At 41.4% G+C, this 288358-nt stretch overlaps 2 protein-coding genes across 2 annotated transcripts; one reads left to right on the top strand and one right to left on the bottom strand.

Moving 5' to 3' along the window:
- Window positions 1-65740: 65740 nt before the first annotated feature.
- On the top strand, window positions 65741-169324 carry PCSK2 (proprotein convertase subtilisin/kexin type 2). Its single transcript, XM_086631099.1, has 12 exons — window positions 65741-65920; window positions 86623-86727; window positions 117587-117700; window positions 119179-119287; window positions 121238-121275; window positions 140270-140346; window positions 146617-146705; window positions 149610-149785; window positions 161003-161218; window positions 162494-162594; window positions 165189-165416; window positions 168838-169324. Exons 1-12 carry the CDS (start codon window positions 65741-65743, stop codon window positions 169322-169324), a joined length of 1920 nt encoding a protein of 639 aa, XP_086487225.1.
- Window positions 169325-175230: 5906 nt separating this feature from the next.
- On the bottom strand, window positions 175231-194610 carry BFSP1 (beaded filament structural protein 1). Its single transcript, XM_009980813.2, has 8 exons — window positions 194240-194610; window positions 186562-186622; window positions 183047-183142; window positions 182621-182713; window positions 181817-181924; window positions 179227-179447; window positions 177731-177816; window positions 175231-176171 (listed from the first exon to the last, which is right to left on the bottom strand). The coding sequence occupies exons 1-8, from the start codon at window positions 194608-194610 to the stop codon at window positions 175231-175233; spliced, it is 1977 nt and encodes a 658-aa protein (XP_009979115.2).
- Window positions 194611-288358: the final 93748 nt, after the last annotated feature.

The following is a 288358-nucleotide window of genomic DNA, read 5'->3' as shown; positions in this document are numbered from 1 at the left end:
ATCTTTCTGTCCATAAAGCTGAAATAGCACTTGCACTTTTCTAATTTTGTGTGGTATGCCTCCTTCATTTTAACCTTATGCAGGTTAAAAAAAAATCAGACTCGAAAACATGATTAAGTGCTGTGATCATACTTTATTTTCTATGTTTACTGAGCCTTCAGTGTTCCTCCTTTTAAAGACTTCTATTCCATAGGGAAAAAAAAAAAACACCTGATAGTCTGAGAGAAGAGTTGGACTCTAAGAGCTGGTATTCCAGGAGAAACTTTGGCTCCAGATCTTATTAGTGTACTGGATCTATAAATCTGTACAACTTCTACAAGAGAATCATTCCTTTTGGAATGCAGTTCTTGGTCTGTAGTCCTTGTGTTTATGAAATGGAGATCTCCTGCCCTTCTTTCATCACTCTAGAGGCAGTCAGCCTCTTGGCAGGAGAAGGAAAGGATGTTTGTAGTTGCTGTTTGCTATATGATAATGCTGCTTTTGAATGTTGTTAGTGATATAGCAACAGTTGCAAATAATCCTTTTGGTTTTTTGTGACCTTGTGTGCTTCTTTCTTGCCTTCTGCAGTTAGGTTATTGCACTTAAGACGCAAGGGAAAGCAAGAAGCCAGAATCCATTGATTTTTAAAGACTCAGACTGCTCTAGGAGCAGAGCAGTTTGGTGACTGACATTTACAGTAAGCCCCAACGTGCAAGCCTTAAAAGTTCTCCCAGCTCAGAGTAGGTGTAAATGAGGGAGGCGTGATGGCTGAGATAATTTAGTCTGTTGGTGCCCTTCTGTGATCTATGTGAAAACTGTTACGAAATCTTCTAGTGGAATTTATATTAAAAAGTGGAGCTGTGGATGTAAATTTGTAGAGTCTGTGTGTTGAAGTTTAGGACCTGTGTATTCCTTTAATAGGCATTATACTATTTATGAGTTGCCCTTGGGAAGATTCTGAGAGTAATAACTGCTGACTATTTCTGTATAATAAAGGATGTTTCATCTCCTTTATACACTATGTTACGTCATTGTAGAAAATCTTTCAGAAAGCTAGTATTTTAAATGGCTTCATAGTAGTGAGGGTACAAAACTCCAATTAGTATGTGTTGACTTAATTGTTCTGGAGTGTGATAGGGGTTCAGATGGGAACTTCAGTCGCTGCTTGAAAGGAGATTAGATAATTGTTTGTTCTGGAAAAGTATAAAGCTTGCAAGACTGGATATTTAACACCAAGATTTTCACTGTCTGGGGAAAGATAAAGTTGTTACGTAAAAGTGAATCTGCTGAGGAGAACGAAGTGGCTAGAGTACTACCATTGTGAAATGCAGAGATGTTTTTAATAGAGGAAGCAGAAAACAACTTGTTTTTATCAGGGTGGAGGTTGCTGAGGGTCGTGGATGATGGTAGAGGCAGTTTTATTGTGTTCCAGCTTAATGATGTAGTGCAGGAAAGGTAGAGCTGAATCAGAGCTACTCTGTAATCATTCATCAGGGTCAGGAGAAGGGTGTTCTCTGCGGCGGGAACACGCTGTGCCCAGACTCCAGGGAGGATGTTACTGGCCAATATATGAGCGTTCTTCCAGGACAATGCTGCATAAGAAATGGGAAGAAGGATAAACAATTTGCTGCTCTTGGGGCTTGGGTTCCTGCTGAAAGGGATTTGAAAGACTATTTCATTGCACAAAGGTCTGTCTTCCCAGTGTAACTCGTTTACTTCAGCATACTGACAAATGCATATAAATAAAGATGCCGAAGCAGTATGTACGCTATTCCCTTTTCCTAAGAAACCCAGACAGTGTCATTTTGAAGAATCACCTTAGTTCTCAATAAATTTCATGAACTGGAAATCTAGACCCAAAAAAGCTGGGCTGTGGCATCATGCCTGCCCTGCCACAGGCCCTTAGTGGTATTTGTCATCAATAAGGAAAAAAAAACACAAATAATGTAAGTTCAAGTGTAGTAGCAATAGCTAAGAAACTTACACTGGTCAAAACTTTACATGGAGGAAAAACAGATGGCCAAAAAAATACTGTACTACTAGAAGCAACAAAATAAAATTGAAGCTGGTACGAAGAGTAGGCTTACTCTTAGTCTTTAGAGTTGGGATCTAGAAAAAGGAAACTACGATAATAGTGACAATATATGACAATAAATTGTTCTGTGACCTTGAGTGAGTCTCAGTGAATGCGAACAAGTTGCAAAGACATTTGAATCACTCAGATTTTCAAAGAGATTGAATGGTTGTACCTACCCTTAGATATTTCCACTGATGTCTCACCAAAGGAAAAATACAGGATTTGGTGCTCCTGTGTTTTGAGAAAATGTAACTAATAAAACAGTGCTAGAGCTAGGCTCTCTGAAGAATTGTCTATGAAAAGTGACTAGATCAACATGGGAAATCAAGAAGCTAATGACTTGCTGCCAACTACAGAAGAAAGCATTCACCAGTTGTCTTCTCCTTGGTAGCGTTTCTTCCAAGTCAGGGACGTGTTTTTGAGATAAAATACTTGCTCCTATTATCTGAATTCAAGGCTGTGATCTAAGGGCTTATGCTAGTCCAGAACACAGTATTTGTCAGCTGATTTTGTGAGGTTATCTTCCTTACATTGTAGTATGAATCTTTTGTTGCAGTAATGGGAGACACTGGGTCAAATTTTCCCAGGAGGAGCAGGGATTTGAATTCAGACTGCCTGTGGCCCTGATGAATGGGAGCAGGGAATGTAAGCAGACATGCACTGACTAATACTTCTCTAATGGCGCAGTAAAGCAGCAGCATAGTAGTGTGTTATAGTAAAAGGCACTATTTACCCCAGATTTTACTACCTGCCAGTGCACTATTATCCAGGTGTGTTAACAACAAACGCACGATGGAGTTGACTTAAACACCGTCTGGGAGCTAGTTTCATGACTACAAGACATATACATAGGAGAGAAAGCTTCTATGGCCATAAGTAATATTCAACAGAAGCCTAATGAATAGTTTGCCAAAATCCTTGTGACATCCTAAAAACGTTTGAGGGAAGAAGACTGATAAAGTACAGTGGGTCACGGCTAAAAAGAAACCTTCCATGCAGCATGTAAAACTTATAAAATCAATTAAAAAACCTTTATAAGAATTTATCCCGTGTCAGAAAGGCAAGGTTGAAACCTATCAGGAAGCAAGTTGTAGGGCTCTGAGTCAGATGTATCTAAGGAATAATAATAGCATCTAGGAACTCTGGGGAAATAAAGAACTACAGTAATTTAGCCCCCAGAGGAATATAAAAAAGGAGGGGAGAAGGAAGAAGAGAAAAAGACAACATTTATTAGTAGCTTGGCATCCTTTGTCCTGAGGGGCAATTCTTCCAGGCAATGTCATGCAGCTGATAAATTTAAGCTTTGCAAATTGTTGTGGAGACCATTGTCCCTTTAAAAAGAGATCCCATTCCAGACATTTTCTTCAACATAAGTACAGCTTGTGCAAATGAGGAAATCTTTGCTTTTTTTTAGTAGAACCTGGGGAGCCTGTTTTGTAATTGGAACAAATGCAGGAGGGAATCTATAATACTCACTACACCAGTTATACAGTACAGTGCTTTCTCTGTTACCAAAATATCCATGTCTGATGACCTTTTTCTGAATCTTGGGGAAGGGGCTGAGTATTTGCTCAGCAGTGGTGGGAAGAGATATCCTGAAGGCAAGGTCATGTACAGTTGAGTTGATCTATAAGGCAATTCTGCTTCTCTGGTAGGTTTGTAATATGGCTTCAGATAGATTAATTGGTGCTCTTTGATTGACTTACCCTAATGCCAAACAGCAGTGATAAAGCCACTTTCCTCACGAGGATACTATAATGACTAATGCTTTCTGAAATATTTAAGTATGATAAAGGTGAGGAGTAGCAAAGAAAATAGATGCTTGCTTGTTTGAAATGCATTGCATGCAGTCTGTGCTTATTTAGCTGTGGTAAATCAGCTGTAGCATATAATAGAGAAGACCTGAAACTGGATCTTTTTTATTATTAGTTATGTGTTTCTGGCATTTCCCCCCATCTTTCTGATATGCTGTTGTTATGGCAACAGTGTTTCTATCAAGAGATTCGTATGAACTACTAAACCCTCCATGCACTTTTACCTGTTTTGGCACACTCAAGGTACTTAAATGCATACGTTCCTGAGTTGTGGGGGTTTTGTGAGTGCTGGGGTTTTTTTTAACTAGAAGGAATTTTGCATGATTTTGAGCAGAATAATTTCTGCTAAGTACTACTTTTTTACCATAACCTACATGAAAAAAATGCAGTGTTGTATTTCCTCTTCAATGTCCTAAGATTGGATAAAGAGGCCTCCATGGCAACCTTCTTGCAACTTATAATAATCATGGATGACTGAAACTGGTATCAAGTTCACACATAATTTACTGCAAAGGATTTTATTTCATTTCACTTTTGCACACCCCATTTATGAGCTCCTGCATTCCTTTAACAAGAGCCTCTGGAGGAAGGAGATGTCTCAGATATCACAAGATGTGCAGCTACACACATAGTGATGTCAGAGCTAGCTGTTCATCCCCCATAATAAACAACAACAGCTAAGTGGCACTCTGACAGGATCCTGAACTAGTCATGAGGAGTCCCAAAATAACAGATGGCAGAAAAGTGTTATTGGGTCTCCTAAACAAAAGGAATGGAGGTGTGTAATATTACAAGCTTCCAGATGGTAGAAGATGGAGAAGACAGCTTCATGACCTGCTCTTATGAATCCGAACCACTGTGTGTCACTGAATGAAAGGTATAATTGTTTAGAGGGAGAGGGTGTTCTTCATTTAAGTGATATTTCACTAGTTGGATGTGTTAACTCAAGTTGCCTTATAAAATATTTTCTGGGCAGATAGAGTAGAAGCTTATGCACAATTCTGCTGTTCAAGTCCTTGGTATGATCAGTTATCTTTTGTAATTGCCCTTCAAATCTCAGTTTTTATTGCCCTGAACATGGCATAACTTATTTCCTTAATGTAAAAATGACTAGAAAGCACCTCGTGAACAAACATCAGATAAACCATGATCAAAATGTGACACATCTTAGTAACGCTTCATACTGAGCTGTACCTTTAACTTTCTTATGTTTGTTTGGGGAACATTCCTCAAGATATATTTTTTTGTTGCATCTGAAATGTTGTTTCAATCCCTGAGGGCTGTGACTGGAGATCCTAATCTTTCTACTAATTGTTTACTACAGTGGGTCTTGAGCTGTATCTGCCTCTACAATATGAAAAGTATAAACTACATCCTGATGGTTAAATACATTTGTTTTATGATATTAGTCTTAACTTAAATCTTAGTGAAAGGGTAATCTTGGGCTGCCTTCATTGCACACCACTTGAAACAGTTTGCAATTGTAATGTTCTAGACATGTATTTGTTGGGGTTTGGAGGGGGAATGAAGCCATGATGATGTTTGGTTGAATTAAAAAATTTTTATTACTGCAAGCAAATGCATCTGAAGATATTTACCTGCTCTTGAGTTGTATAATTTTCAGTCTCTAGACTGGCTTTTGCAGCTAGCAAGCTGTTACTAGCACTGGTCTCAATAACCAGCTTCTATGTGACTTTTGTGTATAATTTCAACCTGCAGGAAGCCCTCCAAGAGAACTTATTTTCTCTGACTGTTGCTCTTAGGTTGTATCTATATATGCTAGTAATTCGGTGTACTGGTGGTGAACCAGTAGATGAAAACAGTTAGTGCTGGGCCCCTACCTCTATGTGGTGTGCTGCTTGTCAGGTTTGTAAGGGACTGGATTTAGCCTGATCTCCTGGACTGTCTGTCCCCCATCAAACAGGCTTCAAAGCTGACTGAAGGATCAGTTGTTGATTCAGACTCTTCTGTACCACTAAGGCTTGGGAATGCAGTCACCGCATTTTTAGCGGTGGTGCTGTTGTTGTCCTCATGCTCTGTAGGGTTCTGGGCTGCTCTGCAGACCTGAGATGGGAGCAGCAACCTTCAAGGCAAAATCTGGGGCAAATATTCTCAACTTGTATTTATCAAATGTTCAGTATCTATGGGTGATCGCTATGGGAGGGAGATGAGAAGGTGATTAATCTTGCTGGTGTTGCTAATTCTTAGTGTACTCTCTGAGGTATTTGCACTCAGGTGTTTGCATGGGAAGCTGTTTACCTGATTGCTTACTCAGTTGTTTTTTTGCTCCCTCTGTCCCTGTCTATCTGTCTCCACTGAGATACCTTGTACCCTGTACGTTGTCCTCCATCACATGCTGGTGGAAAAACCCTCATTTAAGATGCTCAGATACATTAAACACACAAATGGGGAAAGATAGGAAGGTGGAGAAAGGAAGATAAGAGTGTTTCTCTTTAAATCATCATTGGGCTGCCTCTTACTGTATTGAAATGCCACCAGGGAAATTCCTTCACCACACAGTGATGTCTGTCTTTTTTTTTAAATAGATATGAATAAGCTGCAACTGACCATAATGCATTTTACTGAGCTTCAGCGTCATCTTAATCACATTTTCTGTATTTTTATTTGTTGGTTAAGCTAATCCTTGTTTGTATAAAAGGAAATACAAAGATCATAGCCTGCTCTGATGGATTTTCCCTTCCCTGTACTGGTCTATTTACCAGTTGCACAGTGACATGAAAAAAAACTTTACAGAGTACAATAAGCACTTACCAAAAAAGGTACACTTTTTAGAACCAATTAAATACAGTTCTGTCACTAGCGATGTTCATCATTCATTGGCATTTGTTAGCTGACCCAGTTGGTTTGCATTGCAAATTAACTTAATTTTCCATGGGTGGCTATAAATGTGTAACAAACTATATTATTCATATGTAAATATTCTTTTGATTAAATCCATCCTCACTTGCTAATGTTCTAAAATGCTTTGATGCTTATTCTTCTGAGTTTATGGATCAGGATTTCGGCCATGCTGCTTTTTTTTCAGTGGTTTATATCTGCTCCCACAGTCTTTTATTTTTCAGTCATTAAAAGTGAGCATTGCAACACTTCCTGCGACTAACTAGGAAAATCGGCTCCCTATATATCACAGTTCACTGTCTGTTTGATCAAAAATGCTGTTTTGGTGGATTTCTTAAAATTAATTGGAAGATTTTAGAAAAACGCTTGTTTTCCTAAGTTAAAACTGAGATGAAGATAAGAACATTCTTCTCACAGAATTTTTCATGTTCTTACATGCTGTTCCCAAGCCTCTCATTAGTGGGCTGTCAGTTTTATAGCCAGAATGTAGTGTCTTCCCAAAAGAAAACTGGGAATTCTGTTTGAAACTATCAAGCTAGTTTTATTTCTATAGCTAATGATTATAAAGATAAACTTGCGCGTTAAGCACTATAGATGACTTAGAGGCTGATTGCCATTAGTTTACTAAGGCCTTTTAATTTTCTACTGCCTTTGGGATCTAGTCTTTAAAACCTGGCCTGAAAAAATGCAGGTGTCCATGAATAGGTTTCCTTTCATACAGTCTTGTCATATGCCGTGTCACCCAAGACCAAGCCATAGTTTAGATGCTGGTCAACTTGCTGATGATTCATGGACTGGACAAATCAGTTGTTACTGTCATTGTCTATTGGATCTTGCCCTGTATCTTCATCAAGGAGGCTGGTTCGTCTTGGATCCTAGTGGCAGTGTGCTACAGACAGACAAGTGTCTCGCCTGTCTGTGGCAGAAGGACGCATGCGCTTTTATGTAATAAACCACCAGCAGGCAAAAAGACTAAGAATATAATTCTTCTGATCTCAGAAGAAACTCGTACTGATTTACATCCATGTAACTGAGCACAAAATCAGGCTCTGAATGTCTTAGGAGACATTATCCAATTAGAGAAAAGGTCGGGTTTGCACATTTGCTGTCTATAATAGTATTTGCCTTCCTCAGTTACTGTTGGTCAGACCTGTGTGTGAAACGCAAATGGGCGTGTGGGGGAGTGAGAGAGAATGTCATCTCAAAGAGCAAATTTGAGCAGGAATAGAAAGTTTCCACAGAGAATATATTCAGAGTGAATTTGTCCATTAGTCACTTACCTCTTCTCCAGCTGCCTTTCATCTCCTCACTTGCATTTCCTAAACGTTTTTTCCTTATGTATGCAGTTGTAAAAAGGATAAATTTAAGATATCAGCAATGCCTTGTTGAGAAGAACAACACTTAATCAGAATTAATCCATGATTCCAAAAGAAGAGGAAGCAATAAATGTGCTATCTTTCTGTCCGACAAATGGACATAACTATGTGGTAATGGATCCATTGTTACTAAGGAACACTTAACGAAACTGTAATGGCTTGTCTTGTGAAGGCATGAGGAGCATGCTTAAGATGCAACTAGCTCTCAAAGTCCCCTTTTATAGAGAATTAGGTAGAGCAATTTTTATCTTCCTGAAGGCCTTTCCAGCTCAAGCTCTTCCCAGAGAAAGAAATAAAGAAATTGGGTGTAGAGTCCTAGATGCAGCAATTAATACTGTCTTTGCATTTTATAAAATTACTTATGTTAGTACTACTTGAACAGACTTGTAAAGAGCTTGTATTTTCTAGCTTAAGAGACTGGGGAGAGTAATGGTGAATGAAACTAGCATTTCCACGGCAGTGTAATTTAGGACCTGTGTCAGAGATTGCTGGGAGAGAATGGGTGCAAAGTTAGCAGGGTCTCCTCTGGTGTTACCACTACCCAATGTCTATGATTGCAGCCATGTGATGGAGAGAACTCCTTTCTTCCCCCTGCCTCTTTGTATTGTCTCCCTGACTATACCAAGACTGTGGGAAGCTTGAGTAAGATAAGCCCTGCATACATCTCAGAGTTTAATCCGACCAGAAAAAAAAAAAGCCTTGCATATAATTAGGAATAGCTAAGCACAAGTTTAAAGGGAAAATAGTTGCTAGTAAAACTCACGTATGGCTGATATAGTGCTGGAAAGCAGCTTGCTATTTAGTTATTAATTGAGGATGTGTATCTGAGACAATAACATTAGACAGAGCCTTCGTGCTAGGTAGTTATTTCAGTTATGGTCCATTAAAGGAGTTTCTTGCTTTATTTAAACTCTCAGGTCAGAACTTCAGTGCAAAGTGTGACTAGACAAAGTACACAACTGAAGTTTTATGTTAGCTTGAATATGTGCTGCTCAGCACAGTGCAAGACTTCCTTAGAAATCCCCTTAGCTTTAGTCCTGATATATTTACATGACAGAATAATAACATCTCAAGTACATAAAGCAGTTTACTACCAAACTGCAGACTACACTGCTGTAACTGTTCCGTCCTCTGGAGTCTCATGACCTGTGGTTTCACTCCGGACTTGGTGGCGGGTGCTGAGGTGAGTTGCTAGCATCTGGAGTCCTTCATCAGGAAGAACAAGATTTTCTTATTGATGGTCATTTCTTCTTTACGAGATAAGTATTCCTTACCCTAGGATATACTCGGGTTCCTTTTTATCTGTCTGCTAACACAGTTGTACACCTTTGCTTTTCCTCGTTGTTCTGTAGCTCTATATTACATTCGAATTTACTATATATGGCCATTTTGCCTATGTTAGGTACTATTTCTTGGTTTAGGAGGAACAAAAGGAACAAAGTTTTTTCCAGGTTCATTTTGCATTTTTTTAACTGACTGTTATTGAGTTGTGCATAGCTGTGGAGTTCCCAGTGCTAAGACTGTGTCTCATGTCTTATCCCACGCCTGTACTTCTATACTGCATCCTGTGTCTATACTTCCCTAGGCTTCTGATGTCATATCAGGCTGCATTTCTCTGTACCATGTTGTTATAGAACTGTGGTGGTACCATATGAAGATACACAGAAGTGAAACGAATTAGCCATAGACACCTAGTCAATTAGAAAAATTTCTATTAAAGTTAAATGAAGCTAAAACTGAGTTGCAGGCAGGTCAAGATAAGTTCAGATAGAGCAAGCCTGGTAAGTCTCAGTCCTGAGGCCCTGCAAAATCAGAACAAAGCTTATGGGCTGTTAGTAGCAATGGCAATACTGTACCACAGGGTAGTTGGTTACATACTGCATCATGAATATATCCTCTGAAGACTGGCTATGCTAAGGTAGGACAACTGTTCAAAGACTATTTTGAGTAACATTTGTTCTTAAAAATGGAAACAGCCATGGGAGGATAATTTCTAATGTATCCACAGTGATTCTGTAACTTAGTAGTTTAAATCTGTAAAACATCAGTTTCACTTGTGGTGTCATTGTTGATGATTACTCATTTGATCACTACAGGTTCCTAAAACAGGTATGTTCCCAAGAAAAATAATTCATCAAAAATTAAAGCAGTTTATGTAACACACTTGACAAGTGCTTATCCAGCATGCAGAGTCTGAGGAGTTGCAGGCAGCTGACAATGGAAGGTGATGTGTGTAGGTGTGACAGTGTATGACTGGACACGTGGTTTGGGAATCTTATGCTCTTGTACTAGCCTTCATTTGCTGCTAGGTCTTTCCTGAAAAAAGACTTCCTCAGTGAAAAATGGGAGCAATATTATAGTTGTTCTGCTGCTTGGCACACTGAAATAGTAGAGAGCCAGGAGTGTTGACTTGAAAGTATAATGTTATGCATTCACAGCAACTGATGCATCCTACCCGTATGGAACTGGTGTTACAGTCTTAAAAAGACATGAGAAAAGGGGCAAGAGATACCTCAGTGGAACATTGCAGTCAAGCATAAGATAGACTACTTTCACTTTCTTCTTCTGCCCGCCATTTCTCTTATGCTTTCTGTAAAAGTGAAGGAAACTTCCAGATAATCCCTTCCAAAAGCAGGCTAGGAAAGGTTTAGAGGGCCACCTCTCTTTTGGCTATAACTGGTAATGGGTTTTCTCCTAGGACTGCTTCTCTCTCTGCTGGCTGCTGCTGCATGTTGTTGGAAAGAACACTTCTAAAAGAAAGCTTTTGTTTGTAAATGTCCAAAGCAAATACTTCTAGATCAAGTTTCCTTGAGAAACATCAGAGTTTCTGCTGTAAGCAATAGCAAAAATACAAGATCATAGGAGAAGAAATATAGAAGTGGTGTTAAAAAGTAGACTTTCTTCAAACTCGGAGTTCCTGATATGTCTTTCCTTATGGGCTGGTCTACCTGCTGAAGCAGTGACTGCTATAGCTGCTCTGAAAGCAGACAGTTTCTTGATCAGGCTATGTTTAAGAAACATACCAAAAGAAACAGGAATACTCAGCCTCTTCAGAAGAAGAGGGAAACACTCCCCCCACCATCAAAACAAACTACTGCCTTGATGGGGATCAACTGGTATTACTGTTTGGTTTGCCTGGGACCTAAGTAGCAAAGTTGGGGGAAAGATTTTCCCATATTCAGCAGTTTATAGGTGTCTCATACCAGAAAGACATGCTTTTATTTATTCATTTGACCCTATTTAAGCTATGTGAGAACAGTGCCTAAGCGAATCCTTGATGCCCATGTGATGTTAGCTGACCTGAGGAACAGCTTTCAAGTATAGAGTTGACATGGATTTTGGGGCCTGCTAGATGGAAAACTCTGAAGAAGTTACTTTCTCTGTTTTGAGTTAGTTTTACAGCTGAACGTATATGACAGTAAAATCTGGCAGTATCCTAGGTATCTATGTTGTAAGCAAGAGAGTACATCTGGTTTATGTTGAGACGCTAGCGCTAGCTTCACTGACTTAAGGTGTGAAAATGACCATTATGATATCCTGTCAAAGGAGAGAATATTATTCAACTTATCCAAATTGTGTGTGGAGCCTGAAATTGCCACTCTGATCATATGAGAGATCTTAAATGGCAAAGACTGTGTCTGAGCAATCGCCTTCTGGTAAACCTGTTTTCTGCAACCAGTTCTGCAATAACCATGTGCCAGGGAAAAAGTGAGGTTTCTCTTCTGCCTCACTGTTACAGCATCCTAAAGTTGTGGGAGATCTCCCAAAGAATCCCATGTGGCATGGCTAAGCCTTTTTTGGAACAGCATGTAAGTCTTTCCCTATAGGTCTCTTATGGTGGTTTCTGAAGGCAATGTCATGCCTTGACATGTGCTTCTTTTGTATTGATTAGTAACACCAAAAAAAAAAAATCACACTTTGAATTTTTTTCTTCCTCTCAGGCTGGGGTGTATTCACATGACCAGGAGAAGATAGCAATGACTGCAATATGAGTAATTAGAAAGACTTCTTATTTTTGTTTTGGCTTCATGCAGCCAAAGACTAGATCTATTAGTTTATTCTCTCCCAACTTATTCCCCCCTCTACCCCAGGTAACTGAAAACATCCTGGTATTGATTCCTATTAGAGGAATGGAACAGGTGAATATCATACACTGGAATGAATATTTTTATATGACTTTTTGCCAACTCAGTACCGCTAGTGATTGATTTTATTAAGAAATAGAAATGACTGGGACTTCAGCTATTTCAAAACCTTTCACAGCACTTTTGAAATATTGGGAAGGGAGGAATGTGAGAAGCTGCCATGGTAGCTGTGGGAAATATTCAGTATTGAACTTAAATTATGTAAGTGCATTGAAGGAACATTATTCAGAACGAATGCCCTTAAGAGGGCGCTTATTCACCACTGCATTTGTTTTGAACATCATCTGTTGTAATAATGTGATTTAAAAATAGTTTTCTACTGCACTAGGCTAACATTTGACTGCAACCAGTTATGGTTACTGACATCAATAAGTAGAAAGTATATCACAATATTACATCAAGTAGGCTTAATTTGTATAATAGTTCTGTCAATTTACAGGAGTGCAATTTCAACCCAAAACATGAGGTGCACAGCAGTTCCACACTTCTCAAAAGAAAGTGTTCCCTTACCTAACTGAATTCTGATTTGATTTGGGGTTTTCTTTGCTTTTCTCTGACAGTCATGAGCTGTAATAAACTTCCATGCTTCATCCTCTGCAGTTGTCTTTCTCGTGAGTACACTATCATCTAACCAGGAGTGTGGTAGAAGAAGACTCTGAAGGACACAGAACACGTCTGGTAACAAAATTAGGCTATCAAAAGCCTGTTTCCTCCTTTTTTTTTTTTTCCAAGCCAATTGCTGAGAAATCATGTACTATTTTCTTAGAAAGGATCTTTCTGATAAGTTCTGCCATAAAGTGCTTGTTTGTAGGGATCATGGCAGCTGGATCGATGTGCCAGTGGTGTCCTCTGATCATTTTCTGCGGTGTTTCCAGTATCTTCACTTTCAGTTCGGCTAAATTAGCTGAAGTACCTTTTTTATCCATCTTGATGCTGCTGCTGCCATAAGGGACAGCTGCCAGCAATAATTTGGGGAAATCTCTCTTGGCAGAGTGCAACTCACTGCCTAGAGGCAATGTTGACCACTTTCATATACTTTCTTAGCCCTTTAACATAGCATAGAGCAATACTGCATAGATGGGATGCGTGACAAATATCCCTACACTGGGTTGCTTATGGGTAAATATGGCTCCATCTGCATAGTCTCTCTCATCACTGCAGCTTCTGTAGCTGTCTGAGTGTGAAACACCTGAGAGGAGAAAAGCTACAGAATGTGTGTGCATATCCTTTATTTAGTAGGACAGGACTGGCAGTGTGTATGAAGCAGAGCTATAGGGAATTAATATCCTATAGGGAATTAATATCTGCTTTAGCTGTATCACTTACAAATTAATGCTTGTTCACAAATGAAACAGGATTTGCCAAAAGGTCTCTCTTAGTCTGGATCTAGACCTTAGCATCATGGTTTTCTTCTTTCCACATAGAGCACAAGAAAATGAGTGGTTGGTGTAAACTTGGCATCACTAATTGGGTTATGCCTCATAATACTAGCAGTAATTTCAAAGTAAGTACGTATGTAATTTTTCTATGGCATAAATGAACACTAAGTTTACTTACGGCATTGTCTGTTTAGAATGAAAGGAGAGGTGATTTTTTTTTTTCCTTTCTACCCCTTTCCTTTCAGACTTGGCATTTTCATGTGGACTTGAAAGGTGGTTTAACTGGAGACAGCTAAACTGTATCACCAGAGCTGAGCTCTTCCATGCCAGTTGAAGAGCTGACCTTCTGCTTCAATTTTAAAGGCTTCATTTTCTGTGTTTAATTAATTCCTTTCATGTGAATCTAAAGGAGTCAGAGCATGTCTCAGTGGCCTGTGCATAAACATTAAGACATGATAATCAGCTTGCAGATTCAATTCTGTACCAACATGGTATCTTATGGTGATGGATATCAAAACTTCACATTGTGAATTTGAAAGGCATCACTGATCAGTTCAAAACATGCTGAATGTGTGCATTTTCATAAAGCTTTGTGATCATACAGTTGTACAAGGAAAGGTACTTACTTTAAGTTACTTCTAGGCAGCAGTGAAAGTTGTTTTTTTAATATTCCTTCATAAGTAAAATTCAGCCTGTACATTTGTTTTTCTCTGATGTCTGTGTAGCATTCTTGAGCTGAAACCAACTAATTTATTCCAGTGGTGTATAGGAGGATCTGGCTTTTTATGAGCTTTCTATATCTTGTTAGCCTTTGTTTAATATTCGTCTAGACAGAGACGAGTGACATTAAGAAGCACACATCTTTAGGAAAGCGTTTGATTTTTCTGTCACTAGACAGAATATAGCTTCTGATATTGGAATAAGATGATCATCTTTTTGGAGATTGTGAAATATTGCTTTACCCCTATATCACCTGGTAAACCGAGTCTCATGAAATAAGCAGTATCTCCTGCCTGTGGTTAATTGAGGAAGACATTTAATTACTTTTCCATAGAACTGTAGGACTGCTGTACCTCTTTTAAGCCTTGATCAGCTTATTGAATACTTTGGAAACAAAGCTGATGAGAGCAATTCCTTTTTTATTTCAATAAAATAAAAAATTCTCCGTTTTAGTATATAAAACAGACTTTATCTATTCTGACTTGGTAAAGAGGGACTCTTAGTTAGGAGTTTACAAGCTTATGGAAATGCTTTGACTTCTGTCTTTCAGAAGAGGTTGTTCTAGACCTTTTGGTACAAAGCAACTTCTGCATCTCTTGTCTTTGTGTTTTGTTGCTAGTGCTGGGGAGATCTTGGGTCTTCAGGCGTTCTGGGTGTCATTGTCCAAAGTCCTTACAGGTGCCACTGGGTGGAACTAGTGTAATAGGTATTTGGTGAACAAGACCGACAAAGCTGCTCCCTTCTTGCTACCAGGGAAAAGTCAGTTTAGGAAACTGGAGATTTTCTTAGTGCACTGAGCTGACACCACTTATTTAATATCTGAGAAATTCCTTCACTGGCTACGAGGCTGTGGTAGTGAATGTTTAACCTATTGCCTATGTGCTGTAGCAGGCATGCAAAAACTAGACCTGTTTCCATGTGTGGCAGAGGGGATGCTTGCCCTGAGACCTTCTCAGTTGTTTAATAATTTTATTTTATTATTTTTGGCTATGTTTTAACTGCTCACATGGAAATTTCCTATATCACTTTCAGTGGAGTTTTAGGGGGACTATTTCAGTCAAAAAGGTCCTGCTGTTCACAAGCAGAATTCCTTCTAAAGGGAGAATAGGCTGGCTGTATCGTGTGGTCCTGTAGTCAATATGAAATGGTCTGGGCAGAGATGCTCCTGAAGAAAGCTGCTGTAATTGCCACTAGTAAGCACGAACTCCCATCACAACTCTAACTACTGCTAGAATGTTTTCTACCCATTTTAGTTACTTTTGTTGTTAAAAGGCAAACCCAACATCATCTTACGCAGGCTGACTTAAAACTATGTCTGAACCTGACCTTCCAGATCTTATCATGTTTTTCATGAGAGCTACTTCAATTGCACAAGAGGCTGTTTGAGAAATTCTGGAGTAATACGTTTTTCAGCTTATATAAATTTTGCTTTTGAACACTGTTCATGATGAAAAGTTTAGCAACACAGAGCATAAATAAATATCATAATGATACTAATAATGTAGTCGCTCAGACATTGATTACAGCTTCATTAAGTGAGATTCTCAAAACCTAATTTGCAGTGCAGGGATCACAGTGCGTAATTTGACCTATTCTCTATTTTAACTTAGTGAATTAGGAAAATAAACTGCCAGAGCAGAACAGTTAGAAAAGAAAAATATTTTTCTAACACTTTGTAAAATGTTTATTTAAAATAATAAAAACTACCCTCATGTCTCTGTTTATACAACATAGGTAAGCTCATCTAAAATATTTTTAAAGGTAATATTTTTATATTAAAAGCTTTGAGAGCTTTTTTATTTTCTTTCATTTTTAATTCCCTAGTCATAAGAAATCTGTCACAGTTCTTTTTTACCAAATACATAACAAACAATATTTTGATGTGATAAATTTCTTGCTAATCTTTTTTCTGTGCATGTCAGGGAGTTGCAACTCGGTCTGGTAATCAGCTCTGGAATTATTTCTGAGGAACTCTATGCTTTATAGGGATCTGTTTGCATACAGAACCGGAGATGTCAGATCTTTTGTATCAGCAAATGCAGAAGTAGAATTTGGCAGCATGTGTGAGGAATTAACCTCAGAATGAATGAAGGGCTATTGATTTAAACATAAACCAAAACTCAAGCAACACGTTCCCAGTTTCTAAAACTTTGTGGTCTGTCATATAACACAAAAACGCGACCAGAAAGTCAGCATTAGTTAAACAATTCAGTTTATATTACAATGAGTGGAATGGAGGTTGTGTCCACCTTCTGTGAGCTTTTATGCTCAGGTGTTGTGAAGGAATGAGTTAAAAGCATTATGCTTTGATGTTATGGTAACTGGACCAGCACTCGACAGGGCTCATGTTTCTGAAAGATATATCTCTTATTGTAGATAATGCAGCTAATTTTCAGAGTGCATCTGAGAACTGCATTGGGGTGATGAATTTGTTCCGTGGCTTTTTTTTGCTGTGGTTCAAATGTTAACTTCTCTCGTGTAGTTCAGCTCCTTTGTCTGAATAGGGTATTTTGACATGAGTCTGAAAGGTTTATTGTAATTATTTTTACAACGAATTAAAACATCTTGATTAATATGGTTACCATCAACCGAGGAGTGCTTAAAAAGGATCTTGATTCATGGAAGGTTATTGTATGATTTAAAACTTAATATAATTCTTTCAAGTTGGAGTCCTAATTTTTAGGCTACTCTGTTTGTCATAGTAGTTAGTATCCTTTCCCTATCCCCCTTTCCCCATAAATAAGGAAATTTTTGGGACCACTCCAGCAAAAATTTATACAGGGTTCTCCTTCCAAATTGGATGCACACTTCTTAAATATTTAAATATGAGCTAGATTGCTACTTTATTACTGTAGAGACAAAACTATCAATCTTCAATTGTGTAATTGACTAAATTACATTCATATGACAATTGAAAGCTATAGGAAGAAAATATGGCCCAAGGTAGGATCCTGAATATTAGTTTTCCATTCTTTCCAGACCCATTTATTAAATATATGGCTTAGAATAACTTGTAGAAATTTAACTTATTTTTTGGTATGCTTAGTTAAACTTGTTTTAACATAGCTGTCTGTTGTTGTTTTTCCAAAGAGCAGTCAGAAAAGCCATCCTTTCTCAGCAAGAGTAGATTCACAGTGTCAGTCAAACACTCCCACTCTGACCTGGTCTTTATTTACAGTATTCTGTCTGCTTTTCCATTGTATCAGCCCTCAGTGTGTCAGCTGGGTATCAAACTGCTGAATTAATAGAAAAGCTGTAGTAAAAAAATACTAGCACAAAGGTGATAAACACCTCCAGACAAATTACCCTCAGCACTAATCGTTTAGGCTTTGTGAGAAACAGCACACATGTTCCTGAAATAATCTTACTCTGCCTTCAGCTTTTTAAAAATAGCCCCCAAAACATGCATAAACATCAGATACTGTGAAACAGACCTCCCCTGCTAACTGTTTGTAGCTCTAATTAACACACATTTACACAGTTGAGGCATTTGAATGCCTGCTAGTATTGTCTGTATAGTTTCTAAGTGTGTGTTGTCAGATGTGTATTGATAAACCTCTTTCTCATAGTATCAGCATTTCTCCTTTTTCATCTGCTATGACAGAAGCGAAAGTCTTCATTATTATGACTGTTAGATTTGTTACAACAAACTAAGCTGTAAGGTTTCAGGGCAAATACATCACTTCTAACAGCAACTGGTGGTGTGCTGGCTTACGAATGCCAGAATGGAGCTCTTGTAGTCTCAAGACGATGGGGAATCCTTCAGCCAATTCATTTATCTTTTCCAAAGATGCAATCCATTGAACATGCACAGCAGAGCAATGGCCTGTGTCACTCCTCTTGCAGAAGTCCATGCTTAACAAAGTCAGAGAGAGGCTGTCTTGGCATGTCTGTAAGCATGTGGATAGGGCCCATGTCTCCCTGCTTGGGCTTGACACTGGTGACCAGGCAAGGCTGGCTTTTCTGCGTTACACCAGTGACAGCGACTTTCTTTCAGGAGAATATCTGAGCCAGAAGCATGGTATCAAGAGCACTGGAGTCTGCAGCATGTCCAGTCCTAACACTGGTGGTCTATCACTATTATGTTTATGGCTCCTTTTATTTATCCTGCAGGGTTACAGGTGATTCTTTTCATTTGAGCCCACAAGTTATACTAGGGGTTTGCCTGAGTTTTGAGCTTTTCCTTGATAGAAACAACTTGGAATTCTTACACTGTTTCTTGTCTCTAAAAGCTTAATCTTCAAATCAAACACCAAGTATTGTCAGATATGCAGTGAAAACTCCAAAGTTTGCACTGGGAAGTGAGTAGCTTTTATATGTCCTTTCATATTTAAATAAATCATAGAATCATAGAATCATAGAATGGTTAGGGCTGGAAGGGACCTTCAAAGGTCATCTAGTCCAACCCCCCTGCAAGGAACAGGGATATCTCCAACTAGATCAAGTTGCTCAGGGCCTTGTCCAACCTGGCCTTGAACGTCTCCAGGGATGGAGCATCCACCACCTCTCTGGGCAACCTGTAAATCATCATGTTAACTGTTACTATCTGTCTCCCAGAATCCAAAATTTACGTGAATAATTTTTTTTCTCCTTCTCTTTTAATCCCAGATCATATTTACTCGAGACCATTTTTTCCTTCTAAATTTTCTAGCCTTACACTCTATCCAATGTTATGGCTGGATATAGATTCATACATTTTGATAGGCAGTAGGAGTCTCCAGCTTCCTTAACTGATGTACTGTGACAAATCTGGCCCTTGTGCTGAGTTTCTCCAACATTGTTAAGTTCAGATCTGATCAGGTAATGGGTGGTTTGGTGCATGAGTGATGCAGAAGACTTTTGGTTATTGAGTCAAGGCAAGCTAGCACGGAATGCATTATTTAACAGCTTTTGGATGTTTGTCACATCAGTCTGCAATGGACAGCTTGGCGTCACCTTGTCTCAGAAAACACATCAGCCAAGACCACCTCCTCTCACTTTCTAACTGAAGTAATGGCTGAAGGTTTCAAGCCTAACCCAAGCATGCTGTTCTCAGAGTGGTACTGCAGAAGCTGTGGATGTGTGAGGTACCCAAAACTCCTGTAACAATATGTAATAGTCACTTATTCCTCTGCTGTCATTTTGGAGGCTGTCAGTCTCTTGTAATGCTGATATATACACCCCCTGGGAGCTGGTGTCATGCTGCTCAAACTCTTTCCCTTCTACCCTGTCACTGAACAGCCAGCTCAGTAAAGGGTTTTGGTCACTGTCACCTTGACTTCGGTTTAGAGGTTGAAAGTCTTTGCTCTCTATTGATTTATTTGTATAATAGCAACAGGGATGAAATAAGGACCTGCTTTTCCATTTGCCCTTCTCACAGCTTCTTGCAGCTCAGTGGGAGTTGGTGGGATGTTGACTACCTGTTCTCAAGCCCAGCTCCTCCCTGGAGTGGTGTTGCAGTGAACACTTCTCGCATGGCCCCTGCTACAGCCAGCTGTAACAGCAGCAAGCCCTGACATACTCAGCAGAGGATGTGCTTAACCATTCAAAGCTGATGTAAAGAACTATCAAGAAGAAACCATTTTGCAGCATTCTCTCATGGGTTGTATTGGTCCAGCAAAACCATAGGACTCCATCTTTGAAAGCCACCTAATAGTGTTTGTTTAACCATTTGCCTCTGTACTGACACAGCAGTCCCCCAAACATTTACCAAGGCAAGGGCAAGAGAGAGCCCCTGCAACAACTAAACTAGACACAAGTAGCATTGTTCTACCACCTGAAAAATCCATACATGGAGACTAAACTACTAAGCCAGGGTTTGTACTATGTATCAACCAGAACTAGACATCAAATACAGGCTTTTTTTTTTGGAGGCAGCAGGGGTCTAGGCTAATGCCTACTAAAAGATGTATTCTCCCTTCTTTTTAAGTTATGTTATGGATTGCATGAAACTCCCTCGCGTTCTTTCTAGCTTGTGTTATTGGGAAGTGATGAATTAATAGGAATATCTCTACAAAACCATTTATTTTGGTTAAGGTTTTAAATTGAGATATTACTGTCAGTAACATATAAATGATTTTTTCTTTTTGTCTTGCTTTCTACGAGTGGCTGCACCACCCTCCAGCCTTTTAAGAGATCAGCCTGTATTTGGTTGTCATATAACAAGACTTCCCTCTAAGAACTGAAACGATGCTCATGTTTTGCTTACAAGCTAATCAGAACTGAAGCAGACAATGTTTAAAAATGACATTTATTATTATGTTTTGCTAAACAGCAGATGTGTTTTTACTCAAGCATGTAAATGTCAAGGAGCAGAGCACCTAGCAACCAGTTTGCAAGATATTTTCAGCATGCAAAGGGGGTTCGTGGAGCCTGTTGGCAGATGTGCTTTCCTTAGTGCTTGATAACTGTCCCAGCTGCAGCCTCAGGTAGATAGGCTGTTTTCCTCACCTCTTTTTAATTAGCAATCCACCTAAGGAAATAATATTATAGCATGATAGAGAAGGTGTGCTCCAAGCAGATATTTTCTAGCTAGCCCAGGTCTCTGAAACCAGTTCAGACTTCTTATGCAGGGAGGGTGGTGGTCTTAACCTTTCAATATTAAATCCTCGTATCATAACATGGTCATGCAGTCAATTCTTCTCTCCAAAGGAAATATTTGTCATCCCTGACCAGAGTTTTTCTAAAATCTTCCTGTGATGGAGATCCTGCCTTTTCTCTGAGTAGTCAATTAGAGGAATCACTGTCCTTATTGGTAAGGGAGACTTTTGGTTCTCCCTTTCTTCATAACTAGCCTGAATTTTCCTTTGTGTAGACTTAAGCCTGATTGTTCTGTCTTGAGCTTACCATAGGAGAACTTGTAGGATTGCAAGAGCTGCTCTTGTGGTCCAGAGCAGAGGTCCGTCTAACACTGAGTCTGTCTCCAACAGTAGTCATAGCAAGATGCCTGAGGAGGTGTAAGAGCAGGATTAGCATATGTGATACTGTCCTCTTACAAAAGCAGGGCCAGATATGTTTCGGCTCACAGGATTTTCTGAGCCTCTTGTGGTTTCTCTACTTCGTAACTTGCAATGGATCACTCTTCCAAGTTCTCAATTTGATTCTCTCTCCTTGTGAAAACGTCTTGTACTTTTGAATACTTTTTACATCTTGTTCTTTTTCAGGTGACTCCTCTTTAAACTGAACGTTCAGTTTGTTTTCTCTTATAGGTCATGTCTTCTAGGCTTCTGATCATTTGCTAATTGACCTATGCCTTTCTTACGGCATAGTTTCTTACACTGCCCATTTTACAACCGCCAAGCCTTCATCCGTACTGAATATGAACATTCTTTGTCCTGCTTCTGTCTTATTGACCTCATTATTATTATGCTCTGTTTTCTGGGAAGCATGTTCTGCTACAGATACCGGCATAATCAGCATTTTTGGTTGTGATTTAAACAGGATCTGTGACTTGCTTTCAAAGATGTTTCTGTTCTTATTGAACTAAATGGGACACGAAGGCACTTGCTTTTCAGATGGCGATGTTTGAAATCTGTAACCATGGAGAATATTTATACATTTCCCTCTGCATCTGAGACTCGTTCTTTCTCACTGAGGTTATTGTTAGCAAGCCTTGACAATGCTTGCAGTAGTCTTAACTTATGCTGAAAGTGACCTTTACTTTTGGACTAGGTAAAAGATTTTCTTAGCTGCAAATTCCAGCCTGTCCCTGCAAGTTTGGATGGGATGCTCTTTTCTTCCTTTTTATGTAAACAGAAGAGCTTGTGCTTCCCCACTCTGCTGCCAACTAAATGGTGTGTCCCCTGCAAGGGTGACATCCAATATGTGTCACTACATGACAGTGCATTGCATTGCATTTAGTGTTGTGGCTAAAGCAGGAGCAGGTAGTCTTTCAAAACCCATCTGCTCTTCACATTTTTATGTTTTGGTGTGGGGGACATTCTTTGAGCCTCTGGATGAGTGAATCATTGTATACATAGCAATACTTAAATGTCTAACTCCTGCTTAGTTTTCCAAGCTTCCATTGAGCAAATAGCTTTTAGACTTCTGCACTGTAATGGATAGAGCCTTGAAAGTATTTTTTAGATATGCCACAATCATATGAGGGCTAACACTGAAAATCATACTTGCTCATGGATGCTGACCAAATAAAGATTTAAAGGGGAAATTCAAATGGCTGCAACATTTAAAGAAAGTTAAGCCTAGCTGAGTCCAAGGGAGCCCAAATACCTGTTTGGGGCTGCTGCTCCTTTTGCCAGAGGAGTTCTGCTGTCCTTTAGAGGAGTATTGAGAAGGAACACACAAGTGTGCCTCTCAGAGGTGCAAGGATAGGAAGAATGGAACGATGCAGGCAACAGAAACAGGCTCAATCCTGGATGTTGTGCTGTGTTCTGTCTTTGCCATTGAGAGTATGAGATGCGAATGAGTAATGGGATTATGCTGATCTCTGAGTGTTTTCCAGAATTCAGACAGTGTTCAGTATTTCAAAGGACAGGTATCTCACTGAGTATCTGTGTGACTGAGAAAGCTTTGCCTCTGAGAGGAATGCAGTGAGGTGAAAGCAGTCTGAGCCAGATGTCCTTGTTCTAAGTGGCTGCATAATTTAGTGGTTTGCTGCCTGTGCTGCTTTCTCAACAGCAGGCTGGCTTAAGGTGATTATATTTTAGAGCTGTGTACAGATTGTCCAGTCATATGTACCTCAGGGACTTTTTTTGAGGATTATGTTTATGGAAGAATAAAAATGTTTCCCTTTCAACCCCCTCCCACCTCCTACCCAAATAAAACAAGCAGTCAGAAAACTCTGACTTGGTACCAGTTAGAAAACATTGGCATTGTTCTGAACACTGACCAAATCCTGCTTCTCAGTGAGCTGCAGCATTTTTCTTCCCTGTTACAAATCAGTTGGTAGGAAGAAGAATAATAGATCTGACAATTTTGTGGGTTCCAGTCTTCAGCAAATATTCTATGCTGGCGCTTACAGCTGTCTCAGCAGCTGAGAGTCTGTCCCAGGCATTAGAAACTCTTTATCTCTACTCCTTTCAATCCAAGTCTTATTAGCTTTCATTTGCAGAGGGGTTGCCCTGACATGGCAAAGATCATGAGCTGTATTTTTCAGATGCTGTTACTGCATAGCAGCTGAGTCGGCCAATGTATCTTTAATTTCCTTTTGGCATCCAGCCTGAGGGAACATGCAATGAGCAATTTCCTCAAACAGTATCAGTAGGGAATTCATCTTGTTGTGAGCCAGCTACGTGATCTAAGCAGAGGACAGTATGATTTTCGGCTTTGATATTTTGAAATGGAAATTGGAATATAAAATCAGCCTCAGTACTCAGATGTCAGTACTTCCCCAGGGAAAGTTTCAAGTGATACTACTGATTGCTTACCCTGACGTTTTCTTAGAGTTTCCTTATACTGTAGCTATCAGTAGGTTGTTTACAAAGTACTGTATAGTCTAAGAAACCTGTGCAAATATTTTATTCCATGGTAAGGAGAGACAGTTTGGAAAACAAAACAAACAGGCAGGATGGTATTATATTTTTGGATCTCTAGAATCAGCTCCTCCATTATTAGACCTCCTTAGTTTCTAATCCTCATATCTATAAAACCACATCTATTTTTCTTAACATATACTTAACCTGTCACTAAATGTCAGTGTGTTTATCTGATTCTTATCTTTACCTCTCTTTATCTTCATAGTTGCCAGATTGTTCAAATATCTCAAGTTTCAGAACTGTTCCTTGCCCTCTAGTCTTCCCATTGATCTTTAAGTGATGGAAAACTGTATCTGCATTACTTGCAATGCCTTGGATAGACTTTCAAGATTTCTCCTAGGCTCAAGGTTTTTGTACAGCCTCCTGCTCCACCTGCATCACTGTATTTCACAGTTCCTGCAGATTTTCTTTGTCTAATGCCTGTTACTATTGTATTACCAGACTCTGTGAGTTGTAGTATAGGGCTTGCTTTACTGTTAAGAGTTTGTAGTAATGCCTACTGCGACTTAGCTTTTGTTCTCACCTCCTCCCATTCATTTGTTTCCCTACAGATTGTCCTTTGGGGCTGAGACTTGTTGCCCAGGTAAATCCTTGAATCTGTTATGTGTCAGGGACAGGAACGCAGCTCATTATGATATAAGATGAGTTATCACTTTGCTAGTTTAATGTGATTTTTCATGACTGACAGGTGCTCAGTATATCAGTCCTCAGTCCCTCTCTGCTGGAGTGTTTTATAGAATCATAGAATGGTTAGGGTTGGAAGGGACCTCAAAGATCATCTTGTTCCAACCCCCCTGCCATGGGCAGGGAATCCCTCCACTACACCAGGCTGCCCAAAGCCTCATCCACCCTGGCCTTGAACACTTCCAGGGATGAGGCATCTACAACTTCTCTAGGCAACCTGTTCCACTGCCTCACCACTCTCCGAGTGACAAATTTCTTCCTTATATCTAATCTAAATCTCTCCTCTTTCAGTTTAAAGCCATTGCCCCTTGTCCTATCACTACACGCCCTTGTAAAAAGTCCCTCTCCAGCTTTCCTGTAGGCCCCCTTTAAGTACTGGAAGGCTGCTATAAGATCACCCCAGAGCCTTCTCTTCTCCAGACTGAACAGCCCCAACTCTCTCAGCCTGTCTTCATAGCAGAGGTGTTCCAGCCCTCGGATCATCTTCGTGGCCCTCCTCTGGACCTGCTCCAGCAGCTCCATGTCCTTGTGCTGGGGACTCCAGAACTGAACACAGTATTCCAGGTGGGGTCTCATGAGAGCAGAGCAGAGGGGCAGAATCACTTCCTTCCACCTGCTGGCCATGCTCCTTTTGATACAGCCCAGGATAAAATTTGCTTTCTGGGCGTGCATGTTGCCGGCTCATGTTGAGCTTCTCATCCACCAGCACTCCCAAGTCTTTTTCCTCAGGGCTACTCTCAATCCATTCTCCGCCCAGCCTGTACTTGTGCTTGGGATTGCCCCGACCCACGTGCAGGACCTTGCACTTGGCCTTGTTGAACTTCATGAGGTTCTCACAGGCCCATCTCTCCAGCCTGTCAAGGTCCCACTGGATGGCATCCCTTCCCTCCAGCGTGTCCGCAACACCACACAGCTTGGCGTCATCTGCAAACTTGCTGAGGGTGCACTCGATCCCACTGTCAATGTCACCAACAAAGATGTTAAATAGCACTGGTCCCAGTACTGACCCCTGAGGAACACCACTCGTCACTGGCCTTCACTTGGACATTGAACTGTTGACCACAACTCTTTGAGTGTGACCATCCAGCCAGTTCCTTATCCACTGAGTTGTCCATTCATCAAAACCGTGTCTTTCCAGTTTAGAGACAAGGATATCGTGTGGGACAGTATCAAATGCTTTGGATAAGTCCAGGTAGACGATGTCAGTTGCTCTTCCCCTATCCATCAATGCCGTAACCTCATCATAGAAGGCCACCAAATTAGTCAGGCAGGATTTGCCCTTAGTGAAGCCATGTTGGCTGTCACCAATGCACAGAATGTCTGTAATGCACAGAATGTTTGGGGCACAGACACTTCAGCACAGATTACCTGCCTCTTCCACCTTCTCTCTTTCTCCTGCACTGTGGTGGTAGTTCCTTAGGGGTTTTCTGCTCCTTTGTCACTGCTTGGGCACCCACCTAGCTTTGAGTTAGGACAAGTTTTGTCGTCTTTGCTTGCTTTGCATAAGTGCACTTTGCTGTTCTTAATAATCAGCCTTTTTTCTTGGTAATCAGCCTTAATCATTAAAGTTTTCGTCCTTCATGTCTCCTTCTGCTCTGATCATATGTTAGGTCAGATGATGCCTTCAGTTCCTGTGTTTTTGAAACAATTTTCTGAAGTCTTGCTTGCCTTCCCAAGGCATTTGACATTTGTAGTCACACAGTGATAAGTGTGCGTGTATGTCCTCTCTTTTACCTGACGATTTTTGAGTCAGTCAACTCCAGCTACATTTGATGGCAATAGTTGAGAAGTTGGATATCTACAAGGAACATATCAATGTATTCCTTGCAGAAAGGGAAACGAGCTCATGACAGATACTTTTGTTCCTTCTTAATCTTAATTCGGGAACACAGGTCATGCTTGCCCATCTCATGTTTATTATCTTTTTTCCCTGCATTATTTTGCCTTGTGGGAACTTCATTAATGTCACTTTCTTGAAGTAGACATGGTTAGAGCGCTCTTTTTGCTGCTTCCTTTATCTTTGCTTGTAGATGACTGACTTGCAGATCCTTCTCTATTTGCCAATGGATTACACACTTTGAAGATATTCCCCAAGCCCACTTGTGCAAAGCCTTCATACAGAGAAAGATGAGCTTAGAATTATTCTTAGTTACCTTTAATTTGATTTCCGTGTGACTTACTGTTGCCATGTTAGAATCAATTCCTTACAAATGCAGGGATGCACACTAACTTGATGGTCAGTTTGTTCAGCTTCACCTGTACTGTCCTCGACCTTTACCAAATGTTTCAGGTGTATTCTGATGCAAAACTGCATAATGATAAGTGTCTCTTTAACCTCAGGCTGGTAACAGTTGACTTGGTCTTTTTTATTCCAGAAGCTGTAAGTGCAAATATTTTTGTTCATGGAAAGTCATAGTCCTCCGCTGAATTGAATTCTTTTTCTCAAATAATTTTATGGTGACTTATAAAATGAAGTATGATCAAGCCATATATAAATATATTTGTACTTGTAGCAACTGTGAATATGTTGTCTTAATTTTCCAACAATTAATTTCTACTTAAGGAAGGTACATTATTTGCTTTTTCCTCCTTTCTTTGAAGCAACTGACTTAATTCTTCCATATTTATTTTATATTCTGCCTGCGTTTTCTAACCCAGAGGTAAAGCCACATCTTTCTTTCATACCTTGTCGTAAAATTTGTGCAAGATTCTTCATGATTGATTCTGAATGTTGTATATGTTTTTAGAGAAGAGATGTCTACGTTAAGCTGGAACTCAAGATGGGGCAGGCAGCTAATTCCCTTTCTCTTATCATAATAGAGTTTGAGGTTTTATATTTTGCTTTACGTTTTCCTCTCTACCTACTATGTAGGTTTTATTTGAGCAGTTGGCTGCCCTTGCTTTGCTTTTTTCTCATGAATTTAGAAATGACTCCAGCTATTTTAGGAGTTGTTAATGATTTTGCTTCTTCAAAAGAGAGCATGAACTTGATAAGTGTGCAGACAGGGCTTCTCTCCATCTAGGATATGGTGGCTACTGACAATAAACAGCAGGCAGGGTGAAAATAACCACAAAAAAATCAGCCCCTCTCCTTGGGTTAGAGTTATTTCAGTAGCTGTGGCACCTCTTTAGGACAAGGAAAAAACTGATCTCCCAGCAGGACCCTAATCACAAGCTGTGAGGGAATGAGGAGTGGTAAGGGGTTTTGTGCTGCTGACGGTTTCCTTTAAATTAAGCTGCTATTTTAAGTACAAATATAGTGTGTGAAGCATTCTGATGGTACAAAGTCTCTGAGGAGTGGAGTAATTGTTTTTGTTTCCACTCTTGCAACACAGTCAGTTGTAAGCAAATTTATCAGTGTTTGCTTGATTCCCAAGAAAGAATATCACATTGCATATAAATACATGGTTGGGTTTTTTACAGTATTAATTCTGATCTACAGAACTTTCTTGTCAAGGGCAACACACAGTTCTTCCGTGGCATTTGCTATTAATATCATGCTAGATAGAGCATATGCCTTATCTCTTTTTTTGTCTCAATTTCTGAGCTTTGATTTGGACCAGGAAAAAAATACCAGAAGACGTTAAGTGCCGCAAAAATCATTCAGGAAGCAGAAAAGATGCTTGGGAAGCTTTCAGTCCTGTTTCTAACTTTTAATCCTGTTTCTAATAGCGCAAACTTTGAACATTTTCATTCAGTCTTTTGATACTTGAGGTTTGCATATCTGCTTGAGCTTGCCAGTCATCTTCAAATGTTTTTGCATCATACTATATTACAAAGATGTTTTTTAAAGAGCATTTTGTAAAATGGCATTGGAAAATGATACGATTCCATTATGTCAATGATCAGAATTGAATCCTTGACTAATGTTTCAACTCTTACAAAATTAACTCTAAGCTCCAGGCAATAATTACTCGTTATTTTGAATGATACATAACTGTTAATTTGTAACCCTCAGTGCTGGAGTGTGATTCAAGATCAGCACTGCCCAACACAAGCTAGCTGGAAACCTATCACCCTGGTATACATGGGTGCATGTTTCATTCATATCATCATAGCTCTTAGCCCAAGCTTCTGGTGAAATGGCTGAGAGATTAGGAAGAATGATGGAGAGAGGATGCCTTTTTCAATACATCACTGACCCAAAGCCTACTCTAGCTGAGGTTTGGTGTTTTTTCACTTAAATGTGTGCAAAGCAATTATTTGTTAGCACTTGGAATGATTTCAATTCATTTGCTGCTGCATGCACTTAGGGTAAAGGAGGTACATGAGAAGGTGGGAAGAACAGACAGCCCCTATATGCATATTGCAAACTAAATGTCAGTGATGGTGTCTGTGCCTTTAACTTCTCAGTTTATTACTGTAGCAGCAAGGAAACAAGAGACATCTGCTTTCTCTGAATCAGAAATATCCATATCACCCATCAACTGAGAGAAACTAGAAGAAAAATAAAAGTGCAAGTGAAGTCTTGCAGTTTCCAACTCCAAAAACACAATAGCAGCAGTGACAATGAGGGATGCCCTGCTGTATAGCAAGCACTGGTCTCTTTGTTTCAAAGAAACCCAAACCAGCCCGTGCTCTTTTCTCTTTTGCATGGTGTGGTACAGTTCTTCTTTTGCCTTCCCAGTCAAGTCAGCTTGGAAACTGTGTCAAAGCTAAGCCTGCCATAGGAGATTTGAACATGGAGGTGTTTCTTCATGGCATCAAACAGCTTTGGTCCAAAACAGTAGAAAAATGGAAAGATAGAGCAGAGAAGCAATGATTTACGAATAGCAGTATCTCTGACAAAGTGTTATAGTGAGTTTGATGGCAGTAATAGTTTTAAGCTTAACAGTAAAATATCTCATTCCTATGATCATAAAAAATTAGGTGTATGAATGTTTAAAGTGTATTCTAACGGTGACCATCACTTCATGGTATACAAGCTATATGCTCTATTGTACACAACCTGTGTGGCTGTGATAAGACTTTTATACTGTCTTGGTTTGCAGTGCTTAATGCAACCTAATGAAAGGCTTGGGTTTTGTCTTAATTTTGCCCAAGAGATTTCCAAGCAAAACTGTCAAAATATATTGAACATAAACATTAGTACTGTAAATATTCTGTATAAAACATGCAGCCCCCTGAAGGGTACTTTTTCTACATTAGTGATCAGTTCCTTTCTAATTAAAAAAAAACCAAACATGTATCTGTGAATTTAGGTTTTCAAACTACAGAAAGTTGAAAACTGATGCTATTAAAGGATCATATCCACAATACACATGCTTAATGTGTTTTCATCAATCATCTATATGATGAAAAGTTCATAAATAAAACAGTTGCCCTATACTATCTCTGCCTACGTGGGTTAGCTTAATTCACCACTGCCTGTTTCATCTCATCAGGAATATAGCAATACTCACGATAGGAGTAAATGGTATTTCTTATAAACCTCATGTGTTGTGACTTTCAGCCCTTTTCCCTGCAAGCTTTTTGATTTTTTTCCTTCCCTCCTCATTAGTGTACAATTTGCTTAACAACACTAATTTATTTTTTTTATACCACTGCAATTTTGCTTCGTAAATTTTATTGCCCTCCAGTCACTTCACGAAAAAAGCCGTTTTGCTTTTTAGCAAGGCCTTGCATTGTGTGTTGATATTGCTGTTGTTTACTGGATTCTGTTTGGCAGAATTATTGTCCACGACTTTTCTTCATCCTTTCTCTTGTTGAGTTGAGAACTGTTTGAGAAAAGCTTGAGCTCTGAGGGGTGGTTGTCCTCCCCGGTGCACAGGTATGGGATGGTCTCCATACATATTTCTGAATATTTACCTTATTCATCCAGCTTGCATTAAACCCACCTCTAATATTTGCCTCGAATATCATTAGTTGTATTACTACTTTTTATATTATTTGCTTTCTCTGTTCTTGATATTTGCCCATGCAATTTCTAGTAATTTTGTTCATAGTCTGTACTTTTTCTTGCTGTTCCCCTATGGCTGTTTCTTATTTGCTTGTTTGCTGAACCAGAACAAGCCTGACTGTAGAGGAAAAGGTCTGTGCTATATGTACAGCTGCAGAAGAAACAGGCCATTTTTTCTTACTGTACTTTCCTTAGCAAGAAGTGAGCTTTGGGGGGTTAAAAAAAAAAATTCTCTTGAAGAGTCTGAATTTTGTTTGCGAAGTCAAATCAACTGCCAAAAAAGTCTAACTCAGTTATTTAAAAATGGATTGTTGGCACTCTTTATGGCAAAAGCTTTGTTTTTCTGGTACATGAAGTATTTTCCATGTAAGCTTGCTGTGGGGATTGATTCCTCACCACCCAGGATACTATCCATAGGTGAATGGACAGGACATTTCGTACTTTCAAGACAGTTTTGAAATTTTACGTAGTCTGTCTGAGTGATAAGTAAGGGCATGGGACTGTGTTTCATAACGTGAGATTGACTCTTAACAGCCACAGGCCTACTGATATGTGCTTCCGGAGGTGCCTGTTTCTGCTGTTTCAGAGGATGGTGATCCAAGTCTAACTCCTATTCCAGTCTGTGGGTCAGATCCTGAGGTGATGGAAATGGGTGCATGTCAACAGAGACAACATCTCTACCCGACCTGAGGATCTAGTATTGTCTTTTTGTCAATGTTTTGCGTTGAAACAGAGTTATAAGATAGGTTAAACCCATAGTCTCTCATGTTGGATGCTGGAGATGGGTGACACTGTAGTACACAGCCTAATTCAAAAGCTATTTGAATGAGTTTTTCCTCTTTGCAATTTGGTGATACTTTCAAAAGTGTAGCACAAGAAATGTGACATCATATGGAAAGACTGTAGTTCTTTAACTGCAATTAAAATAGCTGACAAAAGGCAAATCTCAAAGGACTGCTAAAAAAAGCATGTAGCTCTACTGGGAGGTAAAAGGGAAGAAGCTTACCTATTTCTGGTGAAAGTCTTGGATTTGCTGCTTCAGTGCAGCATTTCTGTACTGCATTTGGATTTATGATAGATATTTTTCTTTATGCGCCCCATCTGTCTTAGTGTTTAATTTTGTTTTTCATTAGATTGGAAAAGACTGTTACGATAACTTAAACAATCATGTTTGTTGTGATTCCACTCTAAAACATCTAGATATTTTCAGTGAGAACATCACAATAGTTAGTACAGTTTTATCAAATTCCAGTTCACATTCTCTGTTCTAACTTTGGAAAACAAATAAAACTGGAATTATTTTAGAGTTCTTAATGCCTCTAACATAGAAAAATGATTGTTTGCCATTCTGGGTCAGTTCAGAAGTTGATCCAGACTAGCAAATAGTCTTAACCAGTGGCTACTTTGGAAAAATTCAGGGAAAAAGTATGCGAAAGAATGAGTGCCTAAAATACCTTTCCACATGTTTCTTTTTAGCTCTTGGTAATCTGCCAAGTACTGTTTTCCAGACTGGGTGACTGTGGCTGGGCCATCCTGATTAACATCCACCAATGATGAATGAGTCTAATTTCTTTTTCAATCTATTTATAATTTGGCTTTCACAACATTCTGTTGTGGAGAGCTCTGGAATTAAGTAAGCATTGCATAGGGGAGAGAAAGATCTCATTTGTTTTCAGCATGCTGCCAAATAATTTTTGACTCCAAGCACTAGATATACGAGCCTTTCAAACATCTCAAAAACCATTTCATGCTTGGACTGAATCTGCCACTTTGCTAATGCTCAAGTTTTACACATGGTTATAAAGGGCTCAAAACTGGTGGTCTTTCAGTAGCACCAGTAACGGGTGGTATTTAAACCTAGAGCCTGCTTCCGTGCTTTAAATATTGCATTTGTTTTTGTTAATTAACTTTGACATTGTAAATATGTCTGCTCTTGTAAACGAGTGTGTTCTGTTGTGGTGACAGAGAGATCCTGTGCTCTGTTGTGGACTTGAGGCAAATCTTTAGGAGTTTGGTTATGTATCTGAAAATACTTGCACCAAATAGTAAAAAGCAGTTAAAGACTTCAAACTAGTCACACCATCCATTATGCAAGCATCCCTGTGTTTAATTTTGCATCATCTTTTCCTCTGCCAGTCTTCCTTCCTCAGAAATATCTGGTCTAGTTGAAATAAAAAAAGGGGGGGTTAGGGATAGGGAATAAGTCAGGTCTCTTCTTCGGGTGCTCTCTGTTAGGTAGTACAGGTTCTGTGTGTTTGTCTCTAGGGAATGGTGGCTGATGGTGAAAAACAAGAGCATGTCTCAAGAAAAATTTCATGCAGTGGGTCAGTGATGTATTCTCTGTGCACAGCCATTTGATTACAGTCAGTACTGTAATAGAGTATAATAAGACAGAGAACCCAATTAATGGTTAACCAGGAGCAGGGATGATGGTCTCTGTGTACTGCTGGGGTGAACTTGTGTCAGGATTTAGTTAGGCTGGAAGCTACTGCATTGACTGAATATTTTCCTTTGGTGGCAAGACAGTCTGGCTTTGTTCCTTTGAGGGGAGGAAGCAACATGAAAACCAAAAGAAAGCATGACTGAAGGTTGCTAACAACAGCAGAGGATGGATAGGCTCAATTTAGTTTAGTTTTGCTGGACAATTTACTTTATAATTACAGATCTTTTTTACTCAACTCCCAAATGAGTCTATAGGAATAGAGCAAGTATTGTACTAATTGAAAAAAAAAAAAGCAAAACCAACACAACACACTTCACAGTAACTTCAGATGACTCAGTTTGGTTGTTTCTAGATTCCCTTGAAGTCAGAAACCTCTAGTAAGGAACAATATGCTCTTTTCTGCAAAGGTGTATTTACATACTTACTTGAATTCAGGTCTTGTTACAGTTAGTTCACACAGATGCAGGTATTTACAGTGTTTATCTACTTTCTTACTGATATTTTTCAATTAAGATTGTATTTGTTAAGCAAGAATTTAGTCAGAGCACGCTCTTCCTAAAATGACTTTATTTCAAGAGATGAGCAGGTCTCAGTATGACTGAGGTACTTTTCAGCATGGACTAGAGCTATGTGTTTGAAACAGTCATGCTGATGGTTATTTTGGAAAGTCATGCACCTTGGTATCTCAAGAAGAGAAAATACAGCAGCGAGGTGTGTATTTTCTCGACTGTCTCTCTGCTGTTTATTACTTGTCAGAGATATGCTATTTTATGTCTACCATAACTAAGGTACATAACGACAATCAGTGCTAGCAAACTGGCTTTGGTAGCTTGTGACCTTCTAACAGATTTCAGAGGGTTCATACGACCACATTGCTGGTTGCAGAATTGTCAAGGCTGTATGAATCACAGAAAGTTTTTGTTTAATGATGGGACAAGCTGTTCTACCCGAAATGGACAATTTTGTTGTCTTGAGCAGGACCTCAGTGTTCACTTTGGAAGTATATCTATGGCTGGCATGGCATTTCCCAAACTAGTTCACCCTTGTCAGCTGTGTAGGGATTCACAATTTCACAAAGGAAGAAGTCAAAAGTATTTAACTTAGATATAGACAGGCAAAGGCTGGTAAAGAATAATAATTATTGCCTTATTTCACCTCGGGAATACATGCAAGCCTGGTTGTCTTCCCCATGCAGAATTGCATGGAAGTTTTGCTGTAGAATTAGGAGTGAAACCTTGAATTAACCAGAAACTTATCCTTCCCCTTGCATCTTCAGTTTGCTGAAATTATATTCAGTGCCATTGTTCTCTGATAAACCCAAGTCCAGCCTTATCTTAGAAAACGGAGGTATTAAGGCTCTAAGTTTAAAGTGTAAATTTTAAAATGCCAAAATAAAGCTGCTTTTGCAGTTTTGATAGTTGACGATGTTGTAAGCAACTGAAACCAGCATCTTATAATGGGAAATGTTGGTAAATTCTAGTTGCAGTAATTATAAACTGGATTGTGTATGGTCCCTTGTAAGAATAACAGTAACGAGATTAAATAACAAATCTACAGCAGTGTCTTTTTATGGCGATAGAAAAATCCTGCTGGCTTCATGAATTATGTTAGCCCATGGAGTCCAGGCAAGGACTACAACACCAGAAATGACAATCTCATCCTTTTCTCATTTTCATGACTTCTGTTACCTACAGCAACGTTTGATGTAGCTGCTTTCTGGACCTCGCTGGAGAGCCTTGCTCTCTTTGCCATGCCCTGAAGTTTCAGCATTGCTCAATGTGACCTTTATTTAGTTAGGAGGTTTTTTCTATGTTTTGGCAATCAGTTTTCCCTTGTTAAATCCTGAGCACTCTGGCACTCTCAGTCATTTCAGTGTAATTTATTCATGTTCCCTTTGGTTTTCCTCCATGGAAAATGAAAAGATGCTCTCACTAACGTGTCCTTTACCCTCTAGAACTGGGTCCAATAAACCTTCTCTCCCACTGGGACCTCTGGTACAGCCACATCAAAGACATACTTGCTTACTTAGCTTTATTGCTCTCTCGTGAAGCTACTCCGTGTTTCTGCAGGTAGTGCTCTCATTTGGGCTGCAGAAGTGTTGCTTGCGTTGTCCTTTTGCTAAGTATCTCTTGGAGGCTTTGTGTTTAGCAAAGATGTCTCATCCTCTCTAGCAACAGGCAAACTGCTGCTACTTTCACACAACAGAGCTCCTCTGGTTTTAGACAGACTTATACAGTCAAATTGTTACTGGACTCTGTTAGAGCTTCATCCTGTATTGGATCTGGTCTTTTCTACATGAGCCTAAAAGAGCATGCTGCAGGTGTCCTTCCTGCGGGATTCGGCAGCTTTGCAGGTTCCTTCCAAAGCATCTAACTCCATACAAATATCAAAAGGAGTTGCCTTGGTAACAAAACCTCTGAGCCTTCATTTAATTTCAGAGGAGCAGAAGGTCATATGCCCAGTCAGCAAAGCTGTGTGTCAGGTACTAACAGTGGAGGGGAGAATTAGTAAGGCTAAAGGTACTTTTGTTTTTAAATGTCAAGAAAATTGAAAACCATGTGAGAAGAAAATGATAAATTTCCTTGTTGAAGATAATGGCTGAAGCAAGTGCTTTGCTTTCATGAGGAAAGAGGAGTCAGCTTGCCAGGAAACTACCCTCTCTGCACCTGCTTAATCATGCTGTTATCACAGGTGACATTATCATCAGCGTGGTCATAGGGACATGCCCTTGTATCCTCAACAACAATTGTAAGAGTCATCCTCAGACATCACCAGCACAATGTAGCTTTGGGGAATTATGTTGAGACCAAGGTATAGTCACAAAAACTGGGCCAGACCTTCAGTTGGTTTAAGCACTGCTGTTCCACAACACGTGCTAAATCTACGCCAAGGTTCAGCATGGAGAGGTGAAACCCCACTTCAGAGAACTAGTGAGAAGTGATTTAGAAGCTGTAATTAAGCCATATATGCACAGATAAACCATCAAACCTTACAGGAGAAAGATTGTAAGGGGGAGAGAGCTCTGAATGTCTCTTCTCAGTCTCAGGCCCCACACCTACCTGTCTAGTCAAATTAGACTGTTGGCATCGCACTTCAGTTATTGTTCTCCAAAGTGCTTATGAATGTGTCCCTGCCTGGACCAGAGAAATCAGGAGAAATAGAAAAAGAGGAAAGAACAGACTGATTTGGAGCCATCTGTATATCAGTATATACATTTCGTTTGGCCATCAACTTGGTACTGACATAGCCTTCAGCCCTTTGGCTCTCATTTCGTATGATGTATGCTGTCCTGCTTAATAAACAGAAGTGAGTCTTGTTAACAGTTTAACCTGCTACTGCTCATCTGGTGCCATTTCAGATGAAGAGTCATTTCCTTCTCCATAATTTTCTGACTTTTCTTATGGATTGCCAAGTATAAACACAGATTCTGAAGAAGGCAAGCAAACTTGAAACCAGCTTGAGAGCAGCCAGTTAAGTTGTAGATAACAGTCTGTGTTTAAAGTCCTCAACAAATAGGATGTTGCTCACCACCTACTAACTCTGTCTCCATTACATCATGGCTTGCTGGAGTCTGTTGAATCTGGGCAGAACATTTTATTCAAAAATATTTCACTATGAAGCTGTCAGTTTTCTAGGTCGCGGTATCCCTGAGGGCTAAATAGTGTGATGAGAAATGGTTTTGATGAGAGAACAGGCAGAGTATCTGTCAGTGCCAACTCTTCTACAGGTGACTGCATATTCATTCTCCTGACACTGGCTCTTGACTCAGCTGTGACATTTAGAATAGAGAAATGGAAAATCCTGAGACAGAATGGTAGCCATAGTCACTTTAGATATGGTAGAAAGAGGATTGGAAGAAGTCAATATGTTGTTTTATTACTCTTGTGTTAAAGCTAATTAGAGGGAGAGGATCAAGTGTTCCAGCTCGCTCAAAGCCCTGGTTTACTGCCCTGCCACCAGCTTTGCTCTGCCTCCCTTCTTTCTTGATATAACCATGATTGAAGAAGAAAATTTCCCCCCCAGGGAGCCTGTGCAAGTGGTCTGCTGTGGTCATGAGGATCAGGGGAAGCTCTGCTGGGCCTCAGTTCTTCTGTAATTGGAAATAATAAGCCTCTTGTGATTCTTTCTCTCACACTGTGGCTTCAAGTTGTTTTGTACAAATCTGATTTATTTGACTGTCTTTGTAGCTCAGGAAAATCCTGTCTGTTAGGATAGGTTGTGTCTTCCTCTACAGCTATTGCGTTATGGCTCTCAGGAACCCTACATGCAAAACCTTTCTTGGCATGAACCACATGTGGCTTTGAGGAACTTGTTCCATTTGAATAAGCATGAGACTTTGCGTGGCAATGTGAAAACTGACATGCTGGATGCTTTCAGAGTCTAAGTAACCCCACTATGCCAGCAGAGGAGTGAAAAGGAGCCTCAGAGTAACCCTGTACTAGATTCCCTTAACTGGGAAATGAAAAACCTGTTTGTACAGAGCAATGTTTCGGATCACCAAGGTTTGCGAAGTCACTTCACATCCTCATAATCAGGTCGAGGTTAAGTGTGAGACATGTAAGAAAAGTCTTCCTGGAGCTGATCATTATTTATGATCTCTTAGGTGCTGTTGTCAAAACAGTCCTATTAGGCAGCTATTATGCAGAAGAAGGGTCACCTTCTGCCACTCTGACACCTTGAACTATATGCAGTGCTGCTGTGTTTGGGGCATGAGAGACTTCTGCAAGGCTAGCTTGGTGCCTGATTATTTCTTATAAGTTCTGCTTCGGAAGTTCCAGATAACTGTACTGAATCCTGAATACGTTTTCTTTCATTTGTAACAACAAGGAACGTGAAAGTACAAGCAGCCTGCCTGGTTCTCAAAAAGCAGTGTCAGCACTGTTTTAGTGCATAGTCACAAGGCTGTTCTTTTTTCCTCCCTTCCCAATTTTTAATGAGACAAGCTTGTATAGCACAAAATTATACTGGGAAAATATTTTAATTCAGCTTGATTGGAGTATCATGAAGACCTTAAGCTTATATATTTAGACAGAACTGGAAGCAAGAATTATCCAGCAGCTTTATCTTTTAATGGCTGTTTCTGTTTTTGTCATGAATTCATTTGCTTAGAATAATAGCTCATATCTTATGTGGTAGATGGAGAAAGCATCACTGATGGTTCAGTTAGCAGACAAAGGAATAAGTACATTTTATTTCATGGGATCTGTTAAATGAATTCATTTAATGCTAAATCCATGTTTTGTTTTTAGCTAGAAATATTTAAGCAAGATTGATCAGCTAACAAGTTACCAATGGGTTAAAATGAACCATTGGTAGAATAGATGAGTTCACGCTGAACAAAACAGCAAGGTCAATTAAGTATCTTACCTAGAGATAATTAGTTATACATTTTCTGAGGTGGTATTCTGCTTTTCAGAACTTAAAACTTTTAGAGAAGGCAGCAATTTAGGTTGAGTACTCATGATAATAAGGGCAAGGAAGTTCGATCTCTTTTGCTTCAGGAGGCATTGAAAAGAGTTTTTTGTGGTGCTTATGAAATGTATACAGCTGGGGATTTTGCTTTTTTATTAGGTTTCACTATATTTACAGTTGTCTTTTCTCTCTGCAGATAACTATATCTGATGTATGAAATTTGGGCAGACTTTTAAAAGATTTCTGGCTAAATACTAGATTCTAGAAACTGCAAGGTAAGATCTGTCTTCTAGTGCTTTTGGGTACATTTGCATTGTCTCATAAAATAAGTAGTGTCTGTATCTGCAGCTATAATAAGATCTTCAGTTTGGATTTTCATTGGTCAGGTATATTATTTGATGTTCTGAAGATGAGTTGCAAAGATTAATTTCTTTCCATCTCCTGCATCTCACACAGAAATCCATTTTTTATTATTTATCCAGCACAGTCTTCAGGTTATTTGATAATGCAGCTGCTGGTATTTTGCTCCATGAAACCAATTGTCTTCTGAAGGTAAGTGCCATGAGGCCCTGTGCTGGTTGTTTTTATAATGATAGTTTTCCTGTGAAAATAGCAGCAAGCTTATACTCAAGTTCATAAATGTGTGCTATTCAGAGCTTTATACTATACAGCCATTCGCAAAGGCAGCAGGGGGTGCGTGGGGGGAACCAAAACCAAAAACAGACCAGGCAAAGCTCTCCATGAGCAATGAGTAGAGCTCATTCACGTAATGATACCACTTTGAAATGGATGCTACTGAAAAATGCATGGTGTGTAACTAGCTGCCATTTTCAAATGTCACAGAATTCTTCGCCTTTAGAGAGGGACAGCAAAGCCTAGATCAGGTTAGCTTTAAATTTAGTATGACTTGCTCTAGTGGTATATCCAAGCCTAGAGTTAAGAGGGAGGGAATGGATATTGATTCTGTACGTCAGTTTTCTGTTAATCTAGCAAGATTGTTAATGATCTGGGTAAATCGTTAAAAACACATTTGCATATTTTTCTGCTTCTATCTTTTAGTAGGTCTTCGTTTTCTCCATAGATTCATGGATAGCTACTGAACCAACTGCAATAATCCGGGCACTGAATTTCATCTAAAATGTATTGACTTGTCTTTTTGTGTCATGTTAAGAAATGAGCCAGATTGAAGAGATGTTTTGTGAAAAGATGTAAGAGGAGCTATATTAAAAGCTGGTAGGACATGTCAAGCATGGGGATGATGGGGTTGGTATGGAGGGGCCCAAAAATAAAAACATCGTGTGAGAGGAGGAGATGGAAATTATATTAACCTTCTAAATCACCCTTCTCAGTTAATCTTTACAGAAGTCCACAATTTCATTGGAAAATAATTAATTCCCTCCCTAAAACATAAAATGTAAATGCCTTAATCTTATTGAACAAAAACTATTTGCAAATCAACTAGAGCTGGGCAGAGTTGAACCTTCCTACCGTTTTCTGCAGCAAAACACCAAAAAGTATCTCATGGCTTTTCTGTTTCAGAAGTGCAGCTGCTTTGATGGTGTGTGTAACACAGATATGCTCCCATGACTAACGTATTAAACAAAGATGTGCCACTTTCTTTGCAATGGCGTCCTCAACAGACTAACAAGAAGTACCACTGGTGTATATTTTTACATAGACACAAAGATGCAGATGTGCTTACAGATGCATGCAATAACCTAACATGCATCTTTCCTGGTATCTGCATAATAGAGGTCTTTTCTTAATGATTTACCCTGTTCCAAGAGATTTCCCATGGCTATGCAAGGCAAAGGTGTTCATCCTAGTTTATCAGTACTAGGAGACACTGTTATGAAATGTGTGGGCTTGACAGTATACTTTTTCCCGGATAAAGGTTTTTATTAAATAAAAGGGTTTATTGAGCTCTATTTCCCCTTGGGGAACTTCAGGAGAGAGGCAAAGTGTTTCTAAATCTGTTTTGCACTCACCTGAGGGACTGCAGATTGCTGCCTGGCTTCACTGAGCCTGCCTCAACAGACAGCCTGAGGAGCTAGTCCCTTGCTTCTCTTCATTCCTTCACCCTGTTGAGTCATTTCTGTCTATATTGGAGAAGAAATGAAAAAAATTCTAGTTTACAGGAGGATTTTTTGTTCTTAGGAAGTTCTTCCCCAAATAAGGCCTGTATAAGTGCGAAATCTACTCGGAGATCTACCCAGCCCTTCTCATTGAGAAATTTCTCGTATTATTGTTTGAAGAGACCCTTTTTGTTTGGAATAGACCAAATCCGATGTTTGGATTGGATAGCTTGTGCAGGAATAGAATCTTTCATTTAGATGGAATGTGCTTTAATGGGATATTTTATAGGTGATTGGGCCCTCTCTTTTAAATAAGAGAAGGCTCCAAACTGGCATGGGCTTTGACCCCTACTGCCCCTGATTCCCCCTATCAGCCGGGTCTGCTTTGGCCAACACAGCAAGAAGTGAGGCTATCTGTGGAATAGCTATTACCATGAAGCGTAGCAGGAATGATGTCTTTGACCCAATACGCAAAGCAGCCTCCCAAACAAATATCATTTTAATAACATAATGTTTGTTTATAGCATGCTGCACTTCTTGGTCTTGCTCAGAATCAGGGTGTTGATTTGCAAGCACGTAAAGTGTTTTGGTCTAAGTTGATAGAGCAGACAAAGGGATAGGGAAGGAAACAGGGAGGTAAATATCTTTTTTCTCTGCATAGACAGAAGTAAAATCTCATTGTCCTGAATCTCAGTCCTGTGTTCTGCCTCAAGATCTGCTCTGCTGGAATCAGCTCCCTTGAGATATCTCAGATGTCACAAATTTCAGATCTGACTGACTTTGTGCTCATTCCCTCTTTCCTTTCCTCGGCTGGCCGAGGCACACAGGCTGTCGGTTAATTATTGGGAAACTGCACATGATTCCCAAGTGCTAGCAGTTTCAGCGGCTCCCTAGATACTCACTCCTGCCCAATACCAATGTCACTGACTCTAGGGCTTTTCTGCTGATTCTCTAATTCTCTTTAATCATATGGGGCAGTGTGAGACAGCATTCAGCTTTTTGATTTTTTTTCTTGTTAGCCTTTCATGCTTGATTCAGATATTTTGAAGTTATGCAGGGACGGACCTCAATGTTTTGATGACTTGGAAAGTAAGACATGCAATTAAGTCTAAGAAACCCATTCCTGTGACAGAGGACCTTTTGATTTGCCCAGCCAGGATCTGTAATTCAAGCAGCACAACAAATAAATATTTCATTGATGGCTTCTCTGGTTTAGGGGCATATTAACTAAAAACTGTTGTGCATGTGAAGACGGAAACAAGTATGTTTTCATCGAATGGCAGAGACCTTGCAGAGTTGATGGTGGAGGCCAATAATTGAAACATCAACACTTATATACAGTCATCCACTCCTGGGAGGAATATGTACAAGAAGGGAAACTCAAGTAGCCTTACTCTAACCTAAGGACACTTCAGACTAGATTGGAAAAAAGCAGTAGAAGGCTGCAGGAAGCATGTAGAAATGGTACCGCTCAGCAACTTGCCCAGGGCGGAAACAGGGTACAACAAAAATATTAATTCTATTTCTTTCCCAAGGGAGATATGCCTCTGTATTTAGCATTTGCTAAGTTTTGGTTGAATTTGATGTTGACATCTGTGAATTCCGGCCCTGGGGTTGGTCCAGCAGCTGGGGTGCTATGAGGTTAAAAGATGATGCATTCTAGATGTTCAGCTCTAGGACAGAGTAGCTCTTTCAACCTCTCCGATTTCAGGAAAGAACTATCAGTTCTGGAAGAGATTTTTCCGAAGGCTGAGGATCAAAACGTTTTGATGTTTTCTGGTTGAGGAGAGTTCATCGATGTCAGTACTATCAATTGCCTATTAGAGAGTGGGGACTCTGTGAGCCCCAAAGAGCAATTCTTCCTGAGGCTGTCATGGTTGTTCCCTGTAGTTGCTCAGTATGCTGTCCAATTTTCCTTTGTGTCATGGACTATAGGCTCCATGGGAATTATTTTCTTTTGGAAATACTGTATGTTGCTATTCACAGGGGAGGGGAGCCTAAAAAAAACAAACTTTTTTATCCTTCCAATTTTGTGAGGAACTTTTTTTTATACTTCTGGGCAGCTGTAGCCAAAACTCAAGTTCAACTTCTTCCTTCCCCAATTAGACTCTGTGCTTTCATGGCTTGGGAGTTTTGATTTTTGAATTCTAAATCAGTGCTATTATCAAGGGAGTAAAAACATGGTGTAGCTGATTAGAGGTGTCAGGCAACTGTTATGTCAGTAGCTAATGCAAGAGCAAGGATGATTTCTAACTGCAAATCACTGAGGGTGAACCATTTTGCTAGTGTTTGGCCCTGCAGAAACTATTGCCTTCAGTCTCTTTATACTGCCTGATGAAGAGAGTAACAACTCAGGAGTGCAAGCATGTTCACATTCTCCACCATTAGTGGATGATGAATAAGGTGTCAGGTGAGGTAGTTTAGTTGGAAAGCAAAATGGAGGAAAGCAACCCTATAAAAGGAGACAATCCTTCAGGAAGAAGGCAATTGCTGAATAACAAAGCTGTTGTTAATTCTTTGCAAAATAATATTTATGAGAGTTAGATTTCTGTAACAGAGAACTTAAGATTTAAGTCAAGAATATCAACCCATGCCAGACACTGGTAATTGGATGAACATCTGAGGATAAAAATCTGTGAATGATTTTTTTCTTATATGTATTGATCTCTCCTTCGTCAGAAGGATTAGTGTATTTCTACTACAAGCAAACTTTCTATGGACTGAGACACAGTGAACCCCATAAATTATTTGGTAGTAGGAAGAGATTAAGGAAATATTAAATATGCTGCAGGGAGAGGCTTGGTAATGCAGGAACTGTGTCCTTCTAAAGCTGGATTGAAACAACTTTCATATAAGAATTAGAGCTGGCCTGTCTCTTCACGCAGAAAATGAAAGCTTGAGCTCTCCAAAAGTTAAATCTATGGAGGGTTATATGGTCTGGATGGTTTGTTATACTAGCCTCTCTTCAAAGCCTAGCCTAATAATTTAAATGTGGTCTAACTGAAGTACACCCCTACGAAAATAAACATAAACATTTTTTCACCTTCCAGATGCTTTTTGTTTTCCTTGACCACAACAATAGTCTTAATTTTCTACTTTGATAATTATATTATGTTTTATTTGATGCTAAGAACATTTATTGAGTTCTCCTTAAACTGGTTGTGTATACCTGCTTAAAAAATAGATGTTTACACAAGAACTGAAATTATTTTTTGATTGGTCATTAGACTCATTGCATATACACAGAGGTAAGTCTCACATTTGCCAAATACTGTTTTTAATGGGTCGACAATGAGTATATCTGAAAACATTTATTATTGCCAGGGTAGTTTCAGAGAGCTGTGACTGACAGTTGAGATTTGCTGAGCTGATTACCGGGAGCATTAATGTATTGCCATCCCTTAGCCCAACCTTGGCACTAAGCCAGAACGGTATTACTATTTCATAACATAAACCTCTGATAGCAAAACATTTTGAATACAGATCGAGTAGCAGAGAAATAAGAGAAGCAGTCCAGGTCAGATCCTCAAACATCACAAATTGGCCCCATTGGGCCGTAGGGGTACGCTGCGTTTTGACTTTGTTCCTTTGAGAACTTCCCACTGGACAGGTGCAGGTGAGGAAAACAGTTTTCTCAAACTGTAGGCTGCAGATAAAAGACAGAAAAATATTCCCCTAATTATTTCGAGGCCAAAGGCCTGGGAAGCCAAGCTGGTTGCTGCTGCTCCCAGGTGCAAAATTGCAGTTTGGGGTGGGAGATAACTGTGGCTGCTCCCCACCTCTCCAATTCTCTCTGAAGCAGCCCATTAAGGTTTGATGTCTCTGTCCCAGCCCTTCCTCTTTTCTCTTGCTAGTCAATTGCTGTGACAGAAGTAGCCTTGCACAGCCTGGCCTCAGTAAACTTTCACCACACGATGAGAAGAAATCTAGATCCAAAGCTGGCTATTGACATAAACTCAGGTGTAGCTTTGGAGGTCCATTCGGACACACCACGGAAATGCAACAGCAGGTATAGTTGAGATAGTGTCTCTAAACCCATGAAGATCACTGTGCAGCATGGACAGCTCTCTCACTTTTTGAGCTCCATGGCTTTCTCGTCGTACCAGATGCACTTTCAGTCGTCTTTGACTCAATGACACAACTCAAAAGGCAGTATGAATGATAGAGAGCTGCTTCAACATATTTCTCCCTTACCAAGGCAGTTGTGAAATTCTCATTAGCTATAGACACAACAGAAAAGATATCAAAGTTTTTTTACCATTCAGGAAATTAATTGGACCTCCTAGGGTCTAGCATTGTGTTTTACTTGAGCTCATCCAGGCAGAATGCGAACAAAAGCTGCAATGCTTGTTGCCTGAATATGCTTGATGCCCTAACAGAAACAGGCCTATCATATCAGGGCACCATTGATAGAGGGCTGTACAGACTAAACCTTATCAAGAAAGATATAATTCTTCTAAATATTAATTCATTTCACTCAGAGGCAAGAACCTCTGGTGCTTTATAACTTTTAGAATAAATTGATTTAAATTCTATGGTGCAGACTAAACAGAAAACCAATTTTCAAGCAGACTTTAGCAGTGAAAGAGGCACCTATTTTCCTGCTTTTAATTTAGAGATTGGGTAACTAGAAGAGATGGAGAAAATGTAATATTTTCTCCAGCAGTTTTTACCCTTTGTAATTGAAATACATATAGCTGTAGTATATGTCTCCATAACTGCCAAGCAGGCAAAAATGGGATTCTCAGAATGGATTAGAGGGACAAGGCATGTTGAAAAGCACTTGGGCAAATTGCACTGAGAACAAAGTAGGTACTGAACTCTTACTGAAAATCGAAAGGAGTAAGGCTTTTACTTCTATTTGTGTCAAAGAAAATCCTTCTTAATGATAACATTCAGTTTCCAGGTCTTGTTCACACAGAGCTGGGTGAGTTTTTTTCATTATGTGTTGTGGTTTTAAACCTGCTTCTTCCAAAGGAAGACTCCTGGATTGAAAAAGGCGATGCACTTGAGACTGCATCCAGCAAGGGACTTAAGTAATGAGAAGTTGACCTGGCAGCCTTCTGATATGATCAGGTGGAGCCCATGTCCTGTAAAGGGCATGGGGAGAGCTTGGTGTTTGAGAAGGAACTTTAATCCAAACCAGATAGTAAGATTTAAAAATGGTGACATGAATTGAGAATCTGTTCCAGATGAAAAATAAAAATTGAAAAGCTTTGTTATGGGACCCTTTTTTGGTAGCAGTTTTTATTCTGTCAGGCTGAACACTTTTTTCCTGCTACCCCACTTAGTTGTCCTCATGTTGCTTTTGCTGATAAACCTGCAGGTTTAGAATGAAAAGAGTTTGCAGCTGTTTAAGGATGGTGTACCTGGCAATTTCTTGCTAATCTCTCTTATTGTGCCCTTCGTAAAAATGGCAGTCATGGTATAAATCCTAGTTTAAATCAATACCTGCAAGTGCTAATCTCTGAAGAGGAAAATGTCAAATACCTCCTGCTGTGTGCAAGGGCTCAAATTATACGGCATCAAACATTAAAGGCTACCTAAATTGTTCACCTTTTTTCCTTTGCCCAATGCTTTGTACTTTCTTCTCTATCATTCCTTATGTCATTAAACATTCTCACAAAAACGATGCCTTAAGGGTGGTAGGTGTCATGAGGAGACTTACAGTGCAACACTGTCATTTCTCACCCTGTGGCAGAGCCACATGTGATCCTAGGCCTCAGCCAGGCATAATGTCCTGGGCAGTGCCCTGAGCTCTGGAGGTCATCAGCCTTCTTGCTTACTCATGGGACCTCTTTTGAGAAATGTTTTTCAAACCTCTTAATGTTAGTTGCATATTCCAGCACAACATAGTGCTTGAGGTGACCAGTGCTAGGAATCCTGCAGCCAAAACCAGTAGTAAATTTAGGCTCTGTTTTGGGACCCTAAACTCAGATTCGAACACTTATGGTCAGCATCCTATCCCATGCCCATGGATGCTTTTCTTGCTGATTAACATTAGGAGATGCAGCGGTTTTAAAAGCCTGCTCTTAGCTCAAAAGCAAATAAGTAAACTATAAGACTGAAAGATCACTTAGAAAGGAGAACATAGTGTGTTTCAAGGTAAAAAGGCTTTACCTGCCTGCTCTGCATCTGTTCCATCTCAGCAGAAGTATGTGCTCCGTTTTTTAAATTAGAATGATTGTTTAGACCACATTAGCTCGTAAAACTATTTCAGAATGTAGGGAGAATTTCTGCATTGGAAAGACAAGCTGTTCATGAACCTTAGTGTGTTTGGCACTCTGATTCTAGGAAGTGCTTGAAATCACAGCTTTTTTTCATGATTGAGATTAGCAACGATAAGGACAGAAACTCTATGTAATTTTTACAACTTTTAGCAATTTGATTTTTTTTATAAGATATATGCCTGAATTTTGTCATTGCACTATTTTTGTTGCTGAAGTACCAAGATGAACTTCAAAAATCCTTGGCCTCCTTTCATTACATCCTTAGTTAAAAATGTCATTGATGTTATCTCAGCCCAAGGAAGAGCCAAGGAATACTGTGTCACTGACGTCTTCGGATATGTCTAACTGCTCTGTTTCTTAGTTTCAGACAGCTGCTTCTGAATCATACTCCAGAAGCTCTTCAAATACAAGCAGCAGAGAGTGTGTCTGGCAGAAGTAGAGCTGAGGGATACCTGTAATCTTGAGAAACAAATTAACGAAGTCTTAACAGATCAGTCAAAAACAGGGTCTACAGCCACACTGGATGAAGGGCTTCCTAGGAACAGACACCTGAGTTTGGGTCATGTTCCCTTAGCCATGGAACAGCATGAGAGAGCAATGACTGCTAGAAGAGGGGTACGGTATTTCTAAATGGATGGTGGCAAATACACCCTGGGAATGATTGGGTCTGTGGAATTGACTCTTATGGGGTTTTGTGAGACAGACCTTCTCTTTACTCAGGAGAACAGAACTTCTTCCATGTTTTCCAACAATTTTCCAACACATTTTCCTGTGTGCTTTCAACTGCCATCTTTGAGGAGGTGCTGTTGGATTGTGCATACTCACACTGATTTATTCCAATAAAAATACAGTCAGAAAGAACGTATCTAACAGCAGTCACCTCTTCACAGCTCTGCAGCTGAGAGAACTGCCACTTTTCTGTCGTTTGACAGAAAAGCTGTAGTTTCTGTTTTATGTCAACTTTTGGAAGCCAGGAGCAAATAAGTGTTGGAGAAATAATACAGGCTTATTGAGTAGTAACTTTGCACCTTTATACCCAAGATGGCTAGTGCCAAACTCTGTTCACATAAACAGTCTTGCTGGGGAACACCAGGTTGGTGTAAATGCATGCTTCAGGGCATAGTCTGCTTTAGAGTTGCTTACTACCAAATAAAACCAGTGCAGAATTGCACTCTACTCTGCCTCCATCACATTGGTGAGATTTCTGTTGACCTCAGTGGGAATTGTGTTGTCTGAAGCTGAAGCAGCACCTTTCTTCTTCCTGGAAAGAGGCGATTTAGTTCATTTTCAGGAAAGGGAGCATCTCTCACCTCAGCGTTTTCATATCGCAACAAAGATTAAATGTAATTCAAGCCACCTCTCAGGAATTTGTGGTGAATCTAGCAGGCAGAAAGAACCTTACTGTGATTCCAGGGAACTGCATGATAAATCAACAACTGTTCACCCGTTGGATTTCTTTGCAGAGGCTTAAAGGCATACTGTAATGGTGCTGTACTGAAAAGGTGCTGCATTCCAGCCATTCCAGATGTGCAGAGAGTGCACCAACAGATTATTTACAGCAGGTTTTAGGTGCTCTGCAAGATACTATGTCAAATATTAGAATCAATAGATATGGAGAGTAACATTTAAGCTGCTGGGCAGCTGTACCAGAAATGCAAGCTTTTGCAGGGAAGCTGCCTGGAAGGAGGCAGACAGGAGGCAGTGGGTTTGCCGTGATAGAGAAGTACATCCCATACATGCATCCCCTCAGTTTTCTTACTTCCCATAGCGGTTTCTCACACTGCTCTTTCTGGGCTTTGCACAGGTTTTGGCTCCATCTCTTCTGTCTTTCATGCCATCTGTTTGTATATTGTCTTTGGTTTATCCATCTTTCACTTATTTCCCTTCTCCATCCTCCTCTGCACTCTCATTGCCTTCTCTTGTTGCTTTTCCTTTCCCTGTCTCATACACTCTTTCTCTTCAGCCCCCTTACTTTGCCACTCTTCCTAGGTTATTTCCATCTCTGTTTTCCTGGGCAGCATGCAAGGGCCAACTGGCAAGGTACAATCACCCTAGCTATATCCAAATGGGAGCAGGGCTGCAGCTTCTTGAGACCTTAAAACTATTGCATCCTCCAGGTACCCCTCAGCTCTGAGAAAGGAGAGGACCAGCACGTGCTTCCTCCCATGCTCACCGACCCAGGTAGTGCTGTTGTGCAGGGCAGCTCAGAAGGAGAGCTGCAGCTCAGTTTCTTCTTCAGGGAGGCTCTAAGACTGCCATTCCTTCTAAATGAAGCCCTCAAGGTACAGTAAGGACCTGAGGCTGTCATATTGAGATAAAGGTCTCATCTAGGAGCACTTAAGTCTCCTGTAGTGTTTTGCTGTAGAGAAGGTCAGGTCAAGACATAATCATCATATATTTTGAGATTTTTGTCCCTAGTCATCCTCAGTCTAATTTAGTCAGAACTGGCAATGTTCAATACAAAAGGTACAGGTGTGTTATCCTGCCAGAGGGATATGTGCTATAGAACTTAAGAGCAAAGGGGTAGTACCTTGTGTTGGAAACTGTTGCTGCTTTTGGAGAGTTTCTGTAGTCTAAAAAAAAATCAGCTGCCATGTTTGGCGCTTGCTCAGCCCAGAGAGGTTAGTTATTATCTATCACGGGCTTGTAACTTATCCATTAGCTGCCAAGTCCTGCTAATAGACTCTTTAGAAATCGGTCACCCTTTGATAAAACACTTAGTCTTAGCTCTTTGCCTTGCTTCACTGTATAGTCACAGCAGATGTTTTAGTTGAAATAGGGGGAAAAAAATAGTTTAACAAATTTTTTGCAAGTCCATAAGAGGAAATGAAACTTCTATGCAGATGTTCATGTGTATGTTTCCTGAAGGGGGGAAAAAAAGCATTGTATGAGCCCTGCCTTTTAATTTCTTTTATTTTAGAAGAAGCGTTGGTACAAAGAACTGGGAGTGTTCTACCAGGTTAGCAGTTCCAACCCCTTCTTTCTGAATGTACATCATAGCCTTTTTCATAAACTTAGCAAGCTACATCTTAAAACCTATTTCCCAGCTATAAGACATCACTCCTTTAATGCTTTTCTTTTAATGCTTAATCTTTTCATTTTCAGTGTAATCATGTTCAGTATAGATTATGAAGACAGCCTGTCTGAGAGTTGGGATAGTTCAGCCTGGAGAAGAGAAGGCTCTGGGTAGGTATTATAGCAGCCTTCCAGTACTTAAAGCGGGCCTACAAGGAAGCTGGAGAAGGAGTTTTTAGAAGGGCATGTAGTGATAAGACAAGGGGCAATGGCTTTAAACTGAAAGAGAGTAAATTTCAATCATCAGATATAAGGAAGAAATTTTTTGCATTTTTCAGTGAGGCACTGGTAGCAGGTTGCCCAGAGAAGTTGCAGAGGCCCCATTCCTGGAAGAGTTCAAGGCCAGGTTGGATGAGGCTTTGAGCAACGTGATCCAATGGAACGTGTCCCTGCCTATGGCAGGGGGGTTGGAACTAGATCTTTAAGGTGCCTTTCCAACCATTCTACCATTCTATGATTATCAATACTAATTTGTTCTTGTAAAAATACTGCACCTGGTCTTAAGTGTCCCTTCTGTATCAGTGCTTTCCCCTACATGAGTTTCTGTAATTCTGTAATTGTGATTTTCAGAGCAGCCCTATATCTCTTCTCTCCTGTTGCTTTGATTGTTTAAAAAAAAAATCTAACTGGACATGGCAACCTTTGGGCTGGGTCTTGGTTCCCATTGCTGTCCTCATTGCTTTTTTACTACTTGCAGCAGTTTTAATCCTTCTTGAATCTGAGTGACTAGAATTGTTCATGTTATTCCAAAAATTCCCAGTGCAACTCATCAAATTCTTGACTTGAGAGACCTGGCTTTTGCCAGAAATGTTTAGATAACTAATAATTACCAATGGCTGTTAGCAGAAAGATAGCTAATAAATACTTCAATCTCAGATGCTCTTTCACTTTAACCTTGCAGCAAATGCTGATTTTAAGACATCATTTCCTGTAGATATGTGTAAGTAGTTCCTATGATGTTATAATTATGTCTCCTTTCCAGAAGGCATTCTCCCTTCTATCATTTGCCTGACTTTATCATGTATGTCCAATAAAAGAGATTCAGATCTGACATCTTAGGTCAAGAAAAGTGCACTAAGCTCATGTGCCTGTAGCCACAAAGCCATCCTTTTCTCCTGCTGTTATGAGTGCCAGCTCACAGCCCACTCCTGCTTGAATTTCCTGGTGACCTTTCATTTCAGTGCTCAGCCCTGTTGAGGCTCTCATGAGGGATGCTACAGAAATGAATTGAATGGCTTCCTGAGCAGAGCAATGCCAGACCTTAAACAGGCAGCCGGGGAGGGCGAGGGATAAATCACTCTAAGGATGGTCTATTCTTGAGACAGAAAAGCTTATTTCTCTGCCAAAAAGTTGGAGTCCCTGTAGGCTCCAGTCAGTTGCTTCTGAGGGACCAAACATGGAGTTTTGCATTTTCCCATAATCTTTTGTGCAAATGTTCCAACACTGGATGCCTGATAAAATTTACTTCATTTATAGAAATGCCTCGTGCACTTCCCAGTAACCCCACAGGAGTGAGCAGCAGATCTGAGAGGGAATTCGGTCTCTGAATTCATGTATTTGAACCACAGAGTTCACTCCCCTTTGGGGGCATACTATCATCACAGGGGTTTTTCTTTTTAAATCCTATTGTCAGCACCATCATCTGTCATGTATACGTGGGTAGTTTTATTAAGATGACTAATATATTAATATCAATCTCTGTTCACTTTTGGGATTATTAACAGACTACTTAATTATTGCTCAACGGCATAATGTGTACAATCAGCCCATGTCCATACAGCAGCGTCAAGCTGAGATAGTCACCTGTTAACCACAGTGTTAATCCACATGTGATTTTCAAAGTACATGCAAAATGGATGATGGTCTATCTGCACTGGGATATTTCAGGAAGAAATACCTGCAAGGTAGCAGGAGTGAAAATGAGAGGTTAATTAGCAACTGGCATTCACTGGATTGAATGAAAGAAAAGAGAAAAACCAAACGAAAAATTCCTGATCCTTCATGGAGGGGCTGTTTTCTGGCTGCACCTATCAGGGAATTTCTTTCAAAAAAGAAGGGAGAGGAGGCCAACTGTTGTATTAGGATATCAGTGGTGTCTCTCAGGTAAGCAGCACACCAGCATTTTGCCATGTGCCTTGGGCTGACAGCACAGCACACAGCTCTTCCTGCCCCCACTAAATGGTTCAGAAACTGATTTGTAGACATTTTCTTGAGATAGCATAAGGGAGCTTCACTGATTTTTTTTTTTTTTTTTTTAATCTGAACTGATTCAGTTAAACTGCTAAAACTTTTTTCGCTATTTTTTCCCCAGTGCATATTCAAGGCCTTTGTAGGCTAAAGACAATAGTTTCTATTAGTGTTAAGCTGCTTTCATCCCTGGAGCTCAAGTGCTTTGCAAGGATGAGGAAGTGTTATCAATCTGATTGAATGGTTATACATGTCCAATTACCAAGACTTGAAGCAACTGTTGGAGAACCTAGTGAATGACAATCAGACTGTACAGGCTCAGAGAGCGGGGAAGGCTTCCTTGACCCACTTCTGTGAGGCTGTCTCTCACTTCTCAGAGCTGGAAGATGGTCACATGTATGCTTATCAGAATGAAAGGGCATATACAAAACATAAAGGAAATAAGTTTGGTTTACAACAATTCTTGAACTTTTGGAAATTAACTCTATCTAGTATTGAAAGTGAAAAAAACCTATTTGTTCTTTTGATTGACTTGTTTTCCTCTACTCAAAAGCACTTTATCTTTGCCCTGAAATGGTTTAAAAGGACCTGGAACAGCCTGGTAGTTTTCCTAAAACTGAGTGATGTGACTGTTACAAATAATCTCATTCCTAGGAGAAAATCTGTTGAATATGAGCGCTGCTGTTTATAGAGCTGTTCTGACCTGCCATCAGCTTGTCAAATCAGTAAAGCAGATAGTGCCAAACACAGTGCTACCTTATTAAAGGGTCTGTCTTGAAAAGGAATAAAAAAAATCTTGCAATGGAGCTGAGGCTGTAGCTGTCAAGGTATTAAACATGCAGGGATTTCTTATGTGAGGAGCTGAATGTCTTCCCTTGTTATCTCTTGAAAATGTAGACATGGAAGGATCATGATTTCCTTAGGGGGTGCCTGGGGTCCTCAGCTAAAAGTGAGGAGTTGTAGGCTCTAGTCCCTTTTCCAAGACCTTGCTATATTTCTTATCCAGTGACTCCTGAATATGAAGTACATAAACAGTCTTTTTGCCATGTCTGTGCTTTAGGTCATTACAGGCTAGGGGATTTCAGAATTGCTTTTCTGGACACGGCTGAACTTTACCTCCTTGAAGCTTTAAACCCTCTTTGGGATATGGTACCATTACACATTGGGTCATAAGCCTTAGATAGAACACATAAGATTTATCTACTGAAGTCAGAACGAAATTTCAGTAGTTTCCAAGACTGAAAGGGACACACATTTTGCCAAGGTTGTTTCAAAATGGAGGTTTGAGTTCTTGTATCGCTTCTATGCTGTGAAAGCTTTTTTCAGGTTTAGCAATAATACAAATGTTCATGCTTTTTTACTCCTCTATTTCATGCTGTCAGAATTTTTATTAGCAGCTTTCACAGACAATTCAACAGTTCAAGTGAAAAAAAAAAAAACCACAATATAACTTTTTAAACTTCTTTCCAAATTCTATGGCCAATGAGCCAACCCAGTGGCAGAGTGAATTGGCAAAAAGCCCTGCTTTACAGCTGTTGTACAACAGCTGAACATGAGCTGTAACCAACTGTGCTGTCCCTGGTGGAAAGATTTTGTGAAGGTGAATTGTGGAAGAGGGGAGCCATCAGAGGGGACTGGAGTTACCTTCTAATAGCTTCTGAGTAGGCTGAGGCTTTTGGTTGGAGTAACTGAACATCTGACTATGGACTGTGTTTATTTCTATAATAGTAAAGAGAAGAGTTGAGGCCAAAGTTAGAAAAAAATCTCTTACTGTATAGATTCACTGAAGTGTTGAATATGTTTTGAGCAGCATGGCTGATGCCACCTCAGTGAAACCTGTGTGTTTCCCCAGCTGTCAGAATATTACCCACACAGTAAAGTGCTCGGAAGAGAGGCACTGAAAGATTTAGAGCAATGCCACCTAGTGATAAAATATAATCTCCTGAAATAACTCAATATTAATTTTACAGGCTTTAAGATCCTTATTTCTTTACTGTACTCTTTGGCAATTTTCATTAGCCTTGAGCTTGGACATCAAAAATGCCTCGAGGCATAGTTAGAGCTTTTGCTCAGCACCATCTTAGATTTGTAGATATGGCTCATGTCCCACTGAGAGCAGTGGGCAGAGCTGACCAGGACGAGCCCTCTTGCCTCACTTCTTTTCTCCTGTCTCGTACCAGTTAGTGGCTGAATGCTTATATCACTACTTAGCAGGAGGGAGTGCATTTGAATCTGACCATTTCTAGCCTTGATGCCTGGTAGTGAATATTTCCACACACACACACCCCCCAACAGCTGCTTGAATAAGGTGACCATCTGTTCCTTATTAAGCACTGAATAAAGGATTATTTATTTTTTTAAATGTTCTGCAGCCTATATCCATCGAATATAGGGTGTACTTTGTCCCACATTTCAGCAGTAATCAGAGGAGTCTATACAAAGATACAATGGTGTGATTTGGTAAGATCCACAATTGTTGCATAGCAGAGAGAACACTACAGGCTTTTCTTTCCCTTTTCCAGTGTTATCTTTTTTTTTTGGTTTTCATATTTCTTTTCATTGTTTTTCCTGGTAATGAAAACAGTTAATATTTATGATGTGTTACTGTGACCCTTTAATAGCCAAAACTATTTGGACTGTTCTATATTACACACTTACATAAGAAGATTGAATTGATACATTTCCACTGAGATTATTTTTGTCTTGTGATGCCCTTCATGATGTTGATGCAAGATATCACCATGGTTCAAAGGGATGGCTCCTGAGAGTAACCTGAACAGGATATGGCTAAAAACCTGCCATAACAAACCTTTGGGCAAAACAGCAGTGTACATTTGGGGAGCCAGATGTTTTTTCTTTCTGATGTTTTTAAAATAGTGATCTGTGGCTCTCCCAAGACAATGTCCTATCATATATATTAGGTGAGATATGTGTACAAAAGACAAACCTGTCTTAAAGATCAGACCTTTCATTTCCTTTCCCATCTAAATTCCTTTATCTTGAATTTGAAACTGTTTCAAATGAAGTGTCAGCCCCTCCTCTTTCTTTGGTATTGTACTCTCTTCCCTGAAGTGAAATTCAGATGGAAAATTTGCTGAATCCCAATCTTCTGTTTGGAAGCAGTTGCAGCTCTATTCCCATTGAGAGGTAAAGGTTGAAAAGAGCTAAATATTATTGAGAAGTCTCTTGAATGGCCCTCTGCCTTGAAGCCAGCATAGTGATTCTTATGGAAAATAGGTTCTCTCTCCTTAAAATCTGATCGTGTAGCAAAGTAAAAACAAAACTAAAATCAGACCCAAAATAAACTAAACTTCAGTTTTGTCATACCAACATGTTTATTGAGGACTTGAACTCTCATCTGCTCCTCATGACTTCTTTATTTTCTCCAAGTGAAATTAAGATGTAGCCAAACACCAGGTTTTTGCTGTGGTTTAGAAGTGAGCTCTTGAGCAGAGCCTGTACATGTTTTAGTGTTCGTTAGTTATCTCACAGCAGAAGTAATAACAGTTAATGCATTTCTTTATGAAGAGAATGATGATATGAGAGCAGTTTAGGGGACGAGTGCTGTGTTTTTCCTAATGATTGATGTGTTCATATTTTTTCTTTTTTTCTCACACTGTCAGAATTGTCTTTTTCAGTTATGAGTGCAGTGGCTTTTTGGTGAATTATTTAGGAAGCCATGATACTGTTTAGTGTGAAAATATATGTATATATGCTTCATAATGATATGGAAAGGGACAGCGCTACAGAAAACAAGGTGTAGGAAAGTATGTGTGGGGTGTGTGTGTTTTCATGCCAAAAATCCAGACAAAATTATTTCTGCCGGGGAGAATTTCAAAGAACAGACAGGCTTTGTCATTCATTTCCCACTGAATTTTAGTAGGCTTTGTATGGCCTGCCTTTTAGAAAATCCTCCATTTTTCTTTACAAAAGGCTGATTGTTGTTGTCTACAGCATAGCACTTCCGAACCTCAAACTGGAATGAGGTTTCATTGTGTGAACAGTGTTAGTAATTGTTATACAAGGTGGATGTGAGATGGAGGGGAAAAAATTCAAGTTTTCGTTTCTCCCTATGCCCTTCCCATTGCTAACCTGTCTTCTCTGCACCAGCTGTGGCCTCTGGCAAACAGCTCTTTGTGGCACGATTGGTGACAGAGGGCTGGGCTGGTGGGTGGTGGCAGCTGCGCTCAGTGCCACTGTGTCGGGATGTGACACACTCTGATCCTCCTGATGCCCGAGCTGATACCTGCAGGAGACTCTCTGCAGCATCCTCTGAGCTTTGTGCCTGTTTTTATCCTGTGCCAGTAGCCCAGCTCCAGCGCTTCCGTACCAGGAGTATGTGAAGGTCACTGGCTGAAAAAGGAGAGTTTTTTAGGCAGGGCATGGGAATGAGACAGCTGAATGAGACCAAATCTCAAGGTAGCCATGTGGGCATCCTGAAGGAAATGAACCTTAACAGGGGTAAATAGCTATTAACTTGAAACTGTTACTCTGGCATGATGCTTTAAGCTATTTTGGGGGATGTTTTTCTATTTTTATAGTGATGATTAAGACTCTTTAATTCATAATGACATGAAGTAAAACCTGCTGGTCTAGAGCCTTCTCCAGGGACAGGGGATGAACTGCAGGCATGTGAACATGGTACAAGACAAAGCACAGACAAATTCACTTCAGTCATGTGCCAGGCTGCTTAACTCTGGCAGTACTTGGCAGCTGAATTACGACGAAGGTGATGGAAGCAGCCCAGCAGAGATAGTGGATATTTTTTCCTATCTTTGCCTGTACCTTTCAACAGGCTGCAAAGTTTTAATTTGAAATGGAAATTACAGAACTTTTGTAAATTCCATCAAAAGGAAATTTATACAATGAAGTCTTGAAATGTTTATTTTCCTGTCAACAAGGAGAACAAAGTTAGTAGTGGAAGAGTTTAATTTACCTTTTAGAAACTTAAAATCTAAAAGATAAACTTGAAAGTAAGTTTCTGAACATATGGTGCCACATCTCTAATTTATAGAAGCAAACTTAAGTCTGCCCTTAGAAAGCTTTCAGCTCAGACAGGAGCAACTTTTTATTTTATTTTATTTTCAGTCTTACCTTTTATAAATTATTTTTCTGTGATCATACCTTCTTTTTTAGCACTTGACTTTAAAAAAATATAAATCATGTCTTTTTAAATTAAATTAGTTTTTGTTCTTGGTTGGAAACAAAGCCTGAAATTTTAATACATGGAGATTTAAAAAAAAAAAGATTCTGAAAACACATCTTTGTTTCATACTGATGATTGCTGACTACTAAAATAATTATTAAACGTGCTATGGGGAGCATAATATGTTTGATGAATGAAATCTAAAATGAAACGGACAATGGTAAAACCAAAATTTTTCAACATTGTTTAATTAGGAATCAAACACCTGGCTTTTATCCAGCAAAATTGTCAGGGAAACTGTCAACACCACAGATGGGCTTTCATTGTAATAAACTGCATTTTCAGTGGACAGCTGTTTTTGTCCCATGTTTCAACCAAACATTCACAATTAGTGCTCCACCAAAGTTGAAAAGCTCATTATTAGTTGTGCCACACCTGTATGTTGTCACTCATTTCTCTTTATCAAAGAAATGAACAGTTATGATGGCTCAAAGTTGAACGCACTGCAATCACTGCTCTCTCGTCCCCACCTTCCCTGAGCCTTTCTGTAATTCGTTTGGGACACGGTTGGAAGATTCCTGAGGCAAACAGATTTGTTAGTAATTCATGGAGGTTTTATCACTGGTGTGGGTGGATTTCTTGGGCACCATCTTGCTGGACCTTTTGATGTACCTTTTGGAGTTCCACTTTCAGTCTTTCCTCGGACACACGATCTCTGTCCCAAACTCCACCGTTTTCCTTTGGCCCAGTCACTGCTGTGGTTCACGGACGTCTTTTTTGCCTTGACTTTCTTCTGCTTTCTTCCCTTAAGTCTGCTGCTGTTGCTGGGTTTTGGTTTTGTTATAGGTTGTCTTTTTTTTATGCTAGTATTTCCAGGTCTTGCTTAGGAGCTTTCTTTCACCCATTTTTCATAGAATCATAGAATCATAGAATGGTTAGGGCTGGAAGGGACCTTCAAAGGTCATCTAGTCCAACCCCCCTGCAAGGAACAGGGATATCTCCAACTAGATCAGGTTGCTCAGGGCCTTGTCCAACCTGGCCTTGAACGTCTCCAGGGATGGAGCATCCACCACCTCTCTGGGCAACCTGTTCCAGTGTTCTACCACTCTCATAGTAAAAAATTTTTTCCTAATATCCAACCTGAACCTACCTCCCTCTATTTTAAAACCATTACCCCTTGTCCTATCATAACTGGCCCTCCTGAACAGCCTCTCCCCATCTTTCCTGTAGGCCCCCTTGAGGTACTGGAAGACCGCTATAAGGTCACCCCGGAGCCTCCTCTTCTCCAGGCTGAACAGCCCCAACTCTTTCAGCCTGTCCTCATAGGAAAGGTGCTCCAGCCCTCTTATCATCTTCGTGGCCCTCCTCTGGACCCTCTCCAACTGGTCCATGTCCTTCTTATGTTGGGGACTCCAGAACTGGACGCAGTACTCCAAGTGAGGTCTCACGAGGGCAGAGTAGAGGGGGAGAATCACCTCCCTCGACCTGCTGGCCACGCTCCTCTTGATGCAGCCCAGGACGCGGTTGGCCTTCTGGGCCGCAAGAGCACATTGCCGGCTCATATTGAGCTTCTCGTCCACCAGTACTCCCAAGTCCTTCTCCTCAGGGCTGCTCTCGATCCAATCACCACCCAGTCTGTATTTATGCCTGGGATTGCCACGACCCAGATGTAGGACCTTGCATTTGGCCTGGTTAAACTTCATGAGGTTGGTACGGGCCCACCTCTCCAGCCTGTCAAGGTCCCTCTGGATGGCATCCCTCCCTTCCAGCGTGTCGACGGCACCACACAGCTTGGTGTCATCGGCGAACTTGCTGAGGGTGCACTCCATGCCACTGTCCACGTCACCGACAAAGATGTTGAAGAGGGCCGGGCCCAACACGGACCCCTGAGGGACGCCACTTGTGACCGGTCTCCACTTGGACATTGAGCCGTTGACCACTACTCTCTGAGTGCGGCCATTGAGCCAATTCCTTATCCACCGAGTGGTCCATCCATCAAACCCATGCCTCTCTAGTTTAGAGAGAAGAATGTCGTGCGGGACAGTGTCAAAAGCTTTGCACAAGTCCAGGTAGATGACATCCATTGGTCGACCCTTGTCCACCGATGCTGTCACCCCATCGTAAAAGGCCACCAAGTTGGTCAGGCACGATCTGCCTTTGGTGAAGCCATGTTGGCTGTCACCCACCACCTCCTTGCTCTCCATGTGCCTTAGCATGGTTCCCAGGAGAATCTGCTCCATGACCTTGCCAGGCACAGAGGTGAGGCTGACCGGCCTGTAGTTGCCCGGGTCCTCCTTGTTTCCCTTTTTAAAAATGGGGGTTATGTTCCCTCTCTTCCAGTCATCGGGGACTTCACCAGACCGCCACAACTTCTCGAATACAATAGCCAGTGGCTTGGCAACTTCATCCGCCAGTTCCTTCAGGACCCGCGGATGGATCTCATCTCATCTTTTTATCTTCTAAAGTGTCACTGAGACCATCTGCTCCAAACTAACTCTGCTGAGCAATTCTAGTTCTCTAATACCATTTGCACAGACCTCTTTTCCAGACAGGCTCAGTCTTCAGCAAAGAAATCAGTAGCATAAAACCCAAACAAGCCTGGTAAACGTGAAAAGCATATCCTTTTAATATAAATGAACCACATATTTTTATTACTTTTAGTACCTCTCTGCCATGGGTGCCTGAGCTGAACATTTGTCTGTGTGGGTATTGAGCAGTTACTAAGAGTCAGATTCAGGAAACAACTTCAGCACATGGGTAATCATATTCCCATTTAGCAAACACACGTACATGCTGTAGTCCCAGTGAAATCCATGAGGATTTCAGCATGGGCCTAAACTTCAGTGTACTCAAACGCTCAGTGAAATACTCTCTTCTTTTAAAGGCATTATTTTTTCTGTTTTGTGAATATACATTTTACATGTAAGCTATTTATTTCTCTCTGTTGCAGATTGTAAACTTACAAAGTAAGCATGGGAAATTGCTTTCAGTGTTTATCTCAACACCTTCTGCCTGTCAGATGCTGCTCCTTACCAGCTCCTCTGTTGTTCCTTACATCTGGAGGTAATAAATGAAAGATAAACCAAAACTACTTGAGAAGGAAACTATACCTCTCTTCCTTGCATCCTCTTTGTTAAACCCAGCTGGCCTGCAGTCAACAGATGGTGAAATACAGTTCTTATACTCTTCTTTACTATATGTATTATCATGTCACTAAGTTACTACAAACAGTTCTTGTTCACTGACTCTTGGCAGTGTAACACTTGTCTAGATGAATGTGCATTGAGAGGATTCTGCCTTCAACTTCAAGCCTAAGTAACTAGAAACTTGGGATTAGGCTTCCAGTCTCCAAGTGTCCTTCAAGCTTGAAAGGCCCATGCAGTCCCACACAGTGATGGCATGAAGTATTTCATCTCAATTCCTGTGCCTGGTAACTGCCAGCCTTCCTGGGTTCACATATCTTAGATGCAAAGTAGTGTCTGCTGTAGCCCTCTCTCTTCACTAACAGCATTTAACATAAGATATAGCAGATCAGGAGCCACGTGCTTGTAAATAATGCTGCCATTCTTAATATATTTATTACAGTAATAAAATATTCCAGTAGTATAAAGCAATGAAAATGCTCAGGTGAGAATTTTTAAATAGGGCAAACGATCTTGAAACCATCTAACTGTATCCCCAGCTCTTCAATCTAGAACCTCCATGCAGAAACACTGATTTTGCTTGGCTTCATCAGTTTGCTATGGTAACTCATACATTCATCTTTCCATCATTGTGCTGAAAGGGCCCAGACGTGTTTTCTGAAAACTCTCTTTAAGACAGCCATGGCTGATTTGGCAATCAGCCCAAAGTGAAGCAATAGTAGCTGTGCTTTCTCTGAACTCATCTGCTGTGTTTCTGCTTTGCTCTCCTCATACCTGTGCTGCTCAGTATCAAAACAAAGCAGTTTAAAGCTTGCTTTTATATACTGTCCTAAGACAATCTACAGCAAGGCTGATAAACAGATGGACCTTTAGAGTGCTTGTTCTGGAATCTTTCTGAAGTGACTTTTGTCCTGTAGCTGAAGTGGGCCAGTGCATGGCACTGAGTTGGTCTGCTCAACTGCTGTGGCAGTTCACCATAGCGTTTCACTCCATTCTTTTCATACTGTACATTCGATTACACAGGTTCTCTGGTGTTCTTGATATGCAGAGACTATAAGGCTCTAGTTCTCGTATTTCTTCAAATAGATCTGTTCATTTCATCTTCTAGTAACTTCTAAACATGATTGTCAAACAATACTGTTTCACTTATTTTCATCCATGGGCTTTTTAACTAGGCATCCAATTCTTTCCTTTTGAAATCCCTTCTTGTGCCTTTTTAGTCCCGCTTCTATTGCTCCAAATGTAGATACTTTCCTTGAGCCTGCTCCAGAGTCCACTTAAAGCACGGGTGTATGCTCACTTCACAACTTTAGAAAAGTAGATTTAATGGAGACTGACTTATGCAAAAAGATGCTCATGTGTCTCTTGCTCTCATGACATGTGAAATTTGATTATTGCAATACCGTGTTTCCAGCTCTTCAGAACGTCGCTGCTCGTGCATCTGCAAAGATGAACGATTAAAGATGAAAGCAATGTAAATCTTGTACTTAGGACTTGGTTGACTTCCACAGCAAGGAAACGAGTTCTTACAACTTCCTCGGACATACTGGTCTCTTTTGGCATGGTACCATCTTGCGCAATTACAGGGAAAGAATCATTTCCTGTAAATGTTAGTGCTTTGTTCACCTTATACTGAATGACAACTACTTGTTTTAATATAATCACAGTAATTTAATGATTTCTTAAATATGCAGTCAGCAATTCATTTGGGAACTGGAATTGTTTAACTTGATATCATTTTTTTAAACACTATTTTAGCTTTGACTGGTAAAACTAGTAGTGTTTGTCCACTGTCTGTTAGATGAGCCAAAATTTATAGGGAACCTTAGTCTCTTTTACTGGACCAACCGATGTAGTTAAGGAAAAAAATGTAGTTTTTTTAATGTTGTGTCTATGACATTGCTTGTGCCTGGGAGACCTTTGATATTGCATCACATGTTGGTGAATAAATTGGATACAAAATCAAAATGGCATTTATGAAACAGACTAAAAACTGATTAAACGCTGGGTTCTTAAGCATAATTGCAAAGTGGGAATCATTGCTGGAGTTGATTTGTTTCTGGAGAGGTTCCAGAGGACTGGGGCCAAGCAATGACCTCTCTAAGATCTTGCTAAATCCAGTACATCTATGTAAATTCATTACTGATAAAATTTGTACGTTAAAGGAAGTTGTAAACTATAAAAGAGAACTGCTGAGCGATCTGGATTGTTTGGAAAGCTGTATGCAAGTAAATGATGTGTATTTCAATAAAGTGGGATAATACATATCTAGGGACAAAGATCATTGGCCATGTGGGATGTAATAACCCTTCTCAGAGAGTGGCAGTCCTGAGGAGGGCTCGAGGGAGATGAGGTGTACGAATCAGCATGGGTACTCTGCTGCACATCAGCAAGACTGGGTGGTGAGAAGACTGAATGAAATCCTTGGCTGGTGAAACACTGGGTACCTAGTGTACCACTGGAATAGAATGTGATGTAACATCTATTCAGCACTGACCTGACCCCTGCTGAAAAAATATCTGATACAGCTATGGTTCACAATTAAAGGAGTGAAAAGATTTAATGGGAATGGTTGAATGGATGGAAAATATGCCTTACATAAAGTGACTCAGGGAGTGCTCTCTAGATGTCTTTATCACCACAACCTTAAAGCTACAGTCTGGCGAGGAAAAATTCAATAAAAGTTCAGCAGTTCCATGGACAAATTTGTAATAAAAACAACACCTAGAAGTCAATGCAGGACCAATAAGTATTTTAAAGAGAGCAGAGTTACAGCTTTTTACAAATGACTATAAGCAATCATTGAAACGTTTCCACAATGGCTGTAACAGATGAGTCTTGATCTTTAACTCAAGATTGGTACATCAAGAAAAAAAAGGACTACAATGCAGAAGCAAGAATAAATATAGATAAGCCCTACAGTTTATATAAAGTACTAGGTTAGAAATCCCAGGAGTCATGTCTGGTCTTAAACTTCTATAGTCATCAACTCATCATGACCATTTTTCTTTACATGGCATCTTTGAATTTTTTCTTCTTGGTGTTTTTCAGATCTGACTTTTTAACTTGGTATTTCCTAACCTAATCTCTCTTTTTTAATTTTACTTTTTTTTTTAATCATCATCACATGGACAAAACCATCAAAGCACAACATTATAAGATTTATAAGCCAGAGCCAGTTGATGCCATGTCCTCAGCATTGCAATGTCCTTGCTGTATAGTTCTTCAGTGGCACCAGCTTGCAGAGCGGTACTGTCAGCCAGCAGCCAGGGATGTCAGAAAATACACAGGGACTGGCTGAGTTGTACTCCTCAGCCAGACAGGTGATGGGTTCCTAGCTTCTGAATGTGTGCAGGATCTTGTCTTTCTGATTTGAGGGAGCCAGAAGGGCTGGTCCATTGCCTTTGTTACTGATGTTCCTCTTTCTATGGACTGGCAACAAAATGGAAAGAGGTGCGTCAACCAAGGGGAGACCTCTGGGAGGAGAAAAGCTTATATACATATTGTCACAGGCAGGAATTTAAAGTAGAGAAAATTCCCCTTTCCTCTGCTTCTTTTTTGTTTTCCTTTAGTTTCTGATCCCCAGAAACAGCTGTGGATGGAAACCAGTAGGGCCTCCACTGGCTGTCAAGCAGTTGCCAGCAGCTGTTACTGACCTGAGAGTCCTACAGGCCCCAAGTCACCTGGAAACATATCACGCACCAGGATCTGCTTTAATACTGGGATAGATGTTGTAAGGAGAGTGTGGCTGAATATTGACAAAAACAAACAACTTGGCTTTAAGAAACAACATTTAAAGTTGTTTTTAATAACTGTCTATGCTTAGAACAGACATCTAAAAGCTGAATTCTATTGACATAGCTTCTTAATGAGGCTGCAAAGATGTTTTCCTTCTCTACTGTGCCATTTCTAATGTTTTACCTTTCCCTGGTGTTTGATTTTTTTTTTTCTACACCAGTCATTCATTTACAGCACTTCTGTTGATTTAAATGGGCTTTGCATCAGACTCCGAGTTACCATTTCCCTTCTGTTTGAATAGGGATTTTCTTTTATCCAGAAGAAGGAAATCAATAATTAGTCATGACAAACCAATGCTCATTTGGATTCGCAATCGCACAGTGAGCTCTTCTGTCATTTTCTAAAGCATTTTAGGATAACGGAAGAAGAGTCTTACTCGTGATCTTTATTTTCCTTTGTTTTCCCAGATTGATTTAAGATCTATACTCCATTTGACCATTTGTAGAACGGATTACAGTAAATCTATCATTCTGTTTGCTTTAAAGGCAGTACTAACTTTCCATGCTTTCTGTGCTCCGAGTCTTTCCCAGGGGACCATTCAGGGATCCATCAAAGAATTAACCTTTGGCATGATATGTCTGCTAGTTTATCTATAGGAACAAGCTAAGCTCTACCTTTGACGTAAATGTGCACATTTTCTACCTTTCCTTTCCGCTTGGAGTTCTGCAGATGCTAAACTATTTTTTACAGAACTGAGTTCCCGTCCCCTTCGGTGCTGCCACTTCTCTGAAATCCCAGCAGCTCTCCATCCTTGGTCATCTCCTCACAGGGGATGCCTAGGTGCTTTCCTGCCAGTGATTTCCCTGCCCACTCTCGTGGGGATTGCCCAGGGAGCCTGGACCCCTGCTTCCAAGCTGAGTGGCTTGGTGGTGCAGAGTGGGGGTCCTGGGGCCTGAGGCTTTGCCCTGACCTCCTCCTGGCACCTTGGTTTCTGCAAAAAGAGGGATGGTGACGTGTTGCTGGTCACTCCATGATGAGTGGCTGGTGTGGGGTGCAAGCTGGAGGAGGGTGTGGGGGGACGCTCCCTGACACTTCATGTTTGTTGCACTTGAAATTGAAGCTGAGTCCTGGCCCTGGCTCTGTGGCTTTTGCCAAAGTGTTCATCCCTCCTGCCCCTGCATCTGCCTCTGTATCAGCTCCTGCTGTGGGGGTCTGGCTCTGCTCTGTGTCTGTCCTGTACCCCTGCGACCCACGGGAAGAACAGCTGGAGGGATTAGGGCTTGGGGCTATGGGGGGCTGCTGGGGGTGCTGAACTGGGGCTGTAGTGTGGTGTAGGGGTGGGGGGGGGTGGGTGTAGGGAGGGGACTGTGAAGGGTTTGTCAAGTGTGTTGCTGGGTGTGAGGTGTGGGTGGGGTGAGGTATGTGGAGGGGGATGCGATGGGTGTAGGGGAGGTGTTAGGGGTGTCGCGAGGGCGGAGGGGAGGGGGGGTGTGTGTGAGCTGCGTGCCGGGGGGGGGGCAGGGGCGATCCTCCTCGCCCATGATTGGCAGCGCGGCGATCTCCCCTCCCGGCTGGTGCTTTCCCTCCGGCCGCCGCTGAATTAGAGCCGAGGAGGGGCCGGGAAGGCAGAGCTGGCGGAGCGCACACGCTCTTATACACACACACACCCCGGAGCAGCCCCCCGCAACCCGGCCGGTCCCCGCCGCTCAGCTCCCCTTCTGCCTCCGCCGCTTTATTTTTTTGGGTTTTTTTTTTATTTTTTTTTTTTTATTTATTTTATTTTCCCCCTCTCCCCTCCCATCTTTTGGGCGCTTCCCCGCCTCGCCCGCCCGGCGCCCTCCCCGCGGCGCGGCGGGCTGCCTTCCGCGGGCGCGCAGCGCGGGGCCATGCCGGCGGGGCCGCCGCTGCTGCCGGGCGCCCTCCTCCTCCTCCTCCTGCTGCTCTTCCTCGGCGCCCCGGCCCGGGGAGCCGTCTACACCAACCATTTCTTGGTGGAGCTGCGCGGCGGGGGCCAGGCGGAGGCCGAGCGGGTGGCGGCGGAGCACGGCTTCGGCGGGGTGCGCAAGGTAAGCCCCCCGCGCAGGCTCGGGGCGCCGGCGAGGCGCGGTGCCCTTCACGTTGGGCGGAGGGCATGCGGTGTCCTCCCAGGAGCATCCCGGCGGCTCGGGGTGGCCCCCGCCCCTGGCACGGTCCTGCCCGCCACTCACCTGGGGAGCAGGGACGGAGCGGGGCGCATCCCGGCTGTCCCCGCGTTAATCCGCTCCTTTCGGAGAGGGTTTTTGGGAATAGCGGTGCCAAGAGCCGCTGCAGGCGCTCTTCAGCAGCGGCCCAGGAGGGTGGTTTTCTTGGACTGGAAAAAGAGGAGTTTCCCACATGGTAGCTTGGTGCCTTTTGACTTACTATGTAAACATCCTCCAATTGAGCTCCCATCCTGCGGGGCTGGGCGCTGGAGCGGCTGGGGCCGCCCAGGGCTTCCTGCCCACGGCTGCGATTGAAACTGCTCGGAGCGTTTAGAAAATAATTAAAGCTGCATCTCCATGGAGAAGGTTGCACACAATTTGAATGGAAGATTTCATAGCGGTTTTGATACTCGAGTTTGTGAGTCTGGTGGCTTCTTAATATCTCTGGTGTTCTCGTAGAGAAACAGGATGTCCCTAGGCTGAAGAAGCTGCTTAATATTAAGTAGGATAAGTAATTAGTGCTTATCACTAATAAAGGTAAATTGGGAAACTTCAAGTGCTATTGGAAGCTTTTTTTCTCTCCTGAGGTCCCAGGAAATCCAAGGTCGCCACAGTGGCAGGGAGTCTCTTCCCGTGCCCTGGGGACCCCAGCTCCGCTAGGAATCTCTCCCATTCAGATAATAATTGGACCTCTGAATGTTTTAGGGTACAGTCAGGTCTGGGGTGAAGACAGAGAGAAGCTAATATAATGCCCTGGTCCATATAATTCCTGTTAGGCTTAATACCTGGGCAGCACTCGGCTTGGAGGAGCGTGGAGGGAAGGCGAGCTGTGTTTGCATTGCTGCTGCTTGTTTGGGTTTTTTTTTTTTTTCTTTTCCCAGTAGTTATGCAGTGAAAGCCTGATTCTGCTTCCAAGGAAATTAATGAGAATGGTACCCTGAACTTGGATGAGTGAAATGGCTTAAAACCTGGATTAAAAAAAAAAAAAAAAAAAAAATCAAGAAGCCTAAGAAGTGAGACTCCTTCCCTAGGGCTGCCTTGTCTCAACTCCAGTGGGGGCTCATTAGAGAAATGAGAACAAGATCGTTGTTGCTTTGACCACAGCCAATTCCCGCTACTGATAAGATGCTTTTGTTTTAGGCTTGCAGGCTGGTTCTGATAGTGACAGAGCTGGGCTGCTAATCCCCTTGGGAAAGGATCTGTTGCAGGGATTAGGTCTTGTTACATGAAACTTCTTATATATGGCTCTTTGGTCAACTGTTTTCCGTTTTTATTCCCCTCCTGTTTGCGCTCCCTCCCTCTTACCTTGGAGATATCTGGCTGATAAGGCTTTAGGGGAGGGAAGGGTATCTTTGCACAGAGCTGAATTTCTTATTACTTTTGCTAGATGCCTTCAAACGATCCTGGGACCCACGTGGGGAAGAGACAGGGAGAGAGGTGATTTTGTAGGATGAAGAAGCGCAGCCCCTGGGCTGTTACAATCCTCTCCTCTCCACCGTGCCTCTCCCCAGGGTGCCTCGGGCACGTTAGGAGACATACAGATTCTTCACGGAAATCAATCTGGTAGCTCATCTCGGCAGCGAGCTGGAGGGAAGTCCCTCGGGTGTGCGAGAGGAGAGTACCTGCTTTCCAGGACGTGCCGGTGGGGGGGGGGGGGCCCTGTTGCCCGTGGACACGGGTGTCTCTAGGAACGAAGCCTAGCAGAGCCGTGGCACGCGTGTGCTCTCAGGGTGGGGGGGCAGATGGTGGTGGTGGCTCCTGTACTGAGCACATGCTGTCCCAAGAGGTTTCTAGGTTACATCATCCCAGTCCCTGAAAAGCTAGAGAGCCTCCCACCCCTCCTCTGCAAACGCAAGAGAAAATAGCACCCTGCTATCTGTAAGGCAGTAATTTTAGGGATCGTGAAAAGTTCATAGGGTTTGGCATTTAGCTGTCTGCGCTGGAGGATAATCCATGAGATGCTGATCGCAATCTCCGTTCTGCAGGGGAAGTCTGTAACGGGGCTTGGATGGCGATAGTCGGGCATTAATAAAAGCTTGTGCCATCTACTCCTGCGTCTCTTCAGCATTGCTGAACTGAAGAGTCTCCTAATCTGTTTTGCTGTCATCAGGCTTGTCTAGCGTCTCTGCTGACAGTCTGCAGACTCAGCTTTCATGGTGGTAACGACAGTGCAGAAAGTTGAACGTGGCCGTGTGTGTGTATGGAAACAGAGCTGTTAGTGGTAAACTCCCTGGGGAAAGTACTTTCTGTAGATACACCGTCTAACAAAACATTCAAAAAATACTAGAAAAAAACCAAATTATACTGCAAGGAGAAATGATCTTTGCATGCTTCAACCACACATACTGTTTGGACAGTATGATGAGTTATTTGCTTAAACCAGATCCAATTACCTTTACCTATATTGGAGAAGAGATGTTATGTTAAAATAGTCACCTTTATTTCAGTGCAGGTACTTTCCCAGTGGGAGCACAAGGGCAGATTCAGCTTTTTTCTGTGTGTGGATTTAGTATGTATATGAAGGATTTTTTTTATGCATGCTGTGTGTGTGTGCATGCATGCTCCTTTAACGTGTCTTTATGGAAGCTGATTTTTAAATTACATATTTTTAGTGCGTATGTTTTTTTTCCCCAATAAAAGGTGATCTCTTAGCGAGTGTGTATTGCACTTACTTAACAGCAGATTTCTGCAGAAATACAAGAGAAAGCATTGCCTTGAAGATTAATGTTACAAACTGTGTGATGCACTTTCTAATTGATTCTTTGGCCATGCTTCCTACCATCATTCTGAAACCACTAGAAAACTTCAGGTGAGCTAAAATGTGTACTCTAAATTCAGTGCGTGATGAATTGATTAAGAAGGGTTTGGTACTTATGTAAACATTTACTGATGTTTAGATCTAGGATCCCAACATGAGACAAACTCTCAAAAACACTGGTCAATTTTTCTTTTCCCTTCCCTAAATTAGTCCCAAGTTGTATTACCTCTTTGTTACTCTAATTGTGCTCTTTGATTTATTTTTTTTTTTAATGTTTGCAATTTTTCAATCCATTTGTACCTGCCAAAATTGATTCTATATATTCCTGGTGAAGCAGATACTGTGATAAAGCATGTTCTTTTCTTAACATCGTCAGCTTTATTATCTTCGAGCATTCAGGAGTCACAACGATGCCTCTCTCATAGCTACATGCTAAAATGTGAGCACTGCAAAAGGAACAATTTTTTTCTCTTCGTTTTATTTGTCTCCTGGCATGGTTGCCACCAGAATACGTTTCTTAATGCAGGATGAAAAAAGCTGCTTTCTGACCTTGCCTTTCAGTTCTTAATGCATTTCTAACAAGGAGAGTTGGAAGAAGCATTTGGAAAGGTCTCCTAATTACAGATCAGAGTTTAGACATCGCTTTCCATTTCATCAACAACACTGAGACCGAGACAATCTACAAAATGCCACTATAGCTAAATATTCCTCTTCTGGTAGCGTTGAGGTGAAGGATTTTAAACAATTAGCATTCAGTGGCCTCAGATTTTAAAATAAGAACCAAACATGGATTTCAAAACATGGAGAATTTTACATGACTAAAACTGGTCTGTTTTTCCTGTGGTGTATCACCTGATGACCTCTCCCTCTAAATCTTGCAAAACCCAAGGTACCTCTCATAGCTGTGATTTTTCTGCTTCCCATTTTTGCTTAGGAGGCTGCTGGTTGAAGACCAAGCTTTCTGGAGCTGGCCAGGATTTTCAGGGTGAAACACTGGGAGCTTTGGGTTTTTTTAGATTGCATAAATACAGACTTGTAGAAAGCAAAACTTAACAGCTAAATAAGCTACGTTTCTTGCTGCAGCAGCCCACTTCTCTGCATCTAGGCTGGGAGCTCGTGAGGTGGGAGTTGATGTGATGTGGAAGACAGACCAGGAGGCAGAATAATGGGTTTGCAGCTTTGGGAGCTCTTTGCAGGGATCTCCTCCAGCGATACTGAAAATTTCGTCCTGGGATCCACATGCTAAAGTCCTGAAAGCCCTTCCTGTGTAGATCAGCCCCTAAACCTGGAGAAGAGGTGTTTGCCTAGCATGATATTTAAGGTGCCAGGTTATGCGATGGTTGGACGGGGTTCTATGCATGTGAAAAATGCTGGCAGTGAACGTCTGCCTGTATATGTGTTCTTAGATATAGATATGTGTGTCTCTTGTTCCTTTTCCACTAATACCTGTGCATGGAGCAAAGAAGAAGGAAGAAGGGTGAATTCTTAGCCAGGCTCCTGCTGACTCTGTGTGCATATATATTAACCAGCCAATTCGTGCACATACATGGTGGTCTGTACTTTACAGATAAACATGCCTGTGTTGCTTTCACGTGTGCTGCTAACCCAAGCGCTCGTGCGAGCGTTGGTTCTGGTTAGGTGAAGGCAGCACAGAGGGTGCAGACGTGCTCCAGTGTGGAAACAGTTGCTGAAGCAATGGAGCATCCTGTGCAAAGAGGAGGCAGAGCCCAGGCCTCTCCCCATGAGCCCACTGGAGTCCAAAGACTTAAGATCAAGCCTCAGACTGCAGTGTTTCCGTGCACTAATACGCATTTAATAATTAATTAGCTTTGCGTTTTATGCTGGCCTAGAGGAAAGGATGTTTGTTTGCGAAAGTAACCCTTTATTATGGGAACAGAAAAACCTCTTCAAAATTGAAGGTAAAATGTAAATTTTTTGAGGAAACCAAGAGCTTTGAAGTCCTAGATTTCATGTTGCAATTTTGTACTACTAAGATAAGAAAAAGAAAATTCCATGCAAATGCTAATTGTGCAACTACTGAGATTTCATTAGGTCATCTCACCATAGCAGCAAATGCTTCAGTTTCCAAAAGAGAGTCTGAGCTGATGTGTTTAAATTAGGGGGAAGAAGCAATTAACTAGCAGGAAAAGTTTGATCCTGCTGTGGGAAGGCACACTGCTGGGGGGTGGTGGAGAGCTGCTTTTTCCAGAAAAGGTCTGGAAGAAAGTAATTGGGGAGATGCAGAGAGAGCAGCTATCTGCATTTGGAGGGATCTTCGTCAGCTCCTCGTGGGTAGGGTCCAGACATATCACTGGGCGCAACCTGGGAAGTCCTTTTTGCTCCTATTTGCACTCAAAAGAAATGTTAGTGGAATTAAATCAGAATTTTCCTACGGTAGTAAAGTCTGCCTCATAGGAGGAAATAGCTGTATTTCTTTCAAAATTACGCTTTTTGATTTGGGCTTTTTAAATTTTATTTTGCATTCTGCTTTGGATGCAGACGCAGCCCCAGGAGCAGACACTATCACTGGCTAACTCAGAAGAAAAAGAATTGCCCATTACTTAAATGTATTTGCTTTTGTATCTGAAAGCTGTAAACTATCAACCAGAAGAAGAATGTAAACCGTAGGCTGAACTACATCCCTAACCCAGTTTCTGTAGAGCTCCTTCTCTACAGAGACTTAAACCGACTGCTTGTTGGTGGTGAGTGTTCTGCTTGAGGTATAAAATAATTACCTTGTCAGATTTTCATAGCATTTATTATTTGAGTGTAAAACAAGGTCAGACTCCCCTGCTATAGATCCCTTGCTGTAATTGCTGTATTACTGTTTTGAATACATGATGTAGTTCTGTTTCTTGACAAAACATGCACATTAAACCCTACCTTTACAGGTAAGTTTTGTTTTATTTACTGAGCTGTAGCTCAGTCAACACAAAGATACTGAATTCTGGCTATTTATAAAGCTGCCCGCATTTATAATTTTGTGTGTTCCATATTGCTTGAACTCATTGGCAAAATTGAGCATGTGGTAGAGACCCAGGAAACACGCGGCAAGTAATTCCTCTTTCACTTGTTTTTTTTGATGCTGCAGCCCAAGTGGGGCTATGCAGTTATTTGTTTTCATTTAAATTATATTTAGTTTTGTCAGTGTCGAGGAGAAAAATGGAAAGAGAAAACATACTAAGAAGTGAACAGCATTTCCAGAACGCAGTGGTCCCAGCACAGCAGAACCGAGCATGGTGTGTACTAGCCTGTGTCCTGCAGCGTAGCCTCGAGCGCCTGCCTGCTGAACGCTTCTTGTGATGTGGTGTGAAGGCACCAGGGACAGCTTTCTGCTCCAAGAAGTAGCTCCAGGTCTGGGGGGCATAAGCAGCTGAAGAGCATCAGTGCTCAAGATGTGGATGCTGGGGGATGCTAGCTGCTGCTTGCTCCTTCCCCCACCTGGCCAAAGTTGGTGGAGCAGGAGCGGCTCACCCAGGCTCCTCTGTGCTAGAGGCTGTGCACACACCGCCAGACCAGAGCCAGCCTCCTTGACCAGCAGTTTTAGGGTGGTGTGGCACCATGGAAACCAGAAGCGGGCCCCTAACTTGTTTTCTAGAGCCCCTGCTCCATATAGTACTTGTCAGGTGAGGGAACCACCGGTAGAGAAGCCACGCATTCTTTGTTGACATTTTATGGCAAGAAACAGCTTGTTGCCCTGTACTGTGTCTCCTAACCCTGGTGATGCTCCTTTTCCTACTCTTGTGAAATCCCGTCAGAGTATTGTGTGTAGTGACTTCATCTGCCCAGGTTCTTTCTTTCCTTTGTACGCCTCTGCGTAAAAGAATCATGATGTTGTGTGGAGATTTCTGTGCCATGCAGATGAGGTTCAGGATTTGCACCAGGAGAGAGAAGATTAATATACCAGAAACGGATCTCTGGCGTTGTTTCCTTCACTTCAAGTCTGCCAGTTCCTTAGCTATTTCAGACCTGTGCTATGGAATTTATAGTCAAAGGTGTTATTTTAATATCAGCACTAGATAAACAAAGATTGTTAGTATGGTATTGCTGTCCTGCTGTCAGTCTGAGATCTCCTTCCTTCTGCCCAGATAGCTTTCTTGTAGATGACTTTCAGGCTGTATTTGGACTCTGCAGCATACGGATATATTCGTTGCCTGTATGTGTTTGAACTTTGGGATCCCATATGCTGTGGCTCTCTCTGGGGGCCCTATTTGAAGCTCTCATTCCTCTGAGTAGGTTTTCCATGTGTTGAAAGCAGTGAGATCCATTTCTAAGAGTCACTATGGATATCTGTTGTTATTACCGACACCGAAGTTGAATTTGTCCCCAGACCTGAGGTTGCAGAGCTGTGCAGCAAAAGGATAACTGTTTTTGTAACAGTACCCTGGCTTGAAGACTTGGTTTTTGGTATCAGGCCAGATGAACAGATCCGATTGCCATGCCTACAACCAGAGCCAGATGGTTTAGGTTACCATGAATGAGGTAGAGCATTTTGTTTCTTGCTTGGCAGTTCAAATCCAGATTAAAACTCTAGACCAAAATAAATTGTCAGTTCACTCTGAGCTTGAAGTGCTTCTATCTGAGAAGCCGTGGCATCCTTGGCATTTGTTTATTAGCAGGCAAATGATCCCAGAGACTGTGCTGCTAGGCTTGGATCCTTCAGAAAAGCACCGAGGTGCATTGTGGGGTGCTTGAATTTGTGTTATCTTTTAGAAGAACCAACATTGAGTGAAGGTGGAAGACTGGAAAACTAATTGCTGTAACTGTACTGCTGTAGTTAAAATGGGAAAACAAACCCAATTACAGCGCCGTTACTGTCAGTGTAGGAGTGTTAACATCTTTAACCCATTCCACATTAGAACAATATTAGCAGGTATTTCATTTAAACTAGAGCTTTTACCATGTTAGTTTGAAAAAAACCCAAAACAAACCAAAACCAACAAAAATAAAAATAATAAAATAAAAAAAAACCACCAAAAAAACCCCAACAAAACAACCCACATAAGACTTCCTGGAATACTTTTACTGCTAATACTTTACAGTGTAGCTACCTAGAGGTTTGCACGTGACCCTTTCCCTTATCCATGTATGGAATTATTCCAATTAAAATTTATCAATGCAACTCAAGTTTCAAATGCTTGCAATAAAGTACTTACAATGTATTTGCTGAAATGTATGTAGAATTTATTTGGTAGATAGTTTCAGTTAGTAAGTTCCGAGAAATGTCCATGCTCATGGAAAAAAAAAAAAATTCCATGAGCTGGAAATCAAGCCAAAATGCTAAAATGGATGATAAATTCTGCCAGCTCTTATTAAAACATTATACCTGGGAAACCCTTCTGTGCAGTTCCAGTCCATAGCACGAGCGGCTCGTTTCTGTGAGAGCTGTAGTAACAAACTCAGTGCTGTACTTAATGGATCTAAAATTTACCTTTGTCCTGTAATGCTATCTTAGTCGTCAGAAACCCTTTTCTTTTTTTCTTTCAACTTTTTCAAATAATTAAATGGGTCAGGTCTCTACAGGATGCTGGCTGCATGACAGCTATAAATATTGCAGCGAGCGGCTCAGAGCTTCCATCCATCACTGGCCTCTGGTGGGAGGAAGCCGAAGTGCTGGACTATTTGTCAAAGACAGGATTTCTCTAAGTAACCTGAAGCAGTCTGGTGCGTTGCTCTTGTTGTAAATCAATGTGAGCTCTACATTTAACTCCCATAAGTTCACTGGAAAAGCCGACCCTGTACTACCGAAATGGAGATTTAATTTTGGCTCAGCGCTTTGGGACAGAGAGCACTGTCCCAGAGAGAGACGAATTTGGTGTTGCGCGGTGTGAAATTCTGCGTGGCCACCACACGTAGTTTATCAGCAGGCATGAAATCCAGTTTGGTCATGGATTTATGACAGTAGCTCAAAAGTCTAACTTAGCTCAACGCTGGCTGTGTCCAGCAAGTAGCAGGAGCTCGGACCTAAAAAATGGCAATTATGGGCTAGCCCGGTCTTACCATTTATACACTGGGATTATAAACAAATTAGGTAGCAATAGCTGTAGTTTACTCACTCAAGGAGTGAACTGGGACGTAATGTTCTTTGTCATGTATTACCTACCTTCTCAAACAAAACTTCTGTGTAAATGTTATATTCTTAACTTCTTTGTCCACAGAAAGGAAATGGAAAGAGCGACCTCAGTGTTTACATCAAACCTGTCAGCAAGTGTGTCTCAGATACTCATGACTGAACTAGGTTATTTGCTTACCTGATGAGTAAAAGGGTAATATGTCAGAGCTGCTTTCTCCTAGAGTATAAAACCAAACTGTGAAAACCCAAAACCCAACAAATATATGTTTAATTATTATTATTACGTAGAGAAACTGTTACTGTTATTAAACAGGTATTGGATATCAAGCTAGAGCTAAACAGGTGAATCTGTTCCTCGTATGGGGCAGTAAAAGAGGTGGAATATAGCCTCTCCTGATGGCCGTGGATCCTCCTGTCTGCCTATTCATGGACCAGTTGGAGAGGGTCCAGAGGAGGGCCACGAAGATGATAAGAGGGCTGGAGCACCTTTCCTATGAAGACAGGCTGAAAGAGTTGGGGCTGTTCAGCCTGGAGAAGAGGAGGCTTCGGGGTGACCTTATAGCGGTCTTCCAGTACCTTAAGGGGGCCTACAGGAAAGATGGGGAGAGGCTGTTCAGGAGGGCCTGTTGTGATAGGACAAGGGGTAATAGTTTTAAAATAGAGGGAGGTAGATTCAGATTGGATATTAGGAAAAAATTTTTTACCATGAGAGTTGTAGAACACTGGAACAGGTTGCCCAGAGAGGTGGTGGATGCTCCATCCCTGAAGACATTCAAGGCCAGGTTGGACGAGGCCCTGAGCAACCTGATCTAGTTGGAGATATCCCTGTTCCTTGCAGGGGGGTTGGACTAGATGACCTTTGAAGGTCCCTTCCAGCCCTAACCATTCTATGATTCTATTCACTCTTTACAGAACACCAGTGAAACAAAGGGGTCTGATTGTGAAATCTACTCAGTGTGTGAGCACTGTCTTTGCCACATACTGTGCAACACCAAGTGCAGCAGAAGCTTCTGTTTAAGGCTTTTAGCTGCAGCTAAGATATGGCCAATTAGCTGTAACCGTGACTGGTGGATTCCCATCGGTCCCACAGGGACCTTATGCTTCCCTGTGTCAATTAATTTTAGAAATGTGTGTCAACTAATTTTAGTGATTTAGAAGTTACTGTGAACCAGTTGTGAAGCGGAATTGTCACTTCTGAATTTGAGTGAAGATCAGAACCTGAACATATTTGCAAGTTTGGAAAAATGAGTTAGCATCGGTGGGATGACAGTTGTTGATCAGGACTTCAACTGCATTTTGGTCTTTGCAGTGTTTCAGTCTATTAATTTTTATGTTACTATTTAAACCTCAAAACTTCACAGGCAAAGGTACTTTTCTTCTCTTAACTGTAAAACCATTCAGTTTCTCCTACAACTCTGATATAGTTCAGACTAAAATGCAGACAGAACAACAAGTGGATTTTTTTCCTCTTTCTAATGATGAGAATTAAACCACTCAATTTCATTCTGTAAAATCCCTTTTTTTCTCTTTGAACATATTTTACTCATGTAAAATATATTGTACCTTGTTAGGGAAATCAGTATTCCAGTCTCTAAAGGCTGAAACATGCTGAGTGATTAATTAAGAACCTACATTTGTCTTGCTTGACTGATACAATAAAAGCAAAATAACATATCAGCACATGCGGGATTGACCACAATTTCTGCTGTCAATAAACTTCTGTCATTTATTAATTGGTAGGAGCAAACAGTAAAAAGACTTATTTTGCAGCTGCCTGAAAGGTCAATGAGGTACGTCCTGAGAGGAAGAGCTGGTGATTCTATTTTCTTTCCTTTCTCATCATTATTGCTAGCATCGAGGCAGATTTGGGTCATCCTTTTTCTTCGTCTAATACAGAGCTCTTGAACCCACTCAGAGCAGTTAGTCTGTGTTGTGAAGTGATGATCATGCTGTTGTGTACTGGAGCAAAGAGGAGCCCTCTCCAGTTCATGATGGCAGGAGTAATGGAAGAATTTGTCTCTGACCTGTTCTTGTAGTAGTGGGGATTAATGTCTGTGACTTTCTGTTAGCAGAGTCAAGCAACTTTACAAAAAAAGAACAGTGGTGTCACAAAATTTCACTTTTCCTTGGCTCCGCTGAAGGTGGTTTTCTTAAAGCTTCCTTGCCCTGCTCTTCTCAAGCCTACTATCTTAAGTTTTTCAAAAAAAGAAGAAACAGTGTGCCTACCTCTCCTGTAGTTTAATGTCACAGTTTTCATTTCTGATTGTTACCCATCAGAACCTATAAATTGTTACCCTTCTCTCCTACAAAGCACATATTTTTCTCCATTAGGAATTGACTGCTTCTCTGGGAACTGGAGACTTGTTCAGTGTGGTCTAACAACAGAAACCTCCCTGTGAAGCACTTTTTGTCATTCGGCTATTGCTTGGCAGCCTACCATTAAACAGACATGGAGAAAAAAGAAAAAAGTAAAGGTTTTGGACAGAAAGAGAGCTACAAATCTTCCTTAAGTGTTGGTAAGGGTGAGCATCTCTGCATTAGCGCAGTTCACCTTTTCTGTGCTTTCTTGAGTAGCTCTTGTTAGTAACCAAGTAATTTTAGTCTGAGCTGCTTTTATAGCACTATTTCATTAGAGCTTGAGTTCATGATGTTGCTTTTAGGTGCTACATTAGCGAAGTGCTTGCACGCATCTTTATGTCCTACACGCTTTGCTACACGGACGTAGGTTTAAAAATAATGCTGAAGTGCTCTGCTGCAATGTCAGTGAGTGGCCATGCCTTGCCCCTTCCCCATCCTTAAGATACAAGTAATTTTTGGCTGGGGCACACTGCATCTTAATGCAAACTTTATCTCATGGCATTTATCTCACCAGATGTGACACCAGGTTCCAGTGTGACAATAGTAGTTGACCTGTTTGGTTACATGCTTAAAAGGAGAGCTGGGTTGTAGATCAGGAATGAGGCAAAGTGGCCTTTGTTAGCAGTGCTAATTGCTGTCAGCAGTATTGATCCAGCTTAGTTAGAAATGTACCACGGTCACTTCAATTCGCAGACTTGAACTAAATCAAGCTATTTCTTATAATATAAGTTTTCCCTAAGACAGATGCACTGTTATGAAGAAGAGAGTTCCATCATGTATTATTTAAACATATTAAAATATTTGCCAAATAACTGTTGCTAAAGAGGTAACTGATTACATACATATATATTGTATGTGTAGATATATAGCTGTTAGTATATGTTGACAATGGCACTTGGCATTTTATAGTTATAGTTTTATAGCACAGTCTATAGTGCTGTGCAAACAGTAATTAAATGAATCCTATCAATAAATAAAATAAGTAAACAAGTACTTGTTAGACTGTGCTATTTTACATGCAAGGCAACTGAAACGAGAATATTACAGCTGTAATTGCCTGAGATTCTCCTAATAATAGGAGGCACTGCGGTTACTCAGCATTCTCAGAGCATTGGCCAGGGCTAAGCTACAGGGAGTATTTAGGATACAGCTGAAACTCATGTCTTGGGAGTGTTAGTCTTGGCTCTGTTGTACAGCAGAGTGCTACCATGTGAAGCAAGAGCAGAGAGAGAAAGCACAAATTAAATGGTCCTGGACAGAATGATCTTGGTGAGAAGGTTATTTGAGGTGTGAAAACTTTCACAGAGTATTATCATCTTGGGAGATGCTTTGAAAACACAGAAGAGCCTTGAAAGAGTGGCAGGATACCCAGAGGAGCCCTGTTGCTCCAAGCAGGAGACAGGCATGAACAGCAAAAGTTTTATTCGCCTTTGGTCATAAAATGTAGAACTGACAAAACCACTTTTGTGGCAGCATCCTTTTTTTCCTTGTGTTCTTAAAGCGTTGACTGTCACAGGCTAAATGAACTACAGTTAGTTAACTGGATGAAGCACTGACCGGCTTTCTGGCTGTGATGTTATTTACACTGCACAGTTAAGGAGCAATAATCCTTGAAGTCACTACTAACACAGGCGAGTTAGGAAAGTTAAGTCTAGGAGCCAAGTGCCCCTAAAGAATGTCTGGAGTCTAACTTCTGTTTGTCTTTCTCTGGGTTTTTTGAGGGAAGGTTGGGGGTTTTTTGGGGGTGTTTTTTAACAGGATGAGTAAAATTCTCCCAAATTGTGGAAAAATTTCATTTTTCCTATCTGTTTTAAGATAATTTAATTAATTCAACTTCTGATGGGATCATATTTAATTTATTATTCTAAGTGATGCATATGTTTATCTGTTGTGTGTGTGGTCGTTATGGAGCCGTGTAGCTGAATGATTGGAGAGGGCTGTCTCAATTTCCCAGTGGTCGTTTGTTGCTGCTAAAAATGACAACACAACTGTTCGATGTTCCCAGTGACTCTTCTGGGTGCTGAGCTCCAGGATTCTCCCTGGTCCCCAGGCTTTGGCTGAGGTGCTCTTCTCGCAGGATCCTCCGCATCTATGTAAGAGGACATAATGATGATTGCTAGGGCTTCGCTTCAGGCTGTCAGCCAAGCAGTAACAATCACCTACTCCACGTAATGACGATCTGGATTTATCCAGACAGTCCAAAGCGAGTGCTAGTGTGTAAACAAGAACATTCTTCTCTTCTCTGAATCTGGAAAGTATCCTGCTTTCAACAGTACACATGGTAGAATCAATAATGGGTTTTATGGTTACTGGAGAGTAACGGATAAAACTCTCTAAAATGCACAAATCCATTCACATAAACTACAATAACTCTTTTAAAAGCCTCAAATGGCTTCTCCAATTCGCTGATAAAACTATCAGCAAATCCACAATCTTGTCACTTGATGACTTATGTGACTGTTACGTGCTTGCAGGATGAAGCTCTTCAGTGACAAACTTAACAGTGATATAAATACAGTAAAACGTTAAACTTCTATGATTCATTCAATTGCAAATCAAATTCCAAACATTGCAAACTTGAAACCAACCCAATGGAGCAGTGTTTTGTAAGCGGTCGGAAGCAGTGTGTGTGATAATGTAAGAAGAAAACTGATGAGAAAAGGAGAACTAGACATTTAACATCAGAATTGATCTACCTGAATGTGGACAGCTGTGCTCCTCTTACAGTCTCTGGAGTGAAAGGTGTGCTCCTGGGGCTGAGCTCTGCTCATTGGAACATGGCCACCTAAAATAGGTCAGATGAATCATGCTCTAAAATTGCTTCTTTTTCTTTTTTTTTTTTTTTCCCCTCCATGGATCGTATGGGGAGCTCAGATGAATTCCAGGTGGACAGACTGGACGTGTAAGCATAATAGCAGTCCACAACTGGTTCTATTTCTTCCATTTACTTCCTTGTATTTACTAAATCTCTCATGTCCAACTGTTGGGAAGACTGTTTAACCTTGTGGTTTCCGCATGCAAGAGGGACTAGACAAAAGGCTTTGTTTTATCCTTTTGGATAAAATAAAATCCAAAGACATATATTCTGCAGTCTTTGGATATCACATTTGATTTTGTTTCTAGAGGAAAAGACATTTCTCTGTGGGGGTGAGAGAACCTTTCACAAAGCATCGGAAACTCCTTCTGCTGGCTTGAGAAAGACTTACTAGAATATTTGAAGCAAGGTTGCTTCAAATATTCTTATAGAATATATAAGTAAAATATTCTATTCTTACTAGAATATTTGAAGCTTACAGGATAACTAATATTGTAAATGACAGCAACAGGTAGCCTTGTTACCAGGCATATTTCCATTGACTTCTGGATCTCCCAACCAGGTAGTCACAATCCTTTTGTATTACTACCACCTGTCGCTGATTTCTTTAAGAGGTGGTTGGATATGTATATGAAACAGAGCTGAAAACATATGTAAGTATCTAAGTCAGAAATTGCTGAATTATTTTGTAGGGGAGATGTTGCACTGTGTGTTAATCGGTCGATTTCACAAGGGTTGTCTTCTGAGGATGTTTTAATATGAGATTTACATTTTGGGAGTGTTAAAACTATGGCTAACGCCTCCACCTGCCAGATTTGCCAAGACAAGCGGATTAGGCTCTGGTGGAGGCAGCTAAATAAGACACAGGTGCAATGAGAAACAAGCCAGGAAGGCTGAGTCATAACACTCAGACCTGGACCTGGCTGTGCCAGTCTTCGGGGCTGTTTGGAGCTGGTGTGGCTCCTTACGCTGAGCCTTCAGAGTAATTATAGTGCACTAATGAGAAAGTGTGAAATCCTTGCCTGGGGCTGCGGGGACACAGTGGACTGGATTTCATATTGGGTAAGCTCTGGCACAGCTTTAGTCCTCTGTGCTATTTCGCATTTCTCCACCAACATTTGGATTAATCCTTTCTTGTTTGTGCTTTGTTCTGTGTTATTCCAGTGCCTGGGGCTGCCCGTGTTTCTCGCTGGCTCTGCCCGTACGTGGCCCTCGTCGCTATAGTGAGTGAGTGCCTTTGACTGCAGACTTGGCTCCCATCTGTGTATTTAAAAGTGAAACGATTTCTAATGCTAATTGGGGTGAAGGAAAATGAGAGAAAGATAGTTTAAAAATTCATATTGAATATTTATAAGCATCCTCAGTGCATTTGGTGAAACTAGGATGAAAAGGTTTCTAAAAGGTTTCTAATTTCTGCTGGGAGGCACTTCGTTGTGCTTCAGCTGTAATGGCAGCTGAAGGAGTGAGACCTGTGGGGCCCATGAAGGCTCCAAATACATTTCCTTGTGCCAGGTTTAGGTCATATTTTCCGTTGGTGTAATTACTGAGCAGTAATGGGATGAAAGAGCTCACCTGTGCAGATTTATGGCCCCTTTTAAAGTCAGGAGCTGTGCTTGGGCCCTGTAGGGGAAAGATGTTTTGTGTTATACTTTTTTTAATTAATACAGTCTTTTTAACTAATTTTTTATTTGGGAGATGAGTATTGTTTTTTTCCTCAGAGCAGGCAAAGAGTTTCTGTAGCACCAGTGTTTGTCTGAACCCTCACGTGCCTGGCAGGCAAGGAGCCCTGAGGAGGGTCTGCATCAGCCTGGCTGGACAAGGACTTTCTGTGAATCTTATTCACTGATGCATCTATTTATGCTGACTTTGGTGACAATCAAAGAAGGTGACTCTGGGGTAACTTGTTATAAATCACCTTTTGCTTATATTTTTAAATGATTTTGCTCAAAAGAAAGTTGTTATGGACTGTTGTCTCCATGGGTAACTTGGGAGAGGAACCTTAATAGTTTTAGAATATTACAGTATCAGGGAGAAATTGTTGCAAATGATGCACAAAGACGAACAGTGTGCTGTAGGGATGCTGCATTATGTGATATAGCATGAAAGGCAGCATGGGAAGATGGGGCAGAGATCAGTCCCATTACAATAGGAGGGGGCAATCCATTGTATTCTTAAACTTTCCGTGGGCACCATCATTTGCTTGTCAGATGTACGTAGGTAGTGCCCTGAAGCAAGTCAGTAAAATTTATGTTGAAGATAAGGAGTCAGTAAAACTTAACGTTGAAGATAAGCCTGGCAACCAAGGTTGCTCTTTATTTCTGTTGTATTTGTCACCTCTTAAAACTAGTGACAGACTGTCAATGCTGGACCTCTCACTGAGAGCCAGGTAAAGTACTGATGCTACTGACAGCTTTATTCACCTTTTTATTTTTCTTTTTTAGCATTTGTTGCTGCTTCATAATACCTTTGCTGCAGATTGACTCTTCTGGTCAGATGACGCTGATGCTTTTACAGTTGCTTTCAGTGTTAGCTTTGCCCAAGGTGGCTCCAGTGCTGCTGTTTTAGAATGAGGAACAGTGTCTGAATTTAGTCTTTCTGTGGCTTCTTTTCTTTAAATCCCTGCACTGCTTTGCAGCTAATATTGGTGTCCTTTGATTTCAGACAGGCAAAACTATATCTGGTGCCACCGTGTATATTGTCCAAGGCAAGACCAAAAAAGAACAGCAGCTCTGTCAAGTAGACAAAATGAGATGGGAACCATCAGCTCCGAGGGAGCCATGTGTGTTTCCCCATCCTAGATCAGATGCCTTAGAGGAACGGGCTGCCTTATACCTGCTTTTTCCTTCTTAGCAGATCAATAGTTGAGGACTCAGCAGTGGACTGTTCTTTTTCTGAATGGTGCATCCTAACCATTTTGCTTTCTAGATAAGCCTCTTACATTTAAAGAGTTTTTCTTGCCTTCGTTTAGTTGAACACTGAATTCTTAAAAGTTATTTTCTGGTCCATGTCCTTTTCTGGATGGAGGTTAAACAGGATTTTGTCTCTACGTTAGATAACATTGTTAATAACCACAAAGAGGTTGCAAATTTGAAAAAAAGGGAGAGACAGGTGCATATATAAGGTTTTGCTCCACTTGCTGTGTTGTCTTTGTGATTCTGGTTTTGCTTGTATGTATTTTTCCCCAGTAATTTTATATTACAAGTAATGGTGTGCCTGTAATTCCTGAGATTCTCAGAGTCCTGCTTTGTGTTGGACCATGTTTATACATCGAGGCAATACCAGACCCTTTTCTAACTCCAAATAATCCTCCTCGCTTGAATATTCAAGTGCTTTTCAGTAATTAGTTATCTTACATAATTGCTGATTTTTCTCCGAGGGCAGGAAGCTTTGCTTCTATCCTATAGAAAGAACCTGAGCCAGCAGGCTGCGCGCATTATTCCTCCGTGTTACATGCACAGCCTGCTGCTGCCGAAATAGGGATTTTACTCAAATAAGCGTCTAGCTCTACGACAAGAACATTACAGAGTAGCTACTGCTGGTAACGCTTTGGAGTCTTTTATGTACAGGAGCCCTTCTGTTTTCATTTTACTTCATTACATGCACTGTTCATTTTGGTATTTGCTGTTTTGCTCTTGCTCCACATCCGAGTTAGACCTCCCGGAGAAGCTAATAGCAGGAATGTCAACCCTGCTGGGAGCTACCTGTGTCCTGCCGTTCGGTCGCTGCAGAGGCGTTACTGACTCAGTAGCAGGAGTTCATCAAAACCAGAGCACTTCAGGAGTTGCTCGCGGTATTCACAGATCTCGACGCAAAGTCCTTCTCAAAGCGTCCCAAGTTTTAGGCCCTTTGCTGGTGTCTGACTTCTCCTGGGTGTACATTCAGTAATTTTAAAGATTTACTGAAGAGTTTAGATTCTTCCTGCAAATTGCTTGGTTTCTGGTATGAATTAGTCATGATCCATGAAGTTTGATCATGTCATATTTCAGGTATTGCCTCACTTAGCTGCCTTTCTGTCTGTCCTCCCCAGTTTCATTGAACGAGTGTGAAAACCATGGAAACTGTAAAATACCTGAGTTCCTCTGAGATTACTGGGATATCTGAGGAAAGAGTGGAATAGCCTCGGTCAAGCTTATTCATGATTTTGTCCATAAATCTGGCTATTGTTATACTAACTGTAATTGCTTTTGCTTATGGTCAGACTTGAATACACCAGCTTTAAAAGTTTGCTATATAATATATTACTTCATTCTAAGTGGCACTAGAAACTAACCCTACTCAGAAAACGAACAGTGAATATGTGTTGTATGCTTCCAGGTATCCTCAAAATTGCTGAGTCTTCCTTAATGGGAGAACATCAAGATCAATATTTGACTGGAATTGATTTGAACGGTTGATACTGAGATAAAAAGAAGGAAAATAGCCTGATTTCACTGAGAGAATTAGAGGGGTAATTGGACCACAGCTTGCGATGGATGGTAATGGTTAGCACAGCGAGATGGATTTCAAGCTGTAACTGACCTGGCTGTTTAGATTTATTTTTTTTTTCCCCTGCACATTTTTGAGGCATAGAGTAATGTATCTGATATGGGGGAAAGGCTGTTTCCTGGACAGTCAGATCTATTGCCAAACTCTTATGTTGTGGAAATACCTTATTACCCAGTTGGTGAAGATGTCAGGTTTAGACTCTTTAAACATAAATCTGCTTTTTAAAAAATAACCTAAACCTAGACAGAATTTGAGGCTTAAGAGCTGCGGTTCTGAGGATGGATGTGAAGCGTAGGAGACTGTGACCGCTGTCGTGAGCTTTCATAGCCTCATTTCTCCTTATGCCTCAGCTGTTGTGTTCTTCATACATGTATGGAGCCTGTGCAAAACATTCTGATTATCTACCTAGAAAAGCTCACCAGCCAGCCCCAAAAATCAGCTCCAAAGGACCATAATATTTTTGAGAAAATCTCCTTAACCTTTTATGTACACCTAAAAGGAGGTCTTTTTGTCTGAATGGGATGGTTTGATTTTTTTTTTTTTAAGTTACTTTGTGTTACTGTATTATGTATCATATACCATGGAATTTTAGAAGTGAAAGTGAAGTGCTTTGATTTCATTGATATTAAATGCTTCAATTAACATAAAAAAGAACTTTTCAGAAAAAAATCCCCAAACCTGATGTATTCATTTTTGGAATGTGACCACATTTTACGCTTTCAGAATTCACTGTGAATTTTCCATTCCACATGTACGTCAAAATATATTTGCAGAACTGCACTGGATATAGTGACAGATTAAATGAAACAGGAGACAATTTCATAGAAGGAAAACTATGTTTGCGAACTCTATGTACCTGTATACAGACACAGAATCTGTTTTATGGCAGCGAGATCCTGCTACCCTTATTCAGGCCAGGTTTTCACAATGAATAGTCTGTCCAGATGTCAGTCTCAGTTTTTCAGTAAACTTTGAACTCCTGTGAAGAGGTTTACGTTATCATGAAGTATAGATGATAAAAAGGAGAGAAATAGAGCTGTCACGGCTGTTCTGGAATATCTCTTTTAAGTAGTTATTTTGCATGCAGGGTGGTCTAACCTTTGAAGTTGAAATGTTCACAGCATTAACATGTAGCCTCCCACCAAGAGCCATTTTTTTTAAACTTTGACAAAAATAAGTCTAGTTAAAAAATAGACAGTTACTTGCTTGGATTTAAACATTCAACTGGAATCTCTGTAATAAATTAGAATGAGGAAAAAGCTGTAGAATGAGATGCAAAAGGACCTTTCTGATTGACTGCTGGAGGTGGGATGCTGTTCTAGCACAATGTCTTTTAGCCTCTCCGAGTTAAGCGTTGGCTAGCCTTCCAGTCACTCTCTGCCGATCCTGCGGAGAGAGATGCATGTAATGACGGACATGCATCTTCCTTCCCTGGCATCTGCCTTAGGTGGGGCTGGAGAGCCTTCGGGAGGTGTTTGCTTGCTGCCCAAACGTCTTAGGAAAGCTTGTTCCCACCCCAATGCTGTGAGCCGTCTGTTTTCTTAATATTCTTCTTATGTTCCATTTCCTGGCGTTCAGAAGAAATTCCAAATACTGTATTTTTCTGAGAGTGGAAATCACTCTGCTTTCAGTCTTCCTGCTTGTGGCATCAGTTCGGGTGCGTTATAATGGCTCAGAAAAGCACTTGTGTAACGCCTTATTGCTGAAGAATGGTTTGTGGTAGTTTCGAATCATTTGCAGTTCATTTTGTTCTTTTAGTCTGGCTTTTTCAGGAAATAGGAAATAATCTTGATGTGATTTGGGAAGCCCTTCAGAAATATTGGCACCGTTGACCTTAAACATAAGGTGAAAATAGTACCAAGCGTATACAAGTGAAGCTACACATTGTGAACCTGTAGCACATAACTTTAATGCTGCTGGGCACACTTTTCAAAAGTTGCTTAGAAGTGACATTCTCAAGAGTGATTTGGGCCCTTTGATGTGACTCTTCAGAAGTCGTCTTGTAGATTCCTGAGTCACTTCACAGGTAGAAGTTTTCCATGTCATCTTTATTAGTAGCCGATTGCTCCATGATGTTTTTTTCTCTCTCTCTTCCTCAGCTCCCTTTTTTAGATACTGGATACTTCTTCTATCACAATGGTATTGCCAAGGCCAGGAGAAGACGCAGTCTTCAACACAAGCTTCATCTGGAAAAGGATTCCAGGGTAAGTGTTCCATTGTTATGTGCACCTACCATGTTTTCTTTGTGACACAGACTATTTTTCATGGGATCAGGGTGACGATCAAATGTGTGGTTATGGCCACGTTTCTTTCCCTGTACTTCTTTCAAGCCTGATGACTGGTATATGCACACACCTCCCAGACAACTACTATTTCACTACTATAAATAATAGTCTTGCATTCTCTGAGGTTTATCCTGTCTCCAGTAATACTCAGTGGTGCCATAGTCTCCAGGACTTGTTGGTGCACTCTGTCTCTGTACTGTGGGGAGAGGCTGACCAGGGTACGTCCCAATGGTGTCCCCTACGTGTCCTGCTGGTCAGTGAGTCATCCAGCCCACAATACCTTGTGCTGTGAATGGTGGCATTTTCTCTGCAGTTACATGGGACTTACACCCCAGATGTGTAAGAGAGTGTATGCTGTCAAACTTCAGTATTTCTTAGAGGCTCTTGCTTGCAGTCTGCAAAAGGTGTGCTTGGCTTTCAGAAGCACAAACCCTTCAGATAGGAGGGAAAAGCTTGTTTTGCAGAAGGCTATGACCTGACACTTGCAAATTCATTTTTCTTTTCTTCAGAGTTCTTGTGCCCGTGTAATATTGGGCTGGAGCGAGGTCAGCTAGCACAGGTGTATTTACTGCCCAAAGAAAGTAGATAAGCCTGAGGAATAGTATCATGACAGCAAATAGATTATTTTTTTAATCCTTCAGTAAGCTTTAAACTCTCTGCGCTGTGAGCAAAAAAGAGGGAGGGACAGTTTTATTCCAGGTAGAATTTTTTTGCCAGGTATTATATAGCATTGAAACACCTGTGAAAAACTGAGTAGGAAGAAAAGAAAAATAGGTTAAATGCAATAATTGTTGGTGTGACACCAGAGCAAGCAAGATCTGATGAATTCCCACCTTAATTTTCCTACTTCTGCAGAAATTTCAAGTGGTTCTGCACCCAGGTCCAGCTGGGATGCACATGGCTGGTCACTCCCGTGGCTGGGAGCCATGGGAGTGAACCACACAGGTTCCAAGTACTGCCTGCCCCTGTCGCTTCATCCTGAGATGCTGAGTGCAGGCAGGTTCCCTGGGGCTGCTGCTGGTCTTCCAGTGCTCTAAGTTACCTCTTCCTGGCCCGCTTCTCTAAAGCTGGTACCAGGTACAGGTGAGAGGCTGTGAGGAAGAGACCTATTCAACCTACCTTGAATTGAAATTCTCAGGCTTCCTTGTTTTGCTTACCAAGCAGGGATCAAAAAGTAAACGGTTCAGAAACCATCTACAATTAGTGGATACTAAGCAAATGTCCTGAGAAAGGTGTTTTTCATTTCCCTGAAACACCCAATCTTGTTAAAAAGACATTTCAGAAAAAGCATACAACTGACTGAGCACGTTGCAAACAAGTGACTGAGTACAGTTATTGAGCAGGTGAGTCTGTACTGGAAACAAATATTTCTATAATCCTCTTAAAATTTTACAAATATCTGTGATATTTGTATGAATCCACCCATTCTCATTGCATCTTCAGTATTACATGGCTGAGCATTCCCATACTAATTCCAGACTGGCTCTTTCACTGACTACCTCTAAACTAAGTGTCTGCAGTGCTATTAAGAAGAGCTTAAATGAATCCACCTTCTTGTTCAGAGATGTTCTCTTTCACAGTCATCTGATATTTGTGGTTTTTAGACTCTTAGTTGGCTTCTCTGTCATGTGCAATGAAATCTTATTTTTGCTGTTAATCTCCGCTTCTTCCTGGTGCTGCATACCAATGGCTCAGCTCTCCGTGGCTCCCTCTTTTGATCTCAGGGAATACAGCTCTGTGTTTTAATAACTAAGAATGTCTCCCATGTGAGGAAAAGGATGATCCTGGGTGTATCCTAACCTTGTGGGTTACACTGGGGAATGGAAGTAACATTTCATTTGCACATGTAAAATGACATTTTCTCATCTAGCCCTCCTACTTACTCTGTCCTGTTGGATAGTCCTTGAGCTCTTCTTATAGTGTATAGGCAGGTTGCTTTCTGTAATGCAGTTTGAGAGCAATTAAAATCATTACTCTTATCTCCATCTCCCTTTCTATTACATGTGGAGTTTGGAGAAGTCATTAAAATTCCTGTCATACTTGCGTATAAGTGGAAACATGAGTTGTGTTGACAGTACTTAATTTCAAACTCCAAAAATAATTTCTAAATGTAATGGCAGCTTTCTAGACCATTTACATTCAATTTTACTTGGCAACAAATGTCAGCACTGTCATGGTTAATATGTTAATGCATGAAGCCAAGAATAAAATGTTCCTGCTGTCAGGCTAGCCAGGAAGCAAACTTCTACCACAGGGCCTTACAAATCTTTCAGGAACCATTATGGTAAATGCTGTAGTTGCTTAGCCCTACCCAAATGTTGTGACAAAGTGGGCTGCAGTTATTCTGTATACTTTTTGCTTTTAAGGAGATTACAATTCCTAGCTAATCTTAATTATTAGTTGAAAAACAGCACAGATGTTCACTCAATTAATTAATGTTCTCTAATCAAGTAAGTCCCTTGAGGAACTATGTCAGTTTTTCAAGAGTCTGGGGAGATAGATGGCAGAGCAGTATGCAAACAGGTTACTGCGTCATTTTCATGCTCTGCATGTCTTTTAAAATGCTCGAAAAAGCTTTGTTCTGTAAAATTTACTGTATGTTTTTACCAAAATAATTTGGAGATATTTTAAACATATACTGGTTGAGTGATAAACATCATCACTGTCAAGGGGGTGGGTACGGAGCATTGTTAAGATGCCTTCCTGGAGATGCAGCAAGAACTAAATCTTTTTTCTGAGGAACAACCTTAAATACGATGGATCTGACGTTATGGAATACAGTGGCGTTGCTGAAGCCTGAAGCAGCACTGGTGGCAGGTGAAGGCATATGTAAGAGTGTCACGTAGCGTGTTGTGCTATTGAACTGCTCAAGAAAAAGGTGCAGACGCATGAAGCACCGTGGCTTTTGCTGTCAGTGCAGCCCTCTCGGGGATCCTCGCTGTCGGGATGGCAAATGCCACAGTGAGTTGAATTACTTCAAATGGAGACTGTTTAGTTATTGAAATTACATTTTCTGAGGTACAGAGAACCTTCCAGGAGAGGTTTCCTCAGAAACAACCCTTTTGCGTCAGTCGCAAATTTCCATGATTTCCAGGTGCGCTTGTATTTTGTTATTTTACCATTATGTACCAAATAGATTTTGAGTGGGGAAAAAAGCCCCTTTAATGTTTTCACATGTTAAAACTAGAATTTTTAATGAGATGAGACACAGCAGCAAGATATCCAGCATTCTCCATGCAAAATTGCATTTTCGTCTGCCTTTGTCTGTTAATCGTTTCAGCTGAAGATTCTCAGACCAAAAGGTCAGCAATTAGGCTTGGTTTGCCTCGGGAAACTTCACTTAAATATCTGCCATACTTTGCCCTGGAGCTGCAGACAGGGAAGCAGTCCTTGCCATGACCCGTGGATGCAGGCGGCTGGGAGGAGGGAACAGCGGGGTGACAGCAGTGGGCAAGGGCCCCCGAGTGACGTAAAACCAATGAGGAGCCAGGGTAGGATGGGACTGGACATCAGCGTGAACGTGAGGAGAGAATACGTGGGACAGGCTGGAACAAGAATCCAGAATCAGAAAAAAGGTTAGTGGCTTGGGCATGGAGCCAGCCCATGAGCTGAAGAGGACATGGAGAAGCACAAGGATAGACAGGAAACAGGGTGTCCACGTGGACATCAAAGCATGCTGCCTCCCAAGCACAGGTATCAATGCAACCTTAGAGCTAGATGACCTTTTCCAAGGGAGACTTCCCTGCGAGCAAGGGGAAATACAGCTTCTGTAAGAGAAAACTTTGTTTTTAATTACGAGGACCAGTGGTATGTTTCATCACAATGATTGCTCTGGAAAAGTAAATCGGAAATACTGAGATACTTCATACTGTCTTGTTTGTTAGTTTCCTGTCTCTGCTTTCAGATACTTTCAGATCAGACAGGATGGGAAGCAGAGACCTTTCCTGCTCCACCATGGCTGAAAGAAAACTATGGGATTTGGTTCATTTTGATTTTCAAAACTAACTCTGGATTCTGGCCTCCTATGGAGAGACTCAGCTGTGTTATTAATAAATGTTTTGAAAAGTGGCCACATAAGTAAAAGGAAAGAAAAAATTCACGGTCGTTATGTTACCTTTCAGAGCAATACTTTTGTATTTTTGCTGTTGTTGCGTATTTTCTGTTAGTAAATAGTCTTCCACTGGCGGAGCAAGAGTTGAAACACAGTTTGTTCTCTCGAAGATTATTTTGCTTTCTTTCAAGTTTTAGATAAAACCATTTTCCTCCCACACAGTCTCTCCTGTCAGACAGCTGCCAAGATTAATCCCACTCAAGAAAGAGGCTTTAATATACAGAGAAGAGCTGAGTCCCATTACTGATATCTATATGCGAGTGCATCTGTGCTGGGGGAATAAATATATATGTGTGGAGGGGGGAAGGTGAAACGAAAATCTTTCACTGAGCGTGAGTGAGTTTGGCACTTAGACGATGGCTTCTTTGGAAATAAACAACCAACCAAGCGATGGCAATTGTTAGGTTGCGGAAAGGGATTAGAAAGGGAGACTTGGCTGATACCTGTGCTGGTACAGGAGTCTGGGGAGGGCAGATGTGTAACTTTTTCGACGTGTAGTTTCTAGATACCCAGGGTTAACAGTACTCCCAAACTGCTTGTGTTGTGGGACAAGGGAAGGAAAGGAGGCTGTAATGCAGAGGACCTAAGCTTTTAATTAAATAAATCAAAATCTTCCATAATCATCTTCATCTCATCTAATACCCCCTTAACATGACCGGCCTGTGGTCAGACCACTGCAACCTGTGGAGGCAGGTTAAAGGTGGAGCCTTTTGCCTCACTCCCTTAGATGCCAGCACAGATCTTCCTCTTTGCAAAAATGAAAATCTTCCTGATGAGATCAGGAGAACCTCGTGTTCCTCAGTTCTCCCCAGTTCTCCAGTGAGCGTAGAGTGCAGCAACCTGGGGATGCAAGGGGTAGGAGCCTTTCCTTGCAGATTTGCTCAGGTCTCTAACTGCTCTGGAGGGTAACCTGTTTCTCCAGCCTTCTGGAAACAGGCAATTCTGTCCCTGTAATGTAGCAATACTAAAAATAACTGTAAGATGCTCTTAAAATAGCTATATTTTGCATCTTCACTCCCTCCATGCCCCACATCTTGATGTCCCAGCTTCCTAGCCAGTCCTAGTGATTTTCATTCCCTGATAAGTTTCGGATCAAAGCTGAAAAGGTATGCTGAGATGCTTGTTCCCTCTGAGAAGAAAGCTGACTGGCTCCCAAAAGCAAAGGGCCAGCAATACCAAAATCTATCCCGTAGGAAAGGGCCAGCACTTGACCTGTGCACTATTCTAATCCTACTGTCAACTGCCTTTGCAGGTAGAGGGATTAATTCTGTAGAATCATAGAATAGTTTGGGTTGGAAGAAACCTTTAAAGCTTATCTGGTCCAACACCCCTGCAGTGAGCAGGAACATCTGCAACGAGATCAGGTTGCTCAGAGCCCCATCCAACTTGACCTTGAATGTTTCCAGGGATGGGGCATCTACCACCTCCCTGGGCAACCTGTTCCAGTGTTTCACCACCCTCATTATGAAAGTTTTCTTCCTTATATCTAGTCTAAATCTACCCTCTTTTAGTTTAATATCATTACTTTTTGTCCTATTGCAACAGGCTGTGCTAAAAAGTTTGTTCCCATCTTTCTTATTACCGTCCTTTAAGTGCTGGAAGACTGCTAGAAACTCTCACCAGAGCCTTCTCTTCTCCAGGCTGAAAAACCCCAACTCTCTCAGCCTGTCTTCATAGCAGAGGTGCTCCAGCCCTTGGATTGTTTTGTGGCCCTCCTCTGGGACCCACTCCAACAGCTCCATGTCCTTCTTTTGTTGGGGACCCCAGAACTGAATGCAGTACTGCAGGTGGGGTCTCATGAGAGCAGAGTAGAGGGACAGAATCACTTCCGCTGCCCTGCTGGCCACGCTTCTTTGGATGCAGCCCAGGATATGGTTGGCTTTCCGGGCTGCAAGTGCACATTGCTCACTCATGTTGAGCTTATCAACCAGCACCCCCAAGGTCCTTCTCCTCAGGGCTGCTTTCAATCCGTTCTCCACCCAGCCTGTACTTGTGCTTGGGATTGCCCCAACCCATGTGCAGGACCTTGCATTTGGCCTTGTTGAACTTCATGAGGTTCACATGGGCCCACTTCTTGAGCTTGTCCGGGTCCCTCTGAATGGGAACCTGTCCCTCAGGCATGTCAACCACGCCGCTCAGCTTGATGTCATCTGCAAATTTCTCTGCAGTTCACCACACCAGTGACCCCAAATTCTGTGGAGATAAAAATTATGTAAAGTGAATGTAATGCCCAAGACTTGCTACTCAGTCTCAAATCTTGGGGGGAGGCTTCAGATCCTCTGTTCAGTTCTCTGCCATGCAGAGGGGTGTGGATGTGTGTGGTAGGATAGAGAAACAGGAGAAAACAGCAGGATAAAAAACCTTTCATGTTTTCAGCTCTTTTATGTAAATTCCTACTGCAGATGGTTGAGATGACAGACTTCCCAGTGAAGTCTATTTAGCATTTTGCCCTAATATATGCTGTCATGGAGCTGCCATACTGGTAGGATTATGCCCAGGAAAAGTTTGGAGCTGCCATCAATTTTATGAGACTATAGGGCAGCATTACACAAGCATCGGTGTTATCCTTTTGGAAAGAAACGGAACATTAAGTAATAAAAGCTTTGCTTAAGTACCTGTAATAAATATTGAACAGCCAAGAAAAACTCATTAGAGGAAATGTCTTCTTTCCAATACTGAAAAAAATCCCCAGCCACCCTCAAACCTATGCGCTGTCGGTTGAAGCTGCATTGTCAGCTTGTTCACCAAACAGGAACTGAAGATGTTTTTGTCATAAATCATCCTGACAAAATGAAGCATATCGTGCAGAAAACAGGCAGTGTCTTCCACGAATGGATCCCTGGTTTATTCGTTTCTGGCATAAGTGGTCTTACGCTTTATCCAGTGTATCTGAAGAAGGGTTTCCAAGAGTCTGTTCCAGTTCACAGAGGGAGGCCTGTTTCTTGTATTAATAACTTTCTCAGGTGGATATAATCTTGAATTATATTTGTTTTGCTTTCCCATACAGCTCAGGGCACTTTCCTAAGAATTTGTATTTCTAATTCATAGTGAAGCCAGTTGGCAAGCATTGTGAGCAAAAATATACCATTTTCTTGAGGAAACTCTAGTCAACTGTATGTATTAGATCCATCTGATAATTGATCTGGTGTATGTCTTATTACTGAGAGAATTCAACACTTAAATGAAGCATTTTGCTTTTATGATGTTTAGACCCTCTGCAGATGTCGGTGGATGATTATTTAAATGTATGTGTTCATGAGTGGGGTTATCTGAGAAGATGAGAAGGAAGATGCAGCAAAGATTACAGCACAGTGTTAAAAAAAAGTCAGATGCGATTAGAGTCAGTTCATGGGAAGGTGGAATTCAACCTATGCTTTGGATGTGGAAAGGGAAAGGTCACACAGCTGGTAGGGCAAGAATAAGTAACTGTAGGAAATACGCCATATGTGTTGTATGATCATCATCATGCCAAACAAGAAATCAATAGGGTTGCAAAAAGGAGATTTAGATTTCATAGATTTCTAGGTTGGAAAAGACCTTAGAGATCATCCAGTCCAACTGTCCCTAATCCCCATTAAACCATATCCCTAAGTAGTTCATCCACCCTATTCTTAAACACATCCAGGGATGGGGACTCAACCACCTCCCTGGGCAGCCTATTCCAGTGGCTGACAACCCTTTCAGAGAAGAAATACTTCCTAACATCCAACCTGAATCTCCCCTGACTAAGCTTATATCCATTTCCTCTTGTTCTATCACCCATCACGAATGTAAAGAGCCCTTCCCCTACCTCCCCACCATCCCTTCTCAAGTATTTGTAGGCTGTAATCAGGTCTCCCCTCAGCCTCCTCTTCTCCAGGCTAAACAGCCCCAACTCCCTCAGCCGCTCCTCAAAAGTTTTATTTTCCAGCCCCTTGACCAGTTTAGTCTGGTGTCAGATGAAATGAGGAAAAAAGTTTTCCCTCTACTTTAAGAAATTATTTTGCCATTCTTGCACTGCTGGCAGAAGTAAGAGGGTACTGCTGTGCCTCCAGAGTGCAGAGGATAAACTAGTCTGTAGGTTATGACATGGTGTTTGTAATAACATCAAATGAAAGAAGCTGGAAATTCAGTGAAGTAGCAAGTTTGGTTCATGACTCTACTATACACATAGCATGGCTGTTGTCACTGCAAATAATGATTGCTGAATTTCCTGTGATTGCTTTCTGAAAACTGAAGCTGAGGGCAAGTCCTATTCCTTGTTGTCACTGGCTTTTATAGACTGTATACGTGCCCAGAAGGAGGTTGATGGGAACTAACTGCTCACAGAAAGCCCTGTTCAGCTCCGTTTTGTGCAGCTGACCAACAGTGACTCCAACTGTAAAGCACTTTGCTGCTCTTTAATTGAGGCATCACGATTATTGCATAGGAGTCAGTTTCTATAACAAGAATAAAAAGAACTCTTTCTAATATAAAAAATAATGAGGCCTGGAGTCACTCAGGTACTTAAGCTGTCACTTAGGTTGACACAGTAGTCCTCTTCACTGCAGAGTATGTTAAACCCATGCTGATGAATTTCCCAGTTTCTAAGTTTGAATTCTTAATATTAAGTTGCTGGCTCATATTTGGACTATGTATATATATTGCATTTGTGATGTGCAATACATTTCTAGTGTAAAATAACACAACACTGTTGAGCATGGAATATTAAATATTTCAAACAATTTGCTACTGGAGCAAATGCAGTTATATCCAGCACGACATAAAAGCTAAGCTGAATTGGTCTGTTATTTCTATTTGTAACTAGAAAGAAAGCTTCAGAGAGAAGAAAAACAATCCATCAACATCAGCATTAAAGAATGTTGGAAATCTTGTATAGCTGTATTATATGAAAAAGCACCATTAGCTGCACATAATAAAATAAGAGACTATCAAATGACGTCAAACTCAAACATACATGTGTCTTTTTTGGAAATCGTCTGTAACTTAAATTACAGGGTAAGCTAAAACTATTTCTATTAGAAAAAATGTAAATTAATGTACTGCAAAATAAGAGACTGATAAGTGAAGTCAATGCTGTGCAGATTCACGTAGATTTTTCCAAAAATAAAAGTACTGACACACAGTGGTCCTGGTGCCACCGGGGGCTATGGGGTCCTTATGGTTAGTGGTTTTAAGACAAGGTTAGACAGTGATCATAACTGGCTGGGGTGTGGCTGATTCCTCCCTGGGGCCCTGGGATGGTTCAGATGACCTCTTGAAATTACTTCTAGTCATGTATTACATCGTTTTCTTATCACGGAACATGATACGTGGGGTAAGGTGGGATAAGGCAATAAAATGAGCTTTATTCCTCAAAAATACTTCTAACCACGTAGAAGTTCAGTAATTTTACAAAAACCTGTTGAGACAGGTGACTATATTCAGCCTCCACTTCACGCCCGTAAATTGCTGAACTGGCTTTAGTTAAATTTCTGCCTTATTTTTGATGTCTGTTCTCTTGACTTCAGCCTGGCTTCCCAGTCTCCCTCTGCTTTCTCCTGTCTCCCCCTTGTTTCCTGCCTGATGAATAGTGTGTCTGTTTTGTGGAGCAGGCCTTGCCTTTGTTATTTGTCTGTGCAATTTCCAGTCCTGAACCTTCAGTGGGGTCTGTTTAGTATTATAATACAAGCAGTGGCAGTGGTGAGAATATATGGTTTGGAGTTTTTTTTTTTAGTAGGGCGTTGAGAAGACTGGACAGTGTGAGCCAGCGACTTTGAATTAACATAGAACCTAGTGTGCTACACAAGTTTGCTTGGGTTTGGGACAACTTTGGTTTGGTTTTGAATAAGAATTGCAGCGCTCTGATGTGCTGAGCTAACAGTCACTGAAGGTGGTGAATATCTCCACATTCACTGGATCCAGGAATCCACAGACATGGTGCTGGTGACGATGATGCCTTCCTCCCTTGGGAAGCTCGAGCCAGCTGCAGGCTGTGTTGGTGAGATGAAGGAAAGCAGCCACTGGTTGGCTTTGGTTTCTCTGGGCTGTCATCGTACCATCTCCTGGCCCCACAATGGTGATCCTTTTCCTTCCTCTTGCCAGGGCTCAGTTCAGGATAGCTGGCGTTGACTTGGAAGAGTCACTCATGGCCTGGGAGCACTTGTGGCAAAATATGTGGGGGTTCAGAAGGGCTTCCCCTTCCCAAGTCACCAACGTTAGAGCTACAACAGAATCCAGACTGCCATGTGTGAGCTCACCTTCAGGGTTAACTTCACTTTCAGTTTAGAAAGAGAGTATCTTCAGCTATACTTTCTTGTTTTCAATACAAATAAATTGTATGCTAGAAAAACTTCCTCAGGAATAGTATAAGACATTTTCGGGTCTAATTTCTTTTAGCAAATCTCTAAGCCTAACAGAAAATTTGGAGACTGGAAAACTGTCTTTGAGTTAAACCCTTTTGAAAGACTGGAAATGCATTGGTTGGCATATGCTTTGGGAAGAATACGGAATTAGTTAGAATATTGTACCTGATACTGTATGATGCCCATGTATTTTAGACTGCGACATGGTAGATTTAGTCTGAAACAAAATAGATTTATAACAGTCTATTTCTGGTCTTTCTTGACTTCAAAAAATCAGCTGTTAAAACAGTGACTGGGTTTCTTGTATGTACAGTTAGATAACCAGAACCATTTACTGTGTATGACATTGGCAATAAATAAAAGGCGATGCAGCTAAGGGTGTGCAGTTAAATCAATAACAGCATAAGCCTGGAACATTTTTGGGTGTAGTTTTCTGGGGTATTTTAGCATGCTGTGCCAGGGCTTGCATCACAGGGCTGTGACGTTAAACCTCTCCCCCCGACCTTTCTGCTAAGAAACTCAAGCTAAAAGAATTGATATAATGGCATATGTTACCATATCACATAATAAATCTATTACGTAGTGTATCCACTCGTGGCATTTAACATCCTTTACTGTTGTTTAAAATTTGATTTCTTGTGATTGATTGTGTTTTCTTTGCTAACAGCGTTTCAGTCTATTGGTTTATTGCGATCTGTTCCAATGCTACAAGCATTCTGTGTTTCCAGATCTTCAAAGTGTGTATGCAATATCTTAAGTATAATACTAATTTTCTTCTACCACCAACTCAACAGCTCAGAAGCCAACAAGAAGTTATAAATACATCTGTGAAATCATTGTTTGTATGCATGATGCATTCCACGAATACAAAAGGGGTTTACAAAGGTCAGAGAAAGTTGATTGCAGTACTTGGAGATACAATGGAAATGAATTAAGGGTTTAGATTTAAATTGTTTCTGAATAGTTTTCTGCAGTAATTATTTGTCGCTGCATTGGAACGTGGCTTTTCAGCAAAATGACTACCTCTAACAGCTGAGAATAGCCAATAGTAATTAAAGTGCTAATATGTATGTCATTGGTTGGTGAAGTTGAATAATGCTTCTTGGCCTTGTAAACTTCCATAGTGAGAGGGAGAACAGGACTGGGTAGAATAAAACATTGTGGTAAACTAAGAAATACTGTAACATCTCCACCTTACATATTTTTCCTAATTAGTTGTATCGTATCAGCTCCATAGTATCATAAGTAGACTAAAATCAATATTGCAACTTCGCTTGTGTGAAGTGATAGATGAATGACCATATTTCTGCGAGGATGCTGTTTTATGTTTTATATTGATAGCTACCTACTGTCTGAGTACTGAAAAGAAAATATTCTTTTATGATGTGAACAGACTTAACATTTCATAAATGTAACTAGTTGGTCTCCATTCATTTTGTCTTTATTGATTCCAAGCGTTATTCTTTCATACAAAGGGATACACAGTAAGGGATCCATGAGCCTTGCAAATGTGCATTCTTCACAGAAGAACCAGAGTTGCCAGATCTAATTATTGTTTTTATACTCCTGGTCTCTCGGCAGTATCACTAAGCTGATTACTGCTGGGCTCTAGCTTATGTAACACTGCAGTGCTATGCTGAACATTAATAGCTGTTTCTCTTCTTCCTCGCCACCTCTGCACGCTCTCTTCTGTTCCTTTCCTTTGGAGGCAGTCCAGATGCATTGGTTGTATCCTCATCAAGAACCTGAAAAATAAAATAAGCCACTGGAGAGAGGAGATGCCCTGTGTTTTGTCTTGGAGGCTGAGTGATTGATTACATTTGTTCCCATCTAACTTGGCTTTGTCATCTGGCAGATACAATAAACTCAATCCTGAGCCCATCTTCTGTGTTAGGCCACTGATTTCCCTGGCGCTCAGCCAGCCTTCCCTTGCAGAGCTACTGGCTGACTTTTGTCCTGTCTGTGGTTCCACCAAAGTCAGTACTATTATGCCTGCAGACATTTTCCTTCTGGCTGGCAGCTGCTATCCCAGACCCTCAGCTCTTTGGAGAAGCCACATTCTCATCAGTGGCTGCAATGTCTTAAAAATGTGAGATACCTTTCATAAACCTAGGAAGTACCATCATAACTGCTGTTTTTTCCAACTCAGAACACGCTGAACTGTTCTTGTAATGGTCTGCCCTCACGCGTTTTATGGATCTGATACCATGGGGCAACGAGCAATCTCTGTCAGAGTTTGGACAAAAATGCTGCTTCTCTTAGGCCAGAAGATACCGACATAATTGAAGAGTGCTTGCTTTATTTTCCTTTCTCAACTGCGACGCTCTCATGGGAAGACGTTTGTTGGAATCAATTTTATTTGTTTTGGGACATGAGCTTTTATTGGAATAACTCTCTGGATTGCTGTAGGAAGAGGATTTCAGTTTGGACTATTTATTTTCTGAAAAGAGGAAGGGAAACCTCCATGTTAAACTTTTATTTCCTTGTTTCCACATCTAACCATATTCATATCCCATAAATCTCAAGCATCCTTCCCCAGGTTGTACAGGGCATGTTATAAGAAAAGCTTATGAAAACTTTTCCATTGGACAATCAACTAACATGATTATTTTCCTAAAGAAAAAAATTATTTTTAAGACTTCAACTCATTTTATTTCTGATAGTGCAATCGCAAAGTAACAGAAACAGAATCTACATTTTCATATTTGAAATACTGAATCAGGGCCAAAAAAAATTATTGCACCTAATGATTTTATTTACCAAAAAACGAGTTTAATTTTGTTTCAGTGTTTCTGGTTGGAACTTCTGTAAGATTTTGTTTCATGATTGTTTTTGACTGTTTTCATCAGTTTTATTATTTCTTTCCAAATGAACATTGTATTTCCAGACAGCCATTAACTTGCTGCTCACTTCACTGCTGCTCTTAATTGAATCTAAACGGCTAAGAACAAACTTAAAGGCGGCAGTACCACAGTGAAGGCTAGAACTTCTCACAGCTGGGCAAACCTCATGCTCTTTGATGCCACTGAACTCTGGCAAACCTCCTCTGGATCTTTGGTCCGTAGCCGTTTTCAAAAACTGAAGCAAAGGGGCTTGGCCGGAGCGAACTGTTCCTACCGCTGAGTAATGACAATTTGTTGAACATCTGCATCAAAAGTTTTTTTCAGTCCTGTTTGGATGTTAGTCTAGGAAGCTGTTGTTATCCAAAACTGCCTGAAGGGTTTGGCGCAAACAAATTCAGGGGAGCTCAGCTCACTCTGCCTTTTCTAAAAACATCTAAGGAGGCTGAGATTCCCCCTCAGTCAGAGCATGCTTAGTGGCTTCTTAAACCCTGTTCTGAGAAGGTAATGGGAGCTGAGTGATGCAGCCCTCCAAAGGAGGAAGCTTTTTTTACTTGTAGGCTGTAATTCACCTGAAAAAAAAACAAACAAAAACAACAAAAAACCCAATAGTTAAGGTGAGACATACAGAAGATGAGGTACAAATAATTTTTTTTTACATCCAGGAAGTTAGTTGGAGGAAAAATCTGGAAAAGAGGATATAAATTATTAGATTTGGTTAGGTTTCTCTAGGGAAGCAAACTTTTTATGCAGTGAGCTACTTGCTGTAGTGAAAAAATGTTTGTTTTTTTTTCTTTTTAATTTCAGAGTTGCCATATGCAGTCTCAGTGGAATTTGGAGTTTAATTATGAAATGTTTTCACTTTCATATGTCAGTGAGGTTTGGAAGAAAGTTTGGGTGTATGAAAGAAATGCAAATTCCAGATTGAGATTGGAAGGAATGAAAAAGGATGTTGCTTTTAGGAGCGTGAATCAAACTGATGTCTACTGGTGTCCTGCCATTCACTGTGGAATACGAACATTTTTGTACAGAGAAAGGACATATTTTCGTAAAGACAGCTGTTTACCCGAGAATGTTATTTGTCAGAAAAATCTACCCATTGTGGTTTTCCTATTAGCACTGTACTTGAGAAATGTGTGCAAGGTGAATTACCTACCTGACTTGAAAACAGTGAATAATTCAGTGTAAGCCAGAAAGTCAAATAAATCTTCCCAAATGCTTTCTATCTGCCTGCAAAATAGATGACAGTGAGAAAGGGATGGCTTTGGTGATTTAATACTTGCAGATCTCCCACCGAAATGATCTGTCTGTCCATCTGAAATAATTGGTGGTCTTTTTACAGTATGTAATGAAATAAGCTTTAACTGCAGGTTTTAAAGCGTGTTTCAAATATGGATTATGCCCGTTTCACAAATGCTGGAAATAAATAGAGGGGGGCTTTAAATTTTCCAAAAGGTCATACAGCAAAGCAGAGCAAAAAACAGGAGTAGATTCCAGATGCCCAATCTGCTGTTCTGGGGAAGAAAAAAAATTAAAAAATAAAAAAGAGGTTGGATTACAGCCATTTGTGGTCTTTACAGCACCTTGGCAATAAGAAAACTGAGATGAGAACAGTGGGGAAAAAATAAAAAACAAGATTAGCGCAGATCCTCTGAAGCCCAAAAGACTTAGACAAAGGACAGTAACCTTAAACTGTAATTACTGTTGTCATTTAGTGTTTCCACATGCATGATCTGAAGGCTCAGGGGAAATTACTGTGCTAGAGGCTATCTAGGCATAAAATAATAACAGAATTGTATGGAGGCATTTGTCCCTGGGTGTAATCCAGCACTAGCGGTCCTGCCTCTGCTTCTGTCCTTGCTTCCCCATGGCTCATTCCAGCTTTTCCCAGGACGGTGCTTCCTCGTCCTGGGTAACAGCAGCAGCAGTTGGAGAAACACATTTACCTCTGTAGCGTTAATAGAGATTCGAGTGAGAGGTCTTTGTGCTCAGGAGACTGTAACCTAAGTCATTTTTTTCGTTTACTGTTTCATTCTTTGCTGTCCCATAAGCAACTAAGATTTTGCATAACCTATGCACAGGCTATTTGACTGAACATGCTGTGGTTCATACATTTAAAATATATAGGTGCAGCACTTCCCAGAGGGTAAAATCCAACAGCCCCCTGCCTTGGCATTTTTGGATGGAAAGAAGCAGACAGACAGTCAGGGAATTGTCTGTCTTTGTGCTCCTTAAGACCTACTTTAGGCTATGCTACTGACCCCAAATGTGTGTTGATTGGCTGGGGAAGGTATGGTTTGTCAGAGAGATGTATCAGTGATTTCTTAGCAGTTACGGTTGTGTAGCTGTTGCACAGTTTGTATTATAGTATTTGCTTGGGTCTCTGCAGATAGGAAGCTGACATTTAGCTCCTTTCAGTTCTCCTGCCCCAGCTGCCAGGAGCATCAGTAGAACACCAGGACAAGGTATCTCCATAGTTCTGATCCCAAACTGCAGCACTGCCTCCAGGCCCAGCTGCTGTCTTCTTTGAGCACATTACTCGCAGGTGGAGATGCGTAATGAAATGATAAATGGTTTTTGTCCCCTTTGTAAGGTGATTTGAAACCTCTTTTAATATGTTTTGCCTGATTGAATCAGCAGCTACCCACCTTGGCTAGAGGAACAAGTGATTTTGATGAAAGACATGAGGAACAATTTCCTTGAGATTTATATGGGGTTTTTGTCAAGTCCTAAGTTAAATTGAGAGAGGACATATGAGGGGGGGAATAGGAGAGAATTTTTCTCTGTTCTGCCTTTAATTTTTGTTGTGAAGGTTGACAACATGAAGGGGATTTTTTTCTTTTCAGCCATCTTTTCCGTAAGGACCTCAGATAAGTTTTTGCTGGACAACACAGTAGCTTTCCAGGACTCTGTTTTCATAACAGATCTCAGGGAAAAACAAACAGAATAATCTAAGAATGGGAGTACTGGTGGACGAGAAGCTCAATATGAGCCGGCAATGTGCTCTTGCGGCCCAGAAGGCCAACCGCGTCCTGGGCTGCATCAAGAGGAGCGTGGCCAGCAGGTCGAAGGAGGTGATTCTCCCCCTCTACTCTGCCCTCGTGAGACCTCACTTGGAGTATTGTGTCCAGTTTTGGAGTCCCCAACATAAGAAGGACATGGACCAGTTGGAGAGGGTCCAGAGGAGGGCCACGAAGATGATAAGAGGGCTGGAGCACCTTTCCTATGAGGACAGGCTGAAAGAGTTGGGGCTGTTCAGCCTGGAGAAGAGGAGGCTCCGGGGTGACCTTATAGCAGTCTTCCAGTACCTCAAGGGGGCCTACAAGAAAGATGGGGAGATGCTGTTCAGGAGGGCCAGTTGTGATAGGACAAGGGGTAACGGTTTTAAAATAGAGGGAGGTAGGTTCAGGTTGGATATTAGGAAAAAATTTTTTACCATGAGAGTGGTAGAACACTGGAACAGGTTGCCCAGAGAGGTGGTGGATGCTCCATCCCTGGAGACGTTCAAGGCCAGGTTGGATGAGGCCCTGAGCAACCTGATCTAGTTGGAGATATCCCTGTTCCTTGCAGGGGGGTTGGACTAGATGACCTTTGAAGGTCCCTTCCAGCCCTAACCATTCTATGATTCTATGATTCTATCTGCTTCCTTCAGCCCTGACCAAAGCATGACCTCAGTTACATGCTTGTGTAAGGTATGAGGAGCTTGTGCTTTCTTCCTCTCTAAACATCGCCTACTTTGTGAGTTACAATGAAGGGAAGAGAAGTTCCCCTGGACAGTTTTCATCACCTGTAGGCACCTGTGGAAGAAGAGAATACCTGGCTTAAATGGGAGGGAGGAGAAGCATATGAAGGAACAACACACGTCCCAGGTGGGGATCACGCTGGGATTTTTGCAGTATTTCTGTGGAACTGGACACAGGCACTTAGGCTGACCCTCCACAACGTCCAAGATGGAAATGCTGGAGAGGGGCCATCTGTGAGCCACTGCTTAGGAAGGGCACCTACCCTAGGAGGTCTCCAGGCCATGTCCTTGTGCTGTTGCTGCCTGCAGAGCCTGAGCATACTGATTCACCAGGCTCTGCGTGCTGCGCCGGCTTCATGGCATGCACCTCCTTTGGGCACCCCTACTTACTCATTCCCCCTCAATGTCTCAGTGTCTTTGCTTCACCAGTGGGCTGTGTATTCTGATTTGGTCACTTCTTTGGAAACAGTCATTCTCCCCTGGAGCAAAGAATAATAATTTGTCCTCGCAAGTTCAGCCCAGCAAGTTTGAACTTGAGTTCAACCAGAGGGAGGCTTTTAACAGTTGTGTTTTTTTTTTCCTCCTCACAGGGATGGCGTTAAACACAAGAGACAGACTTTTCTCCAATTTACAGCAGTGAAAATGTGAAGTAATTTCACTGAAATGAATGGAGTGAGTCTGTATTTACCCTTGGGCAAGAGGAGGTGGAACTTGGGTCTTTCCACTTCTGGAGAATTGAATCTCAGCCAAGAAGCTAATACCGAATGTGCACTGTTGTTCCACTGTGGCCGTTTCACCTGATGCTCTTCTCGGTGGTGTTCCTGAGTTTAGGAGTTCCTGCCTCCTCTGTCCGCACTGTTTGTTTCTCTGACACCATTCCCACTCATCTTGTTGCAGGGAGAGCTGGTGTTGGGATAGGGAATATGACTGCATTTAAGAAAATTGTTTCTAAGCTACAGCATTTCCCCGATCTCATTTGCAATTCAGTCCAGGGTGGCATGTGGCAAGATGAAACGAGGAAATAACTTAAACTGGGTCGGCCTTTCCTGAAAGGGAAGTGAGGGGCCCTACCCCGTAGAGAGAGGATGGTGATTTTCAGTCCTTTTCAGGGACCTCAGGGTTTTTTCTTTTTTTGTTGTTCAGATTTCATCATTTTGCAGAATACTGTTGTTACTCGCAGTCTCATAAAATGACGTTTTGAGCCAAGATTTTGGCAGTTTCATCCTTCACAAATAGTTCTGCTGTATCTTTGGCAGCGCTTTGTTGTTCGTCATTTTCCTTTCGGGATGGTCATTCATAGGTACAACTCACCTCATTCTTAAAGGAAAGGCCCAGAAAGGACATCATCTCTGACGTCATTGTGTTGTCAACAGCTTGCCAAGTCCTTCATTCTGTCATTTAGCGCTGGATGTTTCACTCTTCTTCAGATTGCAGTGGCGCAAGACACGCAGGACTTTATGTCCCAATCTAGGCATCTGCTCAGGCTGCCATAAAGTCAATCCTTCTGCTGTAGCAGTTTATTTCCCAGATCTCCCTTCTATTACTCTGTGAAGTACCAGGAGTCTCAAGCCACTTCTTCAGTGCTTGCTGTAACACAGGTTAATTCTGGCATTTTTGGAACTATGAAGATCCCTAAAAAGCACGTGCAGCAGGCGCTGTTAGTATTAACCAGAGATTCAGCACTTTTCATACCAAGCAAGTGTAATTTCATCAAGGAAGCTTTTCTGTTAAATTTTTATTCAGTAAAACCGTAACATGAATTGGATCTCAAAGTTTGGACACAAAGAGCGATTTCCATAGAATTTGCATATATCATTTTTGATTGCCTCCTGCATGAAGCCTGAGCAAATGATTTTCCTCCATGATTCGCCAAGCATTTGTCTCAATGGAAATAAACCAGGAAGAGCAAGGAGTGTATAATGAGGACAGCAGTTTACAGGAGCGTATGGAAATCTTCGGTGATAAGCAAAAACATATTTAGGGTTTAGTCTTTCTCAGTCCCTTGGGGTACAGCCTCCTTTGAATGAGTGTGAGTAGAGAGGTTCCTATTAATATTGATGCAAATTATGTATGTGCACTGGGAGGAAAATATACTCCAAAGTCTAATTATTTTATGCTAATAACTGAGCAGAAAAGATACGCCTTCATTCCTGGCCAAAAAAGCAGCAATAGTTCAAATAATTTGCAGCAGGATGATCCTTTATCACTTCACTTAAACCAGCCTGTGCTCTGACCCAGTGGGGACAAGGGAAAATTCTAGCACCAAAATCTCTGCTAGTGCACGTACAACTCCAATTTATAATGAGTTTTGTAGTCTTTGGGGGCCAGTTTTCAGGGCTCTCGGCAGTGGATAAATAGAGGAGCCTGTGACAAATCAGAACCAACTGGATGTCCTGGTCCCTTGAAATCAAGGCAGAACCCTTTTGTTTCTCAGATTTTTTTGAAAATAATTTTAATCGTGCAGATGTGCTTTGGAGAGAGGCTTGGCCAGCAGCCAGCGGGACAGGCTGCTGGAGAAACATGGGCAGGGATGTAAAGAGCCTCTCTGCTAAGGGGGGTTTTGAGAAAACCCGTAAAGAATATTCAGACCACGCTTCTGTGCCTTGCGCTGCTCTGTCTCCGTGGCGAGCTAAGAAGAGTTTCAGCTGGGATAAACTCTGAGTGTATTAATACTTGTCTCGGTTTCACAGATTTTTCCTTCCCTGTTAATTCTCTGTGTGCTCTGTTACGTCGGGGCTGGCTCTGTGCCCCAGCATGGCATCTCTTCCCTGCTTTGTTGACCCCACCACTGCTCTGTGTTAGGTCTCACGCTAGATGTGATCCCTTTGTCAAATCGCTCATGTCCTGGTGACTTTCTTGTCAAGAAAAGAGCTGTAGACTTTGCTTGGGGGAGCATGGGTTCGATACGTTGCTTAAGCTGGGCACTAGGCAGCTTGGGAGTTCTGGGACAGAAGAGTGGTTTCCTGCCACAAAGTGGCAGGAAGGTTCTGGGATGAGGTGGGAAGAGTGCCCTGATGTAGATCTCTGTGCCTTGGCCATGCTCTCTCCCATGGTGCCAGGCACCAGGGAGCTCTACAGCTGTGCTCTCTGCAGGCTCCGTGGCAGGAATTGAAGGAGAACATCTGAAAATTAGAAGAAAGGATTCAGACTTACAGTGTGTCATGGCAAGGATCAAGGTCAGTCCTTTGGAAGTACTGAATTAAAAACTCATTTGAGTAAGGGACAGAATTATAGGATATGGACTGTTTCTTTCCTTTCTGTAAACCAGTCTCTTCTTTCCTGACTTTTCCTACCTTTTGTCTTGATACAGAATGTAGAAGCTGTTCTGTTTTGATGCTTCCTCTGTGGCAGATGGCCTGTCCCTGGCAGCTATACGCTGCTAACCCAATGCTGTACAGCAGTGATACATAAACCTCTGCTGATTTTATTAACGTGTGTTGTGACAGGGATCCATAACCTCTGAATGTAGGAGCTGAAGAAGTGCAATTGCAGCCTTTACGGTGTACAGCCCGATCGATACAAATCATCAGTTGCTTCCTACTGGGCTGGGAAAGGCATGCATGGAGCAAGCTTCCCTGTCTTTTCTGTCCAGTGTATTTATGGTAATAGAATAAAGAAGTAGCCGTGCTATAAACAACCACTCTGCTGTTGGGCGCATGAGCAGATACGTGAATGTGAGCAGCAGCATAATTGTGGTTTTCCCTCTGTCAGAAGATTGGCTTCTGTTTTGTGTCTGACTTCTAGTTATGAAATTTCCTGAGAGAAGACATTGTGCAGCCTGTGTAATTCCCACCAGGCAGTACTTTAGGAAGATCAGTGGTTTGCAATTCTGTATCTCATTTCCACTGAGATAGCAAGAGAGCTCTGAAGGTGTTAAAAATGGACAAGAAAGGCTCGCTAATATATCACTGCTGCTCATGCGAACCTTGAAGTTTTAAGTATTGCAGGTTTGAAATATTAGAATAAGCTTAGACTTTTTGGCAGTTGTTGCTACATCACTCCAGACAGGCAGCTTTGTAAAAATAGCTTTTGGTTTTTATTAAAGCTAAATGGGCCTCTGCAGATGTCATTACCACCTGGCTGGGGAGGTGTTGACAGAAGTGGGCAGGGATCAGTGCTCACAACCTGCCTGCGTGGTGCAGTGGGGACCTGAGTCAGAGCAGAGACTGCAGGAGATGCTGCAAGAAGAGTGAGTGGCCATTTGTGATGGTCTTCTCTGTCTGCACAGAGGTGCTCCCTTCCATATTAACTGCAAGAAATGCCTCTCCAGGAGGTATTCTCCCCAAATTCAAACTGTATTATTTGCTCACATTGCAGAAGAAGAAATAGGGAAAGGAAAAATTTTTTGGAACAGTGACAGTGCAGAATAGGTTACAAAAGAGAAAGTTTGTATTCCGTAGGGCACTCACAGGATTGCAGCCAGGAAAAAGAAATCAAAAGGCACTCGTGCCCTTTCTGAACCCAGGTTTGGGAAAGCCTGGATTCTGCATGATGAAGCCAACCTTTTCTTCACTGTCACCCCATGAGCCCAGGTTGTGAGGCCCTACGGCTAGTTTTAAGTAAGTGTTTTAATTCAGACTTTCTTAAATGAATTTGTATCAAATCGATTTTCAGATTGGTTCATGTAGGACAACAGCACTGACGTTGCTCTGCCTTCCTTCCCTCCTAGTGCCATGATACCATTTTTATTCTGGGAGGTTGCTTTTCAGCTGAGATTCTGGCAAAACTTTTGTATGAAAATGTTTCACTGACACTGGATCCGGTGGGGCTCATCTGATCGGAAGGGCCATCAACAGCAGAGGAAGCTGAAGTAAACTTTTAATCTAAGCCCCACTGCATGAGAGAGGAACCTCAAACAGCTCCCACCACTGTTAACCATGACTGAACAATGTCATTGGGCTTGGAGGGCAGTTAGATAAAAATGATTGCTTTTTTAACTTAGAAAACAAAATAAATCACATAAAGGATGGGGCAACATGCAGTTCCTCAATAAGTGTGACATTATGGCATATTTACTGTTAACGTGGGAAGGGGATAATCTGCGCCAGTAATTCCATGAGAGAAAATGTGAATTGTATTTTTCCAAGCAGATGTTTCAAGGCAAATGATGAGCTATTAGATGAAATTTGAGTGGGAAGGAGACTGTGGAGAATGAAGTGGAAGTATGACGAGTTATAGCACAGGTCAAAAGTCAGCTTTTAAGTGCAGAATCACTTTGGAGACTAAGGGGTATATTTTCAGCACATCCTGCAGAGTTAGTTTAAGGTCTTACCCTCTGCTGACTCAGTTTCTCTAAACGATGATGCATACCTACACAGGCATATTGCAAAGCTCTTCCAGTCTGTATATACGCAGTACACTTAAACATAATGTTTGTAAAGTAAATTGGCATATTGAGAAAGAAAATGCATGAAGTTAGAGGTAAAGCTGCTGCAAAGGATACTTTATGACTGGAGATGTGTTTGGGCATTAGCACAAATATTCACATGTTTACGAGAAGTCTCTTCTGTGTCAGAGTGGGTCAAGGGTGCGCTTCGACAAAGAGAATAATTTTGCCTGTCAGTTGAGTCTTCCCTTACAAACCAAACTGAACAGATTTTTCTCCAAGTGATATTTTCTCACAGTCCCCACTTATCCGGAGACTTGCTTTGTGAAAGAAATTAACTTAAAATCAACAGAGTTAGAGGAATCTTTAGCTATGAGCACTCCTGTTCTCTTGGGATGTATCAGATATTCATCTCTTGTGTGGAAGCAGCAACCGCACCAACGGAATCTTTAAAAAGGAGGTTATATAAAGGTGGACTCAGTAGTACCTCTCTCCTTGTAACACCAGTGAGCTATTGTGGAGCAGGAGGAAAGTCCTTTGCTGGAAGACTGCCCAGGAATATAAGAAATGGTCCGAAGTTATAAATGATCAAATGACGACAAAGAGGGAATTACTAAATTAGAAGAGTCAGCATCATGTGAACACCTCTCTTCTTTGTACTGCATAGATATATCCAAAAGCCAGTCTCAATGCCAGAAGGTTTGCAGTCTTAAAGATGAACTGAGCTTCATGCCCATTTAAACTAAAACGCTTTTATACCACAGAGAGGCTGCAAATATGACTTACACCTACGTTGGGTATCACCTCAAAGGTTGATGGTGGCCTTTGTGAAAAATGAAAGTCACTCCATGAAAAGGTTCTTACTGTTGAGAAAAAAGAAAAAGGTGGGCTGTTTTTTCAAGCATGATGTTTTAAGAAAGGTATATCTGCAGTACTTGGCCAAGGGATGTAAGAGAAGGGAAAGCTGCAACTTGTAGCAACTAATTTTGCAGCGAAGGAAGGAGGATCTGCAATCGATATTGTACGTGCATGGGGCCCAGCTTTCTTTTCTGTCACCAGATATGCTGTTGTTTACACCTGCACAGAGAGGTGATTGATTTGGAGAGACTGATGATATGTGTGACCTGATGTAACTGGTGAGATAGCGAAGTTACAAGACTTCATTCAGCTCTAGAGTCCCCAGCATAAGGACATGGACTTGTTTGAGTGGGTCCAGAGGAGGGCCATGATGGGGGGGGAGGGGGTTAGAACTCAATGATCTTTAAGGTTCTTTCCAACCCAAACGATTCTATGATTCTATGAAGTGCAAAAGTTACCCACAAGCTGCTGGAAAAGTGTCCCTGTGGTTTGCAGGTTCTCCAGATCCACTGGACCGACTAACGCATGCAGTTACAGCCCACCTCCGGGAAATTTCTTATAGAGATCTTTGATTTTGTAGCTGAAGTGACTGTCCTGGTGTCTTGCAATGAGATGCTGCTTGAAATACAAATTACTTTGACTTTTCTGTCATCCTACACCATAAAGTGTAATGTCAGCTTCTCTGTGTCGAATAAGAAGCAGTTTTCATTCCTTTGGAAACTTCTTAAGATTTCAGAAATGCTTCTGCTTTCTGTTGGCTTGTCTAAGCGGTGAAAAAATTGGAAACAAGAGCGGAGTTCCTAGAATAGCTGGCGCCTGTGGTAGTGTAGATCTTGGTATGGTCCTCATGCCAAACTGAGGAGGGAGCAGAGGTGTGAAGCAGTTTGCTTGTTCTTGAGGCAGTGCACTAGATATCAAGATATCCAGGGCTTTTTCTCTGTCTCATTCTTCCTCCTTAATAAATTCTATCCTAGAGTAAAAAAACTTTGTTAAAGAGCGCATGATCCTATAAAGATTTCTGGTTTACCAAATTGGCATTTTCCATTGCAGACCATCCATACTCAGCATTCTTTTTACATTGCAGCCTAAACAACTCACTTGCATTTCAAAGTAGAAGCCAGAGGAGCATTATTGATTGCTTAGCCGAGCAGGTTGAATATGATCTGCAGCCTCCTCTTACGCATTGATTCCTTGTCTCTTTACTCACTGCTTCCTGAATGTCACTGAACTGTGAGAGGCCTGCTAAATGGACAAAAATATTGATTTCTTTTTCCCTTCTTTTATTTTTGAAAGCTCCTTATTTACCAAGCACTGAACTAATGTCAGGAAAACAAAAGGTCACAAAATAAGGCAGAAGCCAGTCAGTTCTTGCATATTTTTTTTAATAAAATATGAACTTGGTTGAAACGTGAGTTCTTTAAATTGTGTTTCCATCAAGAAAAGGTTAATTGCCTGAGTGGAACCTTTGAGTTCAGGCTGTTCACCTTCGTATTTTACTATTGTCTGATTGAAGCTGAACTGCTGGGGCAGTTTCCTAAATGGCTGTACCTCTGGTGTTAATGATTTTGAGTGATCTTTGCAGAGAAATTAGTGAGCAGCCCAACTATGCTGGAATTTGCTATGCAAGGTAATCAGTAACAGGCTCTTGTCAGGGTTTAATGATGCAGTAGTTTGTCCCTGTTTTGTTCTACTGGGAGTGTGACAAGTTTTCAACACCATGTCAAGAGAGGAGGGAAAAAAAGTTCAAAGACCACAAGCTGGAGTCAAGTAAAACTGAGAAGATATCCCAAGAGGGATGACTGAAGACAGCGTAAGTCTTCAGTAAATCCAGAGGCTTTAGTATCTGCTGATGGTCTTTATAAACTTAGAAGTGTTTGGGCAGGCAAATGGGGCTGGTTAGAGAAAGTGGAAAACTAGAACTGGTCCACGAACATCTAACTAACTGAAAAAAGCAGCGAGGCCTTGATATCCAGTGACACTGTTTCAATTAGTAACAAAGCAAAAAAGTAACAGCAAGGTAGTGAGATGGCCAAGAGCAATGATAAAGGACATGCTGTGCAGCGGACGTGACTTTTCTTAGAAATCAAAGCAATTCTCATGCTGTCTCTGCTTGTCATTATGAAAGTAGCCATTTAAAAATATATAAAACAAGAGTGATACAAGTATTTTGGTGGAAAGAGATGCATTTTTACTTTCACGAAATCTTTCAAATGGAAAAGAAATTTCTCCTCTGTCCTTTGCTGAGAAATGGCAGGGAAGGTGATGTTGATAAACTTTTTCAAAGGACTTGTGCTTCAACAGCTGCTACAGCTAGTTACTAGCTTGCTTGAGAGGAGCAGTTGTCATTTGAGTAATAAATATTGGATGGTCGGTGACACTCACAAGCCCCCTGACATCCCTACTCATTCTTTCTGGGCCTTGAAACAGGCTCAGGAAATTTGAAATCAAGCAGATCGATCCAGCTATGTCAAATCAAAAGGCATGAATTCTCTGCGTTGCCAAGGCTGGTTGGAGTCTAGCAAATTCACCACCCCAAGTTTATTGGTTCAGTAGCAGAAATGAGCTGTCCCCATCGCCATTTAAAAGTGATTCAGTTTTGTTCAGTTCATCGGACTTTAGTTACAGTTCAGGTAGGTCTGTACTTCTTTTTGCTAGTGAGGAGGATGAGCATTATTCCATTTATTTTGTAGTGGAGAGTCACACAAAACTTGTTTACTTTGGGGCTTTGACAAAAATGTAGAGGAACATGAGATGGGTACTCCTCTCTGACATCTTCAGAGCTTACCAACAAGCAGCTGTCGGATGCTACAGGTGATGACTGTGTTCTCTGAGAATGGGATTGGTATTTCCCTAATAGATATATCTCTTTTATGTTATGTGGATGGAGTGGATAGTGAAATGAAATGTCTTTGTATTTACTTAGAAATCAGAGGCGAAGACACAGTCATTAACTCTGCTTGGGGTTTAGGAGCAGAGGGGTTGCCATTTCTGGATAAGACCTCAAAAAGCTGATTTAGTGCATGATACCCTATTAGTTTTTAAAGAAGTTACTTTTTAAAGAAGAGAGTTGGGTGTGCAGATCACTCTGGCTCTCTCGAACTTTTCTACCTCCATCTTTTGTTGCCAACGTGTTTCTTTGGAAATCTGAAATTAATGATAGCAACAGTCAGGACAGCTTTCCACTAGCTGAAGGTGGTTTATTTGACGATGTCTTCGTGCATCTGGACACACTGTTCCAAACCACCTTCATGGGAGACTGATCTTCGGTACACATCATAGGACCTAAGTCCAACCACCAGCCTGACTTCTTCAAAAACACAGGCTAGCAGTTTCCAGCTTCTTACTTCATCTTCAGGAACAGACCTGTGTTGACCCTGAGGCTTTAGAGAAAAAAGAACCACTACTTCCTGTGGTTACTCATCTTACTGCTACGTTGTTTTTTTTTTAAAAAGCCATGCCTACTGCATGTCATCAGCGGGACTGCCTTTTTCCTCTGGAATTTGGCCCAAATCCTCCTGTTCTGAAGTTCTTGATTCTTGAGGTTGGGGTTGCGTGTACTGTTCCACTTTTGTGCACCCGCTGGTGTAATTTACTAAATCTGTCATTTATGCTTAATGTAACAGAGTCGTTTAACTGCAGGAGCTCACCAGTACAATTAACCCTGTTCCGTCAAAACGAGGAGCTGATTATCTTGGCATTCACAGGAGCATAGAGCGCAGTTAGAGTGCTGCGGTTTCTGGCCCTCCCGGAGCACTATTGCAGTCAATTGATTATTTTGTTAATTTGTTCTGCATCAGTATCCTGCTGGTTTATTATCATTCGAGTGACTTTATGCACCATGTATATTAAAAATCAATACTTGAACCTTTTTTCCTTGTAAGGATCTTATCATCCATGGGCTGCCTTCTTTGATACATGACTTTCTTTCTGATTACCACACAGCTAGTAACTTTTACGTGATTTGGTCACATGCTAGTAAAGTAGATGTTCAGATTTTGCTCTCTACTTAATCCTGTATCCTAATGAAGAAGGAATAAATGAATTAAGAATGAAATAAACAAAAGGCTGTTATTGCTGGTAAATAAGGCTAATTTTGAGACAGTAAAATTCGTGCTATTTTAGTATGAATATCTCATTCCTTCACTAGGTTCTACCAAGTATCATGCTTCACAGGCTCAAATTGCTAGAGGTGCTATTATCAGAAGCTCGAGTCTTATGAACGCTGTTTTTCCTGCTTCAGTTAGAGAAACAAGTATTTAAAAAGATGGCATGAGGTTGCCTTGTGCATTGCATTGAAGGCTGGATTCCAGGTCTGAACTTGATGCAAGTACATGGGATTATGGCTGTTACAAGATCAATTGTTTCCAATTATTTTCTGCCATTGCATGTGCAAAGATACTCTCTCCTGTATGTGTTTTTAAAACATATACCTGCAGTGTGATACTCCGTGCATTTGTTACTGATGTTACAGGGATGCCTGCTCTTCTTTAAAAAGAAAACCGTAAGAGAGAAGCAGAATCAGATGTGGTCCTTCTCCTGATCGGGACTAGATACGAAGGCAAAAGTTTCCAGCTCTGGAAAAACACCATTTTGCAAATGCAGATACCCGGTTGGCAAGAGGACTAGGATTCTCCTGGGTCAGCTATCTGCAGCCCTAAATGGGCAGTTCTCCACTCTAATCACTGGAATTGCATCATTCTTCGCCAATGATAAATTTTTTCTATTGGGGATTTTTTTCTGGGATATACAGGTGTTATCTGATCTTGGGATCTTTGCTTTCTTAGATGTATTTTCAGCAGGAGAAAGGCAAGTTCTTACCTTGTGCAGGATAAGATCCTTATACGAGGCAACTGAATGAGGCAGTTTTTAGCGTAGGTAAGTGGGATGCGGCCAAGCCCTTACCTAAACCTTTCAACTCATTTCATGACAGAAATGCCTAATCTTTTCTGGATGTGATTAGTGAACATGAGGAAAAACTCTTTGTTTCTGTAGTGAAAAGGAGGCCTCAGAATATCTGAGACTCTTATATCCATAGATGGTAACATGCTGTACGCCTCTTCTCCATGTGAAATATTTCAAAAACAGCCTACAGAGTGCTTTTAGTTCAGAGAAGGTTGTACCTCCTTGAGGAGTATGTTTCCTTGTCTCAGGAAACTATATTGTAATGTAATATAATATAATATGAAAAAAATTTATATTTTATTGTGAAGATGGAACAAATCAGACAAATGAGATGATCTTGAAGAGGGAAACCAGCCCTGTGCTATTTCTGCAAATTGCTTCCCACTTCCTCCGGGTCGTCTTAAAGAAAAGCCAGGGCTCCACAGCATTGCTTTTTCATTAGCAGAAATCCTTTTGTACTAAATCCTAATTCAGCACCTTAACGCAGCAGGTCCTGCAGAGCCAGCGAGCTTGCGTGGGAGCACAAGCGCCTGAAATCTTTTTCTCTGGCGTCCCTCTGTGTGAGGGTTGTCTTCTGTTCATGATTATTTTCTGTGGTGACAACTCGGGGTTTGCAGCCGCAAGCGGAGAGGCAGGGGAGGTAACGGAGGAAGACAGAATGACAGGTGATTGCTCTGTTGTCTCCATGGCATCACTGAGCCTTATCTTAGAGGTACCAAATAGTGTGCTTATACCTTTCTTTCCTCTGTACAGATACCTGGTGCCACTAAATACACCTAGTGCGGGCCCTATTTAATCACTGTCCTCTTTCCAGCTTATTCTGTATTAGGATTTTCTTTCTTTTCAATCCACTCCACTTTTGATGAACCTGCATAAGTAATGGAAACACACGTATAAATGAAAGTACCTACCAGCTCAGTATTTCATCGTTTGGTACTTCTAGTTAAGGAGTTAGAAATCACACAAGTACATTTTTAGAAACATGTGATGCTGCCTTTCAGGGCACACTGCCCCGTCCTGCTCACTGTGAATTGATATGAGGTTTTCAGGGTTATAATGAAGCAATATAGCTGTGAGGAAAATAGCTTTTAGCCCCCATCAGTTAGATCCCAGTCTCATTTCAGCCTTAGGCACCTCACTGAGCACTGTCTTTTGAGGCTCTTGCTTTAATTAATGGAGACAGAAGAACACCTCCAAGAATGACTCAGCTGACCTAAGATCTGATTTAGCCTTTGGATGAATTTCTCCTCTGTTGATTTTGACTGGCACTACATAAGTTACTGCGACACAGCGGTATAACTCCTGCTATAGGTATAACTCCTGTTTCTGGTCTTCTTAATCAGAAATGCCAAAGCCACGCATGTAGAAGTGGTTTTGCGAGTTACTAGATTTCTTACTAGAAAGTTAGAAAACCACTTTTTTAGAAGTGGTTTTCTGAGTTACTAGATTTATTTAATAACCATGCATTTTTTTCAAGGATGCATTTAATAACCTGCATTTTTGCAGGTTTTTTTTCTGTCTTGCTGCATCTCAAGGTGTAACAAGTTCATGGTTTTAAGCATTCCTCTTTGATCAAGAGGATTAGATTTATTCTTTTAATTTTATTTTGAGTTAAATGCTGGGACTCATGCTATCTTGGTTTCAGGTGTTAGACTAAAGAGTACAAAAAGAGTATGCCAAATTTGACAGCACTTCTGCAAGGTCTAGAAATATGTTAGCACATACTACAACAACAATTACAACCTTTCAGTGATCTCCTTTAGGAGTGCTCTTTTACATGGGTATAAATAAGATGATTACGATCCGACATTTGTAGTTCCTTCCTCCAAAGATATGTGTGTGCCTCACTCTTCTTGTTTTCTACAGTGCTTAGTTAAACGTTTTTGTGGATTTGCTGTTCGTAAAGGAAAACATCTCTACAAAACTATGGCTACTTGTGTTTTATAACCAGTGTTTTTATATCTTAGACTTTAGGCAGTCTGGTCAGTTTAGTGGCTTTTTTGCCATTTGGTTTTCTTGCCAGTGTGTTTGTCACTTATTTATTGCAAGGATAATCCCTGAAAGTAGATTGCTCTACAAGACGTGTTTTTGAGAACCTCAAGAGTGTAATGAAAGCACACAACCCAAGATATTTTCCTCCCAGCAAATCTCTTTGGCAGGAAAGGCTATCTAATACTCTGAAACTGCCCTGGAGAAACACCTGAAAAAGTAAAAGCGTGTTTGAGACCTGCATCCTCATTTTGTCAAATGCCTGCAGATTTGAACAGTGACATATTGGAAATTAGTTAAATTTTAGCTTCTAATAACAACAATGTTTTGATATCGGTGGCTATAAAAAAGAACAGTATGGCAAGAAGATCCATTATACTAATAATACCTGAATAGAGGCTCGCTCTTATGCAGATTCTCAGATATTTAAAACATTTTCAAGCTTTCCTCTAAATAGGACAATTCTGGGTGTCTCTCCCCACATAGCCATTGTAGTAGTCCTTGAGCTCTCTTTGCCTTTGCAAATTTTGACTGAAATCAGCCACAGGTTTAGAAGTTGCAAATTAATTACAAAGACACAAATAATGTGATTTCATAATGTTTATCTGTGATGAAAAGAAGGCTAAAAAATCTGTGTATCTGTGGTTAAGGTTGTTGAGCTAAAGATGTAAAAATTAACCCTTCCAGGTAAAAAAAGCTGTGCAACAGGAAGGATTCAGCAGAAGGAAGCGAGGATACAGAGACATCAATGACATTGACATCAACATGAATGATCCTTTATTTACAAAGCAATGGTACCTGGTAAGTTTTGAAAGAAAATCACAGTAATCATAACTAAATAATTGGCATTCAAGCCATTCTGTGCTGTTGCAATGTTTTGCAAGATTTCCTTCCAAATATGTCACAAGAACTTGAGAATGGATCCAAGGCTCTGTCCTATTGTTTTTAACTGTACTTCTCTTATGCTGGGAAGACCCAGCACGTTTCAAGAGCTAAATTTCATTTCAGTCAACGGAAAGAACCTTAGAAGGCTTGAAAGAGAACTGTATTGGTGTCCTGTGGGCATTCCTGGTGTGCTGATGTGACCCCTAAAACTGCATATGAATCATGTCTTTGAGCTGTTGCCAGGTAAAACATTGTTATAGAATTATAACAAAAAGTTCTAGTGCATTGGCTAGAAAAAGTTGAGAATTTTCTTTTTTTATGGAAATTTGAATACTAATTGATTTTCTTCTGTCAAAAGCAGAACAGCTGAAAACTGATGAATTTCGGCTTAAGCTTATGTCAAAGGAAATTAATGTTTTGCTGAATTGTTTCATTTTTAATGTGTCATATTTTATAGAAGTCTTTAGTCATAAAAGAAAAATTAAATTTTTACACAAAAGTAGCCAAAATGATATTTTTCTGCTAAAAAAGTTGAGAAAGTAATTTTGGTCAGTTTTAATGTTGCAATCTATTTATGATGAAATAGTAAATGCAGCACTGTCCTGTTCATTTAAGAAGGGTCTTTTCCCTTAAGAATAGTGTTTCGTACACTCTTTCCTTTTAATCCATTACTTATATTTTATGAATCCATCCAATATGGCTGTTTTTTTCCTAAGACAAGAGTTTTCAGATGAATAAGGGCACATTAGCATGGATGGGACTTCATCCTTGATGAGATGATAAACTCAAGTGTGGATTAATTCACTGCTTTGTGGTACTTCAATCAAAACAGTGCAGTGATAAAAATAACAGAATTTTTTATGAAACTATAAGTTTTTAGATTATAAAATACACTAAAATGTGTTCTGAAATGAGGTGTGTCTGCTACAAAATCGAAAATTTTTGCATCTGGGACAGCAAAAGCTGTATTTTTTTTCTCACAGAGCTTAAGAGATTTGTGAATGAGATTGGTGAACATGAGTATGTTATAAAAATGTCCTCTGTAAAATCCATGGGTCTAACTTTTGTCTGGATTGACCCACTGCCCTGACATGCTTAAGTAGAAAAGTCTTTTTTTGGATCCATAAGATTGAGTGTTTAATCAAATCTTGTAAACCACAAAGAAGTGAATTTACCCAGGGTTGGGTTGTTTGTTGTTTATTCGTTTGTTTTTGTTTTTTTTTTTCATTTTACCGCTGCAGTAGATACGATTACATATAGATGTGTACTCCAAAGCAAATGGGATGTATTTTCCATATCAAAGATACATGCAAAGATATAAAGACAAATTCAGTGGCTGTGAAAATGTGTCTATGAAGTAAAAGAAGCTATTCTTCTTTTTACTGATGTATTAGATTAACACTGGTCAAGCAGATGGGACTCCTGGACTTGACCTTAACGTAGCTGAAGCATGGGAGCTGGGATACACGGGGAAGGGAGTTACCATAGGAATTATGGATGATGGTAAGTGAAGACTACATGTTAATGTAGTATTTTTAAGTAGCTTCTTCCGTGTAATCCAAGTGGAAAAAAAAAAAGATTAAAAAGTAATAATGGATTTCTTATAGTGCTGAGACTACCAACCTCCACAAAGACTCTGAGATCTTCAAGGAAATGTGTTATAAAGTCTTCACTAGGGATACTGAGACATGGATATCCAAGCATTAGAAGTAGTTTGCAGTTATTACTCAGATGTCTTCCAGGGCACGCTATAATGACCATTAAGCCAAAGGAAAGACTCCCCTTGACTTCTGTAGGCACTGACTGGGAGATGTAATTGCTGTGCAAAAAGTACTTAAGAAAACGTTTTCTGGGTTAACATTATTCTCAAAGTCATACTTGACAGCTGAAATAATTAAACACTTTCATGCTGAATGTCAATAAAGACCTGCATATTAAATATATTACTAATTTGAGGCTAAGTTCAGGGAAGATGAAGATAAAAGGCATAGTTGAAGTCACAGCTGTTCGACCCATGGGTTCCTTGCTGAAGTACAGGAATTTTGTGCAGTCTCTCAACACTTTTTTTGGGCTAAATTTTGAATGTTTTCCTTTTGTGTTGACTGAATAATATTAAAAATAAATAAAATGTCTGTATATATATTTTTTTTCTAGGGTAAACTGAGATCTATCCTCATTTGTTTCTGTTCCTCATCTGCTTACTCCTAAGACGAGGTTTTGTGGAAGCAAGAAAGTAGACTCTGACATCTGTATATTGATGTCATGAGAAATCGCAATTTCACTGATCCCACAGAGGTGGGACTTAGCTTTCAGAATAGCTAGGCATGACTGTAATAGGGCTGATGACAAACTAGTTGAGCCTCAGGTCAAATAAAGCTGTTGGCCCATCAGATACAGCTTTTAGAGAAGGGGGTAATTTGCCTCATGTTCACTTCCAGTAACTCTGGAAGAGAGCACCTGAATGACATCATTCTATATTGAGACTTTTGTTGTTCATCTGCCATTTGCATCAGTAAGGCTCTCCACAGGTGCAATGGTCTCTTCATGCAAATCTAGTGCTAAAGGACCCTACATAACAGGAGGCAATGGTTTCATCACAACAACTGCAATAATACTACATTGTCCTTGCAGATAAAATTGGGCATGTAATAGTGTGGTGGTTGGAGACATGAGGCAGAGTAGTGATGTTGGTGGCCATTTTTTTGTGTGTTTAAAGTGGATATGTAATAGGTCATCTTATCCCATCTAAATGTAGATCTGCTGCTTCTGTTACACCATCCACTGGGATCTGTATGTTTGCCATATGTGGAAAGATTTCATGCATTAGAATGAGTACATGCCGCACCACTGCCCTGTTACAATCTTCAGCACGCTACTACGATGCGGAGCCTGTGCTCAGATATTTGCTAAAATGGTCTAATCCAACATTAAAAGTTCTCTTTTGTACACATAATCCAAAGTGTTTGCCTTAGTGATCTCCCCAAGTCTAGTTTAGGTAATTTTCTATCTACTTAGTTTACAATTTTCAGTGGTTAAATATACTCCTTTTTGTATCTGGTACTGATCCAGTGCTTACTGATCTTATTAGTTTTAGGATGCTTTGAGATGACAGAACTTGTGTAAAGATTGTGATTTAAACTAATCTTAATAAGTAAATATGATCTAGTCTAAAAAACAGGTCAAGAAATTTTGTTGCTGAGCTCATCTTTTCAGTTGGCACCTGGATTTTGACATAAATGATTGAAAACTCCTAGCTGGGACTGCATCAGAAACTGCACACCAGTTTAAAAGTCCACCTTTAAAAACCGGAATCTCACTTCAGTCAGTTGTGTTATTCGCTGTGATCATTTTCTTATGGTTGCAAAGGAATCTTGTTTTGTTCTGTGATCCTTAAAAAAATACTTTTTGAAACTCTTAACCTTTGGTTTCTCTTCTGTCATTATCTTATTGCAGGAATTGATTATCTGCATCCTGATCTTGCATCAAATTATGTAAGTACATGCTGACTTTTTCTGTAAAATGTGGGGTTTCCTATTGTTACAGTCCCTCTGCTACAAAATTCTAAGTAATGAGTGGAACAACAGTACAGCTGAACTGCTGATCTTGCAGATGATACGTTTCGCACTGAAAGAAGCAGACTGAAAATGGGACTGCCTGTGCAAGGAGCGGGAAGGTGACAAGGCTCTTTGTGGAGGAATGACAGTGCTGCCTCACATTAAATAAGCTGCAGCTTGCAATATTGGATTTAGGACAGAAATGACTAACCTGGGAATTGGCTTTAAATCCTGCTATTAAGATGCAGGATGCACCTGTCACTTGGAGGGCCACGAAGCTGTGGGCTCTGGCAAGGCACATATAAGCCTCTGAAACCTCCAGGAACAGCCTAATTACTTTATCACAGGTGATTTGATCCAGTGCTCTAAAGTGCGTGCAGGGCACGTTGTGCATTCTCAGCACACGCTGTTTCAATTGATTGTTCCTCAAACCTACCTCAGACTTCAGACCTTTGAACTTAGAGGGTTTTTTACCTTTCTAAATTCTTGCAGACTCTCCCCAACCCCCCATTGACACTAGCACTCCTATCTCCAGGCATCTACAAAGGCTCCCAGCACCCACGAACTGTAGGTTGCCTTTGTGGTGCGCTGCCCTCGCACTGTGCTTGTGGCAGTCTTGGGCACTGGGCGTCAAGAAGCTGTGGCTCCTTGCCGGGGCAGGGAGGTTGCCACGTCTCTGATTTGGGTCTTGCTATTCTTTTGCAGTCAGTAGCTTCCTGAGGGAAGCCCAGGCTTCTTCAGCTGGGTAATGTGGTTTAGTTTGCAATTGCAATTGAAGAAAAGAAGAACAACTGGAAATTTTGGTAAACACAAGGGCTGAGAAAGTCAATTATTTTAAAGTAGTTTCAGTTTTGGAAATAATAACACACAGGATGAAAAACTATTTGTTGCAGTAAGTAGCAGAATGCCTTTAGTAGAGAATAAACGGATGTAGAAGGTGTTGACTTTGGACAAAGATTTTAGGAAATAGCTGACTGCAGAGGTAAAGTGCAGGATAGACAGTTTGACTTCTTATGAACTGGCTTAATAACTTGATAGCAGCTAATTAAAACCTGTGCCCTAACTGCAAAATTCTTACCCAAGAGGATAACTCAGTAGGATATTTCCATAAACAAAGATAGCCTTTTTCTTTGCAGGAATTGTGCTCTTTGTGTGTGTTTTAGCATATGATTTGGGGACAGCACATGCTCTTTACTCCCTTCTCAGCAGCAGGTGTGGGCAAAGTGTGTGGGAATATTCTGGTTCTAAAAACCATGTTTCAAATAAACAAGCAAAAAGTCTGTATAATATATCTGATACAATGTCAAATACAAACAATTCTATTGTTAAAAGTGAACCTAGGATCATGCCCAGAAACCAAAAATAGATTCCTCAGTAATACAATGTTTTCTCTTTTAATTCTAAAAATGTTTTCTGTTTGATGGGTAAGTATTTGTCAGGCTTAGCAAAAATGCATTGGTTTTAGAGTGGTAATAGTGAATATTCTAGAAATTAATGGAAAATGTCATAGAGCATGACAATGCACAGACATGATGAAATCAGAAAATAGTGGAGCTGGAGAGAAATACGAGATGTAAGAAAAGAAATATTGGGATGAAAATTGGAGAAGAAAACCTTTAATGGCAGTCATGAAAGACTTGTGCAGAGACTGATCTTGAGATGAGAATCTGAAAGAGTCTGTGTAGGAATGACTTTGTCCAAGCAAAGAGTGGTCCAGTGGTGGAGCAATGATTAGGTTGTGGAGGGACAAAAGAAGATTGTCTGGCCAATGCAAAATGCAGGGTTTGGCCTGGCTTGTGCAGGGCAGATCAATGGCCAGACACAGGAGAGAAAAAACTGAGGAACGAGTGGTTGGTAAGACATAATCATCAAAGGAGCAGCGGAAACTCCATCTGAAACATCACAGTCTCCAAAGAGATACCACCCCAATGTTTTTAATACAGAAATACAAAAATATGAGCTGTCACATGGAATCTGTGGTTCTAGACTGTCACAGCATGGGACAAAAAAAAAAGAGAAGAAAAACCTTGAGTTTGCATAGTTCATCTTTTTTGCAGAAGGTTCACTTTTAATTCTGTGCTGAGTATACCAGAGGACACAGCAAGGAAACGTGCTGATACATTAGCACATTATATGCAAGGTAAGCAATAAAAGGGTCAGTTTGGTCACCAGTAAAAGGTGCTGGCAGCTCCTCACGCAGAGCCAGCTTCAGCTGCTGTGTCTGAGAGATGGCTGGCTGAAGGGCAACATTGACTTCTGCTCCTGCTGCTAAAATCTGCCTTCTCCTCCCTCGCCCAAGTGCAGCACAGCAGTCGCAGGGCTTGGTTCACCTGCACTTTGCCTCTCCTGCTCTCACCGCAAAGCTCTGCTGGCCTCCCTGAGTCCTTGGAGATCTTGCTCTGACAGCATCTGCTGTGTCTGGGAGGCCACGGGGGCCTTTTTTTCCCAGGAGGTAGTAATTTGGGCATGAACTAAAGACAAAGACTTAAAATCTTTTGAAGGAGAGATCAGTTTAGATGTAAAAATGCAATGCAACGAGTCTCTTGAGGAATGAGTTGTTGACTCGCTTTGGGCTGGCATAGCAATTGCGGTCACCTTTGCACAGTTCCTGTGCCACACGTTTGGTGTTTCACGACATTTCCACTTTGGGGCAGCTTTCTCTTAAGTTATATTGTTTATTGTTAGGAAATTAAAAGCCTACAGCTTATGTTTCTCAAGTGTGTAGATGCCTGCATACGCTGGCAATGTTGGTACATCTTGCTTGGAAAATTGGGAGCAATTAGAAAGTCTCTCAAAGGTGGTGTTTTTGCAACTTGAGCATTTTCAAGTATAAAAACTTGGCGTTGGTTACTCAGTTTAATTTGGCTTTTATGTTTTTGACTTGCTGGTTTTCTTGCTCGAGTAGGTTAATGGAGTTTAGCACTTAGACAAAATGGAGGGTCAAGGAAGAGAAAGAGCTTTCTAACGATAAAAACAATTTGTATTTTCTCCTAAAAAGTGCTGAACTCTGACCCGTCATATGGAGTGCACTTCTATCCGTATTTTTCTTTGCAGTTTCTGAGCTTTGCTGCTTGAATCATCCATTTTTCTTTTTAATGCACTTTGTATACATGGAAAGGAGTGTGCCTGTTCATGGTCTGGGTGGACTGCTGTCCCAGAGCCCGCTCCCAGCTTGCTGCAGTACAGCTACTTGCTTTTCTGGGATCAGGGGGTTATGGCAAAGCTGGAATTTTCCATTCTGCACCGTGAGTGCAGAGAGACTCATTGTCAAACGATCGATATTTCTTTCCAAGCCTTGGAAACCCTGCAGAGGTTCAGCCTTCAGGAAATTATTTTTTTTCCCTACAAAGACAACCCGTCATTACGAACTGATAATTAAAAAGCTGAAGCCTAATGTACTCGATGGTTTTCTTTCAACCCAGACTGTACATGCAAAGCCAGCAATTTTCAGGATTGACTTCTCCAAGATACACCATCTGAGTGAGAAAGAAAAGTGAAGTAACAAGGTCTGCATATTAGATATGTTTAATAAAAAAGGAGAACAGCAGCAGGTGGTGTATATTATAAATTTCATTACATTGTTTTAAAGAAAAAAAATAAGAGAACAAATAGAGATTTGTTGTGCCTTGAAGAGAAACATAAGCTGATATGTCTCTCGTATCAGTTTGTATTGCGATACTTTTGTACTTGGCCAGTGTCTGCTGGATGAAGGTCAGTGTGGCTGTGTTATCCCATTTACAGCAGCAGGGAGCGGATCATCTCATGTAACTGGGTTTGTCCCTAATTAGCAGTAGCGAGGAAAATCAGGATCCCACCAAGAGACTCAGGCCAGGAGTGAAAAATTGCTGGTTTCAGTGTCTGAACTCTGCCTGAAGCTGAAAGCTTGTTTGAGGAAAAAAAAAAAAAAAAAAAAAAGGAGAGAAAGAACAAGACAAACATTTACCGTAGGAAAACTGGATGTGACTATGCGCGTAGGTAACGTTTTTAAAAAGTTCTCATACCTATAAAATGAGAATCATGCAGCAAATCTTTAATAATAGTAGATAGTAATATAACATACTCTGATGAGAAAAAAGATTTTGAAACCTGTGGAATTACATAGATGTAAAACACGCATAAACAAACATGCTATCATCCTAGCAGCGCCTCATTGCTGTCCATCCCCTAATTTTTCTTCTCTGTGACATGTGTCTTTATGGTACAACCTTATGTTCCATCTTCTGAGGTCACTTCCATCTTACCAGCTGTCACTCAAGCTGTATGCAGGAAAGGATTTGCTGAGCAAAAAAGTGTCATATGTAAGGAATGAGGGAAGATTTTCCGGAGTTACCTTGGAGTTAACTGAAGTTTTCTGTCGTCTACCATTTCTTTTTCAAATGTGAGCAGCAGGTGGTCTTACTTGTTTTCTCTTTCCACTTTGGCGACATCTCCAAACACAAAGCAGTCTCTCACAACTTTTGGTAACTTGTCACCAGCTAATACGATAACAGCTCCTCCTGCCTTGCTGGGAGGCAAACAGCATATTTTTGGAATAATTATCTTATCACATAAGCAGTGAAGCAGGGAAATGTTCTACTTCTGTTATGAGCTGCAATTTCCATTGTTTGCTAGAGGAACAAAACCGTCATTGAATAATCTTTGCGGCCACAAAGAAAATAAGAAATAGTACAGGCAATAAATTATATGCTGCAATATGTGCAGCGAAGCTTAGCAACAGCATAAAGGATCTTCTTTCTTTTAGAAGCTCTGTGTTTCCTTCATTAGCATGAATTTCTGAGTATGCCTTGGCCTCCCTGCATGCTACCGAAAGGACCGGCAAATAGTTCTGGAGACTGAGAGCCTAATCTCAATGATTTACCAGTATAGATCATCAGTATCTCCACCAAAATCACTGGGGCCTAATTGTGGGGTTTTGTAAGTTGACAAAACTCCATTGACATCTAGTGAACCGTGCTGTTTTGACCCTGATGATCTGCCCCACAGAAATCCCAGCTGATGTAATTGCCCAAGTCAAATAGAGTTCACCTATAACTGGCAAGAAAAACGTTGCCCTTCCAAGACAGAAATTTGCTGGAAACCCTCTGAAGACCTTGAAAAGCTCCCAGTGTCTCTGCACTGTCATTAATACCAGCCCAGGGGATCCACAGGGAATGTAAAGCCAAATGATAGCAGGGTCGGGTTCATCCTTGCCTGGCGTCAGTGAATGATTTCAGTCAGCTTTATGAGATCCGATTCCTATGGCATGGTTTTCAAAAGAGCCTGAGACAGTTACACTGCCATTTCCTCCTGCATTTCAAAGGGTTATTGAGCACGTGCACTAGACTCTTAATATCTAATATGTTAAAGGTATTTTATGGGCAAACTCTGTATGCTGGCCATTGATGCTCGTACCTACTTTTAATTGCAATGTTGAGGTAATACTTGCATGATCACAAAATAAGGGACAGAATAAACTGTTTCAGATGTTTCAACACTAATTGGATTTTAGATTGTTTGGTTTCATTTGTTTTTTTGGGGTTGTTTTTTTTTTCTAAGAGGTTTTCTAAAATAAACACTAGCATAACAATTAACAATTAGCAACCAAAAACTGGGATAAATTCACAAACATCCTTCTACTAAAAAGTAGATGAAAATCTAGTAAGAACACTGTTTGATGGATGCTCTTAAAATAGATTGTGGCAGAAATTTCATCAAGAAATTGTTGAGACAAAATGAAGCCTCTTTATTACCAGGATAGAAGGATGGATCAAGTGTTTAAATGCCAGGCTGACGGATGCCTTAGCAACCGAAACTGATGGCCTTCTGTTGGGCTGTTTATGCTGCTCAAGTGGCTTCTGCCAGCTGGGAAGCTGGTTTTAGCATTTAGAAGATGATCATTCAAGACATGCAAGACAATGAAGTTTCACCGGCATAAATTAGAAGTTACTGGGAAGAGACTGAAGCTATCTGTTTCAGACTTGGCTATTTTTTTCTGTTATCTTGTGTAGGATCAGCTTCTGGGCTCATCACTCTAGTCTGTGCAATCTGATTTTTTCTCTGAACATATGAAAGACTGAAAAAGAGATGATGCCTCCTCTGATAAGATCAGCCAGGCAAATGAGGTTCTCTGTGTACTTGGAAGGCTGTGCTGGGTTTACCACATACAGAAAATGCTTCACATCTCAGAGAACATAATGGGGTCCCACAAACGGTCCTCTCCTCCTCCCCTACTCCTGACAGTAACTGTTTGTGCACATACTTGTTACAGTGGAGCTCGTATGCTGCAGTCTAAATAAGATGACTGTATAGTTCCTCTTTCCTGCCTTATAGCTACCTAATATGAGCACTGCTAATGGGAGAGAGAAGCCATGGTGCTACATAAAGGACATATCAGTGTCCTCTTACTTCATGAAAAATAAAAATGTTTTGTAATCATAGATGTTACCAAAGCTTTCTAGCTTTCAACTCAATTAAAAAGATGGAACAGCAAAAAAAATGGAAGACTTTCTCCTGTGGATCATTTATATGGCCAGAAGGCATAGAAAGAGGCTTTTTCTGCAAAGGCAGTTGCAGCCTGTGAAGGAGGTGTGATTGCCTTAAGGAGGGATGATTTGTGTCATGTACAGAGCTGGTTTTTCAGCTGAAAACTGAATTTCTCACATTGAAATATGTTATGCTAACTGCTTTGCTAAAGCCCATTATGAGAGATCTGGACCCTGAATGCTTGGCAAGTTCTGGAGCTTGGTGCTTAGCACCATCTGTAAGCTGGAGCAGGCGTTGCTCCACTGATGTTGGCCTCTTCAGGGGGATGCACTGGTTTATACCGGCTATAAAATAATCTCCAAGTACAATTCCTTTGGAATCAGAAAGATACTAACGTTTTGTAGTTGTGTTTGCCTGAGATTATTGTCAGGGCGATGAATGCTGCAAAAAGTTTCCAGCTGTATTCTACATTAGAACCACCTGAAAGGGATAATCTTCAAGTTAAATGCATGCCTGGCATGCAAGTGATGGGAGAGAGTGCCAGACACTCGCTTTGCAAGCTAAAGACCACACATTGTCCACAGCGTTTATTTTTCTCTGTAATCAATGTACTTAATTAATCAGCTGCACACTGAGAAAGTGCAAGGTGGCTAATCGCTTTAATCATTAAGCAGTGGTATTAATTTTCACTTAAAGCATCATCCGTGGAAAGTAAATTAAGGTTGTTGAAATGAGAAATGCACAGGGGTGGAAGAGAGCAGATAAGGACATTTCTGCATCAGTTCTGGCTGGGGCTTTTGAAATTGTCTTGTACTTCTCCTCAGTGCTTCTGTCAAGTAAGTTTTTGGAAATACTTTCTTCTTTTACTTGGACAAGAAAAGTTGAGGAAAGACATTATTCCTCACTGTTTGCCATGGAAGGATCTGGCATTGCTGCTTTTTTTTTTTTATATTACCTCCCTTTTGCAGACCAATTAGCTTTTGGAACTGACCAAAAATCTTCCATTAAAACAATATTTTTTTCTAGAAAAATGAGTGGTTTATAAAATCAAAGTGCCCATGGGAAAAGTGAAATATTTTTGATTGTTTCAACCTAATTTTAAATATTCAACTTCTAGAACACACTGAATTAAACTGGCAGCAACAAAATCCCACTCTGGTGCATGGTCCACTTGGGAGAACGGGGTCAGATACATAGTCCCCTGGAGGCAGTACACAACACATAATTTTAAAAACAGTTTCAACAAAATTAAATAAAGAGCTTCTGTTTCCCCAAAGTGAAAATACCACATTTTGGGTTGAAAAAGCCAAAAACATTTTTCCATTTGGAAGCTTTTTTTTATTTTCTATTTTTCAAAGAATAGTTACTTTAACTGCTCAGAGTGTATAAGACACTAAAGAGTGTTGAAAACCCTGAGTATCCATCAGCATTGAAATGGAAGTTAATTAAAATTTGTGCTGTAGTTACATTTTGGCTACCCAAGGTATCACCAGGAAAGTCTGAATTTAGATGATGTGTGTGGGGAACACTAGTTCCTCAACAAAGCTTCATCAAAATTTGACAGGTGTTAGGGAGAGACTTTCAGGGCCAGTGATGATTTTGGCAAGGAGAGCCTCAAACCAGCTGTTAACTAGTGAGCATGCAACTGGTTTTAAAAGGAGAGTTTTGGCAAACCCTTTGGATAAGTCAAACTTGCAGAAGAGGAGAGCAGGGAGGCACAAGGAGTCCACTTTCTTCTGTGAAACCGTGATAGCCTATATACAGTAGATAAAGATGCAGATGATCTCCAGTACTTTAAACACCTCTTCTTCAATGTGCCTGTAAATTAATTTGGTTCATTTGAAATTAATTCATTTTTTTCTGTCCTGGTGCTTCATCTTGACATGGTTCTTTGCTTTGCATTTTTTGATTTTAGTTGTATGCATTTGTGTTCTCCATATTAGCATTTTACTTCTCAGTACTATGTTGGTGGTTAAGATATTTTTAAACGCCTGCCCTATTTCACATTGCTTTGATTTAAATATAATGTTCTTCATTTCTGTTGCATTTCCAACAGAAGCAATAAGCATAATGAACATCTCTTACAGGCGAACAGAATAGCAGCACACGATGTCTAATAAAACATGGGCCTTATTGAAGTCACTGGTAGTTTTTCTGTTAAGTTCAGAGCAATCAGAAATTTGGCAGATCATATAAATAACCAATTTGTCATGTTTGTTCATTACAATACTGTGTATTCCCTTTTTTTTTTAATCATCACAGTAAGAGGCATAGGCTTCCTAGCTTCAACTGAGCAAATAATGATACAAAGAGCTGTGGAAACATGACTGCCCAGGATAACATGTTTTACTGTAGAACAGGAGCTTGTATTTGGTGAAACTTCAGCCACTTCCAGTGCTGTGTAGCTGTGGTTTGGTGAAAATTAAATGGATGTGGTAGTGCATACCTCAGTCACACGTTCCCTGTGCTGTCCTTACTCATAAGCTTTGATGTAGATTGGGGATTGTTGGAAATGTTCTGCAGGCGGATTGTGGTCTGGATTTTATTAAAGGAGGTGAATCTCTCTTTGAATACGTACAAAGGAGAGCACAAAGGCTGTGCAATGTTCAAAGACTTCATAATTTCAATGCCAGCACATGTTTTTTAAAATTAACTTCTCGTAGAAACTAAATCACTGTAATTCAGTGGCACTTAACTCAGTTGCAGAATTAGTCAATAGTGATACCATATCTGACTGATGTAATTGTGAACCTGTCTTACAGCCAGCTAATGATGTCTAGGATGTTTCTTAAGTTTACCTATCCAGTAAATTACTGTGAAAATACTAGCTATGATCAATCTTAAGATATGATAATCTTTAAGAGAAGAATCTGAAATGATCATGTACTATTTAAAAGCCTAAACACTTGCAAAATGTAGTATGTGTGGATTTACTTGAGAGTGTCTGCTCTGAAGATCCCACTTTCCCTGATATTTTGGATTTAGCTGTCCATTGGTTTTGGTAATTCCACATGGAATAGACAATACAAACTTTTTAATTAATGCAAAGGCATGTGAATTGGTCCATTAAAACCCCTGAGAACCCAGAATGTCTTGACAGATACTAGTAACATCATTTAATACTTCTCTGGGATGCTCTCAAACTATGCTAATGAGAACAGCTTGAAACTGGAATAAAACAGAATTCAAGACCTTTTAACTCTAAGGCATGTAAATCAACCTGTGTTGACTTTTTGTGACAAAAGAAATGTAGATTATAGTTTGCATTATGTTTTTTGATTCTCTTCTCTGAAATGTTCACCTCCTTTTGGTTCACCTACAGTGTCACTCCTACGTATCATAGAATCATAGAGTGGTTTGGGTTGGAAGAGACCTCAAAGATCATCTAGTTCCAACCCCCCTGCCATGGGCAGGGAATCCCTCCACTACACCAGGCTGCCCAAAGCCTCATCCAACCTGGCCTTGAACACTTCCAGGGATGGGGCATCTACAACTTCTCTGGGCAACCTGTTCCAGTACCTCACCACCCTCTGAGTGAAAAATTTCTTCCTTATATCTAATCTAAATCTCCCCTCTTTCAATTTAAAGCCATTGCCCCTTGTCCTATCACTACATGCCCTTGTAAAAAGTCCCTCTCCAGCTTTCCTCTAGGCCCCCTTTAGGTACTGGAAGGCTGCAATAAGATCACCCCAGAGCCTTCTCTTCTCCAGGCTGAACAGCCCCAACTCTCTCAGCCTATCTTCATAGCAGAGGTGTTCCCATTCATCATCTTCCATGTTTGTGTAATTTAGGTGAAACACCAGTTGAACAGTTGTTAACTGTTTCTTCTCTTGTCAGCTGAGAAACCTTTCAGAAGAAGAAAAATACCCAACCACTTTTCTGTCTCATCTGTTCTTACTTTCAATTCCTCTGTATCACCAGAATAGCTCTCCCTGTCCTCCCATCTCCATAACCACCACGGACCAGGTCCATCTATTGTAGCTAACTCCCTAATCCGTCTAAATCACTTAAAACCACATGTTCAGTATCCTGCACTTTGCCATAAGCATCGCTGTAGATTTTCTTCCACTGATGGCAAAAATGGTCCCGTATCCACCACATGCAGCTTAAGAGACCTTTATGCTGAGTTTGATCTGAATCCTGCCTGCTGTGTTTGGTGGGAGAGCCTGTGGCAGATTTCGGTAGTCTTTAGGTCGGACACATTGAGAAGAGCCAGAGGGGTTAGCTGTGTTTCTTCCAGCTCATCCCTCCAAGAGGCTGTAAGCACTGGCTGCTATGAAACTGCAAACACAACCTTTGCTGCAGCTCAGCACCCAACGCATATTTGATGTACTTATTTCCTGTCGTTACTTCTTACAGGAATATAACTGAGAATAATGGACCCAAACCTCATTTCTCTGCTGCCAGCTTTATACCTCTATTACTCTTTCAATTTCAGTAGGTTGCACTAATACATAACCAAAGTATCTGAAGGGGGAAAAAAATCCATGTATTGGAAAGGGAATGTTGGCCAGGTTTTTCATAAAATGGAACATTAAAGCTAGATGAAGTGTCTGTTCACAGTATTTTTTCAGTAACAGTCATTGCACAATTTGTATTTTCTATTATGATGAAATAATCTAATGACTTATATATCTCTAGCGACTCAGATGCCAGGTTTTTTTCTTCCCACCCCTCCCAAATTAAAGAAATCAAGGAGTTCATTCTACAGTCTGAAGCTTTAAAGCTTTAAATTTGCTACTTGCCCTGAAAATCTTTAACTAGTTGCTTAATTTATTTTTATTTTATTAATTAAATTGTCTTAGCAATGTGCCTGCCTATGAACATTCAGTACCCCTTCAGCATGTTGCAGGTGTAGCTTTAAGATTCTTGACCAACCCCTCTGGAAATGAAGGAATATTTGGCTGAGCAGAAATAGGTTTCATTTTTTTGTAGGTTAACTTGGTTTTGCCTTCAGAACTCTGATTCTAAGTAATTAACAACTGGTGTTGTGCTTCTAGTTTCCTCCACACCAACCTAAAAGTCGTGGAGCAGGCTAAGAATGCCAAGAGGTGAATTGAGAAGCTGCCTCTTTATTATAAGCACAAGTTCGTTTGGCTGCTTGCTTTTTACCGAAGTCTCATGCCTGCCTCAATTTCTTATGCTTTTTCCTATGTCAGGTGAAGATGCAGGGGAGAGGAATCATAGAATCATAGAATGGTTAGGGTTGGAAGGGACCTCAAAGATCATCTAGTTCCAAACCCCCCTGCCATGGGCAGGGAAATCCTCCACTACACCAGCTTGCCCAAAGCCTCATCCAACCTGGCCTTGAACACCTCCAGGGATGGGGCATCCACAACTTCTCTGGGCAACCTGTTCCAGTACCTCACCACCCTCAATGTAAAGAATTTCTTCCTTATATCTAACCTAAATCTCCCCTCTTTCAATTTAAATCCATTGCCCCTTGTCCTATCACTACATGCCCTTGTAAAAAGTCCCTCTCCAGCTTTTCTGTAGGCTCCCTTTAGGTACTGGAAGCTGGAGCCTTCTCTTCTCCAGGCTGAACAGCCCCAACTCTCTCAGCCTGTCTTCATAGCAGAGGTGCTCCAGCCCTCTGATCATCTTCGTGGCCCTCCTCTGGACTCGCTCCAGCAGCTCCATGTCCTTCTTGTGTTGGGGACTCCAGAGCTGAACACAGTATTCCAGGTGGGGTCTCACGAGAGCCGAGTAGAGGGGCAGAATCACTTCCCTCGACCTGCTGGCCATGCTCCTTTTGATGCCGCCCAGGACACAATTTGCTTTCTGGGCTGCCAGTGCACATTGCCGGCTCATGTTGAGCTTCTCATCCACCAGCACCCCCAAGGTCCTTTTCCTCAGGGCTGCTCTCAATCCATTCTCCGCCCAGCCTGTACTCATGCTTGGGATTGCCCTGACCCACGTGCAGGACCTTGCACTTGGCCTTGTTGAAAATGGAAGGTAGTTCAATAAGCTAGTTTTATGTATAATTAGGGGAAAAAAATAATTCTCCACTTCTTAAAAAATATGTGCAATCTAAATTTTCTCTGGGTCTCTGTGATTTTTTTTTTTTTTTTTTGTCCTGTTTGACTGTGTACCTCTGAGCCAAGCGTTAGCAAACAGCCGCAGAAAGTTAGATGGCATTTAGCTGGAGACATTTGGACTTTCATTTGGTTTACTATACTGGAAAAGCATTCAACTGTCTTGGTACTTCAGAATGGAATTAATAATTTCTTCTCTTCTTTGAAGCTTGAAAAAGTTTGTGCTTAGATCTACCTGTGTGGTGTACATCACTGCTCTACTGCCCTGGTGCCTTATCCCCGCGTGAAATTGTTTAGCTGCAGCCTTTCTGTTTGAAGATGCTCACATGCTGAAGAGAACCAGCCAGCAGTGTAGCTTGTGTTGGTTTTCTGATGTTGTCTGGGGAGGAGAGAGGAAATAAATTAGTGGGGAAAAAGTAAAATAAGAGATTGTGTGACATAGTAGTGCCAAGCGATATGAAGAGAAATAATCAGTTACTTGACAAAGGAAATCTGTCTAATGGAGAAAAACAGCACAGTGTAAGATGATGTCAGTGAAGCAATTTTGCTTCATAACTGTTACTTTAAAAATAATACTCCCTTTATGAAGATAAATATAAATGTTAACAGGAGACCCCATGTCATTTTCAGCTGCATTTTTGTTTGTTTTTAAACCTAAGCAGTGAAAAAGTTTCAGCTTTGCAAAATAAGAAGCTGCATCAGAGGTGAGACAGCGATCATGTCCTATAAATTCTAATAACTGGATTATTAGAATTGTTACCACTTGTTACCTCAAATATTTTACTCTTAGAAATTAAGCAGTAGTCACCTGTTGTTTGTAGTCAGTTTATCCTCTTTTGGCTATAATTCCACTAGTTTTTCTTTTGATCTAATCCCAGACGCTTGATGAGTGTTAAGGAAATTGAAATAAGAGCTTTTTCAGTAAAAACTAGAAAATTAAATCACTGCTGCAGCATACTCTGTACTTGCTCGTTCTGTGGCCAGGTAGGATCTTTAATGAATACCTCAAACTGGACTACCAGGAGGGCTTATGGGCACCTCAAGTACTACTCAGGACCCAGCACACTTCTCTACTTCATCCATTTCAAATGATGCTCTAATGTATTATTCTGCGACTGTTTTGAAACGGAGGATGGCAGGAAAGCATGCTGCTGTCTCATTCATTATTCAAGATCTGGCTGGTGTTCTCTGCCTGGGTATTTTTACTTTTATGATGTGCCTGTAAGAACTGGGTAAAAGGCTTACATTTCTGGAGGGAGATGATGATATTTACCAGCAGGTACTTCGGTCTTTAAGGTTAAAATTTCTGAACATAGCCCATTACCTTGTGGATATATTCTTGGAGTTGACAGGGTTTTGAATGCAGCTTTGAATTCTCTGGATAGTAATATAGGACACGTAAATTAGTTCATGTAGAGGCAGAGCTATTTAAGAAGTTGCAGGATTTTTTCATTTCCATAAAAAAAAAAACCAAAAACAGAAACCAAAACAAAATAGAACAGTGTGCTTCCCATGGCAGAGAGGAGAGGGCTTACTGTTTGACTACTGACTTAGCAACGGTATCTCTGTTTTTCATTCATGACCTTTAAGCCTTATAGCACCCATCCTAAGCAAAATATCATGTTCCTTCCTTTTTCGCCTCCTGGTGAACATATTCCATTTTCTTAAGCTTGTGTGTACAAAACCGAATTTCATTTTTCCACCACGTGGCGTTCGGTGTTATTTTAGTACAGTTTCTTGGAGATGTTATATGTTGTAATTCGAGCCCAGGGGTTTGCTCGCTCTTTGGATCAGTGAAGAAATCAAACAAGCAAAAGGTATCTTTCTGCCTTAGATCTCTAAGGATTTGCAGTTGCCTGAAGAGGATAAGACCAGATCCCACCTGTGTTAAAAATGCTTCTCTTTGTCTAAAAGAAACAAATCTCTGGGCTAAATTCGCCAGTACTTCAACGTCATGAATAGAATCAGACTATGACCAGTGGGACATAAGTGTTTAATTGTTTGTCTCCTGGACTAGCAAGGGAGCATAGGCATGTTTCTTGAGTTATGGAGGAAAAGAGATGTATATATGAATTATTCTTTAGAGGCTTGTAAAGCCATATAAAAATTTATGGGCTTGCTGCATTATTCAAGGTACATAATTTTATTACAGATCTGAGCAGCACATGGGACAATTGATTTATTGTTACTGTCATATTTTACAGAACGAATGTTTTACAAAGATTTTGCTGCATGAATTTTAAAAAGTACAAGGCAATTCTTTGGAAAATGCCAGTCTAAGCTAATTTTTAAGGAAAGCAGAATTTTATACAGAGGCAAAAGTAATCTATTTGTATCATGGTATGCAGGCTTTTACTTAATGATTGAAAGAATCTCATCATCTGATCCAGTGCTTTTCTGTTAGCATCTTATTTGGGGTAGAGGGTGCAGGATGCTAGAAAGCAAAAATAGAGATATGCCTTAAAATACAAGACAATTCTTCTCTGTGACAGCCAACCAATCATTTTTACTTAACAAATAATGTCTATTATATAATAATTATATATAGATGGTGACTGCTGGCAAACATCAGGTTCAAATTGCTTTGCAACAAGGTTTTCATTGAACACCAGAGAGAGGATTCATCTCATTCTAACACTGTTTGCGTAATGATTAGTCTAAGTCTAAACCCCAATCTATGATCAGTGCCCAAGATTGGTAGTTTGAGTTGCTCTGTGGAGTTGATTGTCTCCACTGACAGTAGGAAAAGACTAGGCAATGACCCTGGTTATGGAAAAATAAATGTGAAACACTTCAAGTATAAGAGAAATAACAGCCAGTAGACTAGTTTGGCATTAAAACTGGAACTGAAATCACCTGAATTGGAAAGCAAAATGTTTTCATTCCAGTGTGCTGCTGCAGATCCTAATCTGCACTGGTTTTGGTTGCCACCTCCCGGGTGCCTACCCTGATTATATCTCCACGTTAGTGATAAATCCCCTCTTTCTGCCTGCTGGAGAGTCCAGCGAGGGGAGGAGGCTGGCAGACCACAGTTTTTAATATTCACTTCCTAAAACACAAGATGAAACATTTTGGCTATCCACCAAAACAGTTCCCTTTCTGGTCTAGTGTTGAAACTGATTTAATTTGTCACTGGTTTATGCTTTTTGAAAAAAAAAAAAAAAAAAGTTGAGGCTTAGATATTTGCAGATTTGATCTTTAAATTAGGAACTTGAAGCAGTCCATTTGTACTTGTCGCTGCTGTTTCATTATCCGTTCTACTGCTTCCATAGTGTGGGCGGAATATTCCTTCATGAAGCTGAAACTCGCTGTCTTTTCTCAAAGACCCTAATGAAGACAAATCGTGCAGTCAGCGGTTGTTTTCTTTCCAAGAATTCGTCTTAATTTTGCACTTTGTGGATGGTTCCTGCTACATTAGATATTTTTTTTCCTTTGAGTGCAGTGATCCAAAATGAAGCGAGTAAGAGCTACAGAATGTGGAAGAGTGCTGCAAAACTTCGTTTATAGCCTGCCTAAAGCAACCTTTCCGTAACCTGACATTTGGTTACATGGGACGTACAGCAGAGCTGCAGTCTGCTGTAGGGTGACTGAATCATTCATGCTGGAATCCCTTTGCCTATCACTACTTTGGACACAAGTGGTACATCTGCACAGCTAGAAGGGCTTTTCCATCTATAATTCTTTGCACGAGGGAATCCTAGAGTCAAGAGCAGTTGATAGCTACCACGAGGTGCTTGCATGTCTGATGATGTCCTGAAAAATCAGCCTCACCAGACTCCTTTTGAGCTTAGGGTTTATGTAAGTAAGACTACATTTCTTCCAGGTGGGAAAAAAAACCACAGCTGACCCATGACCGAGTTTAAATTCTCATCTCAACAATATTTTTAAAGTGAAAACAGAAGTTCTGACTGAATAAGAAGCTGGCATTAAACTATGCCTACCTGAAAGAAATGATGTGAATCACTGGAACTAATCTTACTTATTTACAGTCCGCATAGTTTCCAGGCCATGTCTAGTCCCAGGCAGTGGTGTAAGAAAGTTTCTTCAATTCGTGATTGAAATGCATTTATCTCCAAATATTGCCAAGCTAGACTCTGTGACAGAGGAGGTTTTATCTGCTAAGTAAATTACTCAGAGTCATTGTTTCTATTTTGACTTTACCATAGGATGTGGTTTTTCAGCCTGTCCAGCTAGGAGTAGATACTGCACTCGTTAATAAAGAACAGGACTGGATCTTCTGTTGACAAGCTCATTTCTTTTTACTGCCATGTATGGGATGAAACCTGGCCCCTCGCACAAATCTTTGTCACAGTCCCCCTGGACACTGCAGAATCCAAACTTCCTCTGTTGCAATTAAGATGGGATGTCAGTGCCACATGGCTTTTGCCAGGCACACTGGGTGAGACCTAAAGTCTTCTATCTCAAGATCCTGTCTCCAGCAGCAGCCAGTAGTGGATGCTTGGGGAGCAGTGTAGTCACCAACTCAGAGACTGTGTGGTCACCAATTCAGAGACTGTGTGGTATCTACCTGATTATGGCCTCCCAGCTTCTAGTGTTCACTGTTTTTTGGACTGTTGGAGAAGGAGGAAGCACAGCATCTAATACCCCTTCAAGATTTATCTTCCGTTAATTTGGCTAACCACTTTTTGATTTCATTCTGGCTTTTAGCCTCTGTATTGCTAAGGGCAGTGAATTTTGTAACTCATTACATTTCTGTGGAAAAGTACTGCTGCTTGTTTTCTGCTGCTTCTAAATCTCCCCTTTGGTAATTTCTGTGGATTCCCACTAGTTCTTATATTATGAGAAGTAGTAAATAATAACTCCCTGCCCACCTTCTCTGTGCTATTCATGATTCATAGACCACTGTCGAATTCCCCTTCTTTCCCTGGCTGAAAAGTCATGTTCTGTTTACTCTTAGCTCATACAAATCTATGCCATTTCAAGTGCTGTATAAGAAGTTTTGTTAATTAAAAGAGGTAAGTTAAACACACATGTGGGCACAGAGACTTAAAAGCACTGAGAATGTGTAGCTATAGCTGACATTACTGGTAGGCATCTTTAGGCTGAAAATCAGGGCCTTAGTTTAGAGATATGGAGAAATCAATAAGGATACACAGAAGGATTTGACTCTGTCTGAGCTGGAGAACAGCATCAAGCCACATGGTAGGCGTTCTGCAGATCTCTGCTCCATTCAGGTGCTGTAAAATACTTATTGTCCCTGCTGAATATAAGGAACCAGCCTTTCTGAAATTATCACCCCAAAAAATTACTGTACAGTAACTTGAAAGACGCTTAGTCTTACCCTCCAAGGTAAGACTGGCACAAGAGTTTTTGAAAGTTAGGGATTTTGAATCCAAAACCCAAAGACTTTGGTGCTACCAATGGACTGTCTATTCCTGTACCCCAGGAACTGAGAATCTGCTGAAGGGGAATGTTTTTAGGAGCAAAGCTATTCATACACGAGTCTCAAATTATCTTCAATAGCATGCTCAGCCAAATCTGAAAAAAGAATACAAGCACACATTAATTAAGAATTAACATAATTCTGTTCCTTGAGTGTGGTGTTTATTAAAATATAAACTCTGTGAACATACACTTGAGAGGAAGCTTCTAAATATTTTTAAAAGCTTAATTTCCAGTCACCCTTTAATTTATTTTTTCATTAAGAGAGAAGAAAGATGATGGCACTTGACTTTCTGAAACTTCCCGTTTGCTTCTCAGATATAGCATCAAAAAGTTGCTGAGTGTCCTTAACTCTGCTGATGGGGCAAAATCAGGAATGTTTTAGATTTATATGAAAAGCAGAGACATGAGATGACATTTTTTCAAAAGTGCCTGAAAGCCGCATTTGTTCAGACAACTAAAGGACCAGAAAATATGCCAAGGGATTTTCAGGCGTATGTGCTGACCACTAATGCAGTTTTCACATTTGAATTTTGAGCAACTTACATTCTTGGGGATTGAAATACTTTTACAAATTTGACTATTTGTTGTAGTGCCACAAAATGAGTTTTTAAAATATAATTCTTTGATGGAAGACCCACGTGTCTGGTCACTTCCACCACTGCTTGGAAAATAGTGTTTAACCTTTGTCCTGCCACACCAAGTAGCATAACACCCAAATACTCTTGTCAGTGTCGGTGAACTGTCCCTTAGTAGTAGCCTGAGCTCTCACACCACCTCACAACTAGCCACGCTATTTGGAAATGCTAATGGTCCACAGGAGGCTTTGTACCCCAGAAAGCATCTTTCCCCAGGCTTGCTGGTGTGGGAAATGCACAGCACAACTGGGACCAGTTTGCGTCCAGACGCATCTCACAGAACAAAGAGGGCAAAGTTTACTAACAATTCTTGGCTCCCCCTCAGTTTGTCTTCCACTTTGCCCTGCACATCTGTTTTTCTGCCGATTTACTGAACCTCTTTGTGTTTTGCAGAATGCCAAAGCCAGCTATGACTTCAGCAGTAACGATCCCTATCCCTACCCTCGCTACACAGATGACTGGTTTAACAGGTAAATGGATTTTGATCAGCCTGCTCTTCACTTCAGTTTGCTTAAGAAATTATAAGTATTGGCTGATGTTTGTTGAATGTCTGTTTTCTGCTAAATTCTGTGGTTGCCAAAACAGAAGCTGTAGTCTCATTACATCTCATTATTAGAGGTTACTTCTGACTTTTGTTTATTTTTTTTTTAGTTAGCCTCTAGATATTGCTGAGCAACCATATTATGGTTTATAAATGAAGTTGCTGCTTCAGAAGAGTGTATGTGTAAATTGTTTGAATGGGTGATAGCCACATACCGCTTTCTGCCAGCTATCCTGCGACATTATGGTAGCCCAAACCTGTATATGCTTAATACAACTTTGACTGGTTTCCCGTCTACTCTGTCTGAGGCAGTATCAGTGCTAGCTAATTTTAAAGGGAGTAAGCTGGAGACAGGAAAAGGCTCTGTGGGGGAAAAAGTCTTTTCATCTCTCCTTCAGTATGCTCTGAACTTAGCCAGTTTCCAGCAGGAATAGGTTTGGTCCTCCAGGTGTGGTATAAATAAGAATGGCCCAAAAAGGAAAGGCTTCAGATTTTAGGAAATGCGACCCTTTTTGTTTCCCAAAACTCATTTTTGGTTAGAATGGAACAGAAATGTGTGTAGATGTGTTTTAAAAAACCTCTGTGCCCTGGATTCTACACCTGTCCCATGAAAAAGCCCATTCTGTCAGGCTAACTGTTCCCAGCAAGATTTAACATAGTCAAGGGTGCAGAGTCCAAGGCACACCCATGAGGTGTGTTTATTACCTGGTGATCTCAGCATCCAGCATCTCTGGCTCTGTGGCATACTCCCCAGGGTCTGTAAATTTGTAAAAATTGTTTCAGGATATTTTCAATGAAATTTCCAGAAGTTTTCTACATGCGAATATAATTGATGTTGCCAGCATTCACATACCAGCAGCACTGAGGATCTGAAAACTTTTAAAGGTTTCAGGACTCAGTCTTAGTGGTTATAAAAAAATATTTTAGGCCTAATTGATGTGGTTTTCATCTCTAACTTAGTATGGGTGTATGGATGGCCTCTGAGTTTTGTATTTTTTTTTGTTTTCATTTCTAAAGGAATCAATTTTAATTCTATCAGAATGGCACAACAAAGATGTGGAGTAGCTGTGCTTCCACCTCAATCGCAGTCTTTCTGGAACAGATCAAACAGATTTGGGAGCTGTGATGTCCTCCTTTGTAGTCCTGCCATTTTTCAGCCAAAGCAAGATGCCAGTGAGATTTCGCCTTCCTTTTGGGAGAGGACATCTGACACTTTTAAACTAGTATGAATCCAATTTGTGAATGGAAAGTTGGAGAAGGACTAGGGCTCTAATTTGTGAAGGTCTGCTGCCTTTCTGGCTTCATTTATGCAAAGGATCTTTGTAGGAGAAAGATATCACTTAGCTCCGGAGCAGCACAGAGGAAAATTAAATTTAGCTTTAGTGGGTAATGGTAGCTTCTGTCATTTTCGGTGTGGAACTTCATAAAACGATGTGTGTTCTGCCAAGCCCCATTAACACTGATTGTGCTGCTATCAAGTATTTTATAGTGGGGCACAGTTTGCAGTCCTCACGTGTTCTGCAAGGTGGCCCTGGAGCAGAGTTACCTCCTAAAATCCCTTAAAACAAGCCTTGAGCACCCTGGATGTGGCAAGGGTTATGGTCTCTGGCCCCACCTGCCTGTAGCTAACTTCAGGCACCCAAGTGAAGAAGTGAGGGAGAGCAGCATGGTCATCTGTCACCTGATCTGTAATTATGGAGAACAACATGATTCAAGTTTTCAGAGAACTGCAACACTTTCATCTATTTCTTTTCTTGAGAGGATAGGGACCACAAGTCAGGAGGAGAAAAGCAATGCAGAAGTTTCTTTGCTGATTTCATTCATTATTCTTCTCAGAAAAAAAGCAATACCTAGAAAGTATAGCATTCTTTTTCATGAACCTTGAGGTGTCTTTGGTAAGAGAAGGAATTTTCTGCCTTGCAAGGTGAATGACAGGAGCAGCACGTTCAGTAGAGCATCCCTTTCCTGCCTGCACGATACAAGAAGGCTTTAAGATGCACGATTTCCTGTGTTCTCCAGGCTGAGATGCAAACCAGCGCACCATATCCAGCTGCTCAGGAGTAGCTGTGACTATGTTTTTCTCTGTGTATTCCTTGGCTACACTGTTGAGCAAGCTGATGTGCTCATATATAAGCTATTATCGTAACTTCAGGCTCCTGAATTATTATTACTGGTAGGTTACAACTGTCTGCCCATGACTGTCTATCCATGCGTGTAGTTGCAAAGGTGCATCTGAAGAGAGAGTAGTTACACAGAAAAGCCATTCAGAGAAACCTGCAGTAAAGGCTCCATTTTGCTCAGTTTGCAGTCAGTGATGTATCTCCCATTGAATTTTATGCATGCAGGAGGATCAGACTCAAAATAGGATAGCGTAATATCCCTTTTTCCATAAAGAATACATTTCTATGTGAGCAATTCAAGTGATTTGTGGAACAAGAAGCAGAGGACTGTTTTTTAAAGAGATGAACCGAGGGGCTTTTGTGAGCTGCCAGCTGCATGTGCAAAGTGTCATTAGACTTTAAGGGAAAAAGGGAGAGGTTTTTGCATGGAGCATTCCATTAATCGCAGCTGCTCTGCTTCTAAGCACAGATTCCCCTTCCACTTCGTGCTTTTTAAGGCTGCTGGAAGCACCTTGGCCTTTCCATCTAACAGCCACTGGCCTATGAAACCAAGCAGGGTGGGTTTTGGAAGGGGAGAGTGTGGTGCCTCGGGCAGGGAATTGCAGTCGGGCAGTTCAGCTGCTTTTACAGGGAGAGGCACACAGATGACTGGGCAGCCAAGGGATTTATTCCCGTGCTTGCCGTACTGACTGCTTGAAAGCGTTCAGATGCACAGCTCGAGGACCAAGCCAGCATGGGGACACTGGGGGAAACACGGGACAGGGCTGTGTTTGAGCCTGAGGAGCAGTGGGAGCAGTGAAGGAACCTCAACCAAGCCCTGTTCCCAAAAGCAGAGGCAGCCCCACAGCATGCAGAGTGGTTTTTAGGAACCACTTTGGGAACTGCCTGTGATTTTTAACGCCTACTCCTTCTGAACCGTGTTCAGTCTTGGCATGTACCATGTAGTGCAGTGCTGAGGTACCCATAGGAGTCAGGGGCAGCTTGGCCTTTCTTCTGTACAGCCCTCTGATTTCTCGTTGTGAGCGTACGGAAGGCACAGCACAGGACTCCTCATCTCAGAGCACTGAGATGATGAATTTCTGCCATGATATAAATAACCAATAATTATTTCCGCTTCTATAGCCTTTGTATTCTGTACATTCTCTCACCCAGACAACAGTTAGCTAGGCAAAAACTATTCACTATCTTGGAAACCCATGTTCTTCAGAGGTAAAAATATCCTTTACTTATTATGGATCCAAACAAAATACCATTAATTCAAGGAAAGAACTCCCCTTGGCTTCCAGACAGCGCTCATTAAGAGGGTAGGAACACCTGCTTCCCTCCTCCTCATTTCTCAATCAATACAACGGAAACAACATAATAATTGAGAATTTGTATAAACAGATTTAGCAGCTCTTTCTACCTGCAGTGTTATGACACGAGTGTCAGGGAGGAACCACAGCATTACTGCTGGCTCTTGGTGTGTTTGGATGCAGGTGGAGTGGCACGTTCCCCAAAGCAGGGGAACGCTTTCCCTTGTGCAAACACTCAAATGCTCAGAAGCTGACAATGTCACGTGAGTTAAAAAGGGATGGCATTTGCTGCACAAAAGTGTCCCTCTGAGCTTTGCATATTTAACTGCTGCCCAGTGCAAGCAGCTGAAGTGGTCAAGATAGGCAGATGGTCCCAGCTATTCAGACTATGGCTCTGCATAGCCCTTGCCCAGCGGACAGCTGAAGTTAGAAAGTATGAATCCTGTCCTTTGCTGGCTGCAGAAGCATTTCAAAGCTGAAAAGGAACCCCAATGAAAATCTGTGCCACCTCTGACTCTTTTAAAAAATTATCGATAAAAGGGCATTGGCAGTGGGTTTTAGAAATAGAAATTATTTTCAAAGACAAAGCAGAGTGAAATTTTCATAACTAGTACAGATTTTGTTTAAACCAACCAAAGGCAAAACTGACATTGAGTTGCATCACCCTCTCCCACCTTAGGTTTTCACGAATGTTGATGTGAAATGTTTGCATTTATACAATGTTTATGGAAAACTTGCTCTGCATGCTACTGTATGGTTTACCTTTGAAGTAATTCGCTCATAGGTGAAAATATTCTTAATTGTTTTCTATCTCCTTGTTTTCAACACTGAAATAATAGCAGCAAAGTAAATGTTGGAGAGAAAAGCTGTGATTTGTGCCTATGACGTGGGTCACGTCAAGAAAACCGCAGTGGGTTTATCAGTGATACATGAAGAGCAAATAGGGCTAAATTGGAAAAGTCTGCTATTTGCCATTAATAATTCAACCAAATGCATTTCCACTAACTCTCATGTGATTATTTTTTTCTCCAGTCAGCAGCACGGTATCTAAACCCTGAGCTGCTGGAACAGGTCTGCTTGCAGTCTCCATCATGTGGGCCAGTGCACTGGGAGGTGAGGTGACGGAGAGGACCTTCTGATAAAATCTTTTCACCAGGAAGGTCCTAATAGAGTTTTTTCCTCTGTGAGAGAAAGAGCTCACCTAGCAGTGTCACCGACTTTTTGCACCCCAGGATCGGTCAAGACAATTTTTTAACAAAGCTATTTATTCTGCTCTGTGGCTTGTAGCTAGCCCACAGGTGACTAGATAATGAATGCCTAGCAACGGTATATTTTTTCACAGTTCCTTGAACAAGGGCATGAGGGAAAACCTGCTTGATTGTTGAAAGAAATTTCTCCAGCAGCTGAATAAGAAATCTGTATGCCTCTCCTCTCTGCCTGCTTTGTAAAAGGAACTCGCATGAGATCTTCACTCTTTCGTGATCAAGACACTGTGTACATTCAAGGCCAGTTGTTTTCTTTCGTGGAGCTGCCTTTAAAAATATATTCTTCCAAGTACAGCAGGAAAAAGATTGTGTTGCTTCTCACCCCTTTATTAATGTTACACTCACCTTTGCCAGAGATGCTTAAAGGAGGAGAGAGAGAGAAAAAAGATGATTAAAACAAAACAGTTCTGCTGCCTCCCGGGATCATTCATCTGAGACTCTGTGTAGCCCTTATAAGACAGCACTGCTAATTGCATGAATCCTTAGCATGCTATAGGAGCAATGCCAGTTTTAATGCACAAAGTGGATCGATGCAGGCAGCAGGATGGATTCATATCGATTCAACATCTTAAACTTAAAAAAACCTGACACAGCAGTACAGGTTTCACTAGTTTCTCTGCTGCTGTGCTATATTTTTAAAACTAGATTCAATTGTCCGTATTTATCTCTTCTGTGGTTTAAATTTCTGTGATGAATTCGGAGAAAGGAAGATGCAATCTGCCTTCCTGCAGGACTGCCTCAGAACCACTGCCAGTTAAAGGGTCTCTATTAAGAGCTGTAAACCACTTCAGAGGCGCCAAGTGTGCTTGAAGTGTCATGTGTCAGCCCAAACCTGGACCTCTGTGTCAGAGCAGAGACGTTTCCCACTTGAACAGAAAGCAGTAGCTCCGTGAGCTGACAGCTGGAGCACCTTGTCAGCTCTCCTGGGAATTAGGCACTGGAGGAGCGGGATGTACGTGCCTTGGGTCTGGCTCGGTCTGGTGCTGAGGAGTGCAGTGACCCTGTGGCTCCCTTCTGTCACTCCAGCTTGATATTCCACCTCTTTCCATAGCATTTCTTTTGTGGGCAGGGATACTTTGTTCTGTGGGATTCCAAATAATGGGTGTTGCACTGTCAAGTCACAAAAATAAAGGAATTAATATTGATCTTATTTTTACAGTGGTCTGTCAAGGGCCTGTTTCTGCTGACTAATAGTTGGTAACAAGGCAGAACCTGTTGGACAGAGTTAAAAAGAAAAGGTCTGAATAACTTAACAACTGAATGAAGCATAAGTATGCATGTTAACCTCAGAGCAAGCATCGCTCATACTGCAGAGGGGAAGCTGATTATCTCCTGCTTCAGGAAGGAATGAGCTCATCCAGGTATCCAAGTACAGCACTCAACAGTTTGCCATGGAATGGTTTTCCTGTGAAGCGCTGGGAGCTGCCTATGGAGCAAAAACAAGATCGCAGTGATCCACCTCAATTCAACGTGTGCCTTAGCTGGGGTTCACGTGCTGTCTCTGTCTTCCCTTTTGCAGCCACGGGACAAGGTGTGCAGGAGAGGTGTCTGCTGCTGCCAACAACAACATCTGCGGCGTGGGAGTTGCGTACAACTCCAAGGTGGCAGGTACGGTAGCAATTCAAGGCGTAAATGGTCCTTCCGCCACTGTGCCTCAGGCAGAACTTCTCGTACAGAGACAGGGAGCATTGCCCAGGACAGGACTGTGGGTTGGCACTGAGCCATGTGTTTATTACTTTTCACAGTAGCTGGGGAGAGGAATTTCTCTGTGGCGTTGCCTCTTCAACTGAGCACCTTATATAGCCTCTTTAATAACACTGCCAAGGAACAGCTCTACTCCTTCTTACGCCAGCTCCTGTTTGTATGCTGATTTCCAATGCTTCTTCCCTGCATTGTTGCAGAGTCGTTTGTGACAAATCTCATTTTGCAGGAGGTAAAATATAAATTCTTACTGCTCTTAGAAACTGTACTTGCAAAGGCAAATCCCATGCTGCTCTTATTCTTTAGGCACTCACAGGACAGGCCCTGGAGTGCTGTAAGTCTCTGTGGTCATTGGTTTCCTCTATTTTAACAAGCGATGCAGAGAGTGTAGGAGCAGATGCACAGAATGAAATGGGTGGTGCCTAGCAGCTAGTGTTCACACCTCAGGAGTATTAGGTGTTTTTACTTCTAACTAGCTTTTGTCTGCACTGATAGACTGAACAAAGGGACTGGAGTAAGTTAGGCTCTTGGACAGCATGTGTCAATTTAGTTTAATCTAAAAAATCCAATTTTCCCACTCTAAGACTGCTCCATGATGAGAACCAAGGCACAGCAAGCAGAGACAGATGACTATGAATTTCATTTTGTTTCCCAGTCCACACTAAAACTCCAGTGTGGATGCACCCATTGCTTCCTGGGAATGGTTCACAGTGTGTGTGCATGGGCAGCTCTGCTCTGCTTGGCTGGTCCCTGTTTCACTGCACTGTCAGAAGAGTTTTGAGAAGGCTACATTTCACCCATCACCTGCACGATCGAAAGCTGAATCTCCACTGTAGAAGGGCACCAAGCAATGTTTGCTAAGCCATTAATTACCCCAAGAGACATCACTGAGAGTTAGTACCTGGCCAGGCAGGTCTAATGCATGTCCCCTTTCTTCAGTAGTAGGAATGTCCCCTCCGGAGATGAGACATTTCATATTTACATTCTGGCAATAACTACTTCTAGAGGTGCATGAATTGAGGCACAGGATTTTGGGTGGATTTCATAGAATCATAGAATGGTTAGGGTTGGAAGGGACCTCAAAGATCATCTAGTTCCAGCCTCCCTGCCATGGGCAGGGACACCCTCCACTACACCAGGTTGCTCAAAGCCACATCCAGCCTGGCCTTGAACACTTCCAGGGATGGGGACATCTACAACTTCTCTGGGCAACCTGTTCCAGTGCCTCACCACCCTCAGAGTGAAAAATTTCTTCCTTATATCTAATCTAAATCTACAACTTCAAGGCGGTTGCTTAAAAATCACGAAGTGGAGGCCTTTTCTGATGATCAATAGCCTACAAATCATCTGCTATACTTGTGCACTTCGTAGCAAAATCCCCGCAGATTTTGGGAAGCACCAGCCTTTGCTGCCTGAGGACAGCGTGCACCCATAGCACCATCGTGTGGTCAGTGGGAACGTGGAAGCTCAGTAGAGCGGAATGCTGCTGGCATGATTCAGGGTCCATGTGTGCAGGTGGAATTGGAAGTTGGTAGCCAAGGATCTGGGGCATCGTGTTTTGTTTCTTGTGCCTCTTTTTTGCCCTAAAGTCAAAGCCCAGATGGCTTGGCTCCTCCTCGTGTTCCCTCACCTCCCCGGAGTCAAGAATTAATTCTATGGTTTTAGTGCAGATTTGCAGTTTACAAGCGTGTGAAGGGATTTCTCCTTGAGTTTGACTTCATAATTTCTAGCTTGAATTAGCAGATCAGGAATAACCAGCTTTGATCTGGTTTCTGTCTGAAGTTTATACCACTTTTTCCAGCCTCACATTTGGCCCATGGATTTTGTATTGAATATAGTAAAAGCACTGGCTTCTAAATCAGGGTCCTCACTGCCATTCACGCTGTTTGGCTCCACGGTATTGATTTCTGTGCCATCTGTAGCCTAAAACTCTTGGGAAAAACTGAACTTCCACTCAAGGCTACAAGTGAGAGTTGGAATGTGTCCCTGGTTACTCAGGTCTCATCCAAAGGCCACCAAGAGGTTGACTGTCAGTGAAACTGTCCTATATGTGGGGCATGATGGATGTGAAGGCTTGTGCTGCTGTCTTTGTCACGCTGTCTGGCTTGCTTAGGGCCAAAACTTTGCAGTTTTATGAAGTTGGCATGTCCTAGGATTGTATTGTTTAAACTCTGACTCAATTTCTGCTGCAGTATGGGTTAAAGGAAGCAGGCTTTAGTTTGCTTTTTTCTCCAAATACTGGCCATATTTTGCTATTGCGAAATGTTGACATCATGTTGACACAATGATATTTTTCCAGGAAGTCATTGTGTAGTGTGTTTCCCTTCTCTGATTAAATTCTGGAAAAGAACCAAAATAAACAGGAAAAATTACTTGAAAAACTAATGAACAACACTTCACTGAGTATAAATTAGAGATAGGGGAGGCCTTAATCCTGTTCCCTAGTTGTTAAAAAATAAAATTTTAAATGCTGTTAGTATTATCTAAATGCTATGAAATGCTGAGATTGCTGAACACTACTGTTTTAAAAGTATTTCAAATAGTAGATGGAAAATATGTAATTAGAAGGCTAACGATGAAGTGCTTTTTCTTTCTGGGCCACACTGCCTTGCTGTGGCTGGGTGTTTAAGTGGTGCCATCCTGCTGGGTAAGCACACCCTGGTGAAATGGGAATGGCGAGTGTGGAATTACTGAGTGGGTGAAACTGCTGGCGAATTAAAATACTTGTACCTGGAGGGCTTCTCCAGGTGCTGAGATTTCCTCTCGTGCTGGCTTATGCATAATTCATGTTTATGTTGATTGAATCTACAGGTATTCGAATGCTTGACCAGCCATTTATGACAGACATTATTGAGGCTTCCTCTATCAGTCATATGCCTCAAGTCATAGATATATATAGTGCCAGCTGGGGACCAACTGATAATGGAAAGACTGTGGATGGACCTAGAGAGCTAACACTGCAAGCGATGGCAGATGGTGTGAACAAGGTAACAGTCTTACTAAATAATCTCGGTACTGGGTCAGAACGTTGATTGTGCTGATCAGAATTCACTCGTGCTGAAACCAGTGACTTGGGAATGCATGGTCCTCCTGTTGATGTTGCAAAACACAGTGCAATTGTGTAAACTACCCCAACATCTGGCATATTCCAAGGTGCGTAGATGTTCTCTCTGCAATATTGTGGCATTGCTTTTATTGTGTAGTCTCAGGTTACTGCGCTCTTGTGCGTGGAACTGGGTTTATCTCTGGTCAGCTTACATATGCTTTTCATATGCCATCGCAGTCAAAATGGAAAAGTCTGATCCTGTAAATATTCCCTGGGTTGAAACATGCCAGCTATACTACTGACATCACATTGTCTGTTTTGGTGGGCTACCAATTTAATTACCGTTTTGGATTTGTAGTATCTTTCAGGTCACTCATACAGGGTCATTATTATAGCTGTCATTGAATCACACTGTTCAGATGTCCATGGCGTAATATTATTCCCCAGTAGCAGGGGCCTTCTTGTTTATTCCTACCTTTCTACCTCCTTCTAGGAACAGACTGTGGTCTTTGTTGAAGACACTCAGTATCGTCCTGGAATCTGTTAAGCCTGTACTATATTAGAAGATTGGGTAAAATGTGTACCACAACTCAAAAAGAAAAAAAATCACTCCAAAACAAACCAACCAACCTAGCATGGCTTTGTCTCCATCTGTTCGATGTCATGCAGCCAGGACAACCACAGCTGCTCCTGGTGCTGTAGGGAATGACCTTTCCTCCCCTTGGTTGATCATAGATGGGTTTCCACAATGGAAAGATCTGAAATTCCCCAGCACATCTGGGGTGATTATGTGTGGGAGCTCCACAATTACTCATTTTTCCATCCAAATTATTTCTTCCTCTTACTTGTGCCAGTTTCTCCCACTCTTCATCACCTTGCTGTGAGCAGCGTATTCAGTTTACCATGTTTTGTGACATGATAATTAAATCTATTACTGTAGTAGGTAGTGAAGCATCTAAAGCTTTCTCAAATCCTAAGCCTTAAATGTTTTGCCTATAACAGATGAATTATAGTCATCTTCGTGCTCTCACCTGTAAAATTAGCAACATACTGCAATAACACAGGAAGGCTTGTCACAAATTTCTGCTGAACTTGCTCAGTTTTGTGCTATAAACTTTACAAACCTCTCATGAGCTCAAAGGCACTGTGAAGCCATCTTACACAAGCTGTGTTCCTTCTCATGACTTTTTCATTTATCTAGAGTTTCCACAAAGATCCCCTTAAACACTTCTGTCTTGGGCAGAATCTTCTTAGGTATGTGACACAGTTGATGTATTTTTAGCAACACCTTGTTGTCTTATAGTTAGTGGATACTTGATCTTCCTTCTACTAATATTGGATGGAGCAGAGATAAACTCTGAATATAGAAGAATTCTCATCTAATTTTTGAGTTATTCTCCTCCCATGCAGAACTTGTCTAAAAGTAACAGAAAAGGCACTAATAACCCTGGCAGGGGAATGTAAACTAAAGTAAGTAGAGGTATTTTACCTGCTCAAGAGAAGTAGATTTTAATTTGTAGTCACGTTTTTTTGAAGTTTGATATTTAAAAGATCTTTCAATTAACTCGCTATTGTATTGCCATATGGTTTAGTTTGTGGATTTACGCTGGAATTAACCTTCTCTTTGAATGTCAAGTATAGGAGGAGGGATTTTCCTCTTCTGTTTTATTGTCTGGTCATAGTTTCATACTTGGGAGTGTTGGGCATATTACTTTTTTAATTGCTTCCCCTCAAAAGCATTTGTAATTCTCTTTAAGGAATAATTTGCAATAATAAGGTCAGAAGAGGCCCTGAGATCTCTGGAGTTGAATGCTTGTGAAGGAGAGGGAATGGTGATGGTGAGCTGTGCTCTGGGAGGATTGCTCTCATACCTTATCAGAAAGCATCAAACGAACAGGAGAGCCTTCATTAGGAAACCAGTTCTGTCAAACAGTCATTGCAGAATTAGAGAGCAGAAGGAATAATACTGGATTCTACCTAAGAAAGATATTGTTGTCCAGGGGCAATTACACTTAATTTTATAGTGGCAGCATCCCAGCTATCTCCTGGCAATACTCGCAGGAAAGAAGAGACAGCTTCACCCCAAATAAATCCTTTTGCATTGTGGTTGTAGCTTTATCTACCCTTATTTTGCTCATTACATTTCCTGTCATGGAAGAGGTTTTGGGTATAGTTTGTTCTGATTTCTTTTCATGAAGAGCCATATTTTCTAAAGATATTTCAAGATCTCTCTTGATGCTGGATACTCTCCATGGTGCTTTGAAAAACCCACTGCAGACTTTGCCTCATGTCAAGGAAGACTAACCAGCCTTTGATGTAATACCCTTTTACCTAGTTTAGGTCTATAATATATGCATCAAATTCTCTATTGACTGTACAAATGTAAATCTAATTTATGATCATTTTTCAGAATAAAAAGCCCTCTTATTAAAGAGAAAAGTATCTTTTATAAACCGAGAGACAAATAAACGTAGGAATTCTTTTTCTCAGTCTAGGGCTGATTCTGACCAGAGTGATGATTCATGAATTAGTGATGAAGCTGAAACATTGGCAGGGAGGAAGCAACATGCTGAGAATAAAAATGTGTTTTTAAACTAAAAGCAATACTTTCAAATGTCCTAGAAGGAAATGTAAGATCTCTTGCACAGGGCAAGATTAATATCCTTGCTTCTAATGCAATAAACTAAAAATAAATAAGTGGGAGTGATGCAAAATTCCTATGGGGAATATGCAGCTCATTGAGTTGACAAACACAGGTAATGTTTACCTTGTCACCACCACACTTGGGACCCGGCTCAAGGAGAAACTCACTGACACGAGTTTCATCCTTCCCCCAAACTCCGTTCCACTGTCATATCCTTTTGAAGTCCTCCTTCCAGAGCTGCTGGGATGCCGGGGTTTACTAGTCCCCTGGTAATGATAAGATGATGCTAACTGCAGAAACTGTGAGATTTCTTGTTTGTATGTCTGTTTTTATGGCTGGAAGCTGAGCAGCCATAACCAGGTGAGCTAAGCCCATCTTCTCACCTTTCCTCTTCCATTTCCCATTCCTGGCATTTGTTAGGCTAATTTTTACCTTCTGTCTTAATCGTACCTTCACTTCGGTGTTCTCTTTGCCTGTAAGGTGAATAGCCTAAATAAAGGCAGCACTAAAGTAGCTTAATTAAGGACAGCAGAATCTGTCCATCACATTGGCAACTCCTTTATGGGCTCTTTTACTCACTGTTTTTCTAAGGCTGAACACAAAGGGGATGGCATGTGCGTGAACTTGGTGCCAGTGTGATACGCGTAATCGGAAGGTGTTGGGAAGGGGACTCAAGCTGCTTTTTGTTATTAAGCCACAATCTCACTCATTTTTAGTGCAATCTGCTCTTCGCTGTGCTATCTCATGACTTCTGTTCGGGGGCAGTAGTAGCAGCGTGACTGGGTCACTGAATAATGGTAGTTGCACTGCAAAGATAAATGAGCTCACAGCTGAAATAGCAGGTGCTTGAGAAGAAGGTTTGGAAGAGTTTCATACACACAAACATCCACAAGCCATCTGAACATTACCAGCACTGGTTTGACTCAGACAAACAACCTTACCTAATGCAACTTCCAGCTGCTAGAAAACACATATTTGGGATGTAATTGCAAAGGACTCAATAGAAGTTCTTAAAGGTGAGGTTGAAACTTGCAAGTATCCAGTACCTGCTGAATGAGGAGGTCTTGCACTCACCTTGACTGTGAGGCACCTGATGCTGGCTGCCAGCTGTAACAGGAGACTGTGCTAGACCACGGCTGCGTCAAGATATCCTTTAGGGTAGTCTGTAACAGCAGGTTGTGGGATCTAGGGAGAAAAGGGACATGTTTCTTTACTGTCTCAATAATAATCATCAACCTAACGTTGTTCTGGGCTCTCCTGAGATATCTTAGCCCTGCACCAAGATCAGGCATATGCTGACTTTCATTGCTCCTAATCACTCCTGTGTCACATATTTGCCGCTGTATTTCTTTTAATGAGCTACGGAGGGATTTTACTGCAGGTCCAGAAATACAAACTAAAACTCAGAGCAGAACAAGAAACCAGGATGATGGACTTAGGAACAAGCAGCCTGGCAGTGTTGAGCACAGCTATTTATCTTACCCAATTGAGCAGTACTTTCATTTCAGAGAAGGGGCAGTGAGCTGGTAGTAGCATTTTGTATTAGTATGGCTGGACAAAGCAATTTTGTGTGATTTATACATCCCTTGTCTGACCTGTGCTTATGCACTTTGGGGGCTAGACAGCTTGGAAAGGGATGTAGGGATGGTAGATAGGATTCCTGTGACAACACAACTCTCTCAAATATAGACATTTTCTTCTCTGGTACTTTGCCTCCAGAATTCTATCAGCAGTCATCTTCAAGAGGAAGAGGTAACTAGCTCAAGAACTAATTGCACCCATGTTTTATGGTATATCCTGTCTTTAATGCAATATCCAATAAACGTTTCTTATTTGCCGTTTTATGAGTCCAGTTCTTTCCAGCTTCAGCTATTGGAATTTAAGGCAGTGAAAAGAAGTAATCAAGCTAAGCTGGTCTCTATATTGCATTTTTATGACGTAGGCTTTTATATTAGTAGGTTATGAGGAATTGCTCATGGACTGAATTAATTTCTTGAGACTTCACCGGCTCAGCCAGAATATGGAAGACATGATACATTTGTGCTTGTGCTGGTGAAAATGTTATTGCTTCCATAATATGTTTCTACCTAAGAAACTGCGCACAAGTACAAATTGCCAGGGGAGCAGTATTAAGAATTTATAGTCTCATCGTGGCTCTGTAATTGGGCTCACCAATGAGAGAAGAAAGGACAGTGTTGAAAGGAAATATTTCTCATTTGCTTCTCTCCAAGGCCTCAGACATTGCGTTACTGTTCTTTGAAATGTGCTGAAGATGGCACGTTAATAAAGTATATGCAGTTAGATACCTCTAACTGTGTTTTATTGGCTCAACAGCCAAGCAAGGATAGGGGAATTAGTTTATGACATGACAACCATCTGATTATTTCTGAGGAAGCCCTACAAGCTTCTTTATAACTTGGGAGCCCTTTACTATTGTATTGCTGTTGTGTCTGGAATATCTGTTATAATTCCACGCCTTGTCTTATTTATATAAGCTAAAATCAAATCTAGTTAAAACCCCACGAGTACGTTATATCTGCTTGGAATTCTGAAGTCATCTGAGAGGGGATATTTTCAAGCTTTTATAAAACAGCATGACCAGCTGTTCTGACCTGGTGGTGGGATACCACGACCTTTCACTGAGTACATGACCCAGGTTTGGAGATCAGTCCGTGACTGTGGCTTTCCTGCCACACATGGGGAAAGGGGCATGTGCCTTTGAGGATAGGACAGTGGCAAAACCAAGTGCTACTGATTTCTGTTGTGATACTGGCCTCCTCAGAGATGTCTTGGTCAACTCAGGACCTTGGCTGTCATAGGTTTGTACTTTGCAGAGGCCTGTGACAGGGTTAAATATTGCCCTTCAGAAAGACGCCAATGAGTGTCTCATAAAGAGCAGAAAGCTGCTGTAACAATAGGTTGGGCCAACAGGGCAATATTTGTAAGCTCCACATGTAAATATTTTCTTCACTGACATGTAAATTACCATTTTCTAAGGAGACGAGACAATAATGTAGCCTCAAAATGTAGATTTTGCTCTCTCACCCTGACCCCAGGAGTGTTTTTGCCTAATCTCTGTGCCGCCGCTCAGCAGCCGTGTGCTTTTGCTTCCCAGCAAGGCTGGTGCCACAAGCTGGGGAACCTTTGTACAGTGTCGCACGAGCCACAGGTGAAGCTGTGAGGCCAGGGTTCATCACACCAGTTGGGAGCTCTGCACAGAGAAACCAGCATCGTCACTGGTGAAAAGTGAATTGAGTGTTTCGACTCTTTTTTCTCAGTGATAATCTGGCTCGGAAATACCAGATTGATTTTTGCAAATATTATCGATACCAGAATTACGACTGCAGAATTGGTGGACTAGAGTAATGCATGATCACTTGGGGTACGCAGCCCAGCATCCAGCAAGAAAGGAATGGATAGTTAAAAGGTTTTGTCTCAGCATTTTCAAAGTTCCCTCCTCGTTTCCCTGCTGGACTGAACCCTAATTGAAACCTAATACTGTCTGTCTTCACCAAAAGTGTAATTTTCCATTTGTTTCTCTTGGCTAACAAAAGTCCATCCAGTTTCAACAGTAATTTAGACATAGAAAATGGCTCAAGCATTATTTTTAGCCAAAGGAGATATTAACAATTACGCAATTAATTGGGTATTGATGGATGGGAGTTCAGTACTCTTCTGTGACCAAGTCTAGAATAAGTTACATAAAGCCTTTTGTTAGGGTTTAACAATTATAGGGCTTAGTTCTTTGAGATTCTTGTATGTAGCAGTCCCTTGTATTCGGGTGATCATTACTTGACCCAAATAGTTTCAGAAATCTGCTAGGAGGAACAAGACAGCCAGTTATTGAAAGCAACAAAACATGAAGGGGACAAAAACAGAAGCATGACTGAAACATGGTTCCAAGTGATGGTTGTCCTCTGCATAGCACCCTCTAACCTGAGAGTTAGGCCAACAGTGAAGGGACACCACCTTCAGCAGTGGGGAATGTGAGTGGGATAACCCCACTGCTGTTTCTTCTGCACTGAGCTCCATGACTGGTGGGTTTGCTGGGCAGACCAGTCATCCTGGGCTTTTCCAAGTGCACAGTACAGCAGCTCCAGGCTTTTGGAAAGGGCTGGACATGGGATAGGTGCTAAGGTGTTCAGTTCAAAGAAGACAGCTGTCCCCCTGAACATGTGCAGTGACAAACTTTGGAAATCCAAACATGTTTCCTGCTTAAAACTTTGGTGTCTGTGTGGTTCAATTGAGATTACTTGACTGGCTGTCAGGCAGTGTTCCTGCCTAGATTTTGCTTTAGATTTTAGCACTCCCTAAGAAATCAGTGCAAATGACACTTTCTGAGATAATTAGCGATCATTACTGAAGGATGCAGTTTTTAATTACAAAACATGTAAGGATTTTCAAATACTTCAGTCCTGAAGAGAAAGAAACGCTCTTTTTCAGAGGAAAATACAGTTGAAATTAATAGGAGATGGAAGCAAACTCAGTCCTATTCATAAGTGAGTAGGACTTTCAAAGACTTGAAAAAGCTATAGAATTTTTCACTTTTCCTGGAAAACCAGCCTCTCTCTTACTATAGCAGGCACATAAGTTGCTATTAAATTATTAAGAAGATGCTGAAACACTTCTGTTTTCTTAAGAAGACGAGTTAACAAAGTAGCTATGATATGTCATGCAAATAGAGGTGCTTATAAAATAATGTGCTTTGAATTTGTTGCAGAAAACAATTTCCAGTTCTGTAATTTTTCTTATTTTTTTCAAATATGTTCCATCTGCATTTTCTTCCATGGACATGAGACAGTCCATAAACATCAGCAAACTATTTGGCTGTCCTTATCCTGAAATACCTTTTCACTCTGCCTGAGATAAATACCTCCTGACAGTCAGGTGCTGCCTTTTTTTTTTTTTTCCATTTAAAAATACCTCCTCACAGTCAGGTGCTGCTTTTTTTTCTTCTTATCCTGAGCCCACCTGCCTGCTGGTGTCCCAGTGCTGTCGTTCCCTGGTACTTGGCTTTTCAGGGCAGGAGTCTGTTCTTTGTTTTTCGCTTCTAGTGATTGGAAACTGTTAGTGCTGATCTATGAGTGATGGATTAGGCCAAAGCCAAAGGGCATCAGGAACGTGCTGTAAAGACTGTTATGTTCCTTCCATCCATCTTTCGCAGCATTGATGGCCAGGCAGGAGTGGGTGAACTAGAGGAGCCAAGGCAGAGGCCGTGCCATGTAGAGGCCCAGCTGTTATTCACATGGGCACTTGCCAGCCTTGATGGGAAAGGTCAGGGAAGCTGGAGGAGATTTATTTGTGAAATACCACCCATTTTTATCTGGCTAGTGTGATCCAGCAATCACAGCTTTGAGAAACACTGGCTTAGGCACTAGCCCAGCTACCGTGATGAATGGACGCAATAACAAGGGGAAAAAAAAGAGTTCAAGATGTGCCTGAAGTTACATAAAGCGAATTAGGCTGCAGTCTCCTGCCAACTCACTTCTGCAAGGTAGTTCAGTAAAGAAGTTTTTCTTGGATTATGTTCTTTGGAAGATGAGAAAAGGGGTAATAAAATTTCTGAGGGATATTTTTTGCCAGTAGCATGACATCCCGCGAAGGACTCTGGAAATAGAAAACCTGCTGTTTCTGCAAAGACAGCTTCTCAGTAGCTGTCTGTGACTTTCTAAGCATATAGCCTTGCCCAAAATTTAATTCTGGTTTAGCTGGAATTGAGAGGTGGGCTTCTCTTGGGCTAGTACTAAATGCACCAAGATCCGTTTTCGGCTGTGAGTGAGATACAGCTTCTGATAGCTCAGAAGTGCGGGTGCCACACTGTGCATCACTTTTGGGGGAAATGAGCAGGTTTCAACAGGATTTTGGAGGACAGACACTCTTTAAAGTATATCTTATTATTCTTCTAGTCTTCTCTCCCTGAATCTTCCTTCATGCTCCCCCTGGTGTTTGTAGTGTGAATTACTACCACCTTCTCCAGTCCTGGTTTTCGCCTCAATTTACAGCAGCCTAAGTCGAGTGACACCACTGAAATTTTTTAGGTTCATATAAGATTGAGATGCAAATAGGAGCTTTCAGTTTGCTTTAAATACCACACTTAGTTGACTCAACTGGGATTTTTCTGATTTAGACTACTACCATACAGGGAGTTGAAAATTCACTTCCCCTGAAGCCGTATATTTCTGTCTGGTAAATGAAACGATGCCTGAGGACAGCCACCAAACAGTTCGCCTGGGCAAACTGTCCCAACTACTGCAGGTCTGACTGTGGGACATGTAAGCAGCAAGTCCTGAGCATCATTGCAAATAATAGGTGATATCAGTTTATTCCAGTAGCGTTTTCTTCTCTTTCCAGTCCTGCCTAAAAGGGAAAGACAATTGAAATTAGGGTGTTGAGAGGTGAATTACGTTTATTAATGCTAAGCCACGCTTGTGTATGTGACTGTCATAGAAGCGATGTGACAGTCACATACATTCTTCACGTTACAATAATTACATGCAGAAAACCTGTCCCCAGCAACGCTCAGCAGCCTAACTCCACCCACAAACTTGAGCCCAAATTCGGTTCCTCCGTGGATTCCCCCAGCTCCCCACCAGCTTTACGTTACGCCCGTTTTCTGCCACATATCCAGCCCATAGGGTGAAATACTTCAACTGGTTTTGGCAGCGTGGAACAATTTGCAGAGCAGTGCTAAGTCTGCTTCCCCATGCTGAGTGCTGCAGAGGCTGACTTCCAGGCACCAAGCTACTTTTGTGAATTTATCATGTGAAAATAGTGTTTCCTCCCCCTTTAAGGGGGCTGGAAGGAAAGAGTTGTTTAAGAACCAGATATCCTGTTCCTGGCACCAGCAGCCACCTGCTCTCTGCATTGGGCAGCAACCTGCCTTTTTTGGGACACAGATGTGTGTGAGCTGCCACTGAGGCTGTCCAAAGGAGACAGATGGTGGCAAGGTGGTGTGATGGTGTATGTGGGCATGGTGGCAAGCTTGGAATGTAGCCTCTAAAGTGAGTCCAAAGCCCAGGGTTGGGCCCTGTAGTCTAACGGCAGTCAGAGCACAAGGTAGGATATGGAAAAGGTCAAAGGGAAAAAAGGCATAACTGTTCTTGTTGTGCTGATCTTTTTAATTTTTTAAAAATAATTTCCTATAATTATTCTGTTCTTAGAGTATATATTTTTGCAAGATTATCGTCCTCCCTTAAAACTCAAATGATTGATCTCAGATGTTTGTGGGAGTTCTTAGACTGATTTCAATAAGCTTTTTCATAGTCGTCATCTTTATTATGAAAATTTATGTCTTGAGATGTTATGTACTCCGGTGGAAGCAAACCTGCTGTGCAATTCAGTGGATTGTAATGCAACTCACTAATGTGCTTGAAATAATGAGGTTGCTCTGTTCAGTGGGGTATGATGAAAAATAGAAGCCACTGCTGGGAGATCAAATTTGATTTAAATTCCTGGCAGAAAAGGTTCCCTATTAAAATACCACTGCAGGTTGCTATGTTTGTATATTCTTTGACTTCCATTTCATGCTCAACGATAAAGAGGCCAGAGAAGACTTTTTTCTTGCCTTCTGCCCAGTGCATATCAACAGTATGTTAAATTGAGGCCTTGCACCCTACTGGTGCTGTTGGAAGTAAATGTTGAACTACATTAGACTAAGCACAGAGAGAAATGGTGGCTGCGCTGGAATCAGTGGGAGATCTGAGCTTTGGGTTCAGTAACACTGATCTTCCCCTGAGTGTCATGGTTCTTAGATCTAACCCTCTTCCAGGCAGCCTCTACCTCTTCCTTTATATGGGATGAGAAGCTGAGTTGATCCCTTCTCACTTCTTGCCTATCTGGATGTGGAAGAAAAGATTCAGATTTCTTTATTTTAACTAATGGGAAGCCTTTATAGCTGCCCTTCAGCATCAGTCTCTCCCATCCATCTCTCGTCTTCTCACCATAATTGGTAGACCATCTTTCTGTAGATGATTTATATGGTCTCATAACTTTGTTTTCTGCTTAGTAGTAGAAGCTGTTTTTTTAGAAAAACGGCTCTGAGTCGGTGATACCTTTGGAGAAAAATCTGTTGAGAGAAAAAGGTGTCAGTTTTACAGAGTTTTTTAGCCATTGCCTCAACCTAATTGGATCTTACAAACTCACTGCGTGAGATGACCTACATCCCTTTTAAAAGAATAGTTTCCTCATAGCACCTAGACCTGGATATAAACGCTAATGAATCCATAAAATGTCTTAGCATCTGGCACAGGAGCCTTCAGGGCATCGGGCAAAACAGGAGATAAATGGAAGCGCTCTGTGTACATAAGGTTGCAGAACTGGCTGTGGCTGCCAGTTAAATGGATTTAATAACCTGCCCAAGTCCATGTTCTTTCAGCTTAAGGTTCATGTATGTTTTGTTTGTACCAGTGTTCTCCTTTATAGATGCTTAGCTTTACAATTAGACATGCAATTTAAAGTAGCTGCTGTCTCCTATTTGCAGTTTAACCCAAGAGGGTCACTTTTCTCTTTTCACAGGGCCGGGGCGGCAAAGGAAGCATCTATGTCTGGGCGTCTGGAGATGGGGGCAGCTACGATGACTGTAACTGCGATGGTTATGCATCAAGCATGTGGACAATCTCCATTAATTCTGCTATAAATGATGGACGGACAGCTCTGTATGATGAAAGCTGCTCTTCAACCTTAGCCTCCACCTTTAGTAATGGGAGGAAGAGAAATCCGGAGGCTGGCGTGGTGAGTCCAGATATTATTGTGTTGTTGCTGCTGTCTTTGTGCACTCCCACCACCTATTACAACTCTGTCTGCTTTGGAGCAGCAGATGGTCCTTTGTTGGGATGGATATTTTCTCATCTGCTGTATGTGATCATGCCAGAACTGTTAGCTGTGGGGTTAATATTGAGGACAGCAATGATCTTTCATCTCTTAAAGCTCTGTATAGGTGGTGCTTTCCTTTAGCAGAAATCAGATTTAGAAGTTTAATTGCGCTCTTTCCAGAGGACAGTGTGACAAAAGGTCTCTGTAAAAATCTAAATGAAAAGTGTCGACATCTGAAATCACACTTAACTTGTACAGGCAGAGCAGTCATGAACCAGACTTCTGCTCTACAAGAAGTAGCCCAGAGCAGAAAGATATTCAGTCACCTACAGAGGAAACGTGGGGGTTTGGATTTACCTTCAGACATACAGTCTCATATTGAGTGGAGCATCATACTCAAGTCCTCTACAGGGCTGTACCTACTACTGGAAAATAGCCAGTTTCTGTTCAAGTGTACCTGGGATTCTCTTCCACTGTATCAATCACTGCTCTTCAGCACCTTCAGACTAGACAGGACATAGACTAATTCACAGAGTGGAAAATTCAGGTGTAGTAATTCAAGGTCAGTCTTTTCCAAAAGCCTCTATGCATTTGACTTGGCCCTGTCTCAAACCACAAAGACACCCTGTGCAGTAGCAGATGGAAAAATACTGGTTTCTGTCTGGATATCAGCTCTGTGCTGATAACCAGCCCAGATGATCGGTGGCACCTTTGCAATTATCACCATAAAATGTACTTCTAAGGTTTCCTTCTGGTCTCTTCTAGTGACTAATCTGCATAGAAGATAGCAGCCTGGTACTGCTGTTGGTTCTGGAGTTGCACAAATGTTAGAAAGCTCAGTACCATTAACAGTTCTAGTTTCAAATCCTTCTGATAACCCCAAGGGAATTTAAGGCCTTTGCTTAAACTGTGTTTATAGGAAATAAATGGCATCTATATGAGTTTGAGTTCTCAGTGGTAGCAAACATTGTTCTACTACATCACAATTTATTCTTGCATTTGCACCTTCTGTAGCTGTGTCTCACTGTGTTTTTAAATTGATACACCATTCTAAAGAACACAGATCCTAGGAACAGACACACAATTACTTCAAAGAGCAAGGGGACAAACTCTGCTTCCTGTGTTTTTCTGAGTCTGTAGCTGCAAGGAAAAAGGACTAGCTGGTTTCATTAATTATGTCTAATATCATCACAGGCTACAACGGATTTGTACGGCAACTGCACTCTGCGTCACTCGGGAACGTCTGCAGCTGCCCCTGAAGCAGCCGGAGTGTTCGCCTTGGCCCTGGAGGCTAAGTATGCTGTTGAGAAATTCCTTGTGAGCTCTAGAGAGGATACAGCCTGCGTTTTGTTTAATGTTGTTCATCATACGAGTTGCCTGAGAGTGGCACAGGGCTAGAACGAGCAGCTGCCAAGCTGCCTGCTACAGTAGTGACGTGCATGGTAACTTATAGATGGAACAACGGTCTTGCCGAAGCCATATAGTAGATACATTTTGGCTGCCTCGCTCTCTCTGCGTCCTCTCCATCCACTATTTCCAAGGGTGTCTTCTCCAGCACTGTTTGGAGAGAGAGATTATTTCATTTCTCCACCTATCCAGTGTGGAATGCCCAGCCCACAAAACGTAAGAGCAAACCTGTAGTATCAGACAGGAATTCATCTTGTGCCACATACTGTCTGCAATGACAGATGCTATGGGGAGAGTACAACAAATGGGGATTAAAAGCGATCTTTCAACAACAGCTTTGGCAATCAGGGGTTTGGAGAGAGAGCAGTCAGCCTATCCTGTTGAATAGCCACAGGCAGATTTATCTTCCTTGACTTTGTCTAACGCTTTTTCAACTTGTCTATATTTGGCACCAGTGTCACCCAGTGGCAATCAGTTCCACAGTAATAATAGTTTTTGACAGTAGTGGTGGGGAATGTTTTATTTTTTTTTTCTTAACCTGTTGCTGGTAATTTGCTTTTGTGCTACGTAATTGCTCTGTTATGTGAAAGAATAAATATCCATTCTCTATTAACCATCTCCATGGTATTCATGACATTGGAGACCTCTTGTATATGTTGCTTCATTACCTTATTCTCTAATGATTAGGAAAAGTTTTCCTTACAATAACCTATACTATCATTTTACTTTGTGTGAATTATTTTATGAAGTGGCACAACACTTGCTCAGGCGTACAGCTTCAGTTGCTGTAACCATGGCATGAAGTGAGCACTATGTACATAGTTTTCTTCAACAGTGGGCAGATAAAGGTTTGGCAGAGGAGAGAAAGTTTCTATCATTAGCAGAGCAATGATTGTCATGCTCAGAGCATGTCTTAGGCCAAGTCTCATTTTTCAGGTCTTATACACGTTCAACACATATGCCAAGTGTTTAACTTTGGATCATCGTTTCTTCTACTATCAAATTCGTTCAGTGGGACAGCCACCGTGTAATAAGCGAATATGACCATAAAAATATACTGTTTTCATGAATTCCAACCACTGCATGTTTACCCTGGACTACAACCTTAATATTATTCTCAGTAATAATTATCATTCCACTCCATTTGAGCTATCCACGAAGACTGGAATTACTCTTGCCAAACTATCACGAGTAGAAATTAGATTAATACCCCTGGTTTGCAGCCTTTGCTGAGAAGGCGGTGAGGGAGAGAAAGAACTGTCAGTGTCTCCTATCGTTCCAGACTGGCTCTATTAAATTGTATTGTGCAGAACTACCCTGGACGAGTTACACTAGCCTTCATGGGAACGGCTAACTATCTCCCATGCAGGCTCCTCTTGCCTTGCACTATGTCTGTCAGCTCGTGTACAATATGTGTCTGACCTGTCTCTAAGAAGAAACCAATCTGTGAAATGGAAAGTACAGTTTTAAGATACGTAGCAGCTCTTAGAAGGTTTCAATAAGAATGATGCAAGTGGTATTTGGTTTTCAGCTATCTTGTGTCACCTTGGAAAAATGACAGTAATTGGCTATTCTGGTGTACGTTCAGCAATGCGCACATGCTTATTACTTGGGGCACAGAAAGCTGAAAAGCGGATCCTTTTAGGTTGATGGTTTGAATCAGACATATTGTAATGTTGAAAGAGTTCATCATAAACCAACTGCAATAGCTTTAGTTATGTAGAATTAGAATGTCAGTTCTAAAGCTTCCAGAATAATAACTTATAAGTGCCCTTCCTGTCATCATAATCACTGCAAATCTAGGAAGACAAGAGCTGGTGATGAAAAATGATCACTGAATCTAGATAAACGTTACTTTACTGCATCCATCCATGCCTAGTGTATCATGGGTGACAAACTTCTACTATACCTTATAATGCAAACTTGCAGCCACCCACAGCCCGTATGTCCATATTCACAGAATACTGAAATTACTAACACCGTGAGTGTGATAGCTCATCAGCTTCATCAGATTTGGGGCTTCTCTGGGTAAATCTTGGAAGGTCTGTGGGAAAAGCAGGAGGAGCGGGCAAGGAAAAGAGGGCAGAATTTCAGAGGAAGGCTAGGCAAAATACTGTCATCATCCTTTTCTTATTGTATCCTTTTCAGGATCTCATCTAATATCGTAGTTGTTTTATTTGCTTAAAAATTGTGTGGTGAATCTCTAATGTGTAGTTGAAAGCAGTTGTTTTTAAGAACAGGGAAACAATCAGACGTGCTTTTGTAATTTTGGGGACTATATTTGGCAAGTACTATACAATTAAAATCTGTTCTTGTTCCCCCTGAAATCTTTAATGATGCTTTGTTATTGATATGAGTACTAGATAAATTTCTGTGTGATTCATAGAAGGAAATTTTACCAAAACCCTTACTCAAACACCCTGTCTTTAATATCTGCTTGGAAAGACTGTACTGTTTTGTTTCCTGCGTTACTTTTCCATAGCTTGGACCTGACATGGAGAGACATGCAGCATTTGACAGTGCTCACCTCCAAGAGGAACCAGCTTCACGATGAGGTTCATCAATGGCGTAGAAATGGCGTTGGGCTGGAATTCAACCATTTGTTTGGCTACGGTGTCCTAGATGCAGGAGCAATGGTTAAGATGGCAAAAGACTGGAAGACTGTTCCCGAGAGATTCCATTGTGTTGGAGGGTCAATACAGGAGCCTGAGTAAGTGAATGGTCTAGTTTATGTGTTTGGCTTCTTGCAGGCATTTAGGAGACCACAGGCATGCAAATAAGTTGACAAAGCCATAGACAGTCAAAGAAACACGGTGAATTGTTTTTTCTAAGAAAGTCTGACATTACCAGTAGCATTCCAGATATTTCAATAAGTTCATAAAACAAGCTACATGATCTTTCAATTCCTGGTTTGCTGGAGGAGTGCATTCTACAGCTTATTTGTATCCTCATCGCTAGTGCCAGTAGTGTTAATAGCAGCATCCGTTCCTCCTGGGTACTTACAGGTATGTTTGCGCCAAAGTTTCTGTGAGTAAAGAGCCTGTGCACAAGTGAAAATCTGGGAGGCTGGCACTGTAAATTGCATAAACTGCTGCCACATGAAATAAATGTGTGTCAGCCAGGTCATATTTCTTTGTGACGTATACCAGCAGGCAGTTTTATCTCCAGAAGACTGAAACAATCATCTACAGGTACCAGTGATTCAGTTTGAATACTACAGCATTTAATTGTGTTTTGTTTATGTTCTTTAAATCTCTAATTGCAGGCTAGGTAGTCAAATTATTTTCTGATTTACCTTCATGTGCTGAAGTGAATGAGTCAACAAATGAATGAATTAATACTAATTGACTGCAACAGCTGTAGTTCAATTTAATTATTTGAAATACTAACCTAATAATGGCCAATTTATGCCTATCCCTTTTGAAATTTGACTTTTCAGTGCCATTTTTGAAGGCGTCATTATTCTGTTGGAAAAAGAAAGCAAACCAGTATGCCACCCTGGCACATAGCTCAGCCAGGCAGAGAATAAATTTGTTCCCAACCTCCAGATGGGTTTGTATTTGTGGGATCCAAGGTTCTACAGCTGAGGTCTGAGTTATAATTTATCTGTCCTATGCATGCTCATAGGTAGGAAACAAATGAGAGTGCTGAAGCTAATTTTGAGCTATCTCTAGTTTATTCATCATTTAAATGCAGACAAATAATCTCATTTATCTTAGTGCAGCTCCATTTATTGAAACAGGGTTCACCCTAGAGGAAGAGAGAAAATTGCTTTCTGTAGGCTTGACTCCATGCATGAAACAATGCGGTAGAGGTATTCTGGCAGCGGACTGAGCCAGAGTTGGGGAAGTGCTTTGCAGTAGTATTGTCTCCTTCTGCCTTTGTTTTTCTGTCCCGTTTCTGCTGTTGGATGGATAGAAAAGCAGAGATGATGGTGCATTTTCCAGCACAGGGATCTGGAACTACAGTAAAGCCCCAGAGTGGAAAAATACTCTGCCTTGTATTGGTGTCTTTTGAGAGCAGCACCCAGGACAGGCTTTGCGTGTGTGAAGTTCAACCAAGTTAGTCACCACCTGAGCCTCCTAACTCTACTGTAATGTAATCTCTGTGTGTGGTCTGTGTGGGTGTCCCCTATAGGTACCTGACACATCCATAGCTTAATAGGACGTCACTGACAGGAGATAATAAGCATCATGAGTTGGAACATCTACATTTTTTGAATTATGCTGTAAATAAAACTAAGATCCAGTATCTTCTGACATTCTTTGGAAATGAAAACTACACTGCACTTCTGCCATGGATAATTGGGTTATTCTTCTAGTTTGTCCTTGCTGGAGCAGCATTTTCTATATATATATTCCAAATGTATTTATAAAAGTATAGATATTTCTATATATAAAATACATCTTCAATATAGATTTAGGTAGAAGAGTAGTTGATACAGAGGTGTGTACCAGAGCAGCATTGTCAATTAGCAGGAACATGCCAGGAAAGAGTTGGCAGCCCAGAATATACAGCGTGCTGAAAGCAATCAATATGTAAAGTGCAGCATTTCTCTGCTGCATGTAGAAAACACTTGTTAGCAATAGGAATTTTCTCTGAAAAGGGATTTTTGTTGGGTCAGCAAAAAGTCAAAATGGACAAGTCCAAATTTGGCTGGTTCAGGGAGATAAAAAGTAAATTTAGGACATGATAGTCCATTAGCTGAGGAACAGGAGCATGGTAATGCACTTCTAGAGAGCAGTTAGCTCCCTCTGCTCTTCTCTAACAGGGTACTACACTTCATGCAAAAGTGAATGTATTTTTTTATATATATATATAATATATATATAAAAATGTGCGTGTATGTATCTTTATATATATAAAAATTGGGCAGCGACACACTGTGCGGGTGTAGAAAACCCATCTCTTCTGCTCTTTTCATGTCAGGCTTTTTCCACCACCCCTGGTTCTTTTTGTTTCTTTGGGGAAATTCACCTGGACTATAGTAATTAGTCTAGTGAAGCAGAGAGTATTGGATCCTAATTAATAGGAAAAGGGGAAACAGAACAAGCCTTTCCTCGTGTTTTAGAGAGCTGAGGTAACTTTTGCACGGCAGCACTTAAGAAGGTGGAGAGAAAAGGTGTCTGCAAAGCAGATGGAGTGGTAACACTGCTCTTATTTTTTGGGTTTTGGTGTCAACAGATAGAAAAGACTCACACTGTGGCGTCCTCCCTTGTTTACTGGAGGAAACATAAAGCATTTATCACAACTCTCAGAGTGAAGCACTGTGTCACAAAGCTTTGTCCGCCGTGTGAGATTGCTATGAGACAACATGAATTCAGATTGCTTTGAGGACGATGCAGAGAAATTGCAGGCATGTGGCAACTGTGAGATTATGATCCCTCACCTCTGGCTGGCATATAATGCATTTTCCTGTGCTTTGGCACACAAAATAAATCTTGAAGGTATTACATGTTCAAACACGTTAGCTATACAATATTTATGGTATACCAGCATGTGTATACCACGTTGGCATGTTTCTGCGTGCGTGTGTGCACGTTTACACACGCTCCTGTACCGGAGCAGTTCAAGGATAGCAATTTTCATGGAAAAATATTTCTCAAATGAGCTGACACTGGGATCCCATGTTGATGCTGGTTTCCAAATCAGAACAGGGATGTCAGCTTGAATGTGACTGCACTGAAATTCTGTGCAACTGGCTGCTCCGACTCCAGACAGCTGTGTGCTGCTGTCTTCTAAGGTGACTGTCTGACACGACTGCCTGCTCACTGTTCTTCTACTGAATACACACATTATTATGCAATTACCCAATATAGTAGTGATAAGTCAATGCAGCTATTAAATATATGTTAATATTTCTTAAATAGCAGTATGTACTTCTTCATTTTATTTCTTCTCTCTTTGCGTAGGTGTACATTTCATAATGTATTTTTAAAGTAAGGTTTTGATACCATGTTCTAAAAAGAGAATGTTCTCTTTCTGGCTAAGTTTGCAACTATTATTTCCTTACTTTTCCATGTGTTAGTAAGGAAAATAGTACGGGTGTTTCTGTGAGGCACCAAACCCCAGTAGTTTTAGCATGAGCCATGTCACACTTCTAATTTGCTTAATTATCTTTTGACCTGCAGAAAGATACCACCAAGCGGCAAGCTGGTCCTCACACTCACAACTGATGCTTGTGAGGGGAAGGAAAACTTTGTCCGATACCTTGAACACGTCCAAGCAGTTATAACTGTGAATTCCACTAGGCGAGGAGACCTCAACATCAACATGACCTCGCCAATGGGAACAAAGTCCATTTTACTGAGCCGGCGCCCCAGGGATGACGACTCCAAGGTGGGTTTTGACAAATGGCCTTTCATGACCACACACACTTGGGGAGAAGACCCCCGAGGCACCTGGGTTCTAGAGATTGGGTTTGTCGGCAGTCTGCCACAGCGGGGCGTGCTGAAGGAGTGGACACTGATGCTGCACGGGACTCAGAGCGCACCATATATAGACCAAATAGTAAAAGATTATCAGTCCAAACTGGCCATGTCCAAGAAGGAGGAGCTGGAAGAAGAATTAGATGAAGCAGTGGAGAGAAGCCTGAAGAGTATACTGAGCAAGAACTAGTGCTGTTCTGCATGACGGTGTCTTTCCTTCCCCAGATCCCTCTACTCACCTTTCTACTATCCAAACCTGTGTCAGACATATTACAATGATCGTCTCTGTAGCCAAATTATCACACTTTCTTGATTTTAAAGTCTTATATCTCATCAATAATTATTTTAATTACCACTGAAGCAATCCTTTTTTTACTCTAAACCACAAATATACTGTCCCCCAGCGAATACTATGTACAGTTTGTGACTGTAATTGATTTTTCTTTTGTGTCATTTGCATAAGTAATAACCTGCAAAGAAGTTGATGGCTTTTCCCTTCATATTTTTGTGCTAAATGTTGTTTGTATTAAAAAAAAAGTGAATTTTAACATTGGCAGTTGGTGATAATGGGCACATTTTTAAAAATTATTGTGAGAGAGGGAATCACAAAGAGGTTGGCTGGAGAGATCTTTGAACGTCTAACAGCTCCTTTTACATCATTGACTTCAGTGGGATTTTCCCCATTGGGTTTAACCAAAGTAGCACTAGACCCTACAAAAAGAAAGAATCCAGAAATGAAGAAAATCTACCAATCCAATTTGCAGAAATCTAATTCTTCTGAGAGTTTTCTTAAATATATACACTTAAACACCATACATGCTAACACTTCAGCCACAGAACGGGTCAACAGGTGTGCAATAAGGAAGGCAAAGTGATGCCAAAGCCGGGTGACAAGGGGAAGTGCTTTGCAAACAGGGTCAGGGCATTCTAGAAGCACAAGTTTCTGGTTTTTGGGTTTGTTTTGGGTTTTTTTTGTTGTTTTTTTCCAATTTTGGCAGTTAAAATCAATTTACTGTCTCACAGCACAAAGAGCGCTTAGGGCTGTAGGATTTCTGGCAACCTGTGTACAGAGGTGCACCTGCTTGTCTCTACACCGAGATGTACTACAGCAGCGTAAGATGAGGCTGTGTCAGCACTTCCGACCACAGACCCCTGTTTTCTGGGGTTTACAACCTGGCTGTCAGTAGATTGCTGTGGGAGGAATTTGAATTATGCAGTTTCAGTCCCAAAGCAATTTTTTATTCGAATTTCATTTTTAAAAATAGAGTTTTGTTATTTTTATGTTATACAAATCTATTTAAAGAGAAAAATACGCCTAAGTTTTTTATGTGTCATGCAAAGTTGGCCTTCTTGGGAAATAAAATGTAGCGTTTGGGAAGATTTGTTGGTAATCCTTGCTCTCTGCTGTTCAAAGAGTCAGTCCCACCTCCACTTTTCATGCGTGAGTAAAGTCAGTGTCTCCTGCCCTTGGGGTCTGCTCTGGCTATTTCTGCAAGACGTAACATCCTCCTCGGTGGGGATTACTCATGGTAGTAACCACTACATGTTCTCAGGTGTGAAATCCCAAATTTAACCTTTGAATAATAAAAGATCTTGATTCTGCAAATATTTAGGCACTCGCTCACAGTGAAGGCCATTAGTGGACCTACTCAAAATCTAATTTTAAGCAGGTGCTTCAGATCTTTGCAGGATCTGAGATCGGCTTTTTAGCAGTGACTAGTTTCAGAATTTTATTATGTATTTTTAATATGCAGAGTATTCATCTAAAACATTTTAATAAGAGCTGTCCTGGTTAATCAGGTGCATAGTAGTAGAAACACATTAAGTAAGTAAATATTTATCTAACAAATTAAAAACGTAACCCAAAGGTTATATGGTGCACACATTTTTCTGAAGAATGTATAATCTATGCTGTTATTTCTAGTGAATATCCGTCTTTTATCTTTCCATAAAAGGCCTGTTCTTTCCTTTACAAATCCAAATTCAAAATAAACAGCTCAACCTACTCAAAGTCTATGTGAATTACACTCTAAAGGCAAGACAAGCAGCCTCGCACTACTCACAGGTTCCTCGCTGCGTGCCGCAGTCCCTTCGGACAATCAAGTCACACTGGGATAAAACAGTCATCGGCAGGAGAAGAATCAGTGTGATTTTTGAAGTGCTCTTGGTTGTTTGTTTAAGCGCATTATAGTGTCAACTGTGTTTAATTTGGTGATTTAAAACTTAACCCAAGGATGAGAGGGGCACATTTCAAAGCATGAACTGGAGTTCATGAGGCACAAGCCAAAACTCACTGAAGTTAAAGGGGTTGGGGACAGGTTTGCTTGTGTCTTTGTTTGGAAGCGAATGGATGGCGCTGACAGCAGTAGGTTTCCATGGAAGGCACCCAGTTCTCAGAAAGAGCAGTGTTTACCTATCAGAGGGAAGAATTTACCATACATATATATATATATATATATGCATACACCTGTATGTCTAAATGCATACGACACACCTGTGGTATCTCTCTCTCTCTCTCTCTCTGTATATATACATTACATACGATATGTATATTTAGAGTATGTTACACACATTTGCTTATAAATATACATAGAATTACGGTGGGTATGTAATGTATAATACATACATGCACATCATTACTTTTTGTGTGTTATGTGTTCAAAGAAAGAGATAACTGGAAGCTATGGAAGGACTTCTAAAATGTGGAAAAAGTCTTGGAACAAGAAAAGTCCATGTGGCAATCTTAAATGAACGTGTACATGACTTTCCATTGCATTCATGTAATCTTGCAGTTCTCTGTTCAATCATTAAATATCTTAGCAGCAAAATAACTAGATGGTTGTTCATATTTTCATAATGCTGACATAATTTATTAAGTGAAAGATCACAATAATGAGTGAGATACGGAAATGGTGAGTTTTGATATAAGTATATATAAAACTAAGTGTATATACAATATAGAGATCTACTTCAAATTCTTCAGGATTTTTGCAGCAGAGGATTGCTGAAAAATATGTCCAGTTAGACTAAGTTTTTATGGTATTGCTGATGGAAAATAAAGTTAATTTGTTAGTATTTATAATAAAAGGGAAAATGAAACTAATGATTTGAAACAGGTGAACACTGTTTAACTAAAGCCCTGTGATGATGTTTTATAATATGAGTAAAATAAAGAGCTGTTGTAAACTGGCAGGTCCTATCATCATTGCCTATCCGAAGGTGTACGGGAGGTAACACACTGCTGTAAGTGGGATGACTTCCTACGCCTCTGCTTATTATACTGATAAGGAAATTTGCATCCCATGCGGAGTCACGCAGTGACATGGGTGCTGAGATGCTGCCCTCAGTGGGGAAGGGGACGCTCGGGAAGAGAGACAGTGACATTTCTGCACTGCATTTCATAAGCAGTTCTGACCCCAAGGACTTATTTTCTCTGCTGTTTGGAGCACTTCACAAACAAAACAGTTTCCCTCTACCTCCCAACTTCTCACCCACACTTTTGGGTATTTTTTTAGGACACGTATTCCCATGGCACAGGGTATGTGTTCTTTTATGATTTCTTACAATGTCTGCAGGAGTAAAAGATGGCAGGGAACCTCCTGATCTAGTTCTGATCGCCACAGAGGCGAGAATGTGTCTGTAGTAACACAGGCCTTGGCCCAGGCTCTGCTGAATAGATGCTCAAGTGTTTCATCACCACACTTTAGCATTTAAACACTTTGTTGAGAATTTGCAGTCAAGAATCTATATTTAAAGCAGAGGTTAGCCCATAAATTATGAGATTTACTATACCCTTCGGCATTGTTGTTACAAATACTAAGAGGTTTGTGTAATTTTCATACCAATTTCCAGAAAGATGCTGGTCATCTGCAGCCTGACTGGGCAACTGCCATGTTTGTGGAAGGCAGGTCAGAGATCGTAGCAGAATTTAGGCCTTAATTCTTCATGGTCCTTGACTTCTGCTGAGGTTGGTGTCTGTGGTGCAGCTCAGCACCAGCTTGCTTCAAGCCCTACACCTCAGGCTGCTGCCTATGCAATGCAGTATGTGACTTCTTCAGTACTGTGTGCCACTAAGCCCACTTTAGCAGTGATGGTTCTACTGCCCAGCTGCTGAATGAGGTTTACAAGCGGCAGAAAACCATTTCTGTGTCAGCAGTGTAGAGTTGGTGACACCACAGCACAAAACAGATGAAGGTGGCAGAGGATGGTCACACATCAGCCCCCTAACCCAGGCTCTCCCGAAGCGTTGCCTCTTTGCCACTGACTGAGGCTTTTTGTATGCAGAACTTTACGCTCGCTGTATTGCAGTGAAATCATATGGGTGGCAGTTCTGTCAAGGAGCTGCCTGAAGCTGTTTACACCCTGGTTTTGTGACAGCATTATTAAACACCCTTCCCATTGCTGCAGGGTGGGTGGTGGTTTGTTTTTTTTTCCCCCTTGCAGTAGTCAAAACCTGCTTTCACCAGCAGTTATGCTGAGCAGTTGCCCCCAGCTCACCAGCATGCAGCCTACATATGCATCAATAAATTCCTTCTCTGCAGTTATTTACAGCATTAATAAATTATAACTGAAAAGCAGCGTACACCCTAGTAAGAAATGTCTGGCATATACTCCCACAGCATTTCAATAAAACAGCATCAACAAAAGAAGATCCTGAATAAAAACGTGACTATGTGTGTCACCTGTCTGTTTCAAAGAAGGTGCCACTTTTAGAGACATAATAGTCAGATTAGATGCTAAAATGCTCACTAGTGGAAAAAAATCATGCAATACTGAAGGAAGGTCTTGGGTGCTATAGCAGGTAGGGCTGACTCTCTGGCTCATCAGCTCAAGCAGTGTTTAGCCCTGAGCTTCACAGCTGATGGGAATAATCAGGCAGAAGGAAAGAGGCATAACAATGCCGAAAGCTGAAATTAAAACTTTGAGAACTAGGGTGGGAATGGGAGAAGGAACATGTAGAGCCCAGGCTAGCTAAAGCATTCCAATATGTGCCTTGCTTTAGTGGGATTATTTGTATGCCTAAATGCTGCACCAGTGCTTTAAATAGTGCTCAATAGTTTGTTTTTGGTTTTTTTTTCCTTTTCTGAGTCAAAGATTTCTGGAAGCTGCAAGAGGCTGTTGCAGAAGCATTGCTTATTGCTTCCCCAGGCAAGGGGACACGGGAAGGCACAGCTTGTGCCCACGATCCCAGGGAGCTCCATGGACTGTGCTGCGACAGGATCACGCGGCAGTATTAAACTCTGTAAACGCTACAGTCCAAGGAAATAACAAGAAAATACCAAAATGGACAGTCTTTTGAATTGGCTGCAGTCTGCTGAAAAGCTTGTTGGCATTTGTGAAGACCTTAGTTGTGTTGGTGAAGGACAAATAATGCCTTTAGTGTCTTTTCTAGGATTGGTGGAATTTCAAGTTTTATTCTGAGAAGATACGCAGTAAGAGCTTATTTTCAAATACAGAGAGTTTGTCTTTAGATCCAAAAAGAAGAGTCTGCCAAGCTCAGCTCTGTTTAAAGACTGTAAATGAGACAGATGTGAAATAGGTTATTTAACAAGTATCCAGCCCTTCCCCTGGAAAAAAACTCCTGCACACCAGTCAGTCGACGTTTACTAGTAGGGACTATTAAGTCAACAGTAAAGGCAATACACATCCACAGTGGGTATCTTCTGTAGAAGGCAAAACTTTTATTAAATGAACCAGATGTCACAAGTTAACATTTGCAGCTGCCTGAGAGATGGGGAATTGTATGGCAGCTATAGGAGGAGTAGAGGAATACGCACTGGCAGTGGCAAATTTGTCCCGGATACTGTGGAAAGCCAGGCAGCTCTGTAGTAATAATTACTTTCAACCTGTCCTAATCATGAAAAAAATCAGTTGCATAGGATGTGCCTATTACTTGTTGCCCTGGAGCGCCCTAACGGTCAGTGCACCAAAGGTGAGCCTACGTCAGACAGAATTGCCATCAAGGTCACTATCTGTTCCATACCAAACAGCAAAAACTCTCACTACTGTATCATTCGGTCAGGAAAAAAAAACAAACAGTCATTTAATAACTATGCCAGACAAGTTGACTATCGGGGGGGAGGGGGGGTGTGTCACTTAAGAGCCTTTGTCACCTGGTTTCTTCTTGCTCGTCTTCTCTATCATTGTCTCCACAATCATGGCTGTCTCTTCGTACGTCTGAATTCTGTCATCTGAAAACTTCTCGATGGACTCCACCACCTCCACCTTCTCGTAGCTCATGGAGCCAGGCAAGCCTGCTTCCCTGAACAAAAGGCCCTGCTTATCTTCTCGGTCATATTCTGCCTCTCGAAGGACTCCTGGCTCAGTTGGGCTTACGAGGCCAGGGGAAGGAACTGCCTCAGGCTCAGAGATGTCCGGATACTTTGTGATTTGCTCGATTTTGCCTCTTGTTTTTTTGCTCCATTCAAGCATTTCTTCTTCCTCTTTCTGTTTCACTTGGAGTTCAAACTCTTCCCTCCTTTCACAGATATCCGCTTTCTCTTTTTCTGATGGTTCAGCAGGTTCTGGCAGCTCCGGTATGGGCTCCACTTCACCACCGTTCATCACCTTCCCGTTGTCAGTGGAAACTGTGATCCCTCCCACAGCTGGGACGGAGGGGGCCAAGATGCAAGGTTCTTCATAGCGTTCCTCCCCTGTTACCAGCACGTAACGCCCTTTTGGAAGGGCTTCAGGTTTAGGCTCTGGTCTCTTGTGGACTCTTATTTTTTCCCTCACAATGTTACACAATTTGTCAAAGGCTTTACTTATCTGAGCTCCATCAGGTACGTCCTCTGGGCCCGTTTCTTTTTCATCAAGTTCTAATCCCTCCTGCCCAGGTTCACATGTGACTGAGCCTTCATGCCTAAACTCCAGCTGATCTTGGTCAAAACCTTCCAGAGTTCTGTCGTACATCCTTTCGGGCGAGAGACCGTCGGTTATGTCTTTAGACATCAGTTCCTTTTTCCTGGCAATTTTCTTTGTCAGGGCTTTTTGTCTGGGCTTTACACTGGCAATGTCTTGCATGGCCTGGGTGATATCTAAGGAAAAAGCAAAACAAAGCAAACAAAACCAGTGCTGAACACAGTTGCTGCACACACTGGAGCTGCCTCTCACACTCACTGCTGCAGGTGGAGAGCTGAATGCAGCAGCAAATGTGAGCACAGCTTCCGTCGGCACATTAAACAGCCTCTTCTTTTGCATGGGCCCCCTTGGCCAAGTAGCCGTTTTGCACCTGCGGTCGCCACTGCCATACAAAGTGTGAGGACAGGACAAAGAGGCAGCTGCACAAAACATTCACCTATCAGGCTTACATGACTGCTCAGCAGGAGTGCCCAGTGACTGCTGCCGCAGGCGGGCTCAGCACCTTCCTCCTGGGTATCATGGCAGGTTTGGCCCCATTAACTAGACAAGAAACCTCGTCTCCTAAGGCAGAGGCTGAAGCCAGGTGCCCAAAGTTAGAGGCATGGCCTGGCAGTAGGACTAGGTGGAAATAGCTTGTCTGGCTTTTATAACTCCTGCAAGAGTTAAGGAGGGGAAAGAAAAAAAAAACCAACCAACAAACCAAAAACAGCAGCAGGAGCATGGGCAGGCTACTGATTTCCATGGCATGAACAGCTAGAGCAGAGGAGGCAGAGTGTGGTACTGGGAATTACGGGAACACAGGGACAGACAGGTATTAATATGCTTTTCCCACAGGCAGCTGTTTCGTTCCACGTCACAGGTACACAAATGCACACGAAACGCCCTGTTAGCCCTGCAGGTGTGGTTAGGGACGGGCCAGATCCTCAGCGGGTGTAAAACACTGCTTTGCAGGACAGGAGTTGTTTACACCTGCTGAGGATTGGGCCTCAGGCATTATAGACCCACTTCACCTCACACTGCTACGGTTCACAGAGCAGTTGTTAGAAAAATCACACCTGCCTGCCAAAGAAAAACCTCATTTGACAGTTTATCTCCATTTCAGGGCAGTTTGTTGTTAGTAAGACCTCAGTGCGCTTCGGATTTAAGCTATAGTAAGTCATCCCGTATGTTAGTACCTACAGCACCTTTCTATAAACCAACTCCCCTCTTTGTTAAGAGCAGCCTCACTATTTTAAGTCCTGGCCGTTTCCTGGCCACCAGGTTTACAAGCAGCCTGAGACTAACAAGCAATCGTACAACACGGAGGAAACACCATTCATAGGAAACCAGGTCATGACACGCAGAGAGGGCCAAAAAAGTGTCCTCTGCCTGTGGTGCTCAACGTGCCCTAATGCTCTTTGTGCACAACTGAGGTGTGAGCCGACGACTTGCAACGAGTCAGCACAAAACCCTCAGCTCTTGCCATAGTTTCAGGTTTCTTCCGACTCTGCTCTATTGATTGGCCTAAGTAGTAAATTGCAAAAAATAAGCAAAAAGAAACTTGTTTGGTTGTGGTTTTGGCCTTTGACAGCTTGTCCCAAAGCCAGCTCAGGTAAGCTGCAATCATTGTGTTTACTTATCAAGGCTGGAGTCAGGCTGTCATGGCTGGTGTTTGTATGGAAGACAAATGGAAAAACAGCTTAAAATACAATGATGCTGCTCTTGACAGACACAGGAAGACATGTCACAGGTTTACCTCTTCCCCTCGAAGCTTGAGGCTGGACAGGTCTATAGATCTGCGTGAAGAGTGTGACTGGCGTTCCTGCTATAGCAGAGTTTAACCTGCCGGAGAAGACGCGCATCGGTCAGACCTCTCCCCCTCGTTTCCATCAAGAGCAAGTGAAATTGCGCAAAATGAAGCATGGAGGTTAAAGAAACGTATTTCTCTGTGGTGAGGAGTCAAAGAGAATGATGGGAGCCTGTTTCTTGTCTGGGAATAATTAACACAGCCACAGCACCTTCGCAGGAGTTCAGCTGGTTTCTACCAGCAGATGTGGGATGCTCGGCCAGGCAAAGTACACCGGTGGCAAACACCCCACGGCAACAGGTTTGTAATTTAGCACAACACTTTGAAAGGATGGGTAGATTTTGGATGGGCAAACAGTCAATCCACGCCTACCAGCGGTCAGCAAGAGCTGTACGTGCTGGCAGGTAAAATATGAAATTTGGTAGATGTTCCAATGTTACCTGCATATGCCTGACTTCAGAAGGGCAAGAAGAAAACTGAGCAGTCTTCCTTGGAAAGTGTTTGAGGAGTCAGTGGTATTAAGGGTTAAAAATTAAAACCAAGAGACTGGCCTATATGCAAACCAGTTACTATATCTGTGGACTTTCCAGTCTGCTCTGCCAGAACTTGAGACAGCTATTTTGGCCCGTAGGGAGGATACACATGCTGTGTAGATATGCAAAGGATGCACGTTTTGGTTTTGGGCACCGAGAATTACCCTGATTGGATACTCCTAACCAGAATGCGGTATCCAAAATGAGACTCTGAAAATTGATGAAACATCTGTTCCCCACATGTTAGATGTTGACTATCAGTAAGTGTCCTTCCCCTGCGTCTTCTGGACAACCCAGAGCAGCTTTCTGGGTGCTCAGGAGACCGGCTCTGCTGCATCTGCCTGCGCAGGTGGCACCAGCCTCTGCTGTGAAAGCCCAGCTCCTTTTCTCATGTGAGGCTGATGGTTGACATTAGAGGGAGCCAGCGCTCCTCCGTAGGTTTAAACTCAACTGAAATCCCTGCAAATGTCTTCTATTCTTCCCTTTTTCCTCCCTTGCATGAAGAATGGAGTTGCCGTGATGAGTGCTTTGCTTTACAGGACGTTTGACCTGTCTGAGCCCTGTGAGACCACCCTGCCTGTGACACCCCAGCAAGCTTCACCAACACCTGGGCAGTGGAGAGGGTGTTTAAACCGCTTTTGTATGCTCCTGACCTCTGCACACTGACGCCAGGACAGGGTATGGAAAGGAGACTGTAAGGAAAGGAGAAGCTCAGAATGGCTCTGACCCTTTCCTTGGCAGAGACTTGACCAGATTTTGCATCTATTGAGATTCCTATCCCTGCATATCTACCAGTGAAAGGTGTGAAATGGCCATAGCTTTGGGTGGATCAAATGCCCTTAAACATACTTTTTGAAAGGAGATAAAAGAGATCACTGGCCCCTTTGGGAGAGTCCAGAAATCCAGCCTTACCGGCTCTCCTCATTCTGGATGATACGCTTGTACCGTTCCAGCTCATTCTCCAAGGACTGCTGGTAGATCACCAGCTGGCGGCAGTCGGTCGTGTACTTCTCCAAGGTCCTCTCAGCCTCCTCTATCCCCTTCCTAAGGTTTTCAATCTGCTCATTATAAAGCTGAATTTCATCGTCGTAACTCTCCTGGGTGTTTTTAATCGCTTGCTCCAGCATGGTTGTCTGGTAAACAAAAGTGGTGGGTGAAAGAAGCAGCTCTGAAGCATTCAGCATCCCCATATTTTAAGGGTTAATCAAAGGCAAAACATGTTTTATTACAATGTGTGAGGCTGCAGTGCTAAAATACAGCAGCAGTTTCACTGCGTTTGTTCTGTTATTCAAAACCAATAACTCCCCTCTGCCCCTTATCTATCCCAAGGCTTCTGCTCCACAATATGCATGATGGGATCGGCATGAACCATGGGAACAGCTGTGTGATGTCTCCTTCCCCATGCATGCGAGGCTGGCTGATGTCTCATGGACAGCCTCAGCAGAGCAGAAAGTGTCTTACAAGGAGAACAGAAGTGCTTAACTGGGAAGATGTGCCCAGGCAAAACCTGTTCTTCCTTCTCTGGTCCACAGACCAAGCACTGAAGGTTAAGGAAGGGTCTTCTTTTAAATAAAAAGCTTTCCTTTTGAATTAAATTCCTCAGCTTTTTTACTTTAACGATAAAAATAACTGTTGTGCAGTAAGGCTTCAACACCAGTCACTGAAGAGCACATCAACCAGGAGATGGCAATAAGTCCCTTGCAAAAACAGCGGGCAGGAGTTACAGGTGGGATATTTGATGGTGTAATTCTGCTCTCACTTTCTTCTGCTATTTTTGGCTTTTTATTATAGTTCCTCTATTGCTTTTTTTTTTTTTTTCCCCCTTTTCAAACAGCTTTTAAAGAGATGAACTCACAAAAAGCTAATGGGGCAATAACTGACTAATGGATTCTTTAATAATTGATTTATTTCTATATGTTACAGGCAAGATTTTCAAAAGAGCCTGTTTTAAGAGCCTATAGTTAGGAGCTAGGTCCCCTGGCATTAGTTAGGTTATATTGCAGTGTATGAGTGGACCGGCAGGTTCCACAGACCCCTTTAGTATTTAGTGCTCACAAAATGAAGTCGAGAACCTCTCAGCAACATGGTTATCAGGTCCAGAAACAGGTAAGTAAAGGAGCTCGAGGATACCCCAGTCATCAGATCCAGCCTTCACTGTCACAAGCAACCACGTCATCAACCTTCACTCATAAAGTTATTTCACTCCTTTAATCTCAAGGCATGGGAATTAATGAATGAATACATTTCTAAATGGGACATGAAGGCTTGATTTTGAAAGCAGCATGACTAAATCCCCAAAGAGTGCCTCTCCATCTGCCAGCAGAACGCTCTTTTTCTCCCCTTTCTTTATTGACTCATTATCTCATTTATCACAATATTGATTCTTGCCCTTCCCAAGCGCATGTGTCCTTTCCACCAGAGCATCAGACATGAGAAAGAGACCAAGACAAAGACCCAGGGGCAGCACTGTCCCCAAGTGCCCTAGAAGTAGAAAGAAGTTACACTCAGAAAGTGAAGAACTGCTGCTCTGACTGTTCAGAGGAGTCCAAAATCCCACTAAAAGGAGTTTTATGTCAGTATATCACTCTCCTCACCCCGGATGGACAACTCCAGGCTCAAAGGAAGGTGTATTTGGGGGTTCTAAGGTGGGCATTCTCCATCCCTACCCACTAAGAAACACTCAACTGTGTGTAGGTACATCTGCCATTGGCAATTATACAGGACTGGTTTCTCTTCACTGTAGCCTTTAGCTGCTCCTGTGTCTCCTGCCGCCCTTGTCCCTGCACTGCACACTTGCTCAAAGACACTGGCTGGAGATGGAAGGTTGATTTACAGCAAGTTTGGCTGGGAGATGGGCAAGAGCAATGAGTCAAAAGCCTTGGCCAGTCATTTTCTGCAAATCAGGAATTGGCAAAAAGCAGATGGTTTTGGTGCTGGTAGTGTCTAAGCATAGGAGAGGCGTTGACTTAGTGCTTGGTAATGACGGGGATGAACGCAGGACGCCAAATGTAGCTTGAAACCTATTTCAGTTTTGATTACCAAGTCTCACAGCAAGCTCAGCATTGGATGTGGCACTGATGGAAAGGACTGGGCAGAGCCCTGAAGGTCCACCATCATTTTTCATGGAGCTAATTCCCAGTCTGAGCTCAGTAAGAAAGAAAGCAAGACCAGTCCTGTGTGACTTCTCCACCCATGACCCTCTGCTGACTCCATCCTGCAGGAATCCAGTTGCAACGTGGAAACCTTCTCCCACCAGCTACTCCGATAGGCAAGGATAGCTTTGTTGTGATGATACCTACAGCCCTCCCTGCCAACTAAACCTGATGATTTGGGCCACTGAGAGAAAGGGAATGAAATAGCTGAAGAAAAAGGTGGAAAGCTAAAATGAAAACGCACCTCCAAGTCAAATGAGTTCACAAGACCCTGTGAAAGACTGTGTGACCATGAAAAGAGCAGTGCTCATGAGCATCATGATTGTGTTTATGGCTAGTGATGGCAGTACCTCTGTCTGCAGTTTGTATTTCTGTGCCTGTAGCTGGCAGAGGATGCTCTTGTATTCCTCCAGCTGGCTCTGCAGAACTGGGATCCTCCTCTCCGCTATCAGTTTTTCCTGGTTGGGAGAAAAACGACGTGTGTACAGGAAAGTATGTTTCACACTTTTAAAAGAGACAAAAGAAATTCCACTACTGGAAATAAACTGTAAAGATAAGCAGAAAATGACAAAAGACAAATATAAAGACGAGTATTGAACCTCAAGTAAACCCTTGTGGCATAACTTTAAGAATAAAAGATGTCAGCTGGCAGGACATTAGAAGTACAGCTTATGTTGAAATTAGACCTGTAGGTACAGGTGTTCATATCTTCTCCCAACTAATAAATATTCTTGGCATATCCACTCGTATTGGTGGCAATCACCAAGTTTTCCTCTAGTCTGTAGCAACTTATTTGATTTACAAATTTTCACCACATCTTGTCCCTTCAGGATAAGATTTACTTTCTTCATAAATACCCATACGTCCTGCCAGCTCCTCTTCAGATAGGAAGTGTAACTAATTCAAATACTTTTAAACTAGCCATTTTTGGGGCTCACACATATGCTGGAGTATACTTAACGCAATTTCTCTTCTCCTGACCAATCCAGTTTTCCAAAGCTGCAGTCAGTTTTTTCTCTCATATTCAGTAGTTACTCATAGTTGTTGCAGTTTTCATCTAACCTTGGAGTGTTAGAGGACCTAAGACACTTTAAGAGTAAACATCATCTCTTTCTTACTTGGAGCAGCACGCATTTACTGACAGCAACGCTTACCTCACATACGCCAGTGGTTATAGGGGACACGCGAGGGGTCGTCTGGATGATCTGCTGCAAAACATTGACGTAGGTCTGGATTTCCATAAGGTTCTGTGATGGAGAAAAAAACATTTTCATCAGAAAATGCTATAGCAAGGAGCTCCCTTCAATGTGCTCCTCTTCGGAGGTTTATTCCTAGATATTTACTTCTTTCAGCATATAAAAGTTCACGTTCAGACTTGGTTTTGGAATGTGGTTTTAGACCTGATTTTGAGTGCATGTGTGCTGACAGTTTCATCATGCTAAGGGTACATTACAGCCATTTGGCTGAGCACAGTATTTACCCACCAAAACACAAACAGGATTCACCTTAACTTCCTACTGGAACAGATTACGGAGAAGGGCAAGGAAGCTCTAAAGAAGATGGTAAATTCAGCCAGTTACCTTCTTGTATCTGTCCTTTGTGGCATTAATGTCGTCCTGCAGGAACTGGGACTCGATCTGCAGCTCCAGGTTGCACAGCAGTGCTTCATCGGCTTCCTGCAACGCAGAGACACAGGGCACGGTCAGTATGTACAGCTGGAGTGTCAAAACCACAGCAGCCACTTAGCCACCACGTGAGCCATGGTACGTGCGTAGCGGGCTGCGTGGAGAACTAAAGCCTACTGGGGGAAACCAAAGTAGTATGAAACCAACCAACAACAGGCACCTTATTTATCGTGTTCTCCTATTGTACATGCTGCTTTTCTGCACAAATATGATTTATGACACAGTTTGGCACTGGCACTGTCAAAATACTTTTACCATATGCTTTATGAATGCTGGGAGCCAAGTAGTAGACGCTATGAAACACCAGTCTTTGACGCTAAAAGCTTGCAATGGTATGTGAATCTTCTAAACAGATGACATCAACAGACTAAGGCACTGAGTGTTTATGACAGGACCTGAGGTATCCTGACGACTTTTTAATATCTCCAGGAAAGAATCCCTTACAAAAAAAAACCCAGGATGGTTCAAAGTATTTTCACTCCTTTTGGTGTGTTCTCAAATGTCACAAACATTTGTCAGTTTGGAGCCATTTTTGAAAGTAAACATGACAGATGAGCAAGTCCAATAAAAATCAGCTTGCTGCAGAAGTTTCTAATATATCGGGAGGACAAAAGTTCGTACTGTCCAATTAATTCAGAGGACAAGGTGTATGACTAGCAATCGTGGTCTCGAAGTACATAGGTATGAGTGGCACTGGTATTTAAATCCAGAGAAATCTCCATTTCCGCCCAAAGGTCAAATTTAGATTTTTCATATGTTATGTTATTCAATACAAGCCCTTGAATATAAAATCATTTCCATGAAACCTGGCAATATATCTTACAAATATACAAGTGTGAAGGGAACAGCTTTATTCTTCTACTTAGTGCGTGCCTTCTTGGTTAGGTTTATCATTAATTAATACTGTGAAATACAGCTTTTGAGAAAGTATCGTGAAAGTTGTCCACTGAATCTTCCTTGCAGCTCTACAAAGTTCCGCTGCGGTTTGCAATTTGCCTCAAGAAAGTCTTGATTTCTGCATGTAACTCAAAGTTTACAAAAAAAAAAAACCAAACCAAAATGATTTAAATGTGTCTCTTTAAAATTACCTACGTGCCATTACCAGCTGTACATATGTCTCAGTGAGTGGATCACAGGTTGCAAATAAAAGACTGAAATTTCTGGGTGCAGCATATGACTGGTACAAGGGGATTTTTAGGTTTTGCACGTGCACAGCACGCGCTATTCCAAAAATGTGTAGACGTTTGCTGTCTCATTATGCTGCTGAGCCTCTCAGCCAGAGACCTCTCCAGCGGTCTCTCTGCTTTGTGAGACGGCAGTGGCTGATCCAGACACATCCAGCCCAGCACATTCGGAGCCAGTCATCAGGAATGCCCGCTGCTTTTCTGCACTCCTCTGCCTTCCTATTGAAAGGAAGATCAGCAGGACAATGGCCACGTTGGGAGGCTTGGGGAAGAGCCAAAAAAAGCCCACGGGTCCCTAGATAATACCGATAAGCAAATATTTCTGCACGCGATAAGCAAAAACAGCATTCAGCTTTCCAAATGTTCCTTCGAAGGGGAAAAATACTTTTGCTTTTATTCCCTGCTTTCAGATAGACCAGCTTCACTGATGATGCTGTGTATCAGGACAGTGCAGCGCCTACATGTTTTCTTCTGAACTTCGCAGTGTTTGCTGTTCACTCAACTTCTGAAAAAACATTCTGCTTTAGGTGCTGATTCCAGAAAGTTGATCCATGTGCTGAAGCAGTATTTTCATTTACCATGGAAGAGAAATCCCTTAGATCTCTCCAGAACCAGTGTTTGCTGATTTTCCAAACTGATCCTCCATCTGTTGGAAAATGCAGGTTTCAGGCAATGTCTTGGGCACTGTACAGAACATCAGTTGTGTTCTCACCAGCATTTGGTGCCCCAACAAAAATTGCTGCTGCAAGAGGAGCAGCCTAGACGCAACCTGGGATAAAAACATCCTCCGCAGCTCAAGAAAGATCTTGAGCTGTGCCTGGGGTTGTCAAATCAATCCAATTTTCTTTAACCACAGATTGGCTCAGAGGAACTGTGAAGATGCACCCACCAGCTCCAGCTACTCCTTACAAAATATTTGCCTCCATAAGTATTTTTTAAAGGCTTGCAGGGTGTCAAAAAGCCCTGCTAGCACACTGGAAAATAGCACTGATGCATGATATTTAAGCTCATTGGAGATATAAATGCTAAAAAGCATATTTTTTTAATATAAAACATGCATATCATTGCTCAGTTTCACAGAGTTGGTTTGGAAATATGCTAAGTATGTTAGTAAACGTTTATATTTTCTCTGAGCCATTATTATTATTATTATTATTATTATTATTATTTCTCTTCCCATGGCTCAGGAAAGTGCAGCTCATGCAGCTCAACATAAACATTTCTTATGTTTTATTGTGAAAGGAACAAATCAGGGGGTTTTGTGGCTTCTCTTTTATTTGGAAATCTAATAGGAAGCTGAGGGTCCGTCCTGGGAAGGGCTGACCATACCCTGCAAGGGACTGAGGAGCTTTGAGATCCACCAGACATGAAGACTTAGACACAACCAGCATTTTCTCATCATGCCATGACATCAGTTCTAAATATACTTTAATACAGTAGCTTATTAAAAAAAAAAAGTGAGAGAAGGAGATATTTAGCAACAAATACATTTTCTCTGGTCATATTCCAGACTCTTAGACATGTGTATTGGCTGCACAGTATGACTAATAAATCAGCTCTTCCTACCTCTGTGTGCAGCCTCTAATTCACTCAGAGAGAAATTGTCTTCTGAGATGAACTACTTAAGGATATTGGTTAATGGGAGATTAGGGACGGTTGGACTGGATGATCTCTAAGGTCTTTTCCAACCTAGAAATCTATGAATCTATGAGTTAAAAAAAATAGAGCGTTAGAAGAGTTTAATTAAAGGCACCTAAACATGTGCCAGATCTTCAGCAAGTGTGAATTTGCAAAATTCACATTGGATGTGGAAGAAGCAACCCGTATGTCAACTCCAGGTCCCGAAATGAATGCAGGAGCCGTTTGCTGATGCTCTGAAAGGAATGTTACGCAGCAGATTCTCCTAGTTCTTAGTCTTACTGAAAAATGAATGAAGTCTTGAGCACAGCTGAGGCTGTGGGCTGCAGATGGCATGTGCTACCTGACCAAAATCAGCAAGACTGTACAGAGCAGGGCACTACAGTGCGGACACACACGCCAAGGCTCAGTCATTTGCACAAGGCTAAGGGAGGGGGATGGAGGGGAAGGAGAACTTTGCATCAGTGCATAATGACAAGAAAATGACGTTTTATCTTCCTACTGCTTCTTCAAAGCAGCTTGCTGTAGTAAATGAAATCAAAGGAAAATACTATAAAGACTTTTCCTTTTCTATTTTTCCAGGCTTACCTTATTAAGGCGTTCAAGGGTTTCTTTTAGCCTCTGCTGATATTCACGTTCATTTCTATACCTGCAAATAGAACAAGGGAGACGAAGTTCAGTGGTTCATCCTTCTGCAAACTGCACTGTCATCTGCACTATCATGCACAACATATGCTTCACACGAAAGCAGAATATGAATCTTAAAAGGGCCTAAAAGATTTATTTATGCATTAGCGTTATCTTTTTTTTTTTTAGTCCCAGATGCTGAGAGTAATTCCAGAATTGACTAACTTCTTGTCCTCAATTTATGTAGCAGAAGAGAATGGAATGCCACACATTTGCTATCACGTTTTCACAAAGCCCAAGAATGGACTATTTACCAAAAAAGTCTATTTGATTGGTGTTGGACTACAGCGACAGCCATTCATCAGTGGTTACTATACGAATTCTTGCTACATTGGCAATTAGCATTTCATTACATTGTACTTGGTTTTTGGTTCTACCTGATGATGTTCAATAAGCATTTTCAGGACAGACACATTAAACACAAGGGTTGCAATTTCACATATTGATTGTGCATGAATAATGTTGTACTATGATGCTTTCATGAATCAAGCTTTGTGCTTTCTTTAATCGCAATTCATATTTCAGTTTGGTCAAATTCACCTGTGAGTCTTAGTAAGCACTGCATTTAGCCAACTATCCTTATGCATTTATAAAATGTCCACAAGTGCATAATGTGCATGTTCCTGTACTGCGTGAACAATGGATATATATTGTGTTTATCTTTCATTTGAGGAAATAGCACGTATTCTTTAAGAATTAGGGCTCTGTATTTGTATGTTAGATAGAATTATCTTCCAGTAAAGCCTTTTACCTGCAGAGTACAAACCTTCGTAATTGTTGATTACTGTTGTTTGTTCCTTTCGCTAAATAAACTATTTATAAAATGCTTAATAGTTTATATAAAAAGTTCAAATATGGTTTAATGACACCTCCTTAAATAAAACAAAAAAAGCCAGAAGCATCTATATTACAAGGCAATGAGAGTTTGAGCTGAACAAACAGCTCACCAAACTCCATCTGCTGCCAGTGCCAAAGTACATAAATTCGGTCTACCCCTGTTTATCCCTTTGCTTTTCCTAAAATAATAGAGATACAGAGATACAAAAAGCTGTCATTTTCTTACTTTCTACAAGAAACCCTCATGGTTAGTGACAAATCAACTCTGGTGGTGAATGCCCTTCACTTGCAGTACAAGCAATGGGCATCAACACAAGTATGGACACGGCTGTAACTCAGGATTGAACATAAACCTTCACCTGTCTTTGGAAATCAATGATTCAGCCCAGATACGCTGGTGGCATCTAAGGGACTTAATCCAGTCAACAGGCAACCTGTCAGTTCCTGGACTGAACACATCAAGGATCAGGTTATAATGGTCATGTCAACCTCACTTCTTTTTATCTCCTGAAGGATGAACAGCCAATGTTATTCTCATCTCTTTCAACATATCTTGAAGAGCAGAAGAGATGGGGTCACTCGTGAACTGATCAGGACTGCAAAGGAAGAACGTGGCAGAACAGAGAAATGGACTCAACTTGGTGCTCTGGTTGCCCAACTTTCCCTTCTTTTGAAATCCCATGATACTAGCAGGGTTAGTCACTGGTCTGTTTTCAACTCTTATCATGAACAGCAAAGAAAGAAGTGAAAATGATGAGGTTTTGTCTCATTATCACTCCTACAAATTGCTGGGACACCTCAGCTGAAGTGCTATTTTCTGGCAAAATTAAAATGATGTCTTTTTGCCAAACTGTAGTAACACAGGCTCCACTTCCAAGGATACAACCAAGAATATTCACCTTCAAAAGCGAGACTGCCTCTGTTTCTGCTGTTTATCGCGTTCACCTTCAACCAATTTTCTATCTATTTCATAAAATTTTTGCATGCAGTTGGCAATAAACACTTTGTTAACGTAGATCCTTTCCGACAACTGAGCAAGAATGAAGCAGTTGGTGGAAGTTTGTGAAATCAAATATACAGCTACAGTAAAAGGCTGAATTTACACTCCTAGTAATATACAACCACCCAATAGAGTCAGGGTCTAAATCTCAGCCCTAACATCATTCAGGCCTGCTGAAATCTGACTAGTTGCTGGGTCCTCACTCAAAAATTCTTTACATGACCAAAATATTCAGCTACATTTTCCTTCACTCTGAAACAACCTAAATACCTGCTGTATCACACAGCTGTAAATCCACCTGGCAGCTTTGTGAGAGTTAGTATGGTATGATTACCCTTTGAAGGAGAATTGCTTTTAAGTGATGTTCGATCTACTCCAGAAGCTCAGTGCAAAAGGGCTGAGGACCTCTTAGAAATGCTTCAGAGACCTCATGATGCCTCTGTGCCTGCTGAAATGTGTCTATGTAAGTGCAATGACTGACAGATGGCAGCCCTGTTATGCTTCAAACCTGATTTCAATGTTCAAGTAATTAGCTGGACATGTTGAAAAGAGGTCAAGTTTTTCTTAGATGGTTGCTGGTCAGCCTTTCCTGGACCTTAAGAGCCATGAGATTCATCTCCTTTGTTTGTTTTTTTTTAAAAAAAATCCTCTCACCTAGTCAAGTAGCTTTAGGGCTGCAATAAACCTTTTTGGACTGTTTAGGTAAAAAAAGGGATATTAATTATTTTTTGCATAGGGGACAAGAAACGCAGTGGAGGGGGCTGCCAGGCTCAAAGCAAGCAGATCAGAGGTTTAAAGATTCCCATCACCTCACCCCTCTTGGCTTAGCAGCTCTCTGGTGGGGCTCTAACAGGTTTACAGGTATTTGCTAAGCCCCTTGAGCCCCCATACAGCTCGGGGTACTGCCCTGCTGAAAGCATTGGGCATGCAGGAGGGCAGTCTCCTCTGCTAGGTTTGTTTCTCCACCTGGGAAGCACAGTTCCAGCAACGTTGTAAATCTCTTCTCCCATCCCCAGTCGACAGACGGCTTGTGCCTGCTCTCCAAAGATGGGGCCAGGTCAAGGCACTCTTTTTTTTTCGGACCCTGTCTCTGCTGGCTCCTCACCAGAGAAAAAACAGCCACAACACATCTTCGTGATGCTCAATGGCCAGATACTCACTTTGGTGTCAAGCCTGGGCTTGTAATATTTTTTTTTACTTTTACTTTACTTTTTACAAGAGTATATAGTGATAAGACAAGGGGCAATGGCTTTAAACTGAAAGAGGGGAGATTTAGATCAGATCTAAGGAAGAAATTTTTCACTCTGAGGGTGGTGAAGCACTGGAATAGGTTGCCCAGAGAAGTTGTGGATGCCCCATCCTTGGAAGTGTTCAAGGCCAGGTTGGATGAGGTTTTGGGCAACCTGGTGTAGTGGAGGGTTTCCCTGCCCATGGCAGAGGGGTTGGAACTAGATGATCTTTGAGGTGCCTTCCAACCCAAACCATTCTATGATTTTATGATTCTATATAAAGACAAACACTGACTCTGTTGAACTCTCCTGAACTCTTCCAGCAGCGTATGAAGCCTTTTGGCTTGTGCGAGCCGAGGTTAAACTTTTCTGCTCTTCCTCTTCCCCTCCCCTGAGGCACTTTGGTAGCCTTTTGTCAATAGAGACAGCAGTAATTTAGGTGCCAAAGAGGGCACAAACTGCAGAATGCTGGTCCTACGGGGATGACGGATCGGCCAATAACGCTTGAGGGCTGCTCCCTGCGGATTTATGAACAGATTGCTACCTGCGGTATCAAGAAGCTGCTGTCAAGTGGCTGACAGCCACAGGGCAAGATTTTGGCAGTTGGAGGAGGGGCTGAAGGGCAGGCAGGACCTCCTCACCTGCAGCAGGATAAAGCTCTCCTTATCACCAAAGAAGCAGCAGCAGCAGCGCAGAGACAAACCCTACAGACAGGGCTTGAAGATGGCTTTGCTGATGGAGTTCTGGTACTCCCCATGTCCCAGCTACCGTGTTTTCCTACTCGTTTTTGCTTTCTCTCACGGGTGTTGGGTCTCCATGGTGGCCCCAGAGGGTGTTGGCTCACCTGAGCATCACCACGCTGCGCAGCTTGGAGAACACAAGTGCCGATTTCCGTGTCTAGCAACTTCCAGGGAATCATATCGCATGCAAAACCCACAAGATTAGCAGTAAATGAATTTTAAATGAAACAATCAATTAGCAAGACTTCTAATTTCTGAAGTTAATTAATCCTCTTCAGGCAAGGGCGCTAAAATCTGGGTTTCAGCATCTTTCCTAATGTCATGGGGAGAGAAATACAGTCCTTTCCCACAGCCAGATGCAACGTTGCTATAATAATGACGCTCAGTAAAATTAGCATGACTGGTCTTTTTATGAGATGCATCCAATCAATTCCTAGCAATGCTTTTTTTTGCAACTTCAAGAGAAAGAATTCTCCACTGGTACAGAGTCTGAATTATTCATATTAATGGGGCAAGCTATGAATGTGACTACAGAGGATTTAAAAATAAACTTTAACGTAATCTGCTGTACAGTGGTTCATGCACATTGAGTTGTACAGACCCAGTACTCCCAGGCCCTACTGGGTTTAAATGCAGCTTTAAAAGGTTTACTTACATAAATGTAGCTTTAAAAGGTTGACTTACAGATATAAATCTATATCCCAAATTGTGAAAGCGAGTAAAAGAATGGGTTGTAAGCGCTAAAATTCTCTGCATTAGTGAAAGACACAGACATTTGTCAATTAACTGGTACACTGTGCTCCACTCAAAGACATTTTGTTATCCTAGCATGACAAAAGTAGATGCTTTATGTTTCAAAATGAAGCAGGAAAACCGCACTGTCTGCTGCCAACTGAGCGCAGACCCAGGTAGGGGAGCAGTTCTTCAGCACAGGAACGCATCTGGTTTCAGAAGCATGGCAAGGCCCTAGCAGATTATTCCTCCCATGTTTTGTTTAGAGAGCTTTAATTCAGTTAAGTAGCTGAAATCATAGCCATCAGGATGGCTGTGAGGTAGAAACAGGGTGAGAAGGCTGAGTACTTGTTTTAACGCCTGCAACTCCAAACCCAACTAATTTTTTTGAGATGCTGGAGAAACTTTCATGTCTGTCTTCAGGTCAAATTCAGCAGCTCCCAAGAAAAAAAAAATAAAACCAAAATTCACTTCTTGATGTAAACTGAAGGCAATTTGGTTAAAAAGCAGCCACTGCCCTTCCATTGTAATGGCCCTGTGTATCTTTAAATTGCAATGTTGTTGGCTTCCCTATAGTCCAAGTTTCCTTTTTACTTTTCTTTACAGCTGCTGAGTGAACATCCCAAGATTATATGACAAAGCACCATCTGTTTTTTCTAAGAAGTCACTAACTACCCCTGTAACGGGTCTTAAATCTCATTTTCAAGAGAAATATCCTTCTCTGGGTGTTTGCCTTCCAGGACTTTCCATGCCCTCCCCACCTGTTTACCGCTTGTGTAAAGCAACTCTTAATAAAAAGTAATTTAGCTTTGTGTCAGATCCCTAATCCTGCTGCTGGGGGATTATACAGGCAGTTAATTCACAAACTGCTCAGGTGGATGCAGGAATCCATTAAAAGGTAGCCAGGACAAACTCATTTTCTTCTGGCCACTTTTTCTAATTTTCTTCTTGCCAGTTTCTCTTGCAATCAAAGTTGAAATCAAAGAGGGAGTTGTGTGTTTCACTGCATTGACTCTTTGCCTGCCTGAAATACTCCAAAGAGAATGTGTTTTTGCCTAGCTATCCCATAGCACTGCATGTTTCTATACAGTTTGCCCATATTTTCAACCAATATGCAGCTAGCCATTTAAATACTGAGTCTAGTCAAAATCTCATAGATGCCATCGCAAAAAAACATATGAAATAGTATCAGAGTTAACAGCTACATTATAACATTGGCTCATAGCTGAATTTCCTGCTTATAAATATTGGAATAGAAAACTGCCTCATCAGGTGCTTATTCCTCGCTGGCACTGAGTCAGGGCATTGTGGACATCTGACCATTTCCAGCATTTAGGCTCAGTGCACCTGGACGGGTTATTCTCTGCTGTAGGACGAGAAAGAGAGATCAGGGCTTGGCATTTCTATAGCTGCGCCGTAGCTCACAGCCCCCACGGGCTGCTTGTGTGGCAGCCCGCTGCACTGGGCTGGAGATATTCTTTTTTAATTTTTTAATTTTTTTTTTTTTTTTTTTAGCTGGCTCCTTTTCTTAATTCAAATCTCAGCGTGGCCCCGGGAATAGCTGTGGCAGCACAGCAGACGAGGTGATGTGCAGGGCTGGAGAGGACAGGATGAGGATGCACTGGGACTGTATGGTTGCCGATAGCGATACATCATCGGACCATGGCCTAAAGATACAGATGGCCTCGACGTCAATTACCGCGCATCTGTTTTCCGGCTCTTTCCAGTTGAAAAATGATCGGAGACAGAAAAGAAAAATATTATCAGTCTCACACTTACTAATCCAGAGGAGGGGAAAATCAGTAGAGGATCAGAGGGAAAAATCACGTCATTTGAGCAAGGTTGGACAGAAAGTCTGTGATGGAGATGCGGGATGAAGTCTTGAGGGACGCGTATTTCTGTGTTCGCAAGACAGTGCTCCGGATGATTCACCTTCTGCCTTATTAAAAATGTTTCTGGTGAGTGCGGTGAGCATTGCCCAGGAGTGGCTGCACTTCTACCAAGACTGCATTTGTTGAAAATATTTCATTTTTCTCCTTCCTAGCACTGTCAGTAAGAAGAGTTCCTAAGCTAAAGCATGTTATATAGAGTTAACCTCTCACCCTTTGGTGGGGCAGAGGATGAAAAACTCTTCTTCAGCCTCCATGCTGCTGTCAAATTTCAGATAGATGTTTAGGGGGAAAAAAACCTTACCCATAAGCAACAGGAAGCCAAGACCCTTCTCTCCTGTGAGCAGTCCTTTCATGAGCAACACTCACCAAGTCCCATTGTGTAATTAATTAAGCAACACGGCCAACACTGCCTGTTGCTGAAGGGAAAGGACTACACGTGTCTGGAGGCACTCGTATGCTGCAGCCCCCAAGGCTCCTGCTCTTTGATTTACGGCACCACTGAGGTTAAACAGAGGTGAAGTTAGGGGAAACCTGTTCTTACAGCTACTGCTTTAGCAGCATGAGATGGAAATAGAGGGATGCAAGGAAGAAGAGGAGGGTAATTAGGCAAATTTCACACACCAGGAAAAAAATTATTTACTTTCTTTTCATCCCACATCTGTAGTGGCTGGCACAGACTGGCCCAGGTGCCTCACAAGGCCGGTAAATAAGAGTTTCTCAGAGACGTCTCACATATTTCAGGAGATGTTTGGGGTCATGTAACTCAGTGTTGCTCAGACACAAGACTTGCTTCGAGCCATTTGGGTTATTCCCTCTTTGCAGCACAATCCTCCTAAAGCTAATGAGCAACAACTCAACTGATGTGTGCCACAGCAAGGATCTGCTGCCATGGAAAGGGGAGGGCAATTGCCCATCTAGTAGCAGTGAGACCATGAAATGCAGAGCTGGAGCTCCCCATCTCCTAGCACCTTGCTTTTCACCATGGGCTTACACGCTGTCCCTAGCTACAAGTCTGATCCACAAGGAAAAGCATCACCAATGCACGAGAAGCAGCTGGTGACACCAAACCCATCCTTAGGAACCCAACCTTACTACTAAGATTAACTATGGAAAAGAGACCATCTATCTTCCTCCGTTCGCAAGCCTTACTTGTTGCGGTACTCATCGAGCATGCGCTGGGCGTCCTTCTCCTCCCGCTCCAGCTTGGCTCGGTCGGACGCAAGCTCCCGCATTCGCTGGCGGTTGAACTCAATCTGCCCGGCGAAGGCTTCGTCCAAGCCCACCAGCTCGTCCATGCGCTGGAAGGTCTCCAGCTGCTTGCGCAGGATGGTGTTGCGCTGCTCCAGCACGCGCGCCCGGTTGATGTAGCTGGCGAAGCGCTCGTTGAGCTCCTGCAGGTTCTCCAGGCCCCGGGCTTGGGCCAAACTATCGAATTCGGGGGAGCCTCGCAGCTCATCGTAGGCGTCTGACCGCTCGTACTTCTCCTTGCGCACCTCGCGGAGGAAGCTGCTCCTGTACATGGCTTCAGAGGGGCTGCGCGGTGCCGGGTTCCCCTCTTGCGTGCCTGCCTGTCTCTCCAGTTTGGATCTGAATTACGTCTGGGGGGTTCGGGGAGGAAGAACTGAACATAATCACCCCCCCAGATGATTGGGACTTGTCTCCAGGGTGGTTTGCGGCACTAAAGGCATCATCTGCAGCAGTGAACTAAATAAATCCCAATGGCCCCGCCTTGGGGCTGCCCGTCCGGGGTGTCAGCAGTTCGGAGGAGCAGCGGGTATGGGGGGTGGCGAGGGGCTTTTCTTTTGGAGCGTTGCAATTGTCTATGGCCAGAATAAAAGAGAGCAACATCCAGCTTTTGCTCGGCGGATTAAAGCGTTATCCATGGACAACAAAACGAGCGCTTTGCAGTTTCGGAGGCTGAGCTCAAAGCCTTTCGTGGCTGTGCTGGGGGGAGAGCTTTGTCCCATGGTGTTGTCGTCCCCAGGGCTGTGTGCAGAGGCCTTCTGCTGAGCCAGGATTTTGGTGTGAGTGGATGGCATAGCTTGATTTTCATTATTTGACAGTTTTGCGATTGTTTAGGATGATGGGATGGTGTATAAAAGTCCATGTGACTCCTGCTCCAAGTACGAGATTTGGCCATTTGGTTGTCAGGTCATGCTTCTTTATGTCAATCTTTTCTGCAGGTTATTTCTACCTGGCATGAGAGGCATCAAAGCAGCAGTGGTACTAAAAGCCCCGTGCTTAACAAAGCCCTGTTGGGAGGCCAGTGTCCTTGGGGATAGCCAAGTGCCAAGTCCTCTCATGTCTTGATGAACATACCATATTATCCCATAGCGAGCCACTATCGTTCCTCCCTTCCCTCTCACCATAATGGAGTCTCGTGTGCTGCTGTTCCCCGAAAGGCTTTTATTTCTCTGGAAGTGATGGATGTATTTCCTCTGGTATTTTCTTCCCAGTCTTTCCCTTTGCTAAATCCTGTTTCTTGGGCCTGTTCTTCCAGAAGCACATCTACTTGCCCAGCTGAAAAGCCCAACACCAAGACAGCCCAATGTTGAGATCTCTGTTGATAATTCGTTTATGTAAAAGTCACTCCTTCAATTTCTAATGGACATGGCTAATATAAATATTCAAATCACATGTGTCAGAACCTGAATGGAGAGCAGCCTCACGGATGGCAAGTGCAGAGGCAAAGAAAGAAGCTGGGTGCTCAGGCTACTCTAAAGTTTGCGTTCTGCGTCATCAAATCTGTATAAAAAGAAACAAAAAGTTCATTAGAATTTTTCTGCATCTTCCCTATTCTGCTTCAGATTATTCAGAAGTGCAACAGGGAACGATCAAATCACCCTTCAGAAAATCAAAGCAGGCTTTCCACACGCATTGTGCAGCACCATACACAGCCTCTGAACTACATAAATAGCGAAACAGCAGTAAATTTTTTAGAAATGTTTGGGATCCTTATATAGCAGTGGACATGAAAACACTATTTTCCATGCAGTACAAACACATCGGCACTTACAGCTGTTTGGCTGGACAAGCCTGCCCAGCAGAACAATGTAGCTGAGTTTTTTTACAAAGCTAGTCTTCCAGAAGAGATCAGAAAGTAGATTCTGCTGGACTGTGGGCCACGTATTTTAATGGCAAGAGTTTTTTAGGCCTTTCAGTACAACAATAGCCTATGTGAGTACTATTCCATGCACCTCTCTGGAGCTGGAAGCAGCCCTGACGCCATCTTGACCGTGCAACCTTAACTCCTTAGGTAATCATGAAAATTTCTCTAGAGACCTCTTAGTGATCTGCTGTGTCTCTAAACAGAGTGGTCTATCTGCGGGGGAACCCTTGCAGTGCCAATTTTTATTATTAACATTTAATTAATTCAAATTTCTACCAGGAAAATCTGGGTTTGCTATAGCACGTATTTCTATATGCTATAGCATGTTTTGCTATTACTGCCTTTCTCTAAGGTGGGATTCCTGACTCCTTGGGCTGTTGCCTCTGCTGACTTGGGCTGCTGCCTCTGACAAGAGGGCTGGAGCACCTTTCCTATGAGGACAGGCTGAAAGAGTTGGGGCTCTTCAGCCTGGAGAAGAGGAGGCTCCGGGGTGACCTTATAGCGGTCTTCCAGTACCTCAAGGGGGCCTACAGGAAAGATGGGGAGAGGCTGTTCAGGAGGGCCAGTTATGATAGGACAAGGGGTAATGGTTTTAAAATAGAGGGAGGTAGGTTCAGGTTGGATATTAGGAAAAAATTTTTTACTATGAGAGTGGTAGAACACTGGAACAGGTTGCCCAGAGAGGTGGTTGATGCTCCATCCCTGGAGACATTCAAGGCCAGGTTGGACAAGGCCCTGAGCAACCTGATCTAGTTGGAGATATCCCTGTTCCTTGCAGGGGGGTTGGACTAGATGACTTTTGAAGGTCCCTTCCAGCCCTAACCATTCTATGATTCTATGATTCTATGACTTGTCAGATACCACTTTGCTGGGGGCAAAGCAAGCTCACGCGACTCGACTCAGGCTCTCTGCTAGTGACTCTGTGATGAAGGCTCTGGCTTTTAGTTAAGTGGCTTAAGGACACACCTCGGCCTCCAGACAGCTCGTGAACACTCAAATGCAGCAAACCAGAATGAGACAGCCTGAAAGAAGAAACCAGTTTGGCCTAGATGGCAACTGTTATTCTTTTCAAACAGAGAGCATCAAAAGCACCGCAGAAAAATCAATCTGCTCCTGTTACGCACTGAATTAGTTGGCTCATCTACTGGACCACCAAGGTGAATTTCTTACAAAGGGATCCTGCACACTGTCTCTTATTTAGATGGCTCAAAGACTGAAAGGTTATCTATATACGCACTAATGAAGTGTCTGACAAACTGCTGCTTGGAAGGTTTTTAGATTTAAATCAGTAAGCATGTAAACTTCAACACAAAATATGCAATCTTTTTGGCCTAATGCCTGCAGTATAAATAAGAAGGAACATAAATAAACAATTTGTATCTTTCCCTCTTTGTCCCCAGAAGAAGTGTGTGACTTGTTCTGCTGAGAACAATATCTGAAGGCTGGCTCTTTGCAGTTTAAATGCACTCTGTGATACATCACCATCGCCCCAGAATGGGTGTTTACCTACCACTGCACAGCTCTATAAATCCCTGGTATAAGTGGGTGATTTGTTTCCTTTTTAATTGCTTGTATTGCCATAAATTCCTTCGCAGACTAACTTGGGTATATCCCTTGTACGCAAACCCAGTATATTTTGGCAGTGCCATCGACCCGCTTGTACTTCTTACTGCTCAGCTAAGCCAATGCAAGTTCCTCATGCTAAATCAGAACAAGCAACAAAAACCTCAATCCAAATGAAACCTTATCTTCCTGCTAAGAACAGGCCCAGCCCTAGCTGTGGTCCGCCAGGCTGGTATCTGAGCTTGTGCTGGCCATGGCTGCGGGGCAGCGCTGGGGCTCCTGTACCCTCCTTACCCAGGGGACTTCCAGCTCTGCTCCTTTCCTCATAGTGAAAACCATTTTGATATCTGTGGGTTGAGACAGGGTAAGAGTCAAAACAGATCCCCACAGGCAGCCTGCTCAGACTTTTCAAATTAATTCTCTAAGCTCAGTGTTTTCTTGGTAATACTATGACAGCTTGTTGGTCTGCCTATTCAGCTGCTATGAAATGATCACAGACAGCAGTGGGGCACTACCAGCACAGCCCTACTGCTGTCTTTTTAAGTTATTTTGCTTTATTCAGAGCCTAATGCTTATAGCCCAGAGTTTCCTGCTCCTGTAGTCCAGAACAAAACTTCAGAGCAGGGCGTCTTAACGAAACATGTCATGAGCGTTTCATGGCAAGGTCTCATTAGACGGAAATTGAGGTGGTTCTCTGTTTCGAGAACTGATGCTCAAAAGCCACATCTGAGTATGTCACATCACATGGCTGAAAAGAGCTGCTGTGATGGTATTCAAAGCAGAATTTCGTCATGAATAAGACCGATGAGGAAGGTGAAATGAATTCGTGCTCTTTAGCTTTAAGGAAGATTCAAAGGGACGTATATTCAAATATGAAAGAGTCCAGCACACTGCAAAAAAGCTGCAGTGGTGTGTTTTTTTTTCTTTTCCATGTCCACAGTGAATAGGACATGAAACAGAGAGTTTAAACTGTGCAATGTAAGACACGAATGAGTTACAAGGAAAGTGGTCTAACCGTTCCTCTAACAAAACACAGGAAATAAAAGATTGCAAGATTTCAGCCACTGAAGCACTTTGAAGACCAGGCTAAGCACACGATGCCCAGGACAGCAGGATACTTTGTTCTTAGGAAGGAGAAGAGTTTACTGATGACTGTCAGTACGCTACAGGGGAGTTCCTTGCTGGCCTCTTAGTGCCCTGGCAATGATTTCTAAGGTCTTTCCCAATCCCGTGAGACCCATACGATCCCACCTCTTAAGTACCCTTGCATGCAGTCTTTGTATTTGCTTTAGAAATTATTCTCTGGTGGGTGATATCCATGCAGTGCATCACAGCTGGATGTTAACTCGCATCCTGCATTTTAGACTTTTTCTCCCAGAGATATTCCCACCCCTCCAGGCAACACCATAAAGCTCAGGGCCCAAAGCTGAGGTTTAGCTATAACGTTATGCAGATCTTCACAAACTAGGTGATTAGGTACCACCAGAGGGCTGTAGTCCTACAGCAAGAGCACGCTGAAGGTTGGAGATTCAGCACCACATGCACCAACTCCTGGCATAAGCAACACCAGCAATTTCTACGGAGAATTCACTCTGCAGTAAGAAACAAGCTGGGTTTTGTCCTTATTGCAATAGTGGATGTGCTAAAACAAGCTGTTGCTTCTGCTGAAGGTCACCAAATTGTGCTGGGGTCGGGATCAGTCATTTGCTGGTGGTGAACGTGCTGCTGTAAAGCTGTGTATCTGCTGCATTGCTCAGGACATCACCACCCCTTCCCCAAAACCAGCTCAACAAACACCCTGAACTAACAGCAGCCCTGCGACCGATCCTTGGCTAAGCTCTCGCTGCAAAAGCTGTTCAGCAAATCCACTGCACGCACTCGGTGTTAGGCTCTTCAGAAAGCTGGGCACGATACGAGGAATGGGATGAAAGAAAACGACATCGTTAATTTTCTGTAGCAATCATAAATCAAAATAAAAATGGCAGTAAATTTTTTTGTCTGCTTTGTACCGGCAAATCTGTAGTAGCAAGCAACTAAGTTTCCCAATTACAGTATTAGGCAGACAAGCTCTACTGAGTTAAGCTGAGATTTTTATTTTTTTTCCCTCCGTTTTGGCTATCAACCAGAAGAAACACCACTCTGAAAGACACGCTTTCAGTCAAAGAATCAGAGATTTAATCTAACCACTTGGGGTTTTTTGTTTCCCTTTCAGAATAATGCACAAAGCAGCAAAGGACAATATATCAAAAAGAAATTAGATCTCTGGAAGACGACAGTTAGTTTAAACCTCAGACTCCTGCGAAAAAGGAGGAAGAAGGCAAAAAAAAAAAGTGTGAGCTAATTGCAGATAACGCTGCTTTCGGCATTCAACATGCCCTGACTGGAGGCACAGGATGGCCTCTAGTGTTATACCTAATTATTTAATATTATTGCTTATTTGGAAGAACAGAACATTTTGGGGATACTCAGATATGCCTGCAAGTTTTCATCCTGAAACTGCTGAAAACTGAAATACCTATTTCATCTTTGTGGAAAAATAACATTTGTTTATCAAGATGTTGATTCAGAAAACTTTAAGTAAACTGTGACTATTATCTTAATATTTCAGAACAAAAACCAACCCATTTGAACAAATCTTGATTTTCAAAATGTCTCTTAAGAATTATATATTTCAACCCAAATTTTCCCATGCGAGCTCAAGGTTTTTCCCTCTTCCTTTTTTTTTTTTGTGGAAAATCATTGTAATCAATACATAGTTTTGATAGGGACAATAATACACTTCACCATACAGAAGACAGAAAATAAAGACCATTTTCTCCCTGGAAGAGTTGATAATACGAAGCAAGAAAAGGCAGAGTATACTTTATAAACCACATGACCTTTCCTTCCACCCAGGAAAAACAGAGTAGGAAGCTCTATTTTCTGATAGGGTGTTTATTTGATTTCTTACGGGGGGAGCAGAAGAGAAAACGCAGTTGAACTGAATCTGGACTCCCCCTGAGCCATTTGTGTATGCCAGCCTGGCTGTGTGGGGAGCACTACTCATGGTGATACAAACCTGGCTGCATCTCAGCAGTGATGGTGGTGGGAGGCCCAGCTTGGCAAATGGGACCAGGAGCATCCAGCAGCCCAGGGAGAGAGGAGGAGGATGCCTGAATGCCTCCTCTCCTGCCCCAGCAGTAGCTCAGGGTGAGAATCTTAAGGACAGATGGTTGCCTTCAGCCACCTTCACAGAAGAAGAGGAGCAGGACCACCAGCCACACATATCCCAGCACGTACAAATCTGAAAAGCTGTTTCTGGTACTTATAGCTATCAAAGTCTCCTGCCATCCAGGTTAAACTGGCACTCAGAGCTGATGAGCCCTTCCTGCCCCCATGGACTGAAAAAAGGAGTGAGATGGAGGCCAGACACTGGCCCCTTCCCTCCCCAACAGCACCAGAGTGCACACAGCATCATAGAATGGCATAGGCTGGAAGGGACGCATCCCTTTCTTGCCCCTGATGGCAGCAGCTCTTCTTGCTTTTTCCTGCCTGGGAACCCACAGACTGAACCCAAACAATTAGCAAATGATGGTGTTTTTCCTAACAGCACCCATACAGGGGGATATTTGCTCACTTCAGGGGCTACTGTCAGATGCGTCTTCTCAGCGACATCTCATCATGATGCAAGAGCTGAATACATAATCCCAAAATGAAATGACGCATTACACACGCTCAGCACAGAGAAGACTGCAAATTTTAAACACATGCCATTGATTTTTCTTTCCCTTCTCTTTGAATGTTTAGCAGAGAACTGCTGAAACCCTGCCTTAAGTTTCTGGAAGTTAATAAAACTAGATAAGATGTTTGAATTCTCTCCAGTAGCAAACATATAATGAAAGGTACTGAACAGGGCTGATTTCTACTGGATCACGTCTTCAGTGCAGCATCACAAGAGTGAACCAGACAGCTTCTAATTAAAAAAGCAATTTTTAAAACCTGCACTGTCTTTCTGGACAATCACTCAGCCTCTCAGAGCTGTCAAGGGCAATCTAGCAACAGACTGAAACTCAGAGAGGGAGAAGTAAACAACCCAGAGGTTTGTGTCTTGAGAACAGGAAACTGAGAATTCACCAATTGCAACAAAACTGATCAAACCAAGATAAGTTTAAAAAAAACCCACTCCAGGCATATGGGTAGTATTTTCTTCTGCTCTTTCTCTGATTCCTTTTCACTGAAAATGAAGAAGGAAATGTTATAGCCTGCAATACATGTAGAAGGATAAACTAAGGAACTTTGCGTAAATGAGAGCTGAAAACAAAACTATCTCCCTTTCTGTTGTATTGCTTAAAGATTATATCTCTGACTAGAGTAAAAGACCTAAATAATATTTTTTTAGAAATGAAACCTCTGCTGTTGTTGAAGCAACAATACATCTCTTCACTGCTATCGATGTTGGTGGCCATGGTACAGCCATCAGCTTGTTATTTTCACTATGGTGTATGGCATCCAATTATTATTACCCAGCTGGCTTGAATTGAATTGAATGTAATTAACTAATTAACTAAGGTTGAGACCCTGCCTACAAAAGGTGGGCCATTTCCTCCTGGCTGCAGAAGATGCAACGACATCCTTGGAGCTGCAGCCCAGGCTGGTGAGCAACAATGGTGTAAGAGTGGTTAGAGGGCATGCCGGCTACAAACATAGAAAGAAATTGGTTGATACGTGTTGGGGAAAACACCAGCTACCACTGTAAATCCAAAATTTTCCATGTTATAAAGCCATTTACAAAGTCTCTTTTTCTTTTTGATTGCCTACATCAGGGAGAAGTTGGCCATGGGTGCAGCATTAATTGCTGGCACGCACAGGTACTTAATTAAGAACAAGAGTCCTGTTTATGACTGGTTCCTGCTGGGAGCAGCTTGCCATGAAGGGTTTGGGTGACTATTACAGATTTTAGGAGAATAATGACATTCCTTGCTTTGCAAGTCTCTGGGTATTTCAAGAACGAGCTCCTGGAGAGTGTTTCTTAGGCTCTCCGGCTGCTCATTCCTCCCAAGGGGTTATAAGGTCTTTCTGGCAGCTAAATTGCTGGGGTGCAGCTTTTTAGGAATCCCAGGCATGCACACAGAGGCATGAAAGGACTACCCTACAGGTTCACAGGTCCTCACAAAGAAGGCACAGCACAAACAGACCTGAACATGGGATTTCACCTTTGTACCTCCCATCCTCAGCCACTCTGTGCTGTTCTGCAAAGCCTTCACCACTCTTCTGCAACGCAGCACAGAGGGTCACTCCTTGAACGTATCGTTGCACTCGCTTCTGAGCTGTGCAGGTATTTGGGGACAGGATAAAAAAGAGCCAGCGTGGCCAGGAGGTACTTCACTACTCTGCTTGGTGATTGCTGCCTGCTCAACTCATAAATAAAAGGCCACTTCGACTTTTGATTTTTTTTGTGTGTCTTAGTACAAGCCTGTTATGAATCATCTAGTTAAACACCTCACTGTCTCTCTGACTGAAATGCACTTTAAAGCCACTGTACTTTGCGAACAAAGTGCTTGTTGGAAAACTTAGGAATAGCACTTGTAATGTGAAGTGCATACCTTCATCTGTGTCGAGCTTCAGAAAAGTGCTAGAAAATGCTCTTTTGAGGGCATGGTCCTAATTAGCCTTTTAATTGATCTGCTTTTCACCATCTCTGCCCTATGCCAGTGCTGCTGTGACTTGAGTCATTGGACATTTCCTTGCTGGTAGCTTTGGCTGTCACCAAACCTCCAGTCTTGATTGCATCTAAATACCAACAGCAATAAGCAGGATAGCAGTCCAAGGTGGCTGTCCTTTGGATCAAGCTTCTGAAATGAACTCTGTTAGAATCAGGAAAAATCCTCTCAGCAGTAAGAAACACCATCATTTTCCTTCCTCTTTGAGATCCCCCAGACAGATGAAAAGACCAAGACTGTTTCTTTAACAAAATAAAAAAGGGCAGCCCTCCCTACAAGATCAGAGATGTGAACAGATGTAGACTATTAGAATACAAGTATTTATCTAATTGGGCTTATCAAGGTACCTCTCACATTATGAAAACACACTCAAATCACTGTTCCACTGTTGACAAAAATAATTACTTGTTTCCCCAATTAGATTGTTCTGTGACTACTTGCTAACCAAAAATCTTCCAGAACATAAAAAAAAGCCCAATATTTTAAACCAGAAACTACTTGTGTCACAACAAGCCATCCAGCTTGACGCTACAAACACAGAGCATCATCTGCTGCATGTCTTTATAAAATTAATAAGGTGCACAGAGGGCTCACACAGGCCATTATTGTCCAAAAAGGCTGTTGCCAACTTTTCATAGATTCATAGATTTCTAGGTTGGAAAAGACCTTAGAGATCAAGTCCAACCGTCCCTAATCCCCATTAAACCATATCGCTAAGTAGATCATCCACCCTATTCTTAAACACATCCAGGGATGGATCAGATCACTACGCAAATAAATCCTAGGGTCAATTTATGGCTGTTTGCAGCTGGTGAGGGACCAGTCGCCTCTTGAATTAATGTGAGAGGCATTGGCATGGATTCTGAGCGAGAAGACGACGCTGATTCTCAGTCCTCTGGGAGTGGCTGTGAAAAAAAGCTCAAATGTCAGGATGCTGCAGATTAAATATATGACGCAGACTGTAAGGGAGGAATAGGGAAGCAACGCTGAGATCTACAGCAAGGGGAGGCCCTGTTTGGGAAGAGCCATACTGTCCTGTCTGCCCTTGCCGCTAGCAACCCTTGAAGCAAAGCAGACGTGCTGAACTTCGAGGCGCCATCACATGAAGTAATGCTCCTAATACCATGGCCTTTGCTTTCCAAAGCATGAAAAATGTCACTCGCAGTTCACTGCAGGATTACTCAACAGCCTTCTGCACCGACTCTGCCTGAACGTCAACTATTTTTCATGGAGCAAAGTTTGGTCCCAGGTTACTGCTTTCACCAGCCTGACTTCCTGAAGCACATGAAATAACAGAACGATGCTACAATTGATCAGCGTCTAGTACCTGACAAAAGGAAACCAGTTAAAATTTACTCTGAATTCACTGCATCAGCATTTAGAGAAGATTTCCTAACAACTGAAGGCAAATTCTCCAACTTTGGTTGTGCAGAATTACTCTGGGGTCACTGCCGAATTCCCCAAACATGGTATTATTTTGTGACTCACTAATACAAACATAGAAAGTGGTCATTACTATGCAATCACCTGTGGGATTTTGAAGAGGTGTATTAGGGACAGAGAGATTCCCAGTGTCAGCTGGAAGAAAGGACACCAAGTACCCTGTGATGAGATGCATGTGGGGATTAATTCCCATTTTATCCACAATGCCACAGATGCCTCTGATGCTTGGCAGGTTGAGTCAAGAATTAGGAAGGATCTGCCAGAAAAATATGAATTCTCATTGGTGTGGAGAGAAAGTGGAGTTGAAAGAGAGAATGGGGAAAAGCAGCCTTTAAATCTTCTGGTGGCTCTCAGGCACATGGTACAGCTCTTCCCTTGTTGCAATTCTTGGCCATGGTCACCACTGGTTACGCCTCCCTGGGGAAGGATGTGGCCCGACAGCGCTGGTGTTTGCTCCTCGCGCTGACTCCTGGTCCCGGCTGTCACTGATGTACCTCTGCTGTCCTCGGGAGCCGGGGAGGGGAACGCCTCACGTCACTTGTTATCTGCGTTTCCCTTATCTTCCAGCTCCTGCTTCACATCTGAACAGACTGTGCCCAAGTTACATGTTCCCAGTTGTCTTGAGGTGTCTGGACCAATTTATCCTTTTGTCATCATATATTTTTAGCGTATTCCCCTCCACCTCGTCCACGTGCTCTTTGCTCTAAGACCACACAATTTCTGTTTTGACCCTATCTTTTGCTTTCTGAAACTTGGCCTCCTTCTAGCTCAGGGCTGGATTCACTGCTTTTGCCCACAACCTTCCACACATGTTTTTTGCTAGAACTACTTTGATCAGCCTTGCTATTGCCACATCCACTGCAATGCTGTTAACTTCATGATTTTCCAAGCCTGACCCACAAACTGTAACTAGTTTTCTGAATTCTGCTCTTTTTTACTCTCGGTATTACTATTGGTTTTGTATATACAAGCTACTTAATGTAAAAAAAATTACTGCTTGCCGCAAAATAATTTATATGAAAGTATGGCTACCATCTTCAGAAAGGACACAATTTATTAGCATTGGTAAAGTTTTACTGTAAATCTCACAAATCATTAGAAGCCAGGTGCTGTCACAAAATTTTCCTTCCAGTATCTCATGTAATTTATTTTAATGGCTTCATTGAAAGTTCCAAATCTAACAGGGACCGGATTGAACTGCTTCGTTTCAAGATCTTACCCTTTCTACCATTGCAAAACGTTTTTTCCCCACTTTACCTGGAAACTAGAAGAATGCGAAAACTTGAGACCAATTTTCCATAAGGTGCATAAAATCACAGAACAGGTATTAGTGGGAGTTTCACTGACATTTTCTGTAACTCACCCACCATGTTCCTGGCACTAAGAGGTTTTGCAAAAAAATATAACAGATGGAATAGAAGCTTTCCCTTAGAAGCTCATCTAGGTACAAAGCTAACACTGATTAAAGATTAGTGGCTGAGATGTTCTTCCATAGTGTTTAACTTATGTAAAGGTGTTGTCACTCAGAGTGGATTTCAGCCTTTTGAGTGATAAAATGAAGAGCCAAATCAAAACCTGGAAGAAAACAAGGTCCCATTATATACCATAGCCAGCTACTCTGTCACAGGACACTTTTTCAGTATAGTATATTTGTTTAGAAAAAGCAGCATATGTCCAATAAACTCAGAGACCACTTAAGTCCCAGTCACTTCCTGATCTTGAAGCATCCCCTATAGTATCAAAGCACTGAGTCATTAAGTAATGAACTCTGATTTTCACATATAACTGGCAGTTCATACTTTTTTCCCTTAAATGGCTTCTCCTTAGTTCAGTATCCAGCACTCGAAGCAATATTGTGTGTTCACCAAAAGGAGTGAACTTTAAAAGTAGCTATTTTTGTTGTTTCCTGCAGTCATTTAATGTTGGTCTTCTCTGTGGACATCTCCTGTTTTAACAAAGTGTATTTATCTCCTCCCTGTGAAAGGTTTGTGCAGGGCTGGAGCATCACAATTATTCTAAATGGCATCCTGAGGCATGTTTATAACAAACTCCCCTGTATGTGTCTTTTCATTTTAAATGGCTTACAAATGTTAAAAATCTGACATAACAAAACAGTAAAAGAAATTACTCTGAATTATTACTGCAATTGTGCACAAAAAGCTAGTTGCCCACAGCTATGCTTAACTCTCAATTTATGTCCAGCTTGCTGCAAGGTAATGACAGATAATGTAAATTAATCTAGCTCCAGGATGGCAAACGTGTACCTGAACATACACAAAGATTTCATACACGATGTCCTGGTTTGCTCTTGTGTTCCACAGGATGCAATAACGTTTTACTCTGCAGGGGGTAAAATAACAAAACGGATCAGGGATCACGTTTTCGCAGTAAAAGCGTAGCCGCTGGTACCCTCAGGTTCCTGGAAGAAATTATCTGTGTGAACATTGCAAAAAAGCAGTGTTCCCGCTCTATCCTTCAGGTCATCCCAGCGTGGGTGACAGCCACCCGGCTCACCCTGCGTGGGCCAGCGCTTCAGCAGGAAAAACAGGCAGCTTACTGTCCTGCTTTTTGTTTAAATAGTGCATAAATACACTCCACTTATCACTTTACTAGCCACAGGGCTGTTTTCTGTTAGAGTTGCCTAAGGCCAAAGCTAAGTGTTAATACGAAGCAGTTTCATCAACACCAGCAGCCAGTCCAGCACAGGGTCCTTAAGACCAAAAATTGAGGAAAAGAAAAAAAAGAAAAAGAAAGTGAAAAGAATCATAGAATGGTAAGGGTTGGAAGGGACCTCAAAGATCATATAGTTCCAAATCCCCTGCCATGGGCAGGGAAACCCTCCACTACACCAGGTTGCTCAAAGTCTCATCCAACCTGGCCTTGAACACTTTCAGGGATGAGGCACCCCCAACTACTTTGGGCAACCTGTTCCAGTGCCTCACCATCCTCAGAGGGAAGAATTTCTTCCTTAGATCTAATCTAAATGTGCCATCTTTCAGTTTAAAGCTATTGACCCTTGTCTTACCACTACACACCCTTGTACGAAGTCCTCTCCAGCTTTCTTGTAGGCCCCCTTTAAGTACTGGAAGGCTGCTAGAAGGTCTTCCCAGAGCCTTCTCTTCTCCAGGCTGAACAACCTCAACTCTCCCAACTTGTCTTCATAGCAGAGGTGCTCCAGCCCTCGGATCATCTTCGTGGCCCTCCTCTGGACTCGCTCCAGCAGCTCCATGTCCTCCAGCTTTCCTCCAGAAAGAAAGAAAAAAACACATATGCAAAACCTACCAGTGCCTTTACCAGGGGAGAGGTTTCCTGTTCTCCACCAGAGAGCAAGGTAATCCCAAGGCGTGCCAGGGTTTAGCTGGGGGTTTTCTGCAAAGACAAAGGGAAATGTTATTCTTGTGCATGTAAAATAATATTTACACATCAGTATGAGGAATCTTTCATAACTTGCAGCTGTTCTCCTACACTTTGTGGAAGAGCTGGTGCCCCTTTTGCTAGCCTGCAGCCTAAAACGGCCCATGAGTGCCATGAGATGTCATTTTCAGTATGTGTCTCCAGTTCAAAGTATCCAAAGTACCCTGCATACATCTAGTGACTATATCAAAAGCTGGTGATATTGTAAGGCACAAGACCAAGCTGTGTTTCACGCAGACTGGGGTCCAAAGCATGGCGATACAGCATTGGAGGGCTGTGTAAGGTGGGAAGAGAGAAATCTGGATCAGTCACATCGCACCATCACTTGGGAGTGACCTGTCCCTCCAGCCATCCCCTGTCCTTGTGAAAGGCAAAACCATTCAGCATTCAATCCGCTACAGCAATTGCTGAGTTTCACTACTGCCTTCGCCTTGCCTTTTCCGGCACGCAGAACACAGTGCCACATTTCAGGTAACTGCAAGCTTTTTCTGTTCCCCCATGGCAGAGGCCACAGACTGACACACTTGAAAGGAGCAGCACACCCACACCCTTTCTCTTGATTTATTAGCTGAGCTCAACCAAACCAAAGGGTGGGCCAGAGTCACTTTGCATTTAAATGCATAGTAATTCCTACAAATATACAGTCTTATTGATGGCACAAGCATCTATGTGGCATCTTTGATCAGACACACTCTTTATGGCTAGTGTTGTTCATGGTGACACATTCGGATTTAAGTGTAGATAAATCAGGGAGATTTCCTTAACAATTTTTGCATAGTCCCACAGTTTACCCTTGAGTATCCCATAATGTTCCTATTCATCTTCCTTCCCTCTTATCAGTCTCAAAGGTTGAGGTTGAACCTCTTCAAGGCTACGCCTGTAGTTTTAGTGGCCCATTGACTAGCAGCTGAAGAGTTTTAGTCTTGGATACTGTGTCATTTATCACAACTTTATCTAGTTTATGTCTTTGTATTTGTTTATTGCTTTCCCTGTTGCTTCCCTTTGAACTTATAAGGTCCCGCATGAGATTGCCTAAATGAAGCAGGTGCACTCACATCTTTCCATGTATCCTTGCAAAAGGGATGGGAAAAGCATCTTAGAACGGCGAGGAGGAAAAGCAACTCTTCAAAGGCCAGAGGGATTTGCAGTGCTAAACATGCATCCTCAAAAGATCTCCTCAGCTTTTCAGTCCTTATCAGTTGCAGGACAACTAGCACTCAAGTTCATCTGGTCCTAACTGGTAAATAGCTCTGGAAGCTATTGGATTTCATTTGCTCTTAATCAATTTTTAGGCTGCCACTGTTCTGCTCTCAAGGCTTTAGGCACAAGTTACTTGAGCTTATTTTTCTGTTTCCCTCACCACTCCATTGAGAAAATACTTGTTGTTGCTTTCTGTTAAAAGAAAACTATACCTGTATTTAAGTCTTCCCTCTTCCGGCAGCATCTCTCTGATATCACAAGTATCTCTCTATGGACAACTTTATTTGGCAACAGAGAACTAGCTCTGTTCTTCAGGTAGTATCTTTTAGTACTTTGCTGCATCAGATGAAACGAAGGTGAGGATTTTTTTGGAAGCTGTGTTTTCCAAGCTTTCCACTCACAGTTTGGGAACGGAGGAAAGAAAAACAAAAGCTGTGATGGAGGGTAGATCTGGAGCTTGCCTTCCAGGGAACGTGTAAAGCCCTCCTCAGGTAGCTCTTCTACAAAAGAAACTGTTTCACAGCCTTTCCATGAAACATTGGTTTCTTCCTCACCAATTACTATGACTAAACGCAGTGATGCCTTTCCTTCCCAAGCACAACAAACCCCAAATCACAACAAATTAAATCAGTTGAAAACAAGTAATTACACTGCCAACAATAAAGAGCCTTTAGTCCCCTAAATTAGGAATTGCCAGCCAGTAAATGCCTCACTTCACCCTTCCTTTTCTCCTGTAGATATCAGTGGGGACTCATATGATGATTTCTTTCAGAAGTCAGTTTTCCCCCCTCCTTTTTCAGCTAAAAAAAAGGACACTCATTACACCAGACACACTAACTTTGGGCAGTAAAGTTACACTAATATGAGTGGTTCAGAAGACACGCCTGAAGTCACCTACATTTATTTTTAGGGGTAAAAATCAACGGATTTGTTTATATATTCTATTCTTTTAGAACATGGTGTAAGGTTTGCAAAGACATAGCTTCATCCTCTTACACTAGAGTCTAATTTAGATCCCCACTGCTGTCAATGAACATACACCGCAGGGGTTTCATTTTTCCTCCCATGTCTGTTGGCTGAAAAGGTCGAACACATTGCAATTAGAAAAGCCACTGCAAGCAAACTCTCATGCAGCAGGAAAAGTGTTACCATGACTCCAAACTTCATTAACAAGGCCAATACGTGTCGGTTTCTCAGAAATGTCATTTGTCCTCAATATTTTCACACTGATCTTGATTCATTCCAAGTACACGTTCTATTAAAAACTGAGCCTTTATTTCTGTTTCCTTAACTTCCAACTGGTATCATCTAAAAATGCAGATGACTAGAGCTTTGATTTTTCTCTTCTGATGACGTATCCTGTTATTGCTGCTTTATTTATTCATTTATTTTTAATATAACTATTTACTTAGAAATGTCATTTCATTAAACATGCTCCCTGGTTAATTAGGTTCACTGAGTGCTTCTTAGCTTCACTGTTGGGCTCTCCATTTCCCCTTAACGATGACTCCACTGGATGTCACTGCAGTGATGAATCTCCTCAAAGTTCTCATTCTGAATGTGCACTTTGTATATACTTTTCTAGGCCTACTTAGGGCAAAAATCAGACTACTCGAGAAGTTACAGGAATGGACTGAAAGAAGAAGGGTGAATGAAGATCCTACATTTAGTTTGTAATAGTCATCTACCCAAGTGTGAGATGAGGCGCAATTAGGTGGCTGACAGTGCTGCAGAAAAGGAGTGATGATAATAACAGGGAGTCAGCAATATCCTCCAGTTTGTAACAAAGATAAACATCAGATGGGGACATGATGCATGAGTATTAGATGTTCTGAGCAGTGAGGAGGAACCAGTAACAATTTCCAGATGTCAAAAGGATTTCTGTATAGAAAAAGGAATAATGGCATCTCTGTGCCCTCTCTAGGGAAGATAGCCATAACCTGGGCAGGACACTCCAGCATTCACATGAAATGCAAGAAGCTTACTGCCTGGCTTGACATGCATCTCATGTAATGGATGTCTGCGTTTTGACAAATGAACATCTGGATAGGTGTGTCATTACACTAGGACACACTCCTCAACTCGCGTTTGGTCTTCAGTTCCTTCATTTCCTAAATAGTAGAGGGAATTAGATGAACATTTTGCTTTCTTTTGCTACAGAGAGTGGGACTTGAAATGCAGTAATCAGTCCCATTGCATCCTTTCAGTCAAGCAAAGATTGAGAGGGGAATTCAGGAACAGATTCTCTGAAAACAACCAAGTATCTGGATGATAATAAAAAGAGAAACAAATAAAGTCAAGCTTCTAGAAAGGTTAAATGCCAGAAGTAGATAGGAACTAGTTAATAACTAAAACTCCAAAAAGAAAAATAAGAAAGAGTAGTTTAAATTGCTTGGTTACACATTTTGGGGGGGGGGGGGGGGGGGGGGGGGAATCTTCCTCCTGACAATGAATATAGCAGATAAGAATGATGAACTGCTAGGGAAAAAACGTGCAAAAATTCCTCCAGGAAATAACTTCAAGACACTTTTGAACAAATGCAGCAATCACAGAGAAGCAAGTAAAAAGGGTACTGAAAAGCCGTAAGTCACTGACACTAACATGTAGTGAAGAAAACACTGACTGGACCTAAAGAGGATGTTTCTACCTAAAACAGATGTGGATCTGGTGGCCTGATCTGGGTTTTGGCATCCACCTCCCTCCCCTCCCTCCTCCCAAGCCTTAGTCCTCTTAAAGTCATTATTCTTCTTCCCAGAATATCCTTGAGCCTGTCACTATTTTCCTGGTAATTAAATAGTCAGAAACTGTTGCGTTGTTGCAGGGTGACTGCTATACAGAGAGGGACTCATGACAATTTGTAATTCATGCATGAAGCCACTGCTGAAACAGTTCTCTGTTTCCTCCTGCTCTTTTGCCTGCTGCAAGGCATTTTTGTGTATTTGATTCACATGCTTTTATTTTTACAAAAAGAGAAACATGTTCTCTCAGTGTCCCCAGCTCCCTCTTGCCCAATAATAAAATCTGTAAATGTGCACCTACTGTTTCCTGGAAGTTCCCAGCTCATACTCCTCTTCCTCTGTTTCCACTTGCCTCCTCTGCAGGATGAGATTTTTCTGCCGCTTTCCAGGCTGAAGATGATCTTATCTTCTGCCAGTCTTCACGTCCTTTTGAATGAACTTTTCTATTTGTATTGGTAGGTGCACTGTAGGATCTCTGTGCAGTTTCACCACGCTCCGTACTTTCTCATCCTGTTTGCTAGGAAAGGTGTTAAAAAGAACAAGAGCATTTTCCACAGCATCTCTCTAGAGAAGTTTTAGCTCGGGTCTGACATTTGTCATCCTTTGCTGAGTCTTTCAGCCGTTCACTAACACATCTGAGAAACCTCTTATGTCAGCCAAGGTGAATGTTTCATGAGCTACTGCATAAAATAATTCACTGAAATTCAGTTATAAGTAGCTCAGGTACAAACACTTCTTATCAAAGGTGTTTGACATTTCATATAAAAGGATCTTGCTTTTACCTGGCTTACAACTTTGCCAAAAGCTTAAACTTTTTGAGGTTACTGCTTGTTACTTCGTCTTTCCTTCTAACTGAGTTTAGTTACGTTTCTTTTCAGTTGTAAGTTTACTACTTACACCTGCAAGATCTGTTAACACTGATCATTAAAGTTGTGGTTCACTACAAAGTCCAAATAACTGAGACGCAATTCACTTGGAATTGCATATATTCCATAATGCCACTTCATAATTAATTGCTTTCACTACCATTCATCGTCTTTTTACAAAACCAGTAAGATGCTACAGTGCCTATGCTAGAACGACAGAATTGTTAACTGAATTCCAATTTTAAGATCTGAAGCACTGGTAACTGCATCATACTGAAAACCATAACTGGCCTCTGGTATCTTAATGTAAGTCTCTGAAGGGCTGCAAGCAACAAATTTATTTCACTGTCCAAATTGAGGGAACAATGCCAAGGAGATATTAGGGAGTACTTGATACAAGTAAGAATTTAGAAACAAATGTGCAGCTCTGTGTCTTGTCATTGAGGTGCAGAAAACCAAGACTTTTGTTTCAAAACTTTGTGAGCTGATATTAAGAATTCCATTCCTCATCATGCACAAGAGGAGACACAACCACCAGAGACACCAGAAGAATAACTATTTCAATCTCTGTCTTGCATAACAAATTGCCCTGAGTCACAGCCGAGTGCTCTGCACCTCCAGTTTGATTAAGTGTCATAAGCCATTCATAATTGCATTACAATTCGTTATGGTTTTAATTCTATACACAGAGGAAAAGTTCAGTTGGACAGATTCAGACTAAGTTCTCACACAGCCTCAGTAATAACCTATTCTTTTTCATCAACAGATCTTGAAGTGCTCAAGAACTCTGTGAGCTTTCAACTCAGTTATCTCAATACAAAGTTGTGGCTTTCCAACAAGAGAAGGTCTGTAGACTTCCAAGGCTTTACATTTTGTGTAAGGCAAAAAAAGTGATTTAAAAGCTCAGTAAAATACTGGCTTCAAACAACTGAGATTTTTTTTGCTCAAATTTTTAGCTCAGAGGTCCACCCTGCAAATTTCACTTCAAATTCTTACAAACTTCAAGCAAACTTTAAGTAAATCCAACTAGAGTATTATAGTGGGAAATAATTAGCAACTTGAACAACAGGGATCTTACCAGTCAAAATGTAGTAATTATATTCTGGAAGTATATTCTCTGTTTTTCCTTTCAGTGCCTTCACTTTTCTATTAAGATATTCACCATATTTGAGTTTACTGTCTGGACTAGATAAAAGACCAATAAATGACCAAAAGCTGACAAACCAGTCACTGGCTCTTCCTTCTCTTCTGCCAAAGCATTGCTGGTATCTTTTGACACCAACTTTTCTTAAATACAGCGACTCTCAAAAAGCAACTGTCAAAAACTGACAACAGTTCATTCTTTCTTCTTAATACTTTCTCTGGACATTTGTACTATGGCATCTCTGCCTGCCAATCTTACAGTTTATCCACCTTTCTCCACTATAGGAGTCAGAGCACTGAAGCTGAAAGCTTCTTGTGAGGAGCAGATTACAAAGAGAAGTAGCTAAAGCCCCTCAGAGCAGCACGGGAAGCCCTCATATTAAAACTCACTTCCAGGCAGGTATCTGTATGCCTTAGCACACCATCTCTACCTCCAGCTCTTACAGCAATACTGCGTTTTCAGAATCGGCCCACAAGTTCTGCCAGTCAGACAGTGTTTAGCAAACTGCTGCCAACACTTAGACTTCTAAATGCAGGGCTAGACAGAAAAAATATTTCCAAGGCACTGAACTTGAGCACCAAACTCCTAATAATTACGACAGAAGCCAGCTGGAACTGTCAGGCACTCAGCACTTTCGAAAATCTGGGTTGCTAAGTACCGATCCAGAATCCTAAGAGCAGATGTCCATTCACAGCTGAACATGCAGGCTGCTGTTCTTTTACGTATTTCCACACCACCAATCTCTGCCTGCGCTCAGCCAAAACACCACACTCACAGCACGTGGTTACTAAGCCCAGTCCTGATGTCAAAAATTATGTATGCATTGAATTCAGACTGTCTTTGAGATTTATATATTTTTTCCCCTTTTGTTTCATCAATTATTTCACGGGCACAAGAGCTGCGGGAAGCATTTGCTTTCACTCTTCCCTATCTCCTTTGTAAAGTCTCTCTCTGTCTAACGCCTGCTTCACGTTTATCATGGTAATATTAACAGCCACAAGCCTTCAGGTCTGGAAAAATAACCAGGAGTAGGTTTGCTTATGTGCAGTTTGGTGTTTCTCAAGGACAAGGGTGGGAACTACAGGCCAGTGCTGCTGCAACAGGGACTGCAAACACTAACAGTTTCCAAAGCTCCGTACTTTGAATCACCTTGCGTACAGCCTATTTCTTCTACTGTCAAGAAACCAGCAGCAAACCTTGTAGCACTTTGCTCTTTAGAGAGAGCGTGGTGGAGAGTGAATTAACACTCAGAAGTCACCCACTGCGTGGACGTGCGTATACAGACAATACGCAATACTTGGACAAACACGTGGGGATTGACGGCGCACTGAAGCAAAGCTATGTAAGACAGTCTCCAGGTGCAATGGGTTGGGCTCCTGCTCATCACACCTTCCTGGAGGAGACCTGCAGGTCTGAAATAACATGTTTCCACTGCTAGATATGGGGCTGCTTTAAGTCTTGTGTCTGCCAGTGAAGTTCATTAACACGTGTCATTGCTCTGGCTCTCATGCAGCTGATACTCTGAACTGCTCACTGACGCACAAAAGCCAACACTGTGTGGTAGACAAAGTTTTACATACTGCCTAATGCGCCTTGTGCTTGGTATTCGTCTCCAAAGTAGGCAACAAAACTTTTCCCCAGCACTGGCACTGGCAAACAAAAGTATTCCTTAATGAGGCATTTCTGGGTTTGTGCTGGACCAGCGCAGCCTTATTCATGTTTCATGATGACTTCGCTGATGCTGTCGGACTGGATTTGTGTTCTTTGGCTTAATGCTTCTGGACACAAGCCTCACCACTGATACAGCAAAGCAGAGCAGCGAGCAGAGGCAATTCTCCAGCTGCGTGGCTGGCTGGCACCGGCAAAGGGCCTGGCTCTTCACTTAGCAGGTGTCACTTTGTATTAGTCAATTGTCAGAGATCACAACAGTTTTTTTCCCCAGATAGCACTGCTCCTATTACAGTTTGTGCAGCCTCTGCAGAGAGGTCTGTCCTTGTTTGCATTCATGTCTGCATGAAGCATTTGTAAGCACTTGTAAGAACTGAACTCATGTTCAGTTCTGCTTTTAGCTGAACCCAGTTTTCACATCATTCATTAATGTTGCTACAACATCACCTTGAACCATTCAAACGTCTCTCAAATGCTGCCCACTACATAAAGTGTGGTTGCAAGGTCACTTGTTTCTTCAAATAAAGATATGGGGGGGGAAGGGAGAAATTTCTCCCTTTGACTAAGCCTTCCATATGTGGGGGTTTTCTGAAGGGCTGGGGATGGTTTTTGTTTTTGGGTTTTTTTTGAGATTTTTTGTTTGTTTGTTTTTAAATTCCTCACCAGGGTCCATAATCAAGTGCCTCAGAGAGAAGGCCATCTTCTTCCCTCACCTTTCCTTGCTCAGGTACCACCTACCAGGTGCTACCTTTACTTTGTGGATTTGTCTGCTGTTCCTACCAGGACAGCAAGCATGCACAGCCCATGCTCTACCACCACAGGGCAAAAGCACATCTTCATCGGTAAATTTTCAGTTTCTCTAAAAAAAGAAATGTGGGGGGTGTTTTTCACATTAGCCTCTGTACCTCTTTTTTATCGACACGAGCAGACTACTTCATCTGAGTCTTCATATTGACATGATAATGCAGCTCAGAAAACACTGAAGATGTCTTAAACCACAGTGCTAAGAAGTAAACCAGAAAGTCATTGTTGCACCAACAGCTTCATCTTTAAATCAGCTCTGGGAGGGCGTCAGAGAAGGGAGAGCAGTGGGAGTATATGGTAATTAGATTCTCCCCCTCATCAGAATTACCAATAAAACAGCTAAGATGACTTCTTTTGGTTTCCTTGAATTTAGCCATTGCCTGATAACCCTGTAACAACAGAGCTACAGTATGAGTAACCCACAGTTAATAACTACAATATTTCAATCTCACTCTGCATGTGCTCAGCCCAGTATGGACAACCATAGTCCTCTCATGCTCAGAAATCAGACCCCTCCCAAACACAGAGGAGAAGAACAGAGCTGCAGGTCTGAACAAGATAGGTTAGTCCATAACTAAGGACACTGATCAAGAAAAAGTGCAGGAGGCTTCGTGTTAAGGAATAACTGGCACACGAGAGCCCAAAGAACAAACGTATCTTTTCGTCAGCATGTTGCACTGCTCCTTGTTCTTTTTTCCTCATGCACTGTCTTTTCAGGGTTGTTAAAAGCCTGGAGTTTTAGTTTAGTAAATGTCTCATATCAGTTTCTTTCTCTAAGCACTACAAATCAATATTTTCAGGTCCCCAGACTCTGAACCTTTTAGCTCTGGCAGACCGTACATATATTGTATTTATTTATTTTGGAAGAAGAGAGTATGTTTGGTTCAGATATAATTATATGCTGCACATTTATCCATAAAAGTGAGTTGAGAATGACCTAAGCTTCACCTTAAGTGTGTGAGTTGGGACCAGGATCTCCATGTTGCAGATGGATACACTGAGACAGCGCAGAGAGAAATCTGCTCTGCCACCCACACAAAAGACACAACAGTTAACACCTCTCCCCCCTTACACACCATACACACAAAAGGACCTCTGGAAACGACACTGTCTGTCCAATTTCCCTTAATTAAAGTTAATGCAGATTCCTTCAATAAAATGAGACTAATCAGGGCTTAAGAGTGAACCGGCACTAAAATCTGGTGATGTTAAAGCTGAGCTGTTTGTTGTACAACACGCTGGATCACGACGCAGTTATCTGGATAACAACGCTCCATGTGCATTACCGTGGGATTCCAGATATGTTACCGAGATAACAGCTCACAATTCACAAGCAGCTAATTTATGCAGTTCTCTTTGATACATGTTATTAAACACTTACAAGGCAGTCAGATGAGTTATCAGAAAAAATAAACCCCCTTTCTTTCTCAGCTGGTAGGCTCAAGTCCAACACTTTACAAAGCTTTACTACTATCACAGGTTAGTTACTACCAGACAGAAAGATCACCTTTGTGTTGAAATGCAGTAACCTAGAAGAAAAGAATAAGAAGCTCTGCCCCCTGAACAAAAAGAAAAGTGACTTACACTATTAGCTTGGCTGAGGTCCATCCAGGAGATGAGCAGCTGGAGCAGCAACTGCACAGCTCAGCTCAGAGAAGGTTCTAGGTGCCTGGGGCTGAGTTTAAATAGAGCCTGCAGGTGTGGCTGAGCCCCAGGTGAGGCTGCTCAGGGTAATGAAGCTGTGGGTGAGCTCAGGGTCCTGCCTGGCTCCTGCTCCAGGAAGCCAGTCAAGGCAACTGGTAGGTATGGGCTGGTGGCAGAGACTCAGTGGTGAAGGGCTGGGAGCTGAGCCTGGTGTTATGGAGAAGCAGGCTGTGGTCCTGCGGTGAGAGGCTGGTGGGGTTCTTTGGCTTTGCCGCTGAGTCTGAGAGGCAGGTCTACAACTTTTGCTTGTATTTGGCCAGGCTAACTCAGAACAATACCTCACCAGGGCTCCAGCTGGCAGAAGTGACTGCTTGGACCCAGGCAACCTCTGGACTCATGCAAGGCCTCTGCTTAAAAGCAGCAGCTATGTGCTGACACCCAGAGTTCTCTCTAGATACTGGGAAGCAAAACTACGTTATTTTGTAAGAAAACAGGATTCCTATCTAGCTTAGGAAAGACTGTAACTCCTACAGAATATTTCCAATTGAGCTTCCCAACTGGGCAATGCTGAGCCTTAGGTGTTACCTCAGCCGGACTTACTGCTGTATCTCAGTGACTGTGGCATCTTGCTTCTGAAGGGGAGAGGCTGCATTTGCAGGGTTGGTGCATCGTGCCAGTACGCTGCTTTTTGCAGTGAGTGTTCTACAGAAACCTGTCTTTAAATGTCCCTTGTGTGAGAGGGGAGAAGTAGAGGGAAGGGGAAACCCGTCTGGGCTTAATGCTGTGTTTTATATAAATAGGTGCAGGAGAAACCACTGACAAACAGCCAATTCTTTAGCTGAATAAGGAGAATGGCAGCAGCATGAAAGTAGCATTTTGTGTCTGGCAGATGTCTTGATTAAAGAAGCCTTGTCTTTTATCTCCCTGATTCAAACAGCTTGCTCTGAACGCTACCATATTTGATCTGCCTCTGTGTACTCTTGTTCTTGACATCCTGAAGATCACACATAGTGTTCCTGACTTTTCCTGGAGCACCGTGTGCCCAAGCACTTGAGAAGTGATGCATGCTGTGTGCATCATGATCGACAGCAAACCTTAGACAGGGACGGACCCTAGCCTGCAGGCAGAATAACTCAAGCTACCTTTTTGCATGGCAATTTCTCATAACTACTTTAAGGGAACAAATGTAAAAGGAACAGTCAGCCATCAGGGCCATCCTCTGCCCAGGTTAGCAGCTCCTGCTCTACCACTGAACTGGCTGGAGTTGGCAGTGGGCAAGCAGTGCCCAGCAGTGTTCACTTCTGGCATTCCTGCCATCCTATGACAAAAAAGCACTTCAATACTGTGAATGGATTAGAAAAAAAAAAAAAAAAGTATTGTCTGCCTTATAAAGTTTACATTAATAACAATAGTAAATAAGCCATGTTTTGCTATGTGTTTGTACGCTGCTTGGTACGTCCAAGTTGCAAGCTCAGCAAAAGTCCCTAAGCACCGTGCTAGGTGAACAAGGAGCACTCACCTCAGAGAAATCAGCATCTCCTGTTAGTGCTGAAGGGGAGAAAGTTATTCATTCTCCATGCACTCTCAGGCTTTGCACCGTGACCCACATTCCTCTCACTAGTGAGTCAAGGATGAAACTGCAACTAATAAATTTTTGTAAGGGAATTGGCAGGGGACCTTGCAGAAGCAAACATTGTAACTTAAAATGAAACTATGTCAAATTACAGGATTTTTCCATTGAAATGACTATCATTTGCAGTTTTCTTAGTGCTGTGATAAGGCTGGCAATGAAGAGATGCAGGCAGGAGGTTTTGGAGCCCTGGGGACTCCTACAAACATCCTCCCTGCAATTGAGGCTGCTGAAAGAAGATGCAGCAGGCACTGATCCTGCAGCTAAGCCAGACCAGCTTCTACAGTCCCCATTCCTCAAATCCCAGCTGTTTCCTTCCATCCTTTCGTCAAGGCTTGGCTCCAGTACGGTTTTGCTCTGTTTACCTCCAGGAGGAAACCCAGCCCAGGGTCCCCTTCCCTTCCCACCTGCAGTCAGAAGCAGTCAGGCAGTGCTGCCCCAAGTATCTCCATGATGGTCCTCAGCTCAGCCCCAGGCCCCCTCGGGATGGGATGGTCTGTCTCTAACATGATCCATTTTTGCAGCAAGCCTAATTTATCAGCACACCAGACTTCATGGTGTCTATATGGTCTGATTTGGGTTTGAGTTGAGGCTGGTGCAACTAGCTTGGAGGAAATGCAAAAACATCTCTGCATTATTTCAGCTACCCCTTCCTTTCCTTATCTCCTCACCCTCTACCTCTTATCTTGCCCCCCCATTTGGAGTACCCAGCCTTAAGCTCTGTGTAGCATCAAGAGCAAAAATTTTAAGATAGAGACTCTCCATTAAAACATCGTCCTTGGCTTCTCTGTGGATCCTTACCCCCTCCCAGCAGTTCTGGACTGAGTGATTAAGGATTGCACCATTAGTCTTTGCTGCTTAATGAATACTGCAATAGTGCCTGGAAATGAAAAGCCACGTTTTTTCTGCAACACAAACAAAATAGAAATATTTTCCACTGCGGATAGTCCTCTAAGTGTTCAGTATCACGCTGGGAGAACCTCAGTTATGCCTCAATCTTCGAACTAAACTGAGAAGTGGGAATCTTGTAGCTGATAAATGCTGGCTATTATTTTAAAGATAAGAATGTTTACTGTACAACAACAAATCACATGATGAATGTCCAAATTACTAGGTTTTTTTCAATCTTATATTCTCAGAAGCACAGAAATTAACGGTCACTTTGACTCAGGAATCAGCCAGGCAATTACACTGGCACATTCTTACGGAGTAGATTTTATTGAAAAAAAACCCCAAAACTTAAAAATACGCAGAAGCACGCAGTGGTTTCTGGTCACTGCTTTGAACTCAATTTATGTTCACTTCATCAGTGCTACATCAAAAGGAGTGTAGAGTTTATGTCTGTGTTAACTCTGAGTACATCCAAGCTTGGCTTTTCACAAAGGAGGGATGGGAAATGAAAACCAAGAAGGTATGGATAAAGGATTTTTAATTTTCATGGGGAAAAAAAAAAAAAGAAAATCTAGTATGAAGGGGGTGTTATGCCCTCTATGCACTAGATTTCATAACACTTAGGAGATAGCTAGATAGAGAGGAGATACTTTATCTTCATCTCCTCTTATGACACAGGTATTTCATGCCTTTGAAGTGCTCAAAGATGCAAATGCCTTTTGTAACCAAATCACAAGACAGATGGGTGAGAGGAACATTTTGGTGGACAAATATTTCTCGGGCAACACCTTCTGCTGAGAAAGAGCAGAACTGCTGGCAGGGAAAACAGCAGTCAGGAACATGAAGAAGCCATGGTGACTCGTTCCACACCCAACAAGCCTTTTGTTGCATCCTCAGCTTCAAATACAAGAACTAATTCTGTGGACCTTTGTTCCCGCACCACCTCCTCTCAGCTGTGAAGGCAGAAAATGAGTGGCGTATTGAAGCTGGAGGTAAGTGATTCTGCTGATTAACAGTGAGGAACAACATCTGTTAAATGTTGTTGCTCTACAATTGCGAAAGAGTAAAAAACAGTGCTCTGTGGAGACAACTGAAGGTGAATTCATACTTGATACTATATGTGAACCAGATTCTGCCATGAGATGTAAGACTAGCATAAAGCCATGGTGTTTAAGAGTCTGATACTCCCCTCAACTACGTAAACTCATGCTGAAAACAGTGGGATTTCACAAGCATAAAAGTAAGGCAGCAGTGAGGTGAGGCTTGAAGAAAAGACATCTAGTTGGTTTTAGTTTTTTTTGATCCTTCTTTCTACCAAGCAGGGAGCAAAGTTGATGTTGGGCAACACCAACTAATAGGAAACTGTCTTGCAGAAAAAGACAGGGAGCTGGCAAGGGCTGCACACGGCTGAGGTCTGCCTGGGGTGGCTGTAACCCCTGCCGTGGGAGCTGGACCCTGCGCCCAGGAGTGGGACCCCAGCCTGGAGCTCTTCTCATTAAACCACACCCAGGGTGATGCTATATTCAAACTGTAAGAAATGTGCCACTTCTCGAACACCGTGCTATCCTTGTTTATGGTATTGTTAGCAAACACTTTGAATACCGCCTAAACTTACTCAGATGAAAAATGTCCTTGTCTGCTTAAATACAAGCAACTGATAAACAAGGGTGTTTTCAGGGCAAGGGAAATTACTTTTATGGAAAATATCGTTTAAGAAAAAGCTGGTAACTGGGATGCTCGAGATCAGGAGCTTGCTTTCGGCTTGCTATGCGACTGCAGATGCATCAGTTACAATGATGGTCTGACACATCGCTTTCCCGTGGCTGAAATTTGCCATGGATTCAGCACAGCAGCATTTTGCCCAGGAGCATTCATGTTTTACCTGTTCATAAGCAGGAGTCAATGACTGGAAGCTTTGCAAAATATTTTCAGAGATTTGGAATAAGGCTTCATTCTTTTAACAAAACTGAAGGGAAAGTAACTCTGTAATTTTAACAGGTAGGATCAATAAGCTTGATTCTATTTATCAGCTTATAATTTGCAATGGCACATAAGATGAAATTAAGCCTGGGCAATTTTGGCAAAATTCTAAAAGATCCCAGAAGTAACATTGCTTCAGAAAACAAAGTTCTGGTACTCAAAAGCCATGTTTTATCTGTTTTACCAAAGGCTAAAACAACCTCCCATTTATGTTTCATGTTTGTTTTGCTTTTAGCCCAGGACTAAGGATACTGTTTCCCTAATAAATTCATGTTAGAGCTCCAAGATTAATTTCTCACAACTGCATTCTGAAAGGTGTATTTTTGTGACAATGAAAAATGAACATACTATTTACCTATCAATACCGCAGCACATTCATCAATGCAAAAGAGCAGCTTGCTTCTCCACTTCCAGCATTTTGAGAGACAGGTTGCCCTGTCAGAGCCATGCCGGGACTTTATCTGTAATAAAGAGCTTTCAACTGCTGGGTAGACAAAATGCCTCTCTGCCAGGCAGCTGTTAATTACCATCATCTGAGTCTAATTCACTCCTCCCCTTCCCTCCCATGCAGAGCAGCTGTCTGCAGTAGCTGGTCGCAGTGGCGTTAATTGAACTGGCTTCCCATTAAAGCCGCTGTCATTCAGGAAAAGCCACCACACCGCAGCTGCTGGGTTCAATCAGGTGTTTCCAGAGGATGAGTCACCCTTGCACTACCCTGCCTGAGTGGTTTTTTATTCCAACCGATCCATAATGTGCAATATAAGATGCTTTAGGGGTTGATTTCTCCGAGCTGCCTCCTGGGAGAAGTACTGCTATGTGGCACTGCCAAGCTGGGCTGTGTGTTTGGAGGTGGGATGCTGCTGTCTGAGCCTCTTTCAACAGGGCTATGCTGTGGTCCAGAAGGTGGTCACTGCAGACTATGTGCTAATAATCCAGTGCAGGATCAGTGTCTGGTCAGCACATAAGCCTTTTCCATTAACAGACACACTCTGACTGCTGCTACCCTGTGCTGGCCGTAACAGAGCATCACTATTCCTTGTAATAAAAATAAATTTGGAGTATGATAGACAATATATTTTGTCAGTCAGGAGCTCAGGGGCCCTTTCAGAACTACATCAATACTTCTGAACAGAAACAGCAGAAGAGTTCCCAATTCAAACACCTCATCCCTCCCGTCAGGAAGATGATCCACAAACCTCAATCTGTGTTATGACTATCCTTGCTTTTGGAGAAAGGATATTTTGGGGAGCATTTGAGGGTGGAAACACGTGATGAACCTGTGTTGGATCTTGTTGGTAGACTAAAATCTTTTAAATGGAAGGGACGAAAGCAGCGATTGTGGGCTGGGCTCCCAGCTCACATGGTCACGCACTCTGAATGCGCCACTCTACTTTCACCTCGATTTGACTCAACTGTTAATTTTTCTGCCTTCTTCTCTTTCTCTACACTCTCACTGAAAGTGAAGTTGAACATTTTCAATCAACTATATATGTTTCTGAAAATTAAAACTTTTGAGGAAAATTAGTCAAAGTTCAGTTTTTTAAAAGCGGGATGAGATAACTGAATCAAAAGAAAATAAGGTTCCAACAGCAACCTAGGCTTTCTGAAGTTTCTTAATAGTTTAATCTGTTAATCTTTTGCAATCAGCAGTCACACATTTCCTGAACACCAAAGTTGAGCAGTAGAAAGATGTATTGAATGCATCAGCGTGCAACAGACCACAGGTGAAATCTTCAGTGCGGGCACTGGCTGGAGCAGGGGACGTCAGCGGAAATTCTGGCATTGATTTTAATAGAATTGGACTGTCGACTTTAACATTTCCACCTTGTGGCTTCTGAGATCCTTTTTGTAGGGAGTGGAGTAATTTTAAAAATTGTGGGAATAAGCTGAGCTCCTGTATGTACCAGGTAGTGAGAGCAGTGGCATTTCTGAAAATTTAAGCTGCTGCAGCCCAGCTGCTCCTCCCTGGGGTACGGTGGCAAGCCAGGGCAACCGTCCCATCCCACTCTGGTTGAAAGGATGAGCTCCTCAAATGGGCTCTAGTGCGCTGAAAACAAAAACTTTAATTTCAGGACTGAAACTCTCTGGTGAGGCTGAGACACAAGCATCCCACTGCCCTGGGCTGGGGTTTGCTTCCCTGCAGCACAGCAGACAGGGAGCAGTTACCTATTGCTATGGAAAAAGCTGGAGGAAACCAACAAAGAGAGGCCAAAGGCTGCAGTAAAGCTAGTCAGGAGGGAAAATCCACTAACAGATGAGTAACTCACTTGCTCAACATGAAATTTATTCTTATACTCATCTTGTTTTACAGCAGGAAATTGATACCCCACTGCTTGCGTGCAGAGCAGCTCCTGGTAGAATTGCTAAGAAATGTGATAAGAACTATGAGCAGAATGAGCAGTTGCTATGTACACCTCCTCCGTCACATGTGGGATGAAAATATTTCCCATAAGCATTTCTTTGCAGTAGAAATAGCAGGGGGGGGAGAGAGAGAGAGAGAGAGAGAGAGGGCTTCCAATTAAGTTTCTCCATTTCCTTCCACATGTCCCCACTGCATTTGTTTCCTTTCCAATCCTCTTGTCTGCTGGCATAACAAAGTCAGCAGATGCTGCCCAAGCTGTGGAGGTCCCTGGATCCCTTCTGTGCATCACACACATAAACACCTCATGCGCATGAATCTTCACATCTTACGCACTGCAGAGAGCTTCCCTAAGCTAAACCTGTTGCACAGAAGCTGTAAATCCAGTAATTTTAAGAGTAGTAAACAAGAGTCAGGATCCATTTGCAGAGAAATAAAAGCCTATCATTATCAAATATGCTCATATCACTCTTACCTACAAAAATTTCCAGGACGTAAATCTACCAAGATAGTTTTGAGACCTGAAGATCTCTCCATCCTGCTGTGACAGATGTGAAAAGTATGTACAGCTGTTTACTAGCAGGCTCCAAAAAAATACAGAATAAAAAACCCCTGAATTTAAACATCTCCATAAACTAAAGAAGGACTTTGGCACTACAGAAAGAAATGTGCAATTAGTAAAAGTATTTAAAAGAATTGCAGGAATAGTATTTTTCAGGACTTCCACCTTTCTAAAATCATTTAGGAGCAGGAATTCCAACAACTTTTAATGAGACTTCAGAGAAAAGATTCAGAAGCGCATTTCTGTTAGATGCCAAAAGAATTTAAGCATCCGAGAATAGACAAGGTTTATGATGTTACAGAACTATAAGGGAATTCATGCACCTAAGAGTATAAACAGACACCAGTAATTTTTTAAAACTTTCCTAAATATTAATAGCCTACCTACATCTTTGAAAGGACAGCGTTTGCTGGAACAATCTTACTAATTTTGCCTTAAAAAGCAAAACTGAAATCACAGCATGTTTTGGGGGTTCATCATCCAGCTTCACCAACCGAGGCATTTCATAAAGGATCCAGATTGTCAAGCCTCAGAGCAGCATGATTGCTCCTACAAAAAAAAACTAGGAAAGTACATTTGCACATGCTCAAAACTGAGCACTATTGTAAATTCTGCTACATTGCTAAAAAGCTTACACAATAGCTGAGTAGTTCTCAATGTCAAACCCCAACTGCCAGCACCAAATATTTTTCAAAATGTAATCCAATATAAGATAACAAATTAAATGGAAGTCCTTAAGTTTACTATCCAGGGCTTCTGAAGAGAGAATCTGACACCTGAATAAAATACATATGGAACCTGAAAGCCAGACTCCTACTGATTGCAAAAGGCTCAAAAATGGTCTCAGTAAAATTTCCATATCATAACATTTTGGAGAGCAGTGAGAGGAGAAATGTTTTGGCTTAGGAATGGCAAAATAACAAAGTGTAAGAAAATGTCTCATGGGTCAAGTACTGCACAAATCGATGACAGCACATGACCCTGTGTGCTTAGATCCTCAGTTACTGACACTATTCACCACCAAATGATCCTTGTCCCCTCAGGGCAGTAGCACAGATTATTTTTTTTTATGCTCACAGTCTAAAGCCATGACAATTAACCTTTACAGTGTCTGGTGTCAAACATATTTTTTTTGCAAGTTTTGTATTTTGGGGGCATTAGGGGCAACCTTAATCCTCTTCAGCACCTGATCAGCGACGTCATCTTTGGGAACTAGAGAGGAACTGGCACAATCAAGACCCTGGTGGGTGATGGGCTCTCTCCCAAAGCTGCTGGGTGTCCCAGAGCTGTGCCTGCAACCATTCTGCTCCTGCCTAAGAAGAGAAGAACAGTAAAGTGTTGGAAAGGTTTAGAAGATGATGCAGAGATTAAATGCCAGGGCAATGACCTTCTGGAAAATAAATTCAGGTATCATCTGTCAAATTATGACAGATAAACAGACCACCTAAAGAGAACGACCTTCTAATTTAAAAAAAAAAGGTTTGCCTCCAGGGAGGACCAGCCAGCTGGTATTTTGTATTTCTAGCACATTTGTAATTTTTGTTTTTCTTTGAAGCTTTCACTTCTCTATTGTCAGCAAAATTACTGTCACCATTCAGTACAGGTAACATACCTCACATACATCCATCCTGTACAAAAGTGACTGTCACGCTTGAAATGACTGCCCTTGCAAAAGGGATCCCACAGGAAATTTTTATATGATTGGAAAGCAACACTTCAAACAGTCTGCATACAGCTTAGTCGCCCACAATGAGGTAAACTGGTAGTTTTTCAAAGTGCTTACATGAACCAGCCTTTCATATTTTAATAAGCAGGTGCAAAAAGAAAGAATTAAAACTTCCCATTTTATTGGGATACGTTAAAATGTGTGTTGCAGAGGATGCATGAAGCAGTCATAAGGCTTAAAATAACAGCTTTGGGAAATTCATTTCCAAGGGATTTGAACAGGAGCTCTAAATGCCTGGCTTTTAGTGCCTGAAGTCTGTTATATTGTTCTTTTTTCCCCTCCATTACTCCAGTACTTCCCAGGTATCTGTATCCACTGGCCTTGTCTATACTCTTGTGTATCCACTGGCCTTGTAAATCTCTTGTGAGGAGGACTGTCATCTTATTCAGTGCCACAGGTTCCATTCCATAGACACAGATATAAAGCATTTTGCTAATTCAAGTGCTAAATAATAATAAAGACTGATGTTTCTTTCTTATAAAGTGTGCCTGAGGATCTGAAAGACAGAAGATAATGTAATACTCTTGCTTTCTATTTCCCTGTGAAATTGTCCAAATCTTAGTGAACACTAGATCAGTTTTCAGACGCCTGAAATGAACAGGATCAGAATCTGTGGTCTGTTGTTTCTAGAAGGTGAAAGCTGTTATCAGTATTTTCATGTCTACTCTTGGCTAAATATGATAACTTATCCTGGAATAGCTTCTGTAAAGACACACAGCATGAACAGATTGCATTTGTTGTTTTAAAGACAGTGGAAAAATCAGACATCAGTTGACACATCAGCTAATGAGAAATACATAGCAGTCATTTTCTGCTTTGTTTTGCTTTTATAGGGGGTACAGAAGTACAGAGTGAAAATTAGGAGAGGCCATCAGAACAGGCTCTGTTAGTGCCTTTTAAGACAAAATGCTTATTGATTTCAACAAAGAATTTATCGTGTTTAGAAGGATTTGTGTGATAAATCAACAGGTCTAATGTGATAACACTAGATTTCCAAAGTCAACAGATGCCTAGAGATACATGAAAGAAACTTGTGTAATTCACAGCAACATCCCTGAGCTTTTAAAGTTGATCCCTAAGGCTGTGGGGGAGGATAAAGCAAGATGACCCTGTAATAAGCACAAAAATCACCATCTTCACTCCCTTCATCATACATCATCTCCCTTAAGCTACTTAGGAACCTTCTCAACACCTTCTTGCAGAAATGGACTTCAAACACTTGCTAATTTTAAGACCAAAAATATTAACTTGTTTTGGTTCAGTGTGTCAAAGCAACCTCCTCAAAGAAAGGGCAAAGAGAAGGTATCATTATTTAAAATAAAAGTTCACCTACTCCTTTGCAACTTCCAATTTAGCCACCAGCAATTTTGCATCTCGTAGGTCTCATTTTCATATCCTTAGTTTTAACCAAAAGGCAAGGGACCGTTCAGTAAATGTGGTAATAACACAAAAGTCATTTTCAGTCTGATATCTTCCTAGGTGGCAAAATTCTTGAAAATTAGAAAAAAGCATCAGTGGCTAATAATTGTTGAGAAACACGTGGGTCCATGTGAGGTACAACCACAGCCCACTGTTGATAAGGCTTATCAGCTTTTCTCAGGTACAACAGCCTGATGAAACCAGCTTGGAGGGTAGGATTAACATAAAAGATCACTATCTTACACCTCACATAAGGGTCACTATGCACAGGAGAGAAAGCAAGAATGGGATGAGGATTAAGTTTCCTGAGTGTCTACTCCTAAAACTAAGCATGAAAAGGGAGAAAAGGAAAAGTATTTCACCTGGTCCTGTATTCCTGAGGGAAGACTGGATTTGTGTTAGCATCCTCTGAAGCTCTTGGGAATTTGCTGCAGCATCTAGAGGCGAAGCAGCTGACGGCCTTCCCAAAGATGGACCTGGTGCACTGCTGACTGGCTCAGCAAACCTTTGTAAAAGGACCCAAGTAGCCCTCCACCAAAGCATAACCTAGATTTAGTCACGAGCTTCTCTTTCTGGCTGTTCCTATTAGAAGCATTGCACTCACAGTCTGTCCTCAACACTTTTCAGGTACCTTTTGCTTCTCTCGTTGCTTTCTAATATCAAAATTCTTTTAATTCCAACTGGACAAGCGCTTGAAAGGCAGAGATGCACTGGGAAATCATAAGCAGCCAAACAATGGCATAAAAAACCCCAAACTGAAGTAGCTGTAGGCTGCAAGAGAATTAAGAGACACTCATTTACATGAGCCTTGTACTTAACTCTTCTCTATGTACCTGCTTAATAACCGCTGCTCGTGACAACACTGATCTCCAACCACAGGTTTGCACCAGCACAGCTGCTCTGAGGTTGTTTCGGAGGAAACCACATTTCACAAGGAGCCTTACTCTGAAGCAGGGTGCCTCAGGTCCTGCAAAAGTGAGTCACAATGTTTTATTTAACCCCCTCAAACATATGCTCATCGTAGCTGGGAATAATCTTAAAACTTGCTGAGGACGAATTAGATGAGATGCAGTGACCGCAAAGCAATGGCCACTGTCACCTCAACCATTCAGTGAGTTGCCTTTTATTTTTATCCGTGTTTCAGCCCTGGCACACCTGAGAGATTATGGCTGCCATGTTCCAGAGTATTAAATGCACTGCAAAATATGGGAGGAAAATAAAACTGTGGTGAAAAAAAGGCAACTTTATTATAGGCTTTGTCTTGTTGGACATAAATCTGAAAGTTTCCAAATTCTCTTTACCGCCTTATCCTCTCTCTCTTGCTCTCATCACCATCTTCCCCTCAGCATACTCCCTTCCAGTGTCTTTCTCCCTGAGTCTTGGGCTCAGCTCAGTGTCCCCGGTTTCCCTCCCTGAACTGAAGCTCCTTTTTATTCCTCTACTTTGGCATATCAGCCATATCTTTCTCAGCAACCCGGCGCTTTCATTTCCCTTTCTGTGAACTGAACAGACTCAGATCGACCTGCTGGTGCCAGGTGCGCTGTCTGAGCTATATTTCAGCTATAAATTCATAGCTGCATTGGCTGAGCCGTGATCAAAAGGATGTGGCAAAGGCAGACCAGAAGGCACAGTTGTTTGCCTCGCCAGTGGTGCAGTTCAGATCTCTGATCCCTTTTTTGATAATTGCATGGCATTATTGTTTGATCTGCTGGAAGATGTTATTTCTAAGGCAGAACATTTTCAGTTGCTGCAGCCATTCAAGGTGAGAGAGGGAGGAAAGCCAATTGAAATTCAATTTTTCATAATAAGGAAGGAAATGAATTTGCAATTTCTAATTTCCAAGTGACTTCCTTACCATGAATTGTGGGGCTGCAGGCTCAATGCCATTAGAACCAAGCAGACAAACCGGAGTTCTCCCACAGGTCCTTCTGGAGAACAAACCCTGAGGAGAGGGCAGCTGGGTCATCCAGTGGGACAGATGAGATTTGGAAAAGTCTGTATTCCTCCCATGCAGTGTAAAACAGACTCATGCCAAAGCTGAAGCTTTAACCTGGGCATTAGCTTCCTGCAGGAGTCATTCTCTGAACTTTACAGGCCAAATTGAGCCACTTATTTAGCCGCCACTCTGTGTTCTGTGCTTTAATGAATATGCTTCATATTTTGTTCTGCTCCTGTCCTCAACTGTTGCCAATGGGCAAAGCATTATTGATGTTCTCCAGAAAGCCAGGCTGTGAGTGCTTTGACCATGAGTGCAAATAACGTCAAAAAAGGGCACGTTGGGCAAAGGTCTGCTATTCTGTCAACCACAAAGATCAAAAGCTGGCAGAAAACGATGAGAACAGGTATTCTGTGATACTTCCCTCATCCTCCAGTAAATCTGTGGCTGAGTCACACCTCAGTTGTTATCATGTCACCAATTAAAGGTGTCGAAAATGTTAAGACAAATATTAGCATTTCTTGAGGGCCTGGAGGTTTTTCCAGGCAATTTGAATCAGTATCAGACTTCTCTGGAAAGGGAAACGTGGCCTCTCTCCTACCTTGGAGGATAGCACTAACCATGCAGTCATGGAGCCTTGGAGCAATGGACCTTCCATGTTTTGCAGCTGGGTTTTTGGTTCTGGTTTGTTTGTTTTCACACAGTATGACTGAAAGGAGTACAGGATGCCCTTGCCAGAGCTCCAGTGTAGCCTTTATGGTTTTCCTGGGAAAGTAATTATGATTTTAAGCTTTTTCATAGTCATCTTCACTACATATGTACACATGCACACACATATATACATAGTTTTATACCTAACCTTCTGAAGAAATTCACTCAGATACATGTCTGCCCTCCTAGCTCTCAATATTGCAGAAAATTTTCCCTGAAAGTAGGGTTACATGTCAGCATGCTGCAGAGCTTAAAATGACCAAGCCCTACTTATCAGGGTTGCTTTTGCAACCTGCTTCAAAATGAGTTTCTTTGCCCCAGAAAAAGCATTTTGAGTATTTCAAGATAAAATGCAAAGGCTGGCAAAATCCAATTTTTGTAATAAATTGCAACCCTCGACTTTCAGGCAGCTAGCAAAGGTGAGCTGAAAGTTGCCCTGCCAACACCCCAGCTTTGATAGCAGAGAGATCACCTTTCCTGGGAGGTTACAAGACACAACCTTAGCTAGAAAAACCTCATGTTCTCTTGTAGAGAATGAGAAGGATGACTGCACGATTCAGGAGAGATCACCTCAAAAAAATGCATGGGCTTGGCTTAGGTAATAGAGCTCCAGAGATGGGACCTGGCGTGGTCTACATGGAGGGGACATGGGGACTACATGGCTCAGTTAAAGGTTGCACCAGTGAGGGTGGGAAACTACAGCGTCCATATCAGCAATTTCCTTTTATCACTTTACCCTCTGAACTCTCTGTTTCTTGAACAGCCAAACCTTTCTTCATAACATATCCTTCTGCAAGGCTGCCCGTTCAGATTGACACAGGCACAGGTTTCTTGTGTAAGATACATTACTAACAATCTTTGAAAGCTGCCTCTTTTCCTTTCCCCACAGTAAAGATGCAGGAGTATGCTAATGACGTGGACAGGTAACATCTCAAGGTAAAATACTTGTTAAAGCTCTAATCAGATCTAGCCTTGCTCCCTGTGGTGAGATTTCCAAGGAAATGGCAGTTTCCTCATGCCTGGGATACCCATTCAATGAGGGAAGGTGAGAGCACCCTTAAGTTCATTGCTCTCTGCATGAAAGAATCAAGGATTCATTGGTCCCAAAATTTAGAGTGCTGTCCACCTTCCTGTAAATTACCTGAATGTCAACTAATCCTTGCAGAATATGAGATTTTATCACTTATTGCTGAAAAGCAATACAATCACCTTGCAGGCATATTGGTCCTTACAAAGCTGAGGCAAAGGGAATGGTTAGAGCTGACTCCTTTTCCTTTGCTGTCACAGCAGCCAGGGATCATTTACAGGTAATTTCCTGCCTCTTGGCTGAGGAACTTGAACTTCCAAATTTTAAGAAGAGGGAACACCCTAAGGCTATCACTGGCACCTCCACAAGTGAAATCCTTAAATTCATGAGGTGTATAATCTCTGTTTGGATGGTAAACTGCGGCGCAGTCTTAAGACCCAGAAGTCAGCAAATGTCTGTGCTGTTTCAGCGTAGACATAGGTACATGCTCACACTGAGTTCAGACTGTAACAGAAGTAGGGACTTGGCACAGCACTCGGTCAAATTGGAAAATAGAGTGTTTTCTACCAGACCAGCATTTGAATAATGGTCAGCTCCAGTCCTCTCTTGTAATCTTTGTGACCATTCTGAATAGCAAAGTACCTTGTGTGTTATGTGTGCCTGGCATCTTTAAAGAGTGGACATTTGCATTTTGGCAAGTTGAGGAATGGCTGTTGATGCTTGAAAAAGAGCAAGACCTTAGGTGAATTTGGACTGTCTGTTCCAAAGCTGCACCTGAGCCAGACCCCGTGAGATGCTGAACACCTCCAGCTCTCTCTGACCTCCCCTTCACTAATGTAACTGCTGCTGACGCTGCAGTGCTCCCATGTTACCTGCAGCTTCGTTAAAAGCCTTTATGAGATGTGGTTGGTTGCAGCCTACCTGAAATCTGATCATGACACACATCGGAGCAAGAGTATTCACTGTGTATTGCTGAGTCTGCCTCCTTTGGTCATTAGTCCCCAGGTGTCATTTTTCCACGGAATGCCTCTGAGTTAGACATATGAGCCACTTCAACGCACTAAAAAAGCTCAGCAGTGTTCCAGTGCATCATCTACTGAATGTGCCCCATTTCTTTCAGCTAATTCGTATTCTACTTTAAATTTAACCTAATGAGTACAGGTCATTATATAGGTCAAGATTGTGCAGGGCCTTCAGGTGATGTAAAGCAGTTGCAAAAGACTGAAGGGAGTTTAAAATGCACCTACCCATGAACTGCTGTTGTCTGGAATAGATATCCTGTCTCCAGTACGACTGCTTTGATGAGACTCTCTTAATAAGGTGCAACGTATGCCAGGATCCGCTATCATGATGTGCAGCAAGGTTTTAACGCTCCAAGGATCTGGTAGCTGGTGTCCCCGTCTGTGATTCCTCAGGCAGTCTGCAAACAAGCATATGAACCATGACAAGCAATTAAGTACCAGCATGAGTCCATTAACGATTCAGCAGTGAGACATGCCTGTCCTGCTGTGTCAGTGACTGCTACGGTTCCAGGGTATTTGCTCTGCAGGCAAGGGAAGAGAGGTTTCATGTGTGTTAATGGAAGCCAATAAATTATAAGGAACAATCAAATGAAAGAAAGATTATATTGTCCTACTTTGCAAATATTTAATTCCATTCTGAAAAATGTATCAGCTTCAATATGAGGGAATGTGAAGGCCGATGCTCCAGAGCAGCCCATGGTCCTGATGTGCTATGGCAGTTTTCTGAATTTGCCTGTCCTCCCCTACAAAGGCAGCTGGCACTCACCAGCAGGTGAATTTGCCTTATATTTCCTCCATAAGGATGAGACTTTACAATACTTTCTGCACACTTCCCTCCTTATTTACTTACTTTGTATGGCTCTCCCCTGCCATCTTAATCAAAGGGACTGAAATCGTTGCCTTAAAGAGACCTGTTGGCTATGTAAGAGTTCTGTACTAGTACAGCACTCACTCCTCATTTTTCTCTTGGAAGCTTAAACTTTTCACTTTTTCATTTGTTTTTGTTTTCCTTCATCTTCTGTTTCACTACTCCAACTTCTCTGCCTTTTCCAAACGTCACTCAGTCTTTTCCCTTACTCATCTGCCCTCCCAAATAACTGACCTTTGATTTGCAGAGAACTCTAAGTTGTATCTGGCAGTTTCACAGGAGGAGTTGCTTTCGGAAACCTCTCACATTCACATTTCACTGGTTTCCCCAGGCTTTTTGTTTTGATGATCAGCATAAATTCAAACAGTCAGGGTACAAGTGGAGTCAACCAGTACAGGGATCTTATCAGCGGCTCTGCAAAAGAATTTGATAGGTATAAACTGTTTTAAAGAAGTGTTTTCCTTAGAAATTTTAGACCTCTGGCAAAACAAAACATATTTTTAATGTTCTTGATTTTGATCTAGTGAATTCCAGTACTTCCAAACAGGTTTATAACAAAGTTCCATGTGATCTGGTCCTGGAAACAGTTATTAATGTGGTTTGTGAGCATAAACCAGCAGAAGATTTCTGAGACTCTTTCATTGTTCAAGTGAAAAATCAAAGTATAAGAAGGTGTGGCAATATGCTGGAGAATCTGACTCCTGAATTTATGATTTAACCATCACATCACACTTTCCTACTCCTCAACTGCTTGTGCTTAGTCTGTGTGCATGGACAGCCCTCATGGATGTAGTCAGAGCCAATACACAGTGAATACTTAACCAATCAATCAATCAATCAATCAGTCAATTACTTAACCACCAAGAAGAGAAAGGTCCTTTAAGCTTGGAAGTTATTTTTGATCTCATGAAGAAGACCAACACTATAGACCTCCAAGGATGGTACAGTGCCAGGAGAAAGAATAAAAATATTACACCCAGAATAACCCCTAGGCAGTATAAAACCTGCCACGAATGAAAGTAAGCACCACTTATAATTTAAACTTCCCATAGTATGCACTTTTCATTTAAACTTCACATGGTATGCAGTTTTGGGGCGTATATTTTAATTGTTAATTTGCTTCATGCCATAACCTCTTGATAAATACTTTGTGCAGTTTTTAAAAAGGCAAATGGATTATCTGAACAGTGTCAGAAGATGGTAGCTGACAGCTCTTAAGTCATTTTGGCCCTGCTACTTGGTCTGTACAAATCCTGCTGATGCAAATTGAGCAGCTCATGTAAATCTGCCAGGGACCCCTGTCATTGAGCTGCAAGAGTTTGAGCATGAGCAAAATCACTCTCCTAAGTAAGTAATAGGCCTTGAGCCATTACAAACAAATAATTATACTCAGGCTTCCTGCGTTTCTCTTCTTCAGCACATACTGCCAATCGGTTGTCCTGTGGGGAAGGATTTAGGATGCCTTCTGTAATGACACTGAAAGTGAACATTAACAATTAATGCAATTCATTATCACACTGTTTTAAAATGAGTGCAAATTGTTTTTTGAAGATTATACAAGCCAATCTGATTTAGAGTAACTGCTAACAACAACTTACCTCTTTGTGGTGCTTAGCATTTACTGAAATAAAAATGCACTATTCTAAAATTTATGAGAATTGATTTCAGTGTTTTAATGAACTTTTCAGAAAGTGCAAATGTCTTGGGTAAGCTGTGTAGGCTGGGATTCTGACACTCTAACTGGCATTCAGGAGACATATTTTATTCCAAGATAGTTATTAAGGTTCGTGAAGGCCATTTGAATTATCTGAACAAGTGTGTAATTCAGTGTGAGTAAACATATAAAAATTGGGTATTATGCAGTGTTTCTCAGCTATCAGAAGCCTTGCTGTTCCTATATTCAATCAAAAGCACTCACCAGCTCTGACCACCTATTTACAACTTCACAATCAATTAGTGCATCGTTACTGGTTAATGTAAGAGTTACAGGAAAGCAATGATAAAGAAAATAAACATCAGCAGGAAATACACAAGTATTAAAGTCCTAAACTTGCTAATGGCTATTTCTAATTAAATATAAATGGATGAGAAATGTCTGGCTCTAATCCTGTTGTCAGATCACCACAGGGTAACAAAATGACAGATGACTTCACTCGGGCAAGCAGTTTTTTGTGTAAGTAACAAGCCAGATGATCAATTAACATATTTGGCTTCTGCTGAAGGAAAGAGATCAAAGTGAGTTTGAGAGACAAACTCCACAGATGTGAGCCTAAACCCTAGTGACAGTTTATACCCTTGCAGATACAGCAGGGCTTCCTGGAACTGTGCAAAGAGCCAGATCAGAAAATCATCATGCTATCATCATGCTAAGAAGGTGAACGCTTTCTCTCCATCAAGTAGAGTCCTTAATATCATGGATTATACTGTCTGCACCTAGACATTCCTGTAGACATGAATTTGAAAACACACAAATGGACTTTTTATTCCTGCTAGTCGAGGAGTGATCCACAAGGTTCAGAAGTTTGTCACGTGTAGTCAGAACCTTTTTAAAACAGAATGTGTTGGTCAGCTGGCACCGAGCTCTATCCAGAAGTCTGTAGCAAAAGATAGTTCGGTAATATATATCAACTAAATATGACAAGGTAAGCACAAATATTTTTCCACACTATGTCAAATTTGAAACTGAATAAGTAAACTTGTTATCTCATGAAAACAGACTTTAGTTAAGTGTCTTGTAGTCCACTGTCCTTGCTAACAAAAGGCAAATCACTAATAGGCAGAAAAAAAAAATTGAAGCATTTGTAATATTCAGTAAAAGACAGTAATTTCAAAATATGGTCAGTGGTTCACATTAAATCTTACTGAATAGGAAAGCTTTGGCCATTTCTATTTTTTCTTCTCCAGTTTCCAGATATTTCTTTTGAGAAAAAAAAAAAATATCCTCATACACAGTTTAGATTTATGCCTTTCATTCCAGCTTTACTATTTTCTCATCTGGTCCCAGCTGCCTTTTTACATCCTCACATTGATTTTCCCATTCAGCAGTAGGTGGAAAAAAAAATAGTTTACATTGGTGATTACCATTTGAAAAGTAACAGTCACGCTGGAAGAGAAAAAACATCATCTTCAGCTTTTGCCAAAATCCACAATATTGACTTTCAAAGAAAATGCAAACACCAAGACTAGTCCAAACATGAATTTCACCGTAAAGGCATATAGCACATATACATACCCTCAGGAGGTCTTCAGCTTTCAGAAGGATATCTTTGACCATGGAGCTGCAATGGTTTCAAACCATCAGCTTGTGTAATGTCTCTCCTGCCTGGAAACCCAACACACCAACACAGGATCACAAGTCAAGGCTGGGGGCCAGGACTGGAAAGAAGATGCAAGGCAAAAGATGCTCACCTGACTTCAGGAGGATGTGAAACAGGAGGTGACACTGTGCCCATCCCTCTCAGTGTATGAGCCACGATGGAGTTCCACGGCTGGGTTGGAGTCTGGTCCTACTACTAGGAGGGTGTGCAGAAGGCTGAGCATGTTTTTGAAGGCTTTGTTTACTGCAGCCAGAAAGTTCACAGATCTCACAGGCCTTTCTTACTACTAGGGTCTGCACTCTTGGGTGGGTCAAGTATTTTCAAGACCTCCCTGTCACACTGGATCTTGGAAATGGCTCTTGGCATCCACCTCAAGGTCACTGCAGTGATGCTTTTCATTCAGACTACTTCCTAGCTGGTTGCATGTCACTCTAGCACTCACTCCAAGATGGGTACCACATGTCCTGCCTTTCCCAAATGCATTTTTTTTTTTAAGATCATCTTGAAAATCACACCTGTGATGCTACAGGCACATCTGGACAGGTTACCATGGGATTTACAGGCAGGATAAGCCCGTGTACGCAATCAGATCTTTGTGCAGTGAAGAAGCTATTGAGCTGCAGTAAGTGACAGTATGAGGGCTTATAATCCACTTGGGGCTAAGGAGTGATAAATGGTGTTATTCTGTTCGGGATTGCATTGAAATGGGCTACGAATGCTTGTTTACATTGTGCAAGCTGCGGGATGGTGATAGATGAGGGAGGTGTGGTAACTGCACAGTTTGTACATCTGTCCCTACAGCTATAACGTAAGAAGCCACTCTCATCCCTGAACTTATCACAGCACGGGTACTTTCCAGACCCATTTACAATTACAACAGGTGACTCACAGTATTAGAATTTCTGTTGAAAACACTATCGTACCCTTTGAATTACACCTTTTGTGAAACAAGTCACCTTTTACTCAAAGATGTTTCTTCACATGCGCTGTAAGTCCATCCCCTTACTCACAGCTTTCTGTAGTGCATTCCCAGCACACGGAGAATCCGTGTTTTCTTGCTTGAGCTATAACCTTTTGCGAGCTATAACCTTAATGCAGCCCACAAGCACAGGGTAAAACCAAATGAGCCTTTATAGCTTGTAAATGAGATTCAAATGCTGGACCTTTCTCAGTCACTATTAATCACTGATGTTTCTCTCACTCACTGCCAGTTAGCTAAATCGTGGATTTTTCTGGTATGATAAAAATCAAAATGAGGATCTCCTGCTCCTAAATTACAACATGTTCCCAGCAGCTGTGTGACAGAGAACCCAGCTGATATCCCCTGTGAATCTGAAAAACATTACAGTCATCTTTTAAATGCTAGCACTTAAAAGCTAATTAGAGTCCCTGAGCAGAAAACCACTTTATATAGGTTTGAAAGCAGTGGGACTACAAGTGAAAAAATAATAAAGTCATAGCAGCAGGCTGCAGTTTTCACTTTTAGAGGAGAGTGATTATTTACAGAGTCAACACTCAAACTCCTGTTTTCTGCAGAATAATATCAGGGCCATGTCACTCCTTAGCAGCACCATGACAGATGATCGTTGTTCTTGACTTGCTGGAAACCAAAGAGACCAAAGTTCATCCCATGGAGCGCTCAGCTCTATAGAGGGTCACGTTTCAATATGGGAAATATTTCCATGTTCCCCACAGGCTCCTTGCACATTTGCTGTGTTATTTACCAATCTCTGTTTAAATAATAAATCTCTTGGGGCAGGAGCTGCCTCTCACAGTGTGTTAGCACGGAACTTTTAATCTCAGTTGAGGCTTTTAGCTGCTGCTGTAAGACAAATGATAACAGATACCTGCAATATAGATGCTTTGTGGTCTCAGGAATGATCACCTGCCTAGAAGATGAGTGTTTCAGATGTCTCAGCTGAAGTTTATTTGTTTCTTTTTTATTTATGAGTTGAAAATACCTGTGCCCAAAGAGAAGGAATCAAGAATGATTAGTTTTCCTTTGGAGGAATAACTGTCTAAAACCTATTTTAATCCAAGCTTTTGTTGTTAGCTATAGTTCACAGAGGCACAGCTTTTCATTTGCTCAAGTAACAGATAATTAAACATAGTACTAGGCAAACCTAAGGAACTGGGAAAATTTATAGAGAATTCCTCCAGAATACTTCTGCTGAAAGCCAGGCAGAAAATACCTTTCACTTCACTTTCTCTGACTCAATCAATACACTGAGCAATTTAAAAGACAACTGATTTGTGGGTACATATAGGTAGTGTACTTGATGCTACAAAGAACAAAGGTGATAAATTCAGTGTTAGGATGACAAAAAGCATCCTTCATTTCTCTTTAATGATTTCTACCCAGTAAGCCTCTTGCAAAATACACTTAAAGATCTTTCCATGAACTCAGAGCTTGCAAGCAGTACAGGATTATCAGCCCTGAGGTATGAGATACACAAAACAGATACTGGAAAAAGCAGAAACTTAAAAATACCTCATGCTGCCTATTTCCCAGCAGCTCCTCCTCTCCTATCACCTTCAGAAAACATTAAACTCGAGGCTCACTCAAGCTTTCATTTCTCAAACTGTGAGAAAAGGAGAAGCCCCAGAGTTTGGGTAACCAACAAGTAGAATCTGAAGAAGCAGGGCTAGGACCAGATGGGAGGTCCTTTCCCCATTAGCATCCCTCCAAAACAGAGGTACCCTCAGGGTACCTTGGTCCTTAAAGTGCTCCCTGGGGAGGCAGTTCTCAGTCCTACTGAGTCCTACAGCAAAATCTTCCTGGCTGCATTTAGCAGTAGTCCCCTGATGATTTCATTCAAAGAAGCACCACTGTACATTTACTGGAACTTTACTAGCTGTTTCAAGCAAAAGGAAGCATTTAGCTTACTCTAATGTTTTGATAAAGTTGGAGATCTGCTGCTAAGTGGAGATAGGCGTTTTCCTGTGTGAATGATTTTGAAATATGGTTGGTTGGTTTTAGCTTAAATCAGAACACAGGACATTAGCTCTGACGTTCGTTTCGAGGCAAAATGCTGACATCGTGAATGGTGAGTTATCATCACGGTGTGTGGATGTGTTTTATCATACTTACTCATTTTATTATGTTCTGTAAAAGTTTAAAAAAAATAAAAGCCCTTAGGTATTACATTTTGAAAAAACAGAAATTGTTCTCCTTGTGAAATAAAATTGTGACAGAGATTATAGCATGATTTCCTGCAGCAATGAAGCTCATACAACAGCACTGCCTACGTGTGACTGCCAGGCTGCCAGTCCCAGCACTACTTCTTTTCTCCCAGTAACTTAGAAACTCACTTCTCAGCATCAGCCAAATTTGGGTAGAGGTTTGCACTCCTATTAAGCTTGTAAACAGGGCAGCTGGGTAGAAAATCCATTTGTTTTGCAGAATGTGTTATGTTTTCATGTTTTGTTCATGGCACTACTTTATTTAGGGTGAGAATACGCTGCTACAAGCTATTTCAGTATGAGAAAAAAAACTTTGTCACTGGACAACGGATACCAATGACTCACTATGGGCTCAAGTTTCTTTCCACAGGCTGTTTTTCTTCTCTGACAGGCTTGTAAGCACAAACCTGTTTTTAATAGAAGTGGGACTCAGTACACGCAAAGCTCACTGTAATAATCCAGAGAGCATCCTGACTTTGGAGGAGCTGAGGAGGACAATAACAGTAGTGGAGAAAAAGTTACATGTGAAGAGGGTTGTGTTTGGGTGATACATCTGGATTTCAGGAAGATGAAGTGGTGAGAAGACTATGAATACATACAGGGTGACCAGTGCAGGTAGAGAAATCTGGTAATACTGCCCTGCTGCATCGCTCCTGGCTCTCAAAACAGGAATCTCAACAGACTTGGCATGCTTTTGCACTACATTCCTGTACAGATTGGCAGCCAGGAGTGAATTTTGGCAATAATCCATCACAGAACAAGCTCCCATGCCCTCAGATGATAAACTCATTTGAAAGTGCAATTGAAAGCAACTGACATCAAATTTCATGAGCGGTGGCCTAAGACAGAGTGCTGCACATGATTAACAATTGTTCCAGAGCACACAGAAGTTGGCTTTTGATATTTTTTCATTAACAAAAAAACAGTTCTGGGATGGATTAAGCAAATGACACTGCAAAAAGGAGCAGCAGCAATGGCTATCTGCAGTAAAGGGTGGCTGAACTCCAACCTCCTGCCTATTTACTCTTGAAATACACATTCTTTTTAATAAACTATTCCTAACTGCAAAAGCAGAAGTGATGAGTGAAATCATGCATTTTGTCCAGAAAGAAATGTAACTTCTCTCATTTTGAGGCATAATCAAACTCTTGTCTCCAGAAGTCAGCAAATGACTTTCCTTAGAGGGCAAATTTTTGCATAAATGTACAGTTTTATTCTGCCCACCTCTAAACTCAGAGGAAATAACTTTAAAGTAGGTAAAAAATGTCAAACCCAAGACCCGCGCAGGTCAATATTCTCTCTTTAATTATGCATACGGAAGTAGGCTGTTCTGTATTGTTATCCCATGATATCAGCTGGTTTTCTCCTTGTTTTTTCCAACTTTCTTTTTTTGCACTTTTCTGCTCTGTAAGACTTCAGTGTTTCGTTAGGTTCATGCCTGGCCCTATGAGGAGGGTCCAGTAGGGACCGGAGGGAAGAGCAAAGGCAAAGAGTCAGACTTTTCCACAAGGGATGGAGTCTCAGCCTCACCTTCCTCTGTGTTTGCACCATCTGGGTTTACTCTCTCTTGAGCTGCAAAGCAGAGGTTTTGCTGCTGTGCATCAAGCCAAGTGTGAACACAGACTGTAAACCACAACCTGAATCTATAATGGATGACTTTTGAAAATGTTCAGAGATACTCCATGAATATTTTAGTCAGAATTAAATAATAACTCAGCCTACAAATGCAATATACATAGAGTTGCCTGTTACATGGGCAGTGAACAGGTGTGGTATGGTAAATCAACATAGCACTTGTCTTTTTTTCCAAAGAATGCCTATACTTTCTTTGTAACTTTTGAATACATGGGAAAAATAAAGTGTCTTTACTCTGATAAAGCAGTTTTGACTCTACTCCCATTCATTTCAGTGGGGTTGGGGGACATTCAGGACTTCTGAAAATCAGTCTTGCATGGGCTCTTACATTTCAATTTTTTCTGTGCTCATAAACAGAAAAAGTATCTTAATCTACACAAACTACACTTTCTCGTTTTAGCTCGTATCTCATGAAAATCAAGGTTTGATTGAAAAATAGAAAGCAAAACCAGACAAGAATTTGAAAACTATGTACATCGTTTCTAAAACGTAGAACAAGTGCAACAGTTATTTCCTATACAGTGTCCCTGGTAGAGGTTTTTGCTAGTCTTTTGTGGCTTCAGTTATCGAAAAAGAGAGAAAACAAAACTTCACTGGAGTTTTCAGTACTTCGCTACAAAGTAGCAGCTGAGAAAAAAAGCAGAACGTGCACCCTATATTTGCATTCAAGAAATACTGCATATGCTACTTTGGACATGTCAGCAAAAAGACTACATGAAAATTAAGGAGCTTCTGACCAAAAGAAGTTATTAAATACAACCTCTTAAACTAGGAATGTAAGGAAGAAATCATGTCCCTAATACAGAAGAATCTCTAAAAAAATTAACTGGGATGAAGGTCTGACTTTTATACATTCTCTGTCTTCATGGATTTGGGCTGATCTCTTGTCTTTACCTTGTCAATGTCTTATAGAAAATATTTTTATACAGCACTTTTGCCTTAGGAACAATCTTTCAGCCTATATTCTCCACCTGTAATTTCTGTTGGCTTCTATTTGTCTTGTCAAAATTTGCATAGTCTCCCTTACTCAGTTACACAAAAACACATCTAGAGTAACTTCACTGAAGATACCAGGATGATCTCAGTTAGGACCTAGGTTATGGCAGTATGTTCCTGCCACTTGACCCAGAGCAGTCAGGAAAGATCGGTAAGACACAAATCTGACCTTTCTAATTGAAATCCTGCTCAGTTTCCTGCTAGGAAGCATTCTCCCATTTCTCCTATTTGACTTTGCTATTCACTTCCCAAGTTTAAAAAGCCAAGACAAAGAAGTGAGGTGATGATTACAGGGATGGCTCTTGTCTGTTCTAAAAACATCACGGCCAAACAACGCTACCGGTCAGATGTCAGCTTTGTACATGGTAACACAGATAAATAGATAGGATTTTTTTCTTTATAGACATCCCATCTGGAGGGAAGTCAGTTTAGTACCATGACAAGAACAGATAACACACAGATAAGGCATTTATTCATATAAATAAGTCAAAAATCTGCATCTTGAAGTCTGTATTTGAAGCATTCAACTTGAACATTACTTTCACTTTTATATTCAGGAAACCTGAAAGGACAACAAGGATATAGGCAAACAAATGCTCCAGCAGAGAACTCAGTATTAAACAGAATCAAAGTAATAAATAACAAGTACTAAAAGTCAGCAAAAAATTTGTAAAGTACCAATGTAATTCACATTCATGTGTATTAAGACATAGCCTTTTAAAACATGATCTTATACTATTTCATTAAAGATCCCTCAGCCCATTTTTACTGGATACTTTTCTCACTAAACACCCATAGACTCCAGAGCCTAAATTACTTAGCATCATTGCAGATCCTAAATTGAATACAACACTAAAAATTTCCCTGCGGGCACTCCATGCATTACTATAGCATTGCTCTGCATCAGACTGGTAAGGTCTGATTTTTCAGAATAGGTGGCATTTTTACAGTATTTTATACATTCAGTGAACTAGCCCCAACTGGAAACAAGATTACTCAGAATTACTGCAGATTTTTTGCCCTAGGTGTCTCGTATCAGACACTCATTATGCACACTCAAGACTTGCACTTGATCCAATGTAATGGATCAAAGCGGTCCTACATCTCCCTCCTCTTTGCTTCAATTAAGTATACTGACGTTGCAGCTGCAGAGTGAGTCAAATCAACAAGTTCATCTGGCAAGAAGTTGTTCTTTTTCTCCTTCAGCATTCCCAGGCGAGTTGTCTGCTGGCCTGGTAGACTGATTCCACCCATTTTGCACCTACCCAAACACGAGAGCTGATACAGGTGACCTGGTTGGAGGACAAAGGCAGGGGTACGGGCAGGGGGAAATAACCACCTTTGGAGACAGAAGGTGCAACATGAAAACCTTAGGCCTGTCTGTGAGAACGTGGTGTGAGTGATTATCCATGAGGATAACTGGCATCTCCAACACTGCACCGAGCTGCTTTGCACAGAGAGGGAAGCAGCCTCAGGAAAACCTCCTTTCCTGCAACATTGTCAGTCTGCATGGATGTGCAAACAGACATGAGTCTGCCAAGAGAGGAGCTGATAGTGTCCTTCACAAGGAACACAGAGAAAGTCCAAGCAGTAATTGTGACACTTTTGCTCTACAGTATGCGAAAGACCACACAGCAACAGTGGTCCTTGGCAAAAAGTAACAATCCAGAAGTAACTGGGCATCAGGTACATTTAAGCTCAAATGATATCCATTTGTCATCTGACTTCCAGCAGCCAGACGCCTGCCTCCCTGATGGCATCTTTGAAAATCTCCCCAAAGCAATTTCTCAGAAGTCTGCAGTTGCTCAGTGCCAGTGCCCCCCTTCACAACGTTAAGATGGTGAATTGCATTATTTATGGATGCAAATGGCACATTCTTCTTTCAAAATAATCGTTGTATAATTGGGATAATGCACTTGATTGTGTGTTATGGCCTAAGTAACACTTGAGTAGTAAATAACTCTTGGCTTTCAGCCACTTGCTCCATAGTCAGAGCTGACTGAAGACTTACCATCAAGGCGTTCAAGAATAATTAAACTTTTCGAAGAAACAAAAAATTTCACAGTAATAACCATCTTCCTTAAAATATAGCATTTTTAAAGTCCAAAAAATTAAAAACTTTTCCCCCTTTTTAAAACTTTTGCAACAGTGTACAAAGCAGTTACGAAAATCCTTTCTGCCTTTTCTCCTCATTAATCTCTTCCCATCACTAATCCCCTTGTATAAGTAGGCGACTGTCAAATTGCAATAGGGAGTTATTACCTGAGTGTAGGCAATAGCTCTAGTGTTCATGCTGCAGCAACCTTGGAAAGTTAAGGAAAGATCTCCAGAACCCAGGCAATATGCTTTATAATGTGAATCAGACAAAATGGAATCAATTTAGCATCTGAAAGTCTATGATAAGTTTCTGATCTGAAACTTATTGGATGTGTCCACAGTGCCATCGTGGAAATAAACATACTCAAGTTATCGTGGCACCACTGTAGATGTATAATCACGGTAACATGTTGCTTGGCATGTTAATTAGCTCTGAGTTAACACAATTTTTAGAGCAAATTTTGCAGACAGTGCTGAGCTGGTTTTGTTAAGCTGAAAGGGCTGAGAACTCTTTGTTCTGGTGAATGAAGCAAATGAAGCCATTTGCTACGCTGGAAACCACTTTTTCCTTTTGACTTTCATGTCTACTTTGGAGAGATTCTCCTTTCAATAAATGTATGAAAAGTGTCCTTTCGCCCCGCTTTGAAAAATAAAACTTCAAACCCAGTCCTAAAACAGGCCTCACACAAGCAGACCCAAGGGCAGAATTGCACCACTGATGTATCACATTTGTGAAACAACAGATCGACAGTCACACACCTCTAACACCCAGTACCACAGACCTGTGCGAGGGCGAAGAAAACGGCTCAGACACTCGTGACTACAGACGGATGTGCCTCTTCAGGCTTATCAGCTCCCGCACCGTTTGCATGTAATAAATCTCTGCCTCTCAGTGCAGTTTGTTACTGCTTAATAGCAAAGTCCTACCTCTTAGTAAATCCCGCACGGTTTCTCATTAGCAGAATTGTAAAGATCTTTTCCCTTAAGTATCTGGCATTTGTATTGGCAGGGCTGAGCCTCCACACAACAGCAGATGCATCTCCTATGAAGTTTTCAATACCTCAAGGCACTTAACAGCTTCTGGTTTATTACTACTACCAAGCAGAGCTTGGTTTGCATCTATTTTTGTTTGTCTGTGTGGGCAGGTGCTTTATTTCCCCGTTTGTAAAACGTGACTGTAGCACTTCTTTACGTCACAACAAAGTTACTTAGCTAGATGTTTTCAACAGAGTGAGTAGCCTACAATTCAACAACACTGTAGGAGATAAAAATGTAATTTAAGTACAGAAAGATTCAACGACCAAAAGAACCCCCAAAACATTGCTCCACATGTGACACCTTGGTGGGCCAGATGCTCCCTTTTCTCCTCTCCTTAACATCTGAAGATGCTAAATAATGAATAATGAAGACTGAGAAGGGAGCAACTAGAGAAAGGGAAACAGAATTATACAACAAGGAATCAAAATACGTGGATGCATAGTAATTTCCTTAAATCTACACATACAAAAGCAAATAATTCCTTGTGAATTAAAGCACAGTTGGAGACAAAGTAAGTGGAACAAGCAATTTGGTAAAGTAAGAGTAGCAGCAGACCTCTGTTTGGGTTAGGAACATAACTGTAGTATTACGTAGCAAGTGACTGCTATTTTTCAGCTCAATTTCCAGATCAGATTACCAACTTAAAGAAAAGAAATCACAGTAAATACAACAATCTGTAGCAAAGTGGTTCTATAGGTTTCTAACCTAGTAAGAAAGCAGAGGGAGAAAAACTATTAAGTAATGAAGTGTTCCCTTTTGCCTTATTGACAGGCCGAGAAAAAAAATCTACTTCAAATATCAAAAATAATTATTTGTACATGTTGATAGTAATGATACTGAAAAATATCATCAATTTTCCTGGCTGATTAATGTGGTATTTTTAAATACCAAGATAAATGTTAATTACATGCAAATAGCAACAGTAAAGTTGTTACAGCAGGACTGGGAGCTCAGTGATTAGCACTCTTACTCCTGGTTCCCTTGACCTCATGTAGTAAGCCTGAAAACACAAATAAGTAAATAATGTAATGACTGATATACACTGAATCCTTCTTGAGCTGAGTAACAATGGCGAAAGCAGTGCACTTCCTTGCATCACACGAGACTGGAAAAGACAATGGAAACCTAACCCACCAAGCACAGGGCTATGCTGAAATACATTACCAGAAAACTGGATAGCGGCTCATTTCTTGCCTTTCCTTCACACAGAGAGTTCCTCTTATCATCCAAGCTTCCTCTGCAGCAATGTGATGAGCTCACCTACTCCCTAAACTTTCAGCTTACAACAAAATAAGGAAAAGCCCTCCTATATCCCTGCTTTAAAAAAAAAAAAAAAATCAATCTAAATTATTGTGTTGGCATCTTCTTGACTGTGCCATTGAGCAGGAGAAACTGCGAAGTTTCAGCTAAGCATAACCATGAGACTCCTTGAACACGAGATGTTTGCTGTCTCCTTCTCTCCTGAAGGCACCTACCAAAAGACGAATAGCTCAGACTGATGTAGCAGAACAAGAATTTGGCATTCAAAGCTTTCTGAAACATGTTTGTTTAGTATTTATTATTTAGTATTATTTATTAAATTTAGTATTTATTTATTATTTAGTATTACTTACCTGAGAGATCAGGCACTCTCTGGTGTTTCTTTTGAAGGAATTCTGTATTTGTTCTAGTTTCCAAAAAGCCAGAACGTGCCAAGGACACCTCTCTCAAAATATTGCCAAGCAATGCTACATAGGTTGTTTCTGAAAAAATAAATCTAATTGTATCTTGCAGACTCATAAGGTATTAGGCTTTTAAATTAATTTTTAGATTGCTGCCTCCTGCCACCTCAGTTACAGCAGATCACCTGAGTGCAGCAAGTCCCCAGAAAGCAGTGACACAAACACGTCAGAGCTGATGCAAAACACTGGGGGCTTCTTCCACAGTGGGGCATGTCCTGGCTTTGTATAACAGAGCACAGCTGTGAATAATACCAGTGGCTCTGTGTGGTTTTAGCCAGCCTAGGATCTCACTCCCAGGAGCATCTATCAATCTATTTACATGGGATTACACCAGCTAAAATCAGAGCTGGGCAGACTGAAGTAATTGGGAAAATCCAAGCTTTGTGGCCAATATCTCCAGGGACTGACACACAATGGAATTACACACACTCATGCGTGCCCTGAGCTGTGGAGTCTATCCTTGTGTGTGCTCTTCAGCCTCAGCAAACATCATCCGAGTCATGCCCTCTAGGAATGAAAAGCACCCACTTGCAACCACTCTCTCTGCTACCTCGAGAACCAAAGGATGGCCATCTGGCTCGCTTCCCTGCCTCTGACCGCAGCCAAAATCAGATGCCCTGGGAGGAGGAGATGGTCAGGACAAGCAAATGTAAACTACCATCTCCCAGGCACTCTCTCAGGCTCCACCAGTGGGGCTGCTGGTTGAGGGCACACATTCTGTTGGCTCCCACCACTGAGCTGGTTTATGTGACTGTGTGCAAGCCCTTGAATTAAAAGCAAGGTTTTTTACAGCAATCATCCTGTGGGCTGCATTATGCTTTAAAGCTGGAGCAAGCCGCACTAAACATCCTAGCAGGTGTATGCAACAAGGAGAAGATGGCCAAATTCTACATGACACTGATCATCTGGTCAAAGCAGTGGGCTCGGGACCCTGAAAAGATGAAGAGATGCTCTTGTTCACAGATAAACCAATCAAATTTGTAGGTGTTTCCTCAAATATTATTAACTCTACTCAGGCATGGGAACATTTCCTGCTAAGAGGCACAGATAACTTGCACAGGCCCTGGGCTCAGTTAGCTACAGCTCCTGCATCCCATGCTGTTACTGCATTGCACTGACATTGCAATGGCTCTGCAGACCCTCTCACTGAACTCACTCAAAAAAAAAAATTAATATCCTCTTGACTTGTGACAAACAGCATAGGTGTTTGTTTCCCAGCAAAGAGAGGACACAGAGGGACCCCGTTCTGGCCATGTTTTGCTCATACCTGAAGCATGTGACATTTTGCACAATGACTTTTGGTTTCTCTATGCCCCTGGGCAATAAGGAAACATCATTGTCCTGATTTTCCTACAGTAGAAGAAAAAAACCCAACACTGTAATGGCTAAAGGCTGCAGTCAGAAATTTCAGTCTTTTATATAAAGTAGCTGTAAAGTTGTTTTCGGATGGTTTTATAGCTGCTTTTCTTTGCTGGAGCAACACACAGGAGTTGGAGCACCAGTGAATCTGATCCTAAGGATCTTCACATGGGCCTCCAGCCAAGACAGGTTTCATCGACCTTTCCCCATAACACTGTTCCTAGTCTTCCCTGCCTCTCTGCTTCTCGCAACTCGCATACTTTAAGGCTGCAGTGGTGCTAATGGAAACTGTCAGCTGGTACCTAGATAGCACACATACACAGCTTAAATGTTGCTACAAACCAAGCTTGATAGATACCTGTCTGCCTTGGAGGGAGCAGCAAAACTCTGTTTAATACAAATGAAATCAGTATTTCCCATTCACTGCTTTCCTAAAAAATAATGAGATCAGCTTTGTTGGGTTTTGTGGATCTGCTCTGTCTGTTGTAGACAGTGACCATGTATTATCTAAGCACTCTGGGGAAAAAATAACCGACAATCATTCTGTTTTCTGTGCCTTTCTCATGCCTGTTTTCCAAAGAAAGACAGATACGTGGCCTTCTGTGACTGAGATTTGCTCTAAGCTACAACAACGTATAGTCTAGGTGCCAACTTCAAACAGGTCTTCAAGGCAGCTGGACATCTCAAACTCCCCACACTGCTGCTATCCAGAAATTTGAACACTTCTAAAGATAGCTGTGAAATTCCAACTGATTTATGCAATTCCAAGATACTACCTTGGACTTCATGACTACACAGATGATAGGACTTACTGTACAGTAAATATCTAGTTAGTAAATGGGCATTTGCATTGTTTGCAGTAGAATTTGGATGACACCTCTGATTTGCCTCTGAGTGGTCTGAGTGCTCTGCTTGACACATCCCCACATGGTGAAAAAGCAATGTAAGAAAGGGGTACAAACAGAGCAAACACGTGGAATCGGGCTGCTTACTGTTTACAGGAACTTGTGATATTTAACTGTCGCGAAGCCTGTTGTTCACGCTTTGCCTGTTGCTGTGCATTGCCCCAAGTATTTATTAGAACAACTTACTGCTAATGAGACGCCAAACAGGAAATCAATATAGACTCATTTATGTGAAAAAAATATGCTTATCCCCACTTCTGACAAACCACCAGGTAGGCAAAGCTGAAGGATCTCCATGTCAAATGAATATCTGAGGCACTGAAAAATAAATTTCAGTAAATTACAGCAGATTCACCTAAAAGGATGCTAAACGCAGTTTCATTTTTTTATTCCTACATGGCATGAAAGAAGCTTATACACAATGAAATCAATGGACTAAACTACAATATGTATGTGACAAGCTTATTAACTTGCATTTCTATCAGTTTGCCCAATTTAGATAAAACAGATCAATCATGGTACAGTTCCCCCTTATTTGGAATAAGAGCGCTGCATTTCTAGCAATTTTTATTTCTTTATTTCTCACATTTGCCTTCTCAAAAAGAGCTTAATTGCTCATAACCTTACCTCACTGATGTCATGGTAAATATCTATTATGCAATCACTTTTCCTGAGCACTGTCCAGCCCGCAAGATTAATAAAGGCAGACCACATGGAAGTCCTCCACTCATTTCAGGGCACTAAAAACACCCCTCCTACCGCAAGGCACCCTCCAATTATTTCCTCCCCCCATCGTTACTTCTTCTTTAATTCTGAGCATCATCTATCATCATATCTTAACAAAACTCTCAGCTCAGCTCACACGTGTTGGGTTTTTTCCTATGACTTTAAAGATACATGGTGGGGTCATTCTTCCCATTTTATAGGTGGTGATGCTGCAGCGGGATGTGGTATTCAATGAGGAAAAGCGTAGGCAGCTGTGGGACTCTTCCAGAGTGTAGGAAGAAGAGGATGACAAACATAAAGATACAACAGAAAATTAGGAAAAAAAATAAAATATTCTAAGTTTGGTTTAGGCATTTGAGGAAACTAATGCTCTGAGTACTTTTAAGGCATGAAAAGCATAAATTGTAAAATTGCTATTAATAGCTTTTCTAACATCATTGTACGTTATTCATGTTCCTGCTGTGTTTTTCTCCACTAGATGGTAACCACAGAAACCAGAAATCAAACAAAAAATGAAGTTCTCAGCAATAGAAGCATGGTGATATGGCCGAGAATGATACTCTATGCATTTGTTATCTGAAACTGCCAGAAAGACAGAGAGAAAAACACGGTTGCTTTAGGACCTGTATTAACTCTCAGGATGTCAAAGCACAAAACCAGAAACACAGTGCCTGTGACAAACTTCTGAAGGGAGAAGAGCAAAGAATTACCCGATGAAATAGCTTCAGAAGATGAGGCTGCGGGTTTTTTTGTCCGTAAACACAGCTCTGTGATTTAGTCTCTCTCAAACACTGGATATGAGCTGTCAGCAGAGAGATGGCTCTAGAGAATACTTAGCTGTGTGTAGTTAGCGGTGTGTAAGCTGCATGCACAGGTCAGCATTCCGTGCTTGTGGCAGAGTGTCTAGCACATGCACTTGAACGGGAGCCAGATTCATCCCCTTCCTACACAAACAAAACTCCATCTCCTGCTCCCACAAATAGCTAGCAGGAATGCAAGGAAGAGCCATATATTTAGCCTATTCTTGAATAAGCTTTTGCCTGCACAAATACAAACTTTTACATCCACCCGTGTGTTGAATCTTTAATTTTAGAGACACTCACTACTTTCTAGAGACAAGAAATGCAACCAGTCTGAGGACTGCACATTAACCTTTTGTTTAGGTAACTGTTGATCCTTTCATACTTTTCTAACTTGGAATAGGACAGTCGCAGACATGAATTGTATCTAAATAGCCTCAAAAAATTGTCTGTAACCTGGCTTACTTTCCATGCATTCTAGCAGATAGATTTACTTACCTTGTGTAACAGTGAATTTTAATTAAGTAGACAGATCATACAGAGAAGCACTTCCAACTCATGGTTCCATAGCTCTTGCACTCTCATTCAGGGAGGCCTGAATTTCCTTGTTTGTGTGGCAAGGGAGGCAACTTCTGTTCACGCTTGTTTCAAGTAAAAAATCAAATCTTTTAAAGCCTAGACAACCATTAAAAGGCAGCCTTGGCCGAGAGCCATCATACAGTTACCACGTTTATTGTAGGTTTCTTGTGGGTTTTTTGTTTGTTTGTTGGGGTTTTTTGTGTGTTTGTGTTTTTTTAAATACAGGTATATTTTCAGCATGCCAAAGCCTCCACTTAACTAAACTTCATCCGTTTTCAGTTTTCCTAAGTCTGTATCTCAGGCCTCTCCCCACAGCACTCCTCTTCACCTCTTTTCAGGGATGAACTTACTTGACGACTTCATCCCCTCTTTCCAGACACGGTAATTACCAGCTCTAAGGAACCAAGAGGGTATCTCCTCACAGAAGCCATAAGAATGCTTGAATTAAAAAAAAAAACTGTGTAACAAACTATACTAGAAATAATAATTACATTTTTCCCCAGAGCCTTAAGGTTTGGGAGCTTAAAGTTTCTTCTGTCCTGTTTAAATAAAAAATGAGCCTCTGTAACATGTTTCTACAAGACAGTGCTCTGACAAACATAATAAAGATTTCTGCTGAAGTCATTTGGGTTGGCAATGCAGCTCGTTGCTTCTTGTTTTCTTTTCCCATTTCATACCCAGACAAGATGCCCAAAGTATAAAACACTCAAGTTTATTTTCTGAAGCACATGACATTGGCAGAAATTCAACAGGAGCTGGTTTAGACAGACGCAGAATGTTTTTGAGAAATCCCATTTTTCTGATGCAAGATGAAGTTTCACATTAATGGGATTGCTGCGGCTTAATAGGTATAAGTCCTACGTCTGGAAGGGAGATAACAGCAGTAATAACCGTATCATGGCTCTTACGCTGCGGCGGCTTTGTAATAGCAGCAGTGTTTATCTTTTCAGTAAATGCAAAAAGTAATTCATGTTTGTGCAACACATCTGAAATTTCAAATGACATCTAGGTAAAGACAAGCCTTCTTCTCCCTCCAGTGAATTTAATGTTGCTACGTGCCTCTTCACACCACACTCACCAAGGGCTATGTTGGCCCTTCCAGCATAGGGCACATACTGCTACATGAGCAGACACTACAGCCTATGGAAAATCCCACCAGTACATCAAGGTTGAATAGCCTTTTAAATCAATGGCAACGAACAGACCCCATGTTTTGCCACTTAAGGTGTGCCTCAGCTTCTCCTACCTGTAGAAAACGCATCTGAAACATGCATGGGATGAATCCCCTTGGAAAACAAAGCAGAAAGTTTTGTGGAGGCCCCTTGGAAAACAAGGGGATCACGCACAGGCACAAGTTGTGCTACTTTTGCTGGTCAGAATCTTTTTAATAGATAGTTTAACAAAATTAATCACGGTTGAAATTCACTTTTTAAGAATTTCTCATTTGAGCTTTAAGCTATGAAGCTGTAGAAGCAGCTTCTCTTCATGTTTTTTATAAACTGATTCCTTTCTGCTTTGAAATCACTTTCTGGTTAAAAGGAAAGTAAATGTTAGAAATAAGACAGCAGAATTAAAGCAAAATGTCTCAAATCTAGTCAGATTTTTCTTATATTTTCTTTTTTTATTAAAACGCTCAGCACTGACTTTTCACCTCAATTAAAACATCATGAAAAAATGTTTCTGCCTACTGTATTAAAAACGTGCAAAAGTACTTTGTTGAATATGAATCAAAGAATATGTGGTCTCCAAATAAACAGATACCTGTCTTGTGATTTGTGTAAAAAAAAAAGAGTGATGACAGCATTTAATGAAAAATATTCATTTGAAATGGAAGAGAAAGGACTTACCTAAAAGACTGGCTAAAACCCCCAGATATCTGCTATGAAGTGACAGTTTTGAAACCAAATATTATGTTAGCTAGGAATAATTCCCACTTTTCAAAAAGCTGATTTTATAAAGATTAGCTCAGCTACATCCACAGAGATGGGGTGCCTCGGGCAGTTGCTCTAATAAATCTGTGAACGATTTATTACCTTTCAGTGATCCTCAGAGAAACATGATTTACAAGTGTAACACAGTCTTATTCCACTACTCTGGATGCAAAAGCTACTTATATTCCTCTCTTTCCCCCTTTCTCCAGCTCAGTGTGGGATGAGAAGTGGTAGCTTCCCTCACACAAGCACTGTCTGTGAACAGCAGCTGAGTACAGAGAAATTCCCCTCTGCAGAGGGAAGCCCAGGCTCAGGTTTTGGATTTATTCCAATGTTACTTGGCGTAAGATTTGTCTAAGATGCCCTTGATCCTGGACAACTTTGGTTCCTGAGACCAGCCTGTTTGATTTTCTGGCGTGGCAAGTTATGGATTAAAATACTGCACACACAGTGGAAGAAGAAACCTCACTATTTGTGCACTTGATTCAATGACTCTTTAATGGGACTCAGCCTTGCCACTGCCCAGCACGACCCCCTACCACTCGCACACTTATTTAGCATGGCTGTAGGAAACAAAGCAATTTAGCTAAAAGAAAGAAAAAAATAAGAGAAACAAAATTAAAAACTGACAAGAAAAAAAAAAAAGTAAAACTGTTTAAAACTGAAATAACCTGATTCTGGTTAACTTCTTTATGCAGCATCACACCATCACAGACCTGAGGACATTCCCAGGTTGGTGTATCCGCACAGGCTGTGGCTTAGCTATCCATACATCACACAGAGCATGCAAAAATAACCACACTGCAATATCTGCATCCTCTCTAGCCTCAAAACACTGTTGTCTGCTGAAGACCAGTGCCAGCTAAAAGGGCTAAAGGCAGGACTTGGGGCACAGAAAGTTTTCAGCCAGTTCTGACAGAGATTTTTTTTTTCAGACAAATGTGTGTGCAGATGGCACTGGAGTTACGAACTTTGGCACAGTCCTGGCACTTCCCATTCTGGCAAAAGGCTTTCAGTTCTGCTGATGGAAAAAGACACATTTCACCAAGGCAGAGGTTGAGATTTAAAAGTTATTTTAGTAGCCAGCAGTCGCAAGTGCAAGACATTTTCTGATCTTTCCATTCCTGAGTACTCATTTGTTTTAACACCATGCAGTCCGTTCTGTCCGACTAATATCATGGTGCTCCTGCTTTCTGAGACATTAGGGTCTGCTCCATCCACACAAAATTTAATGTGTAATCAGAGAATTAAAGGACTAAAGGATGTAAGTGGCTTCCTTAGAGTCCACTTACCATTTCTAAGAGTTGTGAACCGTTCTCTGATAGAAACCAAGAGTACAACCTCCCCAGTGCTACCATTACAAAGAAGTACTCAACACAAAGATATCAACAATGGATAAATATGGCTCTTCAAAACAATTTTAGAAATCAAGGTCAGCTTGTGCTGAGTGGAGGATACAAGATATATTCAGTACATAGATACTTACATTGTTCTTTCCCTGATTCTCTGCAACTAGATATCAAGCAGGACTGGCATGTCTTCTGCTGGGGTGGGTAAGTGAAAAATATCAACTCTAAATGCTCCCAATATTTTGGAAGGTACCAAAATGGAAAACCATGACAGGCCTTCACACATTTAGTAAGCAAATACTCCTCATGTGCTTGTAAGTCAGGAAAATATTTTTAAAATGAAAATATTTTAAATGTATTTAAAAAAAACTCACCTAAAGTTAGTGATCTTCTTAAAAGCGGATGAAAAGCAAGACCACAGAATGCACTACATTATTTCCATACTGTCAGACAGACTGCTCCTCCCAGGAATGCTCAAGGCTTTTTGTTGCCTGAGAACATCAGTGGAAAGAGTACAGCAATGGTATTTCTTTGGTGAGGAGACAGTGAGGACACCAGGCAGGAGATCAAGATATATGGGCTTCATCTCAAGAGCTCTGTGTCAACATACCCTCAGGCCTATATGATCTGCCAGACTGGACTGAAGTTGAATTGGACCCAATTAACACTTGTCAGCCCTGCTAGGTATCTTTCGAAGAAATACGAAGATGTTCAACAGTTTTTGCTGTTAAAGCAAAGGAGTTTTGCTTGTTCCAGGCCATCTTTACAGGGTTAACAGAAAGAGGATTGCAGAGTCCAGAGATACCACCCCAAGGATCTGATGAAGGCAGCAGAGAGCCCTTAAACCTACTCAGGCTAAGATGCCTTCAGTATTCATTATCAATACTATAATTTCCTTGGATATTATTTTCATATGTTATTATTAGTCATAGCACTGTAGGTGTATTATCATTACAACTAATCTTTCTCTTTGTTACCCAGCATAAGAAATTCCAGCAAACCACACATTCCAGTCTCAAAAAGCCCTTTTATCTTCCTCATTTTAGTCATTGTGATCTGGGTCCTAGATAATTTCTAGCTACCAATATTTCTACACTGAAATCCCTGCTGATGGAGTCTGTTAGATCTAAAGTTTCCCTCTTTGCATTTTTTTCAAAATTGGAACACAACAGAGTTGACAGAGAAAGACCAAAGGACACAAATGTTGGGGTGGACGCCCAGACAGCCAGCTTCACCTCTACCCAGGCCTTTTCAACTGCTTTAATGCTCAGTGCATTCAGGCAGAAAACCCTCTCACTCCAGTCTAATGCTACTGCAAGCACAAAAACCTGTGGCAAGTCTGGGTAAGACTAGTAAAGCCCAGTATTTCATACTAATCCACAGTACGATCAAGTGCATCCTCTTGCATAAGAGCAAAAATGTCGACATCCTGAATTGGCACAGAAAAATGGATTAAAGTTTCTGATTTACTAGAAAGCAAAGTTAAGGAAGGCGCACCTTGCCAGAAAATTGTAGTCATCAATTTTGCCTCCAGCCTCAATGACAGTGGTTAAAAGCTTTCCTAGTCTGTCAGGGAAGAGGTTGTAATTTTAAAAAAATTCATTCTAATGTTCAGTCTTAAAGCAGTACTGTGTGCTGCAGCCAAACGACAGAAAGAGCCTTTGGGTATTAAACAGATCAAGAGGTTTTAAAGGTGGCAATTTTTGACAGCTTACATGTCACACTTTCTGCCTCTTGTATTTGAGTGGCACCTAAGAGTAGATGGAAGATGAAAATATTTTTTGCTTTAGAATAACCTATTTCACCCTTTACTGTTCCCTAGGAGAAGTATCATCCTCCTTAGAAATAAAAGAGATAAATACTATACATATATTTCTGAGGGAAAAAATCTACCTTGTGCTTGGTAAACACTGCATTTAAGCCTCCAGCAGGCCCATGTCATACATACCTTACTGTCAGTTCGCTACCACTTAAAGCTATACAGAAAAGAGTAAAGAGGGTTTGGGAGGTATCTTGACATTTACACATTCAACTGCTCTGCAGCAGAAAGACATCAGCTGAGAATGGACCTTTTCACAAAGCAACCAACCTGCCTTCTGTCTGCTTAGGGTTGAGTATCTAATCGACAGATATATAAGGTTAGAGGAAACTGCTTTCACCCGCAACACACAAGGTACAGGCAAGAAAAGGAGTGCAGCAGCACCCAAGGGACTGGCAGGATGAGTGTCTGGCTGACAAGGTCTCCAGGACATTCTCAGCCTGGAGAAGAGGAGGCTCCGGGGTGACCTTATAGCGGTCTTCCAGTACCTCAAGGGGGCCTACAGGAAAGATGGGGAGAGGCTGTTCAGGAGGGCCTGTTGTGATAGGACAAGGGGTAATGGTTTTAAAATAGAGGGAGGTAGATTCAGATTGGATATTAGGAAAAAATTTTTTACCATGAGAGTTGTAGAACACTGGAACAGGTTGCCCAGAGAGATGGTGGATGCTCCATCCCTGGAGACGTTCAAGGCCAGGTTGGATGAGGCCCTGAGCAACCTGATCTAGTTGGAGATATCCCTGTTCCTTGCAGGGGGGTTGGACTAGATGACCTTTGAAGGCCCCTTCCAGCCCTAACCATTCTATGATTCTATGACATAGCTAGGACATGAGATGGACACAGCTGGGACATGAGAAGCACACCTGAAGGAACCTAATGTAGGATGCAGGAGGACACTCCAAACGCGTTGGTCCCAGCAAGCCGGTGCCTGGGGGAAAACGATCAGAACGCAGTAAATTCAGTCATTCTGGCTACATCATAAAACCCTTCCCAGAAATACTAAAGCTTTAATTGAAATGCTGTTTTCAGTCATTTGATTTTAAAGACCAACCTCTTTTCTGGGAATATTGTTTTTTTAACAACCCTAGTATATCAGAGCAGCATACTTCATATAATTAAACCAATCTCACGGCAATTTCCAGACTGACTGCACAGTGCCTGGGCAGCCCACACCTTACTCAATATCTGCACTTCGGTTAGACTGCACTTGGTGATGGCAGGAGGAACACTTTGACTCAGAGAAGAAAGAGAAAAAGGTGAAATGCATCTTTTCCTGACTGCCTGGCCCCTCTCCCCTCCCAGCTATACAGCCTCATGTACAAAGGCTACATGGCAAATCTCACTCCCTCCTTGTAGATGCGTGAACATGGTTTGCTAAAAATCAGGCACAATTAGCAACTGCATGCAAGTGAGGTAGCCCCGTGCTTCTATGACTGCTGCACAGCACAGTTGGAATAAATCAAAACAACTGCCATGAAATTAATTGGAAGTATATCTGTGTACACACTAAAAAGAGATAAAAAAGGGATCCAGTCCCTCTGATTTAAATCCATTTCAGTGTATTTCCCTTACTTCTCAAGAGACCATTAAATTGAATACTGCACTTTGAATCATGTCCCTTCTTGAAACTAAGGAAAACAAATCCCTAGCTGTTATTTACTTCCCAACTCCTTTGCAGATACTGTAGTCCTCATTATTCAAGCATAATGACAAGAAGAAAAACAAATAGTCTTCATGTAATTATATTTCAAATGCTTTACTTTCAGGTCATTAAATCTCTGGTAACTTCCTCCCACTCTTCACACACCCTCTTCTTTTGTTGCTCTTCAATGGCTATTGTCTATGTGGCAAGCTCTTCCAGCTCTGGAGCCACTGATACTGAAAATATCATTATACTGCCATTAACATAGTCTTCCATAAAATGAGGGAACAGTGTTCTATCCTCTAACCTCAGAGGTATTCTGAGACTCTCCCACAAGGCACTAAACCAGTGTCTTGAAGAAAAAAGAAAGATCATTAACTACTTTGGCTTTTTTTAAAAAAAAAATTTTCAGAAGAAAACTCCCAAACATGACCATTGACAGAAATCAGGATAATCAGGATTAGGATTACACAATCAAAACATCTCTATTTCTGTTTGTGGTGTTTTTTTTGGTTTGTTTGTGGTTTTTTTTTTTTCCCCTGAGAGTATTTCTGTTCTTGTCCTGAGCTTTTGTGGGTATCTTCCAACATGGGACAGACACATGACAACACAGTATTCATCACAAGCACAACGTGACTAGGGCAGCTTCCCAGAACTCAGTGACATTTGATTCATGCAGAGACTTGTAAAAGGAAATTGTTCAAACAGTACTGTGGATATATAAATAAACAGAATAAAGAATAGGATTAAAGGTGACTTAAGATTTTAAGGTGCTGATATGGCAACACTGAAGTGGCTTGTAAAACAAGGGGATTTCAAAGCGCTTGAAGCCAGAGTAACGTGTCCAACTACGTGTTGGTTTGAAGAAGATTAGAACAGTATTCATGCAGGAGAAAATCTCCTGCCTGCTTTAGTGCACTATGGATCCTGGAGGAATTACACTGGTGTCACTATGAAAACCTAGTTGTCAGTTTGTTTAAGTAAACATGCATTCAGACCAAACAATAATGTTTTCTTCCTAAAGCAGCTAAGCCTTATCGCGAAGTGGATTAATTAAGGAGTCAGCAGTTTTCCCCTTGATTGTTGATAAAACTCCAAAGTTGAGAGGACAGTCAGCAGTTAAAGCACTGTGGCATGTTTGTGCTTATGAAATCAGCGAGTATAGAAACGATGTCTTCGAAATCAGGAGGATTGTTTTGATTTTTGTTGAAGAATGATAATGCTGAGAAGGATTTGCATAGCTCCCCAGGAGCAGCTCTGATGTACTGGTTTTCTGTCTGGAGTCAGCTCATTACATGCCTAACTGAGAGAATGTCACTGATTTCCTTTCTTCAAAATAAAGGATTGTCAAATGTGAAAAAAGTGAGACGAAATACCCTCTGAAAGACGACAAAGAGCCAGGCAAAGCCTACAGAAATCATTGTTCTGTACTTCTTTATTTTCAAAAACTGCATACTCGTAAGATGTTGTGGCCATTTGTTCTCACACATAAAGTGGTTATCACTGTTATGATCAAGATGATAATGAGTTCCTTGACATCAAAAACAGTCTTCTAAAGCGTACAAAAGAAAGAATTGAATAAAAATTTCTCTATTGTTTTAAAAATGACATTTTATATGAATAGACAAAAAAAAATCGTAAAGTGGTCTGTATCTTACCTATGCAAAACGCTGCATCAATTTTGAAAATGTAGAGGTTTAGACATTTTAATTCATGGAAAATATTAACAGAGGTATTTCGATGCAACTATCAGAAGTGGCAGTACATTTGGTATCAGCATGAAAGAGTGTCAGAAAACAAAGAGATTAAATGCATAAAATTACTGGAAAAGTGAAGAACAGTTATTGCCTGAACTTGGTAGCCTGGTATTATTTCACTATCTGTATCTGCTTATTATTTCACTATCTGTATCTGCTATATTGAGTGTTGAAAGTTTATGTCATTAAGTTCAAGACAAATAGATGAATTTAACTCCTTTACAAGTATCTCAGTCAAATGTGCTTTACTCTGTCAGAACAAGTACATCAGAAATTACAAAAGCAATGTTGCTGGGGTTTGGGTTTCTGGAGTTTTGTTTTTGTTTGGGGAGGTGATCAGTGGTTAACATTCTGCATTCTTTTGCAATCAAGTTTATCTCAGTATACGTGAAAAAACCTGCAATTTTTGAGTGTGGGACCCCAGGTTTAACCAAGCAGTAGGCAAACTGCCACAGCACAAAGTAGGAAAGTGATAACCAGGGAAAAGCATTGGCCGGGATAATAAGAAAAGAACTACACTACTTGTAAGCTATTTTCACTGAAATTACAGGCTGATTCTAACCATGTACAGAAGCACTTTCTACAGACACTGAAAGGTTCATCTAACTACTGTAGCCATCTGATGCTAACATTTCTTTGCCTTGTTTTTATCCAGCTTGTAATCCTTAGTTTGCTTGTGGGGGTGACAATTTTATTGAAATAGAAAAAAAAACTCAGCCGGCTTCTTTCTCATCCTGTATTTTGCAAGTCAGTCTGAAGGATTCTTTCACTTCTCCTGAGCAAATCCTTCGACTTTGCTGTGACTGCTCTTACTCTCAATAGCATCCTGAGAGCCAAACGCCGGTCCTAACCATAACCAACGGAGCATTAGATTGGGAAGATGTTCTACAATGCATGAGACCACTCAAAGCCATTCACGTAGTAATTCGTAACAGCATTGCAAACCATTTCCTATCTTCTCCTCTGCAAGACAAAGAATATTCAGTTATGAACACAGACTCTGGATGTCTAGAGAGCCAACAGACAGAACATGATCCTATTATTTTCCGAGCCTCTCCGCTAGAAAATTATTTTCGCCTGAGAACTACACAGGCCCAGCAAATGGTACAGCACTCTAGGATCCGGGCTTCTAGATTGAAGGCTGTGAGAATCCATTCTAGGAAGTGGGGGGGGGGGGGGGAATCTCTTCTTAATGACTACACAAATTTAAAGAGAACAAGATTATCATGAATTTACAGTGACTTAATTCCCTAAAAAATCAAACCAAAAGTGCTTCTCCTTTATATTCAAGTCTTTTTATGGTAATCCATCAAAATGAGGCAGTAATATTTAAAAGACCCTTATACTACTGTAGTAGCATAGAGTCCCGAGGGCATGAGAATCAGATGTCATATGCACGCAGGCAAATAAGAGCAAAATTCCCTGTAGTGACTATGTTTATTTTTATCATCTATGTATACAAAGAGATAACAGCTGCAGGGCTGAATAAAAATAAAACTGTGGTCAGCCTATAGATCTCTATCCTGCTTGTGTTTTTATCAGGAAGACAGCTGAAGTGCCTGAATGTTTTGTACTATAAGTTTGATCTATGTGTGAGAATTGAGAGCAGAACTGGAGAAAACTTGAGTTTTGGCAACATTGTGAGAAAGGGTAGGTGTTCAGCAATGAAAAATGCAGTATTTATAGACTTAAGGGTCATGGGCCTATCTTTAGAAAGTATGCTATGGCCCTACGAGCTGTGCTTTTTGACAACTAAATGTTATAATTGAAGTAGGGTTTCTATAGAACCTCTTTGAAGGAGAACAAATACATTTTCTTAAATAGTTAATCATAAAAATAATTTGTCTTCTCACTTGAGTAAAGGATTAAATGGGACAGTTCCATCCCAAGCTGTAACCAGCTTTCAGAAGTTTCCTCACATGCAGTTGAGCATTTTAACAAGGCCAAACTACTGAAGACGCAAGTGTACCACCAACACTTGGCAAAAGACTGTCGGCAGGTTCAGAAAGAAACATCTAAAGGCCATGTCTTACTCCAAAGGGAAAACGCTGGGGCAGATAATCCAGCCGTTACACCACTGAAAACGCACTAAACCTGCAGGGTCCAAAGCGGCTCCTCTGGTCAAAAGAATAATTGTGAAACACTACATATTGTATAACTGAGTTTACTCCCAAGCGACGTAAGCAGAGCAGCACACACAATTAGAATGGAAAGCCCTTCAAACCAGTGACACCTTCTGTCTCATGCTAGTTTATGCCAGTTTGCTGTACAAACCTTAACCAAGAGGGACTCAAGGTGTATTAGTTTTATGACATGTTCCATCCTATCCACTGCTATGAAGTAACTTAGTTGTATCTGCATAATCCCTCACCTGCTTCAATACTACACAACTCATTAAAAGATCAACACTTCTCTAGTTTTCCTTTATCTTTCTTTTCTCTGGTGCCTGTTCTGCAATGATTTTTTTTCCCCTTTTCTCTTATCAGAATTATACCCTACTTTGATTTATGTTGTAGGTAGTGGTTTTTTGTTTTTGTTTTTGTTTTGGTTTTTTGAGGGTTTGGGCATTTTTTGTTTGTTGGTGTTTTTTTAAAAGACGAGGAACACGTAAGACTAAGAAGGAAAATAAAAAATATGTTTCTTATGAAACCATACACTCTAATCAGAGTAATGAAACCATAGCAAATAAACCATTTGGTGGTTTCTTATTAAAGTCACGGGAAGTTTGTTCAATGTAGCATGATACTGCCCGCCAGGAAACCCCACAACAATCTAATAGATTCAGTGTCATTACCGAGCTGTCATCCATGTACACTAATAATGAGTCTAGCTGATGTTAAGGAGAGTGACTAAAACAGAAGGAGGAAGCAAGCTTTCCCCCCTGAGAAACAAGCAGAGAAACACTAGCAGTGTGCATTTTGACTGTCTTTTGAGTGGTAACTTTTTTTTCATTATTATTCCCTTTAAAAATAAAGCCACAGGTTTTTTTGTTCAGCAACTTTGGTTTGTCTTACAGGGACATGTAAAAGCTCCATGAGAGGCCAGGGCGCCTCTCTAGTATGTCACGAAAAGCAAAGGCAAGGAAGATTTGTTTGTACTGTAGATGTCAATACAGTGTTGAGGTATGGGAGTTGGTGCAGATGTCAGATATAAACTAGTCATTGTGATGTGCAGCTTGTGAGAAACTGAATAAAAGGGTCCACATGAGCTCATCTTGACAGCAAAATATAATTTATCCTACAGCATTCTGTGCTGACTGCCTTAAATATGTTTCAGCATAAGCCCCATGCACATCCCAAACAAAACAAAGGGATGAGAGCAGAAACAATAGCTGATGGCTTATTTTCCCAGAAGTCATACATGGATCCAGGAACTAAGATGACAATATGCTCTGTCACCCAGTGCAGTACCTCTGAGCTGCAGCTGAAGCAAAATTAGCGCTTGCTCCAGAAGTGAGGATGTCTTGCACAGGTTTGAAGGCCATATTCATCAGCATATTTTTTCCCTCTCAGAAAATGCTGTTTGGCTGGGTTACAACATGTATTAGGAGGAGATACTAATCCTAAACTTGGATACTTTTGTTACCATTCTTCGGCACAGTTCTTACAACAACAGGTAGCAAAGTCTGCCCTCAGGTTCTCTGCTTTGTTTGCAAAACGAGGAGCTAAGCTGCAGGGACCTTAATCAAGGTCCACGAGCAAACATTTTCAGTGAGCACCTACATTTTCAGTGAGCACTGTACTACAGCTCATTTTGACAAAAGCAAACATGCAATCTAAAAAAACCTTCCTACTTTCCACAAGCACCATTACTTTCGGGAACATCTGATACGAAGGCGGCACAGGCATGTACTACATCACAACACTTGAGCACTACAGCGTGAATTCTCTTGCTTCCCTTGTATCCTATTCAAGTATTTAAGAAATTATGGTATGGCAGCAGGACAGAGTAAAGTGGCACCTAGAAAGGCCTGAGTAAGTGATGGGGCTGCTTTAGGTACTATGGGACTTCACATAAATATAGGAATCATAGGAAAATTTAGGTTGGAAGGGACACCAAACCAATCCCCTATTCGAAGCATGCTGCTTTTAACCTAATTTGCAAGGGTTATCTTAGATACGTTGTTGAAGAGCCACTGGCAGACCAAGAGCAGCTGCTCTGTACCTTTTCTCACCTCAAAAAACCCACTTAAAATGTACGAACAACATCCATAAACATCCATTTACTTTAACACGATCCATGTGCTGCTGTTAGAAAAAACACTTAAGGAATGACTTTTGTTCACACAGATGTTCATTAAAAAGAAGCGTAATTAGTATTTCTATATACGCACTCTCCTCACAATGGCACCCTCAAACCTTTTACTAAAACTTTCATTCTTTTACTCAAAAGTAGAAATAACTTCAATCAAGCTATCTCATCATTGACAATATAAAACATCGTCTCGGAAAGAAAAAAGTACAGCCTGTGTCAGAAGCACAAATTTAGAAGTCCTTGCATAAAATCTATGCATCGTGCAGCCAGCCCTCAGAAGAGGCATTTATTTACCTTTTGATGTACAAATAAAAGCCTGAGAACATGCAGGTTCTCATATCCACTTTTATACATCTCTATGTATTACTTGCAACAGTTCACATTGGCTGAAACAAGGTTGAATCAAAAGGTTGGATGCAGGGTCTTTCACAAACATCTTAAAGATTTCTGCCTTTCAATATTCTCAGCCTTAAAAAGAAATGACAGATGTCAAATAGTTTGAGGTCTATTACTACTTTAAGCAACTTTAATTACAAATTAAGTGGGGAAAACACCACTGGTTTCAGCACACTTCAATATCACGTATAAAGAACACTCATAATTTCAGAAACCTCCAGTAAATGAGAAGTAGCAAGTGTTTTGAACCAAACAACTGGAAAAGAAAACTTTTCTTGTGCGTGCAAAAAACCCCACGAGTCTTACCTTCTTTTCAAAGAACACGCGTTGGCCTGTGGAGGCATTCCTACCTGCGAAGTACGCTGTTTTGGTGCTCCCTGTTTGAGTGACTGCTTGGTATTTAATATTTGCCATGGACTTGCTTCCAGCTGCATTGCTCTTTCCAGTGTTTCTTCTATAACTTTACATGCACACAGTAGAAACTCCCCAGTGCTGATTTTAAAATGATAGGTTGTCTTTTCCAGTAGTTTTTCTGTATAGACACAGCAGAAATATCGAACTGGTGAGTTGTACTGCTGTCACTTAGACAGTGGAGGTGTAACTGATAAATACAATGTCAATAATTAATGTGTACAGCAGAAAAAACGCACATCAAATTGACTTGCAAAAGTCTGCTGTAGCAGTATTACTAATTGGCATTTCACTGTATGTAATTATATGATCATGCAGCATACTTGAGTGAGAATGCAAAAACAGAAAACTTATGGGAGAAAAAAATACTAGACTGGGTAATTGGGACTGTACAATACATGCGGCCTGCACTGAAGTTTGCCATGTCTCATTCATATATAGCCTATGACATTTTTTAAAAGCTTCTGAAACTTGTAAGGGTTATTTAAAATTGGCTCCTGCACTTCAAAAGCAGAACTGCAGAAACAGCAATATTTTTTTATTGGAGCAACTGGTATGTCCAGGGAAGACAAAGCTTGTCTCTCCTCACCTCCACCAACTGGTGGAATAAAAGGTGTTGCCTCACTCCCTACAACACTTATTCCACCTACATCTTTGCTGCTGCTGATCCTAAGTCTGCAGAAGCACGTTTGCATCGACCTCAGAGGGAGCAGCAAATCTGCCTCCAGGGACAACGTGCACGTTACAGCTGTACTCTCCGCGTGCTCAAAGCCATGAGAAAGCATATGGGCCCGCTTGGGCGAGCAGCGAGGCTGGATATCTCTCTGGAAAGCATGTCAGCTCAGGCAGCAGTTAACCCCCCACGGAAGAGACAAACGTGTTCCCATAATCAGTGCTACTCAGTTTGCAAACATGTCATCTAGTTTTTAAAGTCGATGAAAGAATACACCACAAAAAAACAGAATACTTAAGCTGCCACTTCAGGCTCTATATTTATAAACCACAGATAGCCCTGCTGAGACAGGGCACCCATCCTTCTACTGCACCCCATTACTGCCCCATCCTGATGCTGCACCCCAGAAGCCACCAGCCTTCCTGCCTCTGCAGGTGAACAGCTCCTGCCCTGAGGGGCTTTTTCCCACTGTAGCTGCTATTCAATAAAAAACAAACAAATAAAACCACAGGCTCACACAGCCTGCCTCTGCCAGAAAAAAAAACCACCAAGGTTTGCCCTTCTTCATCACAACCTTCTAAATGATCAAGACTGATCTCTTACAAAGTAGCCATAATGGCAGCTGAAGAGTTCAAGAATAGGTTTTGCCCATGTCTCTTCTGTCTAGATTTTACCCAGTTTGCTTTTTACCACATACAGATGGCACAGAAGACTTTACCAAAAGAGCAGGACTCCCTGGCTCCACTTTATAGTAACAGGTTTGTCAAGCAATAACTCAGATGTGTCCTGTGCAAAGAACTCCAGGCTGTCAAAAACCCTGCAGTGTTGTTAATAAAAATGTCTACTGAGAAATGAAACTACTTTTAACCTGTATTTTATTTCTTGAGTTCCAACTTTGTCTCTGCCTTCCCACCCTCCCCCTGCATCTATCATCCAGCTTGAGTCTAAAAAAGTAATGGCTGAGCAGAGGGCATAAGCTGTCTTCATCTAAATGCAGGAGGCAACTGCTCCTGCAGTTCATGTGTGTTTCATAGTCATGAATTGCAGAGAAGACAAAAACTTCAATAAAATTAAGCTTAAATCTTCTCAGAGTCATTCTGGGGTAACTCTTTGTCATGATAATAAGGAGGCATTAATTGCATAAGCAAAGAAACAGCATTATATCATTCGTAATAAAAGGACATCAAGAACGAAAATCTTGGAAATAGCATGCCAGCTACAATGAAGCACATACATCATTCTAACCTTAATCATTCCAAATGGTGAGAGTTTCACATCAGGGTGTTTCAGCGTGGTGCACGCAAGCACCCTGTAAATCCAGATGAAAGCTTGGGATACACTCCTTTCAATCTATCCTCATTAGTGACAATACAAGGCAGTGACTGAAGAGAACAAGTGTGGGAATAAAAACAAATTTAAAAAAAATTAAAAATTATATTGCCTGTAGCAATATTTGGTTCCTGTAGCACCAAAAATACTCATTTTTAAAATTAAAATTCTGTTAACGATTAGAAAGTCAGTACCAATTATGTTGCGCCACTGAGTTTTCCTAGTGCCTAGGAAAGGCACTCCCAGGAAGAAGAGTTTTCTTGAGCTAAGAATTCTTTCTTTAAATACTCTCATCCCACCTAAGGAAAAAAAAAAATAAGTTTTTAAGACCAAATGTGCAGCCTGGCAGCCCGTGCCATCCAGAAAAATCCTCATCCCTGAACTTCTGATGGGCAAGACCTGAAATATCTTGTCTGTCAGACAAAGTCAGGGTCAAAGGAGGGTGTTCTGTGCTTTGCTGGAGAAGCTCACCAGTGTACAGGATTTGACTGGCAACAATCTGCAGGGCACAGTGACAAGCCAGTAACTCAGAGCATTTCAACAGGTGTATTTCTATGATTTTTTTTCAGAGAAAGCTACTCATATGAGCCCTGCAACACCTACGGAAGAATCCGAAATACAAGTCTGAAAGCTCAAGATTTCACTTGTTTAAATCAAAATAGGTGAGGGAAAAGAATAAAGGTTATATGTGAAAGGTAGATTTCTTTTCCCCCCTCCCCTTAAAAAAAGAAAACCCACAGAAAAGTCAGTAATTCCTCCCTGTCTCCCTCATTACAGCTAGCTCTTCCTCTAAATGCTTGCATGTGCAATACATACAAATCACAAAACACAAATCCCAATTAGCCTGGCACAGACATAACTTTAAGGCTCTCTGCTTCTGAATAGCAATTATGTGAAAATTTAAGCTGCTTTTCTGCCCTCAGAGATAAACAGATTATCTTTTCCAAACGGCAAGATGCACAGGTTATAGTTATTCATATCCATGCCCTTCGTGACAATCACGAGTAATCAACAGCAATCAGATCATTACAAAAGAGCAGGCTGGGCAGATAAGTGCTGAAATTCAGGCTCCCTGGGAAAACAAAAATCAAATTTCCATATGCATAAGAAATGTTATTTTTTTATTGTCTAGTAGTTGAGGATGTTTCTACAGACTCTTTTCTCGGTTTCATAACCTCTGTGCTCTCAGCCCCTCTCTCCCTAGATTCAGTTCTCAGCCTACACATACAGCACTAATCCTCATGGCCCAGCCCCAGCACTGATGTGAACATACCAGAAACCCCACCTCGTGTCCCTTTACCTTTTCAGCAAGGAAGAATGTCATAAACCCATCCTTGTCAATGCTGCAATGACTGCCAAGAGCTGAGCACATGCAGAGGGCATATCGCCGTTCAGCATCAATTCACTATCTGGGATACTGCTTCCGAGCAGATTCGGTGGCAGCTTGTCAGCCCTGATGAAATGTGTGCCAAAGCGTGATTTGTTCAGGTCTGGCAGACAGTAAAAGCACTGTATATCACCTCTTGGTCCATGTACACTTGAGATTAGTTCAAGTAAAGCGCTTGGAAACTTATCTTACAGTTGCGGAAGCAGGTAAGTGAAAGCAAAGGAGCAGTTAGGTGATGACCATGAAGAAATGTGTCTCAGTCACTGCTTTATTATGAACATGAATTAGTAGGATGATCCATTCATTTTGGATGTTTTCTGTATGAAAACAAATTATCCACCACCAATATACAACATGTACACGGATAAAAGAAGAGTAAACATCGGATACTAGCTTGACTCTTCTGCACAATTCTTTGGAGACAAGAAGGGTGGCAAATAAAATCTCAGAGTACCTACTAAATAACACATCATCATATAATTAAGTATATTCTATTCAGCAGCTTTTAGACTATTCAGACAATTTTCTGAGTAATTATCTGAGAAGTCGAATCTGGATGTTGCAGCCAGCACTGATTTTATTTTTTTTGTTGTTGTTGTTGTTGTTGTGTTTTTTTGGGTTTTTTTTTTAACTTATGATTGAATAGATGAACTTCTATTATCCAGTTAGGGCAAAATGATTTCTGAAAGATATGAGTACTAAACTATCCTGGTTTTTGCTGTTATACATTTTTCCTCACTGATTAAAGCCTCTCATTTTTACAGCCACAGGATCATTTCTTTTACTAGGAAATTAACACCAGCAATTAATTTTTGCAAGTTTTGCAAAGCATGCACTTGGCAACAGTTGGAAATCACATCAGGTTAAAAATGCCAAAACAGAGGACAATGCCTGGGAGCTTAGGCAGGAAGGGAAAGAGGAGAGAAACCAGCCACATTATGCCTCTGAGCATATGGTCTGCTGCTCCCACAGCACTAAAATCCCAGATAACAATGCTTATGTGGCTGCCTCCTCCTCCTAACAGTACTGCTGCCCTCTCAAATAGCAGGTTTTCCTACTCGTAACATCTTGTAATCCCGCCAGCAGTAACTGAACTAGTGAGTATACAGTCACAGAAGTCAAGTGTGGAAAAGGGTGATCTTAAAGTTATTTACAGATTGGATTTCCATCATTTACAGCCACTGTTCTCACTGCATAGCCACATCCCATAAATTCGGTTAAATTCACAGAGCCTAGAAGGAAACAGGGAATACTGGTGAACCACGTGTGAACCACGTGTCCTGCAACATTAACTATCTTAAACCACAAGAACTGTTTTCCATAAATTTATTACCCTTTCAGTTTCAAAGCCAGGTAATAATCTGTAGAGATTCCCATGCATAAGGTAGAAGCAATCCAGGTTAGTCAGCTTCAAAGATCATCACCATTAGAAAGCAAAATAGTAACTGTGAAAATAGTAAATAGCAAACATATGTGCTTGCAATCACTCAAATACATAGTAGGTAAGAGAACAAAGCAAGTTCTTCCTATTTGCACTAATTTTGTCACAAAACCAGTGTTTTGCAGCATGAGATGTTTGCATGCTCTGGTCAGTCAAATGGAAAAGGCTTAAGAGAGGCTCATGGATCCCATATGGGAGGCTGCGCAAATGCATCACCTCACAAGTGCCCATGTCCTTCCTTGGCCAGGATGTTGGACTCCTTGGGTCCCTACTGCAGGGCATGTCAGCCAGACACAGTCAGAGCCCACAGGAGACACCGTGACTGCAGCTGTGCCCTGCCCTAGGACACAGGAGCTGTTCTGCAGACTGCACAGGGGCCAGAAATGCCAACATAGTGCGCTCTGTCTACATCCAGCTGTGAAAAGGTCCCATCTGCGCCTCCTTTAAAATTTTCCACATCAGAAGAAAAGCAGATTTTTAAGTACCATCAAGGGCGTTCATATAAATAACCCTTCTATAGACAGACTGCCTGCAGCTTTATTTCACCTGTAGCTTGTAGCTGAAGCTTTACCATAGTCACGGAACTGATTTTCTGCAGTTCTAGCGTACGACGGAGTTACTGGCAACACGAGTACTATTGAAAAGCAATGCTATGCAACCCACCTGCATTATCAATAAATCCCAAGCCTTCTAACCGCAGAATAAGGAAAACTTGTGCCATTTGTCTCTAAAGATCTAGCTAAGCTCCAATATCCTCTTTTATATCGCAGATAAATCTGTTTTCCAAAGAACCTAAGGCGGCTTAGAAAACTCCAGACTGCGGGACTGCCCTCTTGCTGGTGCACAACAACTGCAATACCCAATGCTGTCACTTGATGTCTCTGTGCTGAATAAAATCCCTGCCAGGCACGGTCCTCTGCCACAAGGCTGCAAAGCGAGCAGTGTGGAAGCTAATTCAGTTTTCTGCGTTGCATCCCTTCAGCACTCATCTCTCTCTCTGAGACAGACTGCCAACTGCGAGACAGATAAAGAAGAGTAAAAAAAGTTGAAAATATATAAAAATATGCAAGACCTTACAACTAATAACCAGTAAGATCAGGAAGAAACAGATACCCCAGTATGTTGGCAGTAAAGAAAAACAGATGTGAGTTATTTAACAGAGAAAGTAAGAAAACATATAACAGAAAGTCGAACTGTTAAACATTAAACTCTACAAATACAAATACTGACCAGTCATCCTTAGGAAGCTGTGTTGGAGAATGCATAAGGAAAACGTAAGTGTGAAGACATCTGCTTATTTCAGAGCTAGCTAGTTAAAAAGTAGGTCAGCTATGTTTTCAGTACACTTCTACAGTGTTTGAAATGACTTTGGTGTACCAGAAACCCTTTGCCTTTCTGCCAGATGTACTCTGGCTCAGAATTTTTGAGTTAGAAGCAAGTATAACTGGGGCTCTTCTGTGGTTACACAGGAAAACGAGGGATGTGCTTGTCCTTAATAATCTTCCATCAACAGACTCACAAATACAAGCCTCTGACACGCTAATCCTTACAAGTATTTAGGAAATTTGGGGGCATCTTAGGCCTCCCCACAAAATGATGGTCCTCCAGTAACTTCCCAGCTATTTCTTCCCTGCATCTCATAGAAGACAGCAGGCACAGCTTTTCAGTCCTACTAAATCTGTCTGGTGGTGGAAAGTCAAGTTAAAAACTTAATCAGCACCTTCAAATTCCTCTTGCCAAGTAAAGTGCTGTTCAGAAGGGATGGAAATTGCAATGTGAGCTTGTCTGAAGTGCAGCCAGCAATTCACATTGCTGAAAATGAAACATCTATTATGGGCTTCATCTTTGATTTTATTTTCATGTACTATGGAACAATACTCAAATCTAAACGTGCTATGTTGTCCTTTCAATTTTAACAAGGCTGTAAAATATAGATCATAACTTTAGAGTGTAAGAACAGAGCAACAAAATCATGTCACCAATTATTTATGTTAATATAGATTGCATTCCTACTTGTTTTCTGCCATTTTAAAGCAATTTGCCGTTCACTGAACTTCAGCAAATGAGATCTTTGAAAATACAGTTATTAAGAGAGATTAATAACAGCTTCTCACCTCTTATTCCAGGAGCCCAAGATATTCTCCAGTTATTACTATTCCTCTCAACATACTCTTCATGCAGAATTAAAGGGCATGAGAACACAGAAGCCCTAAGCAGTTTTCAATTGTGAAAATATGGCAAGATAGGTAATAGACTATGCTTTGAAGCAATACGTTATTCAGTCCCGTGAAAACATTCTGGCTTTTAAAACTGTATATCACTGAAAACTAGAGGTCACTGAGCATTCAAGCTGCCATGCAACAGCAGCACAGTCAGGTGCCTTCCAATGCTGGCGAAACTCAATGTTAACAGATATGCTGTCATAGTGTTAATGGCTTGTTTCAATGCTCTTTCACTAAGATTTGTTTCCTACTAAGGAATATAATCTCTCTAACTTTACACTGCTCTTGCAATCTATAGTATTTTAAGTAATCGAAACTGCTATTATTTCTGAAAAGAGAGATTTCTTCAGAAAAAGGTCAGAACAGCAATAACAAAACTTAATTGCCCTGATTGTATAACCACCTTCTCCATCTATACAACTTTCCTTTATTTAAGGAAATAAACAGTGAGCAGTTATCAAACGTCTCTATCAGATGTTTCAATGTGAGGTAAATGCTGAGACTTAGATAGAACCCACTATCTGTTTTGGAGATCACTTCATGTTTAGATGGAGAAACCCTGACAATTTTTCTATGAAGAGTACAGCAGCTACTGCAATACCATACACATATAAGAGACAATGTTCAAAACCAATTAGATTTCTTTGGTAACATAACTACTTGTTATAAATCAAGATAAGGTTGTCACTCCTCTTGGATCAAGGTTAACCTACTCATAACCATTAAATTCACACACACGCATTATCAAGGATCTATTTTACAGCTTCTCACTCCAACAATCTCAAGCATTACCAGTTGAACAGGGAGCAGCCTGGCATTTCATATCAGAGGTGTGGAAAATCAAGAAAGGATTTGTACCATTATCTCTGGCTGCTATGTTTTTAGCTGTATGGGAATAAGATCAGTAGGAATTGATTAGCAATATATATAGAAGGCAAAGCTATAAAACCATGAAAAATATATAGAAAAACTGGCACACTATTGTGTTTTTTTTTTTCCTAGCAAATGAAAGAGATTATTTCTGCACAGCAACAGAAGTCTTAACCTACCTCCTCAAAAAGGGTAGATAAAAGGTGACCAAGCTAAGCCTCAGCATTCCCAAATGTTGGAAATTCGTGGGTGCTGAAGTACAGCCTGTATCCCCTTGTCAACAAGCTGAAATTTTATTTATTTTAGTACAGAATTTGCTGTACTACATGACAGATGTGTAACTAAAAGACACTAAATTTTCGATTGAACAATCCCTAATCACAGAGGAAAATCAGAACCCTATTTTACTGTTCCTATTTCCAGGAATCACATAAAAAAAACCTAGCAGTAGTAAAAACAATATGTTTCGATAAAAGTAGACAAACCACTATGTAGCATTGCAAACAGAGTACATCAATAGTGGTTTTACACCACCTGAAGGTTTGCCCCTCTTCCTCTATGATAACCTATTAGAATATAACCCGTTTGCTGTAAACCTGCCGGCCAGTTTGTGAGAGTGCTGCATATCCGTGTGAGCTCAAAAGTCTAAGGAAATGATAAACAGAAGATAAATGCTAATTTGAAAACTGCTTTAAGGCATATTAAATCTAGGCTAAGTATATTTAATGACCCGCTAGCATTTGCTGCTGAAAACAGCTGGATTTGAAATGTTAAGCCTCAGCTTTGATTAACTATCCAGTAATCTACAAGGGCAGCTCTAAGACATAGAGCAGATTTATCTTTAAAAGGAAAAAGAAAGCAAAATGTTTCCTCTCATTAACTTTTGAAAAAAGTTAATTGGAGAGGCAGCTAATACATAGATCAGATTAACAGAGGTGAGGCACCGACATTATTCTTTTTAGCAGCAGGAGCAAACAATGTAAATTCCAGACTTTAATGTTACCAGAGGTATTTTTGGTGCCCAAGATTAAGCTCGCAGCAGTGGCACATTTAGCATGTGCAGTGCATTACTGAATGGAAAGCCAAAGGCTGGAAGTTGAGTAGTTTATCTTACATTTAACACAATTCCCAAGATCCTCCAAGATCCTTCCTGCATGAAACGTCTGTACTGATTACATGAATACTCTTTAGGAGTGAATACACAGATGCAGAAGGAACAGACCAGGAATGGATTCACAGCATGAGGCACTCAAAGTGAAACGCACCATTCCCCAACAATCCAGTAAATCAAGTTTAAAATACACTACAAAAGAGATTTCAGTGAATTAGAAGTTCAATGAGTTCATCCATTGACATATACTTTCCAAAACGGCAATTTCACAGATTAAAGCAGCGTCAACCTCAGTATGTTATAAAAGGTGTCATTACCGGGCAGTAAGTCACATATTTTTCACTAGGGAAGGTAACTGAGGCTTTTTATGAAGACTTGTGTAGGCACTGTGCGCTTTCAATGGGATGAAGGTTAAGCTTCTTAAATTCACATAGAAAAACAACGGCACATTTAAACATCCCACATGGTGTCTCATCTCACGCAGCCAAAGGATCTGGAGTTTCCTCACAGGGATCTGGTGAACGCAGGGACCTCCAGGAGAGCAGAGGGAGGGTGCAAGGTGCACCCAAGACAGAACACATAGAAGCACGCGTGGTCTCAGCACAGCAGGGTGCTCCAGGAAGGCTTCCGCTCCCAAGGAGGCTCTACTTCTCTCCCTTCTGGCAGAAGACACTGAATGGATGTGATTTGGAACTACAGCTTTAGCCAGACTCCAACACCTTTCAGCCCATGTGAAAGACCCTAAACTATACAGAAACACATAACAGGTTGCCCTTTCATGGTAGCTTTTCTGAACCCCGTAAAGAACATCTCCCTGCTAATAAGTCTTGCTGCTTTCAAACTAGAGAAGCTTGACATTGGTTTTAGGCACTTCTTCCACTCACATGATTTCTCATTGCAAAATTTCAGTGGCACGCCTTCACCACTCTGCCAGCTGTGTGCTCATGGCATGGTCTTAACCAGCTCATACTTCTCTGAAAGGACAAATGCCACAAAAACGATCTATCGTTTAATGCAACAGTGCAGCTGTGAGCCAGACCATCAGATCTGTACAAGTAATGTGCTCTGCTGTTGTACAGGCTGAATCTCAAAAAATTTGTGGTCTTTCCATCCACAGCCCTACTGAGGGACTAATTAGGATAAGTGGACTGCTGGGCTATTGGATTAAATGGCAAACTGAAAACAGGTTCACAGACCTTTTCCTTCCCATGGCATTTCTCTTGTGTATGAAGGGAGCATCTACTCAAACTGGGCTCCCAGGCCAGGAAGGAAGCAGCGTCAAAACACAAACACAGGTAAACACGAACACTTTTCTCATCACCTGGAACAAGAAGCGACCGGTTGGAACTACTCAGTGTCAAGTCAGGCAACATGAGGAGAAGCCTTGCTGACAAAGTATTAAAAATGGCCATATTCTCTACCAAGATTTAACTTTAAATGAATCCAAGCGCAGCCTGAAGTAAACTGCAGTATAACTGTACAATGCTGATGAAGCTGAAGCAGGGGCGATAGCTGCAAGCTTTTCACCCAGGAGGAAAGGACACAGCTGCACAGCCAGATGCCAGCAAGAACAACACAGTCCTGGCTGACATGGTCAGCACAGGCCAACTAGATCATCTAAAGAGCATGGAAAACACTTCATAAAAAGAAATACACTATCAAAAGAGCCCAAATCACATTGGCTGTTTATCCCCATTTTCTTTAACCTACATGAAGCCTTCTGAGCTGGAATTTGTGTACGTTCTGACCTCTTTTAGGAACTAAGAGTTTTAACCTTCCTCTCTAAAACAGTCAAAGGGAGTCAAGGTCTCCAGCATACTGAATACTCTCCTTATTCCCATAGCTCTACGCCAACTCTTTCAATCAACTAAGCATACCTACAACATTCCTAATCACTACTGCATGTTCAGGATCACAATGCATTAATCCCAGCATCGGCAGTACTGAAGGTAATATAGGTTGGAGATAAGTAAAGTAATTCAAAAGACTAAAATACAGATGAGTTTTAAATACTGTTATCTTAACACTATCTTAATTTTACAGGGTGCATACGTAGGCATTGTAAAAATCCCTTTGCCCTTGGGAAGGACTGGAACTTGCTTTAATATTATGGCATCATGGATTTTCTTAATGTTTTCTCAGAGCATTGAAATGATTCTATAAATTTCCTGACTTATCTTGCAAATTAATTCAGAGCTGCAAATATGGCTCTAGAGGCTGATTCTCCCTATGCCTGCACTCTGTTTAATTATGTTCAAGGAAAAGCAGCAGCAGCGGAGGATAGAATGCTGCTGCTCTGCCAGGGTAGTGTTCACCATCATTTGGAACAGGAGTAAACGCGCTGCAGATGCCAGGACATGGGGGATCTAATTATTTTAACACATCCCTACAAACCCACTGGAGAGCGCACCACAAGTGGAACAGCAGGCCCATACACTCTAATGCTTTTGGTCTCTAGATATTTCCAAGTCTTGGAATAACTCACAGAGAAAAGGCACATGCTTTTAGGTACCCCAAATGGTTTGCCTGACATTTTGGAGCTTGGGAAAAAACCACATGACTAAAAGCTGCCATCAGCAGCTTGGCATTGGGCCATCCAGCCATAAGCACGATTGATATTACATTTGGCACCATCAGACATTATCCCTGTAATAGAGCTGTTGGCACCTGAGGAGCAAAATGTCTTTTCTGATGCAATTTTCAAGGTCACCTTTGTAGCACATTAGAAGTTTTAATTGAAGAAAACTTCTGTTGCAGGTCATCTGCCTCAGTGGTGTCTTGAGTCTTCAGCCTGACCTGTAGCCTGTCTCCATTTCCATGCTACACTGAAGTTCCCATTGCCTACATTTATCTCCCATGGACAAAGTCACCCTTCAAGATTAGTGATGCTTAAACAATTTTCTCTCTACCTGTTCCTTGATTTTTCTTTCTTTCGTTCATTACAGTGCTTTTAAAAAGTCATTTTCTAGATGTTGTGATTTCTCCTTTAATTAGCTTTTTAAAATGGCTTCTTTATGACCTGCTATGGCTTTTCAAGGTACTTATATTTGTGCTTGTTTTGCAGTCCTGAAGTTACAAACTCACAGTAGTTCCCATTCTGCTTTTTTCTTATTGTTTTAAACGACCGTCTAAAAACGGCGTTAGCTTAAGTTCTTTTCAAGGGAAAAACAGGGCTCAGTGAACATAAGATGTAATATCAAGGGGCACAGCTTGCTTTTTTTATCTCTCCCCTCAAATATAAATCCCTGTGAATACTCTTTCCCCAATGGAAAAGAAAGCCCAACAGCGAATTAAGATCTGAAATGTGAAAGCAGAGCAAGACATTTTGGAAAGGCAGTTCCTGATGGTAAGCAAAATAATATTAAGTGTAAAATACAGTACAGAATCTGTCCCCAGTCACACTAGCTCATTATTTGCTTAAGTCTTCTCCTGAGGCTGATTTTCGTTCTCTTCTTCTGTCAGCCAAATTCCTGCAGCTCTTTTGCAGAAAACCGAGTAATTTCATTCCTAAAATATTTAAAAAAAACAAGGTGAATGTTATTTTCCCAAAGACTAGTTGAGGGTGTGTGTGTGCATGGGGGAAGATTGTCTTCTATTATATATGGACAACTCAGTTGAACAATATTCTGCTAGACCAGTACGTCCTTCTGTTGCATCTTCATCTCTGCCTTTTAATTCACATATTTGTTGTCTTCTTCAATAGCTTTGTTCAAGATACATGTTGTTAAACCCTTGGCATTTACATCAGAGCATTTCAGCAACTCACCATACTACCAGAGGTTGAACAATGTTCCATCTCCAAGTATCTCATCATTGCTTCATAATGCGTTTACACTGATGCCAGAGGCCCGTCATCACGTCCATAAAAAAATGACTTTAAAGGGCTATTTCAATAGAAAAAACATCATTTGAAGAACCATGAAGAGCTTAAAGAAAATTTTCTGCAAAATTTAAAGAAAAGTTTCTGCAAATTTCCTTCCACAGTCTTTCAAAGCAAAACACAGTTGTTTCTGCATATTGTGGAATTGAATTAAATCTCAAGGACAGAGTAATGTCTATTACTATCCCAGAAAAAATAATTTTAGAAAAACAAGTGCAGAGAGATTTCTGGCTGCTGTGGTGCCAAACTATTAGAAAATAAACGTTAAATCAATTTAAATTCTAGCACCTAGTACAATCCAGCACTTGCCGAACTAACACTTTACAGATAGATTCGTACGTTCGTCTGAGTCAGCATATCATCCAACAATCAATACTTCCCTTTGTGATATTCCAGCAATCCAAAAACCGTATCTGAATGCTATACGTTGCCAAATCCGACTTCGTTTCATGTAAGTCACTGCTTTTTAGGCCAATTGTTCTTTCCTGTGGACACACAGGTCAATTGCTTAGCAGTTGCACCCACATCAGACCAGGAGTTGCTCTGAGCTTCCTTACTTTTCTCCACTAACCACAGACAAATCCCTCAGTCACAAAGTTATGTAAGGCTGCCCATTATTGTTGCTACCACTACCTCCCAAATGCAAACTGATCAGGCTCAGCTACACTCCTAAGCCCTGAACTTGCAAGCAACGAAGAACAAGTGCTCCTTCCTTAAAGAGAAACGCAAATGTATCACACACAACAGACTTAATAGGACTAGAGTGGTAATGTACTAGAAACATAACCCAACCATGCCAGACCTTACCTCCTCTTATCTGCACGAGTGATACACATACACGCAGGCACACGCATACATGTACGTATTGAAAGTATGTACGAGTATGTATTGTTGGAGAGTCTGAGGATTCATCTGCACAGTAGCACAAGTACAAATTAGGGGAGGTCAGAAAGAAATTTCGTAACAATAATCACAGTTAGAGAACATTCAGACAGCATCTCCCCCTCTGCTCCCCTGTTTTCTGCCAAGTGATTGCAGAGACCCAACCTATATATTGTTTCAGACAAAGGGAAAGAGCTGAGCAAACCCAATCACTTCATTGGTAACAAAGCCAGGTATCCATGCCTGGGAGGGATGCACGCCTTAAGTAGCTTGCTAACTGCCACAATTCTAAGGAATCAAACAGCAAATAACACAACAATATGGAGAGATGGCTCTTCGTGGAGCCCATAGGAGTGGCACATTCAGTATTATCTTAGCTCAGAAGCGGGGACTTGGAAACAATCACAGACTGTTAGCTTTTAATGGAATGTTCTTTTAGTAAAAAGATAACTTCTTAGACAGACCTCTCAATCTTCAACATTAGCGACTTTACCACCACAGTAAGCATATATGAGTACATACATGCACACACAGGTACACGTGTATCCCTGCATCAGGAAATATCTACTCCAGTATTATCAATGTATAACTTCAAAGATTCAGGACTTTTTTTTTTATTATCTATTAAACTTTACTGTGAAAACTGTAAAATAAAATTACTTGGTAAATATTCCACCAAGCAATGTAAGAACAACAGCTCCACGTGTCCACACTGGACACTTGGAAATATTTGTTCTATGCTCCAATTAGCAATTTCCCATAAAGAAATGGGAACACCACTCCTAAAATCTGTAACAAGAGGCTACTCCTGTTTGTTTCCAAAAATTACGAAGGTATGCTTGCGTTGCAGCAAACATTACTAGTGTATATTCCTTTAACTACACATTTACCCTGGCAGCTTCCACAGTTGCAAACACCTGGGCATTCTAAGACACCTGGAGAACTACTTTAAACAAACCTGTGAGACAAGAGAGAGCACAAATCAACTGACTCCTGCAGCATCGGTAGGAAGGAAGTACACAGTTAGATGAATTCTAAAGACTTTTCAGGTGTTAGGACCTGTTAACTGTGATGCTATAATCAGTAATTCCTCATGATCTAAATGATAACATGACTGCCTTGTCACCTGCTTGTCACCTTCAGGTATGAAAACGTTTGTCAGAAGACACTGGTATTCATTTCACAGTGAGAAATTACAGAAGTGTGCAAGCTGGCCACAGCTACCCACTAATCAACAGTCAAGCCAAAACCCCAAAACTTCTTCCTTAAATTCCAGTCTCAAACTTTACATATGAGAACCCAAAGATGATTGGAAATACAGTTTTGATGGAGCCTACATCAAGTTCTGTGACCTTTAAAAATCTAATACACACAGTGGAACTAACAGCATGGGCATTTGAGCCTCTGTTCCCTGCCCTTGGCCAGCTATTTGATTCATACATCAAGACATACAGTGGCATATTTTTGTAAACTTAATTTCTTTGTTGTGCAGACTTTGGAATTGATTTGGGGAGAATTTTTGCCTCACAGCAAAATTACATGCCAGATTACAATAACATCAAGTAAGTGTCCTCTATTGAGCTTCCTTTAAGATTTAGAAATGCTTTTTCTCTTATCTATCTCAAAGATAACTACTTTTTTCCAAGCATCACAATTCTTCTATAAGAATGTTTTGTCACCTGCCTATTCTAACACCATTCCTAAACCTGGCACACACACATGCAACTTCACATTTGCTTATACCTTGCAAACATCAGACCACAGAGGATAAGAAACTGTTTTGAAACTAAGAAGTACCTGAATCTTTCTTGAGCCTGCAGATCACAAAATCAAAATAAAATCCACGTTTCCAAACCACACTTTTCAAAGCAAATGTTTCCAGACAAAAGGTGTTTTATCCAGACAAAAACTCAAGGTCCATCCAGAACTTGAAGAGATAGATCCTGAAGCAAGGCTGTAATATAAATGTAAGCTCCATCCAGGAGACAAGGCCAGAAGCAAAGTGGCAGCCGGGCACAGCTACAGTGCACCAGGTGTGTGTGGGGGTGGAGATGTGCCCAGGGCTCCTGAAATTGGGCCTCCTCTGGGAAGGGGTGTGGGTGGAGACTCCAGGTGAGGCTAATCAGAGTCATTAAGAGCTATGAGTGCCTACAGAGCCCTGATACTGAGTTTATGGATTTAACATTTGCAAGAATTGGGATTTTTCATTGTCTCTTTTTTAGAAGCTCAATTTAAAGATGTGATTTTGTTTTTTTCCCAGAGACAGGAGTGGGGAGGCAGTGGGGGTACCCTACAAAGTATGTCTTTTTGCCTGCCTTGAAGCTCAAAGTTGCTCTGAGAAATCTTAGCCTAGTAGTTTGCCCTAACAAAGAGAGGAATGAGAAATACAAGGTCTGTCCCATCATTCATCATCTATAGCCACCAAATGAATGAGAAAAAAAACATAACCTTTAAAAGTTACCTGAATACTGAATTTGGTACTGTGGGAAATTCGTACTTGATGTATGCTGGAGGGTGGAGGGGTGGAATTTTTCATCGATTTGTACACATAGGCCCTATAAACCCTGAATCCATCCAATTCACAGAAATTATCTGTCAGGAACTAAGAAGTATCATCACACTAAAAGTAAAATTCGACCTTTCGGGAGATAAATAGAAATGTTTGATCAAATATTGACAACTTGCAGAAACTTACAGGAAATTCAAGATTTTGGTGCTTTTTTTTCCTTTTATGCTCTAGGTCACATAATCTCATGAAGAACTTCTGAGTCATTCTTGAAACTCATTGTGTGATATTTGCTGGACAAGAGTTGAAACAATTTTTCTTTAAATTTTAAATTACATCAATTTTTTAAAGATAGATCTTGTCACTTCCTTTGGCAGAGAAGCAAAGTAGGCATTGACAGACAGTGAGGGCTTCTACGCGGTTTCAAATATATAATTTCATAATATGAAGTTAACTACAGCAGACTTACAGTGCCAGAGCACCCTGAGAGCACTTAGAACAGCTCCTTTCCACCTCTCTCTACCCCAAAACAACTCAGCAGCAACTTGCTCATCTACCTGTGTGACTTCTGGAGAGGCTTATCATCTCTGAGCAACTCCAGGCAATCCAATTACTTTGATTAATTTTTAATCTTTTCCTGATTGCATCTTTTTCAACAGTTTACCTCTATAAAACAGAAAAGCATTGTTTCTAATGACTGGCAATTTGTGTCACCTGCCATTTTAACTGCAGAATTTAAGATGCCTGTCAGCATCAAGGCTCAAGCTTTAGACCACCCGACCAGCACCAGGAGACTTTATTTGAAAAACCAGCAGAAGGGCTGCCTCAGGCAAGAGGACCTGTGTGCCAGAGCTCACCAACAGTCTCATATGTCTCTCCATGTTAGTAACATTTCAGGAAAAAAACAGTGCTAGAGCAATGCAAGTAGAGAAAGGAATTCTAAAGCACTGCTGCAACAATGCTTAAAACGATCAAAATTATCTTAGGATGGTTTTGTTCTGAAAAGCTCCAATGCATAAGAAGTGGCACTGTCTTTAGGACGTGGCACTGGTATAGCTGAGGGTTATCAATATTTTCTTGTGCATCTCCTGCTGATTTATCAGCTGTATCTACAAACTTTCATATGGCTGGTAAAAATGCAGCTGAGGAGGAACTTCCATTCATAGGAGCAGACTGGCACACCTCCATCTGACGGATGTTACACTTTCTGACTTTAACCTCTTTAGTCAGGTCTACACTACAGGAGGCTGGAGGATGCCAAGTTTCACTGCTAAAAAAAAAAAGCATACTCAGAAGACAACTGGCAGTTGAAGTAGTCTGGGGAGCACTGGTCCTTTGACTTTCAAAGTGTACTTTGAAACTGTACTTCCTTAAGCAGAGGACAGAAGTAGGCTCCTTGCCTCCCAAAGGTCTCCTTCATGCAATGTTTCACATCATGTCTGTGCCTTTCTCACTAACTGGGCTGAAATGTATTTATACACGGTTTAGTTTTCTGTGGGCTTTAGCAAATGACCTCTTAACTCAATCGGCCAAACAGAATAAAAACACAAGCAAAAAATGTTCCTCTGCCCAGGAAACCAACGCAGAAAGCTCCGGAAAATCCATTTGCTCTGGCAGAAAGAACATTGCTTAATGTGCCTGTGTAGCAGGGAAGAGGCAACTTTTCATCATGTTTCTTTCGTTGTATTTATCTTTGGCTAAAGGCTGTGTCAGGTTCAACAGGGAGCTAGAGACCTGGAATATGCAGCTAGCTGTAAAAGCAGCAAAAGGTAGAAAACAGTAAGGTAGAAACCTCCAGTGGTAAGGTAATGTTTCAGGTACTGGGTAGAAAAGAATCTGACGATGATTTGAGAGAGGCTTATTAAGTCTGAAAGGGCAATGAGCCTTAAAAAACTTTCTGAACGGTACTCAAATATCCAATCTGTCATCCTTTTCTCTTTAATATGAACTCCCTGCAGCAAAATTACACAAATTAGGGTACTGGGAAACTGTGAATATTTAATATAGTTAAAAGTGTCTTAACAGGTGTGCTTCCTGGTGGCTAATGGCAACAAATCAGTTAATAAATAAATTCATTTGAAAAGGCCAGCTGGTCTTATATTAAATGTTTCTTCTGGGAAAACTTTGGGCTTAAAAATTCAAGCTCATTTAAATAAAAGTTTGCTCAGAAGAATACTGCAGGAAAGAGCAGGCTGTCCCATCAGTAGGGCGTCGTGCTACATCTCCCAGCCCAGGAGTTAGCGTACCAGTCTGGAGGGGTACCAGTGCCTCCCCTCTGCAGTCACATGGACAGAAATTCCTCCAAGGGTATCTCACAGCAGTCTCATTATACTCTGATTCACAAACAGCATTAGATCTGCTATGCTGGCCTTTGTGCACTATATGCCACAGGATGATATTTTTCACAGGAAGCTCCTACCAATGTACTTTGTTATCAGTAGTCAAGAGGCTCTAATGACCTCTGAACACCTAAATTTCTTCCTAAAAAACTTTTAGAGATTGCACTCTAGCTGATTAATGAAGCCAAGAGATGCCAATTTTGACTCAACAGCAAAACTTCCTGAGTTAGTTTCGTGGCGTTCTGACTGTGTCACAGCCCCTGTACAGGGGATCTTTTGAGATGCAATTACAATTAATGGGCTTTGATTTCAAAAGGGCAGTTCCATTCCTTGCAAATTTTGGTCTCTACCAAATATAAGCAATAGCAGCCTTAGAAAAGGTTGGCACTTAGCTTACATTTTATTCCTCAAGGATTTGTAACTCTGGAACTGAGGGCTGACCCTTCCCACACAGCTGTAGCCATGCCACATTCTCCTATTGCCTTTAATTTCTGTGAAAAGCAGACCACCACTGTTTTGAACCAGGAGGTGTGAATTTGTTGTGATCCCTGTAAGCAAGGCACTCAAACTTTGTGAATTATCACCTAAAATGCCATTCGTTAGAGTTAACTCTACAAGGGAGAGTACAGATAATCTTACCTCCCTTCAGATGGTGGGACCTCTGAGCTGTGAAGTATCCAACAGGTCTCCAACCATGGTGCAGCACACCATGCTCACGCCATCCGTAGAAAGGTTACCCCACTTTGGTCTTTCGAGCTTGAACATGATTTTTCTGAAAAGAAAACAATTCTGTTCATCATTCCTACTACCAAACAAAAAGGAAGTTTACATGAGAACTTGTCACTGCACTTTTAGTTAAAGACACACAGGTGGTATAATTGCCAGTACCAAGGGGAAGTTGCCTGCAGGGTCCTTCGTTACAATCAGCCAACTAAGATTACCTTGCAGCAGGAGATACGCGCAGCACAACACAGCCACGAAAGCCAAGTTATACATGGGGCACAGGGCAGCGCAGCACAGTCTATGCTTACATAGGTTAACTGGTTTGTGGATCACTAACCACTCCACAGACAATGGTACTCCTGTCAAGATCACTGCAACCACCAGCAGAGAGAAGAAGAGGTTTGCCCCCGCTGCCTGCACCAAATAGCAGAGAAGTTCCTTTCTCAGCGTGGGGGTTTTGTCACTCCTGCCCCATGGTATTTAACTCCATCTATACATTGCACCAAGAAGAACAGAGATGCTGAGCTCCATGCCCCTGAGCTGTCCCTCCCAGACAAAACAGCATGAGTCTCCTTTTGACCCTAACCCCAACCATCTGTACTCCCGCGGAGCCATGGACAGGCAGCAGCACATATGCTCCACTACCCACCCAGCCGTGCACACAGCAGTCAGCCCTGGGGTGCCCAGGGGACACAGCCATCATCGCAAAACATGGACGCGCACCTTCTGGGATGGATTCGCTTCATTTCCATCTTGTCTGGGGAACACGGACATACCTTTAATCTCCTCTCAGAGCAGTCACTTCTACAGTGCTACTCTCAGACTTCAAAAATATTTTGAGAAGGCAGTGGATCTGGCCCTGAAGTTTTGACACCACATGGGAAGAACCACAAAACCTTTTTCAAAGTCAGAAATAAGGTGTGATAGCAGCTTTTCATGACTCATCCTGACAGCAAGATAGTGGTTTCATGCTCTGAGTACCTTCAAATGAAACTACCATTAAGCGCTATTCTGTTGGGTTAGAGTTCATTTCAACTGTGTGCAGAAACAACCAGCAATATATATAATATCTGCAATAAGGCTTTCACAGTATATTAATCCCTTTCTCAGATTGGTACTGAACTCCGAGAGCCCTTTGAATCTCAAATAACTTTTGAGAAAAAAAGAACTATTAACTTTTAATGAAGCACCAAAAAATGTCTCGGGCAGTAGAAAGGGGCGTGAGCTTTAAATACTTCATGTCTTGCTACAGGAAGAAGCTGGGGACCTGGAGTAGATAGGATCCCTCTCTGCATGTGCCTAAGCAAGCCAGACCCTCACGATTCACACTGCTTGATGTGAAAGTGCTTCGTAGTGACATACTCTGGTCTGTATGTCTATGATGAGATGGTAGAAATAAGGAAAAGGAGAGTGTCTTTTAGGTAAAAGTGGGATTATGGGTACTGCAGAGGGAAACTCTTCGGACTATTCTGCCCCCCATGGAAATATAGGGTGAAATGCCAAATTGCCAATGACAAATGGCAATGGCAAAACCACCACAATATTCAAAAACAGGAACATGAAGGAGTAGGATTCTGTCTGTGGCAAATAAACAGAAAACAATGCTCACTGAATGAAAGGAGCAGAAAAAAGATGATGATGAAGAGATGATAATTCAAATCAGAGGGCTTTGTCAACAGAGAATAGTAATGGCAAAGGAAAGTGCTGACAATTTAGCTTAAATTTGAGACTGTGGCTCTAATGGATGAAGGTTAAATTTTTTAAGAAATGCAGCATCCAACTTCTCCTACTTAGAACTCCAAAGAAGTCGGCAGGTTTTCAGAAGGACGTATCTCCTACTGAGACACTTCAATTAAAAAGCTGCTTAAAGCATTCTGCAGCTCATAGCATCCACTGAAAGAGAAGATGCACTAAGTGTATCTTTGAGTAAGATCCAAAATAAACAAGACTGCCTCTGAAAATCCAAAGGAGCAACAAGTCTGACTGAGATATAGGACATATTAAGCTCCTTTTCGATGTTTCTAAATTCAAAGGCTTTTGAATATGGGATATGAGTACATCAGTTCTTGAGGAAGAGGCAAAATGCAGACTTCAGATTTGAATCAGAGATATTAAAATGAGGAATATAAGCAGCACCATTAAAGTTCTATCTGGTGCAGCTAAGAAACTTTAAATAGTCTCATACAGAAGACATGAGCTCTACATCACAAAATTTCTTCACTTACAGGCCAGGAAACCATTTATCATAAATTATTTGGGTATATGTAATGCAGCCCAGGAACAGCAGTATAGATCAGACGATAATCCTCAGATGTCTTTCCAAAATGTTGTTCTTTATGAGCTATATATTATTTCATGTTAGTTCTCTTCGAATATGTTCAGAAATAAAGAAAAACTGTGTGCCTTCTGCAACTGTAAACCTTGCCTAGTAAGTATTCTTTTGTACAATGGGTCAAAGGCAGAAGAAGAGGAAAATTTCCAATTTCCAGGTAAAATCTCCAGTTTTTTAGTTTGAAAAGGCATTCCTAGAAAATCCAAGTAATCACAGTAACTTTCATTAGAGGCTGATA

Source organism: Tauraco erythrolophus, chromosome 2 (assembly GCF_009769465.1).
Source record: "Tauraco erythrolophus isolate bTauEry1 chromosome 2, bTauEry1.pri, whole genome shotgun sequence".
In the NCBI taxonomy this organism is placed as follows: domain Eukaryota; kingdom Metazoa; phylum Chordata; class Aves; order Musophagiformes; family Musophagidae; genus Tauraco; species Tauraco erythrolophus.
The sequence above is the reverse complement of the archived record's forward strand: the minus strand, read 5'-3'. Positions and strand labels throughout refer to the sequence as shown.

Coding starts and splice junctions, on each gene's coding strand:
- PCSK2 (XM_086631099.1), top strand. CDS start 65,741: ATGCCGGCGGGGCCGCCGCTGCTGCCGGGCGCCCTCCTCCTCCTCCTC. Junction 162,595..165,188: donor GCCTTGGCCCTGGAGGCTAA/GTATGCTGTTGA, acceptor ACTTTTCCATAG/CTTGGACCTGACATGGAGAG. Junction 165,417..168,837: donor GGGTCAATACAGGAGCCTGA/GTAAGTGAATGG, acceptor TTTGACCTGCAG/AAAGATACCACCAAGCGGCA.
- BFSP1 (XM_009980813.2), bottom strand. CDS start 194,610: ATGTACAGGAGCAGCTTCCTCCGCGAGGTGCGCAAGGAGAAGTACGAG. Junction 186,623..194,239: donor CTCGATGAGTACCGCAACAA/GTAAGGCTTGCG, acceptor TTCTATTTGCAG/GTATAGAAATGAACGTGAAT. Junction 179,448..181,816: donor AATACAAACTGCAGACAGAG/GTACTGCCATCA, acceptor TTTGTTTACCAG/ACAACCATGCTGGAGCAAGC.